The following is a 248,687-nucleotide window of genomic DNA, read 5'->3' as shown; positions in this document are numbered from 1 at the left end:
TTCTATGCAACAATCTCTCCAACAGGTACATGATTATTTCTGATTGTATGTAATACATTCATTCATTTAGGCAGAAAATGAGGTCAATACACTATGAATGAAGGAAAACAAACATGTTTGCTCTTCTCTTCATTAAAACAAACTACATTCATGATTGATGACAGAGGATGGAGCATGCTATAGTATCCTATTGTTCAGCTGCTATGGTAGAATCCTCCTGTGTATGTGAGGGTCTCCACTTTCTTTCAAAGATATTTCTTTCCACTATTTTTGCACCCTTCAACTTCTCATCATCCTGTGCACTTAGTTTCTCATCTATTAGTTCTAGCAACTCTTGTAGACCAACTCCAGTCACCGCAGATGTTTTGACGTGCGGACCGTTCTGTCCTATCAAGCTATCTGTTTCCGAGATCTTGTTCTTGTTAGGCTGCTCATTTTGTTGGTCATCTGCATTTGAAGGCGAACCGAAATCACTTTCGTCAACCATAGTAACCTCGTCGTATAACCAACCATCTGAGTAGTTTTCTTTTTCTTCCATGGCCTCATATTCTCCCCTTGATTGCTCGCAAACATCTGTCTCGGATTCTGTTGCCATGGATTTTACATCAGACTCTTCATCCTCATCAAGATATTTGTCGGCTTCGTCAGCATCTGTGCACTCTTCTTCAATATCAATCTAAGCATTTGCAAAAATAAATTAATAATCAAAACATTTCAAAATTATAAAAAATGTTGCATTTCGGTAGAAGGGCATGCAAATTACATTACCTTATTCCAAACTTCAATCATATTCAGAAGCTTCTCTTCTGATACCCCTATTTGTTGAAGAACTTGAAAAACTGTTGACCGATGCTCATCAAGATTGGGAGCACTTGAATCCACCACATGCTTTTATGGAATGATAGATTCATCAATTAGAGTTGTCTTTAGCAACATAAAAGACTAGTTTTCTAAATGGATAATCTTGTAAAAAGTTGAGTTGCCATTTTTTTTTCTTGATTTTATTTTTTGGCCAGGATTATGAGTTTATGAAACAGGCATTTAGAACCAGAATGAAAGAAGAAATCAAATCCTAAAATAGAAAACTAAAAAACGCACTTCAACTGAAATAGGTATGTAAAATCTTACCACAAGCAGGTCTGCTTCCACCACTTCTTCTAAAGTTGCATGAAATGCTTCCACCAACTTCAAACATAAAAGAAAAATATGTGCATTGGGTCATTGACTCATTGTTGAAGAAGAATATTGAAGAATATAAATCAGTAAAACAGTATAGGACATGGCAATTTGCTCATGCTTTGAAATTACCTGTATAGGCAAATCGGATATAAATCCTACTGTGTCGCTAAAAAGCATTTTCCTCCTATATGGAAATTAGGACAGTGAAGCAATATAATCAATTTTCACAAGAAATGTACAAATCTGAGAGTATAGCAATAGATACTAGAATAAATAGTTAAAGTTACAGGTTGAATCACCCCGAAGGCAGCACAGCACTTCTTAATCTAGGATCCACTGTTGCAAACAATCTGCAGTAGATTTAATACTTAAAAATGAAAAATCTAAAACCAAAAGTTAGCTACATTGGAATTAGAGTATATAGATTCATATAGGTATTAGTAACGGTGGTTTTACCGACAATCACTGTAGAGATCACTGTTTGATAGCTCACTAACTAGTGTAGATTTCCCCTGAGAAGTATGTAATAAAGGCATTCGTGATGATTCTAACTGCTAAATGCAACAAATAGAAAAACAAAATAAACTTAATTCACTTACAGCATTTGTATACCCAACAACAGCAACAGTAGCTAAGCCTTGTCCAAATGAACCTCCATGCCTCTTGCGACCAGCACGTTGTATTGCTCGGGTACGGCGAACCTCCTCAATTTGTGATAATAGATAATTTCTCCTTTCTAAGATTCTAAGAGAATTACACAGTTCAGTAACCAAACTACATGTTATGTGGAAATATATGATGACTTGAGTAGAGAAGCAAATAAGGAAGTAACAAGATATGCTAGATAAGCAAAAAAAGAGGATTTGAGAACAACTGTATCCTAAAATTTCAGAAGCAAAGTTATACCTTCGTCGCTGAAGCTGAAGTTCAGTTTCTCCAGCACCACTCATAAAGCCTTGTCCACCACTTCCTCTCCTAAAATTGTCAATTATCAAGATTAGATGTTATTGTCAATAATTTACTACCTGAATAGATTAGACAAGAAGATGCACATATTCACATACAATCAGATTTATGCATTCTAATGAATTGATGTAAATTAATTGATCTTCACGAAGAGAAGTTCCTTCCTAGCTAAAAAGTGATACCAAACACCAGAAAATTAAGGAAATATAAACCAACCCCCTGGCGCTCACAACTTCAGCATCTCCAGCAGCTCCAAATGTATAGCGTCCACCTGGACCACGAACACGAACAAGTCTCGACTTCTTATATGTTAGAGCTGCAAGTTCAGCCTACATAAATAGCAAATGATTTTTGCATTTACAATGAAACAAGAAATTCTAGCAATAACAACATCAACTATAAGATAGCTCAAAGGAGCCATAAATTGCACCTGCAGTTTTGCTTCTTTTGTAAAGGCATGAGCATTGAATATCTCAATTATAAGACCAACACGATCGAGCACAGGTTTATCCCAAGCCCTCTGGAAATCACACGGCATTGGTAAAAGATCAATTTAGCATTCCAAAATTTGGGGGGTGGGGGGGCTCACACAGCTAGAACTTGCCTCAAGATTCCGTTGCTGAACCCCAGACAGTATAGCATTAACAAAAACAGCATCCACTTCACCCTGTCATCATAGTTACACATTTACACAATCATACCCATAATATCCAAATAACCAATCACATGAAAAAGAAGAAGTTGGCTCTTTTCATTGCCTTGGACTCTGCATTATTTAGATGGCATTTGATGTTATGCACTGTTCCAGGACCAAAATATGCATCTACAAGGCGAAACACGCAAATTACAAAAATACAATGCGTTTCAAGCCCAAAATGTTGCGAGCAAATCTCAAGTCTGCATATGAAACTGATAAAAAAAAGTACATACATATGAAGTGAATCCACACCATCCTATCCAATTCTAATTTTCATTTTCTTATCCTTCAATTTGAGCCGAATGCAATAATAGCACCGAAACAGAACCTGAGTCTTACTATCCCATTTCATTGTATTTCCAAACAACATTGAGTTAGTAACTCTCCACTTAAACCTTAACACCAAAACAAAACAATACAACAGAACATTTATTATCTCATTCAATAATTTCTATTACATCACGTTAGATTCCTTCTGGCTAAAGGTTGTCACACTGAAATTTACAAATTTATCCCCCAAATTGAGCTTGCGGCATTACCACCAAATTCTTAAAAGTTTACAAGCTAAGTTTTACTATTCAAATTTACCTGAAGTTCACAAATTTAGTTGAACTCCCATGTTTGATTACTTTAGTTCTATGATACACAAACACTTCATTCTTAACCAACCTTCCTAAATTAGTGACTGGCTTCATTTCATTTCATTCTATTGAATTCAATTCAAGCACATAAGATTGAAAGAGAAAGAACCTGCACGAGCCTTGTGGCCTTTCATGGAAGGGTTTTGAACAACGATGTGTGGCGGCAACTCTTTATCGAAGAAATCGGTGAGGAAGTACCCATCTCTCTGTTCTTCGAGCGAGTTCGCGAGGCACAGAGCTTCGTTGAGCTTCGCCTGAAGGAGCCTGTCGGGGCGAAGACGAGGCTGAACAACCAGCAACCTCGGAGGCCTCGAACGCAGGGCGGTGTCCCTCAACAAAAACGACACCGTTTCGTGCGAATCGTCGTTACCCTGCTTCGAAGAGTAAGAAGGTGCCCAGCATTTGAAAGGAGGTGAAGAGAGTGAAGTTAGGATCTTTCTGGAAGATCTCAGAGAACTGCGTGCCGCCAACAAGGTTCTCAACATTGCAAACTCCACAAATTCGAATTCGACAGTGTGTTTGGGACTCTGCTTTTTACGTTTTTTTCAACTCACCAAGTTCTTCCCTTTTAATGTTTGATACTTATGTGGGATTTTTCATTCGGAAAATTCTACGGTGCTTATATCAAAGATAAGCATAATATGTTGATATTGCATGTCAATCTTAGGCAAAGACACGTCAATAGTAAATTTACATTTGTGCACAAAAAAGAAAAGAACCGTTCTGCTTAAGAATTTTATTAGGGACATTGGTGTAATGGTTTGGTTAAATAAGGAAGTTATTAGAGGTAGATTCAGTGGGCCATTGTTATACGGATTTCTTTTTTTTTTTTTTGGGTGACGGACTCATGATTGTTTGAGAATGTGTTTGTATACTTTACTAGGAGGCCTTAAAGAAATGGGTAATGTTATTCATGGACAGAAAATTCTATTTGAGATGGAGTAAGAAAAAGTCATACGTGGGTTTATTGTATGAGTATATGTCACTGCTGATGTTATAATAGTCTATAGTGATTGTCATACTTCTTATAAATATATCATTTTTTTGGTTAAGTAGTTAAGTTATTACAGTTTAAAAGTTTGCACGTGAACCATCATAGTAGATAAAATTCATAAGGGTAAAGTATATTTTTTGTTCTAAAGTTTGACAAAAATTTTAAAAATATCCCTAAGTTTTATTTTGTGTGAATTTTGTCCCATAAGTTTTTTATTTGCATCAAATATACCCCTGACGGATGATTTTTCAAAAAATTTAAGATCGGTTCAACAATAATTTCATGAGAACAACCCTCAACACAAGCAAATCAAGCATAATTTTTATGCAATATTGTTATATTGGTCTAAAATTTTTTAAAAATTTAGCCTCCGAGAGTATATTTGATGCAAATCGAAAACTTTTAGGACAAAATTGAAACAAAATAAAATTTAGAGGTATTTTTAAATCTTTTTCCAAATTTCGGGGACAAAAAATATATTTTACCCAATTTATTAATTAGTAGAGTTTAAGGTCCAGTTTGGGAAAATAACGTAATTAAGCTACTTTTGAGAAAATAATTTAAGTAATAAATGACTATATTAAAAGTAACTTATAAATAAGTTATTTTGTTTTTGAATTTTTAGTTTTAAAAGTGCCTGTTATATAAAAATGTGATAAAAAGTTGTAGTACTATGAGAGAAGTTATTTATTTTTTTAACTTCTCTATAAGTTTTTAAATAGCTTCTTAGAAAGCAACGATTTAGTTTTGAAAATTGCACCAAACATTAATACTACTACTCTTCATAAGTCAAAAATAGATGTCTGTTTAACTAGGTATTCCAACCCAATCATAAAGATATCGTTTTTTAAACAGAATATATTCTGTTATGTTAAACGTTATTTTTATGGCAGGGAGTTAACTGGAAAAAAAATTTAACCTATAGAGATCCAGTTAAAAAAAATATAACAACTTAATTAAAAATTCGATAAAAAGGACGGGTCGGTTTAGGATTTGAAGCCCGCCAAATTTAAAAAACCCGCTAAACCCGCACCGCCAAATTGGCGGATTTTGGCGGGGCGGTCCGCCGGGCCGAAGATTTTTTTTATTATTAAATATAAGAGTGATTGTTATTATAAAATTAATAATTATAAAATTTTTAAACAAATTTTTTTTATTTTTTATTTTTATTCTTCTTATAATTATTAAGTATATTTATTTTATTTTACAATTCCGTATATATGCTGAAATTATTTGACTTATTTTTAAAATAAATATGATTCTATTGACTAATATTATTTTGAATAATTTTATTGAACTTAAAATTAAAAAAATAGTAAAAAAATTTATATTATAATTTAATTTTTTTATTGTATTTGATTTTTTAATTTTTTTTTTGGTTAATTTTAATGAATTTTATTTAAAAAAAAAGAATAGTTAAGCGGGGTAGCCCGCCAACCCGTCAATCCGCCAAAAAGCGGGACGGACTAGCATTTTGAACCCATTTTAGTTGGTGGGACGGCCCGCTCCGCCCCGTTTATTGAGCGGGGCAGGTTGGGCCGGGCCGGCAGGTTTTGCTACCCCTAAGAGTACATATTTGATTACTTTTTGATTGACTTTGAAATTAGAATGGCGTTATAAGATATATTTTCATTTTCTTTAGATATTTATTAAAAATATTTTGAGTGAATGTTAATATTAGGATTGATAATTAAAATTAAAATTCAACCATATCAAAACCAAATTTTTTTGAATTAATTTTATCACTGTCAATAAATATAACAATGAATTATTTTTATTTACAATTTTAATACCTAATCATATATAAACAAAAAATAACTAAATTAAATACTACTTTTAATCCAAGTTAGCTCTTTATAGGGAATACAATAATCTTTATGGAGGATGCCACGTTATACGAGACGTGTTCTCCTATCTGAATAAGGAGGGTAGCTTATAAAAAAAAGGGGGTTATATTATGGAGAGGTGAAGCTTCAGTGTAGACTCAATGGAAGGTGGTAGGTATAACTATTATGTTGTGAGGAAGGGTAGGGTTCCGGGAATTTACACGAACTGGGTTGATTGTAAGAGGCAAGTTTCGGGTTTCAAGGGTAATGAGTATAAAGGATTCCAAGTGCGGCGTGAGGCGGTGGAGTGGCTGCGCTCCGGAGGAGACAACGGTGGGGAAGACGACGACGACCGTGGAGGAGGTGGCCAACCAACCAATGGCAACAGAGGGACATTATCCAGTTATTTTCAAGGTTTGAGCATAACTAGAGGCGAAAAAAGTGTTTCTAATGTTGGGGGTTGTACTAGCTCTTCTGAGATTGTAGGTATGTACTCTGTGAACCTTGAATAATAAAATTTAAATGTTTAGTAAGGTTAATTCCGTTGTTTATAGTTGATTTCAAATGTGGGTTTGCAGTACCCTGGCTTAAGATGGAAGAGGACGTCGTTGTTACGGGGACATGGAAGAGATGTTGCGGCGGGCGTGTGTGGCTCTATCATTTCCTCCACCGAGTTATTACCGCAGGGATTCGTGCACGAGGGAAGGGGGCAATCTTGTCGGCTTCATAGTGGTGATTTCAGATAACCACTTAGGACTGGAACTTATTGCCCGAGGCGTTCTCTTCTCTGAGGAAGTAAAAGCAAGGCAAGATGCATCTTTAAAGATGCTTAACAAGATTGTGGAAACAACTAAATTGACTGTTGTCGACTTCAACTATAACAGAGTCCGCGAACTTGAGTTGGAGAACTCACGACTTAAGGCGGAGGTTTCATCCCTCCAAAGTTATCTGTCTGGGATGTGACTCTTTCTATTCTTCGTGTGAAAAATGTTTGTTGTTCATTAGTTGCTTTTAGTCATAGATTAGGTGGGTCATTGCATTGTTAGAAGTGTGCTCTGTATGTAGTTGTTGTAATCATCAATTGTTATTTGATGATGGATTTTGTAATTAGTCAGAGTTTTAACCGACGTGTTATTAGCTTATCCATATGAAGCTTGATCTTGTTCCTGAAAAGGTTGTGAAGTTATTTTCGTATTAGCTAGAACCTGCAACTCGAAGTTGATGGATGTTGCAATTACTCAGAGTTTTAAACAAGGTTCTAGTTAGCCTAGCTATGTGAAGCCTGATCTTGTTCCTGAAAAGGTTGTTCACTTAATTTCTTATTAGCTACAAGATTTTGCCATAAAAATTTTGCCATCCTAATCAACCAAATTCAACTCTAATCATTTTCAGCAAAGAAACATGATTTACATATTTACATAAACAAGAAATTAGTTTAGTTACTGTCTAAACAACACAACAACAGATTCAATCTTAAGCCATCGTGTTTCACAGCAAATAATATTAAATAACTGATTATTCAGCAACACGATAATAAACTCAATTTTCAATCAATACCAAATCCCTTTCGTAACAAACTAATTTAACCTAACTAATTTCACTAACCCATTCAACTTTCAACACAAATATCAGACTGCAGTGATGAATTACGTCAACTAAATTAAAACAGAAACACTAAAATTTCTTAACACTCACCAGATTGGGTTGCACGTCGTAGGTTAACGGTGACGACGAAGCTGACAGCGACGCTCGAGGGAACAATACGACGCCCACAACGTCCCACTGCGACTTGATGCCTCTTCTGCCGGAGACAAACACCGCAGCCAAGACTCGTATCGGAGGCGGCGTCCGAGTTCGGTGACGAATATATCAGCGATGACGACCGGCCCCGGCCACAGCCCCATATAAGAAATATCACAATCACTTTAGACTATTAAAACCTCAACAGTGGCATATATTCATACAATAAACCCACGCATAACTTTTTCTTACTCCACCTCAAATAAATTTTTTTGTCCATGGATAACATTACCCATTTCTTTAGGGCCTCCTAGAAAAGTATACAACACATTCTCAAACAAAAGAAGTCTGTCACCGAAAAAAAAAAACAATAGAAGTCCGTTAAACAACGGCCCACTGAACCTACTTCTAATGACTTGCTTATTTAACCAAATCATTACACCATTGTCCCTAATAAAATTCTTAAGCAGAACGGTTCCGTTCTTCTTTGTGCACGGCTGTGATTTTACTATTGACGTGTCTTTGCCTAACGTTGACATGCAATATCAACATACTATGCTTATCTTTGATATAAGCACAGCAGAATTTCCCTTTTCATTTTTGTAATGAAGTGGTCTCAACTTAAAGCTTTAATCACTAAAGTATAGTTCTTTTTATATTTTATTATGTTGCATAAAAATGAATTTAATTTTAATGCATTTGCTGTGTAAAAAAATTTTAATACAGTTGAATACATATGTATCAGTGTATTAAAATTAATTTCATAAAAAATAAAAAATAATCAATAAAAGTATAATATGATTTGACAGATAATAGATAAGTAACGTTGAGAATATTATACTCTATCACTTATAACTTTCTTCTTGAAGGATACAAATATCATGATATCTCATAAAATGTTTCTTTCAAATTTTCTCTGATTTTCCTTACAAAAGTTTGATATCTTGGAACATGATATCTGGGTTTTTGATAAATGTAAATGGATACCTTTTGCTGTTTTGCAAGGGTTGGATAAGTTCTCTGCATAGCTTGATACAAATCTCAAGCCAAATGCATACACCCTCAGTCTTATTTTGAGCATCTGTTCTTCAGAAGTTTCTTTAGGCAACCCTTTGGTGACAATATATGCCAAATGTGAATCCTTAGACATGTCTTTGGGAGTTTTCAATGCAATGGTTGAAAGAGATACAATCTCACTCATAGATTGCTCTGATATCCGCTTGTGCGCAACCCGGGCTAGACGAAGAAGCTATGTGCTGTTTCGAGGCAAACCACACCTGGGATCAAACCAGAACATGCTCCCTTCACTACAGTTCTTTCAGCTTGCAGCCATGCAAGTTTAGTTTGAATAATTTTTCTTGCATAGTTGATCTGTTGGGTCGCAGCAGATACCTGATGAGACAAAAGGAGTGATTGAAGGTGGTCACTTTGGACTTTGGAGCCATTTCAACGTTCAGCGCCTGAGCAGCGGTGCATCAGTGCATGGTAATCTATCAATAGGAAGAACAATTTGCCAAACTTCTCCTGGAAAGAGATCATAAGAATCTATGCAGGTGCAGGGCAGTGGGAAGAAGCAGCTAATCTGAGAGATGTAATAAGATCATTTTGGAACACACAGCAACTTAGCGGTTGTTGGATCACAACCTGTCTTAAGTAGTTAATGATAGGTCTTGTAATGATCATAAGTTGTATAAACTGTAAAGTTCTCAAATTAAACTCGTTTAAAACTTTATTTATATTCTTTGTTAATTAAACAAATTTTAATTTATATCAAGAATAATACCCCAAATAGGTCCCCAAAAAATTTACTATCCGACAGTTTTGTCCCCCACAAAATTTAACTAAGATTTCGACCCTGAGGTTTTAAGATATCCACCTGATACGTCCCCAAAACCGTTTGATCCGGTTAAAGTGGTGACGTGTCAGGTTAACTACGACATGTCACCTCCAGGACATTTTGGTCCCCATCCACGCTGGACAAAACGACGTCGTATTGGAACCAGGGACAAAACGACATCGTTTTAGGGAGGACAAATTCGTCCCCACTTAGACAAAGAATACAAACAGCGCCATTTTCATGTGGGGGACCTATTTGGCTTATAATAGTATCTTAGGGGACCTATTTGACCTATAATTCGTGATGTTAAAAGAAGCTATATTTACTTCAACGCAAACCTTAAAAACACATTGACATTGGTATGTTCATTTATCAAAATGGTAACATAAACCTGAGAACCCAAACATGTTAACCAAATAAATATTTGGCCTCAATAGCAACACAATCCAAATCAAGTCAAAAGAAGGTTCATTTTCTTCAACATAAACTAAACGAAATCATTCTAAACAACATTAAGTCTTCTTCCTCTAACATAACAAAAGGTGGTAATATAACTAAGACAACAACTTTCACACTAATTTTTAGAAGCATCATTTCTTGAAAGACTGGTTCAACCCTGGTGTTGGAATGAATTTGAACAACTTAGATACTGTGCCACTAGTTGCAGCTGATATTGTCTCAACACTAACACTCCCCGAATTCTTGGCCCTAATTACTGTCTCCTTTGGACGTCTAAAAGAAAGCTGAGCTTGGAATCAACAGTATTGTTATCACCATGTTTCATACAGAGTTCAACTGCTTACATTAAGCCACTTACAAGGGGCATACCTTTGGATTATAAGTGGCTTAATGTAAGCAGTTGAACTCTGTGTGAAACATGGTGATAACAATACTGTTTATTCCAATATCAGCTTTCTTTTAGACGTTCAAAGGAGACAGTAATTATGGCCAAAAATCCGGGGAGTATTAGTGCTGAGACAATATCAGCTGCAACCAGTGGCACAATATCTAAGTTATTCAAATTCATTCCAACACCAGGGTTGAACCAGTCTTTCAAGAAATGACGCTTCTAAAAATTAGTGTGAAAGTTGTTGTCTTAGTTATGTTACCACCTTTTATTATATTGGAGGAAGAAGACTTTATGTTGTTTAAAATGGTTTCGTTTAGTTTATGTTGAAAAAAATAAACCTTCTTTTGATTTGATTTGGTTGTGTTGCTATTGAAGTTAAATATTTGTGTGGTTAACATGTTTGGGTTCTCGGGTTTATGTTACCATTTGATAAATGAACAGACTAATGTCAATGTGTTTTTAAGGTTTGTGTTGAAGTAAATATAGCTTCTTTTAACATTATGAATTATAGGTCAAATAGGTCCCCTAAGATACTATTATAAGACAAATAGGTCCCCCCACATGAAAACGCGCCGTTTGCATTCTTTGTCTAAGTGGGGACGAATTTGTCCTCCCCAAAACGACGTCGTTTTGCCCCTGATTCCAATACGACGTCATTTTGTCCAGCGTTGATGGGACCAAAATGTCCTGGAGATGACATGTCGCAGTTAACCTGACACGTCACCACTTTAACCGGATCAAACGGTTTTAGGGACGTATCTGGTGGATATCTGAAAACTTCAGGGTCAAAATCTCAATTAAATTTTGTGGGGACAAAACTGTCGGATGGTAAATTCTTGAGGTATTACTCTTATATCAATAATTTAAATTAAAAAAATCTACTAATCAGATTAAATACATTTTATAAGATTATAAAAAAATAAAAATCCGAAACTTGTTAATTTGTATGGTAGGTCATTTTCTAGAGAGTAATTTTCGCAGAGCGTATTTGCATTCGCCAATTAGATATAATAAAAATATATTAATTTTTGTTTTTATTTAAAAAAAAGCTCTCTGAGTACAAAAATCTAATCATCATGCATATGCATATTAGGGTCTAAAACGTATTTGCATATGCATAAACTCTATTGTAGAATCCATTATGTGAACATGGCAATATGCAACCCTTTCTTTTTTCAATCAAAAGGAATATGATTTACAAAGAGATAACATCAGATAGAAACTACAGATTCATTCACACGCAATATCTCTCAATGTAGGGTCTAAACAACGTATATTTTTGACACAATGGTTCTTAGGGGAAAAAGTAGTATCCAGCAAATTCACATATATAAAGTTTGCTGCCTCTGCATATATTAGCAAAATATCAAGGATTCTATCACTTCTTGCGAGACACTGCTGCTGCAATCCCACCTGCTATCAATCCTACAGCAGTTGCAGCAATGCCTAGGCCAATAACACCATCTGCAATGAGCGAAAAAGTAACCGTATCAGTGTAATATATCGGAGTGAATATCCCCATTTTCTCTTTCTCAAAATGAAAACAGAGGCAGTAGTTTAGTGAAATTATCAAAATAATTTATTGGAACCTTTTGTAATCCGATCCTCAATTGCCTTCTTGAGTGTCACTGCCTGCCTCCAATCTGGTGCAATCTGCGGAAGAAAGCATGTAATGATATGCACTGAAGAGTCGAAGACTCAAGTATATGTAAAGGAAAAGAAGCATAGAAAGATGCATGACTCTAGTGATCAATTCCCCCTCTTTCAGAGTTCTAACTTAAAATCTGATGTGCGTCTGAGTGTGTTCAAGGTGGTTTAATCTTAATCAGATATAATGACAAGGAAATTCTCAACATCACAAATTCACAATACTCACCAGAGAATAGTAAATCTTAACTACTCAGATCATATTGTATTTCTTTCTACTAGGAAATTATTACAGTGAAATATACAGATTCAGATTCTTTTTCAAGATATGATGTCTCATGTATATGTAGTAACACAGGGTACAAATGGCAGGTATACATTGAAATTTATATTGGAAGATATTACAATATAAAATAAAGACCTCTGCTAAAACATTCATTCATAAATAATGAAACACCTCAGCTTATTCTGCTGATTATTGGGACCATTTTTAAATCAATGGCAGAACTTGCCAGGAGGTGATTTTTTCTAACTAAAATAACACTAAAATCAGCATGCTATATAAGTAAAGGGGTTGATCTAACCATGAAAAAAGGGGCAGACTAAAGATTTTATTATTTGCTTATAGAACATACCATTAGGCACCTCTCCACGAGATCCCTACTCCTTGAATAGTCACCACTTCGATAATATCCAACAGCCAGAAGATACAGCTTCTCCCTTTGCTGTAGTGGATCGGATGTATTAGGCAAAGATCCTGGCATTCATAAGTCATTTTGAGATAATCAAAATTGCATGAAAAAACAGAACTCAACAGCAATACTAAGCAGAATATACACTCTTATGTTTAAAACTCAAAAGGTAAGGAAATTCGGAGCCACCTTCAAGCATTGCTATCCCACGTTGTACATCCTGCGATCGTTTGGAGTGAACAAGAGCCCACGATAATCGCAAGAGACACTCCTGCAAGAACTCATCGGATTGCTTCCCAGCCTCAGCAACCTCCCTCTCACACCCCTGCACAAAAACTCGAGTTATAAAAAGCAGCAAAGGAACAATAAAAAGACAAGGAGGTTTCAATTGTTATCAACAATTTCTTTTGTGAACGAAACATATCATGCTCCAAGCTATAGCTTTAACTGATTACACAATGATCCATCACAACAGGGAATTGTTTCATAGAAGCTGCAATTCCTCCTCCTTAACTAAAGTAACAAAAGATATGTGATTGATTTATATCTAAACCCTAAACCCTAAACCTATTGCAAGCGCTTACTTGATTTTGACCTAAACATCAAGACTGAAATCACGACCAATAGATAACAAGAAATCACAAGTTGATATCAATTCTGAATGAAGAAAATGGAATCGAGAAAAAGAAAAGGCTTACAGCGACGATGTCAGGGTCACACCAGGGAAGCTGGTCTTTGCCGGAGAAGAAGTTACCAACGGAGTCAACTATCATTCCGAGCTTCGCTTCAAGCTTCGCCATTCAACAAAAACCACCGAGTTTCCACCGAGTTGAGCTGAGTTTCACGAATCGCTGAAGAAATGACCGACAAAAAATCTTTCTTCGCTGATAATAAAATAATTAAAAAAAGGGTTTAAGAAAAGAAAAGAGAAGACTTTCTTCTTACGTCAAATTTTGTACATCCAATTGGAAGCTGTCTTATGAAGTTTTGTGATCGTATTTTTTAGTTTTAAGAAATTAAGATTATTTTTAAATTTTAACCGTAGATACTTGTCAAACTAATTTTTGCTTCTAAGAATTAAAAAATCTCATAACTTTCCCTTTTATATAACAATGAATTATTATAGTTATTCTTATTTTTGTTATATTTATGTTTATTAAAATAGTGTACTTTATTAATACCATCATAAATCCATTCCTTTTTACTTTTTTTTAATAATAATAATAATAATAATATACTAAATTTTAAATCATAAATTATAAATTTGAATGATTGATATAAAATATAATAAATAAATAAAAAATTATTTCATTAACACATAGTGTAATACTTTTTATTTAATAAGTATTTAATGATGAGTAAAAAAAAAAAGTGTAGTTTGCAATTACTAGTAGTATTACCAAAACTAATGAACTTCTTGCCATGATATTTGTCTTTTCTCAAGACAAGATTGTACTTGGTGGAGAAGTGAGACAGGCAAAAAGGTTTAGGTGAGGAAAGGCCATGGAAATTGCTTTGAGATGTGTCTAATTAGCATTGAATGGTAGTATGGTACATTGGAACCAACCTCTTAGAGGAAAGGTTCCCTTCTTGGCTTCTTCAAACATGTTCAAAATTCAAACTATGAGCCTATGCTTCATACCTACCTACTTGTGCCATAATATTCATTCGTTAAGAAACATTAACGAGCTGTTTATCACTGCATCAAAAGAATATTGTTTATAACTTTGAACTAATCATACTTACAAAGCCACAAATGAAAATCCTTATGCTAAGCCAAACAAAAAATTAAAAAATAATATATGTAAAAGGAAAAAACAAACCCACTATGCAGATGGTTTTGACAAACTAATAATCTCTATTCCCCGCTCAAATTTCTAGGTTCAATATTTAAACTAGTCTCAAGCCAGTGACTACTTACAGAAATATTCACTACTTTTTGAAAAAAGTGAGCAAAACCGTTTGCCAGAAGAAAACCTGCAAATGTAGACACCAATGTACAATACGGAAGTTTGGAACCCCAACCATCTTCTCATCTCAGTGAATAAATTCCTGCATTGCTTCTGAAATCCCCCATCATTCTATGGTTTCAATAGTACATGCAGCTACCTCTTTGTATCATCTACTTAACAAGTCCTTTGGACTCTCCGGTCGAAGGGGGTTTATCTTCCCTCAATGATTAAACGAATTGGGACTTCCTTTTACGGATCAAACCATTGAACAATCTAGTACAATTATTGTCTTCTTGCACACATACTACCAGGAGATATGTTTTCCTCATCTTCCTTAAGTAATAATTCTCCATTTCCGTTGAAAAGGCGGACAGATAACGTAGGCGACGAAGGTTGACTACCTGCATTTGGTTCAAGGTATGCAATCAAGAAAATATTAATTATGGTCCTAGACAGCAATCGGGCCAGCGAGATAATAGTACCCAAATTAGGTCTCATGATCAAATTCACCATACCTCTAAAAGAAGAGTTTCTATCAAAGTCCTTGGTTGCATGTAACAATATCGTGCCAGAAATCACAACGATAAAGCCACATATTTCTGAAACAATAGTTCCACCACCTTGGCCATCCCAGTCCTGTGAGAATTATTTCGAAAGGTAATTAGGCACTCCATGGAAAAGAAGAACATTTTACATTAAATGCCAAAATTAGCTGATGATACCTTGAACATTATCACACTAGCTAGGATTGTAAGTGTTGTGAACATGACATAGTATATAGGAGAAACTACTGCAGTGTTGAAGGTGTCAAGAGCCTGAAATATTACAATTACGTTACATTAGTTAAGCATAGTTGATTTCAAATTGCAAAAATTGTGTGTAATTCACAAAACAAATATAAAGTATGGCAATTATTCATGTTCCACTAAATAAAATTGAGACAACATTTTCAACAAGATATATGAATACAAACATCACAGAATTTAATGGATTATTATGTCACTGAGAGGTTTTTATCAATATAACTGATCTAACAAACAATCAAACATCATTTTCATTTTAACTTTATACATGACTTTTTTTTTTTCTTCATTTTTGTTTTCTTTTCTCAAAAACATAATATCTATGACAAATATGATTATCTATTACAGGGCGCTCTGACATCATTTGATCTATGTAGCCGACCACACCAAGTGAGATAAGGCTTTATTGTATAATATTTACAATCAAACCCAAACGAAGGAGAATGGTTCTTACAAGAGTAGACAATGCAAGACTTCGCGCATGTTTTATAACATGGTCAATGATACATTGATACTCACAAGTTGTAGAAAAAATTTGCTATTCACTAAATAAATCATTGGTCACACTTAAAGATATGGATTATATTAAATACTGGGGCCAAGACCGCCCTTTTTTTTTCTTTTTTTTCTAACATGCTAAATCAAATAGAAAATTTTCAAAAATCAGTCACTATTCCATCACTTACGAGCATGTTGGCAGAAAAACACAGATTTATACACCAATCACAAATGATCTCAAAAATGTTTGCAGAAGAATAGAGGCCCGAGTGCTAATCTCAAGAGAAATCGAGTTAACAAACCTTATTAAGATAATTCATCTGCATAATGACACAAAAAGCCACAACTAACATGAAAAACCATGTCTGTGGATAGATTAACTGGTTTTTCCCTTCAAATGTTAATTTCAAAGAAGTCCCAAGGGCTTTGACACTCATCACCTGCAAAATCACAACCATTTCATATAAGACTAGACATCTTATCTTTGCAGTGTGGCACACTCACTACAAAAAAACATTTCACAATAAATATCAAAAGTTATTCCACAAGAAATAATTCACCACATAACTGATGGAAGAGGAGAAAATTCTAAAACATTGTAGTACTTATAAATAACTTAACACAGAAACTTACATGGAAGCTGACACTTCATTAATGAAATTCACTATTAGAACACAGGTCTTACAAATATAATGCCAGCAAATAGCAAAAAGCCAATTATTTTCAACAATAAACCATGTTCCTCAGGTTGCATGTGCGTTTTGCGAAAAATATTGTTGAGTAAATAAACTTTTGAAGTTTAGATCAATTATTTATTTATTTATTTAACAGATGACTTAACAAGATAGAGAAAAGTTAATTCACTTACAGAGAGGGAACCCATTAATGAACAAATGCCAGTATAAACTAGCACATTGGTATGCCCACATCTTGGTGCGAAATGGAAGACCAGAATGAATACCAATACAACCACCGATCCAACATATACCAGAAATGCTGCATGCAGGGACAATACCTTGGTTATCAAGGAACTATGATGATTTGAAAGAAAGAAAGGAAGCGCAATTCTAACCTGGTTGAGTTGCCATACTCCATATTTCCAGAACAGATTTGATAGGTTGCTCCCTAGGAGCATGAATCACGATAATGATGGAACCGGCAATGCACATTATACATCCCAAGACCCCAATCGGGTGTAGCTTCTCTTTCAGGATAATCTGAGCCAAAACAGCACTAACAAATGCCATCGCCATGCAAAAGGTAAAGCCGAAGTTAGAGGTTAATATTGTCTTCACTCCAACTAGAGAAGAAAAGGTAAAGCCGAATACCTCACGATAATGCTCAATGCGCCAAGAGGGGTAACTAGAACTGCTGGGGCAAATGCATAGGCAACAAAATTTGCAATCTCTCCAACAATCACTAAAGAAAAACCACAAAGAAATAGATTCTGCAAGAAGTCAGCTAAATCTGACTCTATTCTAATAACCATCAATAGCCAATACTCAAATACTATATCAAATCCAGAATCCAGAGACCAATGCAAAATGAAATGACTTCAACCTAACTTATTTAATACAAACTTTCCCTTCTGATCCAATTAAGCCATAATAAGATCATTGAATCAAATCAAAACCAATAACGAGGAGAATAATATCCACTGAAGTAACAGAAAATCCAGCTAACAAATATAAAATCAAACAAACAAACAAACATTGGGAGCTTACTTGTAATCATCCCCACCCACCAGAGTGGCTCCAATAGATAAGAATAGCCACCAACACCTACAAATAAAGAAATAAATTGAGAAATCGATAGGGAACAAAAAGAAAAGGATGAGAAATTGGAATTGACGAACCAGCCCTAACACCAGAAATAGCAGCAGCTCTTCTGAGACCTTGCTTCTTGATGATGAAGCTAGCACCAATGAAGGCACTTGAAACCAAAGCTAGGACGAGACCAGTGAAGTTCTGTTTTGACAAAGCCATATGAAAAAATCGTTGCTTTCTTATTCTGAATTATGATGATGATGAAGATGTTGTTTCGTTCTTCTTCGTCTTCGTCTCTTCATCGATAAGTTGATGCGTCTCTGAGACAAAATCGGAAGCTCAGATCATGATTGCTCGTTTTCATGATTGTGGAACGACGCCGAGCTGGGGATCATACGCTGCGTGCCACTCTATCACCAATTATTTGTTGCTGCATTCTTCTGGGCCCCACTTCCTATTATAATTTCACATCAATTTAAGCGGAATCAAAAAATAATATGTATGATACCAAATTTATTAACCACAATAAATTTTATTTTTTAAATTATAACATTTATGAATATATTTTTAATCAATTATGTTACGTATATATTAAAATTAGTCATCAAAATTAATTATTAGTATAAAATATATATTAAAAATAAATTAAATCACATATATATTTATATATATTATATTAATGATTAATTTTAATAATTTTTTTCAATGTATAAATAATATTTTTTATTTTTAATAAATATGAATTATAAAAATACAAAAATGATAAATAATTCAATAGTAAAAATAACATTAAAATAAACACTTGTTATTAAAAAGAGGGAGTATTATATTCTTTTTGATAGATAACGAAATATAAAGTCCAGAAAAAAAGAAAAATAAACAGAAATTATTTTAGAAAATACAATTCTATGGAAGTCTACATGAAAGTTTAAAAAAGTAAACGTGAAAATAGTAAAAAAAAAATGACATTCTAACTGAAATATATGTTCTAATGAGACCAATTTATCTGCATAAACATTTATTTTTTAAAATTTACAATAAATATTCTAATTATTTAAGTGTTAAAAAAATTGAAGATGATCTATTTTTAATTTATTATAACGATTTTTTATAGTCAAAATTCACACTTTTATAAAATATAATTCGATAATATTTTGAAAATGGAAACAAACTGTTATTTTATTTTTTTATTTTTTGTTTTTTTGGTTTGCACAAATATATTCATTAAACCGGAAGTTTAATAATTAATTCCTTAGAATAATACTACAGAAGCATACAAAGTAAACGAACCAAAATACTCATATAATATTCATATATCCAAAATTTAGAGTCAAATTCAAATCTAATAGAAAAAGAATCCTATAAGTGGTGGGCTTTATGGCTTTTGAATCAAAGTATCAAACCTGAATCTTCCAATCCAATCATATTGACCAACTTAAATGCAACCCTTAATTGGAGCCATTTTATCCTCTGGATGTCAGTTTGTGTACCCCCGAAGAATAAAATAAATAAATAAATACGAAAATGGATCTTCTCTAATTTTTTTAATACTTGAAAAAATGCAGTGTGATCTCTCACTGTTAATTTTATAAGTGGAGTCAAAATTAAATATAAAAAAAAGCATTGAAAAGTGAGAGATCACAATTGACACCATCTAATTTTTTTTACCGGAGAGGATCCATTCCCAATAAATACAAAGAATTCAACTTGCTTGTGAGTTGTGTCATTATGAAATGGTCAAAACGAGTGCCACGGCAAATCCCTTCAATTTTTTATTTTTACTAATTACTACAAGCTTCAACTAGAAATAACTACTCAATTTGAGTCTAATTATGCATGGATTAAGGTAATGAAATAATAAAAAAGTATCATTCTTAAAATATATATATTATTAGAAGAATTTTAAATGTACTAAATATATCGATGTTCTAATAATTTTAACTGTTGATTTTAATTATAAAAAATATATATAATATATATTAATTAAAACCAATAATTAAAATTACTGAAACACCGTGTTCTAGATATATTTAAAAACTTCACTATATTATATGCTCCACAAAATATACCAATTTGTGTTCTTTAATTCGTAATAAACTTGATGAAGATGGTTCAATGGGAAGAGAGTGCAGTGCACAGTAAGGTCCTGTGTGGGGTAGAGCAGCAAATTAAAGAGCCAGATTTAAGCACGTATTATTTTGCTAAAACTTTTGAGCTGGCCAATCCAATTGAGAAGGGTATCATTACTTGTTAGGCAACTGTACAGAAGGGCCAACAGAGTCACATGTCAAATGTTTTCGACATGTGTCACTTTCTTCGTGGTAGATGTGAATTTTGTTCTTTCTTTTCTTTTTTGGTCTTGGTAGATGGATTTTGTCCTATGTGTGAGTTCATCGTCACTATTTAGTCTTGGTCGTTTTCAAATGTGGGCCTATAAAAAACACTTGGCCCATTGGAAAACAATATTCTGTTCGTTAACCCAATGTCGGCAAACAATGAAAATTTGACCGTGGGAATAATGCTGTTTAATTTATGATAATATCAAAAGGGTTAAATCAACTTTTCTAGTTTGATTTTGTTTCCTTGCAAATTAAGGTAAAACACGTCTTTTAAGTGGAGATAATACAAGGTTGTGACTATATGATAGTTTTGATAATTTGAGATGAATTTCAAAATAAGAATTAAAAAAAATTTGGTGAACCTATCTTACCAACTTTGAAAATGACAACAATTATAGTGTTGATGTTTCCGTACAATTAATTGGTGAAAAATGAAAACCGAACCTTGGGCCGTGGCTGCTTGTTTTCAACTAGTGCATTTTGGTCTTGGATTCTTCTGTTAGACACTATTGTGATTTAAAGAGAACTTTTTCTCTAACAAACCCAAAAAAATAAAAAATTAATCAATTTAAATTAGTAAATTAGTTAATTTATTTGTCTTCTTAAATAATTATTAAAAAATATAAATTTTGTTTTGCGTATGTAAGTAATCATTCACTAATAATAAATTTTTAAATATAACTCAAATTTAAGATAAATTATTTCTTAATTTATCGGGTTAGAAAAGACAGTTTTTTTTTTTTTTTTGTAAGACCGACCGTTAATTAAAAAAGAAAATTGTACCTTCAACCGAATCATACTTTAATTAATAGTTCCACTATTACTTATTAATTTATTTATTGAGTACTCTTAATTTGTAGATATTCTTTTTCGTTGAAAGTGGTCTTATGGTAATATGGTCACGCTATATACATAATTACATATTAAGAGTTAGGCTCAATGCCTCTTTATTCCATTACCAAACAAAAGATTGGAAGAAATTAACATCTACTATAACATAAATAGTCTTCAGATAATGTATAATCTATTATTAACAAAGACATCCTAAATTCAAAAATTATATAATTGGTACAAATAAAAGATAAGTCAGATAATTTACTTTTTATTAATAGTCAGTAATTAAAATTTAAGACAGAAAACGATTACTCTCTGAATGAACCTTCTAACCACTATCGTCGAAACTGATAAACGATCACCAGAAGAGAAAGATCTGGTGACGAGGAGTACAAAAAAAGTTAAGATGGATGGAGAAGATCAAGCCGAAGAACATATGGAGATCACACAAGAAGGAGAAAAGTCAGAGCTTGTTAAAGAGTCTAAAGATTCATTAGGAAATGTTGGTACCCTTGGCAATGGTGCATCCGAAGGTCCAAAGATGTCCTACAAGGATAGGTTGATGAATGACGGGCTTGGAAAGCTGAATCCATATGAAATCGTCAAGATGGTCACAGAAGACTACATCTCTGATGAAGATTCGATGGAACATATGGAGGAATCACAGACTCCTTTCAATCCAAATCCTGTTATAGAGGTGTCTTTGGAAGAATATGATGAATGGTGCAGGCCGTGGAAGCAAGCACTCATCGTTAAGCCCCTAGGGAAGAATCTGAACTTACAGACTATGGAACGGTGGATAAACAGGAGATGGACAAAGAAGGAAGCAGTACGTGTGATGGACCTTGTCGGAGGGTACTTCCTAGTGAGATTCTCTAACCAAGAGGATTATTCTCACGCTCTTTTTGAGGGTCCCTGGATGATCGCTGATCATTACCTCTTGCTTCAAAGGTGGCGGCCTTTATTCATACCCCAAGAGAGTGAGGTTAAAAGGGTTGCTGTCTGGATCAGGATTCCCAATCTCCCAGCCGAATTGTATAATAGATATTTCTTATGGAAGGTTGGAAAATCTATTGGAACCATGCTCAAGGTCGATGAACATACGTCTATTCACTCAAGAGGAAAATTTGCACGTATCTGCGTGGAAGTTGACCTAAGGAAAAAGTTGGTGCCATCTTTCTCAGCCTTGGGAAAAGATTTTAGACTAGAATATGAAGGTCTTCATCTAATATGTTTCAATTGTGGTAGATATGGACATAAACATGATGGATGTCCGGAAAAGATGAAGGAAGCAAAGGACAGTCCACTATCTCAGGCAGCTACCGATGAACAGAACCACCGGAAGGGGAAAAACGCTACCGCGATCCAAGGCCAGCCAGCAACGGTGAATACAGGGAATCATTTTAGGAAAGATCTGATTGCAACGGAAAATCCGGGGGTGATGGAAGTAGCCGTTGGTACACTTAAGGAAAGTCACAAGCACCAATATGGGGACGGGTAGGGTTGCCAACCCGATCCGCTGCGGGTAGGGTTGGGCACGGAGCGGGTTGGCCTGCAGAGCGGGTAGGGTGCGGGTTGAGTCTCAACCCTACCCGCACCCCCCATAATATGTGTTATATATGTTTAAAAATGTTACATATGGGAGTTGAACCAAGGACCTTAAGCATGTGCAAAAGGTTCCTAGCCACTGAACCAAGGATACTTGTGTTATTTATGAGATATTTGTGTCATTATAATATTTTTTTGTCAACCCGCGGGTAGGGTCGGATACCCGCGGGTTGAGCGCGGGTAGGGTTAGGGTTGGGTATTTCTCAACCCGCGGGTAGGGTAGGGTTGAGTGTTAGTCAAAAACTCAACCCGCGGGTAGGGTTAGGGTTGGGTTCAAACCCTACCCTACCCTACCCATTGCCACCCCTACCTGGATGGTTGTCAAAAAGTCCCAGAAAAAAAATAGGCAAGAATCAGGGAGGAATTATGGGGATATCAAAAAAGAAACTTCTAATAATAGGTTTGATGCTCTTCAGAATGAGAAAGAAGCTCAGGAGAGAGAAGATAAGAAAAAAGAAAAGTACCAGGAAAGCCAGCCCAAACAGATGCAGAAAAGCGAGGTAAATGCCAAAGCAAGTCAACAATTTGACAAGCTGGTCACACAGAATCGAAACCATAAAGGAGGCCAAAAGGTAAATTTTGCTAATCAAAACACAAAAGAAAAAGGCTCAGAGATAAACATAAAAATCAATGAAGAACAGCTGAAATCGTCAAGCTCATCCCAGAACAAACAGAGGACAATTATCATTGCTGAACCGAGTCACCCTTCTCAAGGTAAACAAAACAAAGAAAAGGATCAAATGCACAAGGAATATTGGAGACAACTTAGCAGACTTTCAAAAGCAGATTATTCAAGCTACAAAGATGGATATTATATCCCGACTTATGATACTAATGATCCTATCTTAGATGCTCACATAGCAAGGGTTATGGGAGGGGGAACTATAGAGCAAAACAACGAGTATTATAAAGAGAACCCTCCGGGAGCAAGTAGCTATGGTGGAGAAGCACACAAGATGGCCATTGACCTTGACAGCATAGAAGAAACTGCTCCAAATGGGAATGCAGCAGATATCGAAGAGGAGCCTAAGGCTATGGAAGCCTAGAGGGGACTCTTATGCAACAGGGAGTTTCTTTATCTCTGAGTAGTTTTTATTTTTGGTTAATATTAATATCTATGAATATCTTATCTTGGAATTGTAGAGGAGCCTCTTCGAAAGGCTTTAAATCTATCTTAAATGATCTTATGTTGAGATATAAAGCTAATTTTTGTATTTTATTGGAAACCCATGTCTTGGGCACTAAGGCTGAGGCTATTATAAAAAAATTGGGGTTTGACTCATGGTATATTAGTGATGCTGAAGGTTTTTCAGGTGGTATCTGGTGTCTTTGGAGGTCAAATTTGTGGAACATAAAGCCACTCATCATTCACAAACAATTTGTTCATATGGAAGTACAATGGCAAAATAATGCTCCTTGGTTTTTTACTGCTATTTACGCCAGCCCTAGGGTCGGAAACAGAAGAGAATTTTGGACAAAGATCAAGGATTTAGCTAAGAATATAAATGGACCTTGGTGCTTAGGAGGAGATTTCAACTCCATTCTTTCGATGAATGATACAGGGGGTTCTTCTAATCTTTCTCTTGATACTAATATTTTTAATGATGTTTTACTTAATTGTGAGCTTAAGGATTTAGGATTCTCTGGACCCCCTTTTACTTGGCAAAGAGGGAATACAAAGAGAAGACTATATCATTTTATTAGCAATTTTAATTTCTCTGATTGTTTCTCAGATGTTGGTGTCAAGCATTTACCCAAACTAAAGTCCGATCATCTCCCCATTTTGCTGAATTTTCAATTAGCCCAAAGGGAAGAAGGAGCTAAATCTTTTAAATTCCTTGCTCCTTGGGTTTTGCATGAAGATTATAATAACATGGTTAAAAGTAGCTGGCTGGAGCAAAATAGTTTATTACAGAATATCAGCAACTTTGTCAACACAGCTAAGACTTGGAATAAAGAAGTCTTTGGGCATATTTTCAGGAAAAAACAACGCATTCTCCTAAGACTGGAAGGGATCAACAAAAAAAACTCCTTCAACAATAATCCCTTTTTGGATAAACTCCAAAGAGATTTGTGGAAAGAATATGAGACAATAGCAATTCATGAGGAGACTTATTGGCAACAGATGTCTAGATGTGATATCATTAGATTTGGTGATAAAAATTCAAAATATTTTCACTCAAAGGCAAATGGAAGACGTAAGAGAAACAAAATCACAGCCTTAAAGAGTGAAGAAGGCGAATGGGTGGATAATGTGGACACTCTTAAAACTTGGGGTGTTAATTTCTTTAAGAACCTATACTATTCAGAATCTGGATATAATAACTTTGTTGTTTCTAATCAGTTTCCTAAGTTACAGGATATAGAGTATCAAGATATGGCTAAGGAGGTTTCTAGTGAAGAGATTAAGGAAGCGATTTTTTCTATGGGAAGCTGGAAGGCTCCGGAAAGCGATGGCCTCCCAGCCAAATTCTATCAACAAGCATGGGATGTAGTGGCAAATTCCCTTACGACTTGGGTGAAAGAAGTTTTCAATGAGCCTCACAACATAACAGAAGTGAATAAGACTCTGATAGCTATTATTCCCAAAATTCTCTCTCCGGAAAATTTTGGGCATTTTAGACCTATCAGTCTCTGTAATGTTTGCTATAAAATAATAACTAAACTCATTGCATCTAGATTGAAAAAATATATGTCTTCTCTTATTTCTAATACTCAGTCAAGTTTTGTGCCTGGCAGGGTTAGTGCAGATAATATCTTAGTAGCACAAGAGGTAGTTCACATCATGAGGAATAAGAAACATGGAAAAGGTTTGATGGCAATTAAAATAGACCTTGAAAAGGCATATGACAGACTGAATTGGCTCTTTGTGATGGACTCCCTCAAAGACGCAGGAATCCCGGATCAAATTAGAAGTGTCATTAGCTCTTGTATATCAACGACATCCATGAACCTTATTTGGAACGGCTCTCCATCAGAAAGCTTCATCCCAAATAGAGGAATCAGACAGGGAGATCCTCTTTCCCCATACCTCTTTGTTTTGTGTATTGAACGCTTATCCCACTTGATAAATAAGTTAGTTCATGATAAGAAATGGGAACCTATAACTCTATCAAGAGGGGGACCTAAAATCTCTCATCTCTGTTTTGTAGATGACCTGGTTCTATTTGCAAAAGCGGATAGGAAACAAGTTCAGATTATCAAGGAGGCTTTACACCATTTCTGCGAGTGTTCAGGACAGAAAATCAACCTTGGAAAGTCTTGTGTGTACTTCTCCAACAATGTTAATCATACCATGAGACAAATGCTGAGCCAAGACCTAGGAATCAACCTCACAGCTAACTTGGGAAAATACTTGGGAGTCTCTCTCATTCATGAAAGATGCAATCAACAACACTTTCAATTTGTTATTGACAAGATGCAAAGCAAGTTATCTAGCTGGAATAAAAAGACTATCTCTTTAGCCGGAAGGTGCACACTTGTGCAATCAGTGCTATCAACTATTCCTAGCTACTGCATGCAAACCATGAAGATTCCAGTAGCAGTGTGCAACAAGATAGACAAAATTTGCAGAAATTTCTTATGGGGAAGTAGTGATGAGGAGAAGAAAATTCATCTTCTTAGCTGGAACAGCGTGTGTCAACCGAAAGAAAAAGGGGGGGTTAGGCATCCGAAAGGCACAAGAATCAAATTTCCTTTTCCTAATGAAGCTTGCTTGGGGCCTCATCCACAATAGAGAAGCGCTCTGGGTCAAGGTTATGCGGGCAAAATATGGTTGTGGCGAAGGTATCATGCCTAATATTAAACGTAGATCAAGTAATTCTAATGCATGGCTCGGGATTACTAAAATCTGGGAGAAATTTAGAAGTGGCCTTATTTGGAGGCTGAAAAATGGAGGTATGGCTTCTTTTTGGAAAGAACAATGGGTTCCAGGCTTTACAGAGCTGTCGGAGGTGTCTCTGGTTGAGTTAGATGAAAACAAACTAAATGAGAAAGTAGCAGATTATGTAACCGTAGAGGGCGAGTGGGACTGGGAAGCGTTAAATATGGTTCTACCTGAGGAGGTCACAAACATTATTCATACCATTAAAGCACCCAACCCCTATGTTGGAGATGACTTCATCAGCTGGCTAGCTAATCCGAGCGGTAATTTTTCTGTCAAATCAGCATATGAAATGTTCTACAGGGATAGGGGAGAAGACAACAGACTCTACAAATATATTTGGAAAGCAAAACTTCCATAGAGACTCAAGTCTTTTAGTTGGTTGATTACTCATGATGCTCTTTTGACAAATTTTAAGAGAAAAAAGAGAGGTCTTACCGATGATGGAAGCTGCCCAAGATGCCAAAATGATGATGAGACTCTGCTCCATGTGTTGCGTGACTGTCCTTTCATCCGCACCGTCTGGAATAGCATTGTCAATAGTAACTTGAAACCTGATTTCTTCAACCAAACCCACAAGGAATGGCTGGAGAGCAATCTATTAAAGTTTACTCCTTCCCACAATGGTACACCATGGACCATCATCTTTATTACTACCTGCAACACAGCTTGGAGATGCAGGAATGAGCTTGTTTTCAATAATCAAAATAGTCAACAAGCCCCAATTCAACATATGGTTACTGTTCTAGCAGCAAACTACAATTACATTCTCAACATTACTGAACAGAGTAGCAAAATTCTCAGACTTACCAGGACTGTGGAGATTGGGTGGGAACCACCTGAAGAGGGCTGGGCCAAGCTAAATGTTGATGGCTCTGTCTTACAACCGGGTAGCAGAGGAGCTAGTGGCGGTATCATCCGTGACTCCAGAGGCAGGTTTCTCGCCGGTTTTAGCATGAACATCGGGAAGTGTACAATCACAATTGCAGAACTTTGGGGGTTCTTTGTGGGTATGAAATTAGCGGTGGAAATGAGCATCCCTTACCTTATGGTGGAATCTGATTCTAGTTGCGTCGTTCACCTTCTTCAAAGTGCCGTGGTGGAGAATCATGTGGGAGCTTCGCTGGTGCGTTCCATCAAAGAGCTTATGACTAGACCGCATAGGGTGGTGATTCGGCATGTTTTCAGAGAGGCTAACCAATGTGCTGACGTTTTGGCTAAGCATGGACAAGTTATAGAGAAGGGGATTAAGTGGTTTGAAGAAGCTCCAGCCATGGTGGTACCGCTGGTGTGTGCAGATGAAAGAGGAATGAAGTTTTCTAGGAAGAGTGTTGCTTGATTTTCTTTTGTTTTGGGCCTTAGGCCTCGTTTAGTATAAAAAAAAAGTAATTGAAATTTAAGAGGGTCAATAGTTTATAACCAATAGTTAATAAATACACCAAATTTTGTATGTTTTACAAATTTTTGCACACAAACTAATAAAAGATATATAAATGATTATATTTCACATCATCTTACAATTTTATATATCAAGTATTAGTTATGCGTTGCCAATCTAAGACTGTTTTTATGATTACAGAAAACAATAAAAGTATGAGATGAACAGAAAGGATAAATGGCATCTATTTGGTACGTAAGGAAAAGTATGGCCGAATCTATCTGTTTGCTTTCATCAGGTATACTATAAAAGGAGGGGCATTAAAGGTTATCAAAGAGATGAATGGAATGCATTTAAGGAGCAAAGAGATCTTTGTGGGTGAGACTAAGTACAGGAGGAAAATTGATGTCCGAAAAAAAATCACTACGCACGATGAAGATTCTCCTAATGGAAAATAAGAAAAAATTAGAAAAGGATATTGAGGTGAAGAACTAGAAAGAGAGAGTTGTCTTGGAATACCATAGAAGTGAAGAACTAGAAATTCAGAGGAAACCATTGGAGTTGGGATGAGATACGGTGGTAATGATGTCACAGGGACTACGGGAGAGAAGCAGAGCATGACAAGGATAGAAAGGTATTTGCTGCTGAGAATTTGGATGAGTGGCATGAGGATTTTTTGAAAACGCGAACGGATAATCCTTTGGTGTATCCGACAGTTATGGTGAGTACGAAATCTACGGGATCTCAAACAATCAGTAATGAAGCAATCTCTGAAAGAACTGAGACTTGGGAATACGGGAATAAACGAAAAGAAGGGATTGATCTGGTGTTGCACAAAAGTTCAGTTGGGGTTGGGTTGAAGCATATAAGGCCCAATATGTTAGTGGGGTGCGGCGGCGAAGTGGCTGTGTGGTGCGATGGAGAGTACGTCATTGTGCGTTTTAAAAGGACCTCCTTGCTGGCTGCTGCCGACGACGGTGGAGAGAGTCGTGGCTGGTCATGGAGTTCGTGAAGGGGTTGATGCCATGGTGAACAGCGCCGATGAGGCAGATCTGGGAGCAGTGCGGAAGTTAGCTGCTAGTGGCGGAAGAGATAATGTCCACGCTGAACTTGATGGCGTGGAGGGCAGGGAGAGCGTGAAGCCCTTTATGCACCCGACGAGCAGAATCAATCCAGAAAAGAGATCGGCGGAGGAGCGGAGAATTATTTGAACAGCACAGCGGAGAAAAACATTCCACCAAGTGTAGTTAATAAGATCCACGCCAGTTTGGACGAGAGTGGTAAGCAGCATGTTGGCATATGTTTGATGAGGGGTGATGCAGTGCAAGATTCAGATTTAAAGGATGAGAATACAGTGGTGCAGGAAACTGGGTTAGATGATGAATGGGCTGTAAGGAACTTGGAAGATTCGGAGGACTCAGAGCAGGACGTAGATGGTGAAACTAATCAAGATGAACACGAAGAAAGTTGGGATAAAGATATGGCTGAAAATAGGGCTGCTTGGGATCTGGCTGTCGAATCAGGAGCTGTTTTATATGACGAGGATGAGGATATTATGGCTATTCTCCAAGGTCAGAATGAAATATTGGTACAAAAAAGAAGGCAAGTAAAACAGAAAGATAAAGCAAGAAGGTGCCGCCCCAAAAACCGAAATAAGGTGTGTAGTAAAGTTTTTAAATGATTTTAGTTCATGGAATATGAGGGGTTTAGGGAGTGTTTGAAAGTGAAAAATGGTAAAAAATTTAAGCGTACAAATAATGTGAATATGTTAGAATTGATAGAAACAAAGAAGGAGGTGATTTCTAAGTTGGATATAGTGCAATTTTGGGATAATGATGCGGTGAGTTTGGAATTTATGGAATCGGAAGGTGTTTCTGGAGGTTTATTAATAATGTGGGATGTTATGATGTTTAGGTTGAGTAATTGTTACAAAGGGGAGAGATGGTTGTGTATAGAAGGGAAATTGACAAATAATAATTTTTATTTATGCTGTTTGCTTGGTGTATGGTGCACATACAAGGGAAAAGAAGCTTGCTGTGTGGGAAGAGTTGAATTTTTTATCGGAAATATGTCAGGTTCATCTTTGCTACATGGGTGTCTTCAATGAGGTTGTACAGTTGGAAGAAAGAAAATGTGCTAGTGTTTTAACAGCATTATCAAACTGGTGGATATAAAGTTGAATGACCGTAAGTTTACATGGTTCAGGGGTCAATCGTGCAGTCAAATTAATAGAATATTGGTGAGTTTGATTTCATTGTTATCATTTGAAGCACTTTGTTGAAAAGGAATGACAGAATTTTCAGGAATCAAGAATCAGGTGGTGCAGGAGTATTTAACAGGTCGATTAAGAGTTACAAAAAGCGGAGTGATATTTGATCTTTTGGATTGTTGATGGCTTTGGTCGAAGATGATTAAGAATTAGTTTATTTTAACTGTTTAATACTTTTCTGTTGAGACGTTGATGCTTCACCTTATTGTGTTGAGCTTATTATTTCAAAAAAAAAAAACTAAAGAATTAGTAGAATTTATTATTTGATGTCGGTAATTTTAATTATTAATTTAATTTTTTTTAGTTTAACAATTTAATAATATATTTTTAGTTCATATTTTTAAATATTATTAATTAATAGTTAGTTAAAAATAATAAATTTTACTAATTCTTTAATATTTTTTTTATAAAAATACATGTAGCAAAAAGTTTGTAATTTTCAATTAAAAAAAAATATTTCCATAATTTTATATATTTTTTGTATATTTTATTTTTATAGTATAAAAGCAAAATGCAAAATTTTTTTATTTCCTATCTACTTCTTATCCATCATTTCTAATATAAAAATAAAATACATATTAAAAAATATACACAAAAATATGCACATATCATCCTTCGTTAAGAAATGTCAATTTGCACTGGAGCCCAAGGAACCTTCAGATTGACAAAACATGCCATGGCATTGGCATGTGTGTATATGGTGTGTAAAACAGCTGCTCTCTGTTATTCTGAGCATTATCCTTTTGATTACCGCCCCATCTTTCATAGCATTTAGTGATTAGTTTTTTGATTCAATGAATCGAATCCTCAAGTGACGTAACGGGAAACCCCTTTAGTACCTTCAGATGCATACAATTACTCCCTGCATGAACTAATTAGCACTCAAAATTAAGCAAGCCTACACAAGCATTTTAATGAAACTCAATGTTAATGTCTTACCCTTTTGATGTTAATCAGATACAATGACGTAAAAGGCTACCTTATTCGCAACTTTTCTAGCTATTAACATATGGTTTTGTTATTTACACGATGCTTAACTTGTTACAACGCAAAATTTTATCCTCTAATTCATGTTAGCTAAAATTCCACGTTTTCTGAGCATTTATTATTGTAGTCTGAAACGACGTCGTCGTTCAGTTATGATAGTTACGTAACACACCGTCAAAACGACGTCATTTCCATCACGTAGCAACTCCGCTTCTTCATCTTCACGATCTCTCTCTGCGCCTCCGCGAACAACGCCTGCTCTGCCGCATCACCGTCGTAACCGATATCCGCTGGAGGGACCATCTCCTCCTTGCTGTTAGCAGGTCCAATCACGAGCAGCGTCGCTCCTTTCAGCACGCACCTCGCCGCCGGAAGCTCAAGCTCCGGCGCGTACCACATCCTCATCCTAAGGTCCGGCACCACACGCTCCGCCGTTAGCTCCGTCGCGCCTTCCTCCTTCAGCGACTCCCTCAGATCTCGGATCTCGTCCTCTCCCATGGACAACTTCCCCTGCCTCCTCGCATCACTTATCGTCGCCGTCTTCAGCGTCGGAAACTGCGCCAGCATCTGCTTCAGCAAGAAATGCCTCGCCGATGCCGAGATCAAGCACGAGATTGTCCACATGATCCGAGCCTTGAACTCTTCAGTCGGCACCGACGGCGGCGGATGAGGCACCGTTTCATCCTCCTGTTGTTGCTCTTTCAACGGCACCGACTCGCCGTCGTTAGATCGGCGAAACGAAGTCGCGCAGAGAACACCGCAAGTCTTGAGCTCGCTGCCGTAGATCGCTTTCCATTTGAGGAACTCCTTGTCGACGGTGCCGCCAATGGTGTGGAGCTCGAAATGAAGGTGCGTGATGCGGCGGAACGGTTTGAGTAGCTTCGGAGCGCACTGGCACAGAGAATCAGGGACAGAATTATCGCCTTCACCACCGCGGTTGCTGTGACGGTTGTTGCGGCGGCGGAATTTAGCGATGAGGTAACTGACCACTGATTTAACTAAATTTACAGGATTGCCCCTGCTAAAATTGTTATTATTTCCATTGTTATTTTGATTATTGTTGTGGTGAGGGCGTTGAGAGACGAAGAGTGGGAGTGAAACGACGTCGGTTTCGGGGATAATAGAAGCGAAACGCTTGTTTAATGTGAGGCAACGAACGAGGGTCTTAGCGTCTTTGACTCTGTTGAGTATAAGCTGGATAACATCGTCCGGTAGTGTGTCAAAGGGGCTGTTTGGCTGTGGCTCTTTTCTTTTGTAAGTAGAAACTGAACCCATTAGAATTGAAAGTTTGAAACGGAAAGGTTAAAGAGAGGTTAAAACTTTAAACTGGGGATGTCAGATATGTGCGTGTATGAGAAAGAATGAAAGATAGATGATGGTGAAATAGGAGTGTTTGATATGGTTATGTAACGGAGAGGAAAAGCGTTTGAACGCGGTTTTGAACCTGGTTTTCTCAGAGGGGAGAGCGAAGGTTGTAGGAAGATTCGAGTTAGCGGTTTCCAAAATGGGAATTGTGAATGGAAACGGGATTAGGACTGAGAATTTGAGAAACAAACAAAAATATTGGATAAGCGAGTACTGAGTATTGCTTTTTTGCTACTAAGTTGCAATAAAACAAGTCCTTTTCCCGGTATATTTTTTTTAAAGAAAGGAAGAAAATATCCTTTTTCTTTGTGGGATGGAACCAAGTTAAAGATACGTTGAAAACAAGAATTATTCCACCATCCACCGTTTTTTTAGATGATATAATTGTATAATTATATCTATTTTTTAAATAATATTTATATAATTAATATAAAAAATAATTATTTTTATTATTATGTCATTATGTAATTAAATGTACGTATAAATTATTCTGATAATGTATTAAAAAAAAATTTTTATTGCAATAACTCCTTAGGATATATCCATCGATCCTTTTCTTTTGGCTAACAAAATTCCCTTGAAAAATATTATTTTTTTAAGTAAATTTACAATACAGGTAAAAGTAAAATATTATTAAATCATATTTTCCTATTCATATATAATTCATATAGTTTTGGACATTGGTCATGTTTAACATATTGACACATAAGTGAACTGTTTATTGGCAAATAAAATATATGTGGTTCTTAACTATAAATTTCCTATAAATATTTGTGATCATTAATGATATTTCTAATGACTTAATTTTAGTGGCACAACATACGTATATAGGAGTTAATTTGACGATAAATTATGAATATTGTTACTTGTTAGGTATACAAATAAAAATTGTTGCTCCCCTTTCTATATCCTTTGCTACTTGATAAAACTGCTGTAATTAACATTTAAGAGTATAGAAATTAAACAATTGTAATTGCAAGAATTAGGTTTTGTTGGTGTTTTTATTCATTTATGAGCATGTCATAATTAATCTTATTGAAGAATGATGAATAATTTTTTCGCTGCTCTTGAAAAAAACACACACAAGTATATATATATATGTACAATATATACAACATAATAACATATGAATGGAAATGAATAAGTAGTTTTAAGTGGCTAGTATACACATAAAGAAAGAAGTATAAAGAGATATTTGATAGCAGTTATATGTGTATGAGGTTGGTCATCGGAATTGAATTTTAGCGGATTGCAATCTCCAGCCACGGTGGTCAGCCTTGTTTGGCTTGAGCATCTCTCTTATGGCCTCCGAGAACATCATCTTCTCCTCCGCATTGCCGTCGAATATGCAATCAACCTCTCTACCCTTACTTTCCACAGGAAGGATCACAATCATCATTGCATCTTTCCACGTGCAATTCGCCATTGGTAGTTCCAACAATGGCACATACCACATCCCTAACAAAAGATTATTACTCTCTTCTTCTTCCTTCAACGACGAACAACCCCTCATATCACGCATCTCTTCCTCCGTCATCGCTAGCATTCCTTCCTTATTCACATCACTCACTTTCATCGTCTTTAGCGTCGGAAATTGCACCGCCATCTCTTTTACCAACTCATACCTCTCAAACGCTGATTTGAAGCACGAATTCATCCGATTCTCTCGGTATCGGAATCTGTTGTACGCCATCGATCTTGGCCATTCCGGCAACCAGTCACCGACCACGAATCGTTGAAGCACCATTGAGCAGCAAAGCAAGGACCAACTCTTCATCTTGCTGCCAAATCTAGCTTTCCATCGGAAGACATCGTCGGAACTTGTGATCAGATCTGAACATATCTCAACGTTGAGGTTCGAGATTTGGTGGAATGGTTGGAGGCGCAGGGAGGGAGAATCATCGTCGAACTCGTCGTCGCCGCCTCCGCTTTCGAGGAGGTTGGTGGCTAGGAAATTGATGACAGCAGAGTTGACCAAATCTACGGAATCAGCACCGGTGAGTTTCCTATAATTATTATACCTTCTGCTTATCTTTCTAGCATTTCTTTTGTAGTAGGAAAGAGATGAAAGGTATGAGTAATGATGAGGGGCAAGGAATGAGAGTGATATGATATTGGTTTGGCAGACAATAGATGCAAGATGCTTGTTGAAAGAGAAACAGCTGATTAGGGTTTTGGCATCTTGAACTTTGTTGAATATTATGAGTATGACATCATCTGGGAGAACCTCAAATGGACTACTACTACTACTACTGTTTAATTGATGGTTCTTTTGCGTCAAAATGGAAGGAAAATCCATGCTTGTAAATTGAGAGAGACCTTAATTATGAAATTAAACAATCACAATGCAAAGATGCCTGGGAAATAGAGATTTAATAAAAATGAAAATGGTTTAGGCATAGCTGGGAAGTTTGATACCAGCAGAAATTGTTTTTTTCTTGTTGTAGGAGTGAAATCATTGAATAGCTTGGTTTGTGATTTTTTCAACAAATACACTATTTTTGCACAACAATTCTTGTATTAGCGAGTTTGTTATTTTGTACAGAATATCAAGTCGGTGTACATCTATTGCACCTGAATCTATTATTCTGTTATCAACAATAATGTTTAGTTTCTTCAGTTATTTTTATATTACACCTTTTCTATCTGTACAAAAACACTTACCTTAATTACTTAGATAAAATTACTAAAATTAGATAAAAATATCATTAGCTTTTTAGTGCATGCATTAAGGACAATCAAATTTAAAGTTTGAACTACCAACAACCTCTCTTCCCTACACTTGAATTCTTATCATTACAACTAACTAGGGGAGCATAGCTTTTTGTGGTTTTTGGACATGAAGATCAACGGTTAGTTCATTCTAGTTTTTCTATCATAGATTGTTAGTTGGAAAAATTTAGCACAGTTACATTGTACAAATTAAAAGTTTTTCCTTTATCCTAAAAATAGAACATGAATAAATACGGTGCAACAGGTAGAAGTTAAAAAATATGCAATAATAAAGAACTAAGGAGCACAAGAAAATATTACAAACTAGTGTCTATACGTTGATTGATGAATAGCACTCAAGTGTCAACATGCAAGTATTTATTTCCTAAGTATAGTATTGAAGATATAAAATACTATTTGCGCTTTTTTTCCTGTTCCGTATTAAAATATCGATAAATGAAAGAGAAAGAGCAATATATATTTGTTAGTTGGTTAAAATAAGAGGAAAGGATAAAACAAAAATATTTAGAAAATTAAAAATTAAAATATACTGATTAAACATTTGAATTAAATATATGGCGTAGGTTTTTTTTTTCCTTTCAATAATAGTTAAACTAAATTCAACACTTTCAAATAGTGAAAGAAGGCATGAATCATGATAGCATTAAAGTACAGCTGCATTGTATTGTATGTATCATGGTTGCGCCAAAGCTACCACGAAAAAACTCGACGGCAGCAAAATAAAAATATTTGCAACTAATTTCCTTAAATTTAATGCTTTTTGTGTTATAGTCCCCTAAACAGCTAAACTGTTATGCTTCGCCAATCACTGCTCCTAGACAGTTCACATCACGAAGCGCGAAGCCGCGCCGACAGCGGCAAAATAGAAATAATTGCATTTAACACCCTGAAATTTGTGGTTTATACGTTTTAGACCCTAAACTGAGATGCTCTCACTCAAATGATGTTAATGGTTGAATTGAAGTGCTTATTTTTCAGAAATTAAAAAAAAGGGGTCTTGCCAACAAGTGTCTTTACTCTTCAGGACAATAGTAGAAAATATCAGGCATACTTTTAAATGTTTATTTTTTAAATTTTCTATGAATTGAATGTATTGGAAAAAATTATTATTTTTTTATTCTTTTAAACAATATCGCACGTTTTATCAGAATCCATTAAAAAAAATAGAATTAAAGATAGTTATCAGGGTTTATTTTCACAAATATAATGTAATTAATGCTTACTTTTGTTGGGTATAAGTATGAATCATTTTGGTTTCTCTAGGTATTAACGAATTAAAATAATTTTTGTAAGTCATATATTCTTTCATTATACGTATATTCCTTCAGAGGAAAAAGAGAAAACTAGCTAAGAAATTATTATACATATACTCTTTCATCCTCTAAGGTGAAATTCTTTAACTCTTCAAATACTAATGATATCTTTCTATATTTATGCAAAGGGGACATCATAGTAAATGATAATGAATTTAATGTACATAAAACAAGGTCATCATCATAAGATGTAGTAGTATTAGTAGTAGTTTCTGATATACAAGACAATGAAAGAAGCAATGCATTTTAAAGTAGCACAATATATGTTCAGCTTCTTCAGCCTCACAATAACATGTATATCTTACAGAAAGTACCTTGCATTAAAAGAACAGTAGTAGTAAAAGAAATTAAGGTAGCCTGGTTCTGTAATCAATCAAATCCTGGAAGGGATCAGAGGAATATTGTTCTGTAAGTAAGCACTGGCAGCAGCAACACCACTTCCAAGCTTCACAGGATAACCAACATCTTTGAGAATCATCTCTACACCAGCAAGACAACCCAACAGTTGCAACTGCAACATATGATTCAAAAGAAATATTTAACTTTTGAAAAGGTAGAAACAATGTAGTAATTTAGCAATTTGACAATGTAAAATCTTTGTTGAATCTTTTATGGTATGGCATTGATTTGGAATTTATTAGTTAGGTGCTACATTTTTTTGTTAAACATTTATCATAGTTTAGTACAGAGTAGAGAATAGATAGAGTGAGCAATAAACTGAAGCTTCTGAATTTTTGGAATCAAAGTTTCTCTTCCATGATAAAGAGTACATGATAAATAAGAGTTGATTTGGTAAAACTTTTACTTTTCGAAATACAGCTTTCTAAAAGCCGTAGCACCTATTTTCGATAAATCAAACTTAAAAGCTATGAGCATAAGTAATGATATTTTTAAATATCAGACACAAAACGTGGTGCTTGCAAGCAACTCTCCAAAAAACTTTACCAAACGAAGCCTAGGTCTCTAAATTTCATGTACTAAGGTCTTGCAATATGATGTTGGTTATAAGAAAATAAATGTTACCTCATTCAAGTTGCCAAGATGTCCTATTCTGAAAACCTTGCCAGCAACTTTGTTTAATCCCAATCCTAAATTCATGTTGTATCTCTTCCATGCAATTCTCACTATTTCAGCACTATCAATGTCAGGTGGAACAACAACTGCAGTCACAGTGTCACTGACCCACTCTTCCTTTTGGGTGCAATTCTTCAAACCCCATGCCTCTACTGCAAGCCTGCATTTACCACATTGAGTCCTTATTAGATACCTTTGATCAAAAGCAAAAACTCTACCAATATTTCTAATTTTCAAAGATATTTATGAGTAGGATACACTAATCTCGCTGGGATTTAAGCTATATAAACATTTGAAACCTTTGTATGCAAAATGAGACAATAACTTCATCTATAAACATGACATTGACAAATCCATGGATGCTGAGAAGTCAGTGTAATTTAGGCTCTGTCTTTTAATATATCTGATCTCACCTGGTTGCTTTGCCTAAACGTTTATGCCTTATGATAACATTTTCAAGTCCTTCCTCAAAGATGAGATCAAGAGCTGCTCTGAGGCCATACAACAATTGAATGGAAGGAGTGTATGGCCAATAGGTTCCCATCTGATAAAATTTCAAGTAGTCCTTCCAATCAAAGAAAACTCTCACTGATTTAGCAGTCTTTGAAGCCTCAAGTGCTTTGGGGCTTGCACACACAATACCCATCCCTGTAGGAAGCGAAAGAGCTTTCTGGGAGCCAGTCAAGGCCACATCAATTCCCCATTCGTCCATGCGGAAATCGAGTGCGCAAATCGAAGAAACTCCATCCACAAGGAACAGAGCTGGATGCTGGTAGTCATCTGATTCTCACAATTATACATTGTCAGTGCCATCGAAGAAACAAGTGTGTGAGCAAACCAAAATGAGTAAACTATCATTTCTGATTATGAAAGACTTAAACGCTGACAAATCTAACCATAAAAAGAATGTAAATTTATTATCCATCAAAGATTAGATTACTTTGACAAATGGTAGGACTAAGACATTTTTTATAAGTATCACATCTTTCATGATTATAATTGTTGGCGTTCAAATCTCTCATATTCAGAAATGTAGTTTTTTCAAGACACAAAATCAAAACAAGATCACACAATTGCATAAAGGTGGAGACTCGCATGCAGTTGAGTTGATAGTTGAGAATCGCTATCTAATTGTTCTTAACTATCATCTTCACGTAAAAATAATCGCATGCGAGTTTTTCACCTTGGATGAAACCCTAATACAAATTCAATTCAATTCGATTCAAAACTTACCAAGAAGTTGTCTAACTTTGGCCAAGTTATTGGTGACACCAGTTGCAGTTTCATTGTGGACAATGCAAATTGCCTTTATAGTGTGAGAAGTATCCGAAGCAAGCTTTGATTCCAGAACATCAAGATTTGCACCCTGGCCCCAATCGCTTTCGACAACATCAACATCGAAGTTGAGGCGTTGTTGCTGATCGATCCACAGCAAGCTGAATTGCCCAATCAAGAATGATACGATTCGATCCCCCGGAGACAATGTGTTTGTCAGTGCACTCTCCCATGCACCGGTACCTGAAACAAAGGTTCGCAACCGTTACTTCTTAAGAACCCTAATTATAATCAGTCAACTAGTTTTTCTACAATTTCATCCAATAACTTAGCAGTCAAGTTTCACTTGGTTCCAATTCACAAATCATGATTCCAAATGCATAAGTAATATGAGCTTGAATTATTACAATTTTTGTTAGCATTTATTAATTGTTGTGTGTACTTATTTTGTCTCTAAACTTAGTAAGAGAATGTTTTGTGATATGCATTTGAAAAATCGACTAGGTTAAGAAAAATGGTGGCTACTTCAGCGAAAACGAATTCATGTGAAGAATGGTATTGCAAACTGTTAGATAGTTTGACTGAATATGTTTGATTGAACCATTTAACGATTCACAATACCATTTTCAAAAAAAGACGTTTTCGCTCTAAAAAAATATCCTGTGTACTTATTTTATCTTGTATACTAAGTCGACATACTGCTACACAACAGTGGAGTTTTTGTTTTCTTGTAATACAAGGCAGAACAGAGTACAAATAAGGTAACTATGAAAATCCTTTAGATGACAAAATAGATAATATAGGTTATTATGAACAATTTGGGTAGTTCTAAATTTATTATACAATACCAGTTGTAGGGATGAGAAATGGGACTCCAGTAGTAGTCTTGAAGATCTTCTTGACATCCTCAAGCAGAGTTTTAGTCAATGCTGGAATCGCCGGAGAACGGTAATCCTCGTTGTTTCGGTTCATCGCCCGGATGACCGGCTCAGGGATGTTGACAGGCCCTGGAACAAAGAGATGGTTTCTTCCTGGCGCGTAAACGTAATCCATCTTTTCCTTCTTGAGATTTCAACCTCTTTAGAATTCAAGCCGTTCTTGGCTTCTTCCTTCAAAAAGATACCACCTATAAAAATTTTAATTGTAAGTATTAGCAACTTTTTGAATAGTTGGTCATAAGCTAATAGGATTAAGCTGCTTGAAATTAAACCATAATTTCATAGACATAACACATATTCCTTGGACAAAATCCGATATAATAAAACCATTTATTGATAACTGAAACTGAAAATCTTAGTTGAAAACTCTCTTTGAATCCTCACCAAGTTTTACATTTAACAAAGCATAATATATATTCTGTGGAAAGAACATCACAAAATAGCTTCTTTTTCTCATTTTCTTTCATGCTGTAACTTTCATACCAATAACAAAGCTAACACATGACACAGTCTTCTATTAATATGAACTTGCCACTCGTCATCTGGCCTGATTTCGACTCAACAAAATCATGGTCACCGGAAAGGAATTAAGATACAAAACCAGAGACAGTAACTCATATTCAGAGACAGAGACAAAATATTTAACAAAATTCATAGAAAGAATCATATGTATAAACACATGGAACAGTTTTTAGAAGAAGGAAAAAAAATTACAAAAATTACTCTCACTTTTTCTAATCTTTAGTGAAGTTCAACCAAACTGTCTTCTATTTTTAGAATTTTGGTAACATAACATGAATAGAAAAGCGAGTTCCAGTGAATTTCACCAAACTTCAACCATATTAATCAAAGTATGAACATGTATGAAGTATGAATAATAAGATCACAAACAAAAACAATAACGATATACAATAATTCAAGCATGTTAGAACTTAGAAGAGTACCTTGATAAGTGAAGAATATTCAGTGATATTTGTTGTGTGGAATTTGGTTAAGGGAAGATAAATAAGACGTGCAATTCTTCTTCTTTTCTAATTCTTCTTCCCTTGTTAGTATGTAACATGTAACAAGCATATGTTACATACCAAAAGTGCAAACTGCAATAACAATATATTTATGAAGTAAGAGAGCGGGAGAACCAATCAGATGCAAGGGTGGGACCCACTGAGTTGCACACGTGGCAGATAAGGGGGAACAAGATTTTGCTACCATGAGGCCAGGAATGTGAATACTCAGTTTCTGGCTTGGATTTACACTCGCATGAAAGACACATCATATATGTTTTCAGCCTCTCCCTCTTCATATGCTTTATCTGTTCTCTTTTGTCCAAATTCACTGCTTCTTTCTTCATATATTTTTTTCTTGTAACAACTATTTATGTTGCTTGATTTTCATCTTATCTTGTTTGGCATGTTATAATAATATAATATATATTATATATATATATATTATTTATTATACTTTTCCATCTATATAGTGCACCATGTTTATTAAATATTAATCACATCCCATCATTTCGGGGAAGTGATAATCTTATTAAACCACATCAATCATTTAAATCTTTGATATGATCGTATGTTTGGCATATCGATTGAAGGCAAAGTACTTTTATATTGGAAATTTTATACCTACTTTATTGAATACATGATAAACTGGTCCAAACTATACAGGCATGGCATCCAAGCTCATATGCCTTGACACATGTACTTAGGTTCCTTGATTTATTGGATAAAGCACAGATTAAGAAATGAGGGAAAAAAGTTGTTCAAACATTAGTTATCAAAATAACGTTGTAATGTTCTTAGTTTTTGGATTTTAAATCCCCACCACTTGTTATTTAAACACATTTGAATTTAATTTTAATATAATCTCAATATAAAATAGTTTTATATATAATGTTACATTAACAAAAAAATATATGTGATTGTATAAAATATTTTATACTGTTTAGAGTGCATCAAAATTGAACTCTTTTTATATCAGTTAAAAGTCTGATTATATATATAAACAACATTTCTCTGTTGTGAAAATTCTATACATATAAAGAGCTTGGAATTTTGGAACAATGAAGTGTGAGGCTGAGATAGCAAGATGAGAGATAAAGAGATAATAGCATGTCAACCACACTTGGGTGGTGCTGTGGAAGGAAATGAGGCCACACAGCAATGTGTCTTGTGATTTTGTGGATTTCCTTTCAATGTTTGGCTTTATCTCCCAAGTTTGAGGCTGCTTATGTAAGATCCACCTGTGACCACGGAACTGCCTCATAATCAATACTCACAATAGCATAGAAAGTGAAGTGGCTTCGATTTTCAGTATAAAATTTGCTTCGCTTCCTCCTGATATATCTTGAGATTTTTTTCCCCCAACATATTGATTGTAATTGGATCAAACTCTTCCGAAATAAAAAAAATTTGATAAAATAAAAAGATAAAAAATAAAAATCTAATCATCTTTTAAATCAAGATGGTAAAATTCTTACATAATAACAATTACAAATTTACTGATGATTAACTTCTTATTTTATCACTTTACAATTCTTCTTACAGCTTTAGAGGATTTTTTCCTTTGTACTTTATAAAAGTGATAATAATTTCTATGGAATCTAAATTCTCATAAAGAAATATTTATACATATAAGAGATGCATCACATTCTTCGTTGCATTAGTTATACAATGCAAAAAATATTTCCAGCAACTGAGGAAAAAGAGGGACGGGGATAAGTTTTGTCAAATACTTTATGGTAAAACTAGTTTTAATTTATCAAATCTAACAATGTTTAACAAGAAACCAATTGATTTTAACTTCAATACCTCCTGTCAAATTCTATTAACTTAAACATCAAACAACTACCTGTAGTCAATCAATCAGTATGTTTATTCTAAATATATTACAACATAATATATTCCGCAAGTCCACAACTCACAAGCTTGCAACTCAAATCAAGGTTCACAGTATCCTACGGCAAAACAACTACCTTGATGATAGCTTGTCAGACCAACAGGGGGGGAAAAAAATATCCAACAGAAAGTCAGAAACAGAAATTTGCTAGACATGAGGAACATGTATTACGAATCACCTAGGTACATGCATTTTATGAATTACAGGAAAAGCACCAAAATCCCTCTGACTAAAAGCGAGAAAAGTAGCAACTAGGGAAGAAGCCTAGTTTAATTTTCATTCACTTGAAAGATCTACAAAATCTTGAGATTTTAATAATTACCAGAAAATCAAATACACTTCTGTCTGCATCAACTAAAATACTTTATGGAGTGAGCAGTTAAGTTCAATGAAATTGCAAAACTGACAATGTACACTTTCCTAAGTATGTCTATAGCAAGTGGGTAATATTCTTTGTTCTATTCAAGATTTTTGCTTTCTAAACACTTTGATTGGCTCATCTTCACAAGAGGATAGTAACTGAAAGTAGAAAAACAAAGAAACTCTGCAAGACTCAATTTCATCTTGCACCAGATCTTCATCGGCTTCAGCCACGTGTTTCAAGGATGGAAAATCCCATATGCTGGGATATTTCTCAGACCCACCAAAGGACACCAAAAATGGATCTGCAAGCTCTTATTCCCATGGGTGGAAAAAAAATTCCAGAGAATATACAATAGCTGAAGCTGTGTGCATGTTGAGTGAAAGCTAGCTGCCTACACTCAGAGAACCAGCCACGTTGAACCCAAAAAGCTAGCTACTTTATACCTGAAGAGAAGCCTTGCCTTGAAGGAAAGCCCCCACCAGGTTGTGCCCTAAACGGTTTCTCACCGGCAAAACGTTTGTCAGATGGTCCAGCACCAAGGATACCAAGTGCACTAGGATCAGTGACACGAATACCGTTGCTCATGGTTCTTTGAGGTGGTGGCTGACCCTGGAAATGGTCCTCACTTTCAGCTCTTCTTCTTCGTTTCCATGCCTCAGATTTCCCTGTACTATTAACTGGTTCTGGCATTTGGTAGGTTGTAACATTTTTGAATCTTCTTGGCCTCTCCAGTTGGTGAGCAAATGGGTTTCCATTTCTGCCAAATGAAAGAGATGCTGAACCATTGGCATTTGAGGGGCCAACCCCTGCCTCATCTTGTTGCTCCTGTTTAAGTTTGGAATATTTGATGAAGCCTCTCCCCTGAAAGATGGGAAAAGGTGGAGACATATTTCCACAGCCGAACAGTCATTCCTGTAAATCGGCAAGTATAAATTTTAATAGGGATCCAGACAGGCCAATACTTGTCCTTAAGAGGGAAATAAGAGACCAGGCGCAAAAAAAAAAAAGGATCCAGAGACATACAGAGAACAGTATCTTCTCATTGAAATGAATAAACTCAAAATTTCAACAGGGAAAAAGAACTTACTATCTTGCTTATATGGCTCTTCTTCATGATCAATGACAATTTCATCTATCCTTCGCCCAAGTTGTTGTAAATAGTTACGTATTTTTGAAAGCACCTAAAAGTTGATGGGCGAAAAGTAAATAGGGACAACATATTTGAAATGTACATAACAAGAGGAAAGACGTAATCCTGCTAAAGGTGTACCTTTTCCTTTGGAAGATTTGCACTGGTTGTCTGCAACCTGTGAAGCCGTTTCAAAGTTTTCATTTCTTCAACCATCACATCTTGACACCATTCCATCCACTTTACTTCCTTGAACTGCTCATATACTTCCTCGTCATCAGACATTTCGCCCTCCTCTTTTACTATAGGTTCAACCTTCTGCGGTCTCTGAGGTCTATCCTTTCTCATTGGGACATTGACTTTAGCAGAACCCATTTTCTTCTTCTCCTGCCCACGCAACAGTGGCGTGTTGTTCATCATATGTTCTCTTTCTTTCTTGGAAGGTTTCCGTCCAGCCTTGGTATTAGCATTTTTCACACCAAGAACAGCAAGTTCCTAGACAGAAAGAAGAATGAAAACATCACAGCAGGTCACAAGCAATAAAATTGATTACAGAATAAGTTGAAGCATCAATCAACAATGAAGAACCAAACTACCAAAGAAACAACTGAAAAGCACTGCACATTCAACGTCGTAAATATTGAAAAAGGGAGAGGATTCAAGAGATCTGATAAAGACACAAACAAGAAAAGACTATCAACTTGATTATATACATAGAAAGTACATTTGATGAATAGAAAGAAAGTCAATTCACACTTTAAAGAAGTTTTTTCCTCCCTTCCAAGTCAACACTCAAACCGTGCCAGTCCCATGCTTTCACTCCTTCCCCCCATCTCCATCCCCACATGCCTCCTTTTATACTCATTCCCTAATCCCCTAAACCAAATTCCATTCTCGTGCCACTACTTTCCAGCCCTCCAATCCCATTAAGACTTCCTTGCTCTAAGTGTTGCTTCTATGCCTCCTATTTATTTGTTTCCAGTATAAACCTATATTATTGGGTATAACACATGCTAGCATCAAGTATTTACTGAAATTGAGAGAAAGAATGATAGTGGAAAAGAGCATACTGCATATAGAGATGGGAGGAACAAGTTTAAGATCCCTTAAAAGATTTTTCAGCTATACATACTGCATATAGAGAAAGCAAAAGAACATAATGCTGAGATTATAATTGAAGAAATAGCAGACCTGCTCCAAAAGGGCATTTGCGCGATCTCTCAAATTTGGAGCTCGTGGCAAGAAAGTTTCATGGTGTTGGAGTTCTGCTGGTGCAATTTTTTTGTTAAGACCAAGCCGTTCATCTAATCTAATCTTTTCCCAATTACCAAATCCATGAAAATGTATTCCAAGAAGCAATCTTGCATCATCAACTGTCCATGAACAAGATAGAGTCAACAAAAGCAACAAACAAGTAACCCATTGGAATGCACAATACAAACTACAGAGGATAGACATACTTTGGTTCCATCCACAACCTTTCGACCAGTTTGAAGGCTTGAGATATGATAAAATACGGAACTGTTGAATGGGATCTTCATAACGACTAATACGCTTTGCTAGGAGTTGAAGTTGCTGGACACGGGCAAGTAGATCATTCGCCTTCACTGGGACACCGAAAAAATCCAGCAAAGGCCCCTGGTTACAATACTAGACGGTATAAGTATCAAAGGAAATTAGGTAAATAAATAAATAAAGTAAATTTGTATAGAAAATATATATAAACAACCTTTGGATCCAGACTGCCAAGTTCTGCTGCCTCTGTACAGCCATCAATTAGAGCATTGAAGAGTTCACACTGTGCTTCAAGTGAAGCAGCTCCAAGTGCACCACCAACCTCGGCAACAATCAAGTCAATTTGGCTCTCATTCCCATATTTCATAACCTGGTCATTTTATTGGGTAGAACATACAAAATATTTAAGTGCAAAGAAACTAACACGGAGCACATACATTACACATGTACAAAAACAGCAAGGATGGACAGATACATAGCCAACCACTTACAAGCATACAAGACATACAACCCATCCCTATCCCGACTTCAAAATGCCAACAAAATACTCCGCTACAATAGATGTCAAGAAACAAATACAGGTGATCATATAAAATACCATCAATGGAAAACAAGTGTAGCAAACTACACAAACAAGGCAGATACTTTCCAGATGCATTTTAATGACTTTCGTATACAATTCATGGAAGGAAATGAAAACCAAACATCAATTGTTTCAGATTCACACACAGGAAATAGAATGTGCTTTCTCTCTGCTAAATTGCATGCAAATAACTACCCATTACCCAAACTCCACCAAAGTTTAGTTTGGCACCAGCAGCCACAACAAGCTATTAAGTAAAAAATTTGAGCCTCACGTCATCATATCCTCAGGATAAGTAAAGGCTCCAGCAATCTAGTTTCCTTCTGAGCATCTACACCCATACAGCCCTACCTCCACCCATTTTACAGTGGAAATGCATAAAGTTTAACTGATGATCCTACAGTGTATAACTAGCCATTTCTTTAGCATGAGACTGATTTGCCATAACTGCTTAAAATGATCAACATACTTATCATGTAAATACAAGAGGTTCCTCAACCATTGGGGCACACCAAATGCAACAGACTTTGCTTAGAAATTATTGAAAACTGAGTCATTGAATCTTACTGAACGAGAAAAACGGAGTGCATCTCTTTTAGATAAATTCCCATATGACCAATTTCTCACTTGGGCAGATGCTCCATCAATCATTGGTACTGCAGGAGCTGAGTACTCTGCTTTCCGGCGTTTCTGAGCTCGTTCAGGTGGTTCAGGATCCTTCTTTTTTCTTTTATTACTTCTTTCAGATTGATTATCCTCTGCATAGCTTTTAATATTCCTTGCAGAACGCGGAGCAAGAGCATCCTAAAAAAGGAAATAGAAAAATATAACCATGGAGGTATATATAATCCTCAAAACTCGACAAGAAACATCTAAAGAATAAATAAACCCATTTTTAAAGGAAGCATATTTCTTTTGAAGAAAAATATATCCATGGAGAAGAACAGGATCAAACCTCTGCTTGGACTATAGCATCGGGCTTAATCCAACGACTCCAAAAGCTTTCATCATCTTCATCATTACAAAAATTGGCCACCTGGAAACAAGAAAATTAAACAGTTGAAATACCTAAGCAATTTACCAACCTGTGGAATGATTTTAACCCTTTATAAAATCAAAAAGAATTATATGAAAGTTGAGCAAAATAATATCCAGAGTCCCATCCAAATATCTTGCCTTAAATGCACTTAATAACTCATTTCCTTGTTCTCCCTCAGCTTCCTTCTCTTCAACCTTCTCTGCTCTTTCAAGAATCTCATCTATATCCAAACTTAAGAGTCGTTTTTTGCTTTCTTCGTCATTTCTTTCTTCCTTAAAAAGCTCCTCTGCTCCAAATCGTAATATTTTGGATAGCTCATTCTGTCATGTAAAAAACAAAACAATTGATATTGTAATTAAATACAAACTAAAACGAAAATTGAATTGAATCCACAATTTATACAAATATGGTATCATCCAGTAGTTTCATTTTTTAAAATTATGTACTAAGACATGATAGAGGGTGACAAAAATAGGTAGAAGTAGACAGATTTCACAATGCCCTTACTTTGTCAAAAAAGCATCCTCCTTTTTTTGCTTCTTTCTTCTCCAGTCTACCCTCTGCATTTAATTTTTGTATGACCAAGTGGTCAAGAACCTGTAGAACACATTCACATGAAAAAGAAAATGTAAAATATTACCCATATGGCATTGTCAATAACCAGGCAGATATATGATATTCACGTAAAAGCAAATATAATTGAAAGGTCAGGGAGCAAAGATATTTTAGAAGACGAGATAAAAGTTGGATATCCAATGGCTCTGAATATACCATCTTCTTTTTGGCACGTTCCAAAATATCCTCCTCAACACTTTTGCTTGTCACAAATCTATATATGTTCACAACTTCTTGTTGGCCAATTCTATGAGCTCTACTCATTGCCTGTGAGACACGCAGCAATCTGTAAGTACCCATTATTCTTTGTTGATTAATAATGAACCAGATGAGTTATCTACCTGCAGATCATTTTGAGGGTTCCAATCTGAATCAAATATAATGACAGTATCTGCAGTTGCAAGGTTGATACCCAGACCTCCTGCACGTGTTGAAAGGAGGAAACAAAAATCCTCACTTCCAGGTGCATTAAAGTGATCCATTGCCTGCTGACGAAGCTCAGCTTTTGTACTGCCATCAAGTCTCTGAAATTGAAACCCGCGTAATGACATATACTCTGCCAGTATATCCAACATCCTGACCATCTGCATTACACCTATGATAACTCAGTAATTGATGAACCAATGCTTAAAGCATTTTATATGTGTTTGCAAATTAAAGCAAAAAAAGATAGTTAGTCTTACAAATTGCATGTGTAAACAACAATAGACAATCTCCAAAACACCTAAAACTAGATTCACCCTTTACGATTATTTCAACCGAACTTAAAAGAGTGTGTGCAACCTCAAAGTAATAAACGACAGTAGTAGTACAATGTAAAATTGTGAGCTAGAAGCTTCCGAAAGCCATCTAACAAGCAAGTCCACCACCAATTTCAACAAACAAACCTGAGAGAAAATCAGAACACGATGCTTGGTTTCATGCAATCTGACAAGTAGCTTGTCAAGTATGACAAGCTTGCCACTGCTAAAGACAATTCTCTCTCGCTTACTGTTGTCACTACTTCCAGAGTCCCCACCATAGCCATGGTCAGCACTTTCAAACAGGAAGGGATGGTTACAGCATTTCTTTAATTCCACTACAATATTTAGAAGGGAAACCTGAAACATAGAAGAAACAGAATACAATTGAATTTAGTAATGAAGATAAGGAGAAAAATATTCAGACGTATATATGCAATATAAAATCAATCCTCTCAATTCAACAGTGGACACAAACAAGAAAATTTCTCAGTTCAACTGGCAATATAGAGATCAACATTTTCTAGATTCTTCCACTCCAATAGCATTGTATTACAGTTTAAAAAGAAAGATATTTTATCTTATTGACACACTGTAAATGTTAATGCATGTCCATCCACCACCTATTTTTCATTAAAAGAAAGAAATATAACTTCTAAATAATAAAAGAAACCCCAACAGCTCAGCTTATTTACCTATAAGAATGAATGGTGAATGGAATCAAGAAACCACACATGAAATCCAAGTAAAAGCATTATATTAAAAAAAATGATAACAAATATAGACAATATTTATAACAAGGACAGTACTGACATTTTACAGCACAGTCTATCTAAAACATCAATGCTAAGAACGGATTTAGGATAAATGTAGGTTTATTTACAAATTTTGCTGTGATAGAATCAGTAGAAGAATTACAACCTGATTCCCGCGAACTCCTTTGTTCAAATCATGAAAATTGCGCTCCAAAATCCACTTATAATACCTACAAGAATGGAAACACCAGTAGAAACTTAGAAGGTAAGTTACAGGAATAACTTTCAAACTCAAAAATCTTCCCCAAACTAGAATTTTCACTTACTGTTTCTGAAGGGGAGACATTTCAACCCTAAGGATACGTTCAATTTTAGGGGGTAACGATTTCTCGACATCTTTGATAACTCTTCGCAGTATGTGAGGCCTCAATTCCATATGAAGATTTGCAAGCTAATGATAAAGTAATATATCAACAGTGAATTAAACTAAGCGTAATTTCAAAACCAGAAAAAACAATTAATATGAAAGATCAGGGTATTGGTGACAACTTATACCTCATTCTCATTGAAAGAACTCAGATTCTTATAGTTCTGTACGAAATCATCCTTGCTACTGAACTTGTCAGGATCAAGGAAGTGCAGCAAAGCCCTATAAAGAAGGAATAAGGGGAAGGGTATTAGTACCCAGACAAGAAGGAAAAAATGAAATTACAAACAAAATAACAGAACCTACTTAGGGGAAAAAAAGGGAAAAAGAAAAGGCATAAAACAACCCAGACAAGTGGACGTGATATGACAATAAACCAACAATCATGGACGACTCGGCTAGTCAGACATCAAGCATCTGACTGGCTGAAGGATAATCTAAATATAATGTGCAATCAACATTTTTCTGACAATTATCTGAACATGAACATCAATAAATCATACAAATCCAGGAAAACGAAAATTCCATTTCGACAAGCATAACATAAAAGGAAACTGTTATTAATACCATAGTTCTTCAACACTGTTCTGTAGAGGAGTTCCAGTGATAAGTAACTTGTTCTTGGTGCTAAATTCCTAAAACATAATAGAAAACACAAACCATCATAAGAAGGAGATGGACCTCAGTATCATAAGAACTACTTAACAATAACATTAAGTGAGAAGGTACATACTGAAAGTGTTGTATATAGCTGCGCCTCACTATTTTTTAGTCTATGAGCCTCATCTACCATCAGATAACTCCATCTGATCTTGGAGAGAACAGCCTTGTCTTTCAAAACTACTTCATATGTAGTCAACAGCGCATTGAACTTAATAGGTTTTCCAGGCTTTTTATCATTGTAAAATTCATATTGTTGACAAACCTATCACAACACAGAAAAAATCAAGATTGATTACAAATAACACCGTAATACAACATAAAATATAGCTTACTTATCTTCTCTAACATCAAGCAAGATAATAAAAAATACTAGGACAAAAACACAGAAGCATGCAGATTCAAGAAAATTCACAATATAAGCTACATAAAAAGGTTCATAACTAAGTCAGTGCAAGATTCCTTTTGATGTTACTCACTTGGCAGTTAGCATACTTAGCCAGGCTGATAAATCTACTTATAATATACTAACATATCTGAAAGAAGATAATACTTCATTCCCATATAAACCAAAATTCACACATATATGCCTCACCTCTCGACTTGCACGAGTTCCAACATATATAATGATATTCATATCAGGAAGCCACTTCCTGAATTCTTTGGCCCAGTTTGATAAAGTAGACAGTGGTACAACTACAAGAAAAGGGCCATGGATTTGCTGGGCATTCTGTATAAAGAAACAAGTGGATTAATTTAACATTCTGCAAGTGTATTTGTAACCTAACAGAGAAGATACTGTACCTGTAGAAAACCAAGCATTGAAACTGACTGAACAGTTTTACCAAGACCCATTTCATCAGCTAAAATGACATTCGTATCATTTCTCCAACTGCAAAATAGAATAGATAGATTCAGAATGCAAAAAGGACAAGCATATCCTATGTAAACCTATAAACATGCAAACCTGTTAACAAGAAAATTCAGACCCTCAAGCTGATAATCACGGAGCTTTCCACCCCTCAACCATTGAGGTTGTTCCTCAAGCTTCCGCAGACTTACTACACAATTCATCCATAAAGTAGAAGTTCAAAAATCAGAATTTAGAGAGAGGTAATATTACATGATATAATTGTACTGTTATTAATAATGATAATAAATAACAACACTCCATCAGGAAAGCAAAGGAATACATAACACCTAAAAGAAACAAAAAGTGACCAAATATAGGAAAATCAAACACTCAACCTCATGCCTTAATAAGAGAATGCAGAAAATATTATCCTTGAAAATTACATATGCAAACTAAAAAACAGAGAGTAATCATGTCTGATACTGCTCCTGTGATATGTGTTTTTTTTTTTTGGGAGGGGGTGGGGCCGTGGGGGGAATTATAGCAGCTTTGTGCTATATTATGCTAATGATTTTCAGCTATATTAGTCTTCAGAACTACAAAGAGAAGCTATGCAATAACAGAAAAATTAGCAAAATTTAACCAGACTACTGATGCTTTTTTTCCAGCAAATCAAGTAGGATAAAAGATATGTACTAGCTGAATGATAAGAAAATAAACAGCACTGTGCAAACAACCATGCAACTGTAAAGCAAGGATCAATTGAAATGCCAAGGGTTCATGGAAGAGTAGGGCAGAAAATACTGAAACATGCAAACAGCAATTGATACTAACATTTGCTCTTCTTGCGCTGGGAATCTACCGTCTTTCCTTGAACAGACATTGCAGCTTCACGAGCCTGTTCAAATATGATAGAACAAAAAATTTAGTACACAGTAAAGTATACAAGCAGACAACTGATAAGACATCCAAGCAACACAATAAAACCAACCACCGTCCAGAGAGAGAGAGAGAGAGAGAGAGAGAGAGATACCTTATACTCATCAATAGCATGTTGAGCAAAAGCAATATCAGTGTCCTTTTCCCTAATATCAGTTGAGCAAAACCAAATTAAGTGTGAAAATATACCTAATAACAGTTAAACCACATTCAACTGTAAAAAGCAACTCCATATGCAATAGGCGTATGAAGTTGTAAAAAGAAATCCACCAATGATGCATAGATTTAATCCTTCCTCCTTTCTATTATGAAGAAACTGGATGCAGATAAAACTAACTGGGAAAAAAAGCATTACAAAATCAGTAGTATAATGTACCAGGTCGCTTCAGCATAGGATAATCCTTGCCACTTGACCAAGTATTCAGGAATAACATTGCCACCATTATCTTTAATGATCCTATCTGAAATTATTCTTTCCACCTGAAATTCCAAAGCTCAAAGTAAGAATATTTCAAACATAACAAGTAAAAGGGATTACAAAAGCAATAACAATCATGAACTGCAAGAAAGCAAACCTGACTGTTTTGTTTAATAATATCTAAATCCATCTCCTTACTCACGTCATTGACCTCAATCTGCATTTGGAGTCAAGAAGCCATTAAAAAGTAAACACTGACCCAAAATACCAAATTAACTGTTTTTGTATTTGCGGAAATGTTAAGAGAAAATCCTGGATAAAAGCACATGCACAAAGACATCTTAGAAGATAAGTTGAAATATAAGTTCCTAGTTGCTATCAGAAATTTCATCAAAACTATAAGGAGCTAGAACACAGATTAACATACAATGTCAACACTTTTAAAAATAAATAAAATTAAATAAAAAACTCATTCATAAGTTAACCCCCCAACCCAACAGCTTAAAAGATAAAAAAGGTTGTCTACATGCTTCAACGAATTATTGATGAGGCCAGATGCAAGACGCCTCTCTCATGTTGCAGATACAAAAAAGAAATAAATTGAAGAAATTAAGGTGAAAAAAATAAAAGTAAAAATGAAAACAACATTAAAGGGCAAGAATAATTTATAATGGATGATCGGCCACTTCGCACAATCCAGTGAATAGACCCTTCCACAAAGAAGATTTCACTACAACGTGCTAATAATGGTATTATAATAATAACCCGTAAGGAAACTGTACCAGAAGCAACCTTCCAACAACAACATGGAGTTATAAAATAAACTACTTCCCTAAATAAATTTCAGCAAAAGATTTTGTAGTATTGCAGTATCTGACTATCTATAGTGCCCTAACAATAATTGAATAGTATCTTAAAATATCCTCCTGCAAATATTACCTCCTCTCTTGAGATTGTCTTCCTGTATCTAATGTCCTCCATTATCTTCTTAGTATAATTCAAAACCTTCTTGAAACCACTAAGCTGTAATATCACACATAAATAGAATGCATTACATTTCAACCGGAAAAGAAAAAAGGTAGTAATAGAAGAAGAATGATGAAAGATGAAGGATTAATAGAACCAAAACTATAGAGAATACAAAATAAACGATAGGAAAAAATTTCATACATTTTGCAGCTCAGCAAAAGACTTCCACTGACAGTGCAAATGCGACTGGCCCTTCCATTTTATCAAGAATTCCATCTCGCTCCAATCAATTTCAGACTCAAACAAGTGATTCATCAAAACAGGCTCTGTTGATCTATTATTCCTTTGAGCATCTTCAGCCATGCCCTTCGGCTGATGCCAAAGCACTTTTTCAATAGAGTCACCATCATCCTCTTCAATCTCTTCCTGAAAAATATTCTAAAAGATCATGCCAATTTTGTGTATATATAAAAGAAGAATTTCATTAAAATAGAGTAGGAAATTACAAGATAGAGGATAAGCGTTCCTCTATACAAGAGCAGAAGCCAATCAAAGGAATTATCTATAAAGCATAACTTTCCAAACTCTCAGCATGTCTGAGAGCGAATCTTATATAAAGATTGGGAACTTTTACACCATATAGATTCCAGGTATCTAGTCATATCCATTAAAATAGCTTGTCATAAAATTTTTCATCGAAGGTGCATGCTATAAAAAAGATCACACCAATATAGATAATTCAGGAGTGTAAAGTAAGTCGGGTGAAATCATAGTAATGTAAAAGAGATAATAAGTTTGCTCAAGAACCAAAAACTCTTTTCATCCAGCAATCATCATGGCTAGATCAGAGTATGTCGAACATTTGATAGATACAATTAACTAGATTTTTGACAAGGGCCGGTGAAGCACACAACAAAGATATATAACCACTTGACATACAATTTATCAATTCTTCTGGAAAAGTGGTATAGTGCGTAAATGACAAATCTCCATCATGAAAGCCACAACAAATGAAATTGGCCACTTTACACTAAGCTCCATAATATGCCAACAAAACCTAACAACTGAGATCTCTCCACCACCACGCCTCAAATAAAAAAATTTTAAAAAATGTAATAAAATAAAAATACTTTTCCCCAATTGAATTTTTACTAATGTGGATAGTTATCAAAGTGGCCAAAACCCATTCTCTATAGACAAAACATTCAAATTCATAAGCCAACAAAAGTAACCCTCTTCAAACCACAATAAGGATTCATTCTTTTTCACTTAAAAAGCAATATGAATGGGATAAAAGCGTCAATTTCTAAACTGCACCCCTTAAAATTCTCAATCTTCCATAAATAAATTTTAAACAAGCAAATTGTAGATTTGTTGCAACACTGTAAGCTCTATGTAAATATCGCAAATTTTATCATCGTTTTTAATTTGTTGCACAATATTCTTATGCAAAATACACCTATTCATGAAGGTTTGTGTTTCTGTATTTTCTATCTAATAAAACCTTTTTCTATTTATGTTAAAAAAACAAATTCTGCAAAAAATTTCCTTTCCAAAGAAGCATATAACTTCCTCACAATATTCTACTAAATGTTTAAAGTAACCTCTAGGATATCACATTGACAGTGCAATGCTGATTTTAGTACATTAATAATACCTAAAGATTTAACAGTACAATACCGACATCAGATAGACAAAAACCATGTTCAAATATGTCAAATGTAGGCTGTACCTTCTGTGACTTTTTCTTCTTCCCTTCATCAGCTTCTTCACTTTCTTCGCTTTCAACATATGATACCTTCCGAACTGATCTACTAGACGTGCGAACCTCACTGTTGCGCAAAGATAAACTACTGGCTGCAGAAGAGCGACCATTATTCTTGCGGACATGAGCTCCTCTCTTCTTTACGCTCTTGAAATCCTCATCACTATCACTGTCAGAATCATCTGCTGTTGATTCCTCATCTTCAAAAGATTTAACTCTTCTCTGTCGACCAGACGAAGCACATGTTTTGCGATCTCTACTAGACTTTATGCTTCGTCCAACTTTACCTCTTTGCCTTGCCTTGGGTTTTTTGGCATAGTAAGAATCGTCATCGTCGTCGTCATCATCATCGTCTGAAACATCTAGATTTACATCACTGTCATCATCTTCATCAGAGCCTTCACCTTCCCAATCTTTATCCTGGAATAGCAGTTCAGCATAATAAGTTAGAAATTCACCAGAACAAAAACATATGTTAACTTCAAAGCTAATAGTACAGCAATTTTTTACCTCAAAATAACATATATAAACCCTTCGTCCCCCAAAAGGAATAAGATATATGAAAAATTAATTAATTAAAAAAATGTTAGAACTGGGTAGCAAGAATGACCGCACACACAAAAAGGAAAAAAGAAAAACAAAGCACCTTGTTTGCAGCACGACCACCTGCTGCAGGCTCAAAGTCTGCATCATCTGGGTCATCTTCTGCAATAAATGACAAAAAGATATTAAAAATGCATCATGGGTATATAACAAACCATAATAAGTAACAACGACAAGAAATTATTTTAAGTGCAGCACTTCCTTCTAAGAAAAACTTGTTATACAAATGCAGTGCTAACATACCATCTCCTTCATCCTCCTCCTCATAATCAGCATCACCGTCGTCATCATCATTATCACCATCATCATCTTCGCCATCATCTACAATTCTAGACCTCCTACGCCCAGTGCTGTTGGCATTGTTGGACATCCGATGAGGCCATGAATTCAACCCGCTTGCTTTATGTGCCCCCTTGTAATGCAGCGAATCACTCTGCTCCTCCCCATCCTGCTCATAGTATTCATCAGACAACATCTCCTCAGCAGGAACATCAGACTGGCCTCTTGGAGCTTTTCCTGCTTCATTTTGTCCTTCATCATCCTCTGAGTCTAATCTGTCCCCTCTTCCATCAAACGAATTTTCTTCAGAGACATCTTCATTTCTATATTCTGATCCACTTTTCGATTCCTGCCCAGAGTCAGAACCATCCTGAGGGCACATAGGCCGGCAGTCCTGAAAAAATGTTGAACCCCACTCTCCAACCATAGCTGTTTTACTACCAGTAGTCTCTAAGTTTGATTCTCTCTCACCAACTCCATCATCAGTTGTTGCTTCATTTTGCATTCCATTAGCCCCATCTGGCTCACCATCACTCTGGTATTGTGCCTCCATGTTCATATCAAATTCCTTCTCACCAGACGTTGCATCCACACACTCATTACCTACTGATCTATGTACTCTATCAGCATTCTGTTCTTGGTCTTTATCTTCAATGACGCTATGGGAGACATTATCATTTAGAAAATTCCTAAAGAAAGCCATCCTGTGATGTATAACTAACTTAAATCTTCTTAACTTCAATCTCCGTCACAGTGAAAGTGATTAATCATAGTAAACAAATTAGTCCTATATATTGCTTGATGCTTTTGTTTATGATGTCTCCCAAAAACCTGGAGAATAGTGATAAATGTTTAGTAGGGTCTTGAATTATGCAGCTGGAGCAGATACACGCAGTCATAACATAAGTATACTACAGAAATAATGCAAGTTAATTTCAATACACAAAAGAGAAAACACGAGGTAATAAGGACAAAGAGAAAATGCATTACAGCAATTTTTAAGAACATTTCTTCTTTTCACAGAACTAATAAGGTGCACAGTTTTTAAAAACAAATTACAGTTTAGTTGAAAATCATTGCAAGCAAATGGTTTATGAGTGAGTTAAACTCTCTGTGCTATTAGTTTTCCACACACCTCCTGCCACCAAGCAACTGGCAAGAGGGAAGGGAAGGCAAGTTCAAATTCAATTTTGAAGCTGGCAAAGCAAACTCAATTAAACTTATTATAGGCAGAAATCAATCCTGTCAACATCAAAGAAAGTTCACAAATTCTCCCATTCAGCAACGAGTGTAAGCACAGCTTCAAACCAGTGTCTAACGGTCAAAACTGAATTCAGCTAAAACCCACACCCTTGCAATGCACAAAACCATCAACACCAAATCAAAAACAAGTTAATCTCCCAAAATCAACGGAAAAAAGAATCAAGGCAGGGAAACCAACGGATCAACAAGCAAATTCAACGAAGCATATCGCTAAAACCCCTAACCAGAGGGAAAAAACAAACCTAAATCGACAATCGGAAAACCTAATTTCCGAAAGCGAATCACTACGCAATGAACGAATCGAAAGCGAGCACAGAGCGATTAAAGGAAAGAGAATAAGCGCAGCTCTAACCTTTCACCAAACAGAGAGCGAAACAGAGTTCTATGGAATTCGGCTCCGAAAGGAAAGGAACCGCGATGAACCGACGGTGCGCAGGTTAATAATCGTGCGCACCTCTTCCTCCGAACAATAGACTCACCGGAAACGAAATCGCCGGTGGCGGAAATCGAAATAAGGGAAAACGGAGGAACAGAGCAAAAAAATCAGTTTACGGTTTATAGGTAAACGCTAAAAAGTGAGATTTAGAATGAGGCAGGTTAGGCGGAGGTAGTGGCTGAGAATCGCCGGTTGCGACGGCGGCGGCGGTAACTTCCGATTTTGAGTGAAACGACGAGGGATTTGGATTAATCGACGACGATGTGAAGATGAAAGAAAGAACGAAAGAATGGAAAGGCGAATGAGAGAGAAAACAAAAACCAAAGTCCTTTTTTTCCCCTTTTCCCTAATTTATTTTTATTCATTTATTTTTTTATTTTTTCTACAGAGACACGCAAAAAAGGGCACATTAATAATAATGACGTGAAAAAAATAAATAAATAAAATTAGGCATTTCGTTTTTATTTTTTTAACTCTTTAACCAACCAGATAGGTCCACGTGACAATCAAACGGTGTTGGTAAATTAGCACCTTCTTATTTTAGTTTTAATTTATCTATTTTATTTCTATGAATTGTTCATGTGAAATATTTAATGTCATCAATTAATTACACAATCTAAATTTTAGATTGTAGATCGACATATAAAAAAAAGTATATTCAAATTTATATAATTTTATGCAATTATAACACAATTAATTTACTCTAACATCCAATAAAATTTATGTAAATTGTCATATTTTGATGCATAATTAGACACAAAAATAATAATAGTAAAAAGGAGGGGTGTTTTGTAATTTGGAGAGTGCATGTGTGGAACAAGGATACATCAATCACCAAAAGGGAAGAGGGTGTTTTATTTTGTAGGAACGTGTTGGTGTTTCTCTTCCCAGTAACTTTTGGTAAGGTCTAGGGCGTGGGGGTAGGAACGTTTTGGTTTATAGGCCAAAAATGACCTAACCCCACTATTCATATTTTTCTTAGTACAAATAATAAAGTAGAAAATGTGTAAACCAAAATGGGTTAATCAAGTGTATAACTCACTAATATGATTAAATAATGAAAAAGTATGAGAAGTCAATGTATGTTTTATACAATGTATATAATAGGATTAAATTGAAATTGGAATTAAATTAGAGACAATTAATTAATTTTGAATAGTTTCTAATTTAAAATTTGAATCAAATCATAATTTCCATCAGTTATGAAATCAAATTAGGATTACCTAATTAAATTAGAGGCAATTAATTAATTTTGAGTAGTTTTCAATTTAAAATTTAATTCAAATCATGATTCCCGTCAATTATGGAATCAAATTACCTCCCTTTCTCAATACGGTGTGAACTTCTTTTTCTCACTCTCTTCTCAAAGCAAAAGTCGGTATAGTACCGCCACAGTTACCAACTGCCGTCGGACATCACGCCGATACTCTTTTGCATGAATTTGCAAAACAGTTACAACTTACACCTTACTACAAGAAATTGCATATGGAAGTTGTTTCGACTGTTGATATTTAAGTTTTTCTTCATTGCAGCTTCTTATACGAGAGTGGCCACATGTACTTGCACTCTTGGCAGGATTGATTTCTATCAAGACATTGATCATAACAGCAATCGATCCTTGTGTTGGGCTTAGTTTGCAAGAAAGTATGGCTGTGTTTGTTTTTGTAAACAGGACAGGATATGACACTGAGACAGAGACACTAAAAATTACTCTTTTTGTATTGTGTTTGGATACAATGGACAAAACACTGATGTCATGTCTAGTATTCTGTTTGGATACATATAAACAAGACTAAAATATAATGTAAAATTATTAAAATATGCCTATCTAATTTAAATTTTCATACCCACCTCTCACCGTCTCTGTCTCTATGTTGCACTCCTTGGCAGCCACCCTAACTCTTCTCCAGGAACGGTGGAGGAGTGAATGTTGTTCCACCTGCACGACGTTTCTTGTTTCTTGCGCCGCTTCTAACTCGTTTTCTGTTTCTCCCAACTCAGTCTCTCTTCTTTTTCTTTTTGGCTGTTATTCTGAACCTTCTCTTTGTAAGTTCTATCTTGCTTGATTTTCATTAGTTTCGCACAACATGTTTCCAAACCCTTGATTTGAAAAAAAAAAGACAAGTAAATTGATGTTTTTCCCTTAGCCTTGAACAAAATATGTTAGGGAAAAGTTTATTTGGGAAAGGAAATTAGGGTTTCGAAAATCTCCCTTTTCGATTATTCTATTTATGAATTGCTCCTTGTTATTGAAGATTTAAAAATTTGAACCATTTATTACTATATACTCTATAATACATCTCTTTCTCAGTTCTTACTATTCTTACAGCAGAAAAAAGAAACACGCTTGATTCAATTGTCGAACCCTGTTTATGCCTAGATTCAATTGTCCTTTGTTTTTTTGTTATTGAAGATTGTAACTGTGTTGTTGTTCTTGTTAATGATTAGTTACACTACTAAAGTTAGATAAAAGATCCTTACATTGATGTTTATGTTTATATGATAATTTTAGTTGGATTTCCCAAATAATTATGAGTTTATAAAAGCAGTGAATTTGATATTTGAGTTAAATGATCCTACTCCAATAACACATTTTTTGTTTCTATTTTGGAAGAAAAATTTGGTAATACCCTTAATTTATTGCAAATTATTTTGGCAACTCGAAAACAATGAATAGTTGCTTCTATGAGAATAGGATTGCTTCTATCCTAAGGAGGCGAGTTTGGATTCGTTGTTAACGTCTAGCGCCTCCGTCGCAGTTGGTTTGTGCCTTCTTTTCGTCGCCGGATGTTCACTTTTTCTATGAACGCGGATGGTTATTCTTAGGTGCTTAGTTGTAGACGATGATTGCTAGTTATGATTTATCTAACTATCACGGTTTCAAAATGTTTTTTTTCACGGTCATTTGGTTGGTAGCTAGTCGTTTTATAAAATAATTACGTTATTATTTATACACATTCACATTGGATGTTCGTTTTTGTATGATTTTTGGATGTTCACTTTCTCAATTTTTGTAGATGTTTATTTTTCGAGTAATTGAACAAGACCCAGACAGCAGGTTGGTGCTGGAATGACGCGAGCGCGGGGTTCGGGGCTGCAGCTCACGTTGGCAACGCTGACAGTTGCAGGTCACAGATGTTTGGCCGTGTGAGGAGTGACGGAGGTTCTTCCGGCAAGGGCGTGGGTGCAAGGAGGCAGAACGCGATAGTTCCGGTCGGCAGGAACGGTGGCTACACGTCGGCAGAAATAGAGCGGTGGGATGCAGGTTGCTGCACACACTGCGGGGCGGCAGAAAAAGGGGGATTTTTCTGCAGAACAAACAATGGGGTTTTTTGGGGGTAGCGTAACGATGGGTGATGAAGGGTTAATGTGAAAGAATTTGGAATAAATTGGAGGTATATATCACAAAACTGAATAGGCAACTAGAAATTAGAGATAATGATGTTTAATTTACATTATTAATACATATTTGGCCAAATAAACAGCCCATTGTATATATATTGGAGGTAGATATCACAAAACTGAATAGACAACTAGAAATTAGGGATAATGATGTTTAATTTCCATTATGAATACATATTGGGTCAAATAAACAGCCCATTGTACACATTGTATAGATACCTCATTGTCTCCCTAGCGAGACTCTTAAATAATTGTTGGAGTTAGATCGCACTTTATGTATACAATAATTTTTTGACTAATGACAAATTCTTAAATTCTTATTCACAATGAATTAGTCATTGGCATGTAAAAAAAAAAATTTATCATTAAATATAACTATGCTATTATGTATAAAAAGTTAATTACTAAATCAATTATTTATATAAAATTTATATAATGAATACATATTTAAAATATATAAAATAATATAAATATAATAACATAATACTTTTACATACACATAAGTTTTAATAAAAAATATAAATACATATTAAAAATATATAAATATATAATAAAATAATATATTTATATATAATAACTAATTTAATAGCTAAATTTTAATATACACATAATATTTTTACATTAAATAACATATATTATTGTTAAGTTCAGCTATATTGGTGTAATCTACTGATAAATTTATTAGATATTCTGATTTTACCTGATATATTTAAAAAAAGAATGTTGTTAAATATTATGTGATTATATATTTTAAGATAAATTAATGAGGCAGAAATATTTTAGATAAAAATATGCTTAGAAATGAATTATGTAACGACCCAACTTCTAACATGTCATAACTAATGTTAGCGGTTAGGCGTTACTACACGGTTTTTTCTAAAGACTCTATACCTTATATTAAATATATACATATGAGCTTGTAGCGCTAATCGAGATCGCATGTCAAATGTGTAGATATAAGTATAAAGAAATAGATAATAGTTAAATAGATAATATATACATGAAGCATAGAAAATACATAAAATATAGTAATATCATGCATATATGCTCGAAGGCACATTTAGTACATCATAATTCACACCGTGTTACGTCGTTGCTTATTCATGAAAATATTTACAAACTCTATATTTATACCAACAGGCCTCGACTCACAAGAGTAACCCTCGTCTAGGACCTATTCTAACTTGTTTATATAGGTATTTACAAAGCACCTAGCCTTTTAAAAAGTCTATAGAGAGCAAGGGCAAAGACAACTACTATTACTGCTACTATTATAACTATTGCTGGTCATCGATCCCTAGTAGCTGAAGAAACATGAAAGTATTGTGTGGAAGTAAGAGAAGTCGCTTTGATCATCCGATAATGCTACTGCTGCTCGCTAGTCCCAAGGCAGAAAACTCAAAGAAGATCTCGTCAGTTTTCATCTGCGGAATGGGGAAGTAAGGGGTGAGAACTTAAGGTTCCCAACAGGGTACTACACAGGAATCTTATGGGGTTCCACAGTCTAAGTCTAAGACTTCGCGTAGTTAAGTCGGTAAGTCACACAAACAAGTACAAGCACAAGTATATAGCAAAATAGTAAACAAACACAAAGTACATGAAGCAGAGACAAAATACAATCACAGGTACAAGTAAGTAACCACAAACATAGATAATGCAGCAACTAAGTATGATGCATGTCTAGTCATATGCAGGCGATGAGCTCATGCGTCGGTTGACTACCCGCAACCCGACGTTGCCTAGGAACTAGTCATAGATATGGTTTCCCAAATGCGTCCGTTCGTGTATACGTGTCGATGACAACAGACAATCGTCGCAAAGCTTGACGCCATAATATACGCACAAAAGGAAAACATAGTTTTAGCAATTAGTGGGTAAATACCTGCCTCCAAACAACCTCTAGCACCTTGGGGTTTACAGTTCTTTTTCCGTGACATATCTCAATAAACTTTATCTCTAAGGGACTTCTCTGCCCTTCTTTTTAAATAAAATTTGTACCCGGTCATTTCTTAAAATATCTCACCCTTGTCACATTTTACTACTTTGTTCTTGAAATTTTTGTACATTTCCAATTTTACTCTGTTTGTACATAATTTCGTTTTTCTAGTTTTCTTTAGCCTTTTATTGACACTTTCACCACTAGTGTACTTCAACATTTTATCCTCATATTTTTTCTAAAATACCTTCTTACCCTTCATCAAATTAATTAGTAATTTTTAATTTTGATTTTATGCCTAAAATTACTAATATGTCCCTAAGAACTCTAGTTTATCGTTTAACCTGATTTAGCGTAAAAATATTATCGAATTAATCATAATATTTTTCTATGACCAAATCATTCATAATACTTTTAATTAATGTCAATTCTACCCTTAGGGACCTAAAAGATCATTTCATCTTTTATTAATTTATTTACTTATTATAGTTACCACTTTTTATCGTTTTACTTCTAACTTTTACTAAAGCTTTTATTTAGAGTCAAAACTTTATTATAATTATAATTTTGACTCAACTAATTTATATAATTACTATCTTACCCCTAATGACACTAGGTTCGGAATTTTATTTATTTTTCATTTAAATTACATTTTTAACTCTTTTTTTTTACCCAAAAATGATCATAACACCCTTTCTACTTTTACACCTTTATTCCATAGGATTAAAAATTAGTTTTTTAACCTCTTTTTAACCCTTATACATGTGGCTTTCATGATCACTTAGTGGCTGAATTTTCAGGGATGCAGTTTTTTATTTTTATCCACTTTTAGTGACTTTTAAGACTTGAAACTTAAACTCCAAGTGCTCCATTAATTTTTTACCGTCTCACACATTTTTCAGAAGCAAATAGCTTCATATATCACTCAAATAACAGTTCAAAAATAGAGAAGTATCACTGAATTTTCAGAATTAAGAATTAAACAAAAAATCACCACAAAGTGACTCATATAAACACCAAAAACAAGCACAAACATACTCTAACTAATCCTAACCCTTACCTCTTATGTAATTCAGTTAGTAAACCTTTCTCACACTAGAAAACATGCATACAAGGACAGAAACACAGATGGTAGTGGTGAGTTTCGTTTTTGGGCCTAAAGTGTCACAAAACGTCAAAATTTAACTACGGTGAGCTCGAATCTCCTTAACTTCTTAGGCGTGCTCCATGGGTGCTTCAAGAGGAGTTCTCTATACATAGAGAAGAGTAAGGATTCATCATGATTATGATTTATTTTTAAAAGAAAAAGAAAAGGAGAAATAACAAGAGTTTACCAAGCCGAATTCGGTATAAACGCAAAAATTAGCGAAAACGGACAAGAGTTTGTGCTTGTGTGGTTTGAGTCCTTGAAGAACACTTGAAGAATAGTGTATGAATAGTGAGATAAGAGGCTGAAAACGCAGGTAGTGTGTGCATAATTTTCTCTCTTTCTCTCTCAAGAATTTGGTCAAAAGAGTGTAAAAATGTGTAAAGTGTTTTGTGAATTTTGTGGCAAATGCTTCCTTAAATAAAAAATCAAAGTCTTAGTGTATTTTGTAATAGTAAAAGGGGCTGAAATTTTTGTGGTCAAGGGCTGAGCTTCAACGAATAAGGGGCGTGAAAACGACGAAGCTTGGTCAGCACGTACGTGTCGAGCTTATCCACGGTTAACCGTAGTTAGTTACTCGAGGTTAAAAGCACAGCAGAGCGGGGTGAAAGGCTAAGATAGTCTCGTCCTAGAGGCTGAGAAGGATATGCAAGTTAATTGGATGTCAAATAAAAAGATTTGGGGTCTCTAGGAGTCGTTTGTGAAATACTAGTCAGAATTTCGGTTTGGGTGACTTTTACCGTGCTATAAAATAATTAATGGCTAATATCTATTCTTAAAAGAGTAAATCATGAATGGATAGCTAATATAAATTTTGAGACACATTTAGTTGGGTAAAAATTATTTTGACCACTGATTCCGGGGTTTTCGATTACTAGAGTTTTTCTAGACGCACGCAAAACCGTCACTAAAAGTGAATTCTTGTCTCAAAAAGTCTCTAGTAAGGAAAATAAACTAATAAGAAGCTAATATTTATTATTTACTAGTCAAACTTGTCTTAGGGGGATTAATTACCCTCATAAAGTTAATTTTGACCATATTAATGACCTTTTTCTTAATTTTTTTCACCATTGAGCCAGCCTCATTATTTCTTATTAAGCCGTGGTTCAAAATTTTGTAAAGTAAATTTAAAATAGTAAAAAAAGTCTGTTTACTGAAAATCAGGTTCTTACAAATTAAAATTGTTTAGAGTTATCCTTTTTTAAAAGATATTTTAAAATATTTTAAGAAAATATCTTTTCGAATGATCTTTTTTTAAAAGATTTTTTAAAAAAGTAAAAGTAATTTTATGTTTGAAAATATCATATAAAAATATCTTTTTATTTATCAGTTATATTTGGATATAACAAGATAAAAATACTTGTTGTTTATTTATTATGTAAAAAAAACTTTTTTCTAAAAAAAAAATCTTTTAAAGAAAGATGTAAATTTTAACTTTTTAAAAAAATATTTGTTATTTTTCTAATATTTTCATTTTTATTATTAAAATTTTACTAAATATACTAAAAAATAAAAAAGATTTTTTATTTAAAAAAAAAAAACTATTTTTCTATCGATTTAATTATGCTCACAACCACAAAAAGGATAGAAGATATATATTTTGGGGGCAACTTTTTTTAAATTATTTTTTACACTTCAAAAAAAGCAAAGGGGACATTGAATGCACATCTGTACCATCCCATTCTCTCCTCAGTTTTGTCCTAAGATGAAAATAACCCAATAATGATAGTGTTTGTTTTGTCTTTGTTTCTTTAATGATAATGAAGTGTTAAGGTTAGGCTTAAGCATAGCTTAACACGTTGAAAGAAAGTTGCTCTTTTTTTTTTCTTTTTCCCCTCTCTTTTGGGTCAAAAATATTTTTAGGCCTGGACCAAAAACTAAACACAATAATGTAGTGCTTCTCTATTTTTGTTTTATTTTTTATTATATTATAGCACAGCTGCACAGATTCTCAAAACTTTTTAAAAGTACCAACAATTACTTCATGAGGCCCAACCCAAATAAGACTTTTGTCATATCAGTTAATTCATTTTTATTACTTTTACACACATTTAATAAATAAATAAATAAATAAAGTGAATATATTGATATACTAGTGATTAGTGAATATAATCCGAAATAGAACATATAAATATAGCCCATAGGACATGAAATAAATTTACAATAAAGGCTCAATGGTATTAATATAAGCTATTTTGAACCATCAATCATCATTAGCATCAAAATTCAGCACATTATTTTCTTCATATATTCCATGCATGTGAATACACATGCTCTTTAAAGCATGATGATGCTCTCTTTCAATTTGAGAATGTGATTTATCATCCCCAGCAAGAAATGGATTTAGGTAGCCTCCAATTTCAATCCAACTACATCCTGAACTTTTCTTAAGCCCCCTCAAATTCATCATTTCCCTAACCTCCTGAGTTTCACTCCATTCACCAACATTGGCATAAGAATTTGCAAGCAACACATAGTTTGAAGAACTCCATGGTCCATTAATATGAAGGTTTTGAGATATATTCATTGCCATTGTTAAATTCCTATGCATCTTGCATGCTCCCAATAGTGTACTCCACATTACATCATCAGGCTTATAAGGCATTTGTAGCATAAGAGCCTCAGCTTCTTCAAGTAACCCTGCTCTTCCAAGCATGTCAACCATGCAATTATAATGCTCTATTTTGGGTTTGATCCTATGTATATGAATCATTTGGCTGAAGTATTCACAACCCTCTTTCACCAAACCACTGTGACAACATGCACTAAGCACACCAGTGAAAGTTACATCGTTTGGCGAAATTTCGGATGCTGATGATGAACTTAATAGCATCATCTCATCATAAACATTCAAGGCCTTTCTTGCTTCACCATTCTGAGCATACCCACATATCATTCCATTCCAAACAACAATATCTTTCTCAGGCATTATCTTAAACATCATCAATGCATAGTCCATCTCGCCGCATTTAAAGTACATATCCAAAATTGCAGCCCCCACCACCAAGTTATCTTCAAGTCCATGTTTTATGGCAAGACCATGGAGTTGTTTTCCTCTCTGTAGCAAGTTGGTGGCGGCACATGCGCTAAGCAAGCCGCCAAAGGTGAATGAGTTAGGCTCCACACCAGATGACTGCATTTTATTAAACAAGAAGATAGCATCATCCATATTTCCACTTTGTGAAAGGCCAGTAACAATAGTTGTCCATGAAAACGCATCCTTATGTGGTAACTCCTCAAGCAATGCCATTGCAGAGTCCACTAAACTTTGCTTAGAATACAATTCCAACAAAGAATTACAAATGTACTCATCAGAACAGAACCCCAACTTGATCACATTCGAATGGACTTGCATTGCTTCCACCACTTGCGACTGAGACGCTAGCGCATCCAAAACAATAGAATAAGTATACTCGTCACCAAAATCTCCTTCCTCAAATAGCTGTTTATACAAATTGAAGCAGTCATCACTCAGCCCACACTTAGAGATACTAGACAACAAAGAATTTCTAGCAACCAAGTCTCTTACAGGCATTTCATCGAACACCTTCCTTGCATCTTCAAAAACACCAAAACTTGCATACATCTGCATAAGATTAGTCCACAAACAAGTGTCTGAAACCGAACAAAGCTTGATCATTTCACAATGAACTTGATAAACAAGACCCAGATGATCACAACAGGGGAGAACAATGGAATAGGTGAAGTTATCTGGCCTAACAAGAATAGTATTGTTCCTCATTTTGAGGAAAAGGATCATGGCTTCTTTGTTTCTATGATTCTTGAGACATCTTGAAATAGCAATGTTCCATGAATGGGGATCACTAACAAAGGGTGTTGTGGGAAACAAAGACAACATTGGTGTTTGGCATGAAAGATTGGATGACAAGGTTGCAATGGTAGACACTGTTCTCAAGGCAAATCTTGATAAGAGATGCATCAAAGGTTTGTGCTTTGTGCATGAGATATGAACAAGTACAAGTACCTTTAAAACTCGCTAATTCTCAAGAGTAAACAACTAACTTGGTTTTGTTCATAAATTTCTTTGGTTTGTATCTTAATCATCTATTAGTAAACACTTAAATTTGTTTGAAATTCAAATCAAATACATAAAATTTTGTTATTCTAAAAGTATTTAAAATAGAATAGTCTTTTAGTTTCATAAAAAAAAAGACTAATCCCATATATTATAAATTTGTCATAAATTTATTTATCTAACACGTATCTTAAAAATATTATTAAGGACAACAAAATGACTAGGAGAGTAGAGACACAAATCTTGGATGGTACTTTGTCCACTAGAGAGTTTATTCCTTTCACTTTAAGATGTGAAGCCACAAATTCCCAACAAGGATTGTCTTGTCTATGACTCTAGACATATTCTTTAGATCATAAAATAGCGTTTGGTGAAAAGATAGAAATATAAAGATTGAGATTGAGAGTTAGAGATTAAGAGATAGAAATTAAAATAAATTTTAATATTCTGTTTGGTGCAAAGTGGGAGATAAAAATTAAAATAAGAATGAACTTCTAATTTAATTTATACAAAAGATAAAATTAGAATTAATTAATTAAAATGAAGATATTTTAAGTATAAAATATTATTAAAGTTTTAATCTCTATGTCTAAAAATTTTAGTCCCCTGTGTCTCCAAATTTTAAAAATACTGAAATATTAAAATTTTGGAAAGAAAAATAAAAATTTTAATATCAATTTTTAAACCAACAAACATGATATTCAGTCTCAATCTCCATCTCTATCTCAATACCTCAAAACAAACACCACCTAAATATGTTTTAATAACGTGATATCACATGTTAACAATGGCCAACAAATACAAATCTTACAAGTTGATAAATCCTACTTTATTCATATTTAATACATAACAGATTGATGTTGACCAACGTGAACTTTTTATATATATAATTTTTTTTGGTTGTTTATATACATATAAATTGATAGTGTGAGTTAGTGACCAAGCTTCATAAAATCAAAGCATTCATCTGAGGTTGTGTTTCTGTGTGAAAAGGACTAGATGCTTTCTCATGTAAATGTATTTATTTTTTTTTTTTGTTATTTACAGAATCTTTTGATAGTACAAAGACTAATTTGTCACAGATTTAAACTCTATCTAAAGGTCTGTCATTAGTCAATGACATTACTATATATACAAAAAATTTAAACTTTCGACACATACTTAAGCAGGCGAATAAATTGACCACTTAACCAACCCAAGTGAGTTAACTGTATTTGATAAATATAGCCACAAAACAATACAATTGAAGTTATACCTACGAAAGATTGGCTTTGTGTGACAAAACTTTCAAAATCCTAAAAACCTACTAAAAAATCTCAAATTATCCTTGTTAACCTAACCCAAGTCATTATAGAGCTTGTTTGGGTGAGTTTCTAAGAAAAGATCTTTTTTTGAGTTATCTTTTTTTAAAAGATCTTATGAAAAAGTAAAAGTAATTTTATGTTTGGGTATCTCATATAAAAATATTTTTTTATTTATCAATTATGTTTGGGTATAACAATATAAAAATACTTCTTTGTTTATTTATTATATGAAAAACATCTTTTTTTTAAGAAAAAATATCTTTTAAAAAAAATGTAAATTATAACTTCTCAAAAAAATATTTTTTTATTTTTCTAATGCTTTTACTTTTACTACTAGAAATTTTTCAAACATACTAAAAAATAAAAAAGATTTTTGCTTATTGAAAAAATATCTTTTTTTTATCCACATAATGGCGCCCAAACAAGCACATAATCTCTAACCCTTTTTGGCACCAGCTTCTTCAAGCTACTTCTTTGTTTCATCAGCTTCATCCTTCAAAACTTATTTGTTAAATTACTTCGGCAAACCTTCTATCAATTTCTTCACTTCCTTTAGCACAAGGCTAGTCAATCCTTGATACGGAATTTATAAAGTCAATATTCTGTAGAATTATCGATAAGTGCACCGAGTCGTATCAAGTAATAAATTCATGGTGAGTGAGTGTTGATTCTATCAAAATTAACGGATTAAGCACACAATAGTTAATTGATTATTCTAGTTAGACAGTCATATTTAAATAATGAGTAATTAAAGAACAAAAAGTAAATAAAGCAATAAAATAACAAGAAAGTAAATTGACGAAAATGTAAAAAATTTGGAATTTAAATTACAAAAAAAGTAAAGTACAGAAAAATAAAGTGTAAGAAAATAAAGTGCAAGAAAATAATGTGTAAGAAGGTAAATAATTAGAATTAAGAATGAAAAGAACATAGGGATCAAGAGATATTGCATTCTCAGGATCAATAAATTTCATCTCCTCTTCAATTATGCATTCATTGATCTCTTGGCAAATCATAAGTAACTGAATTCCAATGTCTTGACAATTCAATTTCTCTTAACTTGATCAATTGTCAATGTCTTGATATAATTGCTCATGAGAAGAGATGAAGATTAGTATCTAATTTAATTTAGAGCCACACAATTTCATGAATCAAGTTATAAGTTGATTACATGTCACATATCAATCCCAACTCAAATTCATAAGAATTGGGAGAAAGATCCTCAAGCCCCAATTCCATAATCCTCTTTCAATTCCCATGGAATTCATGTGAGATTCAAATTCTCTCTCAAGACATTTGAATCCTTGAAATGAAGAACGAAAAATCTTTCTAAAGAAACAAGAAAGGAAGAACTGAAGATGAATAATGAAAATAAGTTAATCCATTAAATTGTAATAGAGCTCTCTTTTCCAATAAAAAGAGTTAGAGACTCGTAACAAAATATTTACAAAGGTGTATAAAAGAAAATGCAAGAGAAGAAGAGAATGAGGGTGAAAGACTCCCCTCCAAGGAGGTGGTCTAAAAGATGAATCTAAAATCCTATTTATAGCTATCCTAAATTACAAATTCAAATGAAATTTAATTCAAATTACATCAAATATAAATTTTTCAACTACTTCTAGAAGATTCTTGTGACCTTGATTGCTTGTTAGTGGGCCTTTGGGCTTTGATTGATTGTGAATTGTGGCTTGGATGAAGGTTAGAGTGGACTTGGTTGAAGGTTGGACTTGTGAAGTTTTTATTCTCTTATTGGGGACTTGAAAAATTGAAGAATAAATGAAGGAATTAGGGTTCTGGAAGTGGCTCAATGTGGAGTGCCTTTGAAGTAGTACTTTGGTGACACTTTGGACTTTTAAAGGTTTGGACCTCTCCTTGGAAAGTTGGTCTGGTGTGCTACTACACTCCGCACTTCAGTCCACACGCCAACCTTGCAATGTTGAAAGATGGGGTCATTCGCGGCCCCAAACTGAATATTCATTATAAACTATTATATATTGTTAAAAAATTCTAAAAGTCAGCTTTCTGACGCCACTTAAAGCGCGTCATTTGGATCTCTCTAACTCAAGTTATACTCTTTTGAAGGTGAAGAGGTCAGTCTAGCGTGTTTACAGGTTCAAGGGCATGTGAAATTCTATACGCTGGCTACATGCCAACCTTGCAAAACTGAAAGATTAGTGATTTTCACCCTCATATTCAGTGTCCACTATGGACTATTATATATCGTTGGAAAATTCTGAAAGTCAGCTTTTTAACGCCATTAGAAGCACGTCATTTGGACCTATGTATCTCAAGTTATGATCTTTTGAAAGTGAAGAGGTCACCCTGCGTGTTTGCAGGAAATTGTCCTCTGGAAAGTTGGCCCAGCATGCCACTTCCCAGGCACGCCAGCCACACGCCGGGTTTGTAACACTAAAAGAATAGTGATTTGTACCCTCGGATCCAGTGTCCACTATGGAGTGTGGTTGAAGTATGGCCCAGTGTGTCGCTTCTCTTGCACGCCCTCCACATGCCCAGATTGCAAGAATTTGTCCTCTAGGAAGTTGTCCAGCATGCCACTTCTCAGCACGTCTTCCACACATTCATATTGCACTTTTGGAGGCTCGAAAACGTGTAGTTTAAGAGACGCCACTCCACATACCATAGGCTGCGTTTGGTTAGTGTATACCAAATGACATAGACACTGAGACATAAATAAAAAAGATACACACACAAAATACATGTATACATATTTTATGTTTGGAACATGAACACACAAGACACATAAATTATTAAAAAGACTATAATATCCTCATCATCTACCTTTACCACCACCATTACTATTTACTAGACTCTTCGTCAATCCAAAAAAAATAAATAACAAAAAAATTTAATAATTTGAACAATAAATTTAACCATCAATGGCTGCAAGAACTCTATTTAATAATTAATTCAACAATTATTTTTTTAAGAAAAAAAATTAAAACAAATCAGAAAAAGAGCAGACAAAGAGAAAGAGTAGGAGAGATGCGGTAATGAGAAGTGAACGTGACAGACTCAAAGAGAAAGAAGAAGAACAACGAATCTGGAGATATCGTGAAAAACAGTTCTAAAAGCAACCATGGCAAAAGGCGACGCCAGCGGTGATGAAATAGAAGTGAAGAACAAAGAAAAAAGAGAGAAGAAAAAGAGAAGGAAGAGAGGCAATGGTTGTTTGGTTGGAGAAAGGGAGGAGAAAAGTGAAGATGGTGGTTTGAGTATGAGGGAGAAACGGAAGAGGAACTGATGCAGAGAGAGGAATAACGTGAAAAATGGAAGAAGGAGAAAGAATATCTGTACAGGGAAAAACTGAAAAAAAAAATGGAAAAAAATTGTGTCTGTGTCTAAAAGTTTGTGTTCCACCCTTTGGTCCAGTACACAAATTTTTTGTATTTGTGTACTTGCGTGTCCTTCCGTGTCTGCTAAAAATCCATGTCTCAGTAAACAAACAATGAACATGTACTACCGTATCTATGTCTCAGTGTTTATGACTCTCAAATCAAACGCTGCCATAGTGCACGCTAAGCACACACACACACACATATACGCCCGTCCACACTTGGGTTCACACGCCATAGTGCACGCCACTCCACACGCCCTTGGCACGCTTTCAAAAGCGTGGTCCAAGACTTCAAAGTGTATCCAAAGTTTCAAAGCGTGTCCAAAATTTCTTCTTTTCTTCTTTTGAGTTTGTTTTGTATTTTTTGCTTCTTTTTCTCTTATTTTCTACAAAATTCATCAAATTAAAGGAATAAAAGTAATTTCCAACTTAAGCACCAAAAACACTCCATAATTAAGCATTATGAATTTATTTCTTATATGAAAAAGTATGGAAAACACAACATGATGCGCACACATCAATTCTTTCACAGTCTTAATCACAACGACTCTCATGTTGCTCAAAACCTCATCGATCAATGTCAAACTCTGTTTTCTCTTCCGTCGTTGCGTGTGCCTTGGCAGCGCCAACTGTTCCAGGTGCAGCGACAACAGCAGCGAGCCCAAAGGACGCGGCGAAGACAGTGATAAAGAGAAGAAAGGGGAAGCTAAGATTTTCTCAATGAAGAAAAGGAGGAGAATGGTGGTGATAAATAAAAGAAAGTGACGACAGTGGTCTGGCGGAGAGCATGCTGGGTGAGAGTGAGATGAAGAGAGCGGTCTAAAGAGGCTTGCGAAAAGAGTGCACGAATTGGAGATTGAGAAGCCTTAGAAGGTCAATCGGAGTCGTGGAATAACGTGTGGCTCATAGCAAAACAGGTTCAATACGCTTGCGTTGATGCTTTCATGTTGTTCGAGGTTATGAGAATGTAGTATAATTCTAGAAATGAAAACGCCTATTGATTTTTTAGTTTTAGAAATTTGTTTCTTCTCAGTATTAATTAGTTATACAGGTTGGCTTTGGTTAAAAAAGTTGTTAATGAAGTGGAATAAAAAGAATAGTGGGGACGGTAGTGATGATGATGGCGATATGGAGAGGAATTGAAGAATTTTTTCATAGATAAAGGGTTAAAGATTAAGATAGACTGAATTAGGTTAAAAAGGATAATTTTAGATTTTTAGATAATTTTTTAGGACTTAAATAATTTTGTCATATAAAATCGATCTTTTATAATAATAATTTCAATTTTGTTATTTCCTGGATATATTTGTCACATCAAGAACTTTCCTCAGGTACAAATGGTACTCAAAAGTTAATTAGTAAATATTTTTGGTCGGAATTAATTGATTTGTTTTTTGTCAGAGAATTAATTGAACTAATATTGGGTTAAACAACCAAGAAAAATTGGGCCCAAAAAGATGTTTTGGTCATGGACCCAGGTTCCTGGAAAAGGATTCTAGGGATCAGTGTTAGGTGGCTCAAATGTTTAAAGTACTTACTAGCTCTAGTCCCAACAAAAAAACGTACTTACTAGCTAGTGTAGGCCCAAACCACCTCCACCTACGTATAAATTACAACACAAGTATGGTACCTAGCTAGTTAGATTCTACAATCTACGCCAAAAAAATAAAATAAAATAGGTAGTTAGAGTAGAACTTTTATTTTTGTATATTAGATTATGAGTGATAAAGTCTTTAAAGATGATCTAAACTAGGTGTTAAATATTATTGTGGGTGTTTAGTGTTTACAAAACGATAGTGACATTTTTTCTTTATATAATTAAAATGTCAATTACATTTTTTTACAAAATGTCAATTACATTTTCTTATTTTATAACTAAAATAATATTTTTTTTACAAAATATCAGTGACATTTTATCTTTTTATAATTAAAAAATATATTTTTTTACAAAACATTAGTGATGTTTTATCTTTTTATATTTAAAAAAATATTTTTTTACAAAACGTCAGTAATATTTTGTACTACTATCATAACAGTATAAAATATCAAAATGAACAAATATTGTCGTATTTTATATTAAAGTTATCCATATCTAAAAATTTTAGCCGTTAGATTATGTGTTTTTAATAATATTATGTGTACACTACATATTTTGACATTCATATAAAAATATAACTATTAATTATTATTAATTAATTATATATTTAAAAATGAATTTTATCATGTAAAAGAAAAATTTCTTCTATATTTAAAACTATTTCTAATTAACAAAAAAGAATGCATATTAGTTGTTAAAAACATATTGATATCAAAATAATTGTCTATTATAAAAAAAATGTACATGTAACAGAATTAATGTAGTTTCAGAGATAAAAGACATATTTTTTTAATGTTTATTTTATTTTTTATTCTTTTTTTGTGTTTAAAAAAATCAGAAAATAAACAAATTTTTCTGTGTTTTCTAAAACTTTGAAAAGAAAGAAAATCCGTTAAAAAAAAAAGTTTAAGATTACAAATTTATATATTCTCATATAGTTGTAGAAAGATAAATATATCTTTTGAAGAACGTAAAAATCTAACTAATATTAGTTAAAATATTATTAAAAGGATAGCGTAGTATTTCAACTGAAATTTATGTAATTATTTTATTTTATATCGATAAATAAATATATAATGAAATAAAGTATATTTTTTGTTCCTAATGTTTGACAAAAATTTTAAAAATATCCTTAAGTTTTATGTTGTTTCAATTTTGTCCCAAAAGTTTTCGATTTGCATTAAATACACCATTAACGGCTAAATTTTTAAAAAATTTAAGACCAATCTAACAATAATACATGAAAATTATGTTTGATTTGCTTGTGTTGAGGGTTATTCTTATGAAATTGTTGTTGAATTGGCCTTAAATTTTTTGAAAAATAAGCCGTTAAGGGTATATTTGATGCAAATCGAAAACTTTTGGGACAAAATTGAAACAAAATAAAACTTAGGGATATTTTTAAAATTTTTGTCAAACTTCAGGACAAAAAGTATACTTTACCCTTATACTTATTATATAAAAAAAAAGTAATTCCATGCCAACCAAAAAAGAAAAGTAATAATAATTTCCTACGAAAGTGACAAGACATACTAGTTAAATTTACCTCATGCCAAAACATTTGAATTATGGGGTACCAGAGATGATTAAAAAAAATGACTGTAATAATTATTAACAAAAATTTACCTCATGCCAAAACATTTGACATCATCATATTTCATTATTATTTTCATCAGATGCATAAGGTGAATATATAATTATGCAGGAAAGCTATAGATAAGTCACCAGAATACATTATTATGTGTACACAATCGATATACTCCATTATTTCAATAATTTGTCTCTCCATAAATAATTATTAATTAAGGTTAAATTATTGTGAAATAATATTTATCATTTTGATGTTTTAATACAACATTAATTAATTGGTTATTTTCTTCAATTACCCTATGTTTTAATTATCTCGTTCAATTTGTAATAATTATTTCACAATTGTTTACTAAAAAAAACATTTGTCTATAAAATAATACAATTCTTTTTTAGAGTTGTATACTTTTCTTAATAACTAAAATCTTAAAACATGCCTAGTTATTTTTCAATGAAAATAGTATTAAATAAAAAAAAATTTATGTACTGTCAATGTAAATCGTTTTACACGTGCATTCAATCGCATAACATCACATTAGCAAAAATAATTTCCTTTTACATTGACTACGTTAATAATTAACTACTAAAAAAATAATTGAGATTACATAATTGTATAAAATATTTTACATTATTAGTATATTAAAATTAAATTTTTAACTAAAATGCTGAACAAAGATTTTATGAATCTCATATATCTCATCAACTTGGTTTACCTAAAAAAAAGAACTGAAGAAATAAACATTTCTCAATTAGCAAACACAAACCAAGAAGTCAAACTTCATTCTCAATCCCAATGTATGATACAAACTTGAGTTTTGGTATTAACATTGATCCCACCCCCTCTCTTTGTCTAATTTATCATCGTCCAACTATATATATAGTGACACTTTTTCAATAATGTTCTCACAACACATTACTCTTGCTTCACTCTCACTCTAGTGCTAATAAGTGTTAATAAGAGTTAAAAAAAAAACAGAAAATGGAAAACTCAAAGGACAAAATTAAGGACGTGTTTGGTTCATATTTTCATTTTTCGTTTTTTTTTAATAATTTCTATTTTCAAAATTTTATGAAGAAAAAAAAAATGTGAAAACAAAAAAAAAACAATTTTATTGTTTTCACTGTTTTTCTTTTTTCTTCACAACATTCAAAAAATAAAAAATATTAAAAATAAAAACAAAAAATAAAAACGCAAACCAAATGCACCGTAAATTCCTAGTAGTGATAAAAATTGAATCTAACATAAACCCTAGACATACACTTTTTTTTTTTTATCATATTGTTGTTATTTGAAATGTGTTTGGTTGTTTTGCTTGTGCAAGCATGTCAACAACTTCCCTCATGGTTGGTCTCTCCACACTTTGTTCTTGAACACATAACATTGCCACAAAGAACACTTGCATTGCCTCATCCATTGGGATTTTATTGTGTTGGTTTAGCCTCTCATCAAGGATCTTCACCACCTTCTCTTTGTTCCAATTTGTTTGGAGCTTTGTCCATTGAACTATGTCTAGCCCTTCTTCGCCGAAATCGCCGCCCACCGGCCTTCTTCCGGTGAGAAGCTCTAGCAGCACCACTCCAAAACTATACACATCACTTTTCTCGTCTACTTTCAATGTGTATGCATATTCTGCAAAAATTATGCATATTAATAAAAAAAGCTCAACACAGTAAGATGGAGCAACAAATAGATATATAATATGATATAGTTAAATTTTTATTAAATATATAGACAAATTACACTAATTATTTTAATAGAAATTAAAGTTATTTATAAATAAAATTATAAGGACATACACCATGTGAGTGAGGGTGGGAAGACATATATAGAAACTAATAATTATTATATATAAAAGCTAGAGAAGAAGCTTCATTTTGAATTTTGAAACAATAATAAAAAAAGTTACTGTAAAATTAAATTAAAATTTATGAAAAGATAATCTAGATGAATCTATTATTGTACCATGCTCATGCTTCTTTTTCTTGGGTTTTGGGAAAGCATATCTTTTAGATCCCAGGCAGGAACCTTGATGAAAAAACTATATATATATAATAAAAATATATATAGGCATATACCATATATAATTATATATGATATGTAATAATAATAGAGGGAGTTAGTTGGTCAAAAAAAAAAAGAAAAAAAAAAAGGTGCAATGTTTTGAATAATTCAGAGTATTTATGGTTTCAAGGCATGCAAAAGCACAAACACAAAACCCATTTAGAGAAAAAAAAAAAAGCAAAAGAAAATTCCTTTGTGTTAGTGGAACCTTTAATTTGGGTGAGTAAGTAGTCTCTAGGAATTCACGTAGATGCAGAGAGTGTATGCATGTGGACCCAGAAAAACAACAAGTAATCCAAAGTATATGCTATTCTTGCAGCACTGCTAAAGAAGAAAGAATATATAAACCATGCAACATTTTCTTTCAAGATTCCCTTTGACCTTTCATTTTGAAATAACTTTAAAAACAACATCTAGTTTATAAAAAAAATCACTAAATCAATTATCATATATTTATACATAATTTTAAACATTTTCAAAAGTTAATTATTCTATTAATTTCTATACTCTTATAAAAGTTTTAATTAGATCTTTATAATTTAAATATTTATAATTGAATTTTTATATTAAATAAAAATTTATAATTAAATCTGTACTAATTATTATTTGTATAAAATACTAATATTTTAGAATATTTACTTTTAAAATATTTCACAAGTCATCCTATATTAAACATAAAAATAAATATTTGAAAAAAATGTATATTTTTAAAAGAAAAAAAGTTAAAAAAGACTTTATTAAAACTTTATACAAATTACAAATTTTTAAGCAATAAAAATTTAATAAAAAGTTATAAAGACTAACAAAATAATTAAACCAATTTTTATACATAATTTTAATTTTAAATATTTTCAACATTTAATTATTCTATTAATTTTTATACTCTTATAAAAGTTTTAATTAGATCTTTATAATTTAAATACTTGTAACTGAATTTTTATATTAAATAAAATTTTATAATTAAATCTGTACTAATTATTATTTGTATAAAATACTAATATTTTAGAATATTTACTTTTAAAATATTTCACAGTCATCCTATATTAAACATAAAAATAAGTATTTAAAAAAATTATATTTTTTAAAAGAAAAAATTTAAAAAAGACCTTACTAAAAATTTATATCTAATACGAGGACTTAAATTACAAATTTGTAAACGATAAAAATTTAATAAAATTATAAAGACTACCAAGATAATTAAACCAATTTTTTATATATATATATATTTTGTGTAATAGTAAATTTTGATGTACACGTAACAAAGTTGAATTTAGAAATATACCTGGAGCAATGTAGCCATAGGAACCAGCAATGGAAGACATGCACTGAGAAGCAGCAGAGTCATGCAAGAACTTAGCAAGTCCAAAATCAGCAACATGAGCCTCAAAATGAGAGTTCAATAAAATGTTATTGGACTTAACATCCCTATGAATGATGAGGGGAGAACAATCATGGTGCAAATAACAAAGGCCTTTAGCAGCTTCTATTGCAATCTTGAGCCTAGTTTCCCAACCAAGAAACTCACCTCTTTTGCCATGCAAAACTTCACCTAAGGTTCCATTTGGCATGTACTCATAAACAAGCAAATTGTCCTCTTTGTTTGAACAAAATGCAAGTAATCTTACAATGTATCTGTGTCTGATTCTCCCTAGAGTTTTAATCTCTGCTGATAAACCATTGTCATGTGAACAACCTTTGTTGATTCCTAGAAGCTTCTTAACTGCTACTTGTTCTCCATTTGGCATTGTTCCTCCATATACAACTCCTGCTCCACCTCTTCCTATCACATTGCTCTCTTTGATGCAACTTATGATGTCCTCACTTCCATATTCAAGCTTCTGGAATGCTGTTAGCTTCCACGAATTCGCGCCTCGCCTCGATTTTCTGCTCTTGATGATTGCCAGAGTGGCAAACACCAATGAGCAGCCTAAAAGGGCGAGCGCGAATAGAAGCTTGTATTTCCCCGGAACCCCGGATTTCGAATTGGCCTTGACATGAGATTGTGACACTGATGATGAGGAATTGTTGCATGGATTCATGTCATATCCACATAGCTGAGGATTTCCCTCAAAGGAAGTTGAATTGAACACTGAGAATTGACCAAGTTCAGGGATTGAACCAGAGAAATTGTTGTGAGAAAAATCTGCTGAAGTTAAGCCTTTTAAGGATCCAAGTTCCTTTGGAAGGCTCTGATTCAAATGGTTCCATGAGACATTAAGATAATTCAATATGTGAATCTGAGAAACCTGAATTGGTATTGGACCAGATAGTTGGTTTTGGCTCAAATCTAAGTATGTCAGCAATGAAAGTTTACCAATCTCAGGAGGAATAGTACCTGAAAAGTTGTTAACACTCAAATCCATCTTGAGAACACTCTTTAACTTGCCTATATCTGGTGGAATTTCACCTGAGAATCTGTTTCCATGAAGAAGAAGGATTTCCAAATCAGGAAACTTTTCGATTGAAGGCGGCAGGGTCCCGGATAAGCGATTATTGGAAAGATTCAACTGTCCTAGCTTTGATGAAGGTGCATCAGTGCTTCTTGGAAGAAAACCACTCAGATAATTGTTCTGAAGTTCCAAAAGAGATAGTTGAGGCAAATAGAGAAATCCATTTGGTATTGAACCTGTTAAGTAGTTCTGTCCCAATCTAACTCTCTCAAGTGTGTAGCATTCACCAAGATCATTAGGCAAAGATCCAAAGAGAAAGTTGTTGAGCAAAATCAGAATCTTGAGCTTCTTACCAAAACAAAGAGACCTTGGAACTAGTCCTGTGAGCTTGTTTGTTGAAAGATCAAGTTCAGTTAATTTACCATTCTGTCCAAGCCTTGAAGGAATTGAACCAGTGAAGTTGTTCTGCCAAAGCTTCAGCACTTGCAAATTAGGCATCTCAGCAATGAAACTTGGAATCTCACCATGCAATCTATTGATGAATAGGTTCAATAGTGTAAGCTCTTTTAGGCCTTGGAACTCAAATGGGATTTCACCTGTTAGCTCATTGTTTGAAAGATCAAGAGACTTCAAGCTGCTCAAATTCCCCAATTGAGGAGGGATTGTTCCACTTAGCTGATTTGTTTGCAAGAAAAGTGTGTCCAACTTGTTAAGGTTGCCCAACTCGGCCGGAACTGGACCTTGCAAGCCGCAATTCGCAAGGTCCAGATGGACCAGGTTGGTCAACCTACCAAACTCTTTTGGAATTCCACCATCAAATTGGTTGTAATATCCCAAGAAAAGTTGTGTCAAGTTGGTTAAGTCTCCAAGCTCAATTGGTATGAAACCTCTCAAATCATTCCCTGCTAGAGAAAGATAATTGAGCTGAAACAATGTTCCATAGCTTGAAGGGATTGATCCATTGAAGTAGTTCCCGCCAAAACTCAAGTACTTGAGGCTATGGAGATTAGTGACACCAAGAGGGAGTGATCCGTTGAACATGTTGTCATAGGCATCAAGAACCTCAAGCTCCTTGAGTTCATTGAATTGCCAACTACTCAAACTTCCACTAAACATGTTGTTGGATATGTTCAAGTATTTCAGCAATGGTAGTTTGTGGATATCATTAGGGAACTCTCCGGAGAGCGCGTTGCCGGCCACAGAGACATTGACAAGGCTCTTTAGTCCCGTGATGGCCGGCGAAAGCAACCCGGAGAGGTTGAGGTTGGATATGTCAAGTGCGACCACAGAAACATTTCTGTGGTCGCACTTGACACCTTCCCAAGTAGTGCAAAGGGACATGTAGTTGGACATGTCCCAAGTCTTGAGTGACAAAATAGAAGTGTTGTTGTTGACTTCAAAACCTTGTTTGAGAGAAACCAAGATTGAAGCTTGACTTCTCAAGGACATAGGAAATGAAGAAACACAAGAAGGGTAAGTGAGAGATAGAAGAAAAAGAAAGGCAAAGAGTGCAAAACTGAAAGAAGAAGGAGTAGCAGCCATGTTAGTATTCAAGAGGAAGCTAAGCTAAGAAAAGAAGATACTAGTGAAGTTGGAATATGAATATGCAGAGAGAAGAAAGGTTGTAGCTTTAAGTTTGTGTGATGAAATTGGAAGATGCATAAACAAAACCAAACCAAACCAAAATAACAAGCAAACATATACATATGCTTTGCACGCACATCTAACTTTCTATAAATAAACAAAATAGAATGGAAAAAAAAAAAATCTTTTATTATTTTAACTATTTTGTGCTGATAAATTAATATAAGAAAATAATTATTTTTTGTGCAGTCGACTTCACGTGAAGTTGATAGCTGAAAACCGTTAAATGAAAACTTAGTAAAATCAGTCGAACCATCTAATGGCTCTCAACTATCAACTTTACGTGAAGTCGACTGCACGTGAGTTTCCACCTTATTTTTTCCATGATGTATATAAAAATTACACAACTTTTCTATTTGTATTTTTAAAAAGAGAAAATATTTATTTTTTGGAATATACTAATCCATTTCAAAATATTTTTGTTCTCTTTATTTTTACTAGTATATAAGTAGACACTAACATGCATATTAATTCACTCTTTTATTTGTTAAATATGTGTAAAAATAATTAAAAAAATTAATTAAAATGATAAGTGATTTATAACTTAACTAAAATATTTTGTATTCAAATTTTGAAAATAACAAAAGAATTATGAATTATATATAGTAAAAAATATTTCAAAAAAACTAATTATTCCCATTATATATAGAATAGATATAAATATTTATGTTATGTCTTATTTAACATTCACTCATTCTTAAACTTTCATATAACTTTCAAATATAAATAAATAATTTTAAGTACTTTTGAAATACACATTAAAAAATATATTCTAATATATTATGTAAATATTTTTCTTGCAACAGCATCCTATGTCTCTTTTTTTTTTTCCCCTCTCTTTTCTTTTTATTTTTCCCCACATTCACGCACACACATACATAAACACACGCAACTTTGGTGTCATCTTTAGCTTTCTAAAAAGCAAAAGCAAAAGTGGTGTTTGGATAGAAAAATGCATAACCACAGACCATTTTTGATATATAACCAGTTAATAATGTTTCTTTGGTATTATGTCGGTTCTTGTCTTCTTGAGCCCATTGGCAACACTATTACTTTTATTATTTGATATATTATATTTAAAAAAATCATAATTAAATCTTTATATTTTTTAATTAAGTGTTTATATTATTTTTAGTTTTATAATTAGATATTTTTAGTATAAAAAATATTAAAATTAAATAAATATTTTTTTATAAATTAAAAGTATCAACGATTAAAAATTTGATTACATCTTTAATTACATATTTTTTTATAAAAATATTTTAATAATTTTAATATTTTTTATATAAAAAAACTTAATTAATAAATTAAACACAGTACAAATATCTAATTAAAAAATACAAAAATTTAATTATAAATTTTATAAAATTATAGAAACTAACCGAATAATTTAATCATATATTTACCTAGTCCAATAAGATGCTGAATAAGATTTTGGAATCTTGAAGCAGGTGATACGATATAATCTTAAACCATATTTTAGGTACCAATCGTGTGAATCAATGAGATCATAAGAATGTGCAAGGTGAGTGTACCTATTTTTGTTTTTAAATGTGTGGAAGAGATTTATATTTTATATTTTAATGTTATAGAGTTAAAAGATACATTACATTGTGACATAATAATGTTATTATAATGTTTTTCAATCTTACCTTGTGACTCTGACTTTTGGATATTACTTCTCTGAAACATAAACAAAAATACAAAAACATAAATATGAAAATGGATATTTTCTGTTTCAATTTTAATTAGTAAAATGCATTTTTTTAAATAAAGTCTATTATTGATTTATTGTTATACTCTATTAGAAACTTTATCAGTTTGATAATATTGATTTTTTTAAATATTGATGAATAATTAGTAACATATATTGTTGAGATGAACTAATATTGATGAATTAGTTAACTTTTTTTAATATAAAGTTGTTTATCTTAAATTTTAAATTATAAATCTTAAAAAAAATTAATATTAATTAACTAAAGATTGATTAGTTGTATTCTTTTATATGAATAACCATAATTATAAAAGGAGAAAGTTATTTGTGTCATGAAATCATTCATACAAAATATATCTAATTTAAGGTAATTTTTAATGTTAATTTTTTTAATTTCAGCCGTTTAATCTAAGTGTTAAAAAAATTCTTTGAAAACTCTTTCCTAAAAAAAATTTATCAGTTCTATTGTTATTTGTTTTATGGTTTTTTTTTTTATATTTTTAGAGTTTATTCAGAATCAAATTCTAAATTTTTCGAACAAAATTTTCTTGATGCTATATCATAAAATTGTTTATCTCAAAAGTTTAAATTAATACAAAAGAGCAACAATGGTTATATCTATAATAATTTGTGTGTTACTAAAAGTGTAGTATTTATCATTTAATTTACATTTTAATAATATTAAGAAAACAAAAAAAAATAGTAAAAATTTACTTTATTTAAAATTTATTAATTGTCACAACAATTAATAAATACTAAATATGATAAATTATAACTGTTTTTAACTGATTTTTTTTATTACTAAATATTTCCATTTACATTTATCAATGGATGTCTTTCTAATAATCTTTCCTCATCATCTTGTATGGCAATTCAAGCCCTTATTATATTATAACAATTCATGTTATGTTTTCAAAAGAGAGAGGGGGGGGGGGGGGGGACATTATCAGGTTAGTAAATAGTAATCAATCAAAAGCAGATTAAAGAAGCACTAGCACGTGTATGTTTTCATTAAACATATCAAACATATTATCAAATCATTGATTTAAATCAAGGAATGATTATGGAAAAGTTACTAACAAATTGGTTACTCAATTAGATGAAGATGAAGTAAAGGAGCCATCTTTAACCATTGGAGGTTTACTTTTCCTTAAATTGTGTTATGAATGATCTCTCTCTACATATATGCATATATTATTATATTTATTTATAGAGTAAAGTAATAAAAAAAATTAATTCTTAAAAAAAAAACTAATAAAATTATAATAAAAAAATCGTAATTTAAACTAATTTATTTATGTTTGTTATTATAAAAAATTTTATTCATATTTTTCTTAGAGATTAATCTATCCGAAATATAAATTTTTAAGAATTTATTTATTATTTTACTCATATATAGTAAAAAAAAAACAAGGTTGAGAAATGAAATTTAAAAAGTGGGGGGTGGATCCAGCTGCATTAATCTCTCATTTTGAGATCATGCACTCATCACCAATCCAATAGACATGTCTAACTAAATCACCAAAAAGAAAATAAATTACATCAGCAATTTCACAATGTTTGGCCTTTTTAAAAAGTTTAATATATCTGTTAATTAATTATCATTTTAGGAATTCAATATAAAACATAATTTTTTTTACCATTTCTATAATGACTCTCTTTCCAGCCAAGATGTATGTCTAAAAGTGGTTGGTTATAAATTATAATGGTTTCAATAGTGATTTACTTATTACTATGTTTCTTAAAAAATAAAAATGAATTATATACCCTGAGATTAAGTGGACCTACACAACATCTCAGAGAAAATATTAATATGATGTTTAGAAAGAAATTTAGTAGAACAACAATAACAACAAGAATTTGAGTGGAAGCCAACTCAAAGAAAGAGACAATCTTTATAGTTAAATAATGAGGATATAAGGATGAAATCAACCTTGGTCAGCTCATAAGCTCCAAAATTCAAACAGTTTAATTTCTTTTTAGGTAGATACCATTGGTCCCCAATACCTTTGTTTTCAATTTTTTATTTTATTTATCTACTTTGTTGTATATATGTTTTTTTTTTTTTACGGTATTTCCTGACTCAAATGATTAATTTGTCACGAATTTGAGTTCTATTTAAAAATTTGTCGCTAGTCAATAAATTGCTGCATACACCAAACTGAATTTAAATTTCTGACACTTATTTAAATAGACGAGTGAGCTGACTACTCGACTAACTCATTAGTTTTTGTTGTATGTATGCTGCTTAGTTACAATTTCATCATAAGAATAAAAGCACAGTGCTCTAAGACTATAGCCTTATCAGTTATATATATCACTCCCTTTCACTTTAACGTGAATAAAGATAAAAGCAAAGTTCATTGATTCTTCTTTTAAGAGCATGTTGGGATCCATCATTTTAATCCCCTTTCAAAATGTGGACCAGTTTGAATCTTTTCTTTGTTTATTTATTTACTTAAAAAAAAACACTCAACACAATAGAATAGAGCAAATAAAAAATAGAAAAAATTAAATAAATAAAATTAATAAAAAAATTATTTTATTATTATTTTTTATATTATTATCAATAACAAAAAAATCTACACTCAGTTATTTCTTATAACTAAAAAATAATCTATTAATAATTATTTTAATACCTGATTTTTTTGTTCTGAAATATCATTTTATTTCTTTTTAACTAAATATTCTAAATAATCTTAAAAAAATTCATCATTTTTTTCAGTTTTCCTTACTAAAAACTCCTATCCTATTTATTTATTTATTTGTTATTTTCTTACCTTAGTTGTATTTTCTTTATTATAATATTAAAATTAAATGATTATTATCAAATTGAAATTGGTCAATGGAAGTAAACTAAGATTGGCATGGTCATGTATATGCTTCAATTCAAGGCATGACAGTTGGGACCTGGAATACTGATTGGAAAACATGTTGGTCCCATTCTGGGAATTCATTGTTTTCTTTTGTGTTTTAGTGGGGTTTGGACCCATTTTTATTTCTACCATTTAAACACTATTTATGCCACTAACACCAAGTACTTTAGGTACACTTTTTGTGTCTCAAATTTAATTATTTGGAACATTATGGATGTCTAAATCTTCTATTATAACAGTAATTATAAACTCTCCTAGTTGAGTTAGATAATTATCTCAAGATAGAAATACTGTAACATTAAAAAATATAAATTTATTTTAAAAGTATTTTTAAAATAAAATAAAGTACCATTTATAAATACTACAAATAAAAATATTCTTATATAAAAAATGGTTATAAGATATTGACAGTTATTATATTAAGTAATTTAGTTAAATATGTAAAATATCTAATGATTTTTAACTAGAAACATACTTATATTAAATTTTTGAAAGGGACTAAAAATTCTTTCTGTAATAAAAAAGAAACAAATAAAATTTTTAAAAGGGTTAAACCAAAATGTATACATATTTTATATAAAAATTATTATAAGGGCCAAAAAAAAGAATTTGAATTAAAAAAAATCACATTATAAAACCCTTCCTTTGTCCACCCTATGTTTTTGTCTGATGCCTCCCTACACTGACCAAGGGGTGGCAGCAATGGATAAAAGATGCAGGCAAATCATATTTTTCCTATCAAAGATTCCTCATTTATTAGACTTATATATATATATATTATTTATCTAGATATAAATGCATGATATCACCTTATATATAGGGTTTGATAGAGTTTAATGATTTATGTATGATATGCAATGACATATATATGGTTACAACTTGAAGGTAGCATTTTATTGAAGTTAGGACTATCACCAATGCATTAAAAAGTTTACATATTTATAAATGTTGTTTATTTAATTTGATTAAAGCATGATTTACTTTACCAATATCCTTATTTAAATGGCTTTTTTGTTTACAAATATAAATTATTAAGATAGAGATATAAAAACACAAAATTATATTTAACAGATAAAATAAAAATAAATATATTATATTTAGAGACATTAAATTAATATTTTTATAATATTTTTGATAAAAAATATAAAAATACTAATAAAAAATACAATTTATTTTTTTAATTATTTTCATCAATTTTTTTATAATTATATTTTTTTTCAAATTTATTGTATAAAAAAAGAAAATAAATTATATATATAATTTATTTTAATTTATTATTAAATAAAATATAAAAATATTAATTTTTATATTTTTATTTTTTAGGGTAAAAAACGTAAATAAGCCAAGGAAGCTGAGAAATTACGTAAATCCGCCAAACTGAAAATTGCTTTACGAATGAGCCAAAGTACATTACTATATAATTCGAACCAGGTTGGTTCGAACTACAAAAACACATAATTCGAACCAAGTGATGCATGTAATTCGAACCTAGTTGGTTCGAACTAGGTGAGTTCGAATTACACGTTTGGACGCTTCAGAAAGTAATTCGAACCTAGTTGGTTCGAATTAGTCAAAATTTGCCTCGAATAGTAATTCGAACTATGCTGTTAAAAAATTAATAATTTATTAAAAAAATTATTAACAATTTTATTAAAAAAATTAATAATTTAAAAATTAAAAAATATATATTTTATTCCATACAAAATAATTAAAAAATATATTTTATTCTATACAAAATAATTTTAAAAAATAACTTAAAAGATGTTATGAGTACTATAAAAGTTTGTAATATTCTATTAATTTAGGTAAATACATGATAAAAATATTTTTTCTTTAATTTCTAAATTATTAGTGACTATGTGGAGTATTTATTTAATGTCTTAAGTCAGTAGGACATTACAAATTTTATAGTACTTCTAACATTTTTAAGCCATTTATAAATTATTTTGCATAGAATAAAATATTTTTTGTGGTATAATTTAAATAAATTTATTAAAAAATATTCATGATAATTTTTTAATAAAATTATTTAAATTATATGGTGAGATATTACATTATTCGAATTACGCATGTGGAAGTTCGAATCACTCTGATTCAAATTATATGGTGAGCAATTCGAATTCTATACAATACTCTTCTACCCATTCTTGATAGCTAATAAATATTTTTTAATAAATTTATTTAAATTATACCACAAAAAAATATTTTATTCTATGCAAAATAATTTAAAAAATGGCTTAAAAATTTTAGAAGTACTATAAAAATATGTAATGTCCTAATAACTTAGGACATTAAAGAAATATTCTACATAGTCACTAATAATTTAGAAATTAAAAAAAAATATTTTTATCATATATTTACCTAAATCACTAGAATATTACAAACTTTTATAGTACTCATAACATCTTTTAAGCCATTTTTTAAAATTATTTTGTATAGAATAAAATATATTTTTTAATTATTTTGTATGGAATAAAATATTTTCTTTCATTTCTAAATTATTATTGACTTTGTAGAATATTTTATTTAAAATTTGAGTCATGTATTTACCTTAAGTTATTAGAACATTACAAATTTTTATAATACTCATAACATTTTCTAAGCCATTTTTTAAAATTATTTTGTATAGGATAAAATATTATTCGTAGTATAATTTAAAAAAATTTATTAAAAAATATTCATGAGCTATTAAAAATGGACAAAAAAAGTATTATATGGAATTCGAATTGATAGTTCATTAATATTTTAAAAAAGTCTCGTAATTAAATATTTTGTTAATTTTTTCTTAACGTATGAAATAAAATATATATTTTTTTAATTTTTAAATTATTAAATTTTTTAATAATTTTTTTAATAAATTATTAATTTTTTAACAGCATAATTCGAATTACTATTCGAGACAAACTTTGATTAATTCGAACCAACTAAGTTCGAATTACTTGCTGAAGCGTCCAAACGTGTAATTCGAACTCACCTAGTTCGAATTACTCTCAATCCTAGTTCGAACCAGGTTCGAATTACATGCATCACTTGTTCCATCAATATTCGAGCTACCTTGGTTCGAATTATGTGTTTTTGTAGTTCGAACCAATCTGGTTCGAATTATTATATAATAATGTGCTTTGGCCAATTCGTGAAGCAATTTTCAGTTTGACGGATTTACGTAATTTCTCAGTTCCCTTGGCTTATTTACGTTTTTTACCCTATTTTTTATGTCTTATTTTTAATATTTTATTTCATTCTTGAATCAAATACAGTCAATATAATCAATTTTTATGCACGTGCAAATATGATTATGAGAGCTGGATTTTAACTCTAAACTATTTGTAGTTTAAGGAATATTACAGAGTTTGTTACTAAACTAAAAAAGAAAAAAGACAAGGTGTTTCATTAATAATGTAGCTCAAAGATGGTCTTGCTTTATTTAAAAAAATAATGAAATTTAAAGTTTCCTTATACAGTAGCTGCTACATGGGAAGGCAATGGAACATGTCAGTAAAGTAAGGAATCAATCTTTATCTAGAATCTATCATTCTATCTCCATTTGTTTATTCTATATTTAAACTAAATTTAGATCAAAACTAAACACGTGCATATAACTATATAAGCATATTCATGTTTTTTTTTTTAAATTTCTTTACCATTTCTTTTGGACCTTAAGTCGTTTTTGAAAATTCCATATTTGGTGATAGATTCAGTCCAAAATCCAAATACAAGTGTGTATAAGTAAGCCCATTGTTAATAGTGTAACCTATGAATAATTCTTTTATTTGGACCGAACCTGAAAAGTGACCTGGTCTCCCTTCATTTTATACGACCCGGGCTGGGACCAAATTAGCCGAGACGAAGTTCTAAATATTGAGCGGGCCGAAAAGAAAAAGATGAAAACTCAGATGAGTGAAAGTCGTTAGATAATTTAACTGATTTAATTAAATTTTTATTTAATAATCTTTAACTATTAATTTCATATAAAGTTGACTGCAATTGAGTTTCCACAACAAAAACATACGAAGCTTAAAGGCCAATTTAAGTAGGGGTGTCCATGGATTGGATCCGATCCGCATATCCGCGGTGTTTATCCGAATCCGATCCGAAAATTGCGGATATGGATCCGATCCGTAATGCGTTCGGATCGGATCGGATCGGATCCGCACACTAATCGGATCGGATTGCGGATTTTGTGTTGGTATCCGCATATCCGATCCGCAAATCCGCGTATCCGCAAAATTAAAGAAATAAATAAGTAAATATTCTTTTTATGTTTTATTTCAATTAATAATTATCATATATGTTATATTATTTTAATTTATTATTTAAGAAAAGTATGTTTATCATTATTTTAAGAGTAAACATATTTAAAAGAATAGAAAAAATGAATTTTATTGATATTTTTTAATAAAAATAAGCTTTTAAAAATATTTTTGTGTTTTGCGGATATATCCGATATCCGATCCGCAAATGTGCGGATCGAATCGGATCGGATCCAACCTTAAAAGCTGCGGATATTGGATCCGATCCGATCCGATGATTTTAATGCGGATCGGATCGAATTTTTGGCCATATCCGATCCGATCCGATCCGCGGACACCCCTAAGTTTAAGGGCCAACAGAATATATTTTAATAAATAATTAATTTAATAATTATTTTTTTATAAACACGTATGATTATTTTTTCATTTTATTATTTTTTTCAATTTAGAGAAGTCTAAAGGCTTAGATAAGTGTATAAGTAATTTTTTTTAACTTTTAACTTATGAAAAGTTATAGTATTAATGTTTGATGTAATTTTTAAAATTAGATTATAATTTTTTAAAAAGTTATTTAAGATTCAGTTTGGATAAACAGTTTAATTAAACTCTTTTTTGAAAAAATACCTTAAACAATAAATACTTATATTAAAAGTAGCTTATAAATAAGTTATTTTGTATTTAGTTTTTTAATTCTAAAAATATTTATTTTAAAAGAAATGTGATAAAAATCTTTTTATTATGAAAAAAAGTCATTAACTTTTAATTTCTCTATAAATACTTAAATAGCTTCTTAGAAAGCTATAATTTGATCTTGAAAATTGTACTAAATATTAGTATTACTATTTTTCATAAGTCAATAATTTAAAAAAGTGGATTTGGAGTTTCTAAATTTTAAATTTTACTTTAGACGATAAAATATGATCTATCACAATTTATTTTATAGGTGGGACAAAAAAAAATATAAGAGAAAAAATATCAATAATGAGAGATATCACTTTATGTTCTAAAATAAAAATTTAAAATTTAAAAAATTCAAATTTTAAAAAATAACTTTTAAAATTTTCTAAACAAATTTTTACTCTTTTTTTAAAATAAACACTTTTAAAATTAAAAAATCAAATATAAAATAATTTTAATATAAATATTTATTATTTAAACTCTTTTTTTTAAAAAAAATTAATTAAGTTATTTATGTAAACATAATCTAATTTGGACTTAATACTCTAAGAGGGGAAAAAAAAAAAATCTAAAAGCAGAGCGTAGCATAGTAGTAAAGTAGTCTTGCACGTAGAGGATTGGAGCTCTGACTCGAACAAAAATCTTCTGAATTGTGTTTCTCTCTCTTCACTCTGTTCAGTGTTGTGTTCCCCAAGCTTCGCGCTGCTCTCGCTAAAACCCTAAACCCCTAAATAGGGTTTGGAAAATAAAGTCTCTCCCTTTTCACATAATCACAGCTCTCTCTCTGTTCCATACAAACGCAGCTCAAAATGTTAACCACAATCCTCAGAAGAACTTCTTCTTCTGCTATCACGAAGCGCGCTCTCGCCGCCGCCGTAACCTCCACTACCGACCCCTTTCTCCACCGACTCACCTCTTCTTCCGCCGCCTCCGGAGATTCACCCGTCGGCGAGCTGCGACGATTCTCCGGGTTAACTGGGTTTTTGAAAGGGAGAGCCTTTCACTCTAATTCAGGGCCATTGAATTTCCGCTCCTCGTTCTGTTCTCGCGCGGAGTTTGCAGTTGAGGATTACGCCTACGAAGAAGGGTCTAGAGGGAACAGCGCCGATGAAGGTCTTGAGATCGCGAAGCTTGGGATTTCGCAGGATATTGTTTCTGCTCTTGCAAAGAAAGGAATCTTCAAGCTCTTTCCTATTCAGGTGAAAACGAAAAATCATTTTCGGGGTGGTTTGATGAAAAACAGTGAAATTTTTTAGAAATTTAGTGGCTTTAAGTTGATGATGACTTTGTATATTTATTTGTTTTTATTGGTTTGAATTTGGTGGAATTACAGAAAGCTGTGCTGGAACCTGCTATGCAAGGACGTGATATGATTGGTCGAGCTAGAACAGGAACTGGAAAGACTCTTGCGTTTGGGATACCAATCATAGATAAGATCATTCAGTTCAATGCTAAGCATGGGTTGGTTTATTTATGTATTCTCCACTTGAATTTCTATTTTGTTGCTCTGTTTGAAATTGATTGTATTGAAGATGGATCAGGTGATTTGGTGTGGCTAGTAATTATAAAATATTCACTTGTATGTTTAACTTAGAAGTTTTTTTTTGTGTGGGTGATTTGTGCCAGGCGAGGAAGGAATCCCTTGGCTTTGGTTTTGGCTCCTACCAGAGAGCTTGCACGACAGGTTGAGAAGGAATTCCAGGAAGCAGCACCTAACTTGGATACCATCTGTGTTTACGGGGGTACACCCATCTCTCGTCAGATGAGGCAGCTTGATTATGGTGTTGATATTGCTGTAGGCACGCCTGGCCGAATCATCGACCTTCTAAACAGAGGTGCCCTGAATTTACAGGAAGTTCAGTATGTTGTTCTCGATGAAGCTGATCAGATGCTTCAAGTTGGCTTTCAAGAAGATGTCGAAAAGATCTTGGAGAGGTTGCCCCCTAAACGTCAGACTCTTATGTTCTCTGCAACAATGCCTTCTTGGATAAAGCAGATTACTCGTAACTACCTACAAGATCCCCTGACCATTGATCTTGTAAGTATGCAATCATGTTCTAAGCACTAGGAGAATTTCTTGGAGCATTAAGGCTAAATTCCCCCCATCAGAACTCATTTTGTCTCTTTCGAGGATTGGATTATTGATTTTCATATGAAACAACAGGGGTTTTGGTGCATTTGTGTTGATATGGTTTATTAGCAAAGTAGTCAAACCATTTGATATTGAAAGAAAATCTGTTTGAGATTAAGTTGCTTGCTTATGATGGCATGTTGATCATTTTTTAACTGAGAACTTATTGGTGCCATAGGTTGGAGAATCTGATCAGAAGTTGGCAGATGGAATTTCGCTATATTCTATTGGAACTGATATGTATGTTAAAGCAGGAATTCTCGGACCTCTAATAACAGTATGTCTTCTTTCATGTACCATTAATCTTGTTGATGGACTTGTTTTTGCTGTCTTCCCTAAAGTGTATCCCTTGTCAGGAACATGCAAAAGGAGGAAAATGCATTGTTTTCACACAAACCAAACGTGACGCTGATCGATTAACATATGGCTTGGCAAAAACTGTTCAATGTGAGGCCTTGCATGGAGACATATCCCAAGCTCAGAGGGAAAGAACTCTGGCTGGATTCAGAAATGGACATTTTAACGTTTTGGTTGCAACAGATGTTGCTTCACGTGGGCTTGATATACCAAATGTGGATCTTGTAAGTCCTGCACTTTTTCTGTGTTATATGTTGTATGCATCTAGTCTCTGTCAATGTTGTATGCCATCTTTGTGTATTGCATTATGTATAGGACTATAGGCAAATACTGAGATAGAGAATGCTATTATTAAGTTACTCAATTCTTTACATGTGACCACTTAACATGGTTTCTTCAAATAGGTAATACACTTTGATCTTCCCAATTCATCGGAGATATTTGTTCATCGATCTGGACGAACAGGTCGTGCTGGTAAGAAAGGAACTGCTATTCTTGTTTATACAGAAGATCAGTCCAGGGCTGTTAAGACCATTGAGCGTGATGTGGGATGTAGATTTTTAGAGGTGATCTATTTGCACCCTACCCATTTCTGCCTATCTCTTCTATTTACTTGAAGATGTAGTGTGTTTAGCATTAATTTTCTGGTTCTATGAAATTAAAAGTTGTCTCAACTGTTGAACAGTTAAGGTTCCCTTACAGAGATGTTCCAAAAAGTTTATTGTTAGTTTATAACTAAAGTTTTTCAATTACTGTGATATGCTAACCACCCGAGAGTCCTCTACAGTACTAAGTTGCTGAAATATTTAGTCTAATACACTTTTGCACTTAAGCAGCCGGTGAGCTACCATTTCTAAGTTGTTTATATTAGGGATTTTGTTGTTGTCATATATTTGTGGTGTTCCTCTGGTAACTTACACTATTTGTTAGGTTGTTTTTCCTTTTGTGCATAATAGATGGCTGAATTTATATATTTAATTTATTTATTTTTTAATCAGCTACCAAGGATTGCTGTTGATCCTGGATCAGTGGACATGGGTGGTGGACGATTCGGTTCTTATGGAGGTGGAAGGGATCGTCGATCTGGTGATTCAGGTTTTGGTCGTAGTGCTGGATTTGGTCGTTCAGGCGGCTATGGAAACTCTGGGTTTGGCCGCTCTAGCTATGGAAATTCTGGGTCAACTTCTAGTCGTTTTGGTGACTCTGGTATGAGTCGACCCAGGGGGGGATTTTCAGGTGATTCATCTGGGGGATCAGGCTTTGGTCGGTTTGGCTCCTCTGATGGCTTTGGTTCAGGTCAATCGGGGAGTAGATCCGGAGGATTCAGTCGTTCAGGTGGTTTTGGTGGTTCAGATCGTTCAGGTGGTGGTGGTTTTGGGGGATTTGGTGGTTCAGATCGTTCAGGTGGTTTTGGAGGTTTTGGCTCAAGTCAATCTAGCGCCTTTGGTGCTGCTGATCAGAACAATAAGGGAAGATTCTAACTTCATAAATGCTATCAGGGCACCACCACCTTTGCTTCATGGTGGTTTAGTTTTGGATTCTATTTACTGTCATTTTCTTGGAAACTTAAGGCATTTAGGCAAATGATCGTATCACTGAAGAGTGGAGAAGTTATTGCATAAGGACAATAAAATTCTATAGGTATTGGATTTCTCTTTTCTGGGGCTGTTTCATGCTCCATCTCTAGAAGTGAAAGAAAAGAACGGGGACGACCCTGTTATGCTTCCGGGTTCCAATAATCTGCCTTGCATTTGTGTTATAGGCATATTGCAATCTTGAAGAGGCAGCTTTATGGAGTGGTTATCCAGATAGTAATGTATTTATGGTAGTAGTTTCTGGGCCATATAAAATTCTTTAGGAAGCTGTAGGATGCTCTGCTGTTCTATACTTTATTTACATTTTATTATGAAAAGAAATTCTAAACTAACTGATGTGTAATATTATCAATCAGTAATCCTTTTTGTTTCCTTCACCTTGGCATTGGTTCTAATTGATTTTTTCAATTGTCTTTTTGTTCATTGTAATCTTCACACAATTCCTAGATGGTCTAAAGCCTAGATTGGTTTTTGAATAATTTTGAATTGGTATTAATGACTCGCAAAACTAACAATATTTCTTACTTCACGGAGGATCAAATGGACACTAAAATCACATGTTAAATATAAAATTTATGAATGCATCCTTCTGATCTTGATTGCATGAAAAGTTAAAACAAAACAAAAAAATACAACTGTGTGACAATCAAGAACAAAAATGACAGAAGTTTAATCACAAATAAGAATTTAAGACACAACTCTGTTTAACCACTATAAGCTATTTACACAAGTATATGTATATGAGGGAATCAAGAGAGTGGGAAAGGAACTAAGGTCTAACAAGTGGCAAGTGCCATGTGCTAATATAAATTGAGTGTTACATGAATTGTATCCTTTAGCTTCTCAGTTTAGGCATTGTGTACTAATTCTAATCACTAAGAAATGGAGGTTGTAGAGTGTCTTCTTTCTCTTATTCCACTCCAACATTTGTCAGCAACCACATATTTAACTATAACAGTCTTTCATGAAGAAGTTCCAAGCTAACCATGCTGCTCCAACAGCAGGCTCAACCTGTTCAATAAACCAAAGTTGTTTCAAAATTGATTCTTCAAGGTATGATTTTTGCTCTTTGATTTTTAAAGTCACAATTCAATTGAGAAAACTTGACGCTTGTATGCTTTGCAGAAAGGTTCATTACATTCCAAAAATAAAAAATTACAAATTTTCATGTTTTGGTTGGTAGTTTAATTTTCCAGTGTTATTCAATAGAAATTACAGAAATCGCCATGTCATACGGGAAGTTACATAGAAATGGATCATATAGGCAGTTCCTTTTGATTTTTATTAGATGACAACATAAATTTGTCTATGTGTACAGTCAATTACCTGTGAAACATTATTAAAAGTTTGCAACAATATTCAACATAATCTTAGAATAAATTCTAATATAAAAGCAGGACTGTGCAGAAATATAAAAACAAGTGACATATTATACTGACCTTTGGTCTAATTGGAAGTACCCGAGGAAAGTACTTAGAAATGCAGTTTACTACTTCTTTTCCAATATCCCATCTCCTATTCGCTTCAAGAACACCACCAACCATCACAAGCGGGAAAGCATCCTTGCCATCTGCCAAAAATCTCATCATATGTCAATAACAGACAGGAAAAATCTAGAGCTCGTGTTAATGATCCAACATTTCGTGCTTTCAATGTTTCCATGTTTTAAAAGGGCGTTCTTGAGGCCTAGTCAATGAGTTAAATTTCCTTGGTATATTCCATTTTAAACTCCATGCGCAGCATCGAATGCAGTTTTAAATAACGTTTCCCGAATTGCTTTTACGACTAAACATGAGTTTGTTGTAGAGTTACTGCTGAAAGATCACCCTAAAATCAAACTGTTACCTCAAAAGAGTTACGAACAGGCTTCATAAATATCTTCCGAGTATTATTAATATAGATTACATTAGAGAACCAGATTCCCAGACCTTTTTTTTTTGTCCCTATATATACCTATCTAATGGGTATAAAAGTCAAGTATTTGAAGTGAGATAACCCCTAACCTTGACCACTTAATCCAAGTCTCTCTACAACAGCTTTGACACTTGAAGCCAGCTCTTGTACAGATTCTAGCAAAATCTTATTTGCAACCTCGTCCCCAGCCTCTGCACAGGACACGACAAGCGGTACAAGTGCTGCAATGCGCGCCCAAGATGGATCTGCGTAGGTCCACCTGATTTTCAACGTGACAACCAAAGATACTGTGATTTTGTGATCCAATGTCTCTCTCAATTGTATGGACGGATAAATTTTCATTGAAAGAAGACAATAATCAATAGGCCAAATGAAGCCATATAATTGTAGACTTCAAAATTCAATCCAACAACATAAAATAACCAATATATCAATCAGAAAATTATTTCTGACTTATAAGTTTGGTTCTCTGAAATAAAATTTTAAAAACTTGCCTGCATTTATCCTACAGACAAGCAAGGGACTAATGTATACCAAATTTTTAAGGACCTCATCATTTGCCTCCACAAAATGAGCAAAAAATGTACTAGTTTACTTAAACATATGAAATGTGGAATCATTTGACTGTACCCGATTAATTCTTCTGCGGAAGAAAGACCGAGTGCTTGTAAAATACTATTCGTAAGCCTTGTACTAGGACCTCGACCATCATGTGCTTTAACTACTGCAGTTAAGGCCTGTGCAGCGATTCCATATCCACTGCAGAGAAAAAAATCAATACCTTCAACAAAATAGTAGGCAGAAATCAAGTGATCAAGTCGAAATTCAAAAGAAAGACCTTTCCCGAGTCCCTGTTTGTAGCTCTCCAGGACATATTACTAGTGATGCCAGCATAGAGCGAAGGGGCTTTTAGAAAAAGTAAAAGGCCAGATTAACTTAGAAACTATAAACCTCTTCTAGCTAATTGAACTCTTAGTCTGTGCCTATGTTCGGCACAGGAGAGAGAGAGAGAGAATGGAAGGGGAGAGATCATGAAAGACAGAGAAATAATAGCGGCGGATTACCTGCCCCAGTCACCTAAGACAGGTCCAGCACCTGCAGCCCTTGCTTCTTTGCCATCCTCTGTAAATCCATATGCAATGGTCCCTGTGCCCGCAATCAATACACATCCATGAAGCCTGCCCATTGTTCCACTTGCCAGGGCAGCCACAGCGTCATTCCGAACATACAGCTTCACGTGGCTTGGGAATATATCCCTGTTACATCAAGTCACAACATATCTTAATTGATAGTTCACATCTTCATTAAGCAGTGGAGAAACTATTGCTATGGAAACTAAAAGGCACAAAATATTTTAAAAACTGAACCGGAAAATGCACAAACAAGTAACTATTTAATTTAAACTTTCAATTATTTACAGATAATCTGCCTAATTTCATTGTGTCCTAATATCAATTCTTTATGCATACTGCTTCTGTAAATTCAAAAGGTGAAGATATCCGGTATTAATCAGTTAGAGTAAGACAACAAAATAGAAAAACTAGAAGCAGCCAAGGCTATTATTTATGACAGGATATAGAAACAAATTCCTTTTCTTAATTAATATATAGAAGGGAAAAAAAAAAAACCACGATAAATAACAGACTCAATTGTATTCTTAAATTATAAATAAGACAGAAAAAATAATGCATTACATAGAGAAAACTAACCAATAAATCAAATAAGTATAGTTGTTAAGTTTCTTCTAACAGCTAAAGAACACAAACAACATGACTTATTTATCCGGAAAAAAAAAGGTAATGTATACTTATATTGAGCAACCTAAGCCAATTGAGAATTCTTTGTTGATCTGTTGGATGGTTAACACCAGATACAGCCAAACAAACAGCTCGGACTGAAGATCGTTTTGAACCACATTTTGAAAGGGCATCTGCCATGACTTGCTCTAATGTTTCCCTTGCAGCAATTTCTGTAGAAGAAGTTATTCATGGCAACAACTAACAATGTAACTACTTTTGTGACATGATCTTATTTTCATTTATCACATAAATTTTTCTAATTTTCTAAAAAATTGCTGAAACCATCAATTTGTGTCTATTATTTATGCATCGCTTTATCTTCTAAAAGGAGCAAATAAAAATGCTGTGTGTCCTTGGCAAGGAGGCACAACCAATAACTTTTGTTCTTTGTGGAGTTGAAAAATATCAAAATAAGAAATTCATTATTGAGAAAAGAGGGATAAGAAGGTACAAAGTGGAGTTAAAAAAAAAGAGAAAAAGAAAGAAAAAAAGAAAATCTCAAGACAAAAAATGACAATATGAAATTCAAAAACCATTAAAATAATAAAACCCTCCCAACAAAATATGGAAAAACTAGAAACACTGCTGTCCAAACTTCTAGAAAATGGAAAGTATATCATCCTAAAACACAGTTATTGGAGTGGTAGATAATGCAGAGTTTTAAAACTATAAACTGCTCAAACAAAAGAAAAGGTACCAAAACTTTGCAACTTTCCCTATCAATAGCCAAGAGCTTTGTTCTAGGCCATAGTCTCTCACAAGTCATTGCTACCTTATAGGCTGTTATATAAGTTAAAAAACTAGCATTCTACCTACATAAAATATCAACAGCTTTCTCCAATACAAAATAGATTTTCCTTCACCAATTTACCTACCTAAGCCATTATCAACATCCCCCTCAAATGTGTAAAGGAGAATGTACTTCCCAATAAGCTAAATTGCTCTCACTATTACTCTCCTCAATTTACCCAATCCACAAAGGGAATTGAATAAGATAAATAACCAGTGACCACTGAACAGTAAACTGAATTAACTAACCAAAACCATTCTCTAAAATTAGCAGAACTCAGACCCAACAAAGCCAGAAACAAAATCAACTTTTGAAACCAACCCACAAAGTAAAATCAAACAAAAAGGCAACTTCCAATTAGTCAATTACCTCCAACACTGTTGTGATTAGAGCAGCCAGCAACAGCCCTTGCAAGAATTGGAAGAGACTGGAGCTGGGAATGGGAAAAAGAAGGAACCATGGGCAAACAAATGCAGACAGTTGATGTTGTTCCACCATCCAAACCCAAGAGAACACCATTCTCACCACCACCATGTCCATCAGAGACAGCCATGTCATCCTCAAAATCCCAAATTTCACCATTCCTATACCTCTTCATAGCATCAAGGACCAAAACCTGTTCTTCCTGTTCCCCCTTCTCCTCCTTCTCTTTCTCCTGCTCCGGCGTCATCACTCACTCACTCACACACACTATTTGAATCGAAATCGTTAGAGAGAGAAAGAAAGAGATCAAAGGTGAACGGCAAAAAGAGGACAAGGGACAAAGACAAGGAAGAAGAGAACAAAGGAGAAGGAGAGAAAATAGATGACTCTTCAAAATTAAAATTTAAGTTTCCAGAAATTAAAAATTGAATTTTTAATGATTTTAGGGTGTCCCAATTGGACGGCCACTACCCTCTATACTCCATTACTCCTTCTCCAGAGAAAGTTGAATTTTTTTTTTGCAGCTTCCACCAAACAATAAGAGAGAGAAAGACTGTTTCGAAAAGTCCTAGGTGCAGTACCCCCAATTTTTTTAATTTTTGTTTATGATATTTGGATTCTCAATAGTGTTTTTTTAAAATATGAACGCTTGGAGTGTTATTTTTAAATGTGCAATTGTTTAATTAGAGAAATAAAAATTGGACTATACGATTTAAGAAAAATCTAGGGAGCCAGCAATTTCATTAAATTCTAATTAGTATGTTATCAGCCAAGAATAGTAAATTATTGGATAAAATCTCACACCAATCTCACATCATTAAAATTATCATTTGATAACTATTTAATGGCTATAAATACCAAAAATTACTGATTTCTTAGCACTCCTCATACAATTTATGAGAGAAATAACAATCGGACCGTCCAATTTATACTAAAAAATTTAAAATACAGAAATCAGATCTTTCAATTTGTATACTTTTTACAATATTAAAAAATATAAAAAATTACAATGTCAGAATATATAACTACTTTTATTTTCATATTCAAAAAATGAGCTCTAATTTTTATCCCTTAATTAATTACTTATTTTTTTATATACAAATACAAAATATTTTGATAATTTTTATTCTAAAAAGACTATACTTACACATAAAATTAATCACTAATTCAACTATTAATATTTGTATCTAATATATATATTTTTTAATATATATTTTGTATTTTAATCATGTGTATATTAAAAATTAATCGTTAAATTAATTATTTATATAAAATATATATTAAAATATATAAATATATAATAATTAATCTAAAAGCTAATTTTAATATATATATATATATATAATATTTTTATGTATTTTAATATATATATTTTATATAAATAATTGGTTTAATAATTATATATATATATATATATAATAATTAATCTAAAAGCTAATTTTAATATATATATATATATATAATATTTTTATGTATTTTAATATATATATTTTATATAAATAATTGGTTTAATAATTATTTTTTATGTATATTTAGTGTAGTTATTTTAATTTTACATGAATAAAAATTTGAAGTCAATCCATATTCTAATAATAGAGGACAGCTACACGTGATTATAAATACTTATGTTTTTTACTCATGATGATATTGATTAATAACATAGTAACAAAATTGTAATGGTTAGTTCATTAAAATTAAATTTTTGTTTTGAACAAAATTAACATATTTGAAAATTTTAAAACTACAGTTTTTTTTTAAATTAAATTAAATCTTCACTAATAATGCTAATATAAATCTAAAAGATTAAATTGTCAATATAAACTTACACTTAGTGTATAGTTTTTTTGTTGGGGTGTTAACATAGTTAACTTTCAATTGGGACTTGGGAGAGATGAGCACATTTTATTTATTTATTTATTTATTGTGGACTGGGAGCACATTTTATTTATTTATTTATTTATTGTGGACTGGGAGCACATTTTATTTAGCCCTCATGTTCCATGATTCTGATATTTGTTTGCATAAAATAAAATCCAAGAAGTCGGTAGGAAGTCCATAAATGCAAATATGTGCTGGGGTCTTAGTCCAAAAAAAAAAAAAAAAAATATGTGCTGGGGTTGCACTAATTATTTATCTTTAATATATAGAATAATTTAATTTAATATTGAATCATGAATAATGAATAATTCTTTGCTGACTGTGGATAAGGACAAGCGAATAGGACAGCTCACATCACAAATAGAAAATTGAAAATTCAGAAAATGACCAATGTAGTCTTTTGTATTATCTTATTTAAATTTTTATTTCTTTCATTTTTTATATATTTTATCCGAAATATCTATACTGTTTTTGTAGAAAGCAGAGGGAATCTGATTAGTGATAATTATAATCCATGGCGACCAATTTTATAATTGTTTGAGACATCAGACACAATTCTAACACATAAAAATTTAGGTGTAATTAATTTTATGTGAAATTAATAGTTAAAAATTATTAATAAATTAATAGATTTGACTAAATTATCATTCTACAATTAGTAAAAGTGGAATAACCTAATATATTTTAGCTTGAATTTTTTTTTTGACAAAAGCAATCTTAAAGAAATAACATCGTAGTTTTTTAAAAATAATTTTAGTTTGATAAAATATGCCTTTTTTTTTTACAAATATTTCATGTATTTTACTAAATAATTATACTGTGTATATATTAACAATCAACTATTAATCAATCACTGTGCATATATGTGTTTATTTCAATAATTTTTATAATACTATTTATATAAATTTAATTATTTTTTATAATAAGTTTGATTATTATAATAAATTCAATTATTTTAATAATTAATTATTTAGTTAAAAATATTTAAATTAATATATATAAATATAGAATAAATAATTTAATGATTATTTTTATTATATTTGTCGTAACGTTTAGAAAATTATTTAAAAGATTAATTATAGCTTTTTCACGTCCAACTTTATCCATGCACATGCATGTATTTGGTTGTTTCGATATAGACATTATAGCCATCCATGAATTCTCAGTTCTCACCACACTAATATTCCTTTGTTTCAACAGAAAAAATAGAGAAAAGAAAATCAACAAAGGAAACATAAAAAGAAAATGAGGTTTTCTATCGTTTTGTTAAGAAAAAACCATAAAAGAAAGAATAAAAATGTGTGTAAAAGTGTTCATGGATCGAATCTGATTCGTATATTTGAAGCAGTATTTATCTGAATCCAATTCGAATATAAGGAGATTCGAACCCGCAATATTTAAAGAAGTACAAGGAGATTGTGCGATTTGAATTATAACATGTTGACAATTTACTTAGCGTACTTAATTTGATTAAAACAAATAAATACATAAATTTATACAACATTTTTATGTTAGTTTAACATTTTATAATAATCATAGTAGTTTATGAAATCTATTTTTAAATTTCAAAATAAAGGTTACATTTATATATTATTATACATACAATAAAATTATATTTATCATTTTACAGAGTTTTGATTTTCTTTTTCCTCTTATTTTTGTCTTCATCTTCTTTCTTTTCATTTTCTTCTTGAAAGTTGAAACGAACCAAAGGCTATATATATGGAGATTGAAGCCCATTTCAGGCTTTTTTATCTAATTAAATATATGAGTAGCTTTTATTCTTCAAATACGCACCGGTTGAAACTGATCCCATAATACGCATTTCCAATTCGTGCCTGCTGACCAAGAAATGGAATTTGCCATCATTTCTTGGGTGACGCCAACGAAATGGCGCAGGAGAGCAGCTTTCTTCATTTCGTTGCTGCCATGCACGAAATGGAGCAACATCAGTGACGGCGCACACGAGGTGGGCACATCAGGGCCATTGCATGCAAAATGGACCAAGCTGCTGGTGGCGCCAACAAATTGGAGGACCTCGTCCCTGGCGCCCACGAATTGGAGGTCAACGTAGCAGCTTCACATGCATTGGTCATGTTGGGAGGCAGGAGACACTTGGAAAGGGAGCCAACATCATTATAAAAGGGTTGTGAGGGAGGGGACCTGATGCACGGTTAAAGGGGGCATAGGGTAAAATAAAATTTTTTTGTAAGTGGTAAAAGGAAGGTAGGAGGTGGTGGTTGGGAGGGCAGTGCTGAGAAAAAAAATTTTTAATATGAGTGGAGGAGGGGTTAATGCAGAGGAGAACTTGAACCGGTTGGACGAATATCATATAGCGGCACATCTATTTCTTAAGGTTAGTGTACGTCATTTAGTTGATTGTTGTTGTTATCGATTACTAGAGATAATATTTTCCATTTTTAGAAAATTTTTTAGAGAATTTTGAGCTGTTGTATTTCTTGCTACCTTTGGTTGCAGTCGACACGTGTTCTTACTCCTCATGGCACGCTCGTCGATGTTTTCACGGTAGACCCTGCAAATCCAAGCATGGAAATTAGACGGCAGAGACTTGAGCCTTATCTGAGACGCACGGGATTCTACCACGCCTCTTTGATCAAGCGCTTCGAGTACGACAATCCACTTATTAGTGCCTTGGTCGAACGATGGCGACCGGAGACACATACCTTCCATCTACCTTGGGGCGAGTGTACAATAACCCTGGAGGATGTAGCAATGCAGTTAGGGTTACCTGTTGATGGTCAGCCTGTTAGTGGTACTTTGAGGTCATGGAGCAAGTTTCACCAAAGAGATATTTGGGAATGGTGTCATGAACTTCTAGGTGAGGTTCCCGCCGGCCACGTAGGGACAACCAAGTTCAACATAAAGCTGAAGTGGCTCAGAACTCGTCTTCAACAGATGCCGCTTGACTTAGAAGATAATGGCCTCATGCAGTATGCACGGTGTTACATGCTTTACTTGTTGGGAGGCGTGCTTCTTCCGGACAAGGCCAACAACACGGTGCATGTTCGATATCTGCCGTTGTTGGCTGACTTTGATGCCATCTGCACCTACAGTTGGGGTAGCGCCGTCCTCTGTTGGTTATATCGTGCTATGTGCTTAGCAACGGAATACAGTGTTGAGGGTATGGCCGGTTGTCATACGTTGCTCATGTCGTGGATATACTACAGGTTACCTTTCTTCGCACCGAATGTTACGACACCATATAGTTTTCCTTTAGCAACGAGGTACGGTATACATGTCTTCCGACTTTGTGACTTTTCTCATATATCCTTTGCCGTTGGTGATTCTTTATTTTTTTTTAATTTTGTCGTGGTCCAACAGGTGGGCAGGAAAAAAAGGACAAAATGACTATGCTGAGCAGCGGTTATTGAGGCACCGTCTGAGGTTGGACAATCTGAATGTGGATGAGGTTGGTGCTAGTTGTTATTAATATGTTTCGAACTACTGTGTATATGCTTTTACTGAAAAGGTTTCTTTTATGTGTAGTTTGTTTGGCAACCGTACATGGACCCACGGATTCTGTCTAGAGTTCCCACTGAATTCCTCGGCCACCCACATGGAGATTTCTATACCGCCGTTGTGCCTCTCATATTTTTCAGATGGATTGAGATCCTAAATGTTGGCCGAGTGTTGCGTCAATTTGGGGGAAAGCAAGGACCTCCAAACCCTCCGCTTAATATTGATACCTTCCATCGACAATCGGCTCGCAATGATGACGGATGGTGGCCGGTAAGACTATCTGAGTGGTTTGAGGTATGGGCCAACCGGCGAGGTGATGCATACAGGTTGCGCATTGATCGTGCAGATACGTTACGTCCTAGTCAAGATTACTATAGGTGGTACTGTGACAGAACAAGGAGGTTTTTGTCTGCCCCTGATGCATTCCATGATCCGAGGGAGGAAGTTGTCCCCGCCGGCGCACTGGAAGAGTATGGAAGAGGCCCCGTTGTTAACTTGCCGCCGGTTCCCCGAGACCATCATCGTTGCCGTCCTCGCAGAGGCAGAGCTGAAGAACATGCTGACCCTGGGGAGGATAGGCAAGCTTTTCCAGAGGAAGACCGGCCCGGTGTTGAGCAAGACATGGGTTACCATGCTCCATCACAGCCTGCCCCAGTTTCTGGGGACTACTACTACCCGCAACCTTTCCTTCAAGCGGAGCCTCCCCAGCCTTCTTCCATTCAGCAGTTTATGCCATATCAGAGTAGCTACGAAGTTGGCGATTCATCACAGGGAGGTACACAGGACTTAATTGATTCTATGGACAGAGTTGGGTGGACAAACTTCTCTTCGTTTTTCGACGGTTTGGACCATTTCATCCCTCAGCAAGCATCCCCGCATACACCAACAGATCTTGCACTCGCCTTGCCCCGAGCCGACACTGACACACATCCTGCCCTTGCGGGGAGGAGATCTACCTCCATCGGAGACACAACTGGGTCTGCGCTACGACCGTACGACCCTATGCAGATGCAGGGCCGACGACTTTCTTACACTGGGGCTGATGTTAGCCTGGACGAGGACGAGGGACATCATGCTCGTCCCCGCCGGGACACTCGACCTCCTCCGTGTGGCACAGGCGGCAGACTCGGCCACGAGCACCACTAGCAGTCTTTTAGCTGTTATCTGCTATAGTTTTACTGTTTAGTTGTCTTGTTCCCGCTTGTTGCTGTATGTTTTACCGTTTAGTGTTCTTCATGTACTTGTAGTGTTCCTCCATCATGTTTTTTTATTAACGTTCACACTTTCTTTTAATATGATATTAGTTTGTCTACATTGAAAACGCACATGACCCGAACTAGAGTCAACAACACACTAATAAACAACATCGACTCTTTAGTACAAGAAAACTGAAATAACTTCCAAAGCGATAATACAATAAACATGGATGATGGCATTCTAGTTTGCGGAAGCGTGGGGACAATTCCGCCTTGTATGTCCTGGTTGCCTGCAAAGACCACACCGCTTACCGGGTCCCGGCTCAACCTCGTCCATCTCATTCCGAATTCTCGTAGACACGGGACGTCCTTCAAGTGTGCGTCGTAGGAGGGGGTTGGGACGGACACGTTGTCCTTCGTAACAGGGCCACATCTCCTCATCCGGCATTGGCTGGAATTCCATTTCGTAGACCCGAAATACGCTCTCAACCCGGTAGACCAAGTCAACATACTGTTCCCACTCTAGTCTCGAGTAGGCGCAAGCGGCTAGAGCATGAGCACATGGGTAGTGTAACGCTTGGAAGTAACCACAGTCACATCTACGAGCCTGAAGGTTAACCCTAAACCGAGATTGCACCCCTACAGCAGCTATCTCATCGACTGTGAATACTGTGGTGGCTCTATCGTACGACGTCACAAGCATCTGCGAAATTCCCTCACGGTTCGCTAATATGGCTTTCTGTAGGAACTGTGAGAACACTTGACCGCTTGCAATCTGAGCCTGTGCTTGCCGACCCTTCACGACGAATAACTCATTGAGGCGATGGTAGGTAGACTTCACAATTGCACAGACGGGTAGATTCCTAGTGCCCTTCAGGACGGAGTTGATACACTCGGAAAGGTTGGTCGTCATGTGACCATATCGTCGACCCTCGTCAAGGTGTTGCAGCCATTTAGGTGGCTCCAACCCTCGTATCCAACCCATCATCTGTGGCGATGCTACGGGATCCTCGCTGCTAATTAACTCAAGGTAGTACTGTGCCTGCTCTTGCGTCTTTGAATAAGCGGCATTAACCAGGTGTCTTTTGGCTTCCTTACTTTTAAAACTTGTTGCGAAGTTGGAAGCAATATGCCGTACACAGTAAACATTGTGTTCCCAGCCACATCCTTCACGCTCCAATGCGGCCTTTATTGCAGCATGCCTGTCGGAGATAAGAAGAACTCCTGGCCTAGTCGCTACATGTCTCCTCAAATTGGTCAGAAAAAAGTACCATGAATTTGTGTTCTCTCTTTCGACGAGGGCAAAAGCGACAGGCAGAATGTTGTTGTTTCCATCCTGTGCTATGGTCATGAGAAGGGTGCCAGCGTACTTCCCATACAGGTGTGTTCCGTCTACTGAGACTAGCGGCTTGCAATGCCTAAACGCTTAAACACATGAAGGGAACGACCAGAAAACCTGGTGAAACATGACACTATCACGGTCAAGGGTGTTTCCGATGTAGTACGGAACCGTTTGGAGGTCAACAATTGTCCCTGCAAACAAATTGTTTTACTTAGTCAAACTGGTTAAGGAGTAAAAGGACAACTAAGAGCAAAGACCATACAAAAGTAAATTGCAAGGAATACTTGGGACGAAGGCTTGGAGCGCATTGAAGTATCTGCGCAGCTGGTCATAGGACTCATCCCAATCACCATAGATCCTTGCGATTGCTTTCTGCTTTGCGTGCCAAACCTTCTTGTAAGACACCTTGTAGCCGTATGCTGACTCGACCGATCCTTGCAACACCTTTACACAAATAGTCGCATCAGCATGCACCATGGCGAATATGTGCTGGCAGATGACATTGCTATCTAGTTGAGCGTGGTCCTGAGACATCGAACTTGTCAAGCAACTATGAAGCCCTTCGTATTTTCGAATTTCCCAAAATTGGGAAGACGTTGTCTTCGCAACCCGTACCATCCAGCGACATCGATCACCGAACTGCTTGCATCGACATACATACCTCTTTTGGTCTGACTCTACGACCTTATACTCTGTACTCCTACGGATGTTGTAGTTCTTGACTGCAAGCATCGCTGTTTCCCGGTTCAGAAACTTTAACCCAATCTCTAGCTCTATCTTGCCTGACAGAGCGTAGCTGCTAGGTCTGTCATCTGCGTTACTCGACTGCATTGCTCCAAGATTTAGGGACAGGTAGTGTGCAGGTGTGCTGGAGAATACACGTCCGCCTACCGATTCGACAGGTCTTGGAGGAACATCGTCGCCATGCAGAGGTTGCGTTTTCGGAACGGCCTCTGCCTCATCACCACTGAATTCTTCAATGTCATCCTCGTCAGAAGTTTCAGCAATGCCAACATCGGCATGCCTATTGAACCCAAGTAACGTTGAGGGGGACGGGCGCGCTTCCTGAAGATTTGCATTCTGTTCTCGCACAACAAATGCATTGAAGCTTGGACTTCGGGCCCTACTTGTATCCGGCCCCGGAACAAAATCAGCCGCTCCCAGATTTCTCACACCATCCACATTATTGGAACTGGACGAGCTTCCGCCAATATCCTGAATATTCAAACAAAGCTCCAACGAATATATGGTACCTATGCTGCGATGATAAGAGAACATCATTGACACCTGCTGATCAGATTTTATCTGCATTTTTTGATACGCAAACGAGTTGGCCACTGCAACCGGCATCCTATAAGTCAGTTTCGTGATTTCTTTTTTCCCAACCATCCCGGTATGAACCAGAATAAGATTCTTCAGATCTTGCAACGATGTCTGCGGTGGAATCATTATCCATAATGGATCATCGCAAACGAATGTAATCCCTTCTGCTGTATGAGAAATTTTTCCATTCGGATATAAAATTAAATACACGTTCTCCGAAGCCATATACAAAAAAAGCCAATCTGAATACCCAAAAAATTTTTAAGAGAGAAAGAAGCTAGTGAACTTGAGAGAATATTGAAGAGTTGGAGGAGAGTGGATACAAAATATCTTCTTCCGTAATTGATCCAGCACCGTTTATATAGGCACTCCACGATCCCATTTCGTGGCCAGTGCACCAGAAGTGTTCCAACTCAAGTGCGCCGCAGTTGAATTGGTGCCAACTCGTGGCCGCCGTCCATGATGTTCCCCATTTCGTGGGTGACAACCACATAATGGTTGCTGCACCATTTCGTGCCCGCCGCCATTGACATGGAACCTGCTGCAGATTTGTTCCATTTCAGGGCCGCTACACTTGATATTGAGTTGAATCCCATCTCGCGGGCGGCAGCCGAGACTTGGGCATGCGTATTTAAGTAACACTTTCACTCCATGCGTATATTGGGAAATAAAGTGTTTGGCATAGTTACTTATATAAAAAAGCCCCCATTTCATGGTTGTATTGGTTTCTGGTGCTAATGAAGCTCCAAGTGGGTACAGTGCCATGCAATCCAACATAGACAAAATAACATTCTCAAATTCATGAAACCTCTTCATTTTCCCAAGTTAAAAGCCTTTGTTTCTTCAAAAATAAAAACTTTGTCATCCCCACAAACCCCCTTCTTTTATGAGGAACTTCTGGGAAAAGCATTAGACCAATACCCAGATATAAAAACCTTGAAAAGTGTCCACTCCAAGATTTATTACCTCAGTTTTCATGACAACCCATCTCTAGGAATCAAGCTCATGAGAGCATATGCCGCTTGTGGTGAACCCGGGTTTGCACGGAAGGTGTTTGACAAAATTCCTGAGAGAAATGTTGTGTTCTATAATGTCATGATTAGAAGTTATGTTAATAACCATTGGTTTGATGATGCATTGCATGTTTTCAAGGCCATGGTTCATGGTGGGTTTAGTCCAGATCATTATACTTACCCTTGTGTTCTGAAGGCTTGCTCGTGCTCTGATAATTTGAGCTTTGGGTTGCAGCTGCATGGAGCTCTGCTGAAGGTTCGGCTTGATTCAAATGTGTTCGTTGGGAATGGTCTCATTGCAATGTATGGGAAATGTGGTTGCTTGCTCGAGGCAAGGCGTGCTCTAGATGAAGTGCCAAGCAGGGATGTTGTATCGTGGAACTCAATGGTTGCAGGATATGCGCAGAATATGCAGTTTGATGATGCATTGGAGGTTTGCCGGGAAATGGAGGCTTTGAAACAAAAACCAGATGCAGGTACATTGGCTAGTCTCATGCCAGCTGTAAGTAACACATCATCTAATAATGTTTTGTATGTTAGGGATATGTTTATGAATTTAGACAAGAAGAGTTTGGTTTCATGGAATGTGATGATAGCGACGTATATGAAAAATTCTATGCCTAGCAAAGCTGTAGAGTTGTATTTAGAAATGGAGAAAACTGGGGTAGAACCTGATGCAATCACTTGCGCTAGTGTTCTTCCAGCTTGTGGGGATCTCTCGGCTTTATTGTTAGGAAGGAGGATTCATGAATATGTTGATTGGAAGAAATTGTGTCCAAATTTGCTATTGGAAAATGCATTAATAGACATGTATGCTAGGTGTGGATGTTTAGATGATGCAAGAAAAGTATTTGATAGGATGAAACTTCGCGATGTTGCTTCATGGACTTCACTGATATCTGCCTATGCTATGGCTGGACAAGGTTGTAATGCTGTGGAACTATTTACAGAAATGCAAAATTCTGGTCTGAGCCCAGATTCAATTGCCTTCGTCGCAATTCTCTCGGCATGTAGCCATTCAGGATTACTGGATGAAGGGAAAATCTATTTTAAACAGATGACAGAGAAATATAACTTAACACCAAGAATTGAACACTTTGCTTGTTATGTGGATCTTTTAGGGCGTGCCGGTCAAGTAGATGAAGCTTACAATTTCATCAAGCAGATGCCGGTGGAGCCCAATGAAAGGGTGTGGGGCGCGCTGCTTAGTTCTTGTCGTGTGTACTCCAACATGGACATTGGGCTTTTAGCAGCTGACAACCTACTTCAGTTGCTTCCTGAGCAATCAGGTTACTATGTCTTGCTATCCAATATTTATGCCAAGGCCGGAAGATGGAAAGAAGTTACTGCTGTTCGATCATTAATGAAGAGAAGGAGAATTCGAAAAACACCTGGAATCAGCAATGTTGAGCTGAACAATCAGGTTCATACTTTTCTCGCAGGTGACACGTTGCATCCACAATCAAAGGAGATCTATGAAGAGCTTGGTGTGCTAGTGGGGAAGATGAAAGAGTTAGGTTATGTCCCTGAGACCGATTCTGCTCTTCATGATGTGGAGGAGGAGGACAAGGAATGCCATCTTGCTGTCCACAGTGAAAAGTTAGCCATTGTGTTTGCTCTGCTGAATACTCAAAATTCTCCAATCAGAATCACAAAAAATCTTCGTGTTTGCGGAGATTGTCATATTGCTGCAAAGCTTATCTCCAAGATTGCTGGACGCGAAATTGTCGTTAGGGACACCAATCGGTTCCACCATTTTAAGGATGGTATATGCTCTTGTGGAGATTATTGGTGAGTTCCCAGTGAAAGTATAACTGTATCCTACAACATTACAATAATTTTGAAATATAATCTGTATATGATGGCAGAGAATTTATTTATTTTTAACATTTTTTCTGTACAAATATACTCAATTTTTATTGAATATTTTTGGTTCCAACTATGATATTTAATTTACTAAGCGATTTAATCCAATAGCAATATAACCATGGCTGGAGCTGGACAACTAAGCCATGCTCAATTGGATTATTTATTTCTCATTTTATAGTGTGGTCCATCCTAATTGAAAAATGTCAATATTTAGTCTCTCATACTATTTCAAATAAAATTGTTTCCAATTGTGGAGTAAGTTAATTTATTCTAGTCAGTGACTCTTTTCGGGTACATCAATGCACTGAATTTACAATTAGTTAGTCGTTAGATAATCTTCCAATGATCAAGTTTAACGTTTGATCAATTTTCTTTCTTTAAACAAGAAGATCATAGTTAACTAACTCTTCATTTCGCTTTTCATTAGGAGGGCTTTTATTTGGCTAGAATTATGCTCTGACAGAAATCAGGAATGAAAATAGTAACTCAAATTTGGTTGGGTATTACAATTTTTGTACAATAGTGTTACTCTTATAATTGTGAAAACATAATATAAAGCCATACTATAATTTTTGTAAAGCAGAAAACCCTTGGCACCACTTATCATTCTTATTATTGTCAGGAAAAAGAGGTTACAATTTTTTGGAGTTTTGAACTAAGTAGAGAAGTGAAAAGGAAACAAGTTAGCAACCACCTTAACCCTTTTACAGCCTGAAATAGAGGCCAATGGGGGTTGGTTTAGCCAGCAAGGATCAAAAGACTATGGTGAGTTTTGATTCTTGCATACAGTAATCCCCCTTAGTAAAGTGGGCAATGCCCTTAACTTCCTTTTTCCCTAAACTTCATGATATAGATGAAAAATTGAGGTATAGGACTAACCTGGAAATAATGTACAAATTATAGACCTATTCATACATCTTAATGTACATCTTAATTGCTCCGGATCAGGCTCTAATTAAGGCAGAAAGAAAAGGAAAATCAGAAAATAAGGACCAACTCAGCTTAGGGATAGTCTACTCTTGGCGGATTCTAAGCACTGCGCCATGACTTCACACACTTCTTTCGGCGAGATCGGGGAAACAAAAGTTGCCGAATCTGTTTTTCAGCTACAGATACAGAGTTGGCCTGCAAATGGAAAGAGGAAAAAATCCATTTATGAGTTTGAAAAGGGATCACAAAAGAATGAGAGACATTTTTCTTTAACCAAACTCATATCCATGACTTCACAAAAGCTTATATGAAAAGGGTCAATTAGATGGTGCGCAATAATAACCTACGTGGTGGTCTCAGATTTTCCAAACGATTGTAACTAAACTATCTAAACAACTGTTATTTGTGTTAGGCAAGAAGTTCAAATAAGAGGATCCATGACATCAGAGAATCAACCAAAAAAAATATGCATTTGATTTAAACCTAAGATGCTTACCTGCACTTTGAATGGAAAGCGATGCGTTTTCACTTCTGACCCTTTGAAAACTCTAACATCCATGCCTAGGCTGTCAACCCCAATTAAGCAAGCTCCCTGAAAGCCAAGTAACAAAATGAACTAAATAAATCAGCAAAAACCTATTAATTTTCATTACCTTGAGTCAAATTAGTTTCTCAAACATAATGGTTGTATGGTGTAAATTTTCATTAAGCTGTTTCAAAGACTTTTATGACAATATGTTATATAGACATTTTATTCATCCTTTTATGAACACTATATCTTTCAAACTGCATGTTAATTTTAAAGAAAGATACCATAACCAAATAAGGATAAAATGTTGAAAATATGGATTACCTCAACATCAAGACCCTTCTTTTTGCAAAGAGCTTTAAGAGCATCATCACAGTTTTGGTTGAAGTGTTCCAGAATTGCCAAAGAAGAGTGCACCAGAATATCGGGTTCAGCATCTTGAAAGTCTAGCGAATTAATATCGGACTGCAAATATTTTGGGTAGGCAGAACATTCATAACTTGTAATTAAGAATGGCTCTGTACATTTTCTGTTCTCTAAACAAAACTCCAAATTGTAGAGATAACATTATTCAGCATATGTATGAAGCCAGTTTGAGATACATGCCTGACATCCATACACAGAATATAACTTGATTTTCAGGATCTCCAATCGATATAGTGTCAACCCAGAGTCTCTTCGATCACTAAAACTCTTTGAGCGTAATTCTTCAGTGTCTAAAAGTTTAAAAATGAAAAAACAAAATCAAGTTTGAAAGACAAGTTATGTATGATTCTGTATTACAGAAAGTAAGATTTCATACACTGGTTGGAAAGAGGGGAATCTGCCTTTGCTAGTGATATACTCATAGGATTGCAATGATAAATAACAAGCATGCATTGTAGGTATTCCTACACTAGATTGGCATCCTAGGAAAGAGTGGTTGAAACTCAACCAACTTCTATGAAGTTTTGAATGTTTAATAAAATAAATACACAACTTCACTCAACTACACAAGATCTTTCTGCAACAATTTTAAAGGAGTACAGCTTTAAAAAGTTTCTCATGGAAAAACCATAATGACTTTATAGCAAATTATAAACAAGAAATCAGATGATCCAGAATATCAAGATTAGAAAAACCAGATACCTATACGTTCCAAGTTGTATCCATCCACATCTTCGGGGTGACATATCATTCTCAGATATGACTCTTCGTCAACAAAAGCGGGTCTAAGATACCCCAAAATAGAAACACCATTTGAAGGATGGTTCATTTTCTTGTCATATTCCATGTTCAAAGCCTGCATAAGAATTTTACAAAGATTCAATATCATTTCTTGAAACTATTAGTAATCAGTTCTACCATGCAACACGAAAAAAAAAAAAAAAAAGGGACAGAGGAAAGAAAAGTTTTTTCCTTTTTTTTTTGTGTTTTGGGGGGGGGGGGGGGGGGGGGGGGGGGGGGGGGGGAGGGAGAGAACCTTTGTTAAGCACTTGGAAAAGTAAATAGGATGAACAATGCCGGTAGTATCTGGCAGCCCCCAATTCACTGGGAAATTAGATTCTTCCATCTCCAGAACCTGTTACCAGAAAATAACATTGTAAATTTTGTGCATACAATAGAAGTAGTAGCTAGAACAACTAATAACATTCTGTAACCTAAGCATTTGAAAATGCAAACCTCAACATAGTCATCATCAAATGGGAATTCCTCATTGCTTCCAGCATCAAAAAGGTCATATTGACTAGCTGTTCTTCTATTATCATATATGGGAATGTCCATTCCAATCAAAGCATTCTGAAGAGAGTCAAATCTTGAACGTCAATTTCACAACCACAACTTCGATTAAATAAATAAGGCTACTCTTAGGGACTTGGGTATTATGGGGTGCCCAAAGTCCTGCATCAGGTAGTATGGGATGCTTAATGTTGTATTTAAGGAGTGATTCTTCCGCCTTAATAGCTAACTTTTAAGGTGTAGTTTCCCACTTTCCTTATATACTTAACAATGGTATCAAAGTTTTTGTTGTGGTCAGTGTTGATAGAGTGAAGTTGCCATGGACATCAGTTCTCCAGGGGTGGTGTATTGTTAAGAGACTTGGATATTATGGGATGTCCAAGTCTCACATCAGGTAGTATAGGATGTTTGATGTTGTATTTAAGGAAAGTGGTTTTTTCCTCCTTAATAGCTAGCTTTTAAGGTTTAGTTTCTCAGTTTCCTTAGGTACTTAACAATTACCCTTCAAACATGGCCGAAAAGTTCTTACCACTGGGTTATCTGCACCACGATCCTCCAAAATGTTAGTGTCTTCAGAGATTATGAAATATATGTCTACACAGAAAAAGGCAATAGAAAGCTTAAGCATTCAGTGATTAAATTAATGTTAAATCATTAAATAATGCAAGCACATGATAATTCACATTTCACACACACACGCATACATATATACAAACCTCCATAATCATCAACAAGATATTGAAACTCAGACCATGAAATCTGTTCATGTGGTTCACAGTGTACAGTTCCAGGAAATACCAGCAAAGCATTTCTATTAGCCTAATACATACAAAAAGGTCAAGTTGATATAAGCATACAGATGCTTCAATATGTCCAGCAAATGAAATGCACTAAATTATGCATCTAAGGGGAAAAAAGAAGAGAGAGGGAAGAGAGGGGGGGGGGGGGGGGGGGACAAAAAAATCATATAGCCACAAACCTCAACAGTGGTTCTTGCTGTCTCAGCAGGAGAAAGTCTAGCTGGGCGAGTATTGTGAGAAACTTTCAGTTCTTCAAGAGGATGATAACCTTGTTTATTCATGTAATTAGATGAATCCGGTACAGAATCTGAATAGTCTGCAGCAACACAAACCTTTGAAAGGCACAGATCGTGACCCATGGATAGCCAAAGGAAGTGTGATGATCCGAAAACTGAACTTTTGCCTCTAAAGTTAACCAAAACAATTTTCAGTAAACAATGCAAGTTATATCTTCCAGGAACAATAACTTCCTAAGCTAAGATTAGAAATGTGACAATAATGAACCGATATAACAAAATGCAGACACACATTTTGATTTTGTCAATTGCCACTGAATAACATTGGATGGATATTTGGTTGCAGAATCAAGAGAATAAGGCCAACCGAAAATACTGTTGTGATACGATCAATAATTATATTACTAATTTAAAACTATAACATTCTTATTTTCATGATCCTAGGTGGTTCCTCTTCAAATAATGTGAAATGCCATAAAATTACTTGGTTGAGAGAATTCAAATCTTGCAACAAACAACGCGACAAGAACATATAGTTAATAACACATGAATATTGTGTTCATTGGATTAAGGGTGAGCAGTTACAATCATATCAGCAAGAGAACAGTGAGCAGATCAATCTTTTCTGTGAATAAGGATAGATATTAGATAACCGTTACTCATGTAAGCACCTCATGCCAGTAAAGTCATGCACTCTTCTACCATCAATAAGAGATTTCATTGAATTGCTCGTGGTTCCATTTCCACATGATATTGAATGACATATCCCTTCTGCAATTAAGTGTACAACAAGTACTATCAAAAACTCAATCATTCAAAACTCAATCGGCCCCAATAGTTACCTAACACTCCCACAACTAATTTTATATAGTTTCATTACATTACATGACCTTCTCTATGCTCTGCATTCTTTTTTCTTTTCTTAACAAATAATCTAAATCTCAAATTTCACAGAACACCCCCCCCCCCCACCCCCAAAAAAAGAAAAAACTTTTTTTTATTATTTCAAGTTGATGAGTTGGGTTTTGAGCAACGGGGAAAAAATTACCAGAGGGGAGAGAAGAAGCAGCAGCAGCTGCAGCGGCAACAATAGCCATCAGAAGAGAGAGAGAGAGACGGAGAATGCGATGATGATGAAGATGATGTGTTTGTTGTTTTGTTTATGTGACAGAGACAGTGTTGAGAAAGGAAAGTGAAATTGCTGCTGAAACGGCCATAGGGTTCTGTCGTTTTGTGGAGTTGGAAGGTGGAATTCGAACCTCAAACTGAAAGGTGTGAGCTTTAAGCTTTAATGGTTCCGAAAGTGTTGCAGAGTTGAAAGTTTGGAGCTACGTTTGTTTCTTGTTTGTGTTCTAATTGCGGCTGTACCTACTGCTGCCACTCCCCACAGATTCCGAATATGCCAAATTGCCAATTCTCTTTTCGTTTTTTTTTTCTAAATTTTAAATTTAATACATAAAATATTTTTTTATAATTATTTAATTATTTCTGTTATTTTGAATTATTATTTTTGCGACAAACATAAAATGGAGTTATTTTCACGTTTAATATTTGGGTATATAAAACTTTTGAAGGTTTTTAACTGAAAAAACAGAAACAAAAGGATGTGGTTGAGGGAAAAGAAAATAGGGTATTTATAAATCGGATTCAATCCGTATATTTATGGCATTTATCTGAATTCGATTCGAAAATTATGGATATTAATCTAATTTGTAAGGTTATCGAATTGGATTCAATCCACACACTAATAGAATTAAATTGTGGATTTTATATATGTATTCGCATATCTGCAGATCTACAAAAATAAATAAATAAATAATTAAATATTATTTTTATGTTTTATTTCAGATATTTAACCCTTAGAAAAATTTGAGACAAAGAAATTCTATGTTCCCTTATCTCTTTGTGCTTTGTACGGAGTGTCTTACTTATTTTATTGTTTAATAGATTTTTCAAGGCTCGTGGATACTAATATCAGTTTTCAGACATGACCCAAAAATATCTCATTTGATGTTTGCTAATGATTTACTGCTATTCTGTAAAGTTACAAAAATTTAGGTAGAGGAAGTTATGAAGTGCATGGACTTATTATCCAATGCATCAAGCCTACGGGTGAATTTTAGTAAGTCTAGGGTTCAATGTTCAAAGAATATTTATGTGAGAAGGAAGGAAATGCTCTCGTGAGTCTCTAGTATTCGTTTTTGTTAGGACTTGGGAAGGTACCTAGAGGTTAATATTAGGCATGAAAGGTCTTCTAGGAGGACGACTCAAGAAGTCAATGAAAAAATTCAGAATAAACTTGCTAGTTGGAAGGGGTGTCTGCTGAATAAGGCAAAAAGATTTTGTTTGGTTAAGTTGATAATAACTTCTATTCCGATCTATAACATGCAGTTAGGGATGGCAAGCGGGGAAGCCCACCCCGCCAGAAGCCCGCTTCGCCCCGCCTAGTGAGGCGGTCCTAGAATTCCAGCCCGCTTTGCCTAACGGCGGGATGGCGGGTCGGCAGGCCAAGTCCGCTAAATATCCTCTTCTTTTTTTTTTTTTACTTTTAACTATTAAATAATATATATATATATATATATAAAGGCATAAAAAAACCTCTTTTGTTTTTTACTTTTAACTATTATAATTTCTAAAAGTATAAACAAATTATAATTTTTATATTCACAAACATTAAAGTGTAATTATAAATATCTAATAAAATAATTATAAACCAAGTTTTTATCCAAAATATAATTATAAATATTGTTTCCAAAGCAAAATAAACATAATCCAAAACATAATTATAAATATTGCCTCTAAAACAAAATAAACATAATTCAAAACACTCAATTTTCATCTTCATTCTCTTGTAAGTTGGATCCGGAGAAGTTGGATTTTGGTAAAAAAAAATTGTAAAAATACCCCATTGCTAAAAAATACTAAGCCCAGCGGAGAAATCCGCCCCGCCCCGCCAAAACCCGCGGTTTAAGAGGTGCGGGTTAAGTGGATTTTGCTATTTGGTGGTCCCAATTTTCCAGCCCAACCCGTCTTTTTTGGCGGGTTACGCGGGCTAACCCGGTGGGTTTAGGCCCGTTTGCCACCCCTGCATGCAGTTATTCTCCTTCTAAAGTATGCATGTGAAAAGATTGATTCGTTGATGCAACAGTTCTTATGAAGAGGCCATAATAATGAAAGAGGGTTGTCATTGGTTAAGAAAGTAGCTATTACTCTAAAAAAAGTAGGTGATTTAGGTGTAAGATATACATACTGTGCTAATTTGGCACTTCTTGGCAGGTTGGTTTAGGATTGTTTCAACAATAGAAATAAACTGTGGGTGCAGTTTGTGATGCAAAAATACTTCTAAAATTTGAATTGTTTTGGTGGCAGTCATGGAAAGAATACATCGGCCACTTGAAAGAACATTCTTAAAACATATGAGGCTCTTAAATATGGGCTTAAGTGGAATACAGGGGATGTGTAGCAATCCATGTAGTATGATGAATGGATCCCTTTTGAAAGATTTTGTGATCTTGTTCCCAATATTCACATATCTGAGTCAGAATTCGTAGTGGCTGATTTGTGGCGTGAACCGTGTGATAGATCTTAGGTGGTAGATATGCTTGCTACGACAATTCCTCTTACAATTATGCAATTCATTTGCGGCTTTTCTTACCCAAATTCGGCAGACCTCGATCTATGGTGGAGTTGGTGGCCTACAAGGGCAAAATGGTACAGAACAAGAGAAGGTTACAATTGGTTGTTAAAACATAAAGTGAATTGGAATAGAAATAGTGATTGGAGCTGGCTTTGCCATTTAAATCTTTCGAAAAATATCAAATTCACTATGTGGATTGGACTTCATAACACTCTCCCGACGGAGGCTTTCTGATTCAAGCGGCATCTAGCTAGTTCGGATTTATACCGGAAATGCAATGCAGTTTAGGAGACACTTGAACATTGCATGCGAGACTGTGTTAAATCCAATAGTCTTTGGCAAATATTAGACCCTCGCATTATTGACTCGTTTGAAGGTACCTCCATTGAGGCTTGGTTTAAAAAGGTCGTGCCTGGTAATGAGGTTCTTTTTGGGGCCGAAGTGTAGTGGTTATGGAGATATAAGTGTAATGATGTTTTCAATGTTGGAAATCTTTGGACAGGTCATAAGGTAGTTGCCCTTATCAGAAGCACTATTATGGACGACTTTATATGCACCGGTATTCTTCCTACAACACCTTCAAGAATCGTGGGTGTTGGAAACACCTTGTAGGTAATAGCTTTAAAGTTAATTATAATGCAAGTTTATTTTCTGATTTGAGTTTGACTAGTTTTGTCTGTTTTATTAGAGACTCTAATGAGAGTTGAATCTCGAACTGTTCTGGTAGTTCTCCTCCCTAGTCTATCATTAGATGTTAGCTTTTTACAGTCTCGAGGAAACTTGTCTTAGCTTGAAACTGCGGTTTGAAAGACATTGTGTGTGAAATGAATTGTTTGGATGTTCTGCACCTTTTGCATGACTCTGGTAGTAGGTACACTAAAATTATTGATTTAGTTAACAAAATTCAAAAACTTTTATAAAGACATTGATATGTTCAAGTTGATTAGATAACTAGAGAGCAAATAAAATAACGGATTAAATGACTATATATGAAGTAAGAAGTTATCTCAATCATGTAATTTGGTCAAGGTCTAGTAATGTTCTCCAGCAAATCATCACTTCTGATTTAGGAGGTGTTTGTTTTGGTCTTTTCTTTTATTTAAACAAAAAAAAATCAACTAATAATTATCATAGATCTTGTATTATTTTATTTTTATTATTTAAAAAATATATTTAATAATATTTTAAAAATAAATATATTTAAAGGAATAAAAAATAATTTTATTGATATTTTTTAATAAAAATAAATTTTTTAAATAATTTATATATTTTGTGGATATATCCGAAATTCGATCCGATAATTTTAATACGGATTGGATCGAAATTTTGGTTATATTCGATCCGATTCACGTTATTCCTAGCAAAAAAAAAAAAAAGCGCCCTATTTTTTTGAGTTTTTCTAGGTGATTTTGTTCAAATTTTGGTTAAAAAAAAATATTTATGTTCGTATTGCATGTAAATCATGTTCGTATTACATATATATAAATCTCTCATAATTGTTTTTACAATTTAGAAATAACTGCTTACGCTTATAAAAAAAAAATTACTCTAGTTTGGCCTGATGCTAATTTTTTTTATCCTTTGTTTGAACAGAATTATAAAAACTTTTGAAAAGTAGTTTATAAAAAATTAAAAATTAGTTTTTAAAACATAATTTTTTAAAAATTGTAATATTTATGTTTGATAAATTAAATTAAAAATAATTTTTAATAAATACAAACAACAATAAATATATTTTATGAAATAATTTTTAAAATTTAAAAATACTATAATAGATATTAATATAAAAATTAAATTTAGATATTAATTAATATATAAAATTATATTAAACTTTTTAATTTTGATCAATACAAGTCATTTTTAAAAAGTTTCATCTTAAATACTTTCTAAAACACCACTATCTTTTAAAAATTACAAATATAAATATATAGTCTTTTTTATTTACCAAATACAAAATAAAAAATTTTACCAAACCAAAATTTATATTCAAGTAAGCAATCATCTAATCACTTCACTAATGTCCTTGGCACATAGATTATATGACATTTGATGCAGCTTTTTTGTTATATAAAATGTGATGAGACGTTCTTTGAGATATAGTGCTAGCTTCACTTGTAAATATGACATTAATCATCTCTCTATATATCTTGTGTAATATCAATAACTGATGTTAAAAGAAAAAGAGCATACTTTACCCTTAGATTCACCCTTGAATTCAATTGTTTCCAGTCATATTTTGGTAACCAGTCCATCGAAAATTGAAAAATTAATTAAGTGATAATCACTCTCAGTTATCCCTCCTATAAAATACTTTATGAATTCATCAATTTCATTCCCCTAAGTATCTAGTAAAAATGCGGAAATTAATTGAAAGAAAGAGTTCAATCCTCTAATTTTGATTTCTCGAAATTTGAGATCCCTATGCATGTACATACATGTAGTCCAATGGGAACAAGTTACAAGTATGTGCTTTATCATAAATCATAAATTCATATGAGTTGAGAACATTTTTCTTTCACGATAATAAATAAATCAATATGAGAACCACTTAGTTACCACTATTAATACTTGATTAGGGGAAAAACCCTCCATCAACATAAACTCATGAAAAATTGGCACATGATCCAGATTGTTGGCTAATCAGCTCAGAACAAGGCCAAGGGCTAACTTGATGAGCAACACCAACCACATCAGAACACTGCCAAGGTGGTGTTCTAGGTCCTGTCTCCCCATGAAGGTTGATATCAGATAAACAAACCTCAGTGAAAGGTGCTTTATTCAACCCTTTTATCAAGCCAGCTTGAAGAACCTTCACACCCCATACATTATTGATAGTTATGCCCTTCACAACTGGGAGGGCGTTAGGGTCAAACCTGTCATCAGGATGGCCCCCAACATCCCCGGAAATCTTTATTCCCTTCCTTGCATCCTCTATATACACATGAGACACTGTTATGTTATGTATAAGCCCTCCCCTGCCTGTGTTAGTCTTGATATGGATGCCTACTCCCATCTTGAAAAGGTTGATGTGTTCGGCGAGCACATTCTCCACCCCGCCGGAGGTTTCGCTGCCGACTGCAATGCCGGAAAATGGAGATGAACCAGTTACACGCCGGATGGTAATGTCGGAGCTAGGGCGACCATAAGCAATACCGTATTCGTCCCAACCACTCTTCACAGCCACAAGATCATCTCCAGTAGATATATACGAGTCCTCTATGCAGACATTTGAACTTGAATCTACATACATAAATCATATATATTATATAAGATTAAATCAAAACAAGGATAATCTTACTTTTTAAACAAGGTAACAATCCACTAACTGAACTCATGGAATAATCAATGTTCATAATCCCCATATTTTTTTGTGTAATGAGACAATGCATAGTTTATCTTAGAAAGAAAAAGTACAACAACCAATATGTAAAACTCACAATAATACAACAATAATGAGGTTCATTAGTCCTTTGATTATTTATTATAATATACAAACCTGGATCAATTCCATCAGTATTAGGAGAGTCACGTGGGGCCAAAATAGTGGCGAATCTTACGACGACATTGCTGGAAGGAAGCAAGAAAGTTTCGAATCAGATTTCAAGGTAATGGCTAGTCCAAGCCGCCACAAGCAACAAAGTAACAAGAGCATGAACTATTAAGTAATAGTACAAACTTATAAGAATTGGCCATAATCATGTTAAACCAACGTTAGAAAGAAAAAGATAACTCTTCATGACCTATATACTTGACCAATACCTGCAGTAAACTGGATGTATGTTCCAGAAGGGAGAATCCTTGAAAATCACATTTGAAATTATAATATTTTTGGAGTTCACAAATTCAACAAGGTTTGGTCTGGTAAACTTAAGTGTTTGCTTTCTCCACATGTTCCACCACACTTCTCCGTGACCATCAATTGTCCCGTTCTCCCCTATGAACATATAAATATGGATAAGAAAGAGAATCAGTCCAGTTTTTACATGATAGCTCAAAGACTTAAAATAACCGGAGAAGCGTACTGCTCCATATGCAATCAATAAAATTATGACCATGGAATACAAGGCTTTTCCAGCATGCAATTTCCTTTTACTCCTCTTAATTATTCTAGATATCATGCTTTATATACTTATAAAAAGTTATATGGTGCACTCAGTGGTATAACTATATAAAATGAAAATTTGATTTAGTATTAAGCATTAGCAACATATTTTTTCATAGTTTCCTCAGAAGATATTGAATATTATTAGATACAAACCTGTGATTATCACATCCTCAAGTCCATCTCCATGGAGAAAACTCATATACCTTCCTCCGGGGAGCTCCCTTCCTCTGCCATAAGATGGCAATGGTGCAATCAAGGGCCAAGTTGACAAATCCTAAGGAATGCAAAGAAGAGCACCAATTAGTTTTAGGATCATTGAAGTCATTGTTCATCTGAACTTTTACTTTTAAACCTTCTCTTTTTAATCTCTAACAATGAGCATTGAACTCGGCCTATGTTTACATAGCCAGTGCCAAGCCCAGAAAAATGAGGAGGATTGTGTTAGGCTTACGACAGCTTACGTAAAACTTTGTCGCATCCCAATGCATGGACAGAATGCAACGATGTTTTGATCCATGTAGCCAATCACATTTAGTGGGAAAAGGCTTTGTGAAGTTTCTAACTATGAGAAATGGAGATTATATTCACATGCTAGCAGAGAAAGCATTTGTTAAGTTTGTTAATTTATTGAAAAAATATATTTTGATATTCAACACTATAATGGTTCATGGATACATATTGAAGGTCCAAACAGACTCACAAGCTTTGGAACTTATACCACCTGGCATGTTGTTGAGTGTGATTGAATATATGTTGATTTTGTGTGTAGCCACTGGCTAGCTGATAACCATGCATTCATGAGGAAGATAAAAATGGATACTTCAATATTGTTTATGCAAGGAACAATGCTAAAGAACTAAGAGTACTCCAACAAGTAATTGACCAAAGTAGTGGTAAAACGTTGCTATTATAAGCTGCCTAAGTTTTAAGTATTACAATGTCAAAATTCCTACGCCTAAGAATAAAGGATTTAATTTCCATGCAACTACGGTGCATAACCTAACGAAATTCAGAGGGGGGGGGGGGGGGAGTGTCAAATAATCCCAAATAACTACCAACCATGATTTTTCACCTTCCCAAATTCTATTAGTCAATTTTATAATGTCACATTATACACATTGCTTCAATGAGCAAAGATTGAACAAGTATGAGAAGTGGCTAAAATTAGTCCACCATATATATGGAACCTCCTATAAGTCAGTATCTTATTCAGTATTTACACACTTACTTGTTCATCAAATGAAAAAGACAGCAGTGCCAGCTATCTATGCTGCCCCATTAAATTATTTTTGCTAAAGGCTATAAATGTCATGCACATGCTGCCATGCTAGTGATGAAGACAAAGACCCATCAATATGCTTTTTCAATCTCACCCATAGGAAAAAGGGACCCGCCATAGCAATTATAGATTGTCCGTTTCCAATGAATACGATCCATTATACAATCATCTATGACTTTATAGTACACTGCTACCAACCATATTAATAAACGTGGTCATATGGACCCAAACCATCATGATAACCATATATAAGAAGGAATGCTTTGTAGTAAATTGCTACTGTAATTTTAATCTGTGACCTTAAAATAGTGTTTTCCCATAGAATATTTATTAATGTCATTGATACTTGTAGCAAAAAATGGACGCTTGTCAAGTATGAATAGAACCAAGACCTCAAGTCTTTTTCTTTCACTGTATTGCCCAGCAAGAGTTTTCACATAGCAATATAATAAACACATACAGACAAGATAACAAATTACAAATAGACCTGCTTAAAGCTAAAATAATATGGATAAACGTCATGTTCAAATATTTTCCAATAAAGTCATTATCCAAAGTTTTTAATTAGAACCTTAGTAATCATAAAACTTGATACTATTTCCTGAAATGTTTAACAGCAACATAAATGACAATAAATATTTATTTTGGGAAAAAAATTGTCAAAACGATAGGTTAGGTCATGTGATATTAAATCCAGCCTTAATTAATTTGAACTAATTTACAGCTTCGTAGAGCATTTTACTTAATTAACCTGATCTGTCCTTGACCTGTCGAGTTAGAAGATACCGTGAGAAACCAAACAACCTTATCTAAAAGCCCACAAAAAAACTTTTAAAAATCTAGTGAAATATTTTTTTTCTATGAAGTCTAAACAAACTTTTAAATGTTAGTCAAAATAAAAGATACCGGTTTAAAAATTAATATTAGAAAAATCATTTTTTTCTGAAAAAAAATGATCGCATCAAATAATAAGAAAGTAAAGGAATTTGTTGATTTTAATATTTACGTGTAAAACTTTTTTTACACTATTCTAAAATGAATAAAAGTAATTAAATTACCTTTCACCCCAATCTAAAAAAGAGAAACCACTTTTATCTATGTAATGTTAAAAGTTACAACAACTCATTGGATGCACTAAAGTCTAACATTATGCATAAACAATAAAACTCTCTTTATTTTTTATCTTCTACATGATTTTATGATTTCCATATCTTATTTGCTCCTATTAGAGTGCACCAATGTCAATCAAACTTAAGGGGTTATTTTTAGTTGTACACGGAACAATCAAACTTGTTTGAATATGTATGTATATATTAAAATACTATTTTACTAATCACATTATAATTTTTTTTATAAATTATGCTTCACAAATATCTTATTTTCATTGAATACTATAAGCTAATCAATGAATTGAAAAAAAAATGTTTAATCCTCAAGTTTTAGCTAAGTTTCAATTTCATTTCTATTAATTGAAATATATTATTAACTAAACGAGTTTAATTTTGATATATATAAAAAATGCTTTTCTCATTCCTCCAATCATATCGTTTTTTTTTATTAACATTCACGAAATATTTCGAAATCAATGTAAAAATAATTATTTTAGCTATCACATCAAAATTGAATTCTAACTAAAATATTAAAAAAGCGCAGAATCATGTGTCGCATTTAATTAGTTAGTTGTAGTAGGAACCTGTGTGGCTCTGATAACGGCACCGGCGGCTAGGTAGAGCGTCATGTGGCTGGTGAGATTGAAAGGCTCCGATAAGTAGATGCCAGGTGGCACGAAGAGGACGGTGCCGCCGTTCCTGTGGAGGTGACGGATTCTGTAGACTGCTTCACGGAAAGCCTTGGTGTTGAGAGTAACGCCGTCGCCAACACCGCCGAAGTCCGTTATGGAGATTTTGTCGGTGCGGCGAGGGAAGGGAACGATGTTGGAACACGTGACCACTTCTTCGGCGGAAAGCGCATCGAAGAAGAAGAAGCAGAGTAAGGTTAGGAGCGTTGTTGGAAGAAGCATTTTAGGCTTTTGTGAGTGAGATTTAGAGAATTGAAGAGAGAGAGAGAGAGAGAGAGAGAGAGAGAGAAAAAGAATGGTAGATGGTTGTGAAGAGTGAAGGGTGCATTAAAAGTGGTGCTTCATTTGCTTTCTCTGTCTCTGCTGTGTCTTCTCCACATAGAAAAGAATCTAATGCTCTCTATGTGTTTCAAAATTGGTAGAAACTCACGTAAAAAATGTGCTTGTGTGAGTTGATATTTAAACATAATTAGATCATTTAAGAATAATTAAATAATTTAATAGATTTAATTAAATTATTATTTAATAATTTTTAAGTATTAATTTTATATGAAAATAATTGTGTATAAGTTTTTACTTTTAAATATAATAGGTGAAAATTTAGGTGTTATGTTTTGTGTGTGAAATTAATACTTTAAAATGGTTAGATAATAATTTAATTAAATTTGTTAAATTATCTAACAATTTTTAAATATTAATTTTACGTAAAAATAAATGTACATAAATTTTTACTAATATATTATCTATTCAATTAATATACAAATGAATTAAAATTAGTTTAGTTTTGAATAAGCAGTTAAAAAGATTCCATCACCAATAAAAATATATCGAATTTATTTCTAGATCTAAATAAATTTCAATTAGAAGGAGAAAAAGAAAAAATGTAGCAACAAATAGCAATAATAAAAAAGCGACGATTGAGAGAAAACACGTAAAGAAGAAGACGAAGGAATGCGAAGACGAAGAAAAAGGAATAACACGAAAAAAAGAAGAAGGAACGCAACGACGAAGAAGTATATATTTGTGTTAGTGACACATTGGTGTAATGAAAGTGGTTTTTGTTGAGTTTGAGCTAACTTTGTTAGATTTGGTTGCAAAAAATACTTGGATGCGTAGCTAGACTGATTAGAAATTTAGAGTCTTTTTTTTCTCTTTATAAGAATAAGGGTTAAGTACGATTTTGCTTACTAAGGTATAAGTCGAAAATTTTTTGTCTCTAATTTTTTTTCCATATAAAATCGTCTTCTAATGGTTTAAAACCAAATTTTAAAATCGTCTTTTTACTTAAATATTAAAATTTTGGACCAAATTATCTATAATAAAAAAATTATAAAATAAAAAAAAATATTTTTACTCTTGCGATAAAAAAGGGAAGAAGAAGTTGTCTACAATCCACTTCTGCTTTCACTGTCTGTCTCCGTATGATTTTAATCTGTAATGACGATTTTAAAATCAAGTTAAATTTTAGGAACGATTTTATATAAAAAAAATGTTTAAGACAAATAAAAAATTTTTGGCATATACTTTAAAGACTAAAATTATATTTAATTCTAAGAATAAAGAATAAAGGCAAATTCAGTTCTTGTTTATTTTTTCAAAAGATAATATAATCTCTATCCCAAAAAAAAATACTCTAACAAAATACTTTTTTAGGGCAATAAAAATTATTTATCAAAAAAATAATATAGAATTCTTTACCTTAACACCTATGCCGCTTTATTACAATATTACATATATGGCTTTCTAATTTTAACACATGTAAACTATGAATTAGATGAAAGTTGTTTTTATTTAGAAAAAAGGACAAATAAGTCCCTGACCTTTTACTCCGCGGATATTTTTGTCCCTGACCATTGGAAAATACATTTAAATTCCTGACCTCCTTGAAAATAGGACGAATCTGTCCCTCCGTCAAAAAGCCACCGTCAGACACAACGGAAAAGTCTGACGTGGCTTCCCTTCGTCTTACCTGGCATGACGGATGCCAACGTGGCACGTTAGTGAGATGGAGCATTTGGAAAGTGGACAAATAAGTCCCTGGAGCCCATAACTACGTCGTTTAGATTGGTGCCCTAATCTTGAAATTCGTTTGGCTTCTTCGTTCAGGCTGGTGGGTGGTGGTGAGGAGAAGAGTTCTGCGTATGTTAACAATGGCCACGCAGGGGGCATCATCAACCTCAAGAAGAAGCGTAAGTGGATTTAGAGAAGAGAAGTCTGGTTCAAGCTCAGTTCCATCTGCGCTTCATGCTGGAGATGGAAACGTCGCCGTCGCACCGAGGTGTTTCTGCGGAGTTTATGCAATAATGTATATGTCGAAGACAGTTAGCAACCCTAATAGAATCTTCTTGGGTTGTCCATTCTATAAGGTAAGTTAAGGAATTTTGGCTTTGGTCTGATGTTAGATGGTTACAAATAGTATCTGATCATTGGGAATTTTGACAGGGAAAGGAAGGTCATTGCAAATTTTTTGTTTGGCTCGATGAGCATCTTCCCAGAATAGGAAGCAATTGTTGCATCTGTGACAGGAAACATGTTGAAGATGTAGAAGAGGAAGAGGAATTAGATCATAGAATGACTGTTTTGGAAGAGAAGATTGTTGCTTTAGAGAAGAAGAAGAACCCATTAGCTTGGTGTATTACTGTGATTATATGTGCTGTATTTGTTGCTTTTTATGTATCTGTTGCTTGAGAGATGTAGTAATGACATCATGATAGAAAAAAGGATGTACAGAGTCTTTTGTTGTGTATTGAATCATGTTATTTTGGCAAGTTATGCATCCTGTAATCTAAATGCAACTGTAGCTATTATATGAGTATGTTCAAATTATGTTTTGAATAAGTACGTAGACAAGAAAACGCTGAATTAGGCTTAAAAGTAGCATACATAATCCATGAAAGTTGATGTTCGATAACAGAAAGAGTTTCCTAAAGCTTTCCAAAATGATATAGTCTCCTAAAGAACAGAGTTTGATGAAGATGAAGCTGAACATGACAAATCAAAAGTCAGCCTCACAAACACAACATCACAAATATTAAAACTCAGCCAAAATACAAAAGCAAGTTTACTAAAACCTAATACAAGGCATAGTAGAATGCCCAAAGTCACACAGTTTTTCACTTCTTTGGCACAATGGAAGGTGGGTTAGGGATGAATTTGAACATGCCAGTTGTAGTCGTGCTTGTTGGTGCCAATGTCTCCTGGGTAGCTGCTGCATCATTGGCTCAGCTGGATCCTTCTGTCTGTTGTGCACCTTTGGCCTGCCTATTGGTCTCTTTATGATGGGAGGATCCGGCCTTGAATACTCGGTCCTTGTCCAAAACTCCTGACTTGGCACAGGCTGAATACAATGAGCATATGTCTTGTAGATTGACTCCATGCATAACCAAGGATGCACATAATCCTCTGGATGATCATGCCTCTTCCTTATTGCTGCAATGGCATGGATACATGGCATGCCTAAAACAGGATAACAGTAAGGTACCAGAATATCACCAAACCTTACAACCGGAACAGAATCAGCCATAAATAACTAACATCATGTACCACAAGTCATTTAGCCAGCAATTAGAGCGTAATGGACATAAAATGATATAATGCCTAACAATAAATTAACACTAACCAGTCTTACGTAGCTTTACGACTTACTTCGAACCTCTTACGTTCTTCATCACCAGTCCAGTCTGCACGCCATTTATTGCTAGGCCTAATTAGACGCTCCATCCTCTTCTGCTGAACAGGTGCGAGCTTTCCAGTATAATTGCCAAGTAGATCTTTGTGCTTAACCATCCTCCTCATCAGATAGCATCTAATCTCTTCACACATTGTGAGGATGGGCTTGCTTCTATAGTTGACAATCTTTGCATTGAACACCTCACACATGTTATTTGTGAGGTTGTCAACTTTTGGTCCGTGTGAGAAATATGCCTTCACCCAAGCGGCTGGCTCAAATTTAGATAGGTATTCCCATGCCCCCTGATTAATGCTTTTGAGCTTCTCCATCTGTTCTTTGAATTCGGGTATGGTAGTGCACTTTGCACATTCCCAAACTACCTCCCGAATATACAAATCCTTAAACCGGTTGATAAAGTTTTTCCAAATGTGCATCACACAGTTTCGGTGATGGGCATTTGGCATAACTTCTTTCAATGCAGGAAGCAAACCCTAACACAATAGAGGAACAAATCTTCACTAATCAGAACTAGTATTGAGTAACAAGTTACTTTATTAATCAGAAACCTAATGAGTGGCTAACTAATTAGTAATGAGTAATAAGTTACTTCATTAATCTGCCGCATTGCCAATCAGATCCAATAAAAACTACTCAACTGCATTATCTAACACTACTCAAATGCATTATTGCACACACCCTTTCAGTGAACAAATCACAATAGCAACAAGAACTAACCATTATTAATCAGAAATCACTAATCACTACTCAAATGCATTATTGCACACCTGTCTTCTTTGCAGCTGGCTTCTTTCTAGATGCCTTACTTGGCGATACAATATTTTCCTTTGTCTTACTAACTCTCTTCCTCTTTCCTACTCTGTCAGTAGCACTATCATCACTCTCACTTTCAAATCCGGGTGGTGGAGGTTTGTAGGGCTCATCCTCCGTACTCTCATACCCATCATCCGAAGATGAACTCTGAACCTCTTCTAACACAGGACTCTTACCTTTACCTTTGTTTCCACCATCCTCCACAATCTCAGGCTCATCAACTGGGTGGTCAAAGTACAGGTAAAACTCATTCGTCTGTGCATTCTTCATTTTGTTCTCACGCATGGCATTAATACCTGCATCCCCCGTCAAGATGTGCAGTCCCGACTCAACATCAGCACTCGTTGGATCATACCAATAAACTGCATTGTACGATTGGTACCCCAAACCTTTGAATAGTGTGATCAAGTTCCCAAAATTCACAAAATCCAGGTCCATTTCGGGAAACTTCTCTACCTTCCCATTCTGATAAATAAGGGTTCCATTACTCGTTCTAACAAAACTACCCCCATGGTGAAAAACTGGCACGACAAACACATCAACCATCTTCCTAAACAAAAACACAATAACCAATGATCAAATAAGCGTACACTCAAACAGCAATGTCCTCAAACAAAAACCGAAAACAAAAAACAACCAAGAACACCCTAAACCCTAACATTCAATCACTCTCACGGGAACCACGCACATACTTTTTTAGCCACTACTATCACCATGCACAGACAATCCTTTCACAAAACAGTTTTTACTTCCATAGCCATAGAACCTGAAAATCAACACATTAAGCAGCGAAATGGATTCTTACCTCCGGTGACGAAGACGGCAAATCGGACAATATTGAATGGTTCTCCCTCCTCGACAACGAATGCGCACCGAAAACTCCTCAGTCTGGGTAGTGATTTTGGAGGGAGAAACAGAGTCTTCTTGGGTTTGATCGTTGGTCTTCTTAGGGCTTAATGTTATTCTCTCTCAACTGTGTGGGTGTAATGGACATTGTACATAAGTCAAGGAGTGATAATGCAGTTAAGGGACACCAATCTAAACGACGTAGTTATGGGCTCCAGGGACTTATTTGTCCATTTTTCAAATGCTCCATCTCACTAACGTGCCACTTTGGCATCCGTCATGCCAGGTAAGACGAAAGGAAGCCACGTCAGACTTTTCCGTTGTGTCTGACGGTGACTTTTTGACGGAGGGACAGATTCGTCCTATTTTCAAGGAGGTCAGGGATTTAAATGTATTTTTCAATAGTCAGGAACGAAAATGTCCGCGGGATAAAAGGTCATGGACTTATTTGTCCTTTTCTCTTTTATTTATTGCAACCTGTACTGAAATTATTGAATTGTAAATGAAGACTCAAGACAACCACCACCATTTTTTTTCCCTACTATATTTTTTAATTTAATAAATTTAAAATTAATTTATTACGAATCTAAATTTTATTTAAAAATTATTAGTTAATAAATTATTATATATATAAAATACAATTTAAATTACCGATATTTATTTAAATAAACAAATAAATTGATTATTGATCAACTCAAATTAGTCATAATATCCATTCATTTTATTGATATATTTAAATATTTTAACAATAAAATTACATATACAAAATTTTTACTAATCAAGTCTAACCAAATCCATATAAGTTAGTCAAAAAAAATGTTCGCCTTTCACTTAATTTTTGTCTCTGCATTTCTTTTAACACATAAATTTTATTACAAAGTATATAAATTTAGTTGCAGGCTTGGTTAAAAACAATTTAAACACCTAACTTTATTGTTAAAAGTAAATATTGACTAAACATCTCATCTAATATACTTTAGAAATAAGAGTAAAAATTTAAATAGTCATACTAAATCCAATTAATTTTGACAAACATTAGAACCACAGGATATGAATATCAGGTTAATATTTAAATGTGGTTATTGAAAAATTACACATGAATCAATTTGATTTTTTAAAAATTTAATTTTTCAATTTAGTATTTAAAAAATAATTACATCATTTAAATTAGTATTTTGATAAAATTGTCATTTATGACTTTTTAATGTGTTACGTGACGTTCAAAAATGACGTAGATAATAAAAAATACAATTTTTAAAAAAATTAAATTAATATGTTAAATCTAATCAAATTAACTTATTTATAATATGCAAAATCTTGAAAATAACTTTTCTTTTCTATCACAGAGGATTATTTATTAGTCATATAAGATATATACAAAAATCAGCTATTAAAATAAAATAATATTAAAATATAAAATATATATTAAAAATGAATTAAATTATACATAATAATTAGTTTTTAGATGTAAATAATAATTTTCGTTATCTATAGCATGATTATGTAGGTAAGATAAGTTGGGATTTTTTTTAAATAAATAAATTAAATATTTTATTTATCGAAATATATCATTAGGAATGTTCGTTTTTATTGAAATGTATCGCATATCATTTATACTGTAAATAACATAAGAAAATAATTATAACATTTACACTATAAACGATATACGTTAAGACAAATTTTCAGTAGCTATAAAAAGATGTGTAACTCTATGTATTTTTCACAAATATTTAACTACTTATTTTCTATCTATTTCTTACGAAAATAAGTCAAAATGTCCAGTAGTAATATATACTTGGTTGTAAGTGTGTATTCGAATTGTAGTATAAGAAATAATGATAATGGAGTGACATTTGAGTGTGAGAATCCCATTCTATTGCGTATTCAACCAGTAAGTTCATTAGCAGAATTGAAGAGTCTGATATTAGGTAGTGTCGGTGGCAGTGGGAGAAAAGAGATTGGAAGAGTGGGGTATAGGTCGCTAGTACCGATGAAAAACAGAGTTTTTCAGTTTCGTCTGTTTTGACTCTACGGCGATGAGCATGTGCGCCTGATGTTTGACATCCATGGAAGAATCATGGCGGAGCAAGTGATGAAGCCTTCTGTGGAGGTTGGTGACGTTAGTGGCGGTGGATCTGGATCGTCAGACTTCGTCCAAGATGATCCACCTCTCATACCACCACCGATTCATGTTGCCAGTACAGTGAAAGACATGGAGGTCGACGGGGAGGACTCCTACGAGGAATATGTTGCGGATAGCAACGAGAGCGGTTCCTCCAAGAATGATGATGAGGAGGAAGAGTTTGTACCAGAGACTCCAGTCGAGGCATCACATAGGTACCTTCTGTCTCCCCCCACACCCAATTCCGTCCTTATCACATGTACCCAGTCACTATGGTACGTTGGATCTGAATGCAATGCAAGAGAAGAACCTATTTTCCAACACGGGTGAGGAAAATTACAACTTGGACGGTGGTCTGGAATTAAGGTTGGTCACAGATTCAAAAGCAGAGTTGCAGTAATGTAGGGTGTGAAGAATTATAGAATTCGCAGAAGTGTTGAATACCGAATAGTAGAGTCGGATCGATTAAAGTACTATGTGCATTGCCAACAACATGCAACATGCTGCCTTTAGAGTCTCAGTGTTGCTCTCCGACAGAATCTCGGATACTGGTAAGTTAAAGATTCATTATGGTCTATATTCTCAGTTGTCATTGTCATGCTTGTTGAATCTGTTTACCACTATTGTTCTATTTTGCTAGGGAGGTGCGTAGGGTGAGAGGAGTGCACACGTGTTTGGCACCCACAATGTCGCAGGACCACCGACAGTGGACAACAGTCTCATTTGCCGTGTCATCCTCCTGTTGATACAATCAAACCTGTCCGTTAGCATCTCATTCCTACAAGGTGCGGTTAGGCAGAGCACTTCAAATCCTCGTGTTGGTCCCTGCTCTACTGTGTCATGCCGATCAACGTGTGAACATTTGCAACATTAACCACCATTCAGTCAATCTGTCTTAATAATGTTATGTGAAAAATGAAGAATAGTAAAACCAAACTAAACAGTTACCCTACAGTCATAAGGAACATGTAAATCCGTCGCTTAAGTGGACTCCACTTAGGCTGCATTTGTATACAGAGACAGGACATTGAGACAGGGATACTGAGACACAAAATCGTATTTGACAAGGGAGACATGGACAGAGACAATGTGTCCAGAGACACTAAATTAGTGTATTTTGTGTCCATCCTGACAGGAAGGACACGGAGATACTAATAAGGGACACAATTATTTTTCTTTTTTCTTTCATTATTTTTGTTAATTTTTCATAGTTATATTTTTTATTATTATATTTTTTATCTCAAATTTTTTGAATGAAAAAAATATGAGAATAAATTGGATTTTCATAATTTGTTCTAGTTTATCACCGAACAGAATACAAGAACACAAAATTTTGTGTCTTTGTCCATCAGTGTCTTGTCCTGTCCTATTCTCAGTGTCTTGTCCTGTCCTGTTCTCAGAAACAAACACAGCCATAGAAAACCTCTGGTATATCCAAGATACCAGTAGAGGAGTGCATCCGTTGATGTCTGTGGTGTAGCGGTGGGCCGCAGAACATAAGAAATGGTACGTCCATGCTAGTACCGTAGATCCCCAGGACGGACTTTGGCACCTCTCAAAGTCGTCTAGTAGTCGGAGCCACCGGAGATGAACCTGATTATTGGACTTATTAGTCATCAGGTAACCCCCGATCATCAACAGTATGTAGTACCTCATATACTGTTGGAAGGTGGTTGGGCCACCAGTACCAAGCGGCATCTGTTGGACATCCTCCTGAAGCCATGTCAGCTTCAGAGAAAATGACTCCTTCCTCTGTGCTCCCTGCTGTTGGACTACAGGAGGCCTAACGCCAAGTAGCTTCTCAACTAACTTCCAGACCCCAGTCCTGTACCATGTGTGAAAGTCACGAAAGCAACTACCTACGGGTTCTTCATTAGTGTGCAGCCCAATGTAGTATGCGACGTCCTATTGGGTGACCGTGCACTCACCTCACGGCACGTGGAAGGTTTGGGTTTCTGGGCATCAACACTCAACGAATGCTATGTTCAAGAAGTTGTCGAACACAAAATCCTTGAGTAGCAACTTGTCACTGAATTCGGTCTCTCTCAGGTATGGGACAATGACATCTGCTGGTGGGAGTGTGTGACTCACTCTCCTCGAAAGCATTAGGTGAGGCCTCTGGTAAACAATAAAAATACCAAATTAAGAATTAATTTGACTTATAAGTAAACTATTTAAGCAAATAATTACAAATATTTAAATTATAATTTTATTTGCATAAAAAAATTTACTTGAATAATGAAAATGTTTAATAAAATAATTAATTTAAACGTCTGTATAATATAATACAAATAAAAATATTTTCTATAATAATTAATGACTACAATAATAAATGTCTATTTTATAACCAACAAATACACTATCAACTTGATAACTTAGTTTAAATAACAAGAAAATTTTATACAAAAAATAATTTATTCAAATATTTAATAAATACAAATATAAATATTTTGCTACTTGATTAGATTTGTATCAATATTTTTTGATAAAAACGTTCTAAAATATATATTTCGTTAAATAAAATATTTATTTTATTTATTTAAAAAAAATTCCGATAACATGAAGTCTAAAGTAATACTCTTAAGTGTTAAGTCTTAACCATATTTTATTAATCTTAAATTTTAAATTAATTCTTGATGCTATATAATAGTTAAAATATCGATTTAATTATTAAAATATTTTAATATTATAATTTTAAGTAAATAAATCAATTTTATAAAACTTTTAATAAATTTAAAAATTTTATATTTTAAATCTTATTATAATTTTATAAATTACATATTTAATTTATTTGTTCGATTTCCCATAAAATTTCAAAATTTCTTTGCCTTGTTTGACACGTTTTAAGTTATTAAGTAACCAAAATGGAGTAAAAAATGAAGTCAATTATTACCACTCTCACTGTTCATTATAAAAAAATAAAAGTCTTCTTTGGTCAAAATAGAAATAGAAAAGAAAAAGCTGAGACATAGCCATGTACTCCTCTCTCGGTTTCACTTCTTATTCTCTCTCTCTCTCTCTGCTCTCTCTTACATCACATTCACTCTCTCTTTCTCTGGTTCTCATAAATCCACCAGCATGAATGTCACTCTCACTTCACACACCTTCTTCACCCTGAGCTCTGAAGTCTGAACTTCATTATCCCCCTGTTAAACTCCACTGTTCATGCCACTTTTCTTGCATAAAGCTCAAATTTTGAGATCTGGGGCACCTAGGGTTTTGTGCTGAGAGCTTGTTCAATTAGGGCTTTTTTGTGTTGTGGGGTTGAAGGGTTCTCATTTTCCAGGATGATGCTTGATTTGAATGTGGTAAAGGCTGTTGCTTGGTGCTGAGGATCCCTTGTCATATGAAAACCATAAGGGTTGGGTATTGCATTGGAAATGGCTTTGGATGATGATTTCGTGTAGCTGAGCTAAGCTTTGTTTCTTGCTCCAATTTTGGAACTTTTTGGGAGGGTGGTGGGTGGGGGGGCGGGGTGGAGTGTGTTACTGTTATGTACTTTTGTGCTATGAGATATCAGAATATGAATGGGTTGTGATTCAATGAAGCTAAACTAATTGTTGAATGCTATTGGACTTGGGGTTGAAAAGGGTGGAGGGTTTTTGTTTTTAGTAGCTTGGAACTTTAACCGTAGCTGAAAGCATGAAGCTTTCTTCCTCTGGGTTTAATCAACCAGCTGAAGAAGAAGGTAAGCTCTTTAATATTTGATGCCCCACTTTTGTTTAGTTTAATAAATTTTCAATCTTTTCTTACCTCATTTTGTTGGTGTAGTTTTATTTATGTGCCAACTTAGCATTTAATTCACACTAATTTTTGTTATGAGTTGAAGCTTGGTCTGCAAGTATGTGCATTTTTCTCCTCTACTTTAAGGTTCATGTTGCTATTTATACGTAGTTATTGTGCATTATGTTTTTTAATTTTGAGTTTAGGTTATGATGTTTCAAAGTTCCTATCTGTTGGGCAAAATTATGCAGTGTATGCATTCATGGTAGGTAGTTCATGGACTATGGTGTCCTTTTGAGTTATGTCCCATCATTTGATGACCAACGTCGTTAACAGTTTAAAGTCGTGTGCGTTCATTTTAACCTGTGATTGTGTAGGGGAGAAGAAAACTTTGAATTCTGAACTATGGCATGCATGTGCTGGTCCTCTGGTTTCTCTACCACCGGTTGGAAGTCGTGTAGTATACTTTCCTCAAGGTCACAGCGAACAGGTCAGTAATCTATTTCGGTCGTTAAGTTTGATTGAGCTCATTATTCTTCGTTTGGTTGCTTCTCATTGATATTTGTGAAGTGATTATGTGATAGTTATGCCCATGTAGCCACAGGATAGCTTGTTAAAGCTTCGTTTTTATCTGTTCTTCATTTATTTGACAAATTTATATGTTGTTACAGGTAGCTGCTTCGACCAACAGGGAAGCAGATGCACATATTCCGAATTACCCTAACCTGCCGCCCCAGCTTATCTGTCAGCTCCACAACGTGACGATGCATGTAGGATTAATTGTTTAAAACTTCAAAGTAAATCTGATTAAGAACAATTTTGTGTGCTTACACTAAGCCTTTTAAAGCATGCTGATTTCAGGCTGATGCTGAAACAGATGAAGTATATGCTCAGATGACTCTGCAACCTCTAAGTCCAGTATGTAATTTTCTCTTGTTTGGTACTTTCTTCAATTCATGATCATATTTTGACAAGTTGTGTTTTGTAGCAAGAACAAAAGGATGTGTATCTACTTCCGGCCGAATTGGGTACTCCCAGCAAACAACCAACCAACTACTTCTGTAAGACATTAACTGCTAGTGATACCAGCACTCACGGAGGATTTTCTGTTCCTCGAAGAGCAGCTGAAAAAGTCTTTCCTCCTCTTGTAGGTCATATTGCCTTAGTGATTCTGTCTGTGTTATTTGAGATACAATTATTAGTTTGTCAGAACCGTTGATCTGGTTGATGCTTTTCTTTGTTTCTTAGGACTACACACAGCAGCCTCCTGCTCAAGAACTGATTGCTAGAGATCTTCATGATAATGAATGGAAATTCAGACATATATTTCGAGGTTAGTAGCTCATGAAGTCCTTGCATTAGTTTCTTTATGACCTATAACGTAAATATTTATTTTTGCTGCCTTCTTAGTAGTTTTCAATTTTCTCTTGCAGGTCAGCCGAAAAGGCATCTTCTTACTACTGGGTGGAGTGTCTTTGTCAGTGCTAAGAGGCTTGTTGCTGGTGATTCTGTCCTTTTCATATGGTACTTATAACCGTGATATTCCAACTTGCCATTAAGCTAGTTGTGTCACTTACCTTAGCTGAGATTAGTCTTCTTTTTCTCTTATTTCATTATCTAATATGCTAATCTGCATCCATCAATTATACGTTTCAAAAATCTAAAGGAAATTCTATTCAAAGCAGATATAATCATAACCTCTCTTTTACCTTAATACCTTATTACAGGAATGAAAAAAATCAATTACTTTTGGGTATACGGAGAGCAAATCGTCCGCAGACCGTCATGCCATCATCAGTTCTGTCAAGTGATAGCATGCACATTGGTCTCCTCGCTGCTGCAGCTCATGCAGCTGCCACAAACAGCCGTTTTACTATATTTTATAATCCTAGGTTGGTTGCTATAATTCTACTGTTCAAAAGCATAATATTTCAAACCTTACTAAGTTTACTTGATTTGCTTTAGGGCAAGCCCATCTGAATTTGTCATTCCCTTGACCAAGTATGTTAAAGCAGTATATCATACACGAGTATCTGTTGGTATGCGGTTTAGGATGCTCTTCGAGACAGAAGAGTCAAGTGTCCGTCGGTGAGTATTATTTATGATAATTATCCCTTCTTTTTTAGTAGGCTCCAAATGATGTATTGTTTATATGAGGTTCTTACATGCATTGATATATCTACTCACTGAATACCATCGAACAGATATATGGGTACTATAACAGGCATTAGTGATTTAGATTCAGTCCGCTGGCCAAATTCACACTGGCGTTCTGTGAAGGTTTGTTACAACTGTTTAATTCTTCTAGCAATATGATTTTGCCATGATAGATTTTATCACAATTAGAGGTATCTTATACCTTCCTAAATGATAATGTTGAATTTTGTTCTTTAACTTTTGCCTGCTGGTTTAGGTTGGTTGGGATGAGTCTACTGCAGGAGATAGGCAACCAAGAGTCTCCTTGTGGGAGATTGAGCCTTTGACAACATTCCCAATGTATCCATCTCCATTCCCCTTGAGGTTGAGGCGTCCTTGGCCATCTGGACTACCTTCTTTATACGGTACATGGTGGATTGTTAATTTATTATGGCATCACCTCGGATCTTTACAATACTGTGCTATGGTTTATTTTATGCTGCAAGGTACATGACATGGTATCTGTTAAGACCATTTTGCCATTCGATTTGTGTGCTTCAGGTCTCAAGGATGGTGGTGACATGGGCATTAATTCTCCTTTCATGTGGCTCCAAAGTGGGCTTGGGGATCAAGGAATGCAATCATTGAACTTCCAGGGGCTCGGTGTTACACCGTGGTTGCAACCGAGATTTGATGCTTCCATGCCAGGACTCCAACCGGAGTTATACCAAGCAATGACTTCTGCTGCATTCCAGGAAATGAGGACGATGGATCCTTCAAAACCTTCATCCCAATCTCTGTTGCAGTTTCAGCAGCCTTCAAATGTTCCTTCTGCTTTTGCATCTGAGTTACAGAGACAAGTGTTACCACAGTCTCAGCCCCAAAACACTCTTCTACAAAATTTTCAAGAACATCAAACTCCTGCACCGTCACAGATTTCACCACAGCAGTTGCATCGTTACCACCCATATAGCGATCAGCGGCAACAGCAGCAGCAACTAAAAACTGTGCCTGTTCAGCAGCAGTTACAGAATTTAGTCTCTCCTTTGTCTAATTTTGCATCAGCTACACAACCTCAATCTCCATCCTTGCAAGCCCTTGCTTCACATTGCCAGCAGCAGAGCTTTCCCGAGCCAATCAGGAATCATGTTTCAAGCTCTGATGTTTCCCCTATGCAAAGTCTACTAGGCTCATTCTCTCAGGATGGAGCATCACAGTTACTTAACCGGAACGGACTGAACTCTGTCATGTCTTCTGGAGCCTTACTACCGAAGCAAATAACCATTGAATCTCAGGTACCATCAGCTGGTGCTCAGTGTGTATTGCCTCAGGTGGAAAATTTGGGAACATCACAATCAAATGTGTCCGAACTTACCGCTTTGCCTCCGTTTCCTGGAAGAGAACATTCTGCATATCAAGGTGCAGCTGATCCTCATAGCAATCTTTTGTTTGGGATAAACATAGATCCTTCTTCTCTTATGCTGCAAAATGGCATGCAAAACCTTAGAAATCTAGGCAACGTGAATGATTCATTGTCAATGACGTTTTCTGCTCCAAATTGTGGTGGTGCTAATGCTCCTGGCTCCGATTTCCCCCTAAGTTCAAACGTAACAACTTCAAGTTGTGTCGATGAATCGGGATTCTTGCAGTCTTCCGAAAATGTAGACCAATCCAATACTCCAACTGGAACCTTTGTCAAGGTGATGATGACTAGCTTCTTTTTTCGTTTATTGTTGCTATGCCTTTATTTTTATATTTTATGTGTAAAAATTCGCATTGTTTTTGAATGTGAAATCTTGACAGGTTCACAAGTCAAGGTCCTTAGGCAGGTCACTGGACATTTCGAAGTTCAGCAGCTATGACGAGCTGCGCAGTGAACTTGCTCGGTTATTTGGCCTCGAAGGCCAACTAGAGGATCCTCAGAGATCAGGCTGGCAGCTTGTATTTGTTGACCGGGAGAATGACATTCTCCTTCTTGGTGATGATCCCTGGCAGTAAGTCACCTCATTCGAATGTCTCTATGTTTTGTTGATAAACGATTTACGCCCCCCATTCCATATTAACTCTCTTTCCATTTTTATTTTTGTTGCAAATTAAGTGTCTTTCTAATTTCAAGAAGTCATTAATTAAATTTTATCTATTATACCCTCTACTATTGAATAGAAAGAGAAAGTTAAAATACTAAAGAATTAATAGAGAGCAAAAATAGTATTAAGGATACTTGAGTCTTTTTCTTTTGATTGCTTATATTTTCTACAAAACTGAATGTTTGTCTTAATACTTGTGCACAATTCAAAAGAGACAGTTAATTTCAAATGGAGGGAGTATTACATTTTTTGTCATCGGTTCGACTGCTGAAATTTTGAATTTATGGATATTTTTCAACTATTGTTTCTCTATTTTTTTTGGTTTATTGTAATTTTTCTATGATGTTTGATTTTCTTTTCTCAAAATCAATTGTTGCCTCTGGAATTGTTTGTGGGAGAAGTAAAACTTATGTAAATTACTTCAAAAGCAATTCCAGCTAAATCAATTCTGCAAAAATAAAACCGCTACACGAGATTTTGCCGATTTCTTATTTCATATTCGAAAGACTTACACTTCATTTTTTCGTCGTCGTCGTTGCAGGGAGTTTGTGAACAGTGTATGGTCCATTAAGATACTATCTCCACTTGAAGTTCAACAAATGGGGAAAGGTGTTGTTCCTTCTACTTCTGCCCCTTCAGCTCAAAAGCTTTCTTCTACTGCTACTACCAATTCTTGTGACAATAATTATGGTGTTGGTAAACAAGAGTTGAGAAGTTCCAGCAATGGTATGGCATCAATGGGGTCCCTTCACTATTAGCACATTCTCTACTTCTAATAGAATATATTACATTAGTTTATGAATATTATTATGGTGGCAGAATATATATATATATATATATATATATATATATATATATATATATATATATATTTTTTTTTTTCTTTTATGTTACCTGTTTTTTTTCTTGTATGGACAAGCACAATATTCATATACAAATGAAACATGAATGGTTGAGGTGTATTATTGCTTCTGAAGTGCCTAATACAGATCAATAGCAAATGACTGTAAATTATAGTAGGTGAATGAAACATGTTCCTGTAATGGTTAGTTCCTTATAGCAGTTACTATTATTATTATCATCATCATACTTTTTTTTCAAGGCTCTTACAATTGAAACTTTGGGATCATTTGTATATGTGTGTTGATAATTCTTATTTCATCATAATTAACAAGAGACACTCAATTATATCTGGACCACCTTAACTGGTTATTTTATTGCATAATAAATAATGATTCTTGTTTAGGATCTTACATGATTAAGAAGAACATCTTGATAAGTTATACAGGAGTTCATAAAGAAAAGAACCTCTAGATCGAATTCATTTGGAAGGGTAAAATTAATTTGAATGAATTTTCATGTATTCTCAATTTGTTGTTCAATCACATCCGTGACTATTCATGTAGGTTATGTAAAAAAATAATTATTTTTGGATACGATATTACATTACATGATTAGATACATAAGTAAAATTGGTTTACATAATATATCAAGATTAAATTCTTAATTTGATTTGTAAAATTTTACACGTTTATTTATTAGTTATATTATATGTAAATAAAAAGCAGTCATAAAATTAATTATTTGCATAAAATATATTTTAGAATATAAAATATAAATAAAAAAATATATGAAATATCCATGGGAATATATATAAATATATATAATAGTAAATTCTTAATTTAGTGTGTAAATATCATGTTATAAGGTAATAATTGGTTTATCATTTGAGTTATTTTTATATTACTTTCTCAAATTATTCTCACATCTAATTTGATCTCTAAAGTTTTGATTTACTTAATTTGGTCTCTTAACTTAGAATTTTTGGTTTATATTGGTCTCTAATATTGTTTTCGATGCAAAACCGTTAGGTAACGTTTGGTTAAGAGTACTAAAACTGAGACTAGAAGACTTGTGATTTAGTATTATATTTGGTAGCTAAAAAATGAAATTAAAATTTCAGTTTTAATTCCCAAAGTAAGGACACAGGGACTCAAACTTTAATAATATTTATTTTCAAAAATATCTTAATTTAATTTTTTAAATTTTAAATTTATTTTTTAATCTCCATATTTATTTTAAATTAAACATAATATTGAATCATAACTCAATCCAATACATTTTATATCAAATACAATATCAATCTCTATCTCACAATTTTAGCCTTTCATTCTCAATCTCTTCTAAATACGATTTTAGCGCCGTGCTAAGATAGACCAATAATTATCATACTAAACCTTTTAACCATTATCTAAGATGATAGGGAAGACTTTTTACCTTAATCATTTTATTTTGTCACGCGGTTAACTATAATAAAAACATAATAAAAAAGTAAAACGATTTTGTTAGGTAAACCATAACTTTTGTAAACAATGTAAATAATGAGTTCTAGAATTAATCTAATAAAATAAAAAAATACTTTATCTTTAAATTACTTTCTAAATTTTAACATTAATATAATTATCTATAGACCTAATAAATTAAACATCTAATTATTATTAACTGTATATGAATAAATTAAATGAAAAGAAATAATCATCTTATTGAGTTGAATATCCTATATTTTTATTGTTCATTTTAGTATTTTCATTGTCTATCTATCATTTTCCAGAGTAAAATGAGTCACAAATCCCAAATTGAGTAACAGATTCGGAGATGAGATAGAGACGCAAGGACAATTTCAGCTACGAATTTGAGTGTTTGCCAATTAGGTCTTAGTTAAGGAACTCAATGCACTCACAGTCGCAGTTTCACGAAAACAAGTATGCGGTGTCTGTAGAAGGCACAGCCATAGCTCTGACGAGAAGCTTCTAGAACCGTCGACGAAACACTCTCTCTATTCTTTTCACTGGGTCAGTTTCTTTCTTCCATTTTTTTCTTCAATCTGTAATCTTCATGTTGAAATCATTTAAATCTTCAACAATCCATGTGCATAGAACAATATTGTTTTCCGTCAAAATCGCATCTTTGCCACTCTGCACCACCACCACCACTACACTTGGAGCAAAAAAGGATCAATTTTGGGATAGTGCAGAAGAAGAGAGTAGTGACAATGAATGGGAGAGGTTACTCAAACCGTTTGGCCTCAAACAGCTTCGTAGTTCACTTTCCCCAATTAGCCCTTCCCAGCTTTGCAAATTGCTTTTGCTTCCACTTGACATTCCAACTACAATGGAGTTGTTTGAAAAAGCTGGTTCACAAAATGGTTATTCCCACTCCTTTGATGTGTACTGCATTTTGATTGATAAACTTGGTTCTAATGGGGACTTCAAAACTATAGATTTGTTGTTGAAGCAAATGAAGGAAGAGGGTATTGTGTTTAAGGAATCAATCTTTATCATGATCATGAGGTATTATGGGAAAGCTGGGTTGCCGGGCCAGGCGACTCGACTTTTGTTGGATATGTGGGGTGTTTATGATTGTGAACCTAGTTTTAAGTCCTACAATGTTGTGCTGGAGATTCTGGTTGCCGGGAATTGTCCTAAGGTAGCGCCGAATGTGTTTTATGACATGCTGAATAGGGGTGTTTCACCAACTGTTTCTACATTTGGGGTGGTGATGAAGGCATTGTGTATGATTAATGAGGTTGATTCAGCTTGCTCACTTCTAAAGGACATGATGAAGCATGGTTGTGTTCCGAATTCGATCATCTACCAGACTCTAATTCATACTCTTTCGCAGAATAATAGAGTGAATGACGCGATGAAGCTCTTGGAGGAAATGTTTCTGATGGGTTGCGAACCTGATGTGCAGACTTTCAATGATGTTATTTATGGACTCTGCCGGGCCAGCAGGATTCATGAGGCAGCAAAGTTGCTTGATCGAATGCTGCTTCGCGGTTTCAGTGCAGATGAACTGACTTATGGCTTTTTGATTAATGGATTGTGCAGGACGGGACACGTTGATGAAGCAAGGGCCTTGCTGAATAAAATTCCTAACCTGAATGCTGTTCATTATAATACATTAATAAATGGCTATGTTGCTAGGGGACGGTTTGACGAAGCAAAGGATCTTTTGTACAATAACATGGTAATTTCAGGCTACAAACCCGATGGCTTCACATTTAATATAATGATTGATGGGCTTTGCAAGAAGGGGCGCCTGGTCTCGGCTCTTGAATTCTTACATGAGATGGTAACAAAAGGTTTTGAGCCCTGCGTGGTCACATACACTATATTGATAAATGGCTTCTGCAAGCAAGGTCGATTAGATGAAGCTGCGGAAGTCGTGAATGCCATGTGGGCTAAAGGTCTCAGTTTAAACACAGTGGGATACAATTGCTTGATAAGTGCTCTGTGTAAAGATGGGAGGACTGAAGAAGCTCTACAATTGTTTGGTGAGATGTCAAGCAAAGGATGTAAACCTGACATTTATACATTTAATTCTTTAATATTTGGAATGTGCAACGATGACAAGATGGAAGAGGCTCTGCGCTTGTATCGTGACATGTTCATGGAGGGTGTTATTGCCAACACTGTGACATACAACACATTGATTCATGCATTTATTAGGAGAGGCTCAATTCAACAAGCATTTAAGCTCGTTGATGAGATGATATTTCGAGGGTGCCCTCTCGACAATATTACATATACGACACTTATTAAAGCTCTATGTATGGCCGGGGCAGTAGAAAAAGGATTGGCATTGTTTGAGGAAATGCTTGGGAAAGGGATATTTCCTGATACCAACTGTTGCAATATTCTGATCAATGCCTTTTGTAGAATCGGAAAGGTAAACGATGCTCTTCAATTTCTTCGGGAAATGATTCATCGTGGTTTGATTCCTGATATAGTCACTTATAACTGTCTGATCAATGGTCTTTGTAAGATGGGTCATCTTCAGGAAGCTTTGAATCTTTTTAACAGGTTACAAGCCGAAGGAATGCGTCCCGATGCTATCACGTATAACACACTTGTCAGTAGATACTGCTACGAGGGATTGTTTAATGAAGCATGTTTGATGATGTATAAAGGTGTGGATAACGGGTTCGTGCCCAATGAAATCACTTGGTACATATTGCTAAATTATTTTGCAAGAGTTTTAAGGGGAGTAGGACCTTCTTCTAGGGTTGATATGGGCTATGCAAGTTGGGGATAAACCCTCTCATTTGCTGGTGGATCTCATTTGATTTGTCTGTTGGCATGATGAATATCAGATTATACTGGTTGTCCATTTGAATCAATTGATTTTTCTCATGTGAAACTAGAATCTCAACAATATTTTTCTGTTCAGCACCAGTTCTCAATCTCCAATTGTACAGGTACAGTTTTTCTTCTTATGCTTCTACTGATTTGGAAAATAAATACATTCCAATGCAATGAATGCCCCATTGGTGGAAATTCTTAAGAAAAATCACCTTCCCATCGTTTGTCACTATTTTCACAGGCATTATGATACTTCTAAAATTTCTAATACTGTTTAGCCTGTGTGCTTCACTTTTGAAGTATTGGTTCTTTTTAATGCTTTTCTTCAGATCTTATGTATAAAGCAAGAGGGACATGGATGCTGAAGAGGGGTGAGGATGTGCTTGTGCTTGTGCAATTAAGATGATAATATGTGCATTATCATCATCTGCTGGCTCTCATTATGTTACAACTCATGCAAATAGAAAAAGAATGTAATATACCTAGATTTGTAAATATTGCTAGTCAGTTTATACCATTTTAACATTATTTATTTATTTATTTTGTGTTTTGGCATCTATCTGTGATTGCAGAATATTGCTCTCATTGTGTATGTTACTGTTACTGGAACCACTGAGCTGACATCAAAATTTGCATACCACATTTGTAAAAGAAAAAAAAAATATTTCTGTGTTCAATTTGCATACCATTTGTGGTTCTTTTTCCTCTTTCTTCACTCTTTTTTTTTGGCGTTTAACACCAAAAGTGGACTCATTATTCTTGTTTATTCTCTAGTAACAAATTTATGGAGATGAGATCCAATAGCCAAATCAATAATGTTCCGCACAAGTTATATTAGCAACCAAGTTCTTTACTTCTTTTTTGTGTATCTGTTGCTTCTTTTTCTTCTTGTATATTGTTGTTGCTACTTGCTACTGCCTTTTCTTATTCTGATATTCTCTTTCTTTTTCTTTATCTTTTTTTTGTTATTATGGTTACTATCATTATTACTATCTCCTCTTCCTTTTTTTCTCATTTGAATTTATTTTTCTCTTTCTTTTTTTCCTTCTATATCATCATCAGTATTGTTATCGTCTTTCTTATTCGTAAATTACAGTTTCTTTTCTTCTTTCACTGTTTTAAATTTTTACACATGTAAGATTTTAATCCAATAAATGTGCATTCAAGTCTAATTAAGAAGTAATGCTCTTAAAAGAAGTAAGAGCCAAAAAAAAAAAGAAAGAATAAGAAGCAAAAAATGCAACTTTAAAGTAGAGATTTTTGTGTTTTTGTAGCAATATTTTCGTGTCAAAATTAAGAAATTTCGGTATTTTTTTTTGTTTTGGATGAGAATTCAATCTAATAAGTGTGAATCTATATTCAACTAAATAAAATTTTAATATAGTACAAACATGTTCATTCAAGTAATTTTGGTATTATTTTAGTACACAATTTATTTTTTACATTCATTCAATTAAATAAGATTGTACATGTTCATTCAAGTCTAATATGAAAAGCAATACTCCTAAAAAACATAAAAATAATTTAAAATTCTTCCTCTTCATCTTCTCCTTATTTTTCGTTATCTTGATCATCATAATTACTTAGTAATATTAGAACATCAAATTAGAATATTTCTTTTCATTATCTTTAGTTAGTAAGTAGAAGAAAAAAAATCTTTCATTGAAGTATACGAAGTATAAGAAGACATTAAGAAGACATTTTTGAATTTTTATAGTAACATTATGGTGTTAAAATTAAAAAATTTCGGTGTCAAAAATAAGAAATTTCGATTTTTATTTTTCTGATAAGAATTCAATCCAATAAATACGAACCTACATCCATTCAACTAAATAAGATGTACAAATATGTTCATTCATGTAATTTTGGTGTTATTTTGTGATCTTTTAGTGTGCAATTTATTTTTTAGATTTATTTAATTAAATAAGATTGTAATACATGTGTATTCACTATTCAAGTCTAATATGAGAAACAATACGTTTAAAAATCATCAGGAAAATGAAGAGAAAAAAAAAGAAAAATGTAGCAACTGCATGCAAAAAAGACAAAAAGGATCACGAAAAAGAAAAAGTGCAAAAAAAAAAGAATACGAAAAAAAAGCGCGTAATGTCACACTGAAAATTGGAGCGTACGTTCTCGTTAATGAAACTGATTTTTATTAGCTTTAAAAATGAACTTTGTTATATTTGATTGTTAAAAAAATTTGGATGTACAACGAAACAGAATATTGTTTTAAAATTTAATTATTTTTATTCTCACCGTTAAAAATAAAAATAATAATTATCAAAAGATCTATTTGTCAGAGAAAAATATATGAGACTAACGCTTTTAGTAAAAAAAAAAAAGAAGGAAGTGAGTTAATATTAGTTCAAATATCAGATGGATACAAAAAAATATTAGTTAATATTAATTTTTTGTTTAAATTGGCTATTATTAAATAATAAACTCTTAAAAGATGTCAAAAAATTATTCTAATAAAAATTTTATTTGTGTATCAATTATTTTTTTAAAATTTAATTTTGATGTGTAAAAATATTTTATATTATTAATACATCAAAATTAAATTATATTTTTTTATAGTTATTAAATTTTTTTTAACATATCTCAACTCAACAAGTTAACTATTAATTCATTACGAATCGAAATTCTATCTAAAAATCTATGGTTACTATGCATAAGACAAAATTTAAATTCCTACCGTTACTTAAGCAAATTAGTCCCTAAATCAACCCAAATTAATTTTATTGATTCTTATTGATATCTAATCTAATTTTTATAAACTTAGTTATAAATGATCTTGAAACTTGGTAATAAAAAAAGAATTGTTTTACTTTTTTCGTGTTTTGTAATTACCAAAAAAAAAAGCCCCGGAATTAGAAAAAAAAAAGTTTAAATTTATTGACTGAAATAGAAGAACGAAGAGAACGGTGGTGTAGAATCTCTGCTATGGGGGTTTAGGGTTTTAATGGCGTAAAAATGATTACTTGATTGCACCGCCACTGTGTATCTCTAATTACTGTTCGGTTCCGATGCCAGTGATTGAAGAATCTCACATTTCTCCATTCCCTCTTTGCCGCCAATGGCTCTCTCTGCAGATCACCCATTCGAACCTGTTTCCGCCACTGCTTGCTCCCACTGTGAAGCGGTAAAACCCTCTCTTTTTTCTCTTTTTCGCTTTATTTGTCATTCAAAGCCGAGTTCTTTATTTATTTAGTTATTTTCCTTCTCTGTGGCAGTGGAAGAAGAAGTGTTCGAAGCTTCAAGAATCACGAAACGCTCTTCGCCAAGCTGTGAAGCTTCTAGAAACAAAAATCAATGAAGTTCAGGCTCAAAATGTGAAGCTCAGCCAAGGTTATTTATTTATTTATTTTCAATTTTTCATTTTTGTGCCTTTTTCTTTGGGATGTGAGTAGTGAATCTGAATAAGAATTTTATGCATATGTAGTGGAATTTCTGCGAGTGGATTCACTGAAACAGATTGGATTAAGTTGTAATTAGTGAACATTGCAATGTTGTATTTTCTGCAGAATGTGAAGAAGAACGGGCGCGAGCCAAAGCAGAAGCTGAGGAGAAGCTTAAAGAATGTAATGCTAGAGTATCTTTAGAGAATGAAGTATGTAGCTTGAGGTCTGAAATTGATGCGATTCGGCAGAAACCTGGTGGTGATGCTAAGAATGGAAATGAGAGCATAGAGGGTTTTCAAGGTTGTATAGCTGATAAGGAAAAGGAAATCAGTAGGTTGAAGGAGCTCCTGGAGGCAGAGAAGAAAAAGGCGGATAAGGAAAAGAAAAACTCGGAGAAGGAGAGAAAGAAAGCAGCTGAAGCTTTGAAGGCAGTAGAAGCAGAGAAGAGCAAGACTGCAGAAAAAGAGATGCAAATTGCCAAAGTTGAAGCAGAGAAGGTTGAGGAATATAGGACTCGGCTTGTTCGATTGGAGAAAGAAGCTAATGAGGCAAAAACAAAGCTAGCTTCTCAAGTATCTGCCTCCAAAGAGGCAACGAAAAGGTTTGAGGCTGAGAAGCGGAAGATATTAGCAGGAAAAAGAGATGCCGAGTTGGGGATGACGAAAGCTAAAGAAATGCTTGAAACTGAAAGGGGGAAAGTGACTGAGGAAAAGAAGCGAGCAGATTCTGAGATGGTTAAAGCAAAGGAGCAGAAAGCACTTGCAGAAAGTAACTGGAGGAAATTCATCGAAGAGAAACAGCGTGCGGATGAGATGTCTCATCAGGTTGAAAGGGATAAGCGGACAATTGAGGAGTTGAAGAAGAAGATATCTGAGCTCTTATCTGTATCAAAACCTGTTGAAACGGCCGGAGTACCTACTGCGAAAGCTGAAGATACTAGTGATGTAAAGCTTTTGAAAAGCCAACTAAAGCTTGAAAAGCTACGAGCAAAATATGCCAGGCAAAAATTTAAGTTGGAAGCAAGTCGTTGCAACTCTTTACACCAAGAATTAGGGCGAATAAAGACAGATTTTGTTCAACTCCTGCGTCGGCTTGATATGTTGGATGCATCCTTCTCATCGTTTCCTGGAAGACATGAACAAACAAAGGTTGGTTTCACCTTACTTTCTATTTTGCACCTCTCTTCACTGTCACAATCTAGTTCTGGCTTATTCTCATATGAAGATACCGTGGACGTAGATATCTCTTATCTGTATAATGTTTTTTTGGTTATAAAATCATGGACTCTTGAACTTAATTATTGGTTCTTCCTTGTAGTGATGTTGGAAATCTTATGTTTACAATCATATTAGCTGTGCACTACCAGGTTTTTAGCCGTTGGGAATTAGGAGATTTTCTGAAAGCAATAAATAAGGGATTTTCCAATGGTTTCTTCTTCTGCTTCTTTATTTTTTTTAATTAAAAAAAAAACTATGTTTCTTAACTTCTTGGATGTTTATTTTGCAGTCTGGGAATATGCTATATATGCAGAACTCAGATATCACGAGGCAAGTATGCAATATCAATCTATCTCCGAAGCATAGTGAACTTGAAAATGAGCTTCTGCAGACTTGTTGCACAACAATGGACACATGTGATCCTTTGAGGAAAGACATGCATCCCACTCAACCTCTTGCGCCATCTAGTGGAAATTACTCAGAATCCATCCCAGGTATTGATTCTAAATTGAAGCCTCTTAGCAGAGGACCCAACAGAACAAAGTTACGGCGTTCTGCAGTAAATTCCAATTCAGAATCTTTTTCTGATGGACAGTTGATGGGCTCACAGGAAACAACTGCTTTCCCAGTTAGTGCATCGGCAAAGTTGGATCAGGAGATCCTCAATGCAAGACAAATCATGTGCAACTCATCTGAAAGATATGTTACTGAGAACCATAGGAAGCGGAAAAGAACACATGCTAATATTGATAGTGTTGCAAATTTGTCTTCTCAGAATCTCTCTAATTTGCATGGTTTGTTGTATAGAGAAGAAGACAAATGCTTGGAAGGAGGGAGAGACGTGCTCCCAAATCTAAGCAGTATACAGAAAAATAATGATAGAGCCAACAAGAAGAAAAAGAAATCTCACAGTGAAAAAGTTGTCACAGTACCTAGCACAGGAAGGGTTGCGAAGAAGGGCATAGAAGAGGCCAAAGCCAATATCTATGGGGATGCAAATGTCAGCGAACACATTTCTTGCCCTGGCTCACAAAATTTAGAAATCACTCCTGCCGGTGAAGAGAGGATATGTGATGCTGCACAAAATTTAGAAATCACTCCTGGTGAAGTGAGGACATGTGGTGCTGCAAACAGCTTTGATTCTTTGATTAGTTTGGATAAAATGACTGATGAAACTTATATGAAGTTCTTAGAACTAGATAATGCTGCTTATGAGCAACGTTACAGAAGAGCAGTGGATTCTCCCTTGTCACCATCACTTCCAGAAATTGAATTTCACAAAACATTTGAGGATAATAGTTTGAAGAAGCCCTTTCTAGAGGAAGCACTCCAAGAAGGCATGTCAAGTCGAAAAGCAGACCTGTTTCCTTCACCTGGTCTTGATGGAACTAATTTTGAAATCAGTTCCAATAATGGAAATTTAGATAGTTCATCTGATTCACGGATTAAGCCTACACAAGCAAGTAAAACCGAGGTTGTAAAATTGCCACATATGCACACATCAGAAATTTCCAGGGCCTCATTTCTGGCGGAGGATGAAATTGGACCTTTACACAAACAACCTCCTAAAATTTGTGCTGTCTTTTCCAATATTGAGGACCATACTGTCTTATCTAGGATGTATTTTGCTATCAAAGCCTGTATGGCTCGGTGCAGTTTGGATACACAAACAGTCTGGGCTGTTGGTAGCATTCTGACTTCACTTAAAAAGGAGGAAACACTCTCAAAGAAGTAAGTATCTCATGATTTTGAACAATGCACTCCTTTTTTAGATTCTGTTTTGATACTCAAATTTGTTGGTTTATCAAGCAAATCAATTCATGACAAAATTAATCAATAGGGCTTAAGACAAATGATGGTGGACTGATAGTATTGATTTTCTCCTGTTTCCTCTAATCTTTTTCAGGGAGAAGGTTTCTGTGTTGTTAACGCTGATGCTGTTCAACTTTGTCATGGCTTCTACAAGTACATTTGGAAATATTTGCGATGGCAATATATTTTGCTCCATGAATTCTTATGCCCAACATATTCGTACAGGTATATTCATTTGTTCTCATAAAATTTCTGTTATGTAATTGAATGTTTCTATTTAGATATTTTCATATCATGTTATATGCACTTTCTATAAACTTGAGTTTCATGTTCCTTTTGTGCTGTTGAGTATTGAATCAAATGTTTTCCTTTCTGGCAGCTATGTTGGATGCTGAGACAAGAATCCTCCTTATAGAAACTTGTTCTTTTCTTGAGCTGCTTAGACTTATTGAAGACTTTCTTATAGAAGGAAAAGTTCTAGTAGAGAATACAGTGCCTGCTGAGGCATCTGCAGATCATGCTTCCAATGATTCTCTAGATGGCATTAGTAACTTTTCTTCGGAGGTTGCTACAAGTGAACAATTGCTAGCAGGGAGTATTATATTATCTTCTATATGTGCTGCAACTGATCATGTTGGATTCATCTGTGAAGCCTCATACAGGATTCTTAGATTATGCAAATGGGATTCTTTAATGCTGCTGACTATCCTTCATATTTTTGCTTATTTGGGTGGAGAGAAGTTTTTTGATGTGGACAATTTTGGTTCAATGGTGACTGTTTTGAAATCTTTAGTTATTTTTCTTGAGGATGAGAGCAAAAAAGTTTCTACTTCTTATCTTCCTTCAATCGATCAGCTTCATACTGAATTTTGCACAAGTATTAAATGCCCATTCTTGGAAGGTGCTGAATCCATTGATTCAGTTTCATGCTTGCTCTTAGAAGAGATAAAATACTATAGGCTTCAATGGATAGAACAGGTTGCTTTGTCGGATTCTGGATTCATGCCAGAGAATTTTAATGGCAGACAATGCTCTAATCCGGAAGCAGTTCAGAAAGCCTACAAGAGTTGTGATGGACCTTGTAGTTGGAAAAGGTGCACGGTTTCTTCTGCTGCTCAACCAGGTGTCCTTGGCAATGTAGACTTGTGTTGCCTTGGTGATGTCTTGTCATTGGTGGAGCTGGTTGCAAAGAAAATGGTATTACTCTCTTATTTCCAAGTGAATATCATATTTGTGAATTTAACCTATTGCTTAACTTCAGTGATGCATGAATATGAAACTAACCGAATGGTTCTCTGTCTTAATACAGGGCTGGCATTGGAGTGACATCAAACTCGTTCCTCAGTTGCTGGATATGCTTGATTCAGGCATAGAGGAAAGCTTTGGTAGTGCGATCATTGTTCTTCTTGGTCAACTTGGCAGGTAAATTATTGTTGCATTGATATTGATTGTGATGCAACCAACCATGGCCCACTATTCTTTGAGGGGCTTAGGCCAAGTCTATTAGTTGACTTAAGTCAGATTTATAACAACTAAAATCCCGCATGTGAAGAGATAATCAATGTTTCATGTATGATTTTACGGCTGTTTCTCGTGTGATCCTATATCTGTGGACAACCCGCAGAACATTTTAATGGAGGTTGATGCTTTGACATTTTCTTTGATTTTCTAATTTTGGGATTAATTTAAAAAATTTCAGGATTGGAGTTGATGCTGCTGGATATGAAGATCGGGGAGTTGAGAACTTGAGATATAAGTTGTTCGCTTTTCTGGATCACACCTCTTCTGTGAAAGCTCGCAATTCTCTTCAGATTTCTGCCGTGACATCTCTTTTCGGCCTTCTTCCTCTTGATCCTGAAGCTCTTGTTTGCACTGAGATCAATCTTCCAGCATATTCTAAATCCATTTCCGACCATGCGCAAACTTTGAGGAAGTGGTCGTCTGGGCTGGATAAAGATGACCAGGAATTTCTATCTACCATGTTAAGACCACAATGATGGTATGTAGCAAGTTTGATTACCCATCCAAGACTTCGAAATTAATTGAATAAGTAGGAGGCTCTTGCAGTCATTGTTTTGAAATGTAATTGACTGCACACCTGAAAAAAGTTTTGTAGATTGAACAAGATATTGGGAAATTAAATATCATGTTAGGTTTAGAGGCTTCCAACTTGGTTGGTTAAGGGTATGCTTCTGTAGTTCATCTTAGACTTGTAAATAAATCCCCCTTCGGTTGGTTGTAATGTAAATTCATTGTTTTTTTGTAACCTTATTTTTCATGGAAAATTCCATACTTTTGAAATTAAATGTCAGTATCAAGCTTGATTCACACAATGGTCATGACTCATGAGTCTACATTCATGTAAATAGACACTTTCGCATTAGTTACATTAATCAAAATAAAAACATTATTTCTCCTAGGTTCACTTAAGTGTCAAATGAAGACCTGAAGCTACTACCTACCGGTCATTGCTCACACATTTGTTCAACAACTAAATTCACTCCTCACTAGGACAGTCATGAACTGATTTTGTGAAGAATGTTTGATGTTAACTTGTTAGGTGGCCCATTGAAGGAAAGAGACAACTACACACCTAAAGAAGTTAGAAAGAAAACAAAACATAATAGTTCTTTTAGGATTTCAATCTAACTACAACCATATAAGTCTTATTACTAAGAATTTGACCAATTCAACCTGATCTAACCTGGGTCCCATAAAAGGAATAAAGTCTCTTTGTAAGAATTTTTTCAATTCTCTAGACTTGAAATCGATAATTATTACTTCAACTAATTCCATGATGCTAATTAAATATAATATGTATCTGCTTGCCTAAGCATACACAGGAGGAACAAACCCAACTTTCCACATCTTATTTATACAAGTTTACTAGCAATAACTTTTCATGTAGTGAACTAGTTTGAATGATTAGTGAGACACACAGAACCATGGGGTCTGTGGAGTACCAACCATTGCTAGACTCAAACACAAAGGTTTCATCTTTGTCAGCTGATGCCATTGAGGAATTCTTAGAACACAAGCCAATCGAGGCACGGTGGTGGCTGAAGCTAGTTGCTTGGGAGTCAAGGCTCCTCTGGCTCCTCTCTGGTTCTTCCATTATTGTATCCATTTTCAATTACATGCTAAGCTTTGTAACATTGATGTTCACTGGCCATTTGGGGTCTCTAGAGCTCGCTGGAGCTTCCATAGCTAGTGTTGGAATTCAAGGTCTTGCTTATGGAATTATGGTATGTATTCTTATTTTCTCAAAAAACTCATACTTATCTTTGGTACTATTATGATAGTATGCTCAGTTTTGAATTCTAAATTTCCATCAAACAGTTGGGGATGGCGAGTGCAGTGCAAACAGTGTGTGGCCAGGCTTATGGAGCTGCGAAACACGTGGCAATGGGAGTCATATTGCAAAGAGCAATCATCTTACACATAGGTGCAGCAGTGCTACTCACTTTTCTTTATTGGTTCTCCGGACCTTTTCTAAAAGCCATAGGTCAATCAGACAGCATAGCCGCGCAGGCGCAGATTTTTGCCCGAGGACTAATCATTCAGCTCTACGCATTCGCGGTAACCTGTCCAATGCAGAGGTTCCTCCAAGCACAGAACATAGTGAATCCTTTGGCATACATGTCAGTTGGTGTGTTCCTTCTGCATGTTCTTCTGAGTTGGCTAGTTGTCTATGTTTTCGATTATGGACTTCTTGGTGCAGCACTCACACTCAGCTTTTCTTGGTGCATTCTTGCTTTGTTGAATGGTTTGTACATTGTTCTTAGCCCAAGGTGCAACCAAACTTGGAATGGCTTTACTTTAAAAGCCTTCAAAGGAATTTGGCCTTATTTCAAGCTCACACTTGCTTCTGCTATCATGTTATGGTATGTAACGATTTAATTACGCATAATATCTAACTGTTAATTTAAGAGGCGGGACCCAAACATGACATGTCACCAAACAAAAAATGGTAAAGATCAGACGTGATAAAATCATGTGAAATTTTCATATCTGATGATCTGTTTAAACTTTTCAAAATACGTTAAATCTATAGAATAAAACAACTTATGTACATATTTTTGATAATGTCGTATCGAACCTAAATGTAGTTTGGAGATATGGTACAATCAAGGACTAGTGCTTATATCAGGACTGCTCTCAAATCCAACTATTTCACTGGACACGATTTCAATTTGGTATGTTCATAGTTAATTTTAGAATGATTTTTCTACCCATTGTTCAAATTTCTTTCTAACAATAATCTCCATGTTTATGTACTTTTCAGTATGAACTACTTGAACTGGGACATGCAATTTATGTTAGGACTTAGTGCAGCTGCAAGGTAAGTTACAAAACAAAACACAGAATTTTATTTTATGTTAATTTTTTTCATCCACTCAACTTTCAGACAAAGATTTTGATCACAATTTCAATGAATTCAGTGTGAGGGTTAGCAATGAATTAGGAGCAGCACATCCAAGAGTAGCAAAATTTTCGGTGTTTGTAGTAAATGGAACGAGCGTCGCGATCAGTATAGTATTTTGCGCCATTGTCTTGATCTTCAGGGTTGGTTTGAGCAAGCTTTTCACTACTGACTCTGAAGTTATTGAGGATGTTTCTAACTTAACTCCATTGCTAGCCATGTCTGTTTTCCTTAATGGCATTCAACCTATACTCTCAGGTAATAAAAGTATATGCTATATATAAACACCATTCTATGGTTTATCATTTATTTCTGATCCAAGGTCTTAGGTTTGAGTAAATAGGAAGAAAGAGATATTGGGAGATATAAAATTGTACCAAGAGTAAAACATAATAAATAAACACTTTCAACTATATTTTTTATAGCTAAGTTTGATAAATATCTCAAGACAGAAATACTATACAAACTATTTGGAGAATGAAACAGATACAAAATTAGATAAAAGATCTTTGTCTTAACTGTTAAGGCAAAATTTGTCTCTTTTTTGTCTTTATAAAGTTGAAACCAAGACAAAATTTATGTGTTATCTTTGTTTCCTATCTGAAATAAATAAATACATCCAATGAAACATCAATCAAGTTGGATTGAATTGATCAAACCTTTTATAATATGGTTTAGATACTAATGGTTCATTTAGACCTGGAAAGAATAAATGTTCCATCTTTATTAGTTTACTTTTTGTTTGAAAATTTTCAGGAGTTGCAATTGGAAGTGGATGGCAAGCTATAGTTGCTTATGTTAACTTGTTTTGTTACTATGTTATTGGTCTTACTGTTGGATGTGTCCTTGGCTTCAAAACATATTTAGGAGTAGCTGTAAGTTTGAACCATTACCATTTCCCTCACTAATTAGTTACTGCTCCTAAGCTTGTATTAAAATCAGTGTAATTCTAAGCATTTGGAATTTCTTACAGGGTATCTGGTGGGGAATGATCCTTGGAGTTTTCATACAAACAGTAACTCTTATAATTCTGACTGCAAGAACAAATTGGGATAATGAGGTAATCAAATTCAAAACATTAGACTATACAACCTTAAATATTTTAGAGAAATTTTAATATATATCATATTAGTATTTTAAGATTTTTTGACATCAAATACACTTTTAAATGATATACATGAAATAAAAGAAATTCCTAAAAAATCGGTTTAAGGTTTAAGGTTTATTGATTCGCATATATTTTTTGTAGAGAAAAAGAACGTCACATATTTAACTTTTAAATATCTGTTTAGCGTAAAAGAAAACGGTTAGATACTAATGTAAAGTCAGATTTGATCTTTTAAAGACTATCTCTCGTGAATCTTTTAGAAACTAATTTGTCCTTGTTATGACATTATCAAAGGTGAGACTATGAAGCAATTTGTAATTGTTGTTTGTAGGTTGAGAAAGCTGTCATTAGAATCAAGAGATCTGCAGAAGATGATACCTTAGAACAATTGGTTGCTGATGCTTAGAATAATAATTTACATCACTTTTCTCTGAGCTTAGTAGAAATGCTGATTACCAAGCACAATGATGTTGTAGTTCATGAGGGTTTCTTTGTGTCTTCACATATTTTTGGTATCAAATAAGGAAATCCACTTATGTGAAAGTTATAATCTATATAAATTATATTTATTCTATTTACATCAACTCATGAGTTTGAACCAGTTAAGATAAACTTTTATAAAGTGAAAATTGAATTTTGAAACTGTGTTAATGATCAAATAATGTATTATGTAGGTTTTTTTATGAGATTATTTAAATTGAAACATGTGAGAAATTTTCTTATTCAAAACATCATTTATATTGCTCATTTAAAATAAAATTTCTATCTTACAGATATCTCTTTAAAAAAAAAATTATAGAAATCAACATGAACATTAATATTATCAGACAAAAATTACATATCAATTAAGATATAACAAAAATTTATTAAAAAAAATTCCAAATCATGGTAATAGAGGACAGAGTTATCCTGACTTTTACAGTTGTACGGTAAAGAGGTAATCCAAGCCTCCAATCAATGGAGCCAGTGAATTCTCCTTGCAAACGCCATTCAACCTGAAACTCAGCATGACTTTTAATACTAATCAAACAGAGATTTTTTGGGAATCAATAATGCTGAGATTAGTACATTTTGTGATTTGTAGTCATTAATTAGTCATAATTAATATTTTTAAATGTGTAAGATTATATCTAATAGTATAAAAATACACACTCTTTTGTTGATGGTTAAATATTGACTAAATTTTAATAAAAGTGTTGGCTCTAAAATTTTTTCTCTAAAAATATTACTTTTTTGACTTCTTTCATTAATCTGGTAGACTTCTTTTACATGTTTTTTGTGAGATAATTTCGAAATTTCTCTCCTATGAAATCTCCCACGATCACATGGAGGTGCTTTTTGGAGTTCTTTTCGAGTCTTCCGTCCTCTCTTCTCCCTATAACTTCTTTTTTTTATTGGAGATTTGTGGTCCAATTTTTTAATATGCAAATCAGTTTGAGTGGTATTGTAATTATTAAAAAAATGATTGGTTAACTATATTGACAGTTGGTTAGTTTTCGGGTTAATGTTCAAATTCGTCCCTGAAAGATCACGCGATCTTTATTTTCGTCTCCGAATGATTTTTTTAATCAAATTAGTCCTTGAAAAATAAACTATTAGTCAAATTAGTCCTTCCGTCAATTGGATAATGACGTGTCACGTTAAGTGCCACGTGGCATGATGACGTGACCCGCCACGTGGCAGGTCAGTGACACGTGCCACGCCACGTGACAGGTTAGTACAGGGAGATTCATTGCAAATACTAGTTTGGCTCATTATTGCTGGGATAATAGACTACTTCTTCATATCCATCGTGCAATAAATATCCTTGATCGTGAGACATATAATTATCACCATAAATAAGAACCAAAACGCCAACAGTAGTGATTAATATTAACATAATAAGGGTAAGTGAATCGATCAAGTAACCAAATTCTAAAGAAAGATCATTATTTATAGTCCAAGACCTATCCCGTCCCATTAATGGTAATGGAACTCTGCGCAAAGTTTCCTCCTGTGATATGAGTAACTACCCCTTGATCACTTATAGTACCCCAAACATCTGACTGCATTTTTCAATTGAAATGGAATATGACTACTGAAATGTCACGTGTCACTTGACATATAAAAAAGTTTTCTATTAGTCAAAATAGTCCTTGAAAGTCTAGACGTAAGTCATTTTCATCCCTCAAATTTTAAAAATTAGTCAAACTAGTCCTTATATAATTTTTTTTTATTTTTTTCATAAAATTATCTCTCTCCTTTAATTCTCCTCAAAATCTCTCTTATTCTTTTCTATTCTAAAACCATTTTCTTACATTACTACATTTTGCTGGAATATATATATATATATACTCAAAATTGAAATGTATGTATTTATTAACCTAAACAAAGTTATATGTTCAAAATCAAAATTTATGTATGTTAACCTAAACAAAGTTATACCACTATTTTTTTTCTACTACATCTTTTTTTTTTTCATTACGGTATTACTTATATATAGGATGTAATGGTAGTGATACTTAGAGTCAAAATTCAAGAAGATCCACAAATTTTGTTTCAATTCCAAACTTTACAAAATATTGAAAATTTGTTGATTAATTATTATTATTATTATTATTATTATTATTATTATTATTATTATTATTATTATTATTATTATTATTATTATTATTATTATAAACGAATTGCTTCTTAAGCGTAAGACGTGCAAAGATCATAATAAATTTTTGTGTGTTTCATATGTTTGAGATAGATTATATAATTTTTCTTTTAATTTCACAAATCAATGAGATAAAATGAAATAGGAAACATTATACCTATGCCAAAGACTGACTACTCCACACTAATACATTATATAAATAGATATGCTTCGTATTAAAATAAAATTTCTTTTGTTTTAAATGAAATATTTAAAAAATTATATTAGAATATTAAAATTCAAAAAGTGATTCTATAAACCAGTTTTTTAATTATTGAGTTTTAATATATAAATTAAATAATAATAAAATTATAATTTTAAAAAAATTTAAAAATTTAAAATTTAAAATAATTACTATATTATTTAGTAAAATTTAAAATATTAAATTTTTAAATATATAATCAACAATAATTTGATAAACTCATTTAAATAAAAAAAATTCACATAAAAAATTACAATTTGAAAATATAAAATTTTAAAATACAAATGAAAAAATAACTTTATAAAAATTTAATTATTTTTATTATTTTATGTAAAGAGAATTTTGTTTATTAAGGTTTAAAAAATAATATTAAAATTAGTAGTATAAAAAAATAATATAAATTTAGAGGTAATGACCAATTCGGTACCCGAAAGATTCAAACGCTGACATTTTGGTACCCAACTATTGATATTGACAAAAAGATACCTGAATAATTTAAAATTTTGCCAAGCGTGTCCAAGAGCTTGCCGGAACATAGCTCCGGTGAGTACGATGCTTACGTGGTGGGCGGTTTTTGCTGACAAGGCTAGTGTTATGTTAGATGGAATTTCTAATTTTAATTATGCTTATCCTACTTGGAAAATAAACTAAACCTAATTTGAACATTAGTTTTGCCCCAATTTTGTCCTAAAACCCAATTAGCTCTCCTTGCTCTCTCGTAGAGCACAATCCCAATCTGAAAGATGCAAGTAGCTAGGGCTCGTGGAAAAGGTGGAACCGTGAGAAAGCACTCATCCGTAGCCTTCGACGTTGATGGTGGTTCTGGAGTTGGTAGTAAACTCTACGATGGGTGTTGCTTTTGTCCCCTTCCGGTGGTTCCGTTGAAGTCGAAGACAAGTAGCAACCCTGATAGATGGTTTCTACGTTGCCCTCTGTGGAAGGTAAGGTTAAAATGTTGATGTTACGTGAGGAAATGATGCATTCTTCCTGGATTTATTTTCTCCACTTTTCAGATTTACTTTCCGATCTTCTCTGATTCATGAAATTTTTGTGCCATGCTAGAACACACAAAGACGTTGTGGGTATTTTCAATGGTTGGATGAAATTGAAGAGCAATGTGTGGAAGGAGAAGTGTCTTTGGAGAATAGCAACATGGTGGGTATAGCTGACCCAAAAATAAAATCAGAATGAACCAGGAGTGTAGTGATGGCCGAGAAAGGGATAGGATGATGATGGTGCTTCCTGTGGTTAATGACATGAAGGAGGAACTGAAGAGGGTTGAGTTCTTGTTGATTGTTATCTGTGTATTGCTTGGGTTAAATCTGGTTTTGAGTCTGCTGTGTATGGCTAAGTAGGAAGACAATGGTCAAATTTAAGATTTTAGGAATGAAATTTTGTTTATTTGTAATGTTATCCTAATTGTAATTGAGATGAATTAATGGATGCACTCTTGTTAGTCTTCTGTAACTGAGTTATTGCTTTTGAATTATGAGCAAGCCAAATATAAGATAGGTTAGCCATTGATGAAAAAATGGCATAAACGGAAGCTGTATAAAAACACCTGTCTCATAGCATGAAAACATAATCCATAAGTATCCAGAGTAACAAACCTCAGACCCAAAATAACAAAAGTTTTGCCCCAAAAAACTATCATGGCATAATGACAATAATGTTGATAACAAGTAATACTAAATCAGGTCCAACATGTAACTAAAAACTAAACATGCCATAATGGCATTTACTTGCATAGTATCTACATCAGGTCCAACATGGAATTACTAAAAACAAAATGAAAACCCAAGAAAGAAAGCTGTCACTTCTTGATGCTTGCTGAAGGCTTTTTCTTCTTCAAGGATGGGGTGGGCATGAAGCCTGTGAACCTGCTCTGTGTGGCTGGACTTGCTGCTGCCATGGTTTCTCTAGTCACAGTTGGTGGCCTAGAGGATGCTGAATTTTGGGCTTGCAGAGTGGGCCTACCCAAAGGACCTTGTGACATTGACCCAGGCCCAGTACTTGGTCCTGCAGCATTGGTTGGTGTGGCTGGGATCTGACAATTAGACCCAGCATCATGGCTGGCAAACCTAGTTTGAGGTGCTGTTGAGGTTGGGGGTCTTCCTCTTCGAATGGTCCTGCCCTTGCCTCTTGTTGGTAGTATTGGTGGTGCTGGCTCTACTGGCCTTGCTGCCACTGGAGGTGCTGGTCTTGAGCTGGTTGCTGGTGTAGTGGCTGCATTAGGGGGTGCAGCAGTTGTTGTGGTAGACAAATCAACCTCAGTGTTCTGTATGAGTTGGGTGATTAGTTTAGGGTGGGGCTTTCTCAGTTCCAGGTGCAACATTTTGGGAAAGAACAAGGTTTGAATTAAAATACAAAAGTTTACCTCATCAGGTTGACTCTGTGGGTGGTTTTGAGTGAGGTTTTCCTCATCTGCAACATGTGCAGCATGTGCAGCCTCCATGGTCTCCTCCCAATTAGCTTCTTGCTCTCTAGCTTCATCCTCATCAATTCCTTCTTCTTGAGCTGCTGCTCCATTTGATCTCTCAGGGCAAGTCCTACTATTATGTCCAACCTTGCAGCCAGGCAATAAATAAATTAAATCAGTATTCAAACAGTTTATGTATGATTGAATGATATTATGTAAGTAGATAGTAGATAATAAAGTTGATTCACTTACTCTCTTGCAGGTTTGACATGTTATCTGGCCATATCTTCTCTTGGCATGGTATTGGCTCCCAGAGTCTTGCTCGCTGCTGTCCTTCTTCCTTTTCTTGGAAGGTCTGCCAATAGGCCTCTTGTATGGAGGAGGCAGACAAGGCAACCCTTCATGGTGCTCCCAATATTCTTGGCTTGGTATGCTGTTAATGTGAAACTGGTAAGTCCTGTTGTATGCCTCCATGGTGAGCTTGTGATGGACATAGTCTTCGGGCTTCTCATTCTTCCTCTGGATTGCTGCAATACCATGACAGCATGGTAGTCCAGTCAGCTGCCATTTTCTGCAGGAACATGTCCTCTCTCTTGTTTCACCCTGACTCTGTGTTGCCACTTTCTGACTTCAAATTCGTTATGTTCATCATCACCACACCACTGTGCCTCCCAGTAGTTAGCTTGTTTTTTTTCCTTCTCTAATCTACTCACTTGTATAGGGGCTATAAGTCCAGTGTAAGCCATCAGTGCGTCCTTGTGAGTTGCCATCGTCTTCATGATATAGAATCTGAGCTCCTCAAGCATTGTCAGTATGATTTTCCCCCGCAGACCCACGATTGTTGAGTTAAACGATTCACAGTTGTTGCTAGTCAAGCTATCAACCTTTGGCCATTCAGAAAACTTGCTCCTTGACCACTGTTCTTGCTCAAATTTATCCAAATACTCCCATGCCTGTTTATTGATCCTTTTCACGTTAGCCATTGCATCCTTGAATTCTTGATCAGTAGTTGCTTTTGCACATTGCCAGAATGCTCCCTTAAGCTCCTTATCCTTCCATCGTTTGTTCAGATTTCTCCACATATGCATACAACAAAATCTGTGCTTCACACCTGGCATCACATCTTGTAATGCTGGTATCAATCCCTGCATTCATGGGTAAATTCAGTAGTTAACATTAATACACTAAAGTTACTCAAGTAGGAATATAAGAACAATAATGATTGGATACTCTTCATATTACCTTCTGCTGGTCAAACATGAACACCCAGCCATTCTCATTATAGTCCCCTATGTCAGTATGTAACTCCTCGAGAAAGAATCTCCAATTTTCCCGAGTTTCTGCATCGACAACACCGTAAGCAATTGGAAATAGCTGGTTATTCGCGTCCTGACCTACTGCTGTTAGTAACTGCCCTCCAAAGTAGCCTTTCAGAAACGTACCATCTAACACTATGAAGGGTCTGCACCCTGCTTTAAATCCCTGCTTGCAAGCAGCCAAACATACATACAAGTTCCTAAATCTTGGCAACCCTTCCTGCTGTGGAGTTGTCCCCATGTTGGCTCTTGACCCAGGATTAACCTTGATGATCTCATTCAGATAGTCTCTAAGTCTCAGGTATTGATCCTTTTCTGTTCCTTCAATAACATCTTTGGCCTTATCCATAGCCCTGTACATCATCCTCTCATTAACTGAGATGTCATACTCCACCTTAAACCACTCCTGTGCCTCCCTTTCTAACATGTTAGGATGGATTCTGAGTTTAGGCACAAGCTCTTCAGCTACCCAAGCACAACTCACTGACTTACTCTTGTTGCTTCTCGGACACGTATGCTCATCCACAAATGTTTTAATCTGAAACGAGGCTGGATAGTTGGTCCTAGAACAGTAACACAACCAAGGGCAGTCGGGGTCATAGCAAATAACCCTGCACCTCTTCTTCTCATTCCTAAGATATAAAACCTGTCTCCCAATCTGTATGTTGTACTTTTGAACCGCTGCTTTAAAGTGTTCCATGGTCTCAAACTCCATGTTCAACTCCAGAGTAATTTTCCCAAAGGGTGTGTTCGGGTTATGTTGAGGAAAAACAGGTTCATCTTCATCATCAGATCCAGGAGGGCTATACAGTTCATCAGATTCGTATTGGTACATCTCAGGTCCCATCTCTCCATCTGCTCTGTTTGGGTTAGGCACCTCTACCCTTGGTGCTTCATCATCCTTTCCAGGTACAATCCTCTGCCCAGATGGTTGAGGCCTAGGATGATTTCTCCTTGAATTTGTCCTATCCTTTCTCTGTGTTTCTGTATCTGTTAATACATCAGGTGATACTTGTCAGCCATCATGCAATATTTATCAAAAAATGCTGTAACAAAACAGATATAATATGTTTACCTGCTGCATTTTCTGTAGCTGTTTCCTCTGCCCTCAACTCATCCACCACTGGTTCTTCAAGGTTAACACCTTCATTGGCAACATGTGTATCATAATCATTGAATTCATAAAACCAATACTTATCCAAAAATGCTATAAGTAAAAAAACCTAATATTTTTACCTCCTGCATTCTGAGTAGCTGCTTCCTCTGCCCTCATCTCATCCACCAATGGTTCTTCATTGTTAGCACCTTCATTGGCAACATGTGCATCATCATCATTCCTCTCATGTTTTGTTCATTTACTATTTCAGCTTCTAGAGGATCACCCTCAGGCTGTTCAGATTCAGCAGCTCTCCTTTCTTGTGATAAACCACTGGGTGGTGGTCTTGGATGCCTCTTTCTCACCCTCTTAACAACTTTTTCTGGAGCTGTAGGTTGCTCAGTCTCTTTATCCCCATTCCCGTGATTCACATCTTCATTCATAACACCACCCTCTCTGGCCTCAGACTCGTTAACATCAACACCCTTCTCAGTCACAACTTCATTCAAAGTCTCCTTCACAACAACTGTTATATCCTTACTCAACTGATTAACCTCGCCAGTTTTCTCACTCACAACTTCAGTTTCCCTCTCATCATCGGGTGGATTGACCTCAACCACACTCTCACTGCTACCAGAAGACACCACATCATCATCAATGATTTCAGGGTTGGCATCAATAGGGTGATCAAAGTAGAGATGGACAGTATTGTCGTTTTTAATTGCACTCTCACACATCCTCATCACTTCAGCATCTGTCCTCAGTACTCTAAGACCCTGACCTAATTCGAAACCAGGTTCTAGCCAATATGCCTCACTATATCCAGGGTAACCCAGGTCTAAAAACAACCCCTCAACAAAAAATAAATTACATGTCTCCACATTCACCCTGTGTATCTCAGTGACTAAACCCCCTTCGTATATCACATTCCCATCTCTAACCTTTTTCAAGCAACCCATGTGATGATACACAAACGTAACTAAACGATCCATCTAAGAAATAGTAGAGAGAAGATATAATGAATAAACAGGATGTCACCAGCAAACGCAAAAAACCAGAACATAAACAAAGAACATGAAGCAGAACGTACCTCTTCGTAGGGTTGCTCCTTGCCAACAATGGTGATCCCACGATGCCACTTGAGAACCCTTACCCTTGATTCGACAATGCGTATCGTCTTCTATCCTTCTTCTTCTTCGCGCCAAGCTTCGAGAGCAACGTCTCTCCCTCTCTACGTGACCTTTGATTTTCGCTAGTGACACAATAACCACAGTAACTCAGTAACTAGTAACTTGCTATATGCTAATTGGGTTTTAGGGCAAAATTGGGGCAAAACTAATGTTCAAATTAGGTTTAGTTTATTTTCCAAGTAGGATAAGCATAATTAAAATTAGAAATTCCATCTAACATAACACTAGCCTTGTCAGCAAAAACCGCCCACCACGTAAGCATCGTACTCACCGGAGCTATGTTCCGGCAAGCTCTTGGACACGCTTGGCAAAATTTTAAATCATTCAGATACCTTTTTGTCAATATCAATAGTTGGGTACCAAAATGTCAGCGTTTGAATCTTTCGAGTACCGAATTGGTCATTACCTCTATAAATTTAATATTATAAAAAATTATATAAGGATTAGTTTGACTAATTTTTAAAATTTGAGGGATGAAAATGACTTACGTCTGGACTTTCAAGGACTATTTTGACTAATAGAAAACATTTTTTATATGTCAAGTGACACGTGATATGCCACGTGTCACTGACCTATCACGTGGCGTGGCACGTGTCATTGACCTGCCACGTGGCGGGTCACGTCATCATGCCACGTGGCACTTAACGTGACATGTCATCATCCAATTGACGGAGGGACTAATTTGACTAACAGTTTATCTTTTAGGAACTAATTTGATTAAAAAAATTATTTGAGGACGAAAATGAAGATCGCGCCATCTTTCAAGGACGAATTTGAACATTAACCCATTAATTTTCTAATGGAGAAAACACAACTGTTCACAAAAAATATAATTTGAGTCTCCAATTATAATCATTATAATAAACACTCTGATTCCATCCTTTTTTTTTGTGGTTCAAGAATTGAAAGTTCTAAGTTCGGAATAAAAATTATTGACAATGGCTGGAAGTATTATTAATTTCATGAAATAACTAACATCTTCTTCTTCTAGTGTCCGACCTAGAAGGAGCAATATACTTATTTAATTGTAAGATCTCGAATTTTCGAAAATTAAATAATTAACTATGTATGAGTTATTATATTATATTGAGATCTGTTTTTAAGAAAATTATTTTTTAACAAAAATAATTAAATAAAAATTTTATAATTAGTAAAATTTAATTTAATTATGATTTATTCTATTTAATTTAAATTATTTATTAAAATATATTTTGATAAATAAAAAAATTAAATTGGTTATTATTATTATTATTATTATTATTATTATTATTATTATTATTATTATATCATCATCATTATTATTATTATTACTATATTATCATTAATATATAATTACTTAATTTTATTATTATTATTATTATTATTATTATTATTTATTTTAACCTTTTGGCCGAAGCCTTAAGGAAACAAAGAAAAGAATGGAATACCGTGACTTGCATGCTTATGTATATTATATATATAATTTTTATACATGTGTTCGGTGGTCGGTTACCGGACGACTCGGGTGGGTATTCTAGGGGATGTGAACGCTTCAATCGTGATCGTGTTTGGGTCCGGTCTATTGGGTAGCCGAGCTCTCTTTATGGAATGATGGAGAGTGGGGGGGGGGTCACCTGCAAAGACACTCCGACACTCTAGTCAGCCAGTGTGCATGCGAGAAAGGGGGTTAGGTAAGATATGTGACGTACCTCGAGGGAAGCCCTATTTATACCGTGTCAGAGGTGGGCCCTGAGGGGACAGGCCCATTTTCCTCGAAGCTTCCTCAGCTGTATTGAGAGAATGGCGAGGACGCGTGTCCAGGTGCTGTGGCGATTGTTGAGAACTCGGCCACTCGGGTCGGGTTCTCGATGGGTCGGACCGACCCGTTCGTGGTTTGGGCCGGGCCGTAACAGTGCCCCCACGCGCCGGCAATCAGCCGCATAGGCTGTCGGCGGCGAGTTGCTTCTGTCTTCGTGGTCGCTAGATCGGTCGTTCGTGTGGGGGACGCGCCACTCGTGTGCGTGCCCGTTCATAATCCGGGGCGTTCATTCGTCGCCTCGTTTCTTGCGCGGGGCATTGAATGCTCATAAAGAGTTGAAAAACCCCACGTGTAAAGACTATTTTTCCCCCAGGCCTTTCGCGCTTTCCTGAGGCAGTTTTAAACAGTTTCGCATTTTTCTCTTCCCTACTTGCTTCTTCTAATCATTTTTGTTCTTCGTTCTTCTTGCATTCCCCATCGTCCAGAGGTTCTTTCCGTCGTCCTAGTGCATTTCATTCCTGCTCGAATTTTCCTAATAATCCAGGTAATCACTATTTTCCTTCTGCCTCAATGGTTTTCTGCATGTTTATTATAGGCATCTTTTGCGCTTGTTTTTACTTCTGTGAATAGACGTACTTTCTTTCCATCGAATATGGTGTGCCATGGGGGTTTACCATTCTGGTCTTGGTCTTATTTGGTCTCCCTTTTAGCTATACTTAGTTTGGGTTGTGGGGTAGATGACGTATGGGTTTTTGGGTTTTTCCTGGCTTCCGACCTCATGGACTAACCGAGCGGTGCCCCCACTGTATGTTACGCCTGGGTTACGACCCATATGCCTGGGTTGTTTCCGACCTCAGGGACTCCCCCAACTAGATGGGTGAGGAGGAGCTCACGGAATTCCGTCAGGCCGAGTACCTGTGTGGGGGTACCGACGAGGAGGCTAATTACGACGTTTATGTCCCTGCTCCTCACGAGCGGCTGTATGAGATTAACTTCAACGCCCCCCGGGTTGCCGATTGGATTTGGTTTTATAAGGCCATGTTCACCCAAGTTGGGGTTCGCATCCCTTTTTCTCCCTTCCAGATGGGCCTACTTAATCGGATCTCGGTGGCGCCATCTCAGCTGCATCCGAACAGTTGGGCTTCCATCCGCTGCTTCGAGATGGTATGCGAATACTTGGAGCTGCCGATCTTCGTCGACGTCTTCCTCTATTTTTTTAATCTAACGAACCCTTCGAAGGAGGGGAAACATAAGAAAGGGTTCATGTCCTTCCGGTCTGCCCAAGGCCAGAGGATTTTTGGCTTGTTCGAGGACTCCTATGATGGGTTCAAGGACAAGTATTTTAAAGTCCGTCCAGTCAAGGGTCGTCACCCTTTTTGGTTGTCATTAGAAAAGAAGCGCCTTATCCCGACATACTGGAGCTTCGGGGCGGGGTCTAATCCTTTTATCAAGGTTACTTACAAAGGGATGTCGGCTGTGGATCGGAGGATAGCCGACATACTGTGGGCAGTTCTTGGGAGAAATAATGTGAATCCACACCTCCTAATGGGTAACCGGGAGGCCGCCCGAGATTATATTCGTGAGTTGCTCTTGTCGTGTAGTCGTTTGTATGATTGTTTATTCTTGCTTTCACTAACTTGTTCATTTCTTGTTTGTAGTGGGACCTTCTGCCGAAGTGACCGGCATGGAGAACTTGTTCGCAACCTTCCTTCAGGAGGACGAAGGCGAAGGGACCGGGGGACAATCAGCGGCAGTTCCTGCTGGCGGGGTGGCCCAGACGGCATCCCCTCCTTCCGACGTCACCATGCCCACGAATGCTGCCACTCCGACGTCCGCGTCCCCAATCCCTCAGGAGGTGGCCATTCCCGGGCACTCATCTTCTTCACGTCGGGAGGAGGAGGAAGAGCTGTCTGTCATTCCTACCCCCAAGAGGCAGAGGTCGCAGTCTAGTCCCGAGGGGGTTCTTACTGTCATGGAAAGGAACTTCGATGCCAGGGCGTTCATAGATGCTCAGTTACTTCTGGGCATGGAGGAACATTTCCATGGTACTGACCTCTCGGGGCAGGCACGATGGATGTACCGCACCCTCCTTCGTGGCACGGCCATAGCCCGGAAGGCTGAGTTTGAGCTTTCGGGTATGGCCTCGCTTCGTCGGAAGCTTGAGTCCTCGGTTGCCGCTAACAACAAATTTAAAACCCAAGTTGAAACGCTTCAAGGGCAGTTGGTCGAGGCGGGAAATAAGCTCGAGGCCGCCAAGAAAAAGACTGCGTCGGCCGAGGAGAAGTTAAAAACTGCCGACGCGTCTGTGTCTCGTCTGACGGAGCAAGAGATGACCCTGAAGAGCCAGTTGAGCGCCGCGCAAAATCGGGTGGCCGCTTTGGAGAAAGAACGGGATGACGCGGTTGCGGCTGCTAAGACCGCTCGGGATGAGGCTGATGCATTCAAGAAAAAACATAAGGAGGTTAAGGAGCAAGGCAAGAATGCGATTTTCACGACCGAAGAGGCTCTCAAAGCTCAAGTGAAGGTTATTGCTCCTGATTTCGATGTGTCAGCAATTGGAGTCTTCAAAACCATCAAGGATGGGAAGGTCGTAGACATGCCGAAGAAGTGATTTTTGTAACTTTTAAACTTTCGTAGAACTGTGTTCGTATTAAAACCGTTAGTGGGTTTGTTGTTTTGTGTGTACATACGCTTGCTTACTATGTTGGTCTTGTTTCAATGTTTGCTGATTTACTCGTCTTTACCGTTACGTCATCACTTTTTTGAGGTCGCGTTATTTTCTTGTTACGGCTGTTTGTTAGGTCCTTGGCCTAGGGGATCCCGGGGTGATCAGTCCCGGGACCGTTTATCCTCGTTAGCACGGCAGTTGCTCAAAAAGGAGGAAAGTAAACACAAGATAGAAAAATATGGCAATCGCAATAATTGGTAATTAAGTAAATCTTATCATTGTAGCAAAGGTAATGAGGTGTTGTTACAAAGCAAACGATTTAGGAGTAAAACCTTCTCAAGTTATTGGCGTTCCATGTCCTCGGGATCTCCTTGCCATTGAGCTTTTCTAATTTATACGCGCCCTTTCCGATCACCTCCTTAATTCTGTAGGGCCCTTCCCAGTTTGCTGCCAGTTTACCTTCTCCCGGGGTCGGTAAGCCAATATCGTTGCGCCTTAGGACGAGGTCGTTTGCTTCAAACTTCCTTTTGAGTGCTTTGCCGTTATAACGCAGGGCCATTCTTTGTTTTAGTGCCGTTTCCATCAAGTGGGCCGTCTCCCTGGTTTCGTCTATCAGATCCTTCTCTATAGCTTCCTCTACTCCCTTCAATAGTAGCCGTGGGCTCGGTTCCCCGATTTCTACAGGTATTACCGCATCTAGCCCATACGTTAGTCGAAAGGGGGTCTCCTTAGTGGAAGATTGCTCGGTTGTACGGTAGGACCAGAGAACCGAGGCGAGCTCATCGGCCCAAACACCCTTCTTTTTGTCCAGCCGCTTCTTAAATCCTAGCAGGATGATCTTGTTTGCGGACTCGACCTGTCTGTTTGTTTGGGGGTGTTCCACCGAGGAGAACTTCTGTTTTATGCCCAGGCCGGTGAGGAACTCCACGAATTTCTTGTCTGTGAACTGTGTTCCGTTGTCCGAGATGACGACTTCCGGTATGCCGAACCGTGTTATCACTTGTCTCCACATGAATTTCTTGCAATTGGACGAGGATATGCTGGCTAGCGGCTCGGCCTCTATCCATTTGGTGTCGTAGTCAATAGCGACTATGAGGTACTTGACTTGTCCGGGGCCAACCGGGAAGGGCCCTAAGAGATCGACTCCCCATTGTGAGAATGGCCGGGAGGTCGTTAGCAAGCTAAGTTCGGAGGCTGGTGCTCTGTGAAAGTTGGCATTTTCTTGGCATTTGACACACTTCTTAACGAATTCTTTGGAGTCAGCCATCATTGACGGCCAATAGTATCCGGCCCGGATTAATTTTCTTGCCAGGGCTTTGCCCCCTATGTGATGGCCGCAGCACCCTTCATGGACTTTCCTAAGGACGTAGTCCGTTTGGTCGGGGTGCAGGCATTTCAGTAGGGGCTGGTTGAATCATTTCCTGAACAATTGACCCTGGATGATCGCATACCTGGCTGCTTCCCTTCTCAGTTTCTTAGCATCTTTTTCGTTGTTGGGAAGTCTGTCGTTTTCTAAGAAGTCGGTGATGGGGTCCAACCATGAGGGGCTTAGCTTCGAGAGGTGCAAGGTGACTGCCGGCTCCTTCATCATTCCTTGGATTAGAGATCGGTTGCTTTCTCCTGGTTTTGTGCTAGCCAACTTCGATAGGAGGTCTGCCCGTGTATTCCTTTCTCTCGGAACGTGGTGGATCGTGACTTCCTCAAACTTTTGGCTCAAATCCTTAACTTTCTCCAAGTACTTTTGTAGTAGCGAGTCCCTGGCTTGGTAGCTCCCGTTTACTTGGGAGGTGACGACCTGCAAATCACTGCATATTTCCAACCTCGTCGCTCCGACCTCCGTTGCTAGGGATAAGCCTCCTATAAGGGCTTCGTACTCCGCTTGGTTGTTCGAGACGGGGAATTCAAACTTGATCGACTGCTCATACACGACCCCGACCGGGCTCTCTAGGATGATTCCGGCGCCACCGGACGTCTGGTTGGAGGCCCCGTCCACATGGAGCCTCCACCGTGTGCCCGTTTCTTCGGTTGGTTCTCCCGTCACTTCTACCAGGAAATCCGCCATCGCTTGCGCCTTGATCGCTTGTCGACGCTCGTACCGTATGTCGTATTGGGAGAGTTCGATGGACCATGTCATCATTCTTCCCGCCAAATCGGGTTTCTGGAGTACTTGCCGGATTCCTTGGTCCATTCTTATGACGATCTGGTGGCTTTGAAAGTATTGTTTTAGCCTCCTCGAAGTGGTCAAGAGTGCCAGAGCTAGCTTTTCCAGTTTGCTGTACCTAAGCTCCGCCCCTTGTAGGGCCCTGCTCACGAAATAGACTGGCTGCTGAGCCCGCCCTTCTTCTCGTATCAAGACCGCGGCCAGGGCTTCTTCCGTTATGGCGAGATGCAAGTATAACGGCTCTCCAGCCTTTGGTTTTCCGAGTACGGGTGGCGTCGCTAGGATTTCCTTGAAGTGCTTAAAAGCTTCCTCGCATGCGGGCGTCCACTCGAACGCTATCCCTTTCCTCATGAGGTTAAAGAAGGGTAGGGCTTTTGCTGCCGAGGCCCCGAGGAAACGGGATAACGAGGTTAGTCGACCAGCCAATCTTTGGACGTCCTTGACGCAACCCGGACTCTTCATTTGGAGTATTGCTTGGCATTTCTCAGGGTTGGCTTCTACCTCCCTTTGGGTTATCATGAATCCCAGGAACTTCCCGGCTTCCATGGCGAAGGCACACTTCATGGGGTTGAGCCTCATACCGTGTTGTCGGAGAGATGCGAAAACACTTCCCAGGTCATTCAGAAGGTCATCTGGTCGCGCAGTTTTCGCGAGTATGTCATCTACGTAAACCTCCACTATTTTGCCTATGAGGTCGCCAAATATTTTGTTCATCAGCCTTTGGTATGTTGCTCCCGCATTTTTTAGGCCGAATGGCATTACCCTGTAGCAGAAGGTTCCTCCTGGCGTTATAAATGCTGTTTTAGCCTCGTCGGGCCGGTGCATCGGTATCTGGTTGTAGCTGGAGTAAGCATCCATGAAGCTCAGATATCGGTAGCCCGCTGCCGCATCGACAAGCGCATCTATATTGGGGAGGGGGAAGCAGTCCTTAGGGCATGCCTTGTTGAGGTCGGAGTAGTCTACGCACATTCTCCATTTACCGTTGTGCTTCTTTACTAGCACTACATTCGAGAGCCAGGTCGAGTAGTCTAGTTCCCGTATGAAGCCCGCTTCAAGGAGGCTGGCCGTCTGCCTGGCCACCTCCTCTGCTCTTTCGCACGACATCTTTCTCCTCCTCTGAGCCATCGGGCGGGCTTCTGCTTTGACGGCCAGGTGATGTGACATGACTTTGGGGTCTATGCCCGGCATGTCGGCCGGTGTCCAGGCGAACAAGTCCCCATTAGCCCTGATCATTTCTACCAAGGGTTCCTTCAGTTCTTGCGGAAGATTTCTATTGACAAACGTTAACTTATCCTCCGTGTCACCGATCCTAAACTTCTCCAAATCTCCCTCCGGTTCCGGTCTGGGCTTGTCGTCAACCCTGGCGTCCAAGTCAGCCAGAAACACCCCTGACGCCTCTTTGGATCTCTTCCTTAGGGAGAGGCTGGCGTTGTCGCAAGCGACCGCCGTTTCCAGGTCTCCCCTTATGGACCCTATAGATCCGTCGTCGGCAACAAACTTCATGACTAGTAGCTTTGTGTTGATTATTGCCTCAATATCGTTAATCGTCTTCCTCCCCAAAATGATGTTGTCGGCCGTAGAATCTCAGAGAACCACGAATTCAGCCATTGCCGATCTTCGGCCTTGGACCTGTCCCACGGAGATCGGCATGGATATTATTCCATCTGGCTTGATGAAGTGGTCGCCTAATCTGATGACCCCTTGCTGATGAGCCGATAGGTCGGCATCCTTTAGTCCCAGTGCGTCAAACACGTTGCGGAACATAATGTTCGAGTCTGCCCCCTTGTCAACAAGGATCCGTTTTACGAGTCCTGTTCCTACCCTGGCCGTAATGACCATGGGTGGGTTTTCAGGGGCCTCGTCGAACCACTGATCTTCCGGGCCGAAGGAGATAGACGGGGGCTTCTTCGAGCTTTGCATCGTCGCGGAGGAGACCACCAAGATCTTGGCGTCTTTCTTGTGTGCCGATCTCGACCTTGGCGCCGCGTTTTTGGCGGTTACAATGTTTATCACAGTGAGACCATGGTCCTTGTCTTCTGGCTCTTGTCGTCGCTTTGTCGACCGGGTCTTATCCTCGTCCTGGTCTCGATGTCGCCTCCTCGGCTCCCTTATAAGATGGGAGAATTCGGAGAGTTTATCGTCCCTTATGGCTTGCTCTAGTGCGTCCCTCAGGTCGAAGCAATTCTGTGTTTGGTGTCCATAGCCTTTGTGGTAGTCACAGTACAGGCTCTTGCTTCCCCCCGTACGATCTTTGAGTGGTCGGGGCTTTGACAAGATCCCTTTTTCGGCTATTTGCTGGTAAACTTCCATGATAGGAAGAGTGAGTGGAGTGTAGTTTGTGAACTTCCCGATTCGGGAAAACGGTCTGGGTGCCTTGTTCGGCCCTCCCTCTTTGGCTTGTTCTTTCTGCCTTTCTCCGTTACCCTGCTGCCTCGGTCGATTGTAGCCGTAGTGCCGTTTATTGGCAGCCACGACCTGGCTGACTTCCTCATCATTTATATATTCCTTGGCCACCGTTTAGATCCCGTGCATCGTCCAAACCGGTTTCATTGTGAGGTGTTTTCTAAAATCCTCGTTCAGGAGGCCGTTTGTCAGACAGAGGCTGGCGACCGAGTCGGTTAGGCCGTCAATCTCTAAACATTCATCGTTGAAGCGGTCCAGGTATTTCCTGGTCGGCTCCCCATGCCTTTGGGTTATCCCGAGCAGGTTGATCGGGTGTTTTGCCTTCGCTATTCGCGTTGTGAATTGGGCCAAGAAGGCACGACTGATGTCCGAAAATTCGTAGATGGATCCTTGCGGGAGGCCGTTAAACCATCGGATCGCAGGTTCGGCTAGGGTGACCGGGAAGGCCCGGCACCTCACCTCGTCCCCTACTCCCTCCAGATTCATTCTGGCTTCGAAGGCTGTGAGATGTTCCAGAGGGTCTTGAGTTCAGTCGTACCTCATGTCCGTCGGTTTGTCGAAGTGTTTCGACAGCCGGACTTCGAGAATGGATTGATGGAATGGGGTGGCGCCCATTATCACGGGTCGCCGTGTCCTCTCGGACCTCTCTTCCCCGTCTTGACGACCTCGTCTCGTGTGGCGCGTTTTCTTGCCTCGGGAGTAGATGATTGTGTCATTTCGTCTTCTCGGGATGGGTGACTCTTCACGAGTGTTCTCCGCTTCCGTTCGGGATGCGGAGGCGCGTCGTAGACGACTTCGGTGGGAGTCTCTCTCTTGGCTTTCAGGAGATGGGGAGTAGCTAGGATCGATGGTTCATCGGTCGTGCTCCTGGTCGGCCAGTTGTCGTTCCAGGTTCTGGACCCTGTGGCGTAGCTCCTGCATTATTATGGCGCTATCGCCGCCAGTTCCCCCGAAGGGTCGTGTCCTCGTGTGTGGTTCAGTGCGTTGTCGGGGGGACCTTCGCCATCCTCTTAGTGAGGCGACGGAGGCTGTCCCCTCTGCTCCGGCTCCTCGGCTTTGGTCTCCGGGGCCTGGCTCGACGTCCATTTAGGTAGTCCCCACAGACGGCGCCAATGTTCGGTGGTCGGTTACCGGACGACTCGGGTGGGTATTCTAGGGGATGTGAACGCTTCAATCGTGATCGTGCTTGGGTCCGGTCTACCGGGTAGCCGAGCTCTCTTTATGGAATGATAGAGAGTGGGGGGGGGGTCACCTGCAAAGACACTCCGACGCTCTAGTCAGCCAGTGTGCAGGCGAGAAAGGGGGTTAGGTAAGATATGTAACGTACCTCGAGGGAAGGGCAAACCCTTCCCTATTTATACCGTGTCAGAGGTGGGCCCTGAGGGGACAGGCCCATTTTCCTCGAAGCTTCCTCAGCTATATTGAGAGAATGGCGAGGACGCGTGTCCAGGTGCCGTGGCGATTGTTGAGAACTCGGCCGCTCGGGTCGGGTTCTCGATGGGTCGGACCGACCCGTTCGTGGTTTGGGCCGGGCCGTAACAACATGTTTTCTTTATACATATATCACCAATTCACCATGACATGTGTTTTCTTTATTTTTACTAACCTTGACACCTATAACCCCTAAACACCACAAATCACCATTCATCACTAATCATTTTTGTTTTGTTCCTCATACATCACCGAACATGCATTTGGAGAAAGAAAAGAAAGAAAACCAAGAGAGAGAGGGCGTGAACTTCATATAAACATAAATCTTTTGACTTTGATTTTTTGAGTTTCGTAACTCTAATAAAAAATCTAATCCGGTAAAAGTGTTTGTATTCTCCTTCTCTATGTGTTGGCATTACTTTTGATTGGTGGAAATCAATGGTGACGTAACTCTCCTATACTTTGGATTCGGCCAACTGGAATTTAAGGAGGCACAGATAATTTCTGACGCTTTCCTCTTCAGCAGCTCGGTGAGAAAGTTTCTCTGAAACTTTCGTTGATTTTGATTTCATACGGAGGTAGGAGATTTTATTTTTTAAATTATAAGTTTTTAATTTAAGAATACCCAAAAGCTTATTGAGTAATTGCAAATAATTTATACGTGTTTTGTGTGTCTAATTGATGAGAATTGGTTGTAACTGTAAGTGTTGGTCAATTTGGTGTTGCTTGTTAAATTAAAATGTGAATTGAGTTTATGAATTGGGGTTGAATTGAGACTGTGTTGGATGCCGAGATTTATGGTTATGAAAGTAGATGGTAACTGATTTTGGTATTAGTATGATGGTGAATAGATGCTGATGAAGGACTGGTAAAAATACGCGAGAAGGTGATTTTGGTTAGTATTAAATGTTAAACGAGTATGGTCGGAGGGATTTGTAAAGTCTGAATGAAGAAATGAATTTCCTTAAATTTCAAAAGCAAAAGATTTGAAACGAGCTAGTTTAATTAAAATAGAAAGAGGCTTAGTTTTAAAGAGAATGATTTGATTCTATTTGATATTTTGAACGGTGTGAATATTGAAAAATAATTTGTTACTTGAAAATGTTTTGAAAAGAATTTGAAAAGTGGTAAGGTTGGGACCCTTGAAGGGTGGTAAAGCTTGGATTTTAGAAGAAATGCTGTCGAAATTTTATAAAACTTGAGGTTTTATTTGAAAAGTTATTTTAAAAGATTTGGTTTTGGAAAATTAAATTATTTGAGATTATTTAGTTGAGAAAAGGTGTATTCTATTTTTAAACTCGATTTATTATGAAAAATCTAATGTTTTAAATCCAATTTTGTAAGGAGATATTTTGTTTTAAGTGTTGTTTTGAGCTCGGTTTTTTTAAGAAAAAGAATCTCTGCCACAGGAGAGCAGAGAACAAGGATTTAAAGAATATATTAACTTAAAGAGATTGTCTGCCATATGAGAGCATATGTGAGAACTATTTTTCAGATGTACGCTTATTGATTTGGAAAGTCACATTGTATGCAGCATGGCCGTACGACTTAAAGTCACACTGTATGCGGCCTAACCGTACGACTTATAAGCACATTGTATGCATCTAGAAAGCCATATCTGGGACTTGTCCCTGGGTAATGTCGGGAGCGGGTAGGCAATCGACACATGAGCTCATGGCTTGCGTTAGGGATAGACATGCATAATGTCGTTTGCATATTTGCATTTGATTGCGCTTGTTTGTTTTATTTCTTTATGATTGTGCTGCTTGTCTGGTTGTGACTTGCTTGTACATTAAATTGAGTCTCTTGCTTGTACTATTTGTTTGTGAATGTATTCAAGTGATTATGAATTGACATTTGACAGAGGATTAACTATGTGGCTGAGAGACGGGTAATGTGACTAGTTTTATATTTAGAATTCCTTTTGAGTTTAGAGATTTTAAAAAGAGGTAATTAGTTAGATATAGTGGAACCAAGAGTATTTTCAAAGGGTTTGATAAAAATATAGTTTTATTGAGTAGAGTTAATTATTTGCACTTTATTTCGTTACTTTTACGGCATTCCCATTTCCTATACGTTCTCACCCCAAAATCTTCCACCCTTTCAGTGACACAGGTTTGAAGACTCAGTTTGAAGCTGCGGACGGTTATTAGCTTTATTTGAGTTAAGTTAGGAGTTGAGTTGCTTTCATAGAATTTCCTCGCCTTTGTTATTTTAGATTTTATTTTATACAGAGGGATAGGAATTGTATTCGAGTTTTATATTGAATTTATTTGTATAACGCTTATTATTATTAGTAATTATTTGAATATTAGTGTTTGAAGATCTCTTGATATGTGATTTTTAGTTAGTAAAAATAAGATTTTTTTTCTTGAATTTTCTCAAAAACTGAAACGCGATATCGACGTACAGGCTCAATAGTAAATTCATAATAAAGGAAATCAGGTTTGTAACGCCTTACTTTTGGTACGATCGTAACGTGCTAAAAGTTAGGGTGTTACACTAATCAACCATCTTGACCAACTTCTCTATCACATTTTTGAGGTCGTAATTCGTAAAAGTCATTGGTATGGTAGTCGTAGATATGGTAGTACTCGTAATACTCTTATTACCTCCCTTCTTGCCCTTAATTAAAAGTGGTGGAGGTAGCTTCTCTATGTTACAAATATTTCTGTAGACTTCAACTAAAGGAACTCTTAAGGGAGCGTAGGAGCAGTACTTTTTACATTTTCTTTTTGGTGACTGTAACTAAAAAAAAAGAAGAAGTAAGTGAAGACTCTTCCACGACTCCAGCCATTCAGCATGGTAAACACCTTCCTTGATAGCATGTTTGGCCAAGGAGTCAGCTACACAATTCGCCATTCTCTGAATCAACACTAGCTCTATCCTCCACAGATGTTGAGTAATTACACAAATCTTCTCAAGCAAGGAATTTACTTCGCTGCTAGTATAAGCAGAAAAATCTCTCAACAAAAAGAAGGTCTCAAGGCAATCAGTCTCATAATAAGCATCTTTAAAATCAGCCTCTCAAACCAACAATAATCATTTCTAAATAGCAAATAATTCACCCTAAAAAACACTGAAAGGGGAAATAATACCAACACAACCTGTCTTCCACACACCTTTCCAATCTTGGATAACACAACCGAAGCCAACAACACCATTAGCTTCAAGTTTGCTAGCATCACAATTGACCGTGACAGAGCCATGGACAGGGGGGATCCAGTCTAGAATCAAGGGAGACATGCAGGAAGCTTGTTGCAAGGTGATGAGCGGATAATTTATACGCTTTTTGGCATTGTTTTTAGTGTGTTTTTAGTATGATCTAGTTAGTTTTTAGTATATTTTTATTAGTTTTTAATTAAAATTCACTTTTCTGGACTTTACTATGAGTTTGTGTGTTTTTCTGTGATTTCAGGTATTTTCTGGCTGAAATTGAGGGACCTGAGCAAAAATCTGATCCAGAGACTGAAAAGGACTGCAGATGCTGTTGGATTCTGACCTCCCTGCACTCGAAGTGGATTTTCTGGAGCTACAGAAGCCCAATTGGCGCGCTCTCAACGGAGTTGGAAAGTAGACATCCTGGGATTTCCAGCAATATATAATAGTCCATACTTTGCCCAAGATTTGATGGCCCAAACCGGCGTTCAAAGTCACCTTCAGAATTCCCAGCGTTAAACGCCGGAACTGGCACCAAAGTGGGAGTTAAACGCCCAAACTGGCACAAAAGCTGGCGTTTAACTCCAAGAAGAGTCTCTACACGAAAATGCTTTAATGCTCAGCCCAAGCACACACCAAGTGGGCCCGAAAGAGGATTTTTATGTCATTTACTCATCTCTGTACACCCTAGGCTACTAGTTCTCTATATATAGGACCTTTTACTATTGTATTTTCATCTGGGGATCTTAGATCATCTTGAGATCTTTGAATCTTTTGATCACTGGGGGCTGGCCTCACGGCCATGCCTAGACCTTGTTCTTATGTATTTTCAACGGTGGAGTTTCTACACACCATAGATTAAGGTGTGGAGCTCTGCTGTACCTCGAGTATCAATGCAATTACTATTGTTCTTCTATTCAATTCCGCTTGTTCTTGTTCCAAGATATCACTTGTTCTTCAACTTGATGAATGTAATGATCCATGACACTCATCATCATTCTCACCTATGAACGTGTGACTGACAATCACCTCCGTTCTACCTTAGATTGGGTGAATATCTCTTGGATTCCTGATACACGATGCATGGTTGATCGCCTGACAACCGAGCGCTCGCCTGACAAACGAGCCAGCCATTCCGTGAGATCAGAGTCTTCGTGGTATAGGCAAGAACTGATGGCGGCATTCAAGAGAATCCGGAAGGTCTAACCTTGTCTGTGGTATTCTGAGTAGGATTCAATGATTGAATGACTGTGACGTGCTTCAAACTCCTGAGGGCGGGGCGTTAGTGACAGACGCAAAAGAATCACTGGATTCTATTCCGGCCCGATCGAGAACCGACAGCTGGATAGCCGTGCCGTGACAGGGTGCGTTGAACATTTCCACTGAGAGGATGGGAGGTAGCCACTGACAACGGTGAAACCCTTGCATAAGCTTGCCATGGAAAGGAGTAAGAAGGATTGGATGAAGACAGTAGAAAAGCAGAGAGACGGAAGGGACCAAGCATCTTCATACGCTTATCTGAAATTCCCACCATTGAATTACATAAGTATCTCTATCTTTATCTTTATGTTTTATTCATCATCTATACCCATTTGAGTCTGCCTGACTAAGATTTACAAGGTGACCATAGCTTGCTTCATACCAACAATCTCTGTGGGATCGACCCTTACTCGCGTAAGGTTTAATACTTGGACGACCCAGTACACTTGCTGGTTAGTTGTGCGAAGTTGTAGTGGATCACAATTTCGCATACCAAGTTTTTGGCGCCGTTGCCGGGGATTGTTTCGTGTATGGACAACTGACGGTTCATCTTGTTGCTTAGATTAGGTATTTTTTTTTCAGAGTTCTTAAGAATGAGTTCTAGAGTTTCATGATGATCTGTTGAAGTCTGGCTGGCTGTGAAGCCATGTCTAATCTTATTGGACCGAGGTTTCAACTGATCATCACAAGAGCTTGTTGATTTTTATCAATCTTGCTATTGGAGCAATGATCTGCTAAGGCTTGGCTGACATTTGCCATGTCTAGTGTTTTGGACCGAAGCTTTCTTTGAAAGCTTGGCTGGCTGTGAAGCCATGTCTAATTCCTGGACCGGAGTCTTAGACTAGCATTGCAATGATTCCTGGAATCCAAATTAAGAATTCTGAAACCTTTATTTTCTATTTTCATATAATTTTCGAAAAACCACAAAAAAATTACAAAATCATAAAAAAACCAAAAAAGATTTTATGTTTCTTGTTGAGTCTAGTGTCTCATTTTAAGTTTGGTGTCTTGCATGCATTGTTTAATTGATCTTGGTTCTATTTTCAAGTCAATAGTACAGGGAACTGAAGATTCAGAACATGCAACAGAGGAATTACACAGAAAAAGCTGGGCGTTCAAAACGTCCAGTGAAGAAGGACAGACTGGCGTTTAAACGCCAGCCAGGGTGCCTGGTTGGGCGTTTAACGCCCAAAAAGGTAGTGCATTGGGCGTTAAACGCCAGAATGTGCACCATTCTGGGCGTTTAACGCCAGGATGGCACAAGAGGGAAGATTCTGTTTTTAATTCAGATTTTTTTCAAGTTTTCAAAGTTTTTCAAAATCAAATCTTTTTCAAATCAAATCTTTTCAATCAAATGTTTTCAAAATCAATTTCTTTCCTTTTTCAAAGATACTTGCTAACAATTAATGATTTGATTGAACATTTTAAGTATGTTGCCTTTTCTGTTGAGAAAGGTTTAATATTTGAATCATATCTTTTCTTGTTAGCCAAGTCATTAATTTTAAAATCAAATCTTTTTAAAATTGTTTTCAAATCATATCTTTTCAATCATATCTTTTTAAAAGCATAATTTTTCAAACATATCCTTTTAATCACATCTTTTTCAAAAATAGTTTTCAATCATATTTTTTTCAAAAATCACTTGATTTCTTTCCCACTTTTAGTTTTCGAAAATTATCAATCAAATTTTCAAAATGTTCTTAAAATCTTTCACTTAATTTTCGAAAATTTCTTCCTCTCTTCTCATATCCTTCTATTTATGGAGTACTACTCCTTCTCAATGCACAATTCGGACTCTATCTGATTAAGTTCGAATTCTCTACTTCTTCCTTCTATTTTTCTGTTCCTCTGACACCTCAAGGAATCTCTATACTGTGACATAGATGATTCCATATTTTCTTGTTCTCTTCTCTTTCATATGAGCAGGAACAAAGACAAAGGCATTCTTGTTGAAGCTGACCCTGAACCTGAAAGGACCTTGAAGCGAAAGCTAAGAGAAGCTAAGGCACAATTCTCTGTAGAGGACCTAACCGAATTCTTCAAAGAAGAAGAACACATGGCAGCCGAAAACAACAACAATGCAAGGAAGGTGCTGAGTGACTTTACTGCACCTACTCCCGACTTCTATGGGAGAAGCATCTCTATCCCTGCCATTGGAGCAAACAACTTTGAGCTTAAGCCTCAATTAGTTTCTCTAATGCAACAGAATTGCAAGTTCCATGGACTTCCATTGGAAGATCCTCATCAGTTCTTAGCCGAATTCTTGCAAATCTGTGACACTGTCAAGACTAATGGGGTTGACCCTGAGGTCTACAGACTTATGCTATTCCCTTTTGCTGTAAGAGACAGAGCTAGAATATGGTTGGACTTACAACCTAAAGACAGCCTGAACTCTTGGGAAAAGCTAGTCAATGCCTTCTTGGCAAAGTTCTTTCCACCTCAAAAATTGAGTAAGCTTAGAGTGGAAGTCCAAACCTTCAGACAGAAGGATGGAGAATCCCTCTATGAAGCTTGGGAAAGATACAAACAATTAATCAGAAAATGTCCTTCTAACATGCTTTCTGAATGGAGTATCATAGGTATTTTCTATGATGGTCTCTCTGAACTATCCAAGATGTCTTTGGATAGTTCTGCTGGAGGATCTCTTCATCTGAAGAAGACGCCTGCAGAAGCTCAAGAACTAATTGAAATGGTTGCAAATAACCAATTCATGTACACTTCTGAAAGGAATCCTGTGAACAATGGGACAAATCAGAAGAAAGGAGTTCTTGAGATTGATACTCTGAATGCCATATTGGCTCAGAATAAAATATTGACTCAGCAAGTCAATTTGATTTCTCAAAGTCTGTCTGGAATGCAAAATGCACCTGGCAGTACTAAGGATGCTTCATCTGAAGAAGAAGCTTATGATCCTGAGAACCCTTCAATGGAAGAGGTGAATTACCTAGGAGAATCCTATGGAAACACCTATAATTCTTCATGGAGAAATCATCCAAATTTCTCATGGAAGGATCAACAGAGACCTCAACAAGGTATCAACAACAATAATGGTGGAAGAAATAGGTTTAGCAATGGCAAGCCTTTTCCATCATCTTCTCAGCAACAGACAGAGAATTCTAAGCAGAACCACTCTGACTTAGCAACCATGGTCTCTGATCTAATCAAAACCACTCAAAGTTTCATGACTGAAACAAGGTCCTCCATTAGGAATTTAGAGGCACAAGTGGGACAGCTGAGCAAGAAAATTACTGAACTCCCTCCTAGTACTCTTCCAAGCAATACAGAAGAAAATCCAAAAGGAGAGTGCAAGGCCATCAACATGGCCGAATTTGGAGAGGAAGGAGAGGAAGTGAACGCCACTGAGGAAGACCTCAATGGGCGTGCACTAGCCTCTACTGAGTTCCTCAATGAGGAACCATGGGAATCTGAGGCTCAAAATGAGACCATAGAGATTCCATTGGACCTACTTCTGCCATTCATAAGCTCTGATGAGTATTCTTCCTCTGAAGAGGATGAGTATGTCACTGAAGAGCAAGTTGCTAAATACCTTGGAGCAATCATGAAGCTAAATGACAAGTTATTTGGAAATGAGACTTGGGAGAACAAACCTCCTTTGCTCACCAAAGAACTGGATGACTTGTCTAGGAAGAAATTACCTCAAAAGAGACAAGATCCTGGGAAGTTTTCAATACCTTGTACCATAGGCACCATGACCTTCAAGAAGGCTCTGTGTGACTTAGGGTCAAATGTAAACCTCATGCCTCTCTCTGTAATGGAGAAGCTAGGGATCTTTGAGGTGCAAGCTGCAAGAATCTCACTAGAGATGGCAGACAATTCAAGAAAACAAGCTTATGGACTTGTAGAGGATGTTCTGGTGAAAATTGAAGACCATTACATCCCCGCTGATTTCATAGTCCTAGAAACTGGGAAGTGCATGGATGAATCCATCATCCTTGGCAGACCCTTTCTAGCCACAGCAAAGGCTGTGATTGATGTTGATAGAGGTGAACTGATCATTCAAGTGAATGAGGAGTCCTTTGTGTTTAAGGCTCAAGGATATCCCTCTGTCACCATGGAGAGGAAGCATGAAGAGCTTCTCTCAAGACAGAGTCAAACAGAGCCCCCACAGTCAAACTCTAAGTTTGGTGTTGGGAGGCCACAACCAAACTCTAAGTTTGGTGTTGAACCCCCACATTCAAACTCTAAGTTTGGTGTTGGGAGGTTCCAACATTGCTCTGAGCATTTGTGAGGCTCCATGAGAGCCCACTGTCAAGCTACTGACATTAAAGAAGCGCTTGTTGGGAGGCAACCCAATGTTATATTTTATCTATTTTTCTTTGTTATTTTATGTTTTCTGTAGGTTGATGATCATGAGAAGTCACAAAATCAATTGAAAAAGCAAAAACAAAATGAAAAACAGGAAGAAAAACAGCACACCCTGGAGGAAGGACCTACTGGCGTTTAAACGCCAGTGAGGCTAGCAGATGGGCGTTTAACGCCCAGTCTGGCACCATTCTGGGCGTTTAACGCCAGAAAGGGGCACCAGACTGGCGTTAAACGCCAGGAAAGGGCAAGAACCTGGCGTTAAACGCCAGAAATGGGCACCAGCCCGGCGTTTAACGCCAGCTTTGGCACAAAACGCAAATTTTCTTGCCACTTGGTGCAGGGATGACTTTTCCTTGACACCTCAGGATCTGTGGACCCCACAGGATCCCCACCAACCCCACCACCCTCTTTCTTCTTCACCCATTCACCAATCACCTCAATACCTCTTCCCCAAAAACCCTTCACCTATCAAATCCCACTATTCCCTTCACCACTCACATCCATCCTTCATAAAACCCCACCTACCTCACCATTCAAATTCAAACCACTTTCCCTCCCAAACCCACCCATAATGGCCGAACCTTACCCCTCCCCTCACCCCTATATAAACCCATCTTCACTCCTTCATTTTCACACACCCTAAACACTACTTCTTCCCCCTTTGGCCGAAACATAAGCCTCCTCCATCTCCTCCATTTTCTTCTTCTTCTACTCTCTTCTTTCTTCTTTTGCTCGAGGACGAGCAAACCTTTTAAGTTTAGTGTGGTAAAAGCATTGATTTTCGTTTTTCCATAACCATTTATGGCATCCAAGGCCGGAGAAACCTCTAGAAAGAGGAAAGGGAAGGCAAAAGCTTCCACCTCCGAGTCATGGGAGATGGAGAGATTCATCTCAAGGGTGCATCAAGACCACTTCTATGAAGTTGTGGCCTTGAAGAAGGTGATCCCCGAGGTCCCTTTTTCACTCAAAAAGAGTGAATATCCGGAGATCCGACATGAGATTCGAAGAAGAGGTTGGGAAGTTCTTACCAACCCCATTCAACAAGTTGGAATCTTGATGGTTCAAGAGTTCTATGCCAATGCATGGATCACCAAGAACCATGATCAAAGTGTGAACCCGGACCCAAAGAATTGGCTTACAATGGTTCGGGGGAAATACTTGGATTTTAGTCCGGAAAATGTGAGGTTGGCATTCAACTTGCCCATGATGCAAGGAGATGAACATCCTTACACAAGAAGGGTCAACTTTGATCAAAGGTTGGACCAAGTCCTCACTGACATTTGTGAAGAGGGCGCCCAATGGAAGAGAGATTCAAGAGGGAAGCCGGTTCAATTAAGAAGGCATGACCTCAAGCCTGTGGCTAGAGGATGGTTGGAGTTTATCCAACACTCAATCATTCCCACTAGCAATCAGTCTGAAGTTACTATAGACCGGGCCATCATGATTCATAGCATCATGATTGGAGAAGAAGTGGAAGTTCATGAGGTTATAGCCCAAGAACTCTATAAGGTGGCGGACAAGTCCTCTACCTTAGCAAGGTTAGCCTTTCCTCATCTCATTTGTCACCTCTGTTATTCAGTTGGAGTGGACATAGAAGGAGACATCCTTATTGATGAGGACAAGCCCATCACTAAGAAAAGGATGGAGCAAACAAGAGACCCCTCTCATCATGAGATCCCTGAGATGCCTCAAGGGATGCATTTTCCTCCACAAGACTATTGGGAGCAAATTAACACCTCCCTAGGAGAATTGAGTTCCAACATGGGACAACTAAGGGTGGAGCACCAAAAACATTCCATCCTCCTCCATGAAATTAGAGAAGATCAAAGAATCATGAGAGAGGAGCAACAAAGACAAGGAAGAGACATTGAGGAGCTCAAGCACTCCATAGGATCTTCAAGAGGAAGAACAAGCCGCCATCACTAAGGTGGACCCGTTCTTTAATTTTCTTGTTTTTTGTTTTTCTGTTTTTCAAATTTTAGTGCTTATGTTTATCTATGTTTGTGTCTTGTGATCATTAGTATCTTGGTGTCTATGCCTTAAAGTTATGAATGTCCTATGAATCCATCACTTTTCTTAAATAAACAAATGTTCTTAATTGAAAAAGAGAAGAATTGCATGAATTTTGAATTTTATAGCAGATTAATTATTTTGATGTGGTGGCAACACTTTTGTTTTCTGAATGTATGCTTAAACAGTGCATATGTCTTTTGAATTTGTGGTTCATGAATGTTAGCTCTTGAAAGAATGATGAAAAAGGAGACATGTTACTGAGGATCTGAAAAATCATAAAAATGATTCTTGAAGCAAGAAAAAGCAGTGAATACAAAAAAAAAAGAACGAAAAAAAAGGGGAAAAAGAGAAAAAGAAAGAAAAAAAAGAAAGAAATAAAGTTGTGATCCAAGGCAAAAAAGAGTGTGCTTAAGAACCCTGGACACCTCTAATTGGGGACTCTAGCAAAGCTGAGTCACAATCTAAAAAGGTTCACCCAATTATGTGTCTGTGGCATGTATGTATCCGGTGGTAATACTGGAAGACAGAGTGCTTTGGGCCACGGCCAAGACTCAATAAGTAGCTGTGTTCAAGAATCATCATACTTAACTAGGAGAATCAATAACACTATCTGGATTCTGAGTTCCTAAAGAAGCCAATCATTCTGAATTTCAAAGGATAGAGTGAGATGCCAAAACTATTCAGAGGCAAAAAGCTAAAAGTCCCGCTCATCTAATTGATACTGATCTTCATAGATATTTTTGGAATTCATTGCATATTCTCTTCTTTTTATCTTATTTGATTTTCAGTTGCTTGAGGACAAGCAACAATTTAAGTTTGGTGTTGTGATGAGCGGATAATTTATACGCTTTTTGGCATTGCTTTTAGTGTGTTTTTAGTATGATCTAGTTAGTTTTTAGTATATTTTTATTAGTTTTTAATTAAAATTCACTTTTCTGGACTTTAATATGAGTTTGTGTGTTTTTCTGTGATTTCAGGTATTTTCTGGCTGAAATTGAGGGACCTGAGCAAAAATCTGATCCAGAGACTGAAAAGGACTGCAGATGCTGTTGGATTCTGACCTCCCTATACTCTAAGTGAATTTTCTGGAGCTACAGAAGCCCAATTGGCGCGCTCTCAACGGCGTTGGAAAGTAGACATCCTGGGCTTTCCAGCAATATATAATAGTCCATACTTTGCCCAAGATTTGATGGCCCAAACCGGCGTTCAAAGTCACCTTCAGAATTCCCAGCGTTAAACGCCGGAACTGGCACCAAAGTGGGAGTTAAACGCCCAAACTGGCACAAAAGCTGGCGTTTAACTCCAAGAAGAGTCTCTACACGAAAATGCTTCAATGCTCAGCCCAAGCACACACCAAGTGGGCCCGGAAGAGGATTTTTATGTCATTTACTCATCTCTGTACACCCTAGGCTACTAGTTCTCTATATATAGGACCTTTTACTATTGTATTTTCATCTGGGGATCTTAGATCATCTTGAGATCTTTGAATCTTTTGATCACTGGGGGCTGGCCTCACGGCCATGCCTAGACCTTGTTCTTATGTATTTTCAACGGTGGAGTTTCTACACACCATAGATTAAGGTGTGGAGCTCTGCTGTACCTCGAGTATCAATGCAATTACTATTGTTCTTCTATTCAATTCCGCTTGTTCTTGTTCCAAGATATCACTTGTTCTTCAACTTGATGAATGTGATGATCCGTGACACTCATCATCATTCTCACCTATGAACGTGTGACTGACAACCACCTCCGTTCTACCTTAGATTGGGTGAATATCTCTTGGATTCCTGATACACGATGCATGGTTGATCGCCTGACAACCGAGCGCTCGCCTGACAAACGAGCCAGCCATTCCGTGAGATCAGAGTCTTCGTGGTATAGGCAAGAACTGATGGCGGCATTCAAGAGAATCCGGAAGGTCTAACCTTGTCTGTGGTATTCTGAGTAGGATTCAATGATTGAATGACTGTGACGTGCTTCAAACTCCTGAGGGCGGGGCGTTAGTGACAGACGCAAAAGAATCACTGGATTCTATTCCGGCCCGATCGAGAACCGACAGGTGGATAGCCGTGCCGTGACAGGGTGCGTTGAACATTTCCACTGAGAGGATGGGAGGTAGCCACTGACAACGGTGAAACCCTTGCATAAGCTTGCCATGGAAAGGAGTAAGAAGGATTGGATGAAGACAGTAGAAAAGCAGAGAGACGGAAGGGACCAAGCATCTTCATATGCTTATCTGAAATTCCCACCATTGAATTACATAAGTATCTCTATCTTTATCTTTATGTTTTATTCATCATCTATACCCATTTAAGTCTGCCTGACTAAGATTTACAAGGTGACCATAGCTTGCTTCATACCAACAATCTCTGTGGGATCGACCCTTACTCGCGTAGGGTTTATTACTTGGACGACCCAGTACACTTGCTGGTTAGTTGTGCGAAGTTGTAGTGGATCACAATTTCGCATACCACAAGGTAAAAATCTTGTGTAACTTATTCTTAGAGGCATAGATTACAGCAACCACCTTATCCGGAGCCCAATGATCTGAAGGATTGAAAATAGCCTTGTTTCTCTCCTTCCATATCCACCAAAGAGCAGAAAAGAAGCGATAAGCATTACGATTCTTATCTCTCAAAATCCAAGGTAATAAATCAAGGTTCACCTGATCATAATTCAACCTTTGCTAAATATCGCGAGACATAAGACAGTCACGAAGGCAGTGAAGCACAGTTTCAGGGTTAGAGTTGCATCGAGGACAAAGATCTGGAGAGGTAAGGCCTCTCCGAAAAAGAAAGGAAACATTAGGTAACCCTTGATGAAGAGAAAGCCAAATCAACAACTTATACTTTTCAGGAACCTTCAGTCGCCAAAACCACAATCAATTGTTTTGATCATCCCAATTTAAGTACCTCTTGCACAACCAATAATAGCCCCATTTTGAGGTGTAAACCTTTGAAAAGGATGCATTCCAAAATCAACCAGTGCTACTTCTAACTTAAAGGTCCAGATTATAGGCTAGAATATTTTGTCTCAGCTCCTCTGGAATCATGGTGCAAACCCGATTCAAATTCCAAGTGCCATTCTCCGATAAATCTTGAAGTCTTAGCTCAATATCCAAGATGTGGACAAAGGGAAAAACATCTACAAGGGACCCTTCAAATCTCCAACCATCATACCAGAAGGATTGGCGGGGTAGACCAATACTCCAGGAATAGCCATCTTGCAAGACTTGGAAGGCTTTATAAATACCCTTCCAAAAAGGAGAAGCATTATTAGAAAAAGGGAGAGTTCTCACCTCCCTATTCGAAAGGTATTTATATGTGACAAGTTGAACCCAAATTTTCTCCGAAGAGTTGTAAGGGTGTCAAATAAGCTTACCTTGAAAAGCAATATTAGACCATCGAGGATCCCTTACTCCAAGACCACCATTTTTTTAGGGGTGATTACCGTCTTTCAATTAACAAAACTCATCCCTCTCCCATCAACTTGTCCTTTCTAGAGGAATCTGCGCATCATAGAAGAGATGTCATTACAAACACCCACTAGAAAGAGAGACACTTGCATGTTATAAATAGGGATAAATGAGACCACTGAGTTGATGAGATACAATCTACCTGCTTTGTTAAGGATTTTGCCTTTCCAGCCAGCAAGACACCCTCTAATCTTGTCTAGGATGTTATTAAAAGTAGCCCTAGTCGTCCTCGAGTGACTCAAATTCACACCAAGATATCGCCCTAAGTCTTGGGTGAACCGGATGGAGATATCTCAGTGAACAAATCTTTTCTTCTATTGCTGACATTCTTGGAACACAAAACTTTAGACTTTTTAAGGTTGATCTTCATGTCCGAAAACTTTACAAAAGTTGCTAAGAGCGTTCATCACAACTTGCACTTGAGCTTTTTTTGCTTTAACAACAACAGCAGATCATCAGCGAACATAAGGTGCGATATTCTCGGACCACCTCTAGAAATAGCTACCAGGTCCCAACACCCATTGTCCATTAACTTGGAAATATAACAGGCAAGCTGCTCCATACAAATGACAAATAAATATGGGGATATGGGGTCAGGCACCCTGACGGAGCCTTCTGCTAGGAGAAAAATTTTCGAGTCTAGAACCATTCCAAATGATGGATAGAGAAGAAGCTTTGACACAAGACATAATAAGCCTGACCGAGGGAGCAGGAAAACTAAAACTCGTCAGGAAATGCTCAAGAAACCGCCAGTCAACTCTATCATATGCTTTTTTTAAATCCATCTTAAAGGTCAGCATACCTTTTTTTTTACTTCGTATGCTTCATAAAATGCAGTACTTCTTGAGCAATAATGATATTATTCGGTGTACCCCTTTCCGGGATAAAACCACTCTGGAGGGGGCTGATGATCTCTTTCAAGAAGGGTCGTAAGCGATTAACCAACACCTTCGTAATGACTTTGTATACCACATTACATAGGCTAATGAGCTTGAAATCCTTTATAAACGTTGGCGCTTCTATCTTAGGAATCAAAATAATGAGTCTCCATAAATTTTGGGTTAAGGTAACCACCCGCAAAAGCTATTCTAACCAAATTCCAGACATCCGCTCCAATAATATCCTAAACCCTTAAAGGAGCTCATGCCAAAGACAGCCACTTTGACCTCGAAGAAAGAGACCGGAGCAGTACTTTTTACTTTGACTAAATGAATCATCATCCCGTTTTCTCTATATTTATTTTTATTGTGACCATTGTTATCCCAACCTTCCCTTTCATCCCGAGTTTGTTAGGGCTTCTTTAATTGTGCAGCTTCTTCTATGTTAATATATTTTTCTACACGTACTTGTATGTTTGCTATGGAAGTTGAATGACGTTTAGAGATGAATTTGAAAATGGTTAATTTCGCAGGCCATTTATCAATCCCATGATGGCCATTTCAGTAGAAAGATGACGTATCTCCAAACACATTTTGTTGTAATATTCTATGTATGTCCTAAAGAATGTCTCTGTTGATGATGTAGCATTACGTAATTAGATGCACCAATAAAATTACTTTATATGAACAAATGTTGTTATCATCATGCTTGATTCCCACAGTAGTCATGACTCATGAATATACATTAATGTGAATATACACTTTTGCAATAGTTTCATTAATTTTAATGATTTTCATACTTCGGAGATCAACTGTAGTTATCATCATTATTAATTCCCGCAATGATTATGATTCTACATTCACGTAATACACAATATGCATTTAGTTTCATTAATCAAAATAAAGACAAATAGTATTTTTCCTATTAATTGTGAAGTAAAGAAGGAAAGAACCATTATTATTAATTAAATATAAAAGTGGGGACAACTCAAACACAAATTCAAATTTAATCAAAATGAAAATGAGTGTCAAATGAAGACCTGAAGCTGATACCAGACCTTCATTGCTCGCACTTCTTTTCAACAACTAAATTTACTCACTCACTTGGTAGTTGGCCCATTGAAGGGAAAGAGACAACTACACAGCTAACAAAATTAGAAAGAAAACAAAACATAATAGTTTTCTTTTCTCCTTTTTATGTCAACCGAACTACTAGTATCTAAGTCTTGCTACTAAGAATTTGACTAATTTTCAACCCAACCCAACATGGTTTTCCATAAAAGGGATGAAGTCTCTTTTATAAGAATTTTTTTCTATTTTCATGACCTAAATCGAATCGTTGTTACTTTAACTAATTCTACGATGGTAATTAAATATATAAAACAACTTTAACTAATTCTATGATGGTAATTAAATATATAAAAATATATTATGTGCATATAGAAAATCAACTACTAAATTAGCTACTATATATTTATATATAAATACGCGTATTATTTAATTCATTTTTAAAATGTATTTTGTATGGTTATAAACTTCAAATCGAACCCGTCAGTTTAATTGAATTAACCAAGAATCGATTACAAAAGCACTCAATTTGTAACAAATCTGTCAAAGAGTCAAAAACATAAGTCAAAAAATTAGTTAATCGGTCAAATCAGGACAATTTTTTAACCGATTTAAAATAATAAAATAACATAAAAACATTTGTTTTCTTAAAATTATATATTTTATATATAAATATATTATTTTATCATATTCGGTTCAATTTCGATTGAATTTTTAGAATTTTGGTATTTTGTATTTCAATATGTATTTTGTGATGGTGGCTAATTTTTTATGTACGCATGGCATAGTTGTTAAACTATGTATCTACCTTCCTAGCCCTCCACATCTTATTTATACAAGTTTACTAGCAATAACTTTTCATGTAGTGAACTAGTTTGAATGATTAGTGAGACACAGAGAACCATGGGGTCTGTGGAGTACCAACCATTGCTAGACTCAAACACAAAGGTTTCAGCTTTGTCAGCTGATGCCATTGAGGATTTCTTGGAATACAAGCCAATCGAGGCGCGATGGTGGCTGAAGCTTGTTGCTTGGGAGTCAAGGCTCCTCTGGCTCCTCTCTGGTTCTTCCATTATTGTGTCCGTTTTCAATTACATGCTAAGCTTTGTAACATTGATGTTCACTGGCCATTTGGGGTCTGTAGAGCTTGCTGGAGCTTCCATAGCTAGTGTTGGAATTCAAGGTCTTGCTTATGGAATTATGGTATGCATTCTTATTCTCTCAAAAAACTCATACTTATCTTTGGTAATATTATGATAGTCTGCTCAGTTTTGAATTCTAAATTTCCATCAAACAGTTGGGGATGGCGAGTGCAGTGCAAACAGTGTGTGGCCAGGCCTATGGAGCTGCGAAACACGCGGCAATGGGAGTCATATTGCAAAGAGCAATCATCCTACACTTAGGTGCAGCTGTGCTACTCACATTCCTCTATTGGTTCTCAGGGCCTTTTCTAAAAGCCATAGGTCAATCAGACAGCATAGCCGAGCAGGCGCAGATTTTCGCCCGAGGACTAATCATTCAGCTCTACGCATTCGCAGTAACCTGTCCAATGCAGAGGTTCCTGCAAGCACAGAACATAGTGAATCCTTTGGCATACATGTCAGTTGGTGTGTTCCTTCTGCATGTTCTTCTGAGTTGGCTAGTTGTCTTTGTTTTGGACTATGGACTTCTTGGTGCAGCACTCACTCTCAGCTTTTCTTGGTGCATTCTTGCTTTCTTGAATGCTCTCTACATTTTTCTTAGCCCAAGGTGCAACCAAACTTGGACTGGTTTTACTTTAAAAGCCTTCAAAGGAATTTGGCCTTATTTCAAGATCACACTTGCTTCTGCTATCATGTTATGGTGTGTAACGATTTAATCACGCATAATATCTAACTGTTAATTTAAGAGGCGGCACCCAAACATGACACGTCACAAAAAAAATAATAGTAAAAGATCAGACGTGATAAGATCATGTGAAATTTTCATATCAGATCATCTTTTTAAACCTGTCAAAATATGTTAAATATAATAGAATAAAACTGTTTATCTACATATTTATTTCTGATAATGTCGTAACGAACCTAAATGTAGTTTGGAGATATGGTACAATCAAGGAATAGGGCTTATATCAGGTCTGCTCCCAAATCCAACAATCTCACTTGACACAATTTCAATTTGGTATGTTCATAGTTCATATTTAGAATGATCTTTCTAACCATTGTTAAAATTTCTTTCTAACAATAGTCTCCATGTTAATGTGCTTTTCAGTATGTACTACTTGAACTGTGACATGCAATTTATGTTAGGACTTAGTGCAGCAGCAAGGTAAGTTACCAAACAAAACACACAATTTTATTTTATTTGTTTCATTCACTCAACTTTCAGACAAACATTTTGATCACAATTTCAATGATTTCAGTGTGAGAGTTAGCAATGAATTAGGAGCAGCACATCCAAGAATAGCAAAATTTTCAGTGTTTGTAGTGAATGGAACAAGCGTTGCAATCAGTATAGTATTTTGTGCCATTGTCTTGATCTTCAGGGTTGGTTTGAGCAAGCTTTTCACCACTGACTCTGAAGTCATTGAAGGTGTTTCTAGCATGACTCCATTGTTAGTCATATCTGTTTTCCTTAATGGCATTCAACCTATACTCTCAGGTAATAAAGAAAAAAAACACTTTTGATTATACTTTTATAGCTAAGTTTGATAAATGTCTCCAGACAAAAATGCAGAGAGAAAGAAAGATACCAAATTAACTGAAGAATGAAATAGATACTAAGGACCACTTGAAAAGTTTTAAAAGTAACTTTTTTGAGCTTTTGACTTATGAAAAGTAGTAGTATTAATGTCTGGTGTAATTTTCAAAACCAAATTACAGCTTTTTAAGAAGCTATTTAGGAGCTTTTAAAGAAGTTAAAAGAAATAACTTCTTTCATAATACTACTACTTTTTATCACATTTCTATAAAATAAGCATTTTTAGAGCTAAAAACCTAAACACAAAATAACTTATTTATAAGCTACTTTTAATATAGTCATTTATTATTTAAGCTATTTTATCAAAAGAAGTTTAATTAAACTATTCACTCAAACTGGGCCTAAGTGTCTTTATAAAGTTGGAATGACTTCAAATTTGTTATAATCTATCTATTCTTATCTATTCTTATTATATAAAAGTTGATACAAACCTATTATAATATAAGTTTGTGACATATTGGTTTATGTGATTATACCATATCAGCAATTTTACATAAATGTCAATTTTGTAAAATAAAAATAATAGATACTTATATAGTAATAATACAAAAATAATCAAATTTAATACCTATTATTACTCAATTGAATTAAAAAATAACGGTTAAATATAATTAATATCTACATTAAAACTATTATCTTAATATAATACTTTTAAATTTATAGTATATAGTATAGTTAATTTAGCTATTTGCGCATTGTGCGGGTCTTAATCTAATATGATTTAAATGCTAATGGCTCATTTGAAAATTTTCAGGAGTTGCAATTGGAAGTGGATGGCAAGATATAGTTGCTTATGTAAACTTGTTTTGTTACTATGTTATTGGTCTTACTGTTGGATGTGTCCTTGGCTTCAAAACATCTTTAGGAGTAGCTGTATGTTTGAATCTTTACCATTTCCCTCAATAATTAATTACTGCTCCTAAGTTTGTATTAGAATTAGTGTAATCCTAAGCATTTGGAATTTCTTGCAGGGTATCTGGTGGGGAATGATCCTAGGAGTTTTTATACAAACAGTAACTCTTATAATTCTGACTGCCAGAACAAATTGGGATGCTGAGGTAATCAAATTTAAAACATTAGACTCTACAACCTTAAATATTTTAGAGCAATTTAGTACCAGAAAATTGACTAATGTAATGTCACATTTGATCTTTCAAAGGTTAAATTGATGATCTTTTAGAATTTAAGTTGCACGTGTATGACATTATTAAAGGTGAGATTATGAAGCAATTTGTAATTGTTGTCTGTAGGTTGAGAAAACTGTCGCTCGAATCAAGAGATCTGCAGAAGATGAAACCTTGGATCAATTGGTTACTGATGCTTAGAATAGTAATTTACATCAATTTTCTCTGAACTTAGTAGAAATGCTGGTTATGCTAATTTGTGCTACAACTACAAAAGATGTTTTTGTTCATGTTTTTTTTTTCCGCATATTTTTGGTATCAAATAAGGAAGTTCACTTATGTGAAGGTTATAATTTATATAAATTATATGCATGGTGTTTGAATGTGATATTATTAATAAATTATATTTATTCTGTTTAAATCAACTCATGAATTTGAACTAGTTAATAATATTTTATAAAGTCAAAATTGAATTTTAAACTTGAGTGTTAATGATCAAACACCAAATTCAATTTTCAAGACTTACAAGTTACAACCCAAACAGGATTAAATTATTCAAAACCCCACGCAGTCTTTCAAACCAAGGAGGCATGGAGTGTCTGGAAGATTCCCAAAATCGTGTAAATCACGTAACGGCTGCTGGGTCAGAATAATAATCAGATAGAAGATTGAGAAATCAGAATATGATGGTATAATGTAAGCTAATGACTAATATCTCCCGTCCCCTGATCCTAATTTATGACAAAAATTCTACCGAACTTCGAGTAGGTTAAAAAAGGTTGGAGCGTAAATAGTGAACACCAAGCGGTTCCCATATTTTATTACAGCACAGCACAGCACATCACAATAGGCACAATAATAATAATGTATTATGCAGTTTTCGTGAGATTATTCAAATTGAGACTCCATGAGTCTCAGCACTCTCAAGGTACAAAGATTCACAACACCATAACAAGGCATGACACATAAACCCAACGTAAAGGAATGATTTACAAACGTGATATCAGAAGAGGTATGGACAGAGCCTCCTCCCCCATCACAGGCTGGAACAGATCAAGCTCCCCATATCGCTCCAGGACGCGCATCCTGCAGTCCTCTGCTGCCATCATCGCAGTAGAGAATGCCCCATGCACGGACCCCGGATAGAGCGTGCTTGTTGCTTCCCCTGCAAAGAATAAGTTATCTACAGGCACTCTCAGCCTCTCGTACAGATCATGTGGCTTCCCAACTGCATCATAACTATAAGAGCCTAATGAATTAACATCTGTTCCCCACCGTGACACAAGATACTGAATCTGCATGATCGAAATAAGTTTCATTGTTATCGCATCATCTTCGGAGAATTGAGGTGAAAAGAGATAGAATAGTCGGAGTAGTAGTTACCGGGGAGGAAGCATCTGGAAGGATCTTCTTGAGCTGCATGAAAGCGAAGTTAGCAGCTGCTTCATCAGACATTTTCTCAATGTCTTTGGCCAGCCGCCCAGCAGGCATGTAAACAAGAACAGGGTGACCTGCGGCCTTATGGAGATTGAGAAAGTAACTGCATCCATAAGATGTCTCAGCAACTACTCCCAAGAACTCCACATTAGGCCAAAACACATTCTCAAAGTGTAAAATTATTTTGTTCTCAATCCCAACCCCAAGGTCAGCAATGGCAGCCTCTTTCCAATCAGGGAGCTTCGGCTCGAACTTTATGCTCTTTGCTTTCAACACCCCAAGAGGTACAGCAACAACAGCAGCATCGGCAATAAATGTCTCTCCGTTTTCCACTGTCACCTTTACTCCATTATATCGCCTTTCGATTTTTGAGACCCTGAAAAGTGGTCCAGTTAATTAAGTTAAGGATGATAACAGGATAGACTCTCAAAACAAAAACTTCTAACGATTATCTACCTATGTCCCAGGCGAATGTCAAGACCCTTAGCCAATGTGTGTATAACAGGCAGGTATCCCCTGACCATAAGACCATGACCACCAGGAAGCAATTCTTCCTGTAAGCAACATACAGACCAAAATAAACATGACTTGTACAAGACAAATCTTGATGCATCTAATCATTAAACCTCAAACTCAAACCTATAGCTCATAAGGATTAGTTTAGAATTTCAAAGTGTAAGCTTCAGAGATATGGATAGAAGATAAGATTGTACACAGACAATGAAACTGACATATCTTGAATTCAAATTCTTCGACATACCTGATCCCAACATTTGAGTGATATGGTATCCGAATCTGCAGCAAACCAACCCTCCATTCTGCACAAATACCACTGGAGCACCTTGTGGGCAAGCCCCTCTAACCTGCATTCCGTAAGGAAGTCTAATTAAACCCATTTTGTTCTTAGAGAAAAGTAATTAGGCAGTAAAGGAATTTGCGCTATAAGTAAGAACCGACCTGAATTCTGGCTTTCTTTCGAAAACAATTGAAAGTGCCCGGAGTATGGATATGTCTTCACTGAGTTCCTGTCGGACCTTATCTGTCTGCATTAAATAAGAGCAAATTGTTGGAGAAAAAGCTTATTACAAGTATAACCAAATATCAGAAGTACCAAATAGAAAGGCAATGGCTCATGAAAATAAATAAAATAAATATAATGAGCAACTTACCTCCTCTAAAATCATCTCAAATACTTTACCAACTTTTTTTACAAGTTCTTGGGGAACTTGAATACCATCCATATCAAAAAGTGCATAGCTGCAAAACGTCAGACAATATTCAATTAGTAAAGGGAAAAATTTGGAACCAACTTTTTTCATCCAACAATCAGTCAACATAGATGATAGAGCATCAAAATAAATGCATTTACCTTTCCAAATCATGGTCATATAGGACAGAGTTATCCTCACTTGTACGGTAAAGAGGTAGTCCAAGCCTCCCAATCAATGGAGCCAGTGGATTCTCCTTGCAAACTCCATGCAACCTGAAACACAGTATGTCATGTTTAATACTAAACAAACACAGACTTCTATTGGATTCTCGTCAACATTTAAATAAAATAAAATAGAATAAAAAAAAGTTTTACCATGATGCTCCTAGGTCAACAGGGAAGCCAAAAGAATAATCAGTATGAATCCGGCCACCAAGTCTTTCCCTCGACTCTAAGAGGACAACCTGACGAAAATAATACCCTTTAATATAACCCCTCAATAGCACATGTAAAGTAACTACAAGCCATAGAGACAACAGAATGACATATTATCATTTTATAGAGTTGCATGCAAGTAGATAATATCAGGTAAATATTTGTTATCATTTTATAGAGTTGCATGCAAGTAGATAATAGCAGGTAAATATTTGTTTGCTTGAATACCTGAATTGAGGCATCATGAAGGGCCCGAGCCGCAGCAACCCCAGCCATGCCACCACCAATGACAATAACAGATGGTGACCTCTGCAACTGCCCATCAACCTTTCCAAAGCAATCAGCTACAATGAAAGGTAGGAAGATAACAAAAGAGAACCCAAGTTAGTAACAGCAGTAATTCAAGATGGAAAAGAAGAATAAAATAAAATAATTCCAAAACAAACATTACATATATACACACTCAGACCATCCAAGTTAAAACTCTAAGCTACATTTAGTAGCTCGGAAAGACAGTACTCAAAATTTGTCTTAGGACACGAAATTTTGTACCTATCTCCAGATCCAAACACATTCCTCTGTCTAAAAGACTAAAACCAAACACGGCCTTGGATACACAAGCATAAGCACAAAAACAACTCAACTATCTTTCCACAAGTTGGCGTGACAGATATCTGAGGATGATGTCTATTCTATTTTCAAAGCATAACCATGCTTCTTTAACAATAACAAAAACTCATCATGATAAAAAAATTATTCTACTAGGTATGTGGGAGTAAAACCATTCAAAACATAGTTAAGGGACTGCGACCCTTCCCAAAGAAGTTAAGATCACTTTTAGTAGCTAGATTTTCAAAACCCACCACCCTAACAGCATGAGTTTACACATTTGACTAGACATTAGTAAACCTAAGATTCTACCCTTTTCCTTCTCCAATTAGTATGCAGATTATTATTTAATCTGACCAAGTGATGATTGGTTATCAGATTAATAATTTTTTCACAGTTGTGAATAATTTACTCATCATTCCTAGTTTGTAAAAGAAAATATATTATATTATATTATTATAATATCATATTATCAACTGAAAAAAAAAACATGCACGGACATTTACAAAACGAATATTAATTTGATCTAGAACTTCGGACATATCAAATATGAAAAGTTTAAAAAGAAAAAAGAAGTCGTAATAATAAATAAAACATGGTGATCGCAAACAAACCTCTGCGCAATTGAGAATTGCTCTTAACTCGAGACTCCATATTGCGTTGATAATGATCGGGTATTACGATTGAGATTACTACTACTATTAATTTCGATTAAGGGCGAAGAATTTATTAATTGAGGTGAAAAATGGAGGATAAAGATTAACAAACAAGTAACGGAGCGAATGGAATTCAAATTCGAGAATAAACGCAGCTTCCCCAACCAGCTCATGCAGCTAGCTAAAGTCTTTTCTTCCGTGAGAAAAACCTCGAACAAACAACGCAAACCACTCTCGATTCGGATCGCGACGCGATCAAGCGAAGAGAAGAAAAAGTGACGAACAATCGCAGTTTCTGCGTTTTCGTTCCGAGAAAAAATTTACAAACTCAATTCGCAGAGAGAGTCGCGATCTCGAGAGAGAAATTAAACTTGTCGGTGTTTGATTTTTTGGGAAAATTGAAAGGGGAAAACGTGAGAGAAAAAAAAGAAAGAGAAAACTCTAGAGAGAGAAAAAGAGTTGAACTGGAAAATTGAGATTTGGTGTTTTCTGCGCGTATGGTTGAGTAATTGAGTTATGGGTTGTAGCTTTTTTATAGGTTTTTTTTTTTTAGTCAGCTGAACGGGATTGGGCTCCTTTGAAGTTCATTTACTTTAGAGGAAGAAGTAATGTAATCTAAACCCTTAATAATATAAATGCTTCTGATTCTCTTAGATAAATAAATACATTAAATGTAGACTGTTTGATAGGATTCGTTGAAAATATTGTAGTAGCTTTTAAGACCGCGTGATTTCTTCTTTTTATTTATCTTCTCTCTCTTTTATTTAATTTTTTCTTTCTTTTTTTTTTCAAAAAACAAATATTTTCATTCTATCATTTAGTTACTATATTTTCTTTAACCATTTATACATTTAAATTTAAACTATAACATTAGACATAAAACAAGTATCATAAACACATAAAAATACATAAAAATATAAATAAATTAATTTAATGTATATCAATATCAATTTATTAGAGATCTATTAAACCAACATCATATCATTAGTACTCTAAACATTCTTTAATTTGTTCTCAATTACATTCTTATTACAAATATAAACAAAAAAAAATTGAGTACATTTATTTAAAAAAAATTAAGTATATTTACATGAGTATTTTTTATATTAAAATAAAAAATAAAAAAATATTTTTTGATCCATTTTAAATTAATTTATTTTATATTTTTTATCAAATTTTTCAAAAAATTATTCAAAATTTAAAAAAAATAAAAAATTATTAGTAATTACTGTTATCTCTTTCATGAAGACAAAAATAAAAAAAAAAGATAACCAAAATAACAACAATATCATAAAAGAACATAATAATAAAACATAAAAAGAGAATTAAATATTGTGAAATAATAGAATCAAAAATATTTTTTTGTTAAAAAAAAAAGAAAAAACTAAATAAAAAAGAAAAAAAAATTACGCAGTCTTGAAAACTGCTGCAATTGTCGCACGATTTTTTAACGAATTCTATTAAAGAGTCTACATTTAATGTATTTATTTATCTAAGAGAATCAGAACTATTTATATTAGAAAAAGTATAGGTGAACAATGAAAATATTAAACAATGTAAACAATAGATATATCGGATGTTCATTTTACTAGTGTATGGATGGTTATTTTAATATTAAAATTTAAAGGATTAATTTGGAAGTGTAGTGTGTTTTTATTTGATTGGTGGTTGTTCATATTGTTCAACAAAGTCATTGTCCCCCTAGCATTCCCTTTTATATTATTAAGGATTTAGATTGCGATATTTTTCCTTTTCCTCCAAAGTAAATGAACAACCAAATCCAGCTGAACCTAACGGGGACGATGCCCCGCCGTTTCGCGTGGGTGCACCCTAAGGAGAAAAAAGGTTGAAGGTTGAAGCGACGTGTCGTTTTGTAGTTTTGGTTAAATCTTTTATAGGGTTGAAAACGACACAGACGTGAGTGTGTTTGGTTTGCCTTGGGTTTTGGTCGGTTAAATGCTTTTCCATAATTATATCAATGGAAAATGATATTTATACTGTAACAAGTTGTGTTTACAAGATTTCTATAACTATTATGTCAACTAGTGTAAAGTATGATATATTTGTAATAGGATCCGACAAAAAATGTAGGTTTTATTTTATTGTCGGCGAAATTTTTTAAAAGTGAGAATACATGAGTTGTATACTAAATTGGAAGATAATATCGACAGTTACAAGACATCAACTCCGAATCCTCAATCGACTGCGTTAGAGGTGCTTTTATCTCGATGCCTGTGGTTGCACCTGCTTGTCCGTTGATTGAACCTCCATCTATTGCAATTGGGATGACTAGTTCTCCTTGTCTGATTCCTGATTTTACAAGTGAGAGTTAACCAGATCGTTGAGGTCGACCACGAACTGTGCCTGGTAGCCCGAAATCTAAGCTTAAACCTCCGCCATCTGGAGCTGGTAGCCCGAAATCTGAATCTGGACCTCCAGCATCTGGAGTTGGTACTCCGTTATCTGAACCTGGACCTCCAGCATCTGCAGCTGGTACTCCGGTAGCTGTGTATGGTTCCACTTAAATATGGTTTCTCCAAAATTTTCAAATTCTCTCCCAACCTTCTCTTTTCTATCTCAAGCCACAATTTTCTTTCTTAAACTAAATATTTCCTCTCTCTAGTGAAAAAACTGCTGCTAGCTATCGCAATTTTATAGCCAAGCTACACGTAAACAGCGACATCCTCTGGTAAATTAGGGTAGCTATTTTTTCTTCATAAACCGCTGGACCTATAGTAGTTTATGCATTATGGAATTTCTTCACAAAGTGCGACACCCTCTAACAGTTTCTACATGTCACGAATTTTAACGTAATCTATGCTACCTTATAGCGGATTACGTACAAATTTTAAAATGCTATAACTTGCAGCAGTTTACATAGAAATAATTCAGAACAAAGTTGTAACCTGTTTCAGAAAGTTACAATTGCGTAAATTTGAAACCAATTTGATTTATTTATGTAACTTGCCCAAAAATAAAAGGTAAAGTACTATTTCGATGCTCAACTTTTAGAGTAACTTTTAATTTGGTATCTAACCTTTCAAATGTCTTATTTCAATCCCAAAACTTTTAAACACATTCAATGTAGTCCTACCATTAAAGTTGACAATAATAATTAACAAAATGAGTAACGTTACTAGTTAAGTCATATTTTCTTCTTTCATATGTTAGAAAAACATAATCAAAACTTTCTTGTAACACTTCTCCTCAATTTCTTTTTTGTACAAAATTCTAAATCCTAACAATCAATCATCAGCACTTCAAAATCAAAGGAAAAACTTTTATATTAGTGATCATTGGTGAATTGATTTTATTTACACACTCAAATAGAATGTTATTGACTCTTAATACGCGGATTGTTGGTGTCAAATTTAATGGTGGGACAAAACTAAACCCATTAAAAATTTTTTTGGATTAAAATAGTACGGTCGAAAGGTTTTTGGACTGAAATAGGACGTTATGAAATGTTAGATGTTAGATACTAGACAAATGACACGGCAAAATATAGAGATAAAAAATTAGATATTTGTATAAAATATGGAAACAACTGAATAACTTTCTTTGAGAATTACATCTATTACAAGAGATTACCATAACACTCTCTCTTGACAAAAGGAGAATACACCTCTCTCTCTATGTATAGGAGAAAATCTCTCAAGAAATAAAACTCTCTATGTAACTCAATGTTACTATTGTTCTTGTTGGATGACTTGATTGAAACTAATTAAAAAAAACCTCAATTTATAAGTGAGTCTCTATAATATGAGCTATCCGTCAATTAGAGATATATAATTCTTCTCTTTTTCAACCATTAAAATTCTAAAGTTATAAACTAAGATTGTTTATTACCTTTTATTTTTATTTAGTTATTATTTATCTATCTATTCTGTAAAATTAGCTTTACTAATTTTCACATTAGGGGCCAAATTAGGATTTGACTCGAACATTGTGGACCAAAATAATATTTTACCCAAAAATAAATTTTCCTCAAAATCCTTTATAATTAGGTTGGTAAATTTACTCTAGCTAAAATGTGTATAATATTACCGGTATTTAAATCTAAACCGATCCAAATTAAATTACTTATCTAATTCAATTAAAACTGAAAACTGATTAAAATTATACTAATTTAAATTTAATTGGATTCTATTTTTGACAAACTGTATGAATTTTGTTATATATTTTTATATTATTATTATTATTTAATAAATATTTTATGCTCAAAATAAGATTTATTTATTTATTTTAATTAATTTATAATTTTATTTTTATTCTTATATTATTATTATTTTTTAAGATATTATTAAAATTTGTTATATATATTTAATTTTTTTAACTTATAAAATTATAAATACAATCTAATTTAAACTGTTTAAAATTTGATTGCATAAAATCGAATTGTCTAAATTTATCAGATGAACTTTTTTTACTCAAATCCAATCGAAACCTAATGCTTTTACTTGATTGAATAATCCTTGAAGTTTGATACTTTGATCCAAGATTCTGGGATCATATCAATCCTCAGTCCTCACCAAGCTTAATAACTTTTTGGTATTTGATTTGGCACCAAATTACCAAATTCAGGGAGTAATTTTGCACATTAATTTTGGAAATAGGTAATGTTAGGAAGACAAAAAAAACAGTTAGAACTTGTCTTATTTAATATTCATTAATTGTCGCAACAATTAATGAATACTAAATAAGACAAGTTATGACTATTTTTGATTGATTTTCTTTTATTACCAAATATTTCCATTTGAAGATTTATGTGTCCGTAAGCTTAGAAGAATTGTGTGAGAATAACTTAGAAGTAATTCCTTTTTCAGTAATAATATTTGATAACAAAAAAAATTAAAAATAATCAAAATTTATCTAATTAATAATATTAAATAAGATAAATTTTATTTTTTATCTCTTTAATATTATTACTTAAAATTATCAGTTAACTAATAATAATTTAATAAATAATGTCAACTAATGGATGAATTAATTTTATCGGAATAAATTATTATTTTTATTTATAAAAAATAAAAGCACAGAGAAAATTATTCAATGAAGAATTAAAATACATTTTATTCATTTTAAAAAAAATGTTGAATAAAAGTATTTAAAAATTAAATTTGTCTCTATTCAAAAAATTGGGTTAAATTCTCAATAGTAGTTATTCTAAAATTTCTTAAAATTTAAAGGACAAATTAGCTATTGTGAATTTGTGATGTTATATGATTCTATTTTTGTATTAATTTAATTTATGAGTTTAGTTCACTCAAATCATATCAAAACAAATAAATTTAGGTTGGTTGAGCGTCACTTATTTATTATACAATTGTTAAAAATTTAAATATCACTTTATGTATATAATAACTCATTAACTTACGATAAATCTATAAATATCACTCAAATCATATCAAAACAAATAAATTTAGGTTGGTCGAGCGATTAGCTCACTTATTTATTACACAATTGTTAAAAGTTTAAATATCACTTTATGTATATAATAACTCATTAACCTACGATAAATCTATAAATAAAGTTTCAATCCACAACGAATTTTGTACTTATCAAACTAAGAGATACAATAAAAAGTTCAAAACTAAAAATATCACACTAAAACAACACCCTAAAGATAAGGTAATTTTTTTATTATTAATTTGCATAGTTAGTACATTAAGCTCTAGATATATACTACGGATGTTCGCAGTGCGGTTTGAATCAGTTTTAAGTAAAAAAATCATCTAATCCGAACATTTATATTACTTGCGATGTGGTTTGAATTTGATAATTTTTTTTAGAGAATCTGATCCAATCCAATCCAATTTCAAACGATTTAGATTGAGATTGGATTTGCGATTTTGTAAATTTAAAAAAAAAAAAATATACATAACAAGTTTTAACATCAATTTTAAATAACCAAACAAGTTTTAACAATATCTGAAAAACCAATAATAACATAAACAGAAATAAAATTAGAATAAAACTTTATAACCAAGCAAAATACTTAATCAAATCCAATCAAGTTGTTATAACCGTTTTTCACATCACGCTCTTCTTATCTTTCTCTTTCTCCTTCGCGTTCATCCTCTTTTTTCTTTGCATCCTTTCTTCTCCTTCCACTGATGTTGTTACTTCTTCTTTTCCTTCTCCTCTTCTTTTTTCTTCATCTTTTTATTTCGGTATCGTCATCTTTTTTTTTCTTGTTCATCTCCTCCCTCTTGTTTTACCTTCTCATGATTCTTGTTGTTTTACTCTATTAATAAGAATAAAAAATTAAATAAAAAAAGAAGAATAATAAACACATAATGCTACAAAATCACTAGGAAGAAGAGGAGAAAAAGAAAAAAACGAAGAAGGAAAATGAACGCAAACAAGAAAAAGAAGAAAAAAGAGAAAAAAAGAGGGGGAGGAGGAGAAACTTAGGAACATTTATGTTAGTGGGATAGTTGGAGTGTGTATTCACGTACTCACTAATAAAATTGATTTTTGTCGGGTTTGAACCAACTTGATGAGACTTGGTTGTTAAAAAATTTTGAATGTGTAATAAAACTGATAAAATTATAGATTATTTAAAATAAACAAATAAATAAATTTTAAATATAAAATATTCACTACATAATAATATATGAATAATATAAAAATATATAATAAATTAAATATATTATAAGTAAATTTATAAATATAATAATAAAATAATAATATTTAGTATATTCCATAAATTGAATTGGATTAGATGGATTTTGAGAAATAAATATAAAATTCGATCTAATTTATACAGTTTGTGAAAAATAAAATTCAATCAAATTTAAATTAATGTGATTTTAATTAATTTTTAATTTAAATTGAATTTAAATAAACCATTTAATTTGGATAGTTTGGATTTAAACCTCCCTGGAAACACCATTATAAGCTACATTGCTCTTTCACTTTGCCGTTTAAAGAGCATAAAAAGGAGTAACTTTGGACTAGGACTACGCATTAAAAAAGGGGGGAAAAGTGAACTTGACTTTTAAAGTTTAAGGGTTAACGTTGTAAATAATTATTTTTAAAATATTATGAATGAATTCATTTAATTTTTCCAACATACTAGCGTAAGTCAAGTTATTTTAATTATGTGGGTATATAAGTATTGGTAGTGACAGTGGCATATGTAGTGGTAAGAGTGATGAAGATAACGATGACTAGGTTTTAACACAATTTGATGTGAACTATATTGTTTAGTTATACCTAATTTTGTCATGTAAGGATATAACATTATAACTGATGCTATTAACAAAATGTTGGTGAATAGACTAATTTATTCATATTTATATTATTCAAGAGACACTAGGAACAGATACTAACATAAATACAAAATATATGAATACATTAATTTTAATTTTTTTATAAGATACAGAACTGTAATATATATATATATATATATATATATATATATATATATTAAGTATTTTAATTTTTTAATTATATAAAATAGTTAAAATAATTTTTATTTTAATAAATAATAATATATATTTTTTCTAAATTTATTTAAATAAGTTAAGAATAAAATTAGATACACTAATATTAATAGTATTTAAGTGTGTTAAATTATGTTTAGAAAAGTATTTTTTATTTTTTTAAATACAGTTAAATATATAATATATTAGATTAAGATTAAATGAGTCCTATATTCAAAATATATTTAATACGATGACACAATAATTCTGCAAAATATCTATATTTCATAGTTGAAAACTATATTGATTTATCAAATTTTTCAAATGCCAAATTGCTTTATTTGTAATTTTTCTATGAACTATTTTAATCATTAACCACACTTTTAATAAATACATTTTAGTTTACAAATTTTACTTGTAATATGAAACACAATGCTTTTGAAGGTCAAGATATATTTTTATATTAACCAGTGCATGCACGATATGGATTTTAATAATTTAATAAACAAAACCATACATAAAATGGATTGCATGAGCTAATCATTGTTGTTATTTCAATTTCTTTTCGTACAAGATTTTTCTTATACAAAGAATTCAGTAAAAGAAAGTAAAATTTTTCTACAAATAGCGAGGTTATTGTCTAAACTCTCCAACTCTGAGTCACACGTTTTCTTACATCACAATATAAATATAATATCTTAATCTGAGGGCGAAATTTAATTATTATTTTATTTTCTTTCATGTTCCGCTTTTTGAAAAGTTTGAAAAATACATTAAGAAATGCAATGTATGGGCATGGCAAAGAAAATTAACGAATTAAAATAATGACGAAAAGCTTGCGTCAACTAACGTTGTTGAACTCAAAACTCAAAAGCTTCAACCATCATATATAATTTGATAGTTAAAATATTCAAATTTTTAATAGTTATTTTTAAAAATAAATATTAAAAATTTGAATTATATTTTATATATATAGTAATTTATTAATCGATAATAAATTTTTAACGAATATTATACGATATAATTATTTTAAAATATATTATTATCTAAAGTAATTATAAAAAATATTATTTTTACATTAAATACTTTTAACATTTATATAAAAATAAATTATTACTAATTAATTATGTATTTAAATTAATTTTAATCGAAAAAAATAAAATAAATATTTAGTAATTAAAAAAAATATTAATATTAAATCAGTATTTGATTAATTATTATTACTAGGTGAAAATTTAGGTGTAGTCAATTTTATGTAAAATTGATAGTTGAAAATCGTTAAATAATTTGACTAAATTTTTATTTAACGATTCTCAATTATCAACTTCATGTAAAACTAAGTGCACATACAACACAAGAAGGTGAACCCATCATCATCAAACACGTCTTAATTTTTGCCCTCTGAGTTTTAATAAAGGTCACATTTTTTGACAATAATATCCCAACTTAACATGTGATATCTTAACTAATTTGTATGGACATTGAGGTTGTCACCACATGTCTTGTGTTTGAAAGAGATGAAATTACCGAAATGCCCTTCGTTTATCTTGTTTCCCTTTCCACCCTCCAATTCTCGCCACTGATTTCTTGCCCTTTGCTCTTACAAATTACAATCATGGTGGACAATTAGTGGCACCCACTTGTGTGTGACCAATAATAGAATGCTTCTTGTATTTTTAACGTGCTAGAAAACGATTTTTCTTTTTATATGAAATAAAAAGCTAAAAGTTTCTAGGATAAATCATATAGATTTTTTTTTAGGTTTAGTCCTAATGTGTGTAATTACACTGTTATTTTCTTTAGATGTCTCACTTACCACACACATCAAAATTAGTATAAATATTAAGTATTTACAAAGAAATTTTTAAATTTCCTATAAAAAGTATATTTTTAACTATAAATAGAACTTAAATTTGTTATGAATATATGTTATATATCAATTTTTATTTCCTCTACCAATTAATTTTCATTGTCCCCCTAACTTGCTCAAGTCTTACATAAGCTTACGTTAGTAACTAAATAGTAATTAATTTTATTTATCTAACTAAACTATTAATTATGATGATAAATGAGACATGAAATATGATATTGGATAGTAAAAATGATATCATATCAAATGTTGTTTTTTCCCTATTTTCTTTGCACTTTATTTGGAGGCTACACTTTTTTGACCGATATGTTAGGTGACTAACTTTGGCATATATATATATATAAAGGTGGCCTTAAATAGATATAACTTAATAATTTAATTATTATATAGTGACGGTATGATTATATTAGTATTACTTAATTATATAGTTAGGTGGTTGTCGATGGTATTCTCCAACCCGACAAGCTAGCCAATAACTAATTTGTTGTATGTCGCTGGCTAATGGATTATTGCATGCATAAGGTAGAATTTGAATCATCAACACTTATTTAAGCGCACAAGTGAACTGACCACTCGACCAGTATCCCCCAACCCGGCAGGCCAAGGACTAATCCGCCGCGGTACTGAGCTCCATTTAAGGGTTTGTCACTGGCCAATGGATTGCTGCATGCACAAGGCGGAATTCGAACCCCTGACATTTGCTTAAGCGGACTAGTGAGCTAACCACTAGACTAATCAAACTTGGTTGGTTTGTAAGATTTTTATATCAATGAATTGTTAACCTTTTATTATTATTATTATTATTAATTATTTTGGGTTGGTATGTTGTTTGGTCAGGGCTGAGCATTTACAGGCTCCAAAGCTTTTTTTTTTTTTGGTATCTCCAAAACTTTGAATGATTAAGATGCAAGGTTCCAAAAGGAGTATACCAAAAAAAAAAGGTGAAGGAACATCCCACTGGGCTTGGATCAAGAAATTAAATAAAGTTAGGTAGCCCATTGTGGTAATTTTATTCTTTTTTATTTTAATTATTCTTTTGGTTGAATAGTTGATGTAGGTATTACTTCTAAAATATACTTTTTGTTCACACTATTTGTAATTTTCTTTTAAAATATTTTAAATATTTAATTTTATTAAATTTTATTTCTAATATTTTTTATTCATTTAATTTTGTCTTTATTTTTTTTATATCAAAATTAAATCAAATTAAATATTAGAGATATTTAAATAAAATTACAAACATTAAATAAAAAACATACTTTACTAAAATAAATAAATTCCCCCCACCCCTCCAAAAGTCCAAAGAAAACAAAATCCAGATGAACAAATTTAAATATTTAATTCAACCCGTGAACTTGTAGGTTATAATTATGTATCAAAATCTTTTATTTGGTTGTTATAAATGGATGGCCATATATTTTGCCCATTCCATGTTGTCTAGGTTTGAAACTAAGCTGGCCCCTTAATTATTTATTATTATAATTTTCTTTTTTATATACATACAAAAGGTTATAATGTATGTATATCTAAATCTAAATAATACCTAAAGAAGAAGAAGATTAGCAAAAAAAGATATTGGGGTTGTGATTATTGTCATTGTCACCAATAGTCCCAAAACAACCAACAACCACTACTTAAATTCTTCTCCATTCAACATCAATAAAAAAAAACAAAATCACCGACACCTTTATTTATTTATTCATTTTTTTTAAGAGCTTAGTGAATAGTGATGTCCAATAATGTTTAGATTCCATTTACTCTACAAGCCTCAATTTATGAAGAGAAAGAGCAAGCATGCAACCTATGATATATGTCATCAATGTATATATATTCCTCACATAAAACATATGTTAAAATAAATATAAAATATTCATTAAAAATAAATAAAATAATATATATTCATATATAAATATATAATAGTTAATTGGATAGTTAAGTTTTTATGTATATTTAGTAATTTTTTATATGCCATACTATACTATCTCATATATTATTTATTCATTATTCATTAAATAAATATGATCTTAGAAAATTATATATATATATATATATATATATATATATGTTTAAATTTGTTAATTAAGAAAAAATGAATAAGCAAATATATATGTATATACTTTAGCAGTTTAGTATCATCCACATAGATACTGCAAATATGCAATGCAAGTAAGTATGGTATGTAAATTATTTTTTTTTAAATTAATTAAGAGTGAAATTTAAATACACGATCTAATATAAAAAGACTATCATTTGAGCTATACTTCCTTGAGTACATGATATGTAAATTAATTACTTATGAATTGTTTATATTTTAATAATTTATTGTATGACTAATATTGATTTTAGAAGTCATAGGTTGTAATTGATTTTTTGTGTGTGACTATAGGTTGTAAATGATTTAACAATTAAACAATAATTGCAGAGAAAGAAAAACAATGATTAATTGATAATTAGTGCCGCATTATTCTCGGTCACTCATATCTTGGAACTGTGTGGATGATGTTAAGAAGATTCTAAAGATTGATTTGATAAGATAAGAGAAAATGACTTTTAAATTCATCTATCAAAAGTTCAAAACACCAAATCTCAAAAAAAAAAAGGAAAAAAAAATCACAAATAGTAGTAAATAACCAAATTCTACATAATTAATTAATAATTAGCACAATTATTGCAAATATAAAATATATTTTTATTTTAAAAGTTTTTAAAAATAAAATTAATTTACTTCAATATTTTGGTTCTTAAAATTTTAATATATTATATTTTATTTGTATTTTTGAAAGTTATTTAACATTGTTAATGAAGATGATAATGTAATAATTTAATCTATCATTAAAAATTATTACGTCATTATCGTCTAATAGTATAATTAAATATATTGAAATATTAAAATTAAAAATTAAAATGGAAACAAATTAATTATGATATATTTTTAAATTATAGATAAACCACGTATTTTTATGTATCCTTATTAGAAATAGGTATATTTGTGATCATTTTGAAAATACTCTAAAATACATCTATTAGCAATATAATTGTATAAATATATAATTCATAATTGTACACAAATTAATTGTTTGTATATTATCTGTTAAAAAATAATATATATTTAATTTTACCAAAGAGTACATATAAACACTGAATTCTAAAATAATTATACACAATCAACTAATATAATAGTCATTAAGAAGATGGAAAAAAAATAAATAGACGCCATAAAAGAATAATTACTTATGGTAATGTATTAATACTTTCTGAAAATTTCATTGTTGATAATATAAAATAATATTGGAATAAATATTGATAATAAATTTTTAAACCCAATATTCAATTAACTTTGTCTTTCTTTTTTCCTCTCTCTTTTTAAGTTTCCTTTTCTACTATTAGAAAAAATTCTATATCTCTTTTTTAAAAGATGTTAAAATGACATTTTTTTTTCTTTATTTGTAAAATCTACTCTTCTTTCTCTTATAATTTTTAAAAAATCTCCTCTTTAATCCATTTAATTTTTATGTTAACTAACATTAAATTTGCCTATTTTTCAAGAAAAAATAAATTATATTTTATAAAAATACTCTTTAACAAATATTTATTTTTTGTGATTAAATTTTATTCACCAAAATACCTTTTAACAAATTATTTTTTTATTAATTAAATTATATATATTTTTAAATTTAGTGATTAAATTATTTTTTTCAAAGATATCCTTTAATAATATTTTAATTATTAAGGAACTTATTTTGTAAAAATGTGAAAGAATAAGATGTTAATTTTTTTAAATTTAGGATTTATCCATCTCATCTTATTTTTAAATTCCGATAAAGTTATTAATAAATTTTAATAATTCTATGAAAGAAATTATTTATTAATATTAATTGTCATACATATTAATAGTGGTAATAGTTTTTGAATTTAATATTAAAATAATATACATTAACATCAAAAAATTAATAATAAAATACAAAAAAAATTTTGGTAAAATTATAATTTAATAATTAAAAAAAATTGAAGGGTATCTTAGAAAAAAATAATTTAATAGTTAAAAAATTTAAAAAGTTAGTAAAAATATAATTTAATCAATAAAAAAATAATTTGATGAAGGATATTTTAGTAAATAAAATTTAATCACAAAAAAATAAAACGTTTGCTAAAGAATATTTTTGTAAAAACTGATTTATTTTTTTTTTAAAATGGATAAATTTAACGTTAGTTAACAAAAAATTTTTAAAATAGATTAAAGAGAAATTTTTTAAAACTTATAAGAAAGAAGAGTATACATTTTACAAATAAAGAGGAAGAGAATATTATTTTAACATCTCTCAAAAAAAGTGAATGAAATTTTCTCTTACTATGATTGACTTAAAAAGATTAAATAATTCCCTAATTTGAACAAAATTAATCAATATATATATATATATATATATATATATATATGTGAATTGTGATAGTTGCTATCAATCTTTGTCAAGATATAAATTCACGAAAGAGATAGAAGATAAACTTAATCCACATTCAACCAATTTGTATGGCATTTATAAAATAATCTTACATCCATGCATTCCTGCCTTGCCCTCTCAATTATTCTACGTTTTCATTCTTTGTTTATATGTTTCCCTTTCGCACAACTTGATTTAATTTCGTTGTAAAAAAAAAAGCATGATATTAAGAATGTTTTAACAAAATATATATTCCTGATTCATATTTCACCTCTAAAAACAAAAAATGTTCATCACAACAAAAAGTGTTACGGCCAACATTTTCGAGTCGATTTAAGATATATATATATATATATATTGCAAATTCTTAAATGGAGTTCAGTACCGTGACGGATTAGTTTTTAGTTTGTCGAATTAAGGGATACTGTGAAAAACCAACAAAAAAAGAAAATTTAATGACTAATATATCATATATCCTATTTTTAATATTTTTTGGATAACGACGAATTTAATCGATAGAAATATTAAAAAATAAATCCAAAGAACATATATATATATTTGTTTTGGTGGTAATATAAGGAGTAGAATCTTGTATATATTATATGGTGTTAGTTTATTGTTCTTTATGTGAAAAATCAGGACAATATCTTTCTCATATCTACAAAGTGCGCTATATATATATACTTTTGCTTTGATGTGTCGTAGTTAGAAGCATGAGAATAACCTAGCCCATACAATTTCTCAAAATATTAAATCTAATATGATGAATTACATATTTATCTCTAAAATAAACCACATAATATTCATTGGAGTGTATCTTGGTGCTTTTGGAATTGACTACTATAGTACACTGCACCATACAAAACCCTCCAAGAATTATTAAGTTTATTAGTTATTGTTCAGTTGTTGAAAGGTGGAAGTACCTGCAAATATCATGAAATGTTCAAATCATGGCACAAAAGCATATATAGAATTAGAAATTTTTTTAGAATTGAAATTGTATTTAAAATAAAAAATATTTAAATTAATCTTAATATAATTTGGTTTTTTAAATATATCTATTTCTCTTCTTTTTTTTTCTTTTTTATTGAGGGTAATAATATAGTAATATTACATATACTTTAACCATTTCGTTTTCTTTCAATTCCTTTTGTTCCAAATTTAAAAATTAGTTTTCAAATAAATTCTTTTCAAAATTCAATTCAATTCTATCTCACTAAAGTTTCCAAACACACTCATATGGTTTTAAAGTAAGATTAGATTCTGATAAAATATACAAGATTTTAAATAACATTTTATAAAACATTGTTTTTGCCAATTTAATTATTGAATTATATTGTGGCCAATTTTCTAAAAATCATTATCGTCATTAAAAACATCATCTAATAATTTATTTTGACTTATATTTACTAAATATATATGTACTACTTGATTTAATGTGTATAAATATTTTATACTAACAAACATTAATGCATCCCATGGTATTTTTTTTCTTTTTTTGCAACCCTAAAAGAAATTAAAGAATTTATTTGGAGATTATATATATAGGTGGGTGCTTAATTACCCATTTTGGCAGTGATAGCATCTTCAAAATTAGGTGCAACATTCATGGTCCCATTGTTATTGCTGGGTGGCATCATTGTTTGACTCTGCTGAACAGCCTGGGAACCATATCCAAATACATTCATTGGCTGCAACACAAAACACCAACATAGTAACTATCATACTTTCTCTAATGTCAAACTTAACCCTAAACCTATTCCATGAAACTTATCATGAAGCCATAATGGCTTTGTCTATCAATAGTAACATGACTTTTTATTTATATGAAAGCTTTTAAATATATCGGTTCACCGATGTTTTAATCAATTTTAACCGTTGACTTTAATTATATAATTTTTATAATTAAAATTAACGGTTAAAAATTACTGAAATACTAATGTACCAGTACATTTATATAATGACGTGTAAAAGAACATAGAAAGTCAGCTCAAATCAACTAAAAATTATTTTTATTTTATATTTTTTAGTGATTGTTTTTTTTGTTATTTTATAATTATTGATAAAATAATTGAGTAATATTAAATGTAATAAATGTGTAACTACAAATGTTATATATATAAAATTATGAATATTAAACTAAATTAAATAACTTTGAGTTATTATATTTCGTATTATTACATTTATATTATTTTTTAATTGATATACCAAGTCAAAACATATCTTATTAAAATGAAATTTTTGATGGGAATAAAAAAAGTGGTTTGAAATGTTAAGACTAAAATTAATCATTATTAGTTGACCTGAGATGCAGTTTGCATGAGATGATGATAAGCCATGTAACGTGCATATTGGTCTGCAAGGCATGGATTTTGCATCTGATGATTTTGGTAATTAAATGCACCCAAAACTGGATTTTGGCACATCAAAGCCTGGTTTGAAGGTGTTTGATGATGAGGCAGAGACACAGTAGAAGGCATGTTGGATTGGTCAAGGGGCATTCTTGGTATTTGCATTGGATTTTGCATAGAAGGAAGAGAAGGTTGTGATGCTGCAGCCATTCCCATTGCACTCATTTGTGACATGTAATGCTGAATCCCAGGAAACATCACTGGTGTCATCCCTGCTCCCATCCACATTACCTAACACCACCAATCATAAAGATTTCTTAAGTTTTCTTGGAAATTTTCAAATATATCATGAGTAAGTAGATAGCTGAAGGTTGTTAAATGATTTAATAGATTTGACTAAATTATCATCTAATAACTTTCGGTTATCAATTTCACATGAAGTTAATCGCATTTGAGTTCCTACCTTATGAGTATCGGTGTTCTAATAATTTAATAGTCAATTTAATAGTTAATTTTAACATATATACATATATATATTGAGATCAATAGCTAAAATTATTAAAAGATCATTGTTTTTGAAATGCTTGAAATTCTTTTAAATTTTTATATGGGAGTAAATTATTATCATGATGCTATTTCTCCAAAAAACTTAAACTCATTGTAGGAGATAATATAAATGGTTTTATTTTTAATATGTCTCTTCAAACAAGACTCTCTTTTAGACATAGAGCTCTAATATCATATTATAATACTATTTTTTTCAAAAGTTTAAAGGGATAAAAAGATGCAATATGAATGGCTATATCTCTAATAATTACTATTTAAAAATATTTTAGTGTTAGCAATTTTAATTAAAGCTTATTTTTATACTAAATAAAGAATGTTGTACTCTTTGTTAAATAAATAAAGAAAAATACTAAAGGGTCATCAGAATTTATTATTTTTTACTATTAATTAATAATTATCAATGTTTAAAAGTGTAGGTTAAATATGTTGTTGAATTACTAAACTAAAAAAATTGAGTTAATGACTAAAAGTGATAGTAAAAAATAATCTATTCAATGATTCTCTAATATTTCTCATAAGTAAATTTTAATTATTTATTTATTATATTTTATATCAAGAAGTCAGATTTAGAATTAAGAATTTAATATCTTTTATTCATTATTTTTTTTATTTTTAATAGCAAATTAATTTTTAGGTAGTGCACTCTTTTATTATTTTTTTTTCAAAATACGTTAGCATTCATCTTTTAATTAAAAAAGAGATAAACTAACACGATATTCATTAAAAAAATACGGCTAGTTCAACAAAATTTTTTTAAATCTGTAAGTTCTTTGGATAATTAGAACTAGCCCAATATTTGATGGATATCTAGTTAGTTTATGTATTTTCTAGTCTAAAATAGTTGTTTACTGTTTATGTTTTTTTTTTTTTTTGGTTAAATATAAGAAGTTTATATATAAAAAAAATTGAAGTGAAATTTGACACAAATTAAATTCATTTATGATTTGTGTGGCACTTGTACCTGAAGCTGTAACTGAAGTGACTTCAAGTATTCAATTGCCTCTTCTAGCATTGATGCTTTGTCTGTCTGCAAACACATAAATAAAACAACCCTTTGTTATTTGCCATAAAAGATTGAAAAAAGAAAAAGGGAAAGAAAAAATAAAAGTTGACTCACAACTTACAGTTCAACTCGCTTTTGCATAGCTGTTCACATTAGAACTCACATTTTATTTGTGGTTGTAAAGAGTTTGGATTTAAGGTTGGAATCCGTGGTTAAAGATAAATTTGATTAAAAATATTTTGACCAATCGGTGACCACAAAAAAAAAATAACAGTAGAAGTAGAAGAAGATTTGAAACTTATTTCAAATAGAATAATACTATATGACCAATAAATATTATTATTTTGGTCAGCACATAGTCAGTAATAATTTATACATATATTTATAAATGTTTTATATACAAAAAGCATATAATTTGTAGTTATATTTATCAGTTTTGTACACATAAATTAATATAGTTTATATCTATATTTTTTAGAGTATACATATATAAATTAATAAAATTTATTTGTTAAAAATAATTTAGTATTTATGCTGGTCAAATAATAACAAAAAATACTAAAAGTTACTGATCCCAAAAAATTTCTCTTTCAAATATTATCACAAAATTGAATTAAATTAGATATCAAAACAAATTTAAAGAATTTGGAAAACATCAACAACAAAAAAGCACAAGCTTTATCTTTTGTACATATTCTATTAAAATTACATAGAATAAAGTCCTGTTTTAGTTTTTAACATTTAAGTTAAGTCTTATTTTTATTTTTTAACGTTTGAAATAACCTATTTTTATTTAAACATTTTATTTCGTTGTATTGTAGCCTTCTGGCCAAAACTAAAACTTTTTCTTTCAAAATTATTTTTTCCCCTCTATTGTTATCTTCTTTCTTCTCTTATTATTATGTTATTTTATTTTTAAATCACTATAACAATCACTATAACTACTATATTTATGATTTTTGTTGCTACTAGAAAAAAATCATAACGAAAGAAAGGATATTTTTAGAAATTTTTTTTTTAATTTTGATTAGAGGACTAAAATAGAATAAAATATAACGTTTAGCATAAAAATAACATGTTTTAAATATTAGAGATAAAATTAAGACTTAACCAAAATATTAAGGACCACGACACTCCATTACTCAATTATATATATGTATTATAAAATTTGCTTCCTTGAACAAAATTTTCTGGTTATAAACAATTTGTTACTGCTTATAATTTGTTAGCTTAGTTATCAAGTTTTTAAACCATGACAGACAATAGTAGTGTCTAGATCTGACTCTATAGCTTGATAGTGACAATATATGATTAAATGCATGCATCTACATAAACAAAGACTTAATTAAAATGAAGAAAGTTACAAGTCAGCATGCATTGTATATGATAGTGAACCTTATTACTGTTTGGTATGAGTTGTTGGAGTGTTCTCATTTTCTCATTGATCCTGTCTCTTCTTCTCTGCATTAGTAAAAACAATAGTTACTGTTAAAAGAAAAAAGTGTTTCAATTTGAGCAGAAAAATTATCATGATTCCCCTTACCCTTTCAGATAGGTTATGCACTTCTGCTGCACGGTTTCTTCTAGAAGATCCTGATCTCTGAGATGTTTTGTTTCCAACACCTGATTTAGGCTCTGTGGCCTAATGCATACAATAGACATAACTCACATTATCAGAAAAATGTAATAGTTGTCGAATTTATCGTCGAATTTTATTCGTTGGTATTATAGTTAGATCTTTTTGTAGAAATTTCTAACGGTAACAAAATCCGACGCAAAATATAACGTGAATTGGTTTTTAAATTTGAGTGAGACTTAGTGACTTACCATCAGAATCTGCGTCGGACTAAAAATTTTAAATTTTTTCATGTTTTACCGTCGAATTTAAAGTCGGAAAAATTGGATGCTAATTTCATAATTTTTCCATCAGCACTTATAAATCCGATTGTAATGTATTTCTGTCAAAACTTTTTTTGTTGGATATGATCTGACAATAAATCTGACGGTAATTTGTATTTTGTCTGTAGTGTAAAAAATTGATAGGGTAAAAGAAATTGGAAAGAGAGAGGAATTCACCTCACTTTGTTCTTCTGATTCATCTGCATCTGTGATTTTCCTCTTTAGGCTAAGATGATTTCCTGTTGATAAAGAACAAGTAGTCTTTCCAAGACTACTACCTGAGCCACCAGAGGATGAAGTCACAGTTGCCTCAATCATCTCTGAAGACTTCCCCTTATTGTTACTCCAATTAGGAACACTTCTCTGAACACAGTCTTTAACTGCTTCAGAGAAAGTAGTATCTTGTTCCTGAGGGATGATGTTGTTGCTGCCACAGTGACTTGATCCAACTGTCATAACTGAACACTCCCTACCCTCACTTTGTAGCACATTATTGTTACCACTAACTTTCTCCCTAAACTTTTGTTGTGCGGGTGCTGAAAAATGATGAGAAAACTTTGGAACCTTTTGTGATGATGATGATCCACCAACAAAGTCATTGGTTTTCTGATTAGATGAATCAGGAGCAACCTGGAATCTTGGAGCAGGCATAGGATTTATTGGTTTTGTATTGTTGTTTTGTTGTTGTGGACTTAAATTTGCATTTGGGGTAGCAAATTTTGCAAACTTTGGTTCTTCCAATTGCTTGATTGGCTTGTAAGCCTCAACTTCACAAGGTGTCAATTGAGATAAAAGATTTGATGAGCAAAGCTCTTGTCCCATTGGATGATCCTCAACTTGGTATTGAATCCATGAAGCTGTCTCATCTTCTTGTTGACTCAAATTACTACTTGAGTTTCCACAATGAACACCATTCCTTAATGTTGATGATGCATCACTTTTCTGAACTGGTTTCCTTTGTGTTTGGCTGCTCAATACTACTTGCCCATTTTTCCATAGAAGCTCTACAAGATCTTGGTCCAGCCTGTATAATTGATCACATAGATATATGGTTAGAAAAATATCTGTCATATTCATTTGAAATTGAATTCAAAAGTGAATGATTGCTGAGTTTGACCAGTGTTTAGTTAAAATGAGTACACTTGATATAAATCATAGTGAAGCTATATATAGAGAGAGAGATATAGATGACATAACACACACCCTATTGGACTCTTTTGATTGATGACACAGGCATCACTCTCAAAGTTCCAACCAGGAATAGTGCTGTTGTTGTTCATCATGGCTAACCAACCAAATCAGTTATATCTGTTTGAACAAAAGAAAGAGAAGAGGTTTTAGACAGACTATTGGAATAAACTTTTACAATAAGCAGAATAAAATAATCTATGCATGTACTTTTGTGTTAGTCCAGCATCAAATTATTGAGTTATCAACATAAGCATGTAAAGATGCATGAATTTATATAAAAGGAAAGAAGAAAATAATAATAAAATATAGCCTTGTTGGGACATCTATGGAAATAGTTGCTTGTTTTTTTGTTTTTTGGCCATTCTGATTTCTTTGAATAAATAAAGCACAGAAAGTTAGTTAAAATTCTCTTGAGTTCTAAAAATGGAAATCAATTTGGCTTTGCTATTACAGTTGAAAGGTACATGCACATTACCAGGAAACAAACAAGGCTCAGAGAAAGAATAATAAACAAATATGATGAAACACATACAAGAAAATTGTGAAAACACTTAATAAATTTGGTAACAAAACCTGTCAAGTCAACTTAACAAAAAAGCTTTAGCATAACTACAACACTCATAAACAGAGAAACAAAGAACTGTATTACTTGGATTAATGATAGACATGAAAAGAATAGACCCATTTTCAGGCAAGCAAAAAAGTAACTATAAGAACTGTATTTCTTTTTCTTCCTACAACTATAAGCAGAAAAAGAAGAACCCCACCTGATATATAAGGCAAAAAAACACTCTTTTTTTATTTTTATATTTTATAGCTGGTTGACTAGAGGATACTATAGAAACTGAAGCTTCATTCTTCTCTCTGAAGAATGTGTTGTTGCCTTTGCTTTATGGGAACAAGAAGAAAGTGAGGTTAACAGCAAGAAATCATGAATGTGACATCACCAATAAGAAGAAAGGAGAAGAGATGAAAATACAAGGCCCCAAGTTGAAGTGGTGCTTGTTCTTGTTCTTGTCAACGTTCAAACAGCTAGAAAAAACACGGCTCTGCATTTGTGGCATGTTATGATAGAATGGAATATAATACTCTAAATATGGGACCAGTTCTGTTGATGAGGACTATTTACAAACATGGGGTGTGCATAATTTTGCAAACAAGGCTTTTCTGATTGGTTAATTGTAGCAGTTAGAACTATGTGTTAAATAAATGTGTGTGTGTGTATAATATATCTAATTCTGTATGAGCATGGTGAATGGTATCAAAAAATTCAGGGAGGGTGGTGACAAGTGGCATAGTGAATAGAAATGTGCATTATTGGAGGATAGAAAAGAGACAGCAATGTCTGAATAAAAGTTGTGGCACTCGTTATTCATACTAAATAATCTTTGAATCAAAGTATCTTTCAAAGGACAAAATAATAATAAGAAGAAGAAGAAGAAAAAAAGTTTCATTAATCTTATTTAGGAGTATTGGAGCATGTAATTCAAGGAAACGTTACACTATTTATTTTATTTTATTCAATCATGATCTAATTATTATTGATAAGGTAAGATTTGACTACAGATTTAATTAGTGGCAATTTAAAAATATGATGTTTAGTAAAAATGTAAAATACTAATAACTATTTTTTATAAAATAATTCTAAAGAGTGAGGTTCAAAAGAATGTTAATTATTATGGATTTTTTTAAAATAAACAAATTAAATATTATAATTATTGATATGTGTATTTTGTAGAGTATTTACGTTTTTTTACTTTTAGTTTTATCTTATTTACAGTGTAAACGAGATAAGTATGGCTATATCTCGTTTAGAGTTAAAGGCACGCACACTTCTCCACGTATAACATTTATGAACGCATTGTGATACGTGTCTTATCTCGTTTATAGAATAAACGAGATATAACCATACATAAAGAAAATTTTGGCCTATAAATACAACTCGTTGACAGACCTCCTGACCTCACCCCTCACCCACATTTCTCACATTCTCTCTATCCTTAGGCCAAGTTATTGATCTTTTTCAGTCTCGGAATGTTATGGCACCCAACCCTAACATTAATCGGCTGAACGCGCAGTGGCACATTGCGGAAACATCGACTTTGAGGCTAATGTTATCTTTTATAGTTCGATTTAATAATTTATTGCGATTTAAGTAGTGAATAGACAGAATAGACTGAATGATATTTAGGTAACATAGAATTTGTTAATTGGCAAATAGGGATTAAGACATTTATAAATAGTTAAGTTTATTCACAGTGAACTTTTTATTCATAAGGAAGGCTTGTTGATAAGGCTTGTTGATAACTTTGTTTGCAATAGTTAAGTTTATTCATAGTGAACTTTTGATAAGTATGTTAGTTGGTAAATAAGAATTTTAAGTATTGTTTTTTTTTTTTTTGCTGGTTATCTAAGTTGCATATTATTTTTTTTTTATAATTGCTTTGAACATGGTAGAAAAATTAGTCTGAAGTTTTGTATTTAATTTTTTTTATCTAAAAATATAGGCCTCGCCTTTTATTGCCTAGGTGGGTTAGTCACACACTTGCACTCCCGGATGCCATCGTCCTTTACCTGAGAGAAGTTGGGTTTGGTGACACGGTGCAGTTCAGGGACTTTGTCTTTGACAATTCCCTGATCAATGCATTTGTGGAGCGGTGGCATCCGGATATCCATATTTTCATCTGCTATAGGGTGAGTGCACCATCACCCTGCAAAATATTGTGTACCACCTTAGTTTACACATAAATGGAGAGCCGATGGGTGGGTGCCTGCGTGACTTCCAGACTTGGCACCAGCGGCCGACATGGGAGTATGTGGAGGAGCTCCTAGGAGTGTTGACCAGCAGACCATGTTCCGGATTGCAGAGCAGTTCTATATGGCGAGAGAGCATGGTGTCGCATATGGGGTCTCTTTCTCTACCCCACCTGCTACGACATCGGTCTGGGTGCCTTAGATGTCTCCTGGTGCAGGCTCCTCCCACGGTCCTGGTTACCGGCCTGGGCTTCAGTATGCCACACTGCCTTCCACTAACTATGGCCGATTGATGATGACCTCACAGTGGTTGCCTCCTCTGCCAAAGTATCCGTCACCCACACTACACTCTCAGGCTGAGCCTTCTTACCAACTACTCGATACTCTGCGCTTTGCCGAATGGTAACTCTGGAATTGGTTTGGGAGCAAGCAAAAGGTATGGATGTGATCCCCCAACGGGAGTCTCTGGTATGAATTCATCTTTGACATCATACTCAGATGAACCACTTCCGTCACTATCGACAACGTACTCATCGTCTGATTTCTCACCCTCAACGTTCATGTCCTGCACTGAACTCGCACAGTGCAACGGACGTGGTGCGAGAGGAAGGTCATCCGGTACAAAGTTTGAGGTACCACTATCACCCCCACCAACGTCACAAACCTCCGCTAAAAGTTCCATCACTTGTTTCACCATAATTTTTTCGTGCACATCAAACATAAGTCACACATGCTCATCGCCATTGTCCATTGAGTCAAAACACATGAAATTCAAACATCCCATTCCCCATCAGTACTAGCATCCTATACTCAACTCGACCAACCTCTTTTGTCTCCACACCACCAACGTGCGTCAATATTATACTCTTCAGCTCCGACAACGAATTTGCTCTTCGACTTCGGAACTGTGCCAAACTCTCACATTCAAATATCATCTCGCTGTCACTATTTTTTATCTGACAGCTTGGATAAACTATCACAACGAAAAAATCACTACCACTAGACATTTTTCCCAAAGTTCTATGGAAAAATAGGGAAGAGAAGGAAGAATTGATAATTTGGTGAAGAATACTAATGGTTTGTTACTTCTTTATAGATATTTGATGGTTGTTTTATTATATCTCATTTACTGTGTTAACGACCTAAGTTCACTCTTATATAGTTTACAATGTAAATGAGATAAGCACGTATCACAACATGTTTATAATTGTGCATATGTGGAGAGATGTACGTATCTTATCTCATTTAGAGTGTAAACAAGATATGACCATACTTATGTAAATGATATAAGATTAAATGTGAAAAAATATAAACACTCTACAAAATATACACGCATATCAGTAATTATAATATTTATTTTATTTATTTTAAAAAAATCCTAATTATTATTCATTACAAAAAAATCTCAATGTAAGAAAGTATATGATTATTTGTCTATTGAATTTGATTATTCTATTACGATAGATTTTAATTTTTTTGTGATTGATTATTTAGTTAAAAAATATGAATTAATATATATAAATATATAATGATTAATTTATGACTAAATTTTAGTGTACATAAAATATTTTTATTATTTATTTTTTTAAATTAAGAACCCAACCCTTTTAGATTTGAAATATTTTTTTGGTTAAATTATTCTATCTGTCTTTTTAATTTTATCAAATTTATAATTAAATTTTTATAATTTTAAAACTTTTAATTTAGTCTTTACATTATTTTAAATTTTATAATTAGATCGTTGTCAAAACAAAAATATTTGAATTAAGAGAATATTCTAAAAATAAGAGAAGTTTCAAGTTTAAAGATTTAAATATTTATTCCATAAGTGGGGATATATTTAATTTTGAGAAAAATATTCTATTAATTTATGTATATTAAGTTTTAAACTTTTTTTAAAACAAAATTAACAAAATTATAATAAAATCTAATACAATTCAATTAAATATATCAAATCAAACTTAATTTAAATACAAATTTAACATAATAATATATATATAAAATCTTTAATATATAAATTAAAATAAAATAAATTATAATTATTTACACAACCTATATATATAGAAATTCAAATAAAATTTCTTTTACAAAAATTTTATGAGAAAGTATAGAGAGTCAATAGAACATTTGTACAATGTGTAAAATGAAGGTTTAAGAATGTCCAATTCAGTATTAGAGATATAACTATTAGTTTTACATTTTTTCTATCCTATTAATTTAAACTTTTGGGATGAGTGCTATCATGACATGGTATTAGAGCTCTAAATCTGAAAGGTAAAAAGTTCGATTCTTGGTGAATCCCGAAATTAACTTAAATTTTTTAGATGAGCAATTTTATAACATGAGATGTTTATTATTCTAATATCCGCATAATTATTTTGACTAATATAAGTGATGTTTAACTTATGAGACGAATACTTTAATTCCACTCTTATCTCCATTGATTCACGGGAGTGGTCTCTATTTCCATATAGAAATTTTATGAATCCCCACTAATATTTTGGTCACAAATAATTTTCGCAGATATTCGCGAGTGTGAATATTTTTACCATCCCCACACACGAATCTTTCTGATCTTAAAGCATTGAATTCTCCTTGTAGATACCTTTTTCAACATGAACTTATTGCTACGTGATTTAACAAGTTCCCAAATTTCATCGACCTTGGAATAATGGATAATACTCGGAAAAAAAACCTTAGCTAAGGTCATTTATATATAATGTCCTAAAATTGGTGTCATAGCTCATAACATTATCCAGAATACCCCACCAGTGGATTAGAAGCTCTGCTGTAATATACACCGTCCAAGTCTTAATTATTATGTTTGAAACTTTGAATGTCAGTTGAAAATTTAATGCTGACATTCAATGTTAGTATCTTTTCAAAATCACCAATTCACTCCCTTCATTTGCTTGCCTTCATTCACCATTCACAAATCATTAAAATTGATGGGCCAAAAACTAATCATTTGTTAAGCATTAAGGGACAAAATTTAATTTGTTAGTTGAAAAATAATATTGTATTTTTATGTACCCTTAATTAATTGTTATTCTAAAATTAAAATTTTAATTTTAATGTATTGATAATATAAAACGTTTTGTACAGTCCTATAATTACATTCTTTTTTTGAATGATCATTTAAGTGGTTAATGTAAAAGATAGTTATTTTTACTGATGTGATATTACGTAATTAACAACACGTATAAAATTATTTTACACTGACAATACATCGAATTAAATTTTCAAATTAATTGTGGCACAAGCAAGTTGTTATGTTAAATTCCTCCAAATACAATCTTAGTTAACAGCATATTAAAATACTCACATTTGAACTTCTTCTGACACATTGAACCAAAAAAATAGGAGTATAGGACTTATAATAAATATGTGTCCTAGCTATATATCATTGTCTTCTTTCACCTGCACTCGTTCACAATTATTTCACCAATTTATGTCTGAGACATAACATAATTGCCATGTCGAGGTATTGTATGATCCCTATTCAGACTGAACATAGTACATACCATTTGAATTGAAAAGTCTTCGGTCTTTACATACACAGTTAAAATGTACAAATAATACCCCCAAAAAAAAATGTACAAAAATAATAGTGGCAAAATGTTTGATGAGCACTTCATGACTTATGAGAGTTTCATTTGATAAAGTTATTTAAAATATTTATGAAATTATCCTAATTTAAGATTCTATATTGATTTATTGACATTATTAACCTGTTTAATTAAATTTGAATTACTCATTATAAATAGACAACTCAAAAAATAAAAACATCTTTTACTTCATTTGAAGATGGTCATCCACCCTGAGCGATGGTTAGCAACGACTAATTCGTCGCCGATTGAAGTTTCATTTAAGGGTTTGTCGTCAATGAATTTCTGCATACATAATGCAAAATTTAAACTCCTCACACTTACTTAAGCGGATAAGAGAATTAATTACTGGGTCAATCTAATTTAGTTTCATTTTGTTCTATTTTATTATTAAGGAAAAAAAGGTCCTTATACCATTTTTTATTCATAAACACCATTTTAGGGCTAATAGCCCTCCTTTATTTTCCTTTTTGTTTTTGGTCTTTGGCTTTTATTTTCCTTATCCTCTATTTTCTTCTTTTATATTTTGGGTCAGACTCATGTTCTATTATGAATTCAGCAAAGTGGGCACCAAACAAACCAAGAAGCCGAATAACCCGCTACTTATATATTATATCTCATAATGGGCTTCACCAAACAAAACAAGAAGCCCAACAAGCCGTTGCATATATTACTCTTTTCTTATGATTGGGCCGAGGCCCATTTCTATAAAAAATGCTTGAAAAATATGTTGCTCACATCGAAGAAGAACGTGCTAAATATATATCATAATGAAAACATATATATAATAATCTACATTTATATTAATCCCAGCAACACATGCATGCTGTAATATTTCAAATAATTATTTTGGATAGAATCGATGTCTCAAATAATAATAAACAGAATAACAATTTATTATTTATGTATTTGTTTCAAAAAATGGTTAGTCAGAAAATAAGAGAAGTGCCGGATATATAACAACACTATTTGATACACATATATACTTAAGCAAAATTGAGGTAATAATATTCCATTTGATATCTAATCTACACTGTGTATATCGTATTCAGGATATGTATGTTGAAGGCACCTAATATAACTTTAGTTAGTGAGTTAATTAGTTAGTTGTTTTTATTTTATTTTATTTTTTTTTTTTTTGAAGAGGAAGGCACTTATATTTGAAGTAGTATATTGAAACATCACAAGTTAGATTTAGACATAAAATAGTAAGGAATAGTGATTTGTATATATAAAAGACTTTCCTACACTACTGCCTGATCATCCCAAAGTGGAAAAAATTTAATCAAAGCTAGGTAAACACTATATGTATTTATACATAATATAAATCCATGTATGGTGAATTGGTGACTAATTGCCCCCCTCTTATTAAGCTTCAACCCTATATATGACAATGTAAAGAGTCTCTGTAGACATGATATATAATAGAGCACAATAACATCATTTGATTTATATAGCCGACCTCACTTAGTGGGATAATGCTTTATTATTGTTGTTGTTTGTATATACACACTACTTATATATAAGTTTGTTTATTCGTCTGGTCTATTATATGAAGTATTTTTGTTAATCTATTTTTTATGCCATTAGAACTACATTTCAAGACGTAAAGGCCCAACATTAATTTGACTTTTAATTTCCAAAACATTGTTATATAACATCATGATATTATTTATCTGAAAAACTTAACTTACTAATAGAAAAATAAAAATACTATTTATACACTAAAATTAATTATTATGTATTTTTGTATAAATATATATAATTTAATTTATTTTTAATATATATTTTATATTTTAATATATATATATATACTAATAACTAATTTTAAAATTTGATTTTAATTTATATTTAATATTATTAATAAAAAATATATAAATAATTGTATCTTTTATACAGAAGATAGAATACTAGAAGAAGAAATTGATATGGAGAAGTAGTTGATATATACAACAAGTATATGTATACACCACAACTACTTATAACTGTCATAACAGAAACAGTTATATAACCGAGTCATCTTAACTACTTAATAAGAAATATGAACGTTATATCTTTACAATAGTATTATATATAATAATATAGATTAACCTTTTAATACAGAAAATATTTGTTTATTTTATGATGACTTCATTGCCATGCAAAGTACAAATAATTAAATTAAAGTCAGTTGCATATCACCTGGCCGGCTGGCCCCTCTTCTCATCGTTTTGGCTCATACACCAAATTAACAAAAGCCATTTCATAGAATTATTAGAATTTATTATTTTTAATTATTAATTTAATTTTTTAATTTAATAAATTAATAATATATTTTAATTCGTATAATTAAATATTAATAACTAATTAATGAATAAAAATAAAAAATTTTAGTAATTTTCGATTAATAATAATACATTAATTTTTTTGTAAAAATAAGTGATACTTCAATGTACATATAAATTGAAAAATATTAAAAAATAATTTTTAATTAATTAATATTAACCAACTTTAAAATTTAGGTATATCATTTAAAATTTAGAGATTAAAAATTTATAATTTAAAATCAAATTTTAAGATAAATAAAATATGTAAAAAAAAACTGATATTAACAAAAAAAATTAGTTAAAAAATAAATAAAAACAAATAAAACTACACCAACCTCTCTCTCCCAAAAGATATCTTTCGGCGGAAACCAGATAGCAAAGCAATTCTCATGACATTTATTTATTTAAGAATTTCTTTCTTTATTTGCACCCAGCATAAGAAACATTTGTATATATTATATTAGAATTAAATAAATTAAATGAGTACATAAAATATTTGGTGTTTGCATCTGATTATATATATGACATTCACATTCTCAGATATAGTATACCGAGTCAATGGCCAAAGAAAAGTTAGATATTATGAGTCAAAGAGGGAGAAAAAGAGAGAAGAATTAAACCCTACTTAATAATAATAATACTAATTAATATAAAACTTGATACATATAATATAAGTAAAAGATACACTACACTATATTAATTATTTGACTACATTTCATTTTTTCAGTCAAATGATGGAAGCTAAGCAAGATTATTATATGGAACCCTAAATCTTATTCTTCTATATATATAAAAAGCATATGCATTCAGAATGCACTACTCTCTCTATAGTCTTACTGAATAATAATCTTTGATGTGTATGGTTTCCAAAAAGAAACTATGCTGCTGGTGCTATATCAACCCCATTGTCGTCGTCGTCGTCGTCATCATCACCGCCATTATTGTTGTGAAAGCTTCTTCGCCATTGATGAGTTGTTTCAGGCTGATGGTAATTGTTCACTTCTTCAAGCATGGAGAAACTGACCACCATTGTTGTAATAAATAAACTATACCTATTAAGTTGACTCAAGTCTCTTGATGAGATCATGAAGTCTTCAAACACAGCATTTTATAATGTTGAAAAATATTTTTAAGAAAATTAAAATATTTGCCAATGCCACGTAAGAAATATGCTCGAAGGAGCATTTTTTATTTGAACTTAATTTTTTTTAATAATATATTATGCTTATTTCACCTCCATAGCTTAGATTCTTCATTTCTTTGTCTATTATTAGACTAGGCTGATATTATTAGTATATATATATTTTAACTTTTTTTAGAAGAGGAATTTAAAATTTAAGATTTAAAAATGAAAAAAAGATTGTGAATATAAGAGTAAAAAAAATAATTGAATTAGGATTGGAATTTAAAATTTAAAAATAAAAATATTGTGAATATATAATAATAAAAAAATAATTTTGATAAAAATTAGTTGAAATTGGTAATGTTGGCTAATGGAAGATTGAGGGTTAAAACAATTCCCATATGCTGTGAAGTATTACTTTATTCTTCTGTCTAATTACCATCATCAATAGTTTGTTAAAACATTCCTCCCACATTATGATTATTTTTCATTATGTTTTTTTTTAAATATTATGTACACGTTAAAATTAACTACAAAAATTAGTCAATATATATTTATATATAAAATATAAATATATATTTAATTTATTTTTAATATATATTTTATATTGGTGATTGATTTTGATGACTAATTTTAGTGTATACTTAAAATGACTATTTTTTTAAATCTAGCAAGCTCCTTTTAATATATTCTAGATTTTCTGAAAGATAAGTTTTGCCTTTATTTGTAGCAACTTTACAAACTAGCATAGAGGCACTTTAATGAGTATTGTTTTGTTGTCAAATGGTAGCATTCTTTAGGAGGCAATGGAGGATGACATGGTGAGGATTGTATCCATACATTTTGCCCTAATGGGCAGTGAGGGCCCAAGAATTGAGCATAGCTCATGTCTTGTTGAGGCAAAAATGCATTCAACATGTGTTGTTTAGGGTTGACACACGCCTTGATGTTCCTTTCACATGCTTACACATGGATGCCATGCATATACCAAACAATTTTGACATGAATGAATCAATATTAATGTATGTACTAATTGTATATTGAACACACCAAAGGTTAAAAGATCCTTACATGAAGGCTTTTGGCCAAATGTGACCATGACTAGAGAAAAGAAGAAAAGGGTACATAGATTAGGGTTTTTTAGGAATACCCCACACCAAGTTTGATGAAATTTTTAAACCAGTCTTAATTTTTTTTATTTTATTAAATAATCAATTTTTATATTAAATTTTAGTAAAAGGTTAAACAAATTAGTATTTATTGTTATTTAATAAAGACATAACTATTTTTAAGAGTTTTTGAAACTCTCCGATCAAATTCTTTTATGTGGACAAACAATTTGATGTAAGAATGAATTTGTCTAAATGAAATAAAAAGTTTGGAAATTAAAGTGTTAGACTAAAATTTTTTAAGAATTTGTTCTGAGACTTACTTAAAATTAGGATGAGTTGGACCTGAACTTGAGGTCTAAACGCCTTTAGATGAAAGATTTGACGTCTTCTCTTGCAAGAATGAAGTTATCTAAGTTTTTCGTGAAAAAGTATGAGATGGTACTTATAAAGAACTCTGAGACTTAAATTATCCGATGTTTAAGTTAATAAGGGTCTTAAACAGATTTTAGGTAGATTAGAGTTGAGAAATACTTAAGGTAGTAGGTATATATATTAGTAATAAGAATGAATTATTTTATGTACTTATCACCTTATCATAATAGGAGATTTTTTTTTTTTATTTAAGAATTTGTTGAGAGCTCATATTTAAATATATGAACATGTTTATAGAAGTAGTTAGACCCATTGAATATTTATAAATAATTTATTAAAATGACTTTCATTTCACCAATACAAATGGAATTGAATTTTTTTGTGAAGTTTATTAAGGCCATTTCTTAGTAAATGTATTGATTATCTTTGATGAATGTGTAGCCTTTGTATCTAGTTTGTGCTTGTTCATTGGACGATGACTTTTCAATTAAAGGGATATGTGGCTCTAATAAAGGGAGACATGATTGCAAATATTCTATTGTATAGCTCAAGTTTCACCTTAGTAACACTTAATCATATCTTTTGTTTTTTGTGGACCTAAATGCATGATTTGTTATTTGTTTATTCCGAAAAAGTTATTTCATAAAAAAGATTAGAATGAAATTCATTATGACATCATATTTAATAGGGTATTGCTGTTAGGGTTTATTCCACCTACCAACTGAACTTGATGTATTGATTTCATTCCAAAATACTTAGTATACCATATACTTCTAACACTCAAATTAAAAAGGAATTGTTGTTGATTAATTTTTTATTTAAATTATTTTTTAGTTAATAAAATATAAAACACATATTCATCGCCGATTATTGATATCAAAATAATATATGTTATAAAAATTTTAATTATATTATTTATACACAAAAAAATAATCACTAAATTAATTACTCATAAAATATATATTAAAAAATATATATTTATACACATTACACAAATACATATTAACAAATTTGATGTCTAATTGTTTATATGCACACGTTATTTTTATAAAAGTTATACTTACAAAATTATTACTCCAGATAATTAACATTTTGTGGGTCATGTAACACTTTTCCCAAGACATGTTTAATGTGCGTTTATGGGCTATGGTCGAAACTAAGTTTAATCTTTTTTTTTGGTCATTAAACTAAGTTTAACCAATTTGTTTGGGCTATCAACCCAGACTAAACCAGTCCACTCCAGCTTAGAGCCCAATCCAGGTAGGCCCAATATAGGAACGAGAGCTATAAATTAATAATATTACTTTATTAAAATTCATTTTGTTTATAGCATATGTAAATGAAACAAGTTAAAAACAACAAAAAATATCAGATTAAATTTGGGAAAATAATAAATTGTTACCAAATATATTCCATGGGAAACAGTTAAGAGATCAGAGACTTATCTTCTTTTTTTTATGTACTTGAATTTACACAGGAAGAAGATCAATCGCTGCCTAAAGCTTAAAGCATAAATTTTTTTGGTCCAAACCATTTTACATATAAGAATAAGAATGAATGTAATCATTCAAACTTCTTTCCTTTGAGCTTTCCCTTTGGGATCTTGCTAAGTAAACCAGCATCAAGCTTACTATAGTGATTTCTCATCTCACCAAGGACCTTATACACAAAGTTGTCAACTTGATCTTCATATCTTTCATACAGAACTGGGAGTGTATGTGCAGCAACAAAACCTTTGGGAATAATATAACACAAGTTTTAGCAATGAAGTATATATAAATATCAAGAAAACTCTGTTCCTGATGGAACAATATCTAAAAACAGTTAACATGGTGTACCAAAATGGGATTAGGCTTGAAGCAACTGAATCGTTAATGAAAAAATCAATAATTTCAGTATGATTGTGTTTGTCTCTTGGTATATCCGAAAGTGTAAGTAACCAAATACATGATTATGTGCTTGTATTATGTTGAAGTATTTCCACAAACAAGCATCTCAACAGACAATCAACCAAATGTTTAAGAATGTTTTGGAATAGTTTACAGCAGCAGAGAACATAAATTCCATGCCATGCCGGTTACAGTCGCTTTAATCATCAGTATAGTATTCAGCATACAGGCATAAATTGGCTTTACCATCCAAGAAATGCTAATATTACACTATGTCCATCGTTTCAACTATTCGTGCTTTTCGCTTAAAACATTCAATGGGAATTCTTTAAAAGTAAATACATTTTTCCATTAATAGTTTAAGAAAAACATAATGATAATTGGTGAGTGCATTTGATTAGAAGAGCCATCGAACGATAAGCAGATGAACGAAAGCAGGACTCACCGATATAGATGACAGTCAAAAAGTTGCACCAGCTTCCAATCACAGCACCAGCCCACAAGCTGAATACAACCTGGCAATAATATGTAGATTTTAATCACAATAATCTTTTTTAATCACGATTGTCGATTATAAATAACAAAATGAAAGCAAGCACCCCCTACCAGAAGAAACTGCTTTAGGTTTCCTCCACATGCAACATCTTGAAGAACCCTCAAACCACGGTTAACCTCAACACCAATGGCAGTTGCAATATTCACGAAGACATCTTCCGGGAGAACAAAACGAGGAACTTTAGCCGGCTTCCTGTAGCAACAGAGAACAAAGCATACTTACCTAAAGCTTTAAAGTTGCATAATAAATTAATTACAAAACTGTCAGCAAAAGAAGAGATGAAAGCATGCTCAAATAACCTGCTCATCAAACCAGAAGCATTTGTCCAAAGAAACTGTGCAAGCATTCCAAGAACCAAAGCAAAACATAAAAGAGTTAAGAAGTGATAGTTAAGCCATTCGAAAAGCACCCATATAGCTGTTGCAGCAGTTAAAACACTTGCGGAAATCTTCTTGTTCCTCCATAACAAGACATCGGCAGCTGCATCATTTGAAGAAAAATATAAGATTAAAAAGATTAAGACTACGAAATGCCAATACTCTCTCCTCCCCAGAATACCTCGGCTTGGAAATTCTGTACATAACCCAATGTGCCAAGATACAATTTATATTGTATACATTAAGTTATTACTGTACCGAATTCCCAAAGTGACAAATATTTTAGAATGAAGAAGTATATTTTACAGCAGCAAATAGGCTAGAACTAGCATACATTTTCCGCCACCTAAAAGATTGTGCAACGGTTTCTGGCGTCCAAAGAGTCTATTGAACTGGGAGCTCACAGAGCTCGATTTCTCTTCCTCAAAGAAGGATACAGATTTTGGCTTTTCTGCTGCCATTGTTTCCACAAGAGTGTTAAAAAGCTTTTCAGCTGTGATCTTGTCTGCCATTGTTCTTCCTGTGCTACTAAGAACAGAGAAGACCATCAATGTACAAAATAGCAATTCTGCCTAACATCACTGAATCATCATCAAAGAAATTCTTATTTAATCCATATGAAGAAATCCTTTTCTTTCTCCATATTATTCATCTACCTTTGATTCTTCTCTTTTTCTATTTCTTACTTTTTCAAATTCAATGGATAAAATCACTCCATGAAGTAAGAAAATGTCCCCAATTATCATCATTTATAAAGAAACCAGTGCAGGAATCAAATACAATAAGATTCAATTATATTTTCTGAACCATAACAAAAGAGGAGATCATCTAAAAGCTATATATGGATTCATAAAGCTTACACCCACACCAAGTCAAACTTCAAGGCAAAACCTTGAATTTACAAGCTCATTGAATAATACAGCTTTGTTTTCATGAAATTGATTTTTCGTTATGAGAAAGTGTAAGGACTAACATTTTTATTAAAATCTGGCCAACACTTAATCAGCAAAAGAAATGTGAGTAATTCTACACTATTAGATATAACCTCGCACCATTAAAAACACTAATGAGAACTAATTGATGACTATAAATCACAAAACCTGCTGGCTTCCTAGCACTCTTCTATTGTTATTATACATATTTCCAAAATTTCAAGGCACAAACAGTTATAAACAGAAATCCCAAGACATTCATAAACACATTAATAAACACCAAAAAGTAAGCCAAAAATAAATCAGAGAAATGTTGGCAAGTCAAGATCATTGATACAGAAGTCAAAAAATAAATAATAACAAATTATAAATATACATAAAAAGGAAAGCAGAAAAATAAAAAAGAAAAAAAAAGCAAGTACCCCAAAGTTTTCTTTTTTATTTTCTACCCCCAAATTCAGAAACATAAAGCGCATTTAACGTATCACGATTCACGAAAGGATCAAATAAACAATGGAATTCAAAGCTTATTCCACAAGCTGAAAACACCAACAAATGATTTCATTTTCAGAACAGAACGAAGATTTTCAAGCAGCTGAACACACACACGCACACACTGCTTAAAACGGAAAAAATCGTAAGAACTAAAATTGAAGGCATGCACAAACCAGAGTAAGCAAAACGCAAGCTGAAGCAAATTCGCAGAGAAAGTGAGTGTGAAAGAGAAAGAGAGAGAAAGTGATGGAACTTGCTTTGTAGCAGAAGGAACAATGGTGTGAAAATAATAATAATAAAAAATTAATAATAATAGTATTGTAATATTGTTAGATTAATAATTTAATTTGAAAAAAAAAAAGAGTAAACACGAATTTCATGTTGCCATGGAAAATTAGTTAATTTTGTCGAATTTATGGAAAAAACAAAAAAGTGTTTAAAATTATTATTTTTACTTTTTTTTTAGAACTTTTTTTTTACAATTAAATCATTTGAAATTTTGAATAAAATTTTTAACTAATTTTTTTAAATAAATATTTTTTTTAAGAGTGGGAGACCTATAGGGAATATAGTAATTAATTAATTAATGTTGTGAGGAAAAAAGGAAATAAATAAATAATTATGCAACTACCTTTTTTCTTTCTTTTACTGCTTTTTAAATATTCTTGATATCAAATTCCACGTGAACCTCCACACCAACCTTCCTTTTTATCTTGATATTTTGGCATCTTTTTTTAAAATAAAATAAAATAAACCTGGTTTGACTGTTCTCAAAAATCAAAATGGTTATGGTTTGGTGATGCCTCATTTTGACCAAGTTGACTATAATTTCAGCATAGTTTATTTATAACTTATATGGTTATAAACTATCATTTTATCTTTGAAAGGTTTAATTTTTGATAAAAATATACCAACAAATATTTTAGTTTTCTAAAAAAACTTTAATTTGATAAAATAGATCATTTTTATAAATAACAAAAGTTTTATTTATTCATTTAATTTTTCGTTAGAATATCTAAAAGATTATTTAAAAAGTAAATATTAAAAAAAATCAATTTAGATCATTTTTGTAGAAAAAACAATTATACAAATTTATTTAAAGTAAAATTATCAAATTTAGAGAACGAAAAAATATCAATTAAGCAAATTAAAAGGAAAAAATTTTTTATTAAAATTTATTTTCTCTAATTTTTTTTACACGTAAAATGATAATTTAAGATTAATGTACTTTTAAATTAAAAGTTATAAATGAATTTTATTTTTTATTTTTTATGATATCTTTTAATTTGATAAATTAAAATTAATTTATCGTAATAGTAGATGCCTAATTTAAATTTTTAATATTTATTTAAATAAATTAATAAATTAAGTACTAGATTAACCTAACTTAGTTAGAAGTTATAAATGAATATATTAAGACGGAAAGGGAGATGATGATTTTTGGTGTGGGCCAAGCCATGATATGCTTCTGAAAGATGATAAGATTTTCCACGTTTGTATCCTATCATATTCATATCAACTATCAAGGCTTTGTCTTCAAAACCAACTAGAATATTGGATTTTAATGGTCCTTGATCATAAATAATTTTAAGTTATGTCAAATTACGAGTTACTACTCAATTTAATAGTTGAATTTATATGTAAATTTTAATTTAGCTTTTAAAATTTTAATTATTTTTATTTAATTTTTAAAATTTATAAATGTAATTCATATTAATTTATGAGATAATTTTTGGTACATCAAAATTAATAAAGTGTTAATATAGATTGTTAAATATTATATTAGAATTTGAAAAATAATGCAGTTTTAGTTTTGGTATTTAAATAACTTAAGAATAAAGTTGTATTACTTATTTTAAAAAATTTAGTGTAACATTTAATTGTTTATATCAGTATTTTATTAAGTGTTAATATTAATGTCAAAAATTATTTCAAAAACTAACATCAATCACGTTTGTAAAATTTTAAAATTAAATAAAAGTAATTAAAATAATTGAAACTTTAGAAAAAAATGTTAAATTAGAGAGAAATAGAAGAAGAAAAGTTTAGAAAGAATAAATTTAGTTTCAAAATATATTTTTTAATATAATATAATTATTAAAAAGGTAACAAAATTTTGATCTTAACTATTTATTCAAATTTTTTTAATGGCCAAGATTCTTTTATCAATGAAGAATTTTTCTCATATCAATTATCGTAATCATATCATAAATTAAGGGGTAAAAAACCATATTAAGCCAACAGATTCAAAAAATTACGTAAATACGCCAAAGCAAAAATCGTTTCAGCAATAAGCCAGATCGTATTTTTATATAATTCGAACTAGGTTGGTTCGAACTCTATTTCTTAGTAAATCGAACCAGGTGAGTTCGAATTAGGGTTTTTTCTTGGTACTAAATCGAACCAGCCTGGTTCGAATTATGAATGAAGGTAATTCGAACCAAGGTGGTTCGAATTATGGAGAGAGAAGGTTTGCATGTAATTCGAACCGGGCTGGTTCGAATTACACCAAACATAGTTCGAACCAGGCCGGTTCGAACTATGTGTGAGACTGACTGTATATATATGGTTCCAAACGTGAGTTAGTCTCATTAGAGGGAGTAGGATGGCTAGTGAGGAGAGTTTTGTGGTTTTGGTGCACCACAGAGGATCTGTTAATAGAAAAACTCGTTCCGGAGTAAAGTTCACAGATAAGAATCCTCTATGTATTGTCATAACATCTACGACGAGTTACGATGACCTTGTTAGCGCTGTACTAATGAAGATCGGTCTGGAGGGTGCGAAGCGGGTAAAGAAGTTTTTCTATCGCATTCCAGTCACGGTGCTACAGAATACGGTGAAGTATGATTGCTTCACGATTAATAATGATGCGGACTTGCAAGTAATGTATCTCTGTCGGCGGCAGTTTCCGGAGGTGAGGACACCGGAGTTGTTGGCCCGGCTGGTTGATGTTGTATCCAGCTCCGGCGGTTTGAACAGGAATACGAACACTATAGCGAATGCAGCAGGTTCAAGTTCCCGGCCTGCCGTTGCTTCCTCGTCCGTCCCTGTGTACGAACCAGTGGTCCAACATGTCGCCTCCCCATCTTTCGCTGTTGACCTGAATGCCACCGAAGGCGACGAGGTAGTGGAAAGGGAAAATTTGCCGAACGCTTTACTCGGAGTTGCACCTGTTGGCGTAGGAGACGGTTTTTTGGACGATGAAGACGAGGATGACGTCGAGCCGGATATGATTGACGATGATAGCGCTGATGATATTGGAGCGACTGGGCCTGCATTGGAGGTAGGTGGTTCTAGCTCTGGCACACAGCAGTATCCACCACATTTTTCCTCGTTGGACTTGGACGCCATGAGACATGAGGGGGTTTTAGGGCACGCTGTTGGATTCGGAGCTAGAGATGCGGAAGGGACTACTGGTCTGACAGAGTTCCAGGTTGGTCAACAATTCCAGGATAAAGATGAGGCCCTTTTAAGTGTGAAGACTTACAGCATCCGGCGAGGGGTACAGTACAAGGTGGTGGAGTCCGATCACCGCCGGTATGTGGGCAAGTGTTCCGAGTTTGGGAATGGGTGCACATGGTTGATTCGACTGAGTCTCCGGAAGCGCAAGGGCATTTGGGAGGTCAAACGGTACAATGGACCTCACACTTGCCTGGCCACATCCATCTCGAGTGACCACAGGAGTTTGGATTATCATGTGATTTCCGCGTTCATTATGCCAATGGTTAGGGCCGATGCATCCGTGAGCATCAAGGTGCTCCTGAACGCCACGGCAGCGCACTTTGGTTTTAGGCCGACTTACCGGAGGGTTTGGATGGCGAAGCAGAAATCTATTGCCCTCATATACGGTGACTGGGATGAGTCCTACAACGACCTGCCTAGGTGGGTCTTGGGTGTCCAGCTGACGATGCCTGGGAGTGTTGCGGTCCTGAAGACGAGCCCGGTTCGAGTTGGAGGACAGGTGGACGAATCTCAAGCGTACTTCCACAGACTTTTCTGGACTTTCCCGCCCTGCATCGAGGCATTCCGTCATTGCAAGCCGCTAATCAGCATTGACGGCACACATTTGTATGGGAAGTATGGGGGAACGTTGCTCATCGCGATTGCACAGGATGGGAACTCCAACATTCTACCTGTGGCATTCGCACTAGTAGAGGGTGAGAATGCGGAATCCTGGACATTCTTTCTCTCGAACCTTCGACAACATGTGACCCCGCAGCCCGGTCTGCTGGTTATATCGGACAGGCACAACGGCATCAAGGCTGCGCTTGAGGCTCCTGACGGCGGTTGGCTACCTCCATCTGCGTACCGTGCATTCTGCATACGACACGTAGCGGCTAATTTTGCCCTAACCTTCAAGGGCAAAGACGCTAGGAGGCTACTAGTGAACGCGGCGTATGCGAAGACCGAGGTTGAATTTGATTACTGGTTTGATATCCTGCGATCTGAAGATCCGGCGATGTGTGAATGGGCGAACCGGATTGATTACTCGTTGTGGACTCAGCATCGTGATGAGGGACGGAGATTCGGTCACATGACGACGAACATCTCCGAGTGTGTGAACTCTATCCTGAAGGGGGTCAGAAATCTCCCTGTAGCATCTCTGGTGAAGGCAACATATTGTAGGCTTGCGGAACTGTTTGTTCGCAAGGGGAGAGAGGCTGAGGCCCAGATGGGAACAGGACAACAATTTAGTCAGCATTTGGTGAAGTGTATTGAGGCCAACATGAAGACGGCCAGGTGCTTCACGGTGACGCTGTATGACCGGGATAACTCCGAGTTCACTGTAGCAGAGACAACTCCGACTGGTTCTTTCTCCTTGGGTACTTACAGAGTATCACTTGCCTCTCGGACATGTGACTGCGGGTACTTCCAGGCTCTTCATTTCCCGTGTCAGCACGCACTTGCGTGCTGTGCATACTCACGGGTCACCTGGACCTCTTACGTTCACAGCGTCTATCAGATTAGCTCGGTCTTCAATGTGTATCGGATGGGATTTACACCTCCCATCCCGGAGGGCTTCTGGCCACCTTACGACGGGCCCACGGTGATTCCAGACCCTGCCATGAGGCGTGCCAGAGAGGGTCGTCCTAGATCCACTAGGATACGGACGAATATGGACGAGGCGGATCCGAATCGGCCAAAGAGGTGCGGCCTATGTCGCCAACCCGGACACACGCGACGTAGTTGCCCACAGGTTGGAGGCTCGTCTCAGACAGGACACCATTAGTATGCATGTTGTTAGTGTTAGCATTATCTACATTAGTGCGCATCTTGCTAGTATGCATGTTGTTATGTATTTTTTTCTTTAAAGTTCAATCATCTATGATAGTGGTTTGTACTTTTCTTTTTATGTTATAGTCTGTTTACCTATGTTTTTTTTTATTTCTGTTCTGGGACATTCATTTTGTATGATCAATGAATCTTGAAACAGTTTTGCGTTTATTTTTTCTTATTAAACTGTGTCCGGGTTGGCGACATAGGCCGCATCTCTTTAGCCGATTCGGATCTGCCTCGTCCATAGATACACAGCTCAGTCAGTCTCACACATAGTTCGAACCGGCCTGGTTCGAACTATGTTTGGTGTAATTCGAACCAGCCCGGTTCGAATTACATGCAAACCTTCTCTCTCCATAATTCGAACCACCTTGGTTCGAATTACCTTCATTCATAATTCGAACCAGGCTGGTTCGATTTAGTACCAAGAAAAAACCCTAATTCGAACTCACCTGGTTCGATTTACTAAGAAATAGAGTTCGAACCAACCTGGTTCGAATTATATAAAAATACGATCTGGCTTATTGCTGAAACGATTTTTGCTTTGGCGTATTTACGTAATTTTTTGAGCCTGTTGGCTTAATATGGTTTTTTACCCTAAATTAAGGGTGGAGTTTTTGGTACTTACAAAATTTTTGTCTAACTTATCTAAAAATAGAAATAAAATAAAAAGAAATCTACTTCTTTATTTTTAAATGTTATTAATAAATATTAACCACAATAGAAGAGACCTAATTTTTTTTTTTTTTGGTAAATGAAGAGACCTAAATTAAATCAGGAGTATTAAACCAACAAGTAAAAAACCAAGTTGGGTTGGTCTAGTGGTTAGCTTACTAGTCCGCTTAAGCAAGTGTCGGGGGTTCGAATCCCGCCTTGTGCATGCAACAACCCATTGGCCAGCGACAAACCTTTAAATGGAACTCAGTACCGCGACGGATTAGTCCTTAACCTGCTGGGTTGGGGGATACCGTGGGAAAAAAAAAAAAAAAACCAATAAGTAAAAGACAAAAATAGCAACAAATGGACTAAGCCTATATATTTTTCTCAATTTGGGTGTGAAGAGTGAAGACTACCTTCATTGAGTTTTTTTTTCCTCAAATTTTAATTTTCATGTAACCCGAATGGATCCAGGAGGTAAAAAACTATGAACAAATGACACAACTATTTCCATGACCAAAAAAAAATGACACAACTGTTTGGGCCAAAAAATAAAAAGAGTGACACAACCATTTGGGCCAAAAAAAAGTGACACAACCATTGACCAAAAGTTGAAGGTGACCGAACTCGGAGTTTGATTATGCCGTAAGGAGAGATTGTTTTCATAAACAGATAAACTTGAACTGCAGTGTAATATTTTTTTCTTTCTTTCTTATAAGAACATTGTATTAATATAGTTTTAGTTTAGAAGTGCCTTCAAGCTAAGAGAGAGATAATTACGTTTTGGCAATCATGACTTGCACGTAATTAACTTTGTTAATGAAACGCTGATGATCCTTTAATTTCATTAGACTTGCATGCATATACAGACAAGTTCTTCACGCTTATACTTTATGTAATAAACTATAACTTCTTAGCTTCAATCTTGCTATTATCATGGGGTCTGACTCTCACTTTTATCTAATAAGAAAAATATTAGAGTAAAAAGGTGAATAAATCCTTGATATGTTATCATAAAAATAATAAATTTCTCATTAAATTAAAATATAAGTGTAGTAGGACGGAATAAATGAAATATAAGTTCGACCGCCGAAGAAAAAATTTTAATACAGAGATAAAGATTGAAGAAAACATCATACGAAAAAGTTAAAAGTTTTAAGTATCTTGGGTGCATCATACAGGATAATAAAGAGAATGAACATGATGTAAATCATAAGATCCAAGTAGGTTTGTCAAAATGGCGGAGTGCGTTTAGTTTTATATGTGACAAAGAAGTGCCTTTAAAACTTAAAAGGCAAATTCTATCAGATCGCTATGCTTTATGGTAGAGTGTTGGGCGGCAAAAAAAAGCACATAAGTTAAGTGTGACAGAGATGAAGATGTTGAGATGGATGAGTAGTCATATGCGATTTAATAGAATAAGGAACGAATATATAAAGAATTAGAGTAGCATCTATTGTGAAAAAGATGGTAGAATTGCGTCGCAGGTGGTTTTGACATGTGAGAAAAAAACCAATAAAACACCAAATGAAGAGGGTAGATGAGATGGATGATGGACAAAGGGTAAAAGGTAGAGAAAAACCTAAAAAAATCATCACGAGGTGGTCAAACAAAATCTACATGTAAATGATCTCTCTTGTCTCTATAGACATAATACATGATAAAACTCAATAACATAATTTGATTCATGTAGTCGACCTCAGTTAATGGAATAAAGTTTTTTTGTTGTTATTATTTTTTGTTATAAGCGTGTTTCTGATTTTTGTAAATAAGAGATACATAAATTCTTCTAACAATGGTTTAAATTT

General features: G+C 34.3%; 23 protein-coding genes and 1 non-coding gene across 34 annotated transcripts in view; 7 read left to right on the top strand and 17 right to left on the bottom strand.

Annotated features, from left to right (window-relative positions):
- Window positions 1–4,073, bottom strand: part of LOC130940224 (GTP-binding protein At3g49725, chloroplastic) — a 4,097-nt gene extending 24 nt beyond the window's left edge. Inside the window, exons 1-13 of the mRNA XM_057868304.1 lie at window positions 3,593–4,073; window positions 2,904–2,968; window positions 2,750–2,812; window positions 2,576–2,665; window positions 2,362–2,474; window positions 2,086–2,154; window positions 1,779–1,923; window positions 1,636–1,691; window positions 1,479–1,529; window positions 1,309–1,363; window positions 1,129–1,185; window positions 769–888; window positions 1–676 (exon numbers count right to left, since the gene is read on the bottom strand). The exon at window positions 1–676 is cut by the window's left edge and continues 24 nt beyond it. Coding sequence (XP_057724287.1) covers window positions 188–676; window positions 769–888; window positions 1,129–1,185; window positions 1,309–1,363; window positions 1,479–1,529; window positions 1,636–1,691; window positions 1,779–1,923; window positions 2,086–2,154; window positions 2,362–2,474; window positions 2,576–2,665; window positions 2,750–2,812; window positions 2,904–2,968; window positions 3,593–3,968 — 1,749 coding nt within the window. The 5' untranslated portion in view covers window positions 3,969–4,073 and the 3' untranslated portion in view covers window positions 1–187. The remainder of the gene's footprint in view (window positions 677–768; window positions 889–1,128; window positions 1,186–1,308; window positions 1,364–1,478; window positions 1,530–1,635; window positions 1,692–1,778; window positions 1,924–2,085; window positions 2,155–2,361; window positions 2,475–2,575; window positions 2,666–2,749; window positions 2,813–2,903; window positions 2,969–3,592) is intronic.
- A 7,813-nt stretch (window positions 4,074–11,886) lies between these two features.
- On the bottom strand, window positions 11,887–14,046 carry LOC130940409 (mitochondrial fission 1 protein A-like). Its single transcript, XM_057868539.1, has 5 exons — window positions 13,768–14,046; window positions 13,259–13,394; window positions 13,013–13,134; window positions 12,320–12,383; window positions 11,887–12,194 (listed from the first exon to the last, which is right to left on the bottom strand). The coding sequence occupies exons 1-5, from the start codon at window positions 13,867–13,869 to the stop codon at window positions 12,109–12,111; spliced, it is 510 nt and encodes a 169-aa protein (XP_057724522.1). The 5' UTR covers window positions 13,870–14,046; the 3' UTR covers window positions 11,887–12,108.
- A 690-nt stretch (window positions 14,047–14,736) lies between these two features.
- LOC130940254 (probable magnesium transporter NIPA3) lies at window positions 14,737–18,491 on the bottom strand. Its single transcript, XM_057868350.1, has 9 exons — window positions 18,178–18,491; window positions 18,047–18,103; window positions 17,651–17,741; window positions 17,395–17,555; window positions 17,191–17,318; window positions 16,625–16,762; window positions 15,744–15,836; window positions 15,537–15,657; window positions 14,737–15,422 (listed from the first exon to the last, which is right to left on the bottom strand). The coding sequence occupies exons 1-9, from the start codon at window positions 18,305–18,307 to the stop codon at window positions 15,304–15,306; spliced, it is 1,038 nt and encodes a 345-aa protein (XP_057724333.1). The 5' UTR covers window positions 18,308–18,491; the 3' UTR covers window positions 14,737–15,303.
- Window positions 18,492–31,560: 13,069 nt separating this feature from the next.
- LOC130939257 (F-box protein At5g46170-like) lies at window positions 31,561–32,661 on the bottom strand. The gene has a single exon (XM_057867375.1). The coding sequence runs from the start codon at window positions 32,659–32,661 to the stop codon at window positions 31,561–31,563; it is 1,101 nt and encodes a 366-aa protein (XP_057723358.1).
- A 1,315-nt stretch (window positions 32,662–33,976) lies between these two features.
- Window positions 33,977–35,050, bottom strand: LOC130939256 (F-box protein At4g18380-like). The gene has a single exon (XM_057867374.1). The coding sequence runs from the start codon at window positions 35,048–35,050 to the stop codon at window positions 33,977–33,979; it is 1,074 nt and encodes a 357-aa protein (XP_057723357.1).
- Window positions 35,051–36,951: 1,901 nt separating this feature from the next.
- Window positions 36,952–41,280, bottom strand: LOC130941256 (serine--glyoxylate aminotransferase). The gene is made up of 6 exons (XM_057869686.1): window positions 41,029–41,280; window positions 39,995–40,272; window positions 39,105–39,389; window positions 38,285–38,651; window positions 37,821–38,031; window positions 36,952–37,308 (listed from the first exon to the last, which is right to left on the bottom strand). The coding sequence occupies exons 2-6, from the start codon at window positions 40,197–40,199 to the stop codon at window positions 37,171–37,173; spliced, it is 1,206 nt and encodes a 401-aa protein (XP_057725669.1). The 5' UTR covers window positions 40,200–40,272; window positions 41,029–41,280; the 3' UTR covers window positions 36,952–37,170.
- Window positions 41,281–43,226: 1,946 nt separating this feature from the next.
- On the bottom strand, window positions 43,227–58,660 carry LOC130941923 (protein CHROMATIN REMODELING 5). The gene is given in 32 exon segments (XM_057870564.1): window positions 43,227–44,193; window positions 44,195–44,261; window positions 44,437–44,530; window positions 44,620–44,973; window positions 45,670–45,851; window positions 45,939–46,116; window positions 46,208–46,363; window positions 47,144–47,380; window positions 47,532–47,612; window positions 47,753–47,935; window positions 48,123–48,212; window positions 48,387–48,497; window positions 48,572–48,814; window positions 49,118–49,330; window positions 49,892–49,955; window positions 50,052–50,176; window positions 50,281–50,374; window positions 50,720–50,787; window positions 50,886–51,077; window positions 51,408–51,542; window positions 51,617–51,704; window positions 51,780–51,873; window positions 52,500–52,563; window positions 52,699–52,750; window positions 52,981–53,084; window positions 53,180–53,239; window positions 53,962–54,045; window positions 54,193–54,417; window positions 55,724–56,176; window positions 56,403–56,461; window positions 56,603–57,469; window positions 58,254–58,660. Coding segments are annotated over 31 exon segments (5,301 nt in total). The 5' UTR covers window positions 57,342–57,469; window positions 58,254–58,660; the 3' UTR covers window positions 43,227–43,781.
- An 8,365-nt stretch (window positions 58,661–67,025) lies between these two features.
- On the bottom strand, window positions 67,026–68,564 carry LOC130939254 (pentatricopeptide repeat-containing protein At2g34400-like). Its single transcript, XM_057867373.1, has one exon. It carries the CDS (start codon window positions 68,562–68,564, stop codon window positions 67,026–67,028), a length of 1,539 nt encoding a protein of 512 aa, XP_057723356.1.
- An 8,900-nt stretch (window positions 68,565–77,464) lies between these two features.
- Window positions 77,465–82,727, bottom strand: LOC130940432 (leucine-rich repeat receptor-like serine/threonine-protein kinase BAM3). Its single transcript, XM_057868561.1, has 2 exons — window positions 80,046–82,727; window positions 77,465–78,331 (listed from the first exon to the last, which is right to left on the bottom strand). The coding sequence occupies exons 1-2, from the start codon at window positions 82,693–82,695 to the stop codon at window positions 77,976–77,978; spliced, it is 3,006 nt and encodes a 1,001-aa protein (XP_057724544.1). The 5' UTR covers window positions 82,696–82,727; the 3' UTR covers window positions 77,465–77,975.
- Window positions 82,728–92,980: 10,253 nt separating this feature from the next.
- LOC130942077 (DEAD-box ATP-dependent RNA helicase 53, mitochondrial-like) lies at window positions 92,981–96,775 on the top strand. Its single transcript, XM_057870759.1, has 7 exons — window positions 92,981–93,514; window positions 93,649–93,776; window positions 93,942–94,353; window positions 94,625–94,723; window positions 94,803–95,027; window positions 95,208–95,369; window positions 95,802–96,775. The coding sequence occupies exons 1-7, from the start codon at window positions 93,125–93,127 to the stop codon at window positions 96,282–96,284; spliced, it is 1,899 nt and encodes a 632-aa protein (XP_057726742.1). The 5' UTR covers window positions 92,981–93,124; the 3' UTR covers window positions 96,285–96,775.
- A 193-nt stretch (window positions 96,776–96,968) lies between these two features.
- Window positions 96,969–101,911, bottom strand: LOC130942078 (uncharacterized). Its single transcript, XM_057870760.1, has 7 exons — window positions 101,271–101,911; window positions 100,134–100,281; window positions 99,377–99,568; window positions 98,943–99,071; window positions 98,402–98,571; window positions 97,838–97,968; window positions 96,969–97,409 (listed from the first exon to the last, which is right to left on the bottom strand). Exons 1-7 carry the CDS (start codon window positions 101,569–101,571, stop codon window positions 97,344–97,346), a joined length of 1,137 nt encoding a protein of 378 aa, XP_057726743.1. The 5' UTR covers window positions 101,572–101,911; the 3' UTR covers window positions 96,969–97,343.
- An 8,918-nt stretch (window positions 101,912–110,829) lies between these two features.
- On the top strand, window positions 110,830–113,614 carry LOC130941208 (putative pentatricopeptide repeat-containing protein At3g49142). 2 transcript variants are annotated; one of them, XM_057869627.1, is made up of 2 exons: window positions 111,475–111,708; window positions 111,792–113,588. In XM_057869627.1, exons 1-2 carry the CDS (start codon window positions 111,652–111,654, stop codon window positions 113,349–113,351), a joined length of 1,617 nt encoding a protein of 538 aa, XP_057725610.1. In that variant the 5' UTR covers window positions 111,475–111,651; the 3' UTR covers window positions 113,352–113,588. The 2 variants fall into 2 exon arrangements, with proteins under 2 accessions (XP_057725609.1, XP_057725610.1); XM_057869626.1 differs by having other exon boundaries at window positions 110,830–113,614.
- Window positions 113,615–113,701: 87 nt separating this feature from the next.
- Window positions 113,702–118,995, bottom strand: LOC130941209 (uncharacterized protein At3g49140). The gene is made up of 12 exons (XM_057869628.1): window positions 118,688–118,995; window positions 118,311–118,410; window positions 117,583–117,808; window positions 117,320–117,422; window positions 117,133–117,197; window positions 116,547–116,663; window positions 116,347–116,445; window positions 116,013–116,166; window positions 115,491–115,600; window positions 115,209–115,349; window positions 114,852–114,947; window positions 113,702–114,550 (listed from the first exon to the last, which is right to left on the bottom strand). The coding sequence occupies exons 1-12, from the start codon at window positions 118,734–118,736 to the stop codon at window positions 114,455–114,457; spliced, it is 1,356 nt and encodes a 451-aa protein (XP_057725611.1). The 5' UTR covers window positions 118,737–118,995; the 3' UTR covers window positions 113,702–114,454.
- Window positions 118,996–123,643: 4,648 nt separating this feature from the next.
- LOC130940470 (probable polygalacturonase) lies at window positions 123,644–128,870 on the bottom strand. The gene is made up of 5 exons (XM_057868599.1): window positions 128,354–128,870; window positions 125,535–125,655; window positions 125,036–125,210; window positions 124,773–124,843; window positions 123,644–124,516 (listed from the first exon to the last, which is right to left on the bottom strand). Exons 1-5 carry the CDS (start codon window positions 128,678–128,680, stop codon window positions 123,879–123,881), a joined length of 1,332 nt encoding a protein of 443 aa, XP_057724582.1. The 5' UTR covers window positions 128,681–128,870; the 3' UTR covers window positions 123,644–123,878.
- A 10,039-nt stretch (window positions 128,871–138,909) lies between these two features.
- On the top strand, window positions 138,910–144,957 carry LOC130940525 (auxin response factor 6-like). The gene is made up of 14 exons (XM_057868687.1): window positions 138,910–139,615; window positions 140,028–140,140; window positions 140,322–140,420; window positions 140,512–140,568; window positions 140,639–140,797; window positions 140,899–140,983; window positions 141,084–141,174; window positions 141,378–141,542; window positions 141,616–141,738; window positions 141,855–141,930; window positions 142,064–142,211; window positions 142,348–143,486; window positions 143,590–143,780; window positions 144,415–144,957. Exons 1-14 carry the CDS (start codon window positions 139,570–139,572, stop codon window positions 144,629–144,631), a joined length of 2,709 nt encoding a protein of 902 aa, XP_057724670.1. The 5' UTR covers window positions 138,910–139,569; the 3' UTR covers window positions 144,632–144,957.
- A 1,565-nt stretch (window positions 144,958–146,522) lies between these two features.
- Window positions 146,523–149,694, top strand: LOC130940526 (pentatricopeptide repeat-containing protein At5g64320, mitochondrial). Of its 3 annotated transcripts, XM_057868690.1 has the most exons (3): window positions 146,523–149,133; window positions 149,347–149,490; window positions 149,590–149,694. In XM_057868690.1, the coding sequence occupies exon 1, from the start codon at window positions 146,769–146,771 to the stop codon at window positions 148,968–148,970; it is 2,202 nt and encodes a 733-aa protein (XP_057724673.1). In that variant the 5' UTR covers window positions 146,523–146,768; the 3' UTR covers window positions 148,971–149,133; window positions 149,347–149,490; window positions 149,590–149,694. The 3 variants fall into 3 exon arrangements, with proteins under 3 accessions (XP_057724673.1, XP_057724671.1, XP_057724674.1); XM_057868688.1 differs by having other exon boundaries at window positions 149,347–149,694; XM_057868691.1 differs by lacking the exons at window positions 149,347–149,490; window positions 149,590–149,694 and having other exon boundaries at window positions 146,523–148,604; window positions 148,739–149,008.
- A 2,259-nt stretch (window positions 149,695–151,953) lies between these two features.
- Window positions 151,954–157,775, top strand: LOC130941568 (uncharacterized). Its single transcript, XM_057870124.1, has 8 exons — window positions 151,954–152,162; window positions 152,254–152,368; window positions 152,545–153,569; window positions 153,928–155,369; window positions 155,545–155,675; window positions 155,830–156,647; window positions 156,760–156,872; window positions 157,150–157,775. The coding sequence occupies exons 1-8, from the start codon at window positions 152,097–152,099 to the stop codon at window positions 157,445–157,447; spliced, it is 4,008 nt and encodes a 1,335-aa protein (XP_057726107.1). The 5' UTR covers window positions 151,954–152,096; the 3' UTR covers window positions 157,448–157,775.
- A 495-nt stretch (window positions 157,776–158,270) lies between these two features.
- Window positions 158,271–161,506, top strand: LOC130941997 (protein DETOXIFICATION 41-like). Its single transcript, XM_057870660.1, has 8 exons — window positions 158,271–158,695; window positions 158,790–159,334; window positions 159,560–159,646; window positions 159,736–159,792; window positions 159,893–160,131; window positions 160,630–160,748; window positions 160,847–160,933; window positions 161,313–161,506. The coding sequence occupies exons 1-8, from the start codon at window positions 158,372–158,374 to the stop codon at window positions 161,385–161,387; spliced, it is 1,533 nt and encodes a 510-aa protein (XP_057726643.1). The 5' UTR covers window positions 158,271–158,371; the 3' UTR covers window positions 161,388–161,506.
- A 16,529-nt stretch (window positions 161,507–178,035) lies between these two features.
- On the bottom strand, window positions 178,036–179,340 carry LOC130939253 (uncharacterized). Its single transcript, XM_057867372.1, has 2 exons — window positions 178,993–179,340; window positions 178,036–178,878 (listed from the first exon to the last, which is right to left on the bottom strand). Exons 1-2 carry the CDS (start codon window positions 179,338–179,340, stop codon window positions 178,036–178,038), a joined length of 1,191 nt encoding a protein of 396 aa, XP_057723355.1.
- A 7,816-nt stretch (window positions 179,341–187,156) lies between these two features.
- Window positions 187,157–187,264, bottom strand: LOC130942631 (small nucleolar RNA R71). Its single transcript, XR_009071196.1, has one exon. It is a non-coding gene; the product is annotated as a small nucleolar RNA R71 (small nucleolar RNA).
- A 10,103-nt stretch (window positions 187,265–197,367) lies between these two features.
- LOC130942192 (protein DETOXIFICATION 41-like) lies at window positions 197,368–200,624 on the top strand. The gene is made up of 8 exons (XM_057870888.1): window positions 197,368–197,667; window positions 197,762–198,306; window positions 198,538–198,624; window positions 198,715–198,771; window positions 198,866–199,104; window positions 199,958–200,076; window positions 200,175–200,261; window positions 200,454–200,624. Exons 1-8 carry the CDS (start codon window positions 197,368–197,370, stop codon window positions 200,526–200,528), a joined length of 1,509 nt encoding a protein of 502 aa, XP_057726871.1. The 3' UTR covers window positions 200,529–200,624.
- A 497-nt stretch (window positions 200,625–201,121) lies between these two features.
- Window positions 201,122–205,188, bottom strand: LOC130941033 (polyamine oxidase 2). Its single transcript, XM_057869389.1, has 10 exons — window positions 204,633–205,188; window positions 203,638–203,753; window positions 203,350–203,438; window positions 203,134–203,247; window positions 202,934–203,021; window positions 202,722–202,807; window positions 202,525–202,627; window positions 202,221–202,318; window positions 201,711–202,140; window positions 201,122–201,622 (listed from the first exon to the last, which is right to left on the bottom strand). The coding sequence occupies exons 1-10, from the start codon at window positions 204,670–204,672 to the stop codon at window positions 201,317–201,319; spliced, it is 1,470 nt and encodes a 489-aa protein (XP_057725372.1). The 5' UTR covers window positions 204,673–205,188; the 3' UTR covers window positions 201,122–201,316.
- A 13,959-nt stretch (window positions 205,189–219,147) lies between these two features.
- LOC130941820 (transcription factor PIF4) lies at window positions 219,148–226,630 on the bottom strand. 3 transcript variants are annotated; one of them, XM_057870418.1, is made up of 9 exons: window positions 226,189–226,630; window positions 225,434–225,538; window positions 224,408–225,254; window positions 223,875–223,973; window positions 223,727–223,792; window positions 222,290–222,355; window positions 220,714–221,052; window positions 219,975–220,101; window positions 219,148–219,333 (listed from the first exon to the last, which is right to left on the bottom strand). In XM_057870418.1, exons 2-9 carry the CDS (start codon window positions 225,511–225,513, stop codon window positions 219,299–219,301), a joined length of 1,659 nt encoding a protein of 552 aa, XP_057726401.1. In that variant the 5' UTR covers window positions 225,514–225,538; window positions 226,189–226,630; the 3' UTR covers window positions 219,148–219,298. The 3 variants fall into 3 exon arrangements, with proteins under 3 accessions (XP_057726401.1, XP_057726402.1, XP_057726404.1); XM_057870419.1 differs by lacking the exon at window positions 226,189–226,630 and adding an exon at window positions 226,071–226,184; XM_057870421.1 differs by lacking the exon at window positions 226,189–226,630 and adding an exon at window positions 225,629–225,948.
- Window positions 226,631–238,069: 11,439 nt separating this feature from the next.
- On the bottom strand, window positions 238,070–241,246 carry LOC130942070 (reticulon-like protein B8). Of its 6 annotated transcripts, none has more exons than XM_057870749.1 (6): window positions 241,119–241,246; window positions 239,853–240,046; window positions 239,441–239,621; window positions 239,192–239,333; window positions 239,031–239,100; window positions 238,070–238,429 (listed from the first exon to the last, which is right to left on the bottom strand). In XM_057870749.1, exons 2-6 carry the CDS (start codon window positions 240,028–240,030, stop codon window positions 238,260–238,262), a joined length of 741 nt encoding a protein of 246 aa, XP_057726732.1. In that variant the 5' UTR covers window positions 240,031–240,046; window positions 241,119–241,246; the 3' UTR covers window positions 238,070–238,259. The 6 variants fall into 6 exon arrangements, with proteins under 6 accessions (XP_057726732.1, XP_057726733.1, XP_057726736.1 ...); XM_057870750.1 differs by having other exon boundaries at window positions 239,853–240,043; window positions 241,119–241,220; XM_057870753.1 differs by having other exon boundaries at window positions 239,853–240,038; window positions 241,119–241,214.
- Window positions 241,247–248,687: the final 7,441 nt, after the last annotated feature.

Source organism: Arachis stenosperma, chromosome 7 (assembly GCF_014773155.1).
Source record: "Arachis stenosperma cultivar V10309 chromosome 7, arast.V10309.gnm1.PFL2, whole genome shotgun sequence".
NCBI lineage: Eukaryota > Viridiplantae > Streptophyta > Magnoliopsida > Fabales > Fabaceae > Arachis > Arachis stenosperma.
The sequence above is the reverse complement of the archived record's forward strand: the minus strand, read 5'-3'. Positions and strand labels throughout refer to the sequence as shown.

What these genes read in the sequence shown, in the direction of transcription:
- LOC130940470 (XM_057868599.1), bottom strand. Translation starts at nt 128,680, where the DNA reads ATGCTTCTTCCAACAACGCTCCTAACCTTACTCTGCTTCTTCTTCTTC. An exon ending in CCGTTATCAGAGCCACACAG is followed by an intron (nt 125,656 to 128,353) that starts GTTCCTACTACA and finishes TGCATTCCTTAG; the next exon opens with GATTTGTCAACTTGGCCCTT. An exon ending in TGAGGATGTGATAATCACAG is followed by an intron (nt 125,211 to 125,534) that starts GTTTGTATCTAA and finishes ATATGTTCATAG; the next exon opens with GGGAGAACGGGACAATTGAT.
- LOC130940525 (XM_057868687.1), top strand. Translation starts at nt 139,570, where the DNA reads ATGAAGCTTTCTTCCTCTGGGTTTAATCAACCAGCTGAAGAAGAAG. An exon ending in TCAACCAGCTGAAGAAGAAG is followed by an intron (nt 139,616 to 140,027) that starts GTAAGCTCTTTA and finishes GTGATTGTGTAG; the next exon opens with GGGAGAAGAAAACTTTGAAT. An exon ending in CTCTGCAACCTCTAAGTCCA is followed by an intron (nt 140,569 to 140,638) that starts GTATGTAATTTT and finishes TGTGTTTTGTAG; the next exon opens with CAAGAACAAAAGGATGTGTA.
- LOC130939254 (XM_057867373.1), bottom strand. Translation starts at nt 68,564, where the DNA reads ATGAGGAACAATACTATTCTTGTTAGGCCAGATAACTTCACCTATTCC.
- LOC130942078 (XM_057870760.1), bottom strand. Translation starts at nt 101,571, where the DNA reads ATGACGCCGGAGCAGGAGAAAGAGAAGGAGGAGAAGGGGGAACAGGAA. An exon ending in TAATCACAACAGTGTTGGAG is followed by an intron (nt 100,282 to 101,270) that starts GTAATTGACTAA and finishes CTTCTTCTACAG; the next exon opens with AAATTGCTGCAAGGGAAACA. An exon ending in GTCTTAGGTGACTGGGGCAG is followed by an intron (nt 99,072 to 99,376) that starts GTAATCCGCCGC and finishes TTTTCTCTGCAG; the next exon opens with TGGATATGGAATCGCTGCAC.
- LOC130939253 (XM_057867372.1), bottom strand. Translation starts at nt 179,340, where the DNA reads ATGAATCTGGAGGGAGTAGGGGACGAGGTGAGGTGCCGGGCCTTCCCG. An exon ending in AACACCTCACAATGAAACCG is followed by an intron (nt 178,879 to 178,992) that starts GTTTGGACGATG and finishes CGACCGAGGCAG; the next exon opens with CAGGGTAACGGAGAAAGGCA.
- LOC130942070 (XM_057870748.1), bottom strand. Translation starts at nt 240,066, where the DNA reads ATGGTCTTCTCTGTTCTTAGTAGCACAGGAAGAACAATGGCAGACAAG. An exon ending in TCTTTTAGGTGGCGGAAAAT is followed by an intron (nt 239,622 to 239,852) that starts GTATGCTAGTTC and finishes CAAATGATGCAG; the next exon opens with CTGCCGATGTCTTGTTATGG. An exon ending in TTTGACTGTCATCTATATCG is followed by an intron (nt 238,430 to 239,030) that starts GTGAGTCCTGCT and finishes TTATTCCCAAAG; the next exon opens with GTTTTGTTGCTGCACATACA.
- LOC130939257 (XM_057867375.1), bottom strand. Translation starts at nt 32,661, where the DNA reads ATGGGTTCAGTTTCTACTTACAAAAGAAAAGAGCCACAGCCAAACAGC.
- LOC130941256 (XM_057869686.1), bottom strand. Translation starts at nt 40,199, where the DNA reads ATGGATTACGTTTACGCGCCAGGAAGAAACCATCTCTTTGTTCCAGGG. An exon ending in CAAAGTTAGACAACTTCTTG is followed by an intron (nt 38,652 to 39,104) that starts GTAAGTTTTGAA and finishes TGTGAGAATCAG; the next exon opens with ATGACTACCAGCATCCAGCT. An exon ending in ATCTTGGCAACTTGAATGAG is followed by an intron (nt 37,309 to 37,820) that starts GTAACATTTATT and finishes CATATGTTGCAG; the next exon opens with TTGCAACTGTTGGGTTGTCT.
- LOC130941997 (XM_057870660.1), top strand. Translation starts at nt 158,372, where the DNA reads ATGATTAGTGAGACACACAGAACCATGGGGTCTGTGGAGTACCAACCA. An exon ending in GTCTTGCTTATGGAATTATG is followed by an intron (nt 158,696 to 158,789) that starts GTATGTATTCTT and finishes TCCATCAAACAG; the next exon opens with TTGGGGATGGCGAGTGCAGT. An exon ending in GAACAAATTGGGATAATGAG is followed by an intron (nt 160,934 to 161,312) that starts GTAATCAAATTC and finishes TGTTGTTTGTAG; the next exon opens with GTTGAGAAAGCTGTCATTAG.
- LOC130940432 (XM_057868561.1), bottom strand. Translation starts at nt 82,695, where the DNA reads ATGGCTGCTACTCCTTCTTCTTTCAGTTTTGCACTCTTTGCCTTTCTT. An exon ending in CTATGGCTACATTGCTCCAG is followed by an intron (nt 78,332 to 80,045) that starts GTATATTTCTAA and finishes TAATTTTTGCAG; the next exon opens with AATATGCATACACATTGAAA.
- LOC130941209 (XM_057869628.1), bottom strand. Translation starts at nt 118,736, where the DNA reads ATGGCTATTGTTGCCGCTGCAGCTGCTGCTGCTTCTTCTCTCCCCTCT. An exon ending in TTGATGATGACTATGTTGAG is followed by an intron (nt 116,446 to 116,546) that starts GTTTGCATTTTC and finishes TTCTGGTAACAG; the next exon opens with GTTCTGGAGATGGAAGAATC. An exon ending in GCTTTCCATTCAAAGTGCAG is followed by an intron (nt 114,551 to 114,851) that starts GTAAGCATCTTA and finishes TTCCATTTGCAG; the next exon opens with GCCAACTCTGTATCTGTAGC.
- LOC130941568 (XM_057870124.1), top strand. Translation starts at nt 152,097, where the DNA reads ATGGCTCTCTCTGCAGATCACCCATTCGAACCTGTTTCCGCCACTGCT. An exon ending in AGCTGGTTGCAAAGAAAATG is followed by an intron (nt 156,648 to 156,759) that starts GTATTACTCTCT and finishes GTCTTAATACAG; the next exon opens with GGCTGGCATTGGAGTGACAT. An exon ending in CTTCTTGGTCAACTTGGCAG is followed by an intron (nt 156,873 to 157,149) that starts GTAAATTATTGT and finishes AAAAAATTTCAG; the next exon opens with GATTGGAGTTGATGCTGCTG.
- LOC130940526 (XM_057868690.1), top strand. Translation starts at nt 146,769, where the DNA reads ATGTTGAAATCATTTAAATCTTCAACAATCCATGTGCATAGAACAATA.
- LOC130942077 (XM_057870759.1), top strand. Translation starts at nt 93,125, where the DNA reads ATGTTAACCACAATCCTCAGAAGAACTTCTTCTTCTGCTATCACGAAG. An exon ending in TCAAGCTCTTTCCTATTCAG is followed by an intron (nt 93,515 to 93,648) that starts GTGAAAACGAAA and finishes GTGGAATTACAG; the next exon opens with AAAGCTGTGCTGGAACCTGC. An exon ending in CAGTTCAATGCTAAGCATGG is followed by an intron (nt 93,777 to 93,941) that starts GTTGGTTTATTT and finishes GATTTGTGCCAG; the next exon opens with GCGAGGAAGGAATCCCTTGG.
- LOC130941820 (XM_057870418.1), bottom strand. Translation starts at nt 225,513, where the DNA reads ATGATGAACAACAACAGCACTATTCCTGGTTGGAACTTTGAGAGTGAT. An exon ending in CACTTCAGTTACAGCTTCAG is followed by an intron (nt 221,053 to 222,289) that starts GTACAAGTGCCA and finishes TGGTGGTGTTAG; the next exon opens with GTAATGTGGATGGGAGCAGG. An exon ending in TGCTATCACTGCCAAAATGG is followed by an intron (nt 219,334 to 219,974) that starts GTAATTAAGCAC and finishes TGATATTTGCAG; the next exon opens with GTACTTCCACCTTTCAACAA.
- LOC130941033 (XM_057869389.1), bottom strand. Translation starts at nt 204,672, where the DNA reads ATGGAGTCTCGAGTTAAGAGCAATTCTCAATTGCGCAGAG. An exon ending in TTCATGATGCCTCAATTCAG is followed by an intron (nt 203,439 to 203,637) that starts GTATTCAAGCAA and finishes TATTTTCGTCAG; the next exon opens with GTTGTCCTCTTAGAGTCGAG. An exon ending in TTGAGATGATTTTAGAGGAG is followed by an intron (nt 202,808 to 202,933) that starts GTAAGTTGCTCA and finishes TATTTAATGCAG; the next exon opens with ACAGATAAGGTCCGACAGGA.
- LOC130940254 (XM_057868350.1), bottom strand. Translation starts at nt 18,307, where the DNA reads ATGGCTTTGTCAAAACAGAACTTCACTGGTCTCGTCCTAGCTTTGGTT. An exon ending in AGATGAATTATCTTAATAAG is followed by an intron (nt 15,837 to 16,624) that starts GTTTGTTAACTC and finishes GTAATATTTCAG; the next exon opens with GCTCTTGACACCTTCAACAC. An exon ending in CTAGTGTGATAATGTTCAAG is followed by an intron (nt 15,658 to 15,743) that starts GTATCATCAGCT and finishes TAATTCTCACAG; the next exon opens with GACTGGGATGGCCAAGGTGG.
- LOC130941208 (XM_057869626.1), top strand. Translation starts at nt 111,345, where the DNA reads ATGAAACCTCTTCATTTTCCCAAGTTAAAAGCCTTTGTTTCTTCAAAA.
- LOC130942192 (XM_057870888.1), top strand. Translation starts at nt 197,368, where the DNA reads ATGGGGTCTGTGGAGTACCAACCATTGCTAGACTCAAACACAAAGGTT. An exon ending in GCTTCTGCTATCATGTTATG is followed by an intron (nt 198,307 to 198,537) that starts GTGTGTAACGAT and finishes ACCTAAATGTAG; the next exon opens with TTTGGAGATATGGTACAATC. An exon ending in AAACATCTTTAGGAGTAGCT is followed by an intron (nt 200,077 to 200,174) that starts GTATGTTTGAAT and finishes AATTTCTTGCAG; the next exon opens with GGTATCTGGTGGGGAATGAT.
- LOC130940409 (XM_057868539.1), bottom strand. Translation starts at nt 13,869, where the DNA reads ATGGCGAAGCTTGAAGCGAAGCTCGGAATGATAGTTGACTCCGTTGGT. An exon ending in GTGACCCTGACATCGTCGCT is followed by an intron (nt 13,395 to 13,767) that starts GTAAGCCTTTTC and finishes GTTTTTGTGCAG; the next exon opens with GGGTGTGAGAGGGAGGTTGC. An exon ending in TGAGGATCGGATTACAAAAG is followed by an intron (nt 12,195 to 12,319) that starts GTTCCAATAAAT and finishes CGCTCATTGCAG; the next exon opens with ATGGTGTTATTGGCCTAGGC.
- LOC130939256 (XM_057867374.1), bottom strand. Translation starts at nt 35,050, where the DNA reads ATGGATTTTCCTTCCATTTTGACGCAAAAGAACCATCAATTAAACAGT.